This window comes from Megalobrama amblycephala, linkage group LG4 (assembly GCF_018812025.1).
Source record: "Megalobrama amblycephala isolate DHTTF-2021 linkage group LG4, ASM1881202v1, whole genome shotgun sequence".
Classification (NCBI taxonomy): Eukaryota; Metazoa; Chordata; class Actinopteri; order Cypriniformes; family Xenocyprididae; genus Megalobrama; species Megalobrama amblycephala.
Window position 1 is genome coordinate 40,709,537 of NC_063047.1, and position 269,752 is coordinate 40,979,288.

Consider the following 269,752-nt stretch of genomic DNA (forward strand, 5'->3'; position numbering starts at 1 on the left):
TTAGAGAAACAACTGAGATTTATTTAATGAGATCTCATTTGTTATTTCTTTTAGCACATTCAAAAAAGTAATTTTTGTTGTTTGTGAGTGAAATCTAAGTTATGTTATGAGCATGTGGTCATTTAAAGCTTCATCTCTGCTTCATCAATAGTCTGTTAAATGTTTTTTACAGTCACACCAGGCTCTCTTATGCAGTTGCTGTGAATGGAAAGGATCTGCTCTATTAGCCTCAGAGAGCCTCTGGAGCGGGCAGCTGCTGCCTCCCCGCTGCGCTTGTTATGTCCATAAACAGGCCCAGGTTTCGTGTTGTGCTTGGCAGATCTCGTCCCGCTCCCTGCCAGTCTCACTAAAGCGAATTGTCAGTCACTAAATGATCTGGACTGTCCTGCCTTACCATGAGAAGTTAAGCATTTTGGTTTGTTAAAATTGTTTTAGAGTTTTGGGGTGTCTGATTTCCTTTTTTGCTTTAGGCAAAGAAACGTTCTGGAGCTGTCAGAGTTTTGCTGATACCAGAACATTCACATGTGGTAGTCATTTTGTTTAAAGTACCATCTGACAGGCAGAAGTGTTGGCCAGTAGTGATGGCGATGAAGGATTCGTGCTTCTCGTTTGTTTGGAAATATAGCAATAACAAATGTAACCACTAGAGTCTGCTAGAGAATCGACTCTCTGTGCTGTTGGCTATTACTGGCTCTTTCTGTTAATTTTCCTGGCGTAACCATGCTGTATCACATTTTCATTTCTGCCAAGGAAATGAAATAAGATCTGTTTAATGGGAACATCTTCAAAACAGGAAGAGCTGAAAGGCTTTAATGATGTGCAGTCCAGTCTGTGGTCATATCCAGTGTTTTTTTTTTTTTTATACTTCAACAATAGGTACTGGTTTAACACAAACAAACAATGCAAATCAGCTCTTGCAGCCGACAAATCTGACAAATGGATCTCTTAATGTTAACTGGCAGTGTACAGCTGATGGAGACCTCAGCAGAGAGAACAGTAAGAAGAAGGGAGGACCTGGCTGCCCTTTAGGCGCTCTTGTCTCCTGCTGCTCACAACACATGGCACATAGCTTATCTTTCTCACTTACAGCACAAAGACAGGAGGCAATGAGTTATCCACGAGTCCTGACATGAAATGTTCACTCCTTTCTTTTTGAATCAGTGTTTTTTTTTTTTTTTTTTTAACTGATGGGTCATGTCATGACCTGAGTTTCCCAACATTTTTGTCCCTCTTGCCCATCAAGTGCAGCTCAAATACCCCTTCACTGACACTAAACCAGACATATGTTTCTTTGAACTGTACTGGACATCATTTGGTTATGGCCATTATTACAATAACTCACTTGGTCACTTGGTTGGCTAACAATAGTTACTTTTAGTAAAAAAGTAGCTTCCTCTTGAACTAAAGCGGTATGAGAATCTGTTATGTTCTAACTGCATTTTGATTGATATTGGTTTGGCTGGCTGAGAAAATAGTATTTTGTTGTTGTTGTTGATTTCTTGCAGAGAAATGAGACCAAGTTAGTAGTATTGCATGTATTTGTTGTTTAAAAGACAATCCCATAGTGCAAAATATGAGTTTGATAAAGTCTTAGCAGTTTATGCAACTGGCCCCATGCAGGGATGGACAACTTCGGTCCTGGAGTGCCGCTGTCCTGCAGAGTTTAGCTCCAACCCCAATCAAACACACCAGAACAAGCTAATCAATGTCTTCAGGATAAGTAGAAAGCTATAGGCAGGTGAGTTTTTATCAGGGTTGGATCTGAACTCTGCAGGACTTTGGCTCTCCATGACTGAATTAGCTCATCCCTGATGTACACAATGGTTTTGGACATGGCTACAAATAATGCACTATACAAGTATATAGAGGGCAATTATGGACACAGCTGGTTAACAATCACTGTTCTGGACAATGAGTCAAGTCTGCAGTCTAGGTTACATATTGTGAAAGTTGCTGTGTAACTGCAGGTCCAAGACCTAGTTTCATTGCCATCAGGTATTAAGATTTTAATGTAACACTGATCTTATTGTGTAAAGATTCTCAGGGACTGCTCTAATTGAGAATATCACCTTTCATAGATTTTGTAATAGCATAATGTTATATTAAATATATTATCATTTTGATGACTTCACAGGGCAATTACTGGTTAAACCCATTAGTTTTGAATATCAGACTAGGTTCATATTTAGATATTAAGTGACCAAATGCAATAGGTGTGAGATATCCACAGATGGATAGCAGCAAAAAATCAGACAAAATCCAAATTTGAAGTCTCTGGTTGTAATATATAATGTCATTGATGTCACAATACATCCTCACAATACATGTAACTGCCAATTTACATTTTAATAGCTTTCTCTTAAATGATTGCAAGACTCCGATCTGTATTGATGTAGAAGACAGGAATAGACCTATACAGTATATTGATTTATTGCCTGTTATTTAACCATACACTAGCTCAGGGTTTCCCAAATAGGGGTTTGAAAATCCCTAGGGGTTCACAATTCACAACTGCGGATGGTTTTTTATATTGTGAAAGAAATGTCAAATTATTGCCAAATGCCTTAATATAAATAATGTATCAAATAAAATTCAAATCAATTTACGCTGATGTCATTGAAGTTTTTTTTCATATATGTATTAAAACCTTCTCTGAAACATTTTTAGAAATCTCAGGGGGCAGACCTACTTCCAGAAAATAATTTAGGTCATCAAGGTTTACTTTGGCTGACTAAAATATTCGGGTAGCTGTCCTTGTTCTACTCTGATATCCTTGTTCTACTCTCATATCCTTGTTCCACTCTCATTGGGGAGCTGGCCTGGGAATTGAAGTACGTAATCATGATCAGACATATGCCATATGACTGTAGACCAAAATGGACTTTATGAGGTGAGGGATTATCTTTCCTCAGAATAACATTTAAGATGGAGCGGGGCAGAGCCTCCACATCAGCATGCATCACTCATGCACATTTGTCCCATGTGACTGGGCAAGCATTTGCTGGTCATCATATTCAGGGAACCTCTTGTTCCATATTGCTCAATATAGATAGTGGCATAAATATGAGTGGTTTCTATTGCATTTAATGACCTAATGAAAGATAATAATTTATTTATGTAACATTACAACGCAAGACCATTTTAATGTAGTAATCAAAGACCTTGAGACTGACCAAAATTCAATTCTGCCAATGTAAATATAAATGAATCAGTTTTGAAACATTATTTACCCAGCATACAGGGCTTTCTGGGTCACAAGTACAAGTGTTTGACCAACAATATTTCTCCAAATGTTGTCCCAACTAGCCTGACCGAGCTATCTGAACATTGTCCGAGCTATCTGAGTCAAGTCAAGTTACCTTTATTTATATAGTGCTTACAAAGTTGATTCATTTCTGTTCAATAACTGTGCAAAGTTTATCAATTATGAAATGAGTTCAGTTCAGCTATAAAGTAGCTTTGCAGAAAACATCATCATCCAGCTAAGTTGAGTTCTCATCCAATAGTGTCAGAGCAGTCAAATCAGTAATATTGTTGAATATTAAGTGTCCCCAACTAAGCAATCCAGAGGTGACAGTAGGAAGGACCCCAAACTCCATCAGGTGACAGAAATGGAGAAAAAAGACCTTGGGAGAAACCCGGCTAGGTCGGGGGTGCCAGTTCTCCTCTGGCCAACGAACAAACACAGTGTGATTACAACTGAATATAACTGATTTAATTTGCAAGTTCCCAGCATGCATTGCAGGATGCATAAATTATGTGTAACAGGCTTATTGTTTACCATTTGCAGGCTTTATTTATAGTGTTGCTGTTCTTTTTGTCATCAATGTTAGTTATTTGTTGTCTGGATTTTACTTAATAAGATTTGTCACCATTATTGAGGTTTGTGTGTGAGATGTTGAGGTCTACATTTCATTTTTTTTGCAACATTTTGTATTTACTATATTAAGTATATGGCTAATGGTTGTGAATTGGTTGTTTCACTAGTCTTTAGTTGCCCTGTTAAAGGACAATTAACTCTGCACCGACCAACGCAGAAAATCGCCAGATTACAATACCTCACTTCTGAGACATTCCATGATTCAACAAACAATTGCCGACCAATGCCAACACAGTCGACAGGCATAACGCTTATCCGACAAAACCCGACAAAGTGTCTGTCCATTGGTCGCCGCTAAGTAGTGTTGCCAATTTAGGGATTTTGTCACTAGATTTAGTGACTTCACCACCCCTTTTGAGACTTTTTTCAAAAGTTTAGGGACAAATATAGCAACTTCTAAGACAAACCTTATCTAGATTCTTATTTTGTACACTGATCCCTGTTCACATTTATATTGATAGATTAATGAATTTGCCATTATGATGTCATCTAGTGACATTTAGCTACCGGTTTTAGCTACTTTCAATTGAAAGCAGTTGGCAACACTGCCTCTATAGCCCTATTTGGACGTGATTAGTTTTACATGGGGAGGTGGATTAAAGTACCTCAGGACCTCTGTAATATTAATTGGCCAATTCGCACGGGACAAGACATCTCAGTAAAACTAGCAGAAGTGGGAGGGGTAACTCGATTTACACACCGCCGTCACCTCCCTGTCGTCATGTGGGTATGAGTTGCTTCCTGATACCATGTGCGCAAACACATATAATCTAAATATATAATTTATAAATAACAGTTAGGTCCGATTCTGATTGGATTCTGATGGTAATAGGCACTTAGCTAAAGATAAAATTAGTTTTGTGCCTCTGACAATTGCTTCTATCTTCTTTTTGCTCTGAATGGTAAGCTATGTGGAAAATACTTGAGGTTTGCCACAGACTTGTCCCACTACCTACAACCCAAATTAATGTTTCTTCAAGTGCTTCCATGCTTGAAAAATGCGCAGAAAACTACATTTAAACAGGAAATGACGGAATTTTACCGTACATATTTACAGCGTGTCTATTCGAACGGGATTAGTATTACCTGAGGTAATTTTTCCGGACCTTTTTACAGAAGGTAAAAGTCGCCATAATCTTTACTGACATTGTTCGTAATGATTACTGAGATGGCACATTCTGATGGGACTAAAATCACTGAGAAGCTCTGGTAATAATTACTTTACCCCACCTCCCCATGTAAAACTAATCCCGTCTGAACAGAGTACCTCAGGGATGACGTGTTTTTGTAGGCCAACCCGGAATTTAGCGGCGCACAGGTTCACTCGATCGAAAGCCTATTCATTTTTCCCATAGACTTTTGGAAAATTCCAAAAAATAAGTTCCGTGTTTAACAAAGGGTTATGACACTTACATATTTTGTCTATCAAGATAATCTTTACAAGTTAACACAACATTTATACATTTTGAAGCCTAACAATAGGCTATAAACAGACTACAGCACACCATGGTCGCGGATCAACGTCGCCACCACCAAGCTTCCTCAAACTTTATTTAGAAAACAACTTATTTATAAACATGCTCGCTGATTATGATCTGCGCTGTGTATGAATACTTATCCACTTTTTCATGAGAAATGCTGTCCAAATGTCCTGTTTGTCATGATGACGTCTAAAGTCCCCGCCAAAGGAAGTTGTCCCTTTTAGCAATTTGTTAGCAACCGCCATTTTTAAGACACAATAAAGGTTTAAAAAATCACAAGCGGGTTATAACTGGTGTGTTTTATGTCATAGATCAAAACGTGAAAATAAGAGGCTTTGTTAACCACAGACGTTATTTCAGGCGATATAGCAAAAACCCATTGACTTCAGGGCGATGGAACCAAAGTCCTAAAGTGCTAACTCGCTTCCGGGGTTTGCCAACAAAAACACGTCATTCCTGAGGAGTCCTGAAAAGTGACGCTAAAGCGTCTCGATCGCCCCCAGGTGGCTGGATACAGTATAGGTCATAAAGCCTGCCCTCCATGAAATGTAATGAATACAGTCAAATTTCACATCAAATATATTTTCTTTCAAAGATGGTTTCTGTCATTTTAGTTTTTAATCACAGTGATGTTAGTTAAAGTGTTCGTTCTTTAAATAAATTTAAGTTAGTTATTTGATGCTATAAAAATGCGGGTTTTGACGTCATGATTAACAGCTGAGATTACAGCTTCTCTGAGCAAAGTCGTCACTGAAGCACCAACGGACTTTTCTCTGGATCTTCGGGGAGGAGATTGGAGCTTTAACTTTAAATTCTACATTTGCAGAACTGTTTATTTCACACCGACATAATGTGTTGTTCAGTATTAACTGATTTTGTGGGAGTGTGGGCGGGAGCTTGATATCGCGGCTCCACTTCGCGCTCACTACTGCGCAGACTCGGGCTCCAAGTTCACTATGCGCAGACTCGAGACTCAAGATGTCAGCACCATATTGACACCCTGACACACTGGCGGCTTCAGTTACTACAATGGCAGAGAGTGAAGGTGCATTGTCCATCTTTTTTTTTACAGTCAATGGTCGCCACCTGTCGGTTTAGCGTGAATTGGCCTTAAGAATGTTTTGGCTGAACGGGACATTTTGGATAGAGCGGACATATTCAAATTTAAGTACTGAAGAAAGATATTTATTAAAACTTTTAATATATATATTTATCCTTTCCATTTATTACACTATGTTAGCAATTACATAAGCTTTTTTTCTTTTCTTTTCTGACATTTACTTTTTTTCACAAAATGTGTTTGATATGAAGCCCTGAATCTGCTCTGTCTGTATTGGTCTACTCTTCTTTAGCCTACAGTAGGCTCGATGATGGCCTTTTGGTTATACTAATAAATTCAGGCACTCAACAACTCTCACCAGTTGGTCTGTTTGACAGATTGATTGTGAAAATAGCTGCATGTTGACATTTCCAGCCTCAGGTCTCTTAGAAGGGCCAGCTGATGATTAACGTCTGGTTGACCTGATGGATGCGCTTGTATGAATCACTGTGTTATTATGACTCATGCAATCAGAGTAGTCGTCTCACAGACTGGCTCCTGTTTCTTGATATGGTCACTGCCTACTTCCAGTAATATTGGTATGTTTAAATCTGACTCTGTCACAACTTTGAATGTTACAGCCTACTGTATGGTGAAGGATGTTTCTTGTCCATGCAGAAAAGTCTATATGCTCCACTCAGTAGGGTGCATTCAGATAAATTGCGATGTTTTTGAAAGAAATCTCAATGTAAAAAATAAAAGCCTCTGTTGTTTTCTTTTCTGAATTTATCCCAAAATATATAATCCACTTGCAACAAAAATGTGAAATTATCACCAGCTTCTTTATAACATGTAGATCCAACAATATTAATGAAGATAATTCAGGCCCTATTACAGCTCAGGGTGTAGAAATCCTATTGCAGGGTCTTTTGGCACGTCTTTGTGTAATCTACTGCCTGAGCTATGAGAGACTAAGACAGCTGCTTTGGTATTTCAGATGACCCGCTTGGACGTTCCACCAAGACAAAATGCATTAGTCATCATAACTTACAGTATCTTTCAGGAAGATGCTGTGTTCTGGCATGTGAGATGCTACATTTAAAACTGTTTGTACAAGCAAAAGTTGTCAAAATATGCTGGGATGTTCAGAGTTATTTTTAGTTTGTTGTTATGCAGTTACTTGGGTGTACTGGGTGATTACTTGCCCTAATCATAGATATTTTGGCCCTTAGATACTGTGTTGCTAAGATCCTTCCTTTTTTTATGGTTGTGTTGGGTGAATGATTCAGTGACACACTCATAAAGACATTGACTTGTTTCATTCCTGAATGAATCAGTATTTTTCAATTAATTGCTTGAATAAATGATTCAGTTCAGTGATTCACTCATAAAGGCGGTCACTTATCACCACCTACCTAGTCTTGCGTAGCCAGACCTTCAGACTGATGGCTCTAAGGCTGAGACTTCCACCTACCTACTAACAGACAGTCTTTCTGGAACAAACAAACACAGACAAGTGGAGTGGTGCATATAGTGTAAAGTCCCAGTGCTGTTGGACTGTTTCAGTACACCTGGTCAATGCTAATCATCATTTGATAAAAGGCTTCTGTGTTAAAAGGGACCTATAATGACCCTTTTACAAGATATAATATAAGTTTCTGGTGTCCCCAGAATGTGTCTGTGAAGTTTCAGCTCAAAATACCTCACAGATCATTTATTATAGCTTGTCAAATTTGCCCCTATTTAGGTGTGAGCAAAAACATTTTTGTATGTGTCCGTTTAAATGCTGCTCCCGACCTGCTTTCCAGAAGAGGGTGGAACTTTAATAGCTTGCGCTTCAGATGTTCAATAACAACAAAGCTGGAGAATCTCACGCAGCCAAAATGACGATTGTCCATAACGGTGTTCAGCCTTACATTGTTCAAACCGTATTTGGACACTGATGGACAGACACAGGAAGAAGTTAGGAAGAACTTTTAGAATACATCTGGACGTTTCTGAACGTTTAGTGGATACATTTATGTAGTTGGTGTGGAGTTGATTCAACTCATCGACTAGCTTGTGCCGTCAATTGTTTTGTGTAAATCCAGTGTTGAATTACCCTCATTTGTGAAGCATACTATGTATAATATGATTTCATATTATAGTTCAGTCTTTATCAAATGATGATTAGCACAGAAACCTCATAAGGTGCTAAAAATTTGATAAAGGCTGAACCAAAATATGAAAGGCAAACACCCCTGTATTCAAAAGAGCGTGATCTGTACTAATACAGTCATGTGCTTTCATCACTGGATTACCCAATATGTGCTATGTCTGTTTTCCCCTTTGCTCTTTAATAACATGCTCAAAGAACATCATGAGCTCTCGATTTGCAATAACATTTCTGCTTCTTTGGTGTTGCTCCTTCTTGCAATCTTTGAAAGGACAAAAACCTGTTGAAAACATCTAACTCCCTGCTGTGTTCAATATTGAGGATAACACATTCTGTCTGGTTTTAAATTGTTCTGACATTTGGTGTCTCATATAAGACCACCTCTGTTTTTGTTTATTTCAGAAGCCAACCTCCTGGTGAGTCCTTTCAATGGATGTGCTTTTATTATTGAGATGTCTATGCATCAAATACATGTGCTGTATAAGCATTCAGTTTTAGCAAATATCTCAGAAAGCCAATCACATAAATAGCAGTCTTGAGAGAAAGTCAGGAAATTGCAGGTCACACATCTCTTGTACGAAAAGTATCAATCGGTTATTAGATTATTTTGGAATAGAAGCATTACATTATTTTTGATAGTAAACACAATTTACATGACAGGATTATATATACATCTTGTTTCCTCAAACACCCAAAAGCAGATCTGCCAAATGTAGCGTGCGGGCCTAGAAGTTAATGATGGCCATATGGAGCTTACACTCTGGAGACTCACTTGATCATGACTGAAATTACTTTCAGAAAAAGGCACAATGGGAAAAATATTTAAATCATGTTTATTTCTGACTGAACTAGGATTTTATGGCTTGGATGGATTCATTTTTGAAGCCCACATTATCTTAGCACACTATATTGCTGCTTGTTTAGAACCTGTGGGATTTCAGTTTTCACTCACCCTTTAGGCAATATACAGTTTAACAAACTGCACTCATCTTAGAACAAACAACATTCAAATTATGCAAAGAATAAGGTAAATATACAGCTGCCCCGTGTGTTGTATTGCAGTGTGGCTGGGGAATTTGGTTATGCAATGGATTCTAAATACTACAGGCCATTCTAGTTGTAAATCAGTTGATTTATATTAGCAATATCATAAATGAGCAACCATATCACAATGGGGTTTTCTTATTGTGTTCATTCCAGTACATTGTGTTTGTTGTCTGATATATGGTTGCATTGCTTGCAATAGTTTTGGATCAACAGAGCAGTAACTCTTTGCAATGCAATTTGTGAACAGACACATTGAGACAATCTTTGAACATTCAAGGTGGTGAGATACAGCACTAAGTAAAACTGTAAACTGTATTTGTCTGCAGTGAAAGTGCACATATAAATATGCTGTGACACTGTCAGAACAAAAAGTGACAAATCAACAAATGGCCCAAGGCGCAACAAAACAATGACAACAACTGTCAGAGCTGTGAATGGTGTGCTGTGATTTTGCACACACTGTATTTTTGGATACTAAACTACACTAAAATCTAAACATTTTCAAAGAATGTATTTGTATTGTCATACGTTTTTTAGGAAAAACCTAAAACATATGATATAAATGGACCCTCAATTTGCACAGTTGGGATATATATATTGACTGTTAGGTGAGGTTGACTTTGAAAGTAAGAAAACCAATATTAAATAAAATGTTTATTAGAGTTTATTAATTTATTTATTATAGACTTTATATCATATATTGTGAACTGTGTGTAATTTACCTTATTTAACTAAATATAAAGTATTTATTTCTGTATATTATATCTGTATATGGGAAAAAAGATGGGAGAAAAAGATACTAAATTGATTATGCAGTTAATTCCCAACCATATGTGTGGCATATTCAGTATTATCCATTATTGCTCAAGATTGTTCCTTTATCGTGATGTTTACAGAACACATCCACACACTTTCTGGAACATATTCTATTTCAAAAGACATATCAGATGACTTGAGATTTTATGATTACAAACCACACTGCAAATACGATATGTATCTCTAGGGAATCTCCAGCTCACCCAAAGGGCAAAACATCATCTGTGGGGGCAAGAAAAGGACACCATCTAATCAAGAAAACCATGTACATCTGCATATCTACACACTGCCTCACTAAACAACAGACTACAACCACATCTTCTGCCTCCCACAAAGTCAGTGAACAGAAGACATGAGGATACTCGATGAACAAGGGTAATTACTTCCCTTTATGAAAGCTGTGGTTGGAGCAATTAGAATATTTCTTATTATCTATAATGAAGCTTTACATCTTTGAAATGCAGTGAATATTATTAAATACTTATGATGAATTGTTGCTAATTAAGAAAAAAAGGTTCATTTAACAATGATTGAAAATAAACTTATGACCATGGCTTATTTTGTTGTTTATTTTTAAAATTATATGGTTGTAGTACATTTGACAAACTCATTTAGGGATCTTTCCCACAAGCAAAATGTTATCTGTATTATAAAAGTTAAATTTGTAAGTTTTAAGTTATTTTACAACTCTAAAAGATCAAAATGTAACTTGGGTGTTTTTGCCCTGTCAGACGGACAGTCACTGACCTCATGAAGACATCGGGTCAGAGAAGCCCACAGGGGAATCGTCTTCCTTTCAGCCCACACATTACCTGCGTCCATTCATCCAAAATCCCTAATGAGAAGCAGCTCATGGACACAATGTTTATTGGTAAGAATCACTAAATGATTTATCACAAATTTAAATAATTAAACAATAAATCTGCAATTGCAAAATTACATTGCTGATGAGGAACTAGGGACAGAAAACATTTCTCATTTATTTTACATTGTGCCAACAGCCCTTGGCACACATTCAAGCTCTGATCAACTATCTACTGTGATATTCAAAAGTCAGAGCACATTGGCAATCTGTGACTTTATCAAACCTTGAAATAAACAGGAACATAGCGGTCCATAATACGTCCATTTGTCAAGTTCATGATGATGTTTGCTGTCATTCACAAACACTGAGATATGAGGAGTAAAAACAATGACATAAGGCTGTGTAGCAAATATATTTTCTCTTTGTCTCTTTTTTTTTTTTTTTTTTTTTACAGTTGGTGGTTGGACCCCAACAGTGACGTCATGCGCTGTGGAACGATTTTATCCTTTCTATAATGAATGGAGAACAATGGCACCAATGCTGAAGCGTTGTGGAGATGTAGCTGTCTGCTCATTGGGTGGATTGATCTTTACTGTAGGTGGACGTAATGACATCACCAGTGTGAGCAGTGTGGAAAAGTAAGAACATGATGAAATCTAAAAATCCTTATTCTGATTTTGGTACTCTTTCCTTTGACCTTGGCCGATTTTAACCACAATGTGAAGAGCAAAATAATTATTAACATTGAGATTAGGTAAATAAAGGAGCTCAGTGCACTTTAGAAGCTCTCGTCATCTCCTAAATATCTCCACAGCACATCATTTTAAAGATGGGAAATGGTGTGCTGGTTACAAGGTGTGAAGGTGAGATATTTTTACTCTTTGATATATCATCACCTATTTTTGGTCAGTCTCATCATTAATCTAATAACCTACTGCAGTGTAATTTAGTTTGAACTTAAATCAACCTTCAGAGAGTATTGTCTCTACTGCTTGAACATGATACATTTTGTTTTACTCATATGCTGTCAGTGATATATTCCATTCACCTTCCATTAAGGAAACAATGAATCATGCTAAATATGCAAAGAGCTTCACAGTCTATTTTGGTGAAGCATAATTGTTTTGATTTCCTGAGAACTCAGTCTTTCTGGTTTCCTTCAGCTGTTTATGTGTGTGTATACTTGATTATACTTTTGAGGGCCAAATGTTTGAAAATTCTTACTCACATATGTAATGAAATATCAAAAATAGGTTTGTGAAGACATTTGAAGTGGCCCTCACTCTTTGAAAACCTTATAAATCAGGCAAAATAAGTTTTGCTTGGAATTGCATTATCAGGTTTCTGTAAGGCTTGTTAAAGGAATAATTCAGCCAAAAATGAAAATTTCTGTTTACCCTCATGTCATTCCAAACCCATAAGACTTCATCTTCGGAACAGAAATTAAGATATTTTTAATATTCTTTCATTATTTTGCCCATCCAACCAAAAATGTCATGCTTTAAAAAGTACAAAAAACATAGTAAAAGTAATCCATATGAATCGAATGGTTTGATCCAAGTCTTTTGAAGAGATACAGTCACTTTATATGATAAATAGATTTAATTTAGGCTTTTTTTCACATCTTTTATTTACTTATGGAAACAACATTGAGGTTGAGCATCACAGAAGTTTCATTATAGGGTCATTTAAGGTTTGGGGTTAGGAAAAATCATTAATATTGTGTTTATATGTGTGTATTAGATTAGAAACTGGATGAGGAATGATGATACTGTCCTGACATACGGAGGCGGGCTTCATTTAGCAACCTGAAGCCAAAAACTGAGCAATTCCATCAACAAACACTCTCATACCTCATAGAGACTTCATTAAACACACACACAGAAACATTATTAAAATGGTTTAAAAATGCTGATTTCCTCGGCAACCACATAAACACACAAAACAGATGAAGTTTCATTCCCACTGTGCATTTGGCTTGATGGGTGAGTGATCAAATTATGTGATAATGACATCCTGCACTTTTCCTTTATAAAGTTCCTCTTCCTCTGTCTCCCAGCACATCAGCTCTGAGGACAGATTCATTTGGCAGATACAGATTCTGCAGTTCATTTGTATTATTAATCATCATTTCAATGATATCATTCAGTCGGTATTAAGTTTATTGTTTTACTTCTTAGCGTTTGCTGATTGACCTTTAAGACTTGATGCTGTTGCAAAACACTGTCCCTTCCTTCTCTATAGTCTGACTCATCTCACACTCAGCAACACCAGAAACATGTTAAAACAGAACGATTAAACCTCCTCATGGCATTTCAATTCTTTACCAGGTATGACCCGAAAACAAATCAGTGGAGCAGCGAGGTGGCATCCCTCAGCAGCCCCCGCAGTGGTGTGTGTGTGGTGGAGATGGATGGGTTCATGTATGCCCTGGGGGGATTTGATGGAACAGTCTGTACCAACATTGTAGAGAGGTACTTTACAGATGCCACATGTAGACTATCCATTGTGTAGACAAAAATATGTTTTAGATAATAGCAAAACTTTACTGTTGGTGTTCAAAAATCAATAGTAATATATTTTGTCTCATACACTACCATTCAAAAGTTTGGAAACATTACTAGTTTTCGAAAGAGGTCTCTTCTACTCATCAAGCCTGCATTTATTTGATCAAAAATGCAGAAAAAAACAGTAATATTGTAAAATATTATTACAGTTTAAAATAATGGTTTTCTATTATAATATACATTAAAATATCATTTATGTCTGTGATGCAAAGCTGAATTTTCAGCATCATTAAATCCAGTCTTCAGTGTCACATGATCCTTCAGAAATCATTCTAATATGCTGATTTTACAAACGTTGTGCTGCTTAATATTTCTTTATAACGTGATCCTTTTTTAAGGATTCTTTGATGAATAAAAAGTTAAAAAAGAGCAGCATTTATTTAAATTAAATCTTTTGTAACAATATACACTACTGTTCAAGTATTTTTTTCTTTCTTTTTTTGAAAGAAATTAATACTTTTTTTCAGCAAGGATTAAATTGATAAAAAGTGATAGTAAAGATTTATATTGTTAGAAAATATTTCCATTTTGAATAAATGCTGTTCTTTTTGACTATTTATTCATCAATGAATCCTGAAAAAAGTATCACAGTTTCCAAAAAATATTAAGCAACACAACTGTTTCCAACCTTTTTTTTTTTGTATTTTTGATCAAATGATGAGCATAAGAGACTTCTTTCAAAAACATTAAAAATAGTAATGTTTCCAAACTTTTGAATGGTAGTGTATGTTCATATGGAAAATATATGACATACTGGTTTCCTCTCTATTATCTTTTAATAATAGAGAGGAATGTAACTATTTTATTCAGATATGATCCTGTGCTGAACACTTGGACCAAAATGGCTCCAATGCTCCAGCATCGCTCTGGGGCGGCTGCGGCAGTACTGGATGGGTTCTTATATGTCATGGGAGGAACTGATGGACACATTCCATTGAATTCAGGTCAGAACTGAGAATTAATGTTTAGTATAACCCAGGCTCGTTGGAAAAAACTTGCTTGTGACATCAGTTCTGCAAAATGATATTACATTGCTTCTTGTAAGTTTTGCAACTCTTACAAAATGAAATGTTATCCGAAACAGATGAATGTGAACCTGGCAACGTTTTGTTATGTTGTTTGTTGTATGTATCACAGCAGTTCGGAAATTAAATGTCCAGTAAGTGGCTCTATGAAGTTATTGGATTTGTAAATAATGTACACTAAACCTAAACAATAGTGTTAGCAAAAGCTAACATAAGTTAAGTTACCTGGTTGCCTTAAAATTTTGAGTTCATTGAAATTAAAAATTTGAGTAAATACAATGAAGCCGATTGGTTTAATCAACAGAAACTCAAAATATTATGTTATCTGAACCACATTAATTATTGAAGTTGATTTGACCAAAAAAAAAAAAAAAATGTTGTGATAACAAATTTTTTACAGTGTTGTAGAGCTCTTTTATCATGACTCAAGTTTCACTGTACTCATCCACAAGCATTTTGCATTACAAGTGCGATGTTGTGAGCAATCGAGCAAGTTTACTATGAGTTAAGATTTATTCATTCAAAAGGTATTAGTTTACAAATCATGCACTATGGTAAAAGTGTTTTTGAGATCATAACAGAGTATTGTGCAAGGAATTGTGCGATAATAAATGATAATCTGCCCCTGTAATCATAATTTTTGTGTGTAAAGGAATCAATTGCGTAAGTATGGTATTTATTTGGAGTTTGAGGCTGTGCTCCATGGCTAAAGCTAACGTTACACACTGTTGGAGAGATTTTTTTATGTGTTTATGCATTATACAGACTGCAAGTGTTTAGAAATGAAAATAGCGACGGCTCTTGTCTCCATGAATACAGTAAGAAATGATGGTAACTTTAACCACATTTAACAGTACATTAGCAACATGCTAACGAAACATTTAGAAAGACAATTTACAAATATCACTAAAAATAACATGATTATTATCGCTCCATCTGCCATTTTTCACTGTTTTCCTTGCTTGCTTACCTAGTCTGATGATTCAGCTGTGCACAGATCCAGACGTTAATACTGGCTGCCCTTGTGTAATGCCTTGAACATGGGCTGGCGTATGCAAATATTGGGGGCGTACATATTAATGATCCCGACTGTTACGTAACAGTCTTATGTTGAGGTGTTATGGTGTTATGTTGAGATTCGCCTGTTCTTCGGAGGTCTTTTAAACAAATGAGATTTATACAAGAAGGAGGAAACATTTCCATGTACTGAACTCTTGTTATTTAACTATGCCAAGATAAATTCAATTTTTAATTCTAGGGCACCTTAAAGTTGTCTTATTTTTAAACAACAAGTTGTCTTATTTTGTGTGCCAACTGACATACTATACACTTTACACTTTTACTATGCACTCTACCATCTAATCAGTGTAGCACAAAATGAGATCATTTTTCTGTTTGTTTTAAAAAGTATGCTATTTAATCTGTTATTGGTAGCACTTTATTTTACAGTATGTGTACTTTCCTGGTACATATATAGTAATTATGTTGTACATACAGGTAAAAGAGTGGTAATACAAGGTACTTACCTGATATGTATGTACATGGAAACTAATAAGAAACACTGCTGTACTTTCCAATGGGTTCCTGTTATTTCCCACAGTTGTCTGTAAGTAGTTACTGTGTATTTACCATTAGTAAGTACAGTAATGTGTCTTACAAGTTACCATAAATAAATGTCTGTTATTACCCACACTTGTCCATGGGTACAACATAGTTACCATGTACATACCATTAGTAAGTACAGTAATGTGTCTGTTAGTTACCATATACGGAGACTCTAAGTAGTGCCTGTTATTACCCAACACTTGTCTATAGGTACAAAGTAATTACCATGTACATTGGAAAGTACAGCAGTGTTTCTTATTAGTTTCCCTGTACATACATTTCAGGTAAGTACCTTGTTTTACCACTCTTTTACCTGTATGTACAACATAATTACTATATATGTACCAGGAAAGTACACGTACTGTAAAATAAAGTGCTACCCTGTTGTTTAGTGGGAGGACAGGAATTGGCAGTGAGAAGAGGCAAGAAATTTGGGAAATATCACCAACTACATTTGAACTCATATTACCCCCATGGGGACTCATTGTAGACCACAGGTCTCACAGTTAATTTCTGAATGGCTGATCCGCAAAGCCCACCAATGTTTATAGTTAAAAGTTATTCAGCAATTTAAAAAGAATAATAAAAAACATTCTATTTTGATGAAAAACACTATGTAATGCAGTCACTCTGCACTTAATAATAACAGACCAGAGTTTGTTGATGTTTTTTCATCAGTAGTGGCCCGAATGCCTCTCCTGTCAGTGTGCAAACACTCACACAAACTCAGAAAAACTGGTCATGGCTATAAATATATTCCAAGAGAACAAGGGCACATATAAGTGCTACACTTGAATGTATTAATGCCTATTTCTGTCTGTGAGAAGTAAGGGTCAAGAGAACTCCCAGAACCTTTTACTGGATATTTACTTATCAGTGCACTGGGAGCAATGCTTACTATGGAGGACCAAGAGTGCCACTTAAAAATAAAATGAAGAATCAATTAATTAATTTAATAATGCAAACATAAAAATGTATATAAATGAATCACTTTTTATATGGGCAAATTAATAGACATATTTAAAGTTGTTTATTTAATTCCTCTTTTTAAATGTAGTTTAATAAAACAATAAAACAATAAATTTTAAAAATCTTTTTTGAATGTATAAATAAATAGACAAATTTGAAATGGGATATTTAATTCATTTTTTAAAACGTAGATCAATAAAACAAAAAAAAGTGCATTAGTATCATATGTTGAGGGAAAGATTTATTTTTCTCGTGGCCATGACTTCATTATGTTGAGGGAACAACATAATTTCTCATGGCCACGAGTTACCATGTGTAAACAACCTGTGCAACCATAGCAACCTGGAATTATCACAAATGGACAATACCATAATAATATTTTTAATTAAGAACGAAAAATAAGGGTGGTATGTATATATATTCCGTAAATGTATGTATTCCCGTAAATGTATGGTGGTATGTATATATATATATATATATATATATATATATATATATATATATATATATATATATTCCCGTAAATGAACTCCCTGTAAAATTCCCATGCGCCTACAGAAATAAAATAAAATCATAAAGCTTTCATAGGTTATATACAAATAATAAACAAAATATTCTAAAATAGTAACACATTTTTTAAACTTAAACTCTGAATTAATTCGAATGCTGTCACAGGCACGAGGGGCTACAAGTGAAAACAGACGCTCATTTACAGAAATAGGCTACAGAAATACAGTCATGAAGTAAAGAATATTAATTAGATAAAGAAATGAAGGGGAAAATAAAGCAAATAAATATACAGATGTAACTAATAATATAAAAATATTAAATAAAAAAAAGATAAGTGAATGAATTTAAAAGACTGTTGGGTGGGATTAAAATGTAAAACATTTAAATAAACTTAATTCGAATGCTGTCTGCAACATTGCGCGCAATACAATATAATATGCACTGTTAATATAATAATTTCTTAATTCCGTTCTTTTTCTTAATTAAAAATATTATTATGGTATTGTCCATTTGTGATAATTCCAGGTTGCTATGGTAGCGCAGGTTGTTTACGCATTTAACTCGTGGCCACGACATAAGGATCTTGTTACCTCGACAAAACGATCTCGTGGCCGTTTCCACGAATTAATATCTTGTGGCCACAAGATTTTATCACGTTCCCACGAGTTTATATGTTGTGGCCGAGACAAAACGAAATGAACCGATCATGTCCTCTCCCGGTGTTACAAAATATTCGGTTCCTGAAATATTCTGTTCCACTGGGTGGCGCTTAGCCTACGTGAATATTCATGATATATTTCTATTGTGGGCGTGTCCTTGAGAGAACACGCAAGTGAATGGAACTGAAAATATTAGTACACGTTCCTCAAATCGCATCGGTTTAATGGATTATTTCGAAAAGGTAATAAAATATTCAGTGTTAAGCAACAGTTCACATGTTAAAAGCAATGCATAGTTTGTGTAATATGATAAATCGTCAGAGCTATTTTGCCTGATTGAGTACAGGAAAGGCATTCAGATAAACAGTTAGCGTAATGATTACATCAGAGCAAACATGAGCATGTGTTTTCTGTTTAGCTTTTTTATTTGTGAGGCTTTAAAATGTTTTTGAATAGTTTGATTAGTTTGCTTATTTGTTGTAATTCTGTGACTACAGGCAGGGTGCGAACTACGGGGGAGCTAGGGGGAGCTCCCCTTAATAAGACATGGGCTCCCCTGAAAACGTGATTTGTGAAATTCTGGGGGGTCTCAAAAAATATTGACAATGTGTTATTTTGACGTGCAATTTTACTTTTGTGTAATGTGATCATAATGGATTATTTTGTGTAAAATTGCAAAAATGTTATTCATTCATGCATGACGGCGATTTAAACCTAATACACTTCAATAAAGATAACATGCTATTCTTGTCATGAGCATCAAGGTGTGGGGGCGCTGTAGTGCAAATTCCACTCACGTATTTAGTACATGTTAACTCGAACAGCAAAGCTGACCCCAGACCTGTGTTAAGGTGAGGCATGTTATTCGCAATTATGTGTTGTGGCTGGGTTTTTATAGCTCTGCGTGACTCTCGATGTAGACCTAATTTAACGGAGAAATTATGGTATTCTTCTGTAGCCTGACGAGTAACTTTAACCGTTGTTCCTGTGAACTCAAAGACAGCCTTATGCTTTGTTTATAGACTATTGGGTGGCTCTTTGTTGTTTCACCTAACAATTCGTGTCGATAGGGGAGACCGGGTATGGTTGTAACACGGGGAGAGTTGTAACACTACCAATTCCACGAATCAGGGATAAGATAGGAGTCATGTGACAGTTTCAGTCTCATTAGGCTTCCTTTACGATCCCACACGGAGGTTTTCCAGTCTGTGTTGCTATCTCTTCTGAAGCTACAGTAGAAAATCTAATTCTGAGGTTAGAAAGTAAAAAAAAATAACAAGATAATATTTTGTTTAGTACTTCTACCATTGTAGATAATGTTGTATGAGTTATATCAGGTCAAACTGTAGTTTCTCTTGTAAAGAATTGTGTATCAACCTCCTGCCAATTTCAAAGCACCATGCTAATACAGTTAGCTAAGCAATGGGTGGCGGGGTAGGTTGTAACACGTGTTTTAACTCCCTGAGGTCTGAAAACGCGCTGGCGCGTTTTGCAGGGTTTTTTTCACATTGCAGCAAAACAGACTTAAAATACTCTGTCATTTTTTGTCATAGAGACATAAGTAATACATCAATTGAAACTAGAATATCTCCTTTTATTTGTATACACTCAGAGTAAAAACAAAATGTTGTGCTTTTTGTAAAATAAAGAAAACTAACATGATGCGTGATCTCTCGTCTCCCTCTGAACGAAGTCCAATCTGATAGTTCTCAGAAAATGAACTGTAACTTAGTGAATACTACTCATACACTCCCCATATTCACACATATTTTATTGTTGCAGCCATTCATTTAAAATAAAACAGTTGTTGTGGCATATCACTTGGAGTACCCTTAGTTTTTGTGCATTTTGTCTACCTGTTACAACTTACCCCAGTATGTGTTACAACCTATCCCAGTAGTGGGGTAGGTTGTAACAAAGGACCACCTTGTATTTGTCATCATCTCACAAAGTCTGTGACATAGTTGAATAAATTTAAATTGTTGCCATTTGTAGTAGACAAATGTGGGTACTTTGCCTAAAAGTTTCAGACGTGTAGCCTAAAAAAAAGGTAGTTTTAGGTGCTGACGAAAAAAAGTGTTACAACCATACCCGGTCTCATAATAGGGTAAATTCTGTATAAAGCAAGTAGTGTAGCCTACACAGTCGTAGCTGTTATGTATCTTTGTAACTGATTGTAAGCCACATGAAATCGCACGAAACACCCCCCCCCCCCCCCCCCCCGTTATAAAAAAAAAAAAACGGGCTCCCCCAAAGTCTGATGTGGCACCAGCTGCTTTACAGAGCATCTCATCCTCATGGACAGCACCAGATTTGCAGCAAGAAGGCACTGGAAGGAAAATCAGCTGTCCTTCTGTCTCCCTGTAGCACTGTCTCAGGCATCTTCGTGTGTGTGTGTGTGTGTGTGTGTGTGTGTGTGTGTGTGATGGAGGGATTCCCGCCGCTGTTTTGACTCCTTTACACATTTTAGGAACATTGCAGTTCATTGCTGTGTTCACATCTGCAGTCCTCATACCTCCTGCAGTAGGACTAAGGCACGTTCACACAGGTGATCAGAGACCCTGGGCATCTTTATTCTGGTGTTTTTCAGAGTCAGTAGAAAGGTCTCTTTAGTGTCCCAAGTTTTTGTAACTGATTACCTTGATTGACCTATAGGTGCATGTGAAATAATTGAAAAACATGACAAACATTGTTAAAACCTTTTCTAAATATCTGTAAAGCTTATTTGGATTGCAGATTTTTTCATCTTAGTTTTATTTATTTTTTTAAAACAACAAATTCAGTTGTAGCCTATATAAATATTAAATACATTAAATGTTATAACAAGTACAGAAGTAATTACTCTATGAATGTAACACAAATGTCTCTGAAAAGACATTTAAAAATTCAAAACAATGTGTGAAAAGAAGCAATGCTAAATGTGAGGATGAGGTAAATATTAAAACGGGGCCTTGGCACTCAGGAACAGCCTTCATTGCATGTCCAGATCACACACTGCCAGAGCTCTTCAAGACTTCAGCTCTCACATCTAGTCTGAAACAGACAGTGACTTTACAAGATGATGAGTGTAATGTGGAAACATCACAAAAGCAAAACAAAACCATATGACATTGGTGATAATAACAAGTATAACGTCATCTTGTAAAGTCGCTGTCTATTTTTTCTGTGCATTTGTGCTGTATTACCTCACAGAATAAATTATATAATTATTATCAGATTTTTTTTTTTATTTGACTGCTTTTGAAATTGTTTTAAATCAGGTACATAAGGTTGTTTGAGTATGTGTTATGTTTTACACATTTCAGGGTTTTGTGCTGCAATATCCTGCCTTGTCAAACTTTAAATAAAACGAAACTAAACTAAACTATAATTTTCTTATCATAATTATAATATTTTAAACAAAAATAACATTCTTTAAGTAGCTGCTGGCTGTCATCAAAACAAAGCTCCAAAGGTTTATATTTCAAAGGAATATTTTATTACCTTTTCGGAATAATCCATTAAACCGATGCAATTTGAGGAGCGTGTACTAATATTTTCAGTTCCATTCACTTGCGCGTTCTCTCAAGGACACGCCCACAATAGGAGGATATCATGAATATTAGCGTAAGCACCACCTAGTGGAACAGAATATTTCAGGAACCGAATATATTGTAACACCGGTCACCCTACTAACTGTCCAATGACAGTGAGTGTTACAAGTGAGAGAGGATTGGCTCTTCAAATTGAGGTGAAAGTTGATTGGTTGCTCCCACTTGTGTACTGTCCAATGGCATTTTACCACTCGATTGACAAATGGATAAAGAAAAACATTTGGCAAACCGACAAAGAAAAGCAATTGGTAAATAAAGAAAAGCATTTGCCAAATTCTTTTTAAAAAAGCGATATAAATGCGCATTTAAAATGAGTTACTAATGTACTTTGTTGTTTTATTGATCTACATTTAAAAAAAAAAAAAAATTAAATAACCCATTTCAAATTTGTCTATTTATTTATACATTCAAAAAAAAAAAAAGATTTAAAATTTATTGTTTTATTAAACTACATTTAAAAATAGGAATTAAATAAACAACTTTAAATATGTCTATTAATTTGCCCACATAAAAAGTGATTCATTTATATACATTTTTATGTTTGAATTATTAAATTAATTGATTCTTCTATTTATTTTTAAGTGGCACTCCTGGTCCTCCATAGCTTACAAGCGGTTCAGTGAAAAAAAAAAAAAAAAAAAAAAAAAAACAAAAAAAAAAAAGAAGTCACAGACAAGTGTATATAAATGAAATAAATCTGCATAATGTGGGTTGCCATGGGTGTCGCCATCCAAATAGTATTATTTTACATTTTAAATAGTAGTATTTTCTACTTTTTTTGCCTATGATATTGCTACAAATGTATACAGTAACCAAAATATTTTCCATTTGCGTAACACTTCACTTACACATATACTGTCACGGGGAGTCACAGAAACAGGCAGAAGATCCAAGTGCAGCTTTTTAATAGGCAAAAACCAAAAACAAAGTCATCCAGGCAAAGGTCATAATCCATAAAACAGTCCATAACAAAAGCAGGGAAAACAAACAGAACTCTGTGATAGTAAATTAAACCAACATGACAAGAACAGAACAAACACAGACTAAATAGACAGACACTAATTACAGAACTCAAAACAGCTGGATACAATGACGGGAAATGAGTCCAGGAGTGGGTTATGGGAAATGTAGTCAAAAGAGTGGAGAGGAATAGTCCGGGTTGGAGTGCCCTCTGGTGGCTCAATAGGGCACTCCAACCTGTGATCATGACATTACCCCCTCCCTACGGAGCGGATACCAGACGCTCCACAAAAAACAAAAACAAAAAACAAACCAAGAAAAACTTTGAGGGAGGTGGACAGGAGGAGGACCAGGGGGAGGGATGGTGGGCCAGGACCAGAGCCCCTGACTGAAGGCCAGGGAGGAGCTGGAGGAACAGACCACGGGGGCTCTAAGAAGGTCAGGGTCCTGGCAAAATGCCAGGGCGGCGCTGGTGGAACTGACCAGGCGGGTTCCAGCAGGTCCAGAGTTCGGGCTGAGTGCCAGGGCGGTGCTGGTGGAACTGACCAGGCGGGTTTCAACAGTTCAGACGGCCTGGGCAGTGGCAGCAGGGCAGAAGGCTTGGGCGGCGAAGGCAGGGCAGAAGGCTTGGATGGCGGCGGCAGGGCAGAAGACCTGGGCGGCGAAGGCAGTGCCGACCAAGGGTGCTCCGTAGCCGTATCAGGGAGAGCAGGCAGCTCGGTGACGGCCTCCGTGGCCATATCAGGGAGAGCGGGCAGCTCTGGAACGGCAGCAGGCTCAGGCTGCTCCGGGACGGAAGCAGCCTTGAACTGGCCGACTGATCCAGAGTCAACAACACCAGTGTGCATCCTCCAGGCACGCAAGACTGCCAAGACATAAAAGGTTAAGACCACCTTTTGGGCCATGACCGGACTGACATGGAGAGCGGGCTGCTCCGGGACGGCAGCGGGCTCGGGCTGGCAGACTGGACTATGGTCGACGGACCCTGAATACATCCTCCAGGCGCGCATGACAATCAAGGCGTAGAAGGTGAAGACAGCCTTCTGGGCCATGGCAGGACTGACCGGAAAAGTGTGTGACTCTGGAGCGGACTCACGGATAGGAGTGGGCTCTGGGAAGGCCTCCAGGCCTTGAGGGATGAAGGAAGCCCTCCTCCTCTTCCTCCTTTACGTGAGTGAGGCGGTGAATCTGTGCCCACCTCCTCTGTGGGTTCTGGAGCGGGCTCACTGGCTGGAGCGAGTTCTGGAGCGGACTCACTGGCTGGAGCGGACTCACTGGCTGGAGCGGGTGCAGGAGGTTTCCATACCCTATCGAACTTGCGGAGATACAAATAATGGGCGAAATTCCAGAAGGAGAGAGTCTTCACTAGGTCCATTTCCCAGCACGGCAGAGGGTCATCTAAACACTTATTAAAAGTGTCTCTGAGGAACACATCAGGGTAATTCCACAACTCAACTCGCGACCAGAACCTCTGAGTGAACGCCCGTATCTCCATACCACGCTGCCGTAGCGTCGACAGGTCCCGGAGACTGCCCCGACTTCTCCAGCCGCCAGTGACTGGCTGATCTCTCCTGCTGCTGGATCTGTTCATGATGTTGGTTGATGTCACGGGGATTCACAGAAACAGGCAGAAGATCCAAGTGCAGCTTTTTAATAGGCAAAAACCAAAAACAAAGTCGTCCAGGCAAAGGTCATAATCCATAAAACAGTCCATAACAAAAGCAGGGAAAACAAACAGAACTCTGTGACAGTAAATTAAACCAACATGACAAGAACAGAACAAACACAGACTAAATAGACAGACACTAATTACAGAACTCAAAACAGCTGGATACAATGACGGGGAATGAATCCAGGAGTGGGTTATGGGAAATGTAGTCAAAAGAGTGGAGAGGAATAGTCCGGGTTGGAGTGCTCTCTGGTGGCTCAATAGGGCACTCCAACCTGTGATCATGACATATACAGGTATGTGTCAGTATAAAGACCAATATGGGCATCAAAACATCACTTAAAGGAATAATTCACCTCAAAATGAAAAGTTGTTAAACTTTTCTTATATGAAAATAAGCAGTTGGACATTCTGCTGTGTTCCTCGATCAAAAGAAAGAAAGTCATATAGGTTTGGAACAACAGAAGTCAAGACGTCACCCTTTAATTAAATAAAATAAGGATAAAAGAGGAATAAAATAAAAAAAAGAGGAAGTTCATACAAAGGTTAATCAGTTTGGTTATGCACCAAATCAAATTCTGTGTGGAGTAACCAATATATGGAAACAAGCAGCTTGGACATTTTGCTAAATACCTTCTGTTGTGTTCTACCAAAGCCATACAGGTTTGGAATGACACGAGGAAGAGCAAAGGCCCCAATATACTTACTGGAAAGTTCTTTGCTTAGGTCCAAAAAGAAGTTTGAAATACTTGTGCAATATACTATTAGCAAACATCCGCTATAAAGCTGCTCTCCAGTGTGCGCATGTTTTCATTCACAGACATCTGACCTTGACGGACTGAACAGAAGAAATGAAGCAGAGAAAGATTCCAACTCACGCCCACCTATTACATCATCACCATGGACCAATGGTAGTACGAAGGTGTTTACCAGCCAGAGCGAACACTTTGTCAAGCTGTTTCGAACTCCTGAATCAAACTCCTTTTGGCCTGATTTTGTTTGAAATTATACCAGTTCATTCTTCGATTTCACTTGAAGTATATCGGTGCCTTTAATGATGACAGAATTTTTATTTTTTTGACTGAACTTTCCCTTTAACAATAAAGTATTTAGTACACCTTCAAATGTCAAGTATGCATAACAGACAAGTCTCTATTTTCCTCACCAGTTGAGCGATTTAACCCGCTGGAAGGAACATGGCATCCATGTCCTCCTATGCGATCTGCCAGAGAGAATCCAGGCTGTGCGGTGTACTTACGACGGATCTATGTGGCGGGCGACAGAGATGAATTACTTTTGGAGCTCAGCACGGCAGAGAAGTTTGACCCTGACAACCTCAAGTGGACCCTGGTCAAACACATGAAACATAAGCGGTTTAAAGTAAGACTCTTTTCCTCACAGCAGCCTGTTTTCTATTTTTCCATGTTTTAGTACACACCTATTGACTTTTTTTGACTAAAGTACACTGTAGCAAAACTGACACTCTATTGACAATATAGTCTTGCTTCCTGACTGACAGAGTAAAGTGAGGTTATAGTTCTAAGTGTTTTGTTCCTTCTCTTTTCATGTTGGCGTTGTGGAGGTTTCACTGGCAGTGTTTGACGGGACGCTGCAGGCAGTCGGAGGCTCAGATGGGATATCAACTCTTACATCAGTTGAGGCTTATAACCCTGACTCAAACACTTGGAGGTGTGAACTATATTTCTGTTATGACAACTCTCGGAGTGTTTGGCATGGTAATGGATATGACAATGTTGATATGTTTGGTCTTGGCGGATAAATCTGCTATGCTGCTGCTGCTGTTATTGCTGCTGCAGAGGAAGTACAGGACTTACATACATGATATGCTGATGTGAGAAAGTAATTACCTCCTAACAGAGCAGGTGACAATGAAGATTGAACAATACAAGCCAAGTATACGCCATTGAAAACCCCCCATCTTGTAGGAGACAAAAGAGCTGACAATTCAGGCCCTCCCCGGCAGATCTGCCACCAAAACATATGTACTGCTGCTGCTCCAAAGAGCCATATGAACTGGATGTATGCTAGCTATGTGTGCCTGGCCCTTTAGTTTTATTTGAGTATAAGAAATAGGGCATATGCTTGGTCTTGACAGACTAGATCTACCTAGGCAAGTATTTCCCCAAGCAGACATAGCCATTAGGCTGCCATGAGGTGCATATAAGGTGTCTGAAACTGCTTGAAGTGAACTAATGTACCCCCCCCCCCCCCCCCCCCCTTTTTTTTTTGAGGGGTGTCCCTAGTGATCTACCATATGTGCCCTCATACCAGTGTATGTATGCCACTAAACTAAGAAGGTGTTTTTTTTGGCCGCATGGCTTAACGCTAGCCAATATAGCTCAGATGTACCTAATTAGAATGCGCACTATGTGTGGCTTTAACAAATGATACCACATTGCAGGCTGATAGAGATTTTGAGATTATGGTCATTTAGTATCATTTTATAAATGTCATTGGCAAAACCCTCTATTCTCCTATGTGTATATGTGGAAGCATATGTATATGTAAAGAGTGCTGCAAATGCTGTCCAAGTATTTGAAGGTTGAGCAGCGAGCTCATTGGCTACTGATACAGCAGGAACCAATCAGCTGTGCCTTATAGAGAATGATGTGATTGCAAGCAGATTGAGTTAAAGGTGCCCTAGAACAAATTTTTACAAGATGTAATATAAGTCTAAGGTGTCCCCTGAATGTGTCTGTGAAGTTTCAGCTCAAAATACCCCATAGATTTTCTTTAATAAATTTTTTTAACTGCCTATTTTGGGGCATCATTAACTATGCACCGATTCAGGCTGCGGCCCCTTTAAATCGCGTGCTCCCTGCCCCCCGAGCTCACGACTATATTACAGCACATTTACAAAGTTCACACAGCTAATATAACCCTCAAATGGATCTTTACAAAATGTTCGTCATGCATACTGCATGCATGCATCGGATCATGTGAGTATAGTATTTATTTGGATGTTTACATTTGATTCTGAATGAGTTTGAGGCTGTACTCCGTGGCTAAAGCTAACATTACACACTGTTGGAGAGATTTATGAAGAATGAAGTTGTGTTTATGAATTATACAGACTGCAAGTGTTTAAAAATGAAAATAACGACAGTCTTGTCTCCGTGAATACAGTAATAAACAATGGTAACTTTAACCACATTTAACAGTACATTAGCAACATGCTAACAAAACATTTAGAAAGACAATTCACAAATATCACTAAAAATATCATGTAATCATGGATCATTTCAGTTATTATCGCTCCATCTGCCATTTTTCGCTATTGTTCTTGCTTGCTAGTCTGATGATTCAGCTGTGCACATCCAGACGTCCTGCCCTTGTGTAATACCTTGAACATGAGCTGGCATATGCAAATATTGGGGGCGTACATATTAATGATCCCGACTGTTACGTAACAGTCAGTGTTATGTTGAGATTTGCCTGTTCTTCGGAGGTCTTTGAAACAAATGAGATTTACACAAGAAGGAGGAAACAATGGTGTTTGAGACTCACTGTATGTCTTTTCCATGTACTGAACTCTTGTTATTCAACTATGCCAAGGTAAATTCAAATTTTTGATTCTAGGGCACCTTTAATAAGACTGCACCATCTTGAGTTTCATGACAGAACTTTGTATTCTTACACATCCATCAAGTCTTCTATTCAGAACATAAAGGACTCTATCTCTTTGTTTGGTAATGTTTCTTCTCTTTCTTCTCTTGACAGACACTTTGGATGTATGAAGACTAAGCACGCAGGGGCTGGGGTTGTCTTGCTAAAAAGACACATTAAGGACTTGCTCTAAATTTGTGCCTTAATTGCTAAACTTTTAGTTTGCTCTCTGAGTAAAAAATCTATTTGGTAGATCTGTGACAGCAGTAAAATGCGTTATCATCGAGTTTTATGATTGGTTGAGCTAATACTGTATGTCAGTTTATTGAGATGAGTAATGAAATGAGTGAGCAGAAAAATTATTTAATATCAACCATGAGAGAAACCATCCCTTACATTAGATGGGTCTCTCTGGGAAGGTTTTATTTACAGACAAAATGAGTGCACAGTTATTGAAAGTGCCTTGTTAAGTGCTCTTACTAATAGGCAGTCCCTCTGGAGCAATTTGGTGTTACAAGCATTGGTCAGTGGCACTTTAATGAAAGGAGATCTTAGTATTTCTCCATTTAACCCCTTTTAGGGTATAAACCTCAGGCCTTTGGGTTTCCATCCCAGACCACATATTACAACCACCCCATGAAGGTTCAACATCTCCCTCATGTAAGATTGTGTAAAAAATATTAAAGCTCTTCTGTTAAAAATTGTTCTTTGACTCATGAAAATACACAAGGTTCATACAAATTATGCAAGAACACATTTTCTGTGAATATCTTTTGAATTTCTCAATAAAAAGTAATTTTGATATTTTTTGGGATGTCAAAAATGTCACACAACTGTCTCAGAGAGTGAAATTCTTGAATAGAAATCTAGAAATCCTACGCATATGTAGTTTGGCATTGTAACGATCACCGTCTGTTCCTGTCACTCCCCGGACTACATCTCCCATCATCCTCTTAGCACACACTTCACACTAATCACTAATCACCACACCCAGCTGCAGCTCATTATCAGGACTATATAAGACTCTCACACACACCACCCATTTGCGAAGTCTTGATTCACCCTGTGACAATTCCGAGCGTTTTTTCCCTGTCTGCCTGTCTGTTATCGTTCCTGCCTGTTTCTTGTTTTTGACCCGTTGCTGCCTGTCCTGATCTTTGCCTGTCCCTTGACTACGACTCTGCCTGTTCCTCACTGTTCCTGTTTGTTCCTGTTTTGACCCTGCCTGTACGACCACTCTCACTTCTAATAAATGCTGCACTTGGATCTCCCGCCTGAGTCTCCATTCGTAACAGGCATAATCTTTCCCTATTAATTCTTAGAATAATGAAAGAAATGAATCAGCTTGGTTATCCACCAAATCAAAGTCATGTGACAAAAAACATTGTTCACTGAGTATATGTGTATTCAAGGTCCAAGAAAGTATTTCCATACTTTTTATTTGATAGTTACACCAAATCAATTTTGTTATGAACATTGATTAGAAATAAAAGATAAAAACCAACATAAATACAAAGATGAAATTTCTATGAACTCTGTGCCTGTCTCTAAAACTATACATTTTAAAAGATCTCTGAAAACCCTTATTTATTGAACTCGATTATTGGTTCCTTTTTATTACCTTAGTACTGAAAATAAAGAAATATTGTATTGTCTTTGTCTTTGAATTTGTATTTTTCGTTTTACATGAACATATGCTCAGTGGATGTTAATATGAAATGCCTAGTTAATCTTCGGTTCTTAGAATCTATGGTCAGATGTCATTTTATTGATAAAGATTTATGATTGTTACTGAAAGATGCACTTTAATTCTGCTTGAAAAGAGTTTTATGGGAAAGAAAATGAGTTCCTTGCCTTTGTATATAGCCTAGCTAAAATTAAACCAGCAAATGAAATTAACTGCATCTAAAAGTTAATGGCCTCATCTAGGGCTTGATTTTGATTGGTTAGCAGCTCATTGTAAGAATGCACATAGCATGAAATGATTGACGTCTTTGTGAATGTTTGTGGTGCATACAGATATAGTTTAATTGATTAAGATTGCACGCGCCTAGTTGTCTCTTTAATTATGCACGTGTTGCAGAGGATTTCAGGTGGTCCAGGAGATGGCGATATAAGCTTTGAAGGAGAGAGAAGAGAGGCTGTACGGATGACTTAGTGGCTTTACCTAACAGATGCAGAGGTTACAGCGTCTCAAATATTTCCCTGCTGCTCATCTGACGCGTAGCAGTTGCCGTTTTCTTCTCGTGAATCAAGGTTGTGGGCTCACTGGATGCAGAGAGAATCTGAACACGTGAACTTCTAGATGGTTGTATGATGAGGACAACATATTATCATGCTTAAATAATAATCAACATTATCAGCATCTCATTGATGCAAAGTTGAATCGCACACGGCAAAAAGAAACAGAGATGTTGAAGGTATTGGGAATTTCGCCCTGTGGTGGTCGTCTGTAAGAGGAGGGTTTAATCAGGGTCGTTATACGCCCCTTTAATGCAAGTTTCCATGGAGGACGGATCTATCAGGAGGACATTACCATCGGAAGTCCTTCACGGACACTTCGCAGTGGCTTTTGTTAAAAATGTGCGGCGCTTGGTTCGCCAGTAACACGGTTATTTACAATGATGGGACCGCGCAGCCAGTCTCAGGCAGGTGAGGACATCGTGTCATGTCACATGTCATGGGTTTTATTGCGCTGTGCTTAGTACTTTTGACATGTATCATATTGTTTTGTGAAGATTGCTTTTAGGCATAAGTAGTGCTGTAGGTTTGCTTGTGAAAATAAAACATAGCCTACGTCGCTTTATTATTATTTTTGAAAACCTATTTTGAGGGAAAAAAGCAAACAACGCTATAAAAAGTAAAAGTATATAGCTGTTACTGTAAAATATAGAAGGACAAATGCTGAATTTTATTACCAATACCAGCACAGATGATGATGGTGGTGAAGATTTTGTGTAAGTGTCTTATAACTGATATGCAGAACCGATTTTTCATTGTTTTTTTTTTTTTTTTTATGTTTTTATGTTTATATGTTATTTTAATGTTGTTACCTTAACAAAGTAGCTGGACAAATATTGAATTTGTATTACCAATAATACCAACTTATTAATATTATAATCATTGATGATGTTGACTATTAAAATAATAATAATAATTTTGTTAATTGTGCAATGCTTTTATATGCAGATTTTACATCTTTGTTTTTTAGTCATTATTTATCATTTAATGAGAATAAATGACTTATATAAAGGGTGAATACTTGTCCATACAATGCATTAAATCTGTTAACTGTGAATATCAATGTTGGGTGGTGTTCTGTATGTTTAGCTCTTCAATGGTGCTTTTTTATTTATAGAGTTAATAGTAAACAACCAGTAACCAACTAATTGTGCATAACGATTATCAGTCTATCAAGAGCTATTTCTATCTGATTTGACTTTTAAAAGTTACTTTAATGTATGTGTGATTTGTTATGCAATGTAGTCTGTTTGGTTACACTTTATTTTCATGTGTCCCTATTACTGTGTAATTACACAGTAATAGTACTGAGTAATATTAATTAAGTACATGTACTTACTTTAGGCTTAGGGTAGGATTAGAGTTTGGTTTAGGGTTAGTTGCATGTAATTATGCCTAATTTATGGTTATTACTATAGTAAATACATGTATCATTTGTAACAAGGACACATTAAAATAAATGTTACCGGCAGTATTTTTCAGTTATTTATTTATTTATAAAAACCAATTAGTTTAGATGTTACCTTATTATGTACATTTTTCAGTTGCCTGTCAAAAGGCATTCATACTGTATCTGCAAGTACACTCAGATGCATTTTTTTGTGTCACTGCCATTTTTCCTCTTAGGAATACCCCCCTTTTTTTTACATCCTTAACACAGTCCTTTTTATTAGCGTCTGAGCACTGTATAACCCTTGAGCGAAGGCACATTTTAGTCTGAGTTTTATGCACTGTACTTCATTGTACCCCTTGGCCAACCAAATCACCCTCCACCCACTCATCAGCGATTTGCACACTAATGCAGTCGCTCACTACTGTCATTACACACTCATGTGTCCCTGAGAGTGCTAATAGAAACCATGCAGGGAACATTCTAGATGATAGTTTTCACAGTGTACAAAATGTGACGAGGATGACATAAAAGGTGAATAATCAGTGCGTAGATTGTAGTTCCTCAACAGTATAATTATGGCCAAGGGTACTGGTGAACTATCTGTGAAAGATGTCTTGTTATTGAATAACTGTTAGATAGAGACTGTTAAAGCTTTCCAGCTTAGAAGTTATTCATACAGTTACAGGACATGTGAATAAGCCTAAAGTAATGTATTTGTGCTGTAACGCTGCATGGATTTATTTAATGTTTATGCATGTGACTATGACATTTAGCAGTAATCCATCCCATTTCTCTGCATATTGTCAGAGCCAAGCATGACTCCGCCACGATGCTCACCCTCCGCTGCTGACAGGTAAACCAAACCTTACATACAAATGCTTATTTGTAGTCCTGACACTATTAATGAATAATACATTATGTGTATGCATTCATAATGTATGTTACATGATTGTATTTACGATTTACGTCTGTTTCTTCAGGTTGCCTACGGAGACTGTTCAGAGGAATAACAGCAGTAATACTGGTGTTATTCTGGACATTTCCACCCTGAAAATGGCCGATGTGGACTCTGAGGTTCCTCCTCTACCTCCACGATACCGCTTTAGAGATCTGCTGCTTGGGGATCAATCATTTCAGAATGATGACAGGTAACTTCATACTGTGTGTCCTCAGCGGGTCACTCTCGGGAGGTGTATTTTAAGAATTCATAAAGCATTCATAAGGCCCACATATACAGTTCACAAAGTGAAAACGTGGAGCTACCTGATCTGACTCATACAAACTACCTTTGTTGGTGAAACCTAATGTAAATCTGTTAGGCTAGATCACTGTTGTTTACATTCAGCATCACACAAAAGTAAAAGTTTACAGCTACTAATGCCATTGTAGAAATGGACTATTAACAGTCAACCATGTTTAATTTATTCTGCAAGTGAAATTGGTCATGTGATCTTAACGCATCGACCCTCATGAGGCTACCCACTCCTCGTAAAATTAAACAACTTTAATTAGTCTGCTTATTAGATTTCATCTTATGTGGGTGTACATTATTTTAAACAATATTTCAAAACAACAATTCATTTTTTTATGTGTAAAATGTTTTTAATGAGGGGAAAATAACTAAGTGCAGCTTTAAATAATGAATATAACTAAATAATTTGTGGTTTAAATTAAACTACATATAAATTAATTAAAAATAAATAAATAAATAAATAAATAAATACATACATACATACACTTAAAAAATGCTGAGTTAAATACAACCCATGTTTGGTTGAAAATGGACAAATCCAGCGATTGGGTTGTTTTAACCCAGCGGTTGGGTTAAATGTGTGCCCAACTTGCTGAGAAGTTTCATTTAAGCCAACTATTGTATAAAAATTACTATATGGCTGGCTTAAAATGAACTCAAAATAGTTTGGAAATGGAAAATCAGACACATAAGTACTAGAGGCAACAATAATAATCAAAAGCGATATAATAAATGTTTATTAATTATTATTCATTAAACGTATAACTACATGCTCATTTATTAAACATATGAATAAATGTTAATTTCCAACATATTTTGGGTTCATTTTAAGCAAGCAATACATCAATTTTTAAACAATAGTTGAGTTAAATAAAACTACCCAGCAGGTTGGGCAAACATTTAACCCAACCACTGGGTTAAAACAACCCATTTGCTGCGTTTGTCCATTTTCAACCCAACTTGGGTTGTTTTTAACCCAGAATTTTTTAGAGTGAACATACATAAACATTTAGATGTTTCCGCATGCAGCACATTTTTACATTACCTGACAAAAAGAGACTGTATTTCAGATGTTGTTTCATAATTAATAATTTCAATACCACACAATCAAGTGTACAATCAAACTATTGGACCGACACACCAGTGGACTGGATTTAACTGTCAGATATAAAATGCATCTTATCAAATTGTTTATGTACATGTGGTGTATATGTTCTATGTTTGCTTTATGGACTCATATAATGTATATATAATGTATAAAACATATAATGAATGTAAACTGTGCATTTGTGTGAGAATAACATGAAGTGTGTTGGGTTATGGGGAGCTGTCCTTCACTGTGGTGCTGAAGTTAAATAGAGGCTGAAATGCATGGCTGAAGAAACACTGTAAATGTTTCTTCTGCATCTTGCTCAATGACTCAACGCTTTGTGATGGATTCAAGGCCGTGACATACAGTACAGTCAAGACTGCCTGGGTATAAGAGAGCCATTGTAACTTATTTAAATAGCTGTGAGCTGTTGTTTGTGATCTTACATACAGAAAAACACAGAGGTGAAATTCAGGGGAACCTTTATGTTTTCAAGAAAACGTTATCATCCTTGGGCTTTGAGTGGGATCTCCGTTTCTTTACAATGATTCACACAAGAAATACATTATTTCTGCATCATTTACCTAACTATAACAGACATCATGGCTGCTCTGAGTCTGCTGTGGTTTTCTTGGTGTAGTTGCCACAGTATCAGTTTTCCCTCTGGTGAGTGAAATTTGTGCTCTATTGCGCAAGCCACAAATCATTGATCTGTTTATTTGAAATCCATCTGCTTCTGTTCTTATATTATTCCTTCATTCTGTTGCATTTCTCAGCTAGTCAAAGCAGGTAGTCACATTATAAGATTCACTGGCCTGGTTTAAAGGTGCCATTGAACGTTTTTTTACAAGATGTAATATAAGTCTAAGGTGTCCCCTGAATGTGTCTGTGAAGTTGCAGCTCAAAATACCCCATAGATTTTTTTTTAATTAATTTTTTTAACTGCCTATTTTGAGGCATAATTAGAAATGCGCCGATTCAAGCTGCGGCCCCTTTAATTGCTCGTGCTCTCCGCCTCCTCCCGAGCTCTCGACTCTATCACTGTATAAACAAAGTTCACACAGCTAATATAACCCTCAAAATGGATCTTTACAAAGTGTTCGTCATGCAGCATGTCTAATCGCGTAAGTATTGTATTTATTTGGATGTTTACATTTGATTCTGAATGAGTTTGATAGTGCTCCGTGGCTAACGGCTAATGCTACACTGTTGGAGAGATTTATAAAGAATGAAGTTGTGTTTATGCATTATACAGACTGAAAGTGTTTAAAAATGAAAATAGCGACAACTCTTGTCTCTGTGAATACAGTAAGAAACGATGGTAACTTTAACCACATTTAACAGTACATTAGCAACATGCTAATTAAACATTTAGAAAGACAATTTACAAATATCACTAAAAATATCATGTTATCATGGATCATGCCAGTTATTATTGCTCCATCTGCCATTTTTCGCTGTTGTCCTTGCTTGCTTACCTAGTCTGATGATTCAGCTGTGCACAGATCCAGACGTTAATACTGGCTGCCCTTGTGTAATGCCTTGAACATGAGCTGGCATATGCAAATATTGGGGGCGTACACCCCGACTGTTACGTGTTGAGATTCGCCTGTTCTTCTGAGGTCTTTTAAACCAATGAGATTTACATAAGAAGGAGGAAACAATGGAGTTTGAGACTCACTGTATGTCATTTCCATGTACTGAACTCTTGTTATTCAACTATGCTGAGGTAAATTCAATTTTCAATTCGATGGCACCTTTAATTGTTTTACAATGTTTATGGTAACAATTGCACACTATTTTTTGAGCTCTTTCTGGAAGGTTGTAAGTGGTCCATATGTCTCAGGGGAGACTGCTGACTTCAGACTTTTCCCTTTCTAAGTTTCTTTTTCAGGCCAGGCAAGGCCAGGTCAATTTAACGAGAACACTACATTATTTATCTTCACACTAAGTCTTAACTGTGACTCAAGCTCTTTTAGAAACGAAGCACACAGAAAGCAATATCCCACCGTGTTAGAGCGCTGTAATCATGGGCTCATTCCATCACTGATGATTCTGTTACTAGCATGTCCTCTCTGTGAAAATACGTTACGCTTGGTTTTACACTGGAAAAATTGCCATGATTGTGAGATGTAATATCTTATAATAAAAGTGAAGGCTTAAATAGACTGGAGGAAGGTAATCAATGAAACAGGGTGAGAACTAATGAGAAACCAAGACTAATAAATGACTAGAACTCAGGGAAATACAATGAAGCCTAAGACTTGAAACTAAACAAGACAGTGAATCTAAACATGACCGTGACACAAGCAGGCTATTTTTTTTTTTCTGTCATAGCATATCAACATGCATGCTGTCTCTGCAACAGAACAGTTTGGTGCTGATCATCCTTGATCATTAGAGATTACAGTGTGTGTGTGTGTGTGTGTGTGTGTGTGTGTGTGTGTGAGCACGCTTGAGTCAAAGGCTAATGCTTTAACGTGGCGTGAAGTCGGGAATCTCCACATGCTGTCATGTCAATTATGATATTGTGTGTGGGAAAGTGTGTTTGTGTCTGTTCTGAACACAGAAATTAAGGCTGTTTGTGTGTATGTATGTGCTTGTAAATCCTGTGATTATCTCTAAGGTTACCCAGAGGACCTTTCCTCTGACTATTTTGCTCTCTCAGATGCATTACTGTTCCCTCCATTTCAGTTTCTGTCTATTCCAACACCCATGTTTTCACTGTTTATGTGCATGTATATATGCTCCTATATATTGTGTGGGAGTTGAAGAGGACAGAGGACATTTTCTCATGCCAAATTGACAGTACAGAGCATTAGCAGTAGTTTTTCTGCTTAATTTCAAACAGTCAAAGGTGACTTTGCTCCAGTCAATCACATCAATCTCACCTTTTTGTGGTTGTCAGTGGAAGCTATTGTATCCTCATCAACAGCAGCAAAAGTACTGCACCATTCTAGTCTCAAACAATCTCTGTTGCAAAATAGGGTTGGTTTTTCTACAGAGATGTCCCTGGGGTTGATAATAATAATAAGCTTAAAGGTGCCCTAGAATTAAATATTGAATTTACTTCGGCATAGTTGAATAACAATAGTTCAGTACATGGAAAAGACATACAGTGAGTTTCAAACTCCATTGTTTCCTCCTTCTTATATAAATCTCATTTGTTTAAAAGACCTCAGAAGAACAGGCGAATCTCAACATAACACCGACTGTTACGTAACAGTCGGGATCATTAATATGTACGCCCCCAATATTTGCATATGCCAGCTCATGTTCAAGAATTAGACAATGGCAGATCGTCTGGATCACGGAGACAAGAGCCGTTGCTATTTTCATTTTTAAACACTTGCAGTCTGTATAATTCATAAACACAATTTCATTTTTTATAAATCTCTCCAACAGTGTGTAATGTTAGCTTTAGCCACGGAGCACTATCAAACTCATTCAGAATCAAATGTAAACATCCAAATAAATACAATACTTACGCGATTAGACATGCTGCATGACGAACACTTTGTAAAGATCCATTTTGAGGGTTATATTAGCTGTGTGAACTGTGTTTATGCTGTTGAAGGCAAGCGCGAGAATTAAAGGGGCCGCAACCTATATATCGGTGCATAGTTAATGATGGCCCAAAATAGGCAGTTAAAAAAATGAATAAAAAAAAATCTATGGGGTATTTTGAGCTGAAACTTCACAGACACATTCAGGGGACACCTTAGACTTATATTACATCTATTAAAAAGACATTCTAGGTCACCTTTAACATTTTCCACCCCTTTTAAGGAGCCCTGCACATGACATGAAGAAAAAAACGTTACTTTAAAAAATTTAAGTGCGTGCGATTTACTATTTTGTTCCCTCGATTTATTAAACGATTGCATGTTTTACTAATTCGTTCCCTTTATTTACAAATTGTTTTAGTAAATTGAGGGAATGTATTAGAAAATCTAATTTAGCCTACTATTTTGATGTATGATGGTCACATTAAAACAGTCCTGGAATTCATCATTTATTTTTGCTACTTTTTGCACCACCATCAGTTGTGCAATATAAATGTAAATTATAAATGTTCACTGTCACTTTTGATTAATTTATAGCATCCTTGCAGAATAAAAGTATTAAAACCAAATTTTCTGACATTATTGTGTGCATGTTAAATGTGCAAGTTGTGAGGACCAAATGTCCCCACAAAGATTACTATCTAATACCAGAAACGTTTTGATTTATGATTCATAAACCGCTTATAAATCGTACTAAATGATTTTTTTTTTGAAAATGTAAAAATTCTGAAAGGTTTCTGTGAGTGTTGTGTTTAGGGGTAGAGTTAGGGAATAGAATATTCAGTTTGTACAGCATATAACTCATTATGTCTATGGAAAGTCCCCATAAAATTTGTCAGTCCAAACTGATGATGGATAACTGATTTCTGGCTAAACTAACAGGTCGAAGTAACTTATTGCATAATATTGCATCAAACATATTCCAAAAAGCCCATGAGCACAACAGCTACTTGTTAGATTTGTTACAATGCAGTGTCTATATTTATATCAACTATTAAGACCGAATATGTATTGCTGTATGTGATTTATAACATAAAGTAAATGATCTACGATGAAATCAGTCTGGGGGCTTTTAAATGACATCAATCTGACTGCATCAGTGTGGAGGTGTTTTTCCAGTGTGCTAATCTGAGCCTGTGCTGGCATGAGTATGAAGGGTGAAGGTGCTTTAGGGCTGTTCTTCAGCTGTTCCTCCTATGATGCAGTCTAGACTAAAGGCCAAAGTAGCCTGTGCATCACACTGAGTGGGCGACTGCCATTTATTGTCAGAATATCAATCTTTCACAACAGCCACTTGGTTGCGTTCAACTGCATTCAGTGAAGTTCTGCATTCACTGAAGTTCATGTAAATCAACATTGTATGCCCAGAATGTTCTTATAAGTGTGGCAAATGTAGGGTTGTTTGCTGACAATAATCTATGACTAAGGCCCAATCCCAGTCCTATTTTATACCCCTTTGCCTACCCCTACCCCTCTCCTACCCCTACCCTTTGAAACAGAGTGGCAAGGACTAGGGTTGAAAATATACCACTACTACACCGTTACATGTCATCATGACCATGAACACAACTTTGAATGTAACACAAAACAAATTATTATTTGTCATTAAAATCTTATTAAATCCAAAAAATACTTACATTTATGGGTCTTCTTGTTCGCTTGGGCAGCCATGTTGCCAGTGTGGCTGGTGTATGCAGGGAAATTTCTCATACCCCTTTGTTTGAAGTGGGGTCCCTGAAAAATCTTCGTATGAAAGGCTATCTGGCCCTTCCCCCTAACCCTACCCCTCCAACCAAAAGAGAATCGAGACACCTCTACCCCTTCACGTGAACATGCAAAACAGAGGAGTTGGGGAAAGGGTAGGGGTAAGGGGTAGAAATGGGATTGGTCTTAAATGTCTTATTTTATACTACTGCACAGCAACACCCTTGAAACCACCCACAACACCATAGCAACCACACAGCAACATGTTAGGAACCACTCAGAACACCTTAGCAATTGCATAGCAACAACCTGGCAACCTTTGCATGGTATCAATTTTCTTTAGATAATGCTAAAATCTAGCTTGTATTATGTCCACCTGGATTTTGTTACTTGTCAAAATCTGGAGAGAGAAAGAGAGAGAAGAAAACTTTTGTTATGAATGCAATCATCAGTGTGTTTTCCAAAGGATCCATTATGATATGTTGACATACTTCTCCAAATAAAAGATTGTGGTAGTGCTGCAAATTAGACCTCTGGCTTGACAATTAAATTAGCTGACATTGTTGAAGCCCTGGCTGTCGAATGTGATAAGCTGTTTTAATGAAGGTAGCAAAAGAAAGAGCAAAAGCGCAAGAACGTGTGTATGTGTGTGTGTCACACGGCTCAGTGAGTGTGAAGAGATGTCTCAGAGGTTAGCCAGAAGAGCTATTCAGTGGAGGGGGAGACATGCTGCTTAGTGGAGGTGGAGATTTCAATCCTCTCATTAGAGCTTGAGTAATTTTCCCAAGACCAGAAAATAAAACCGCTTGCATTTAATCTCATGTTATACTGCCGTCTCATATTACACAGTGCCAACAGATGATTCTATGCTTATATATAATCTAGTTTCTGTGGAACATATTAAGTTGGTTCGTCAGATTACATTTCAGTTTTGTAAGAAACAATTAAAGGAACAGGTTTTCTGTATCATAAACAGCACCAAACAGAAACTGATGTTGACACATCATTAATATTGTGGGAGTCTTGATATTCAACGTTTTTGATCTGCCTGCACTGACACCATTGTATGCGAACTGAACTGCGCTGGATGATGACAGCACTGTTTTCTCCAGAGCTGCTGTATAGATAAATTAACTAAATTAATAACTAATGATTTTTACAATGCAATGAATCAATACTGAATTTACTTAAGCTGGACAATGATGCTACTTTCTTCTGCTTTACAGCCAAAATTATGTTCCCTCTATCACTATAAAGCTGCTTTGACACAATCTGCACTGTAAAAAGCGCTATATAAATAAAGGTGACTTGACTTGAATGTGATTGTGAGTGCAGGATATAGGTTTCACACAAAAATTAATGTTCTGTCTTCTTCATTACTCTCTTGTTGTTCCAAGCCTGAACGTTTTTTTACAAGATGTAATATAAGTCTAAGGTGTCCCCTGAATGTGTCTGTGAAGTTTCAGCTCAAAATACCCCATAGATTTTTTTTAATACATTTTTTTAACTGCCTATTTTGGGGCATAATTAGAAATGTGCCGATTCAGGTTGCGGCCCCTTTAAATGCTCACGCTCCCCGCCCACGGAGCTCGCGCTTGCCTTAAACGGTGCATAAACAAAGTTTACACAACTAATATAACCCTCAAAATGGATCTTTACAAAGTGTTCGTCATGCATACTGCATGCATGCGTCGGATTATGTAAATATTGTATTTATTTGGATGTTTACATTTGATTCTGAATTAATTTTAGACTGTGATCCGTGGCTAACAGCTAATGCTACACTGTTGGAGAGATTTATAAAGAATGAAGTTGTGTTTATGCATTATACAGACTGCAAGTATTTAATAATGAAAATAACAACGGCTCATCTCTGTGAATACAGTAAGAAACAATGGTAACTTTAACCACATTTAACAGTACATTAGCAACATGCTAACAAAACATTTAGAAAGACAGTTTACAAATATCACTAAAAATATCATGTTACATGGATCATGTCAGTTATTATCACTCCATCTGCCATTTTTCGCTATTGTTCTTGCTTGCTTACCTAGTCTGATGATTCAGCTGTGTGCAGCTCCAGACATTAATACTGGCTGCCCTTGTGTAATGCCTTGAACATGGGCTGGCATATGCAAATATTGGGGGCGTACATATTAATGATCCCGACTGTTACGTAACAGTCGGTGTTATGTTGAGATTCGCCTGTTCTTCGGAGGTCTTTTAAACAAATGAGATTTATATAAGAAGGAGGAAACAATGGTGTTTGAGACTCACTGTATGTCTTTTCCATGTACTGAACTCTTGTTATTCAACTATGCCAAGATAAATTCAATTTTTAATTCTAGGGCACCTTTAAAAAAATAGCTAAATGTTTATTGTAATTTTTAAATATAAAAATACTAATATATTAATAATACATTGATCGTTCATGTTAATTCATAGTGCATTATAACTAATGTAAGAGACAACTTTAAAATGTTAAAATGTAAATGTTGAAATTAAAAATGACCAATACTTTTATTAAACTTATTTAATGTTATAAATGGACTCTTATTGTAGTGTTACCATTTCATATAAATCCAAACAGTCATGCTTAAAAATGACCATCTTTCCACACAAAGGCATAGCATGGCTCTATTATATGTATACTTTCACACATTATTTGCCTCTATTTTAGAAAACTTGATGATTATCTAATCAAAATATGTGTTACAGTGCCGATAAAAAAGAACTGAAATCGAACACATTTCTGATTTGTTATGTTTCTGACGCTGCATGATGAGAATACAGTTTAAATATGCAACTTCGCTGGATAATGAATGCATAAAAGCAAACAAATGGATATAAACTAATGCAAATGAATGGTAACAAACGTGACATTAAACAGCTGGTGTTTTTGTCACATTGTTTTAACCGCTTGAGACAAATTAGCATCCTCTCAGCCTCAACGGCAAACATACTACTATTCTCCACTAATGCAGCATCTAGTCAACAAACTAATTACTTTATAATGATATGAAAACATGTTCTGTAGTGTACACTGTATAACATACCATTTTGTTGTCCGTTTTAAATCCGTTTTTGAAGTGTCCCGCTCTGTGCAGCGTGCAGCCTCACGTCACATGTCAAAACAAACTCTATGAGGGATCAGTGATAGTCTTATTTCACCTCTAGAGGTTGCTCTCGTACAGTATAATGACAGCGCACTCTTCTCAGCCGCTCCAGCCATGAACGCAACCCGGAAAATGAAATCAGCCGCGGTTGTGCGAGCACTTGTTTGCACATGCTTGCTTGCAGTCTGTGTTCTTCCAACTTTATTCTGTAGTAAGTAATGAAAATGCTTTGGGAAAATGTATCGGAGTAAAAGTATACATTTTATTTAGGAAATGTAGTGAAGTTAAAGTAAAAGTTGACAGAAATATAAAAACTCAAGTACAGATACTCCCAAAAGATACTTAAGTACTGTAACAAAGTATTATTACTTCGTTACATTAAACCACTGCCAATGAGCATATGTTGCAACCAACACTGAGACATTTCTCAGAATATCTTCTTTTATGTTCCATAGATTACATGTCACCTAACTCTCATTAGAGTATTAGTAGACTTTTTGCTCAATATCTGCTAACTCTTTATTGTGATGTTCCCCCAACAGATATTCTACTGACTTTAAGTAACTTTGCAACTACATGTCAACTTATTCTAACCCTAACCCTACCAGTCTACTAATTAGGGCTGTCCTTGACTAAAGATGTTTCTGGTCGACTTGTAGTCGTTCATTTTAAAAGAATAGTCGATTAATCGCACATTTATTAATAAACCATTGAAATCATAATAAAGAGCCTTTAATGCCTACATAGCCTAATCAGACTTTACAGATTCAAAACATGTATTACTCTTATCTATATGACCAAAAATGACTTAAGTATTTTAAGTGCAAGTGATCGCACTGGCAACTCCATGTTAGCTGTCATGCAGGAAGCGCGCTACAATTCAGGGTACATAATATACATTTTTCTAGGTCAATGTTAAAGTGAGCAGTCATGTAAAGTTGCTACTACGTACATGTTGTCACGGGTGTTTTGGTTTTATGTTCATATTTTGTATTTCATGTCTTTTATTTTGTAGATTATTTTGTAGTTTGATTTATGTTGCTTGATGTGTCATGCTTCCCTTGCTCCTCATGTTCTCCCTTAGTCAATGTGTCATGTTCTCATTGGGTGCGAAGAGGCCGGCGGGCCTGAGTGCGAAGCGGTCGTGGACTTAAGTGCGAAGCAGCCGGCGGGCTTGAGTGCGAAGCATGACACATGGACTAAGGGAGAACATGAGGAGCAAGGGAAGCATGACACATCAAGCAACATAAATCAAACTACAAAATAATCTACAAAATAAAAGACATGAAATACAAAATATGAACATAAATCCAAAACACCCGTGACCCGTTTCATATAATAAGCCATATTTGAGGTTGATGAATGATAGGTGAGTGTTGATATATGTCCTACCCAATGTACTGTAATTACCACATAGGCCAACTGTTAACCATTTGTCCGTCACAGACTGCGTGACTTCGCCACTTCCTGTGGATTTTTTTTTCTGCGACTAAAAACTTTTTGGTCAATTAAGCCTCTGACTAACGGTTAGTCAACTATTAGGGGGCAGCCCTGCTACTAATATTCTACTAACACACTAATGAGAGTTAGCAGACATTTTTACTTCTAGTCAAAAGAATGTGTTAAAGGGACCATCAGAATAAAGTGAAACCAGAAAGTCATACAGGTTTGCAACGACATGAGGATGAGAAAACGATGACAGAATTTTCGTTTTTGGGTGGCTGTTCCTTTAAGGGTGGTGTGCACATTTCATGACCATGAATAAACAATGTTATGGTCTCTGAGTGTGTGTTGTGGCCATGACAACTTATATTGTTGACAACCACTATGATAGCCGTTATCTCAGTTTAAACAGGCAGTCTGCATCGTTTGCCATCTGAATTGCATTCAAAGACTGTGATCAATGTAACAGTGAGACCGAGTCCTTCTCTGATTGTGTACGTGTTAATTTCAAACCACTGTACAAAAACGACAGTACAATATCACCTCCCTGATTAATTATTCAATCCCCCTTATTGAAAAATGGCAGCCTATAAAGAGATTAGCCAAGAAATCCCATTTGTATTTTTGGAATATTGTGATGATTGCATAGCAATCATTTCCCTACTAAACTAACATTCAGTAATAACACGGCTGTTTAATATTAATTTTAAGATCTGTTTGTATCCAGTAATTCTCCTGGAGGTGTTGTTTAAAATAAATAGAGTCTCAGAGTGATTTTAAATATATAATTTTAAATAATATTCTAAGTAGGACTGGTGTTAATGTCTGTAAAAAATATTTACTGTTGTCAAAAATAATTAACACAATTAATGCTCCTTCCATTTTTTTTTTTCCAATTCCTAAAGTAGCTATGCCAATATCTTTTCCCCACATTCTTTGGCTAGCATTACAGCTGTCTGTCACTCCGCAAGAGCTTATAGATTATTGACAGAGACCATCACCAAACACACCATTTAAAAGGCACATTTAAATTAGGTTGTTAAAGTTTATACAATTAGAAGTTGTTATAATATTTTAATGTTCTATATTTGCAGTTTAAGCCTGGCTTTCAAGTATACAGTAATGTTGAATGACAATAATTTCTAATTTTAGGATGCTCAGTTTCCTTGTGGAATGTGTCATGAAATCTTAGAATTACAGCCAGGATTACTTCCTCTCTTTTGGACTGTCACTATCTTGGTTTTTCTATCTCTGCTTCCCTTTAATGAAGAGCAGTAATGTGGAACTTGCACAGTGCATAGAGCTATATTCTGAATCATCCATCTGTAAAATCCATCGGCTTTCTCTGCATGATTCTCCCACCAGACCCCCAGACTGGAGCATCTTACACATGCTGTATCTCGGCTGGATAAGGATGTCATATTATGCCAGAAGGCATGAAGAATCCAATTCTTTGCTGTATATAATATCTGCAGAAGATCATTAAAGGAACTGCATCAAGTGTTTTCTCTCACAGGCATGTTTTCTGCTGTTTTCGCTGGTGCTGTGAGCTGACTGTGCCCAGTAGAGCTCTCGCACTGATTCAGGCAGCTGCTGTAGGAATCTGGAGCTCTCAGCTTCGTGATAATGTGTAGTGACAGGAAATCATCTCTGCACTCAAGACTTCCATCTGCTGTTCTGAACGGGGAAATGGTTTAGTTATTAGTGGTCTGTTCTGTCAGATGCTTTGCTGTGAATTCTCTAACCTTGCCATGCTTTTTTGAATTTGTGTAACATTTGTTTGCTTGCCTTCGGATAATTTGCGATTAACAGCAGAAAAGAATAATCCGGAAATAAAACATATAGATAATGTGTTTTATAAACAAGCTACCACAGTTATTAGTCAGTTATATATAATCTTCAGCATAGAATGAGTTTAAGGAGCTTTTTTTTTTTTAGTTCATCAGATGATTTAGTTTCTGTCAAATTATTATTATTTTTTATTTACAGCTGGTAATGTGCATTTGCCAATACAAATTTTCAAACCCCCTTAGACAGTAAGCACAACAGCAGGACTAAATTGTGAACAATTTTTTTATTGTTTTATTTGAAATAAATTCAGAGACCACATCCTACAGTATTCATGAAATTGTTTCTTACTCAAACTCAGCATTAGCAAAACTTTATTAATGTATCTATGTCCCATTTTCACAGTTTCATTTACATTTCTGTTCAAAAACATAACAGTAAATTCATATTAATTACACAAAAATATGCTTCACGAACAATATTCTTCAAAACCATATTGTTCGTAAAGCATATTGGTGTGTAATTAATATGAATTTACTGTTAAAATAAATGTCTAAAATAAATAAATATTTATTTTTATTTTAATATATTTGTCATCCGCAGAAGGAAGAAAGTTATATAGGTAAACAACAAGAAGCCGAGTAAATGATGGCAGAAGTTTCATTTTTGGGTGAACGTCTCTTTAATATCAAGAGATTGTATCACCAAAGACTCATATAGTGCAGCAGAATCAGAAAGAGCTTTATTGCCAAGTACACACACGAGGAATTTGTCTTGGTGACAGGAGTTATCAGTGAAGAAGGAAATTAAATGTAGATGACATAATTCTCAAGTAGATGAGAATTGTAGCCAAATAAAAAAAAATCTGCATTGACTAGCATGTTTCTATATGTGTACAGGTAAATATGTTGGATGGGGATATGTAGTATGTTGTACAGTATTAAAGCATAAAAGGAATTGGAGCAAGTGTTAGAGGTTATTAAAGGGTTTTTTATGTTGGAGTTACAATACAAAAAGACCAATAAAATGTGTAAAAATACACATTGTAAAACTTGTAATTTACTCTAGTAACATGTACTGCAGTGCATGAAACATGATAAAGTACTCCATAAAGGTACTTGTTTGTAGTCATCATGCATCATGTAACATCATGTAGTGTTTTAATGTCATTGTTAATTGAAGTTATTTCTACATGTTAAAGGGTTAGTTCACCCAAAAATGAAAATTCTGTCATTTTTTACTTACCCTCATGCCATTCCACACCCGTAAGACCTTCGTTCATCTTCGGAATACAAATTAAGATATTTTAGTTGAAATCTGATGGCTCAGTGAGGCCTCCATAGGGAGCAATGACATCCCCTCTCTCAAGATCCATGAAGGTACTAAAAACACATCTAAATCAGTGCTTCAAAACAATGCTTCAGGAAGCTTCGGAGCACAATGAATCAGTGTATCGAATCTGCTGTTCGGAGCGCCAAAGTCACGTGATTTCAGCAGTTTGGCAGTTAATTTGTGTTCCAAAGATGAATGAAGGTCTTACAAGTGTGGAACGGCATGAGGGTGAGTAATAAATGACAGAATTTTCATTTTTGGGTGAACTAACCCTTTAATGGGTGAGAGTTTTCCTCTGTTATGGCAGAAAAAAAGTTAGACATAAGAGAATATATTGTGAATTACATTTTTGCACTATTGGCTAATTGATTTGGATAATTGACACATAAAATCCTAAAATCAAAAATTTTTATTGGGGTGAAAAAAACATTTAGTACTATGTACTATGTTCTAAATATTCTCTGAAAGGTCTTCACACAATTTGATTCACAAGTAAATTTATCTTATTTTAAGGATATTTTGTTATTTTTACTGGAAAATTTGCAGTGAACTTTTAACTAGATTAGCTAAAACTGATTGAAAAAAAAAAAAAAAAAAATCTGGTTAGTGATGTGAATGTCTAGATTCAGCTCATTGAATGTTTGCCTCACACCCCCTGAGTTCATAAAAATCAATAATTCTCTGACAGTAACCATAATGCAGATTTCACCAAGTGCAACATGTTCCTGGATCATAATCTTTGTTGATCCTGAAACAACATTCCAATCAACCAATCAGATTTGAGTGGCAAGTTTAAAGTTTATGTGAAGTTTACACTTGCAACCAGGCTTAGGTGCTCCTACATCAGTGTTATTCACCTATCATCTCACTCTGATTTAAGGGATTACTTATGGGTAGGGTTAGGTTTAGGGGTAGGGTACATTTTCAGACAGGAATATTGTTCCAGGATCAACAAAGTATGTTAACCCAGGAATGCATCTAACTCGGAAAAATCAGGACATAGAATAATAACACTCCCTGCATCCCAATGTGCATACTATCCACCCTATCCACCCTAAATAGTATGGAATATTACTAGTGTCACATACTATTTAGGATGGATGGTATGCACATTGAGACACAGACACTGTCTCAGGGAGGATTGAGAAAGATGTGTATTGCTCTTCCTCTGACCACAGGGTGTCACTGTGATATTTCATGGTGGAATCCCCTGCCTACTGTTCTCATAATCTAGTGTTACATAATCGTCATCCTCAGTGCAGAGACTGAACAAGAACAGAGACTCCCACTCAGGCGGTGGGCCGTACTCTCTATTCGTGAAGATTTCATGACTTTGCTCACAGCTGCGTGTTTATGTTTGGTTTCCACTGCATGTGCTGTTATAATTTAGATAAAAGGTGTGGTTTCTGAAGAAAAAAAGGAACTGGCCTACAGTTCTTATTAGTAAGCCTATAAACAGTACTCTAAAGGAAAATGCCACCTTTAGGACAGTACACATAATGAGTGTCATGATGAAAAAGAAGTGACATCAAATCAGTGCTGAACTGTAATTGAAAAATCAATTATATTAAAAGCAAAACCTTAATGTGCTTCTGATCTAACATTGATTCTCATTGATTCAATTTAACAGCGTGATCAGTAAACCCCACAACAACTATACAAATAAACATAATTTTACTTGATTTGTTGAGGATGTCTGTGATATGTTTCAGTGGACTAAATGGGATAAAACCCTTACCGTGTCCTAGAAACCACCTAGTCACCATAGAAACCACATAGCATCACACTAACAACCACCCAGAACACTTTAGCAACTGCATAGCAACACCCTGACTAGAGACCAGAATATCTTACAACTTACAAGGATGGGCTCTTTTAAAGGGATAGTTCACCCAAAAATAAAAATTTAATGTTTATCTGCTTTTACCACCAGGGCATCAAAGATGTAGGTGACTTTGTTTCTTCAGTAGAACAAAAATGATGATTTTTACCTCCAGCCGTTGCAGTCTGTCAGCCGTATAATGCGTGTCAATAGGAACTCCATCTATAAGAGTCAAAAAAACATGCACAGACAAATCCAAATTAAACCCTGCAGCTCGTGACGACACGAAACGATCGGTTTGTGTGAGAAACCGAACAGTATTTATATCATTTTTTACCTCTAAAACACCACTATGTCCAACTGCCTTGCGCATCCGGTTGGTGAGGTCTGACAACGTGTTCTGATGACGGAAGTGATCTCTTGCACTTATACTTCAATGAATGCGAGCGATCACTTCCTTTGTCAACCAACCGGATGTGCAAGTCAGTTGGACATAGTGGTGTTTTAGAGGTAAAAAATGATATAAATACTGTTCGGTTTCTCACAAAAAACGATCGTTTCGTGTTCTAGGACATCGATGTGTCGTCATGAGCCGCAGGGTTTAATTTGGATTTGTCTGTGCATGTTTTTTTTTTTACTCTTATAGACGAAGTTCCCATTGACATGCATTATACGACTGACAGACTGCCACGGTTGGAGTTAAAAATCATCATTTGTGTTCTACTGAAGAAACAAAGTCACCTACATCTTGGATGCCCTGGGGGTAAGCAGATAAATGTCAAATTTTCATTTTTTGGTGAACTTACTTTAGCAATGCATAGCAACACCCTGGCTTCAGCTAGAGGCCAGAATATCTTGGAAATAAATTGGGGATGGGCTCTTTTAAGTTGGGCAAGTAAGCAACTACACAGAACACCAGAACCATTCGCAACACCCTAGCACAGAGGTCTTCAACCCTGCTCCTGGGGACCCACTGCCCTGCAAAATTTATTTCCAACCTGCTTCAGCACACCTGCTTGTGATTTTTAAGTGATCCTGAAGAGCTTGATTAGCTGGTTCAGGTGTGTTTGATTAGGGTTAGAGCTAAACTCTGATGGCGGCAAGTTAAATCAGCATTTTCTTTAGAAAATTTTATTCGGTGCTCATTATGTTACTATCTGAACCTTAAATTAACACTCAACTGTCCCATTAAAGTTACTCTAGTGTAAATCTCAGGTTTGTTACACATTTATTTGCATGCAGTAGCTATTACCAATAAAGAATAGGCCTAAATACAATTGAATCTAAAAAAAAATATTATTTCTTTCTTTACAAATCTTTTATGTGTTGCATTGACAGACAGACTTTCGTTTGGATGAATAGTTGAATTTGTTAAAAGAAATTCTTTTTAACAAAAATGCAGATTATGTTGTTGTTCACGGAAGTGCATTACTTATACAGCCCATTATCTTCACCTTTCATCTCTCCATTGATTTCATACCGGAAAGGCTGTATTATTCAGCATTATTAAAATGTGTGGCTAAGCTTGATGTCTTGGTTTTGATGTGGTAATGTGATTCGGTACAGATACACTTCTGAGCCGGACCTGCGCAGTTGAAGCTGTAGGCTGGGGAATCTTGAGACCATATTGAGCACTAAGGACTCCACGCGCTTCTTCAGTGTGTGATTACCCTCATCGACGTCGTGAGCGCGATACGCGCGTCCGGTAGCAGGTGTATTTACGGATGCGACGCGCGGTAAAGTGAAGCATGAACTCGCGCTGACAGTCCCTGTACATCTCTGCTGGTAGTAACTTGTGAGCTTGAAGAATGGCAGGTGCCAAAAGAACCGAGTCGCCGTCCGAAATCGACCCGGACGGGAAGACCGAAGCCAGGAAATCCTTCGAGCACATTTGGCTGAATTCGGCGGTGCCGGTTCGGACGATGGGTTCTTTTGAGAGCGATGCTGGCCAAAGGTACCGCAGTCCCGTTTCAAGCAGCATGTGTGTGAACACTGTTTGATAACAAAACTGCAGCATCCTCCAGCACGCGCCACATTCACTGAGAATAATTCGTAACGACTGCGCTTAATGGCTATTTATGATAGACGAAATGATCAAAAACCATATATTTCTTGTTTAGTGGAGCTTGCATGTTAAAGGTGGCGATTTTGTTCAAGTAGTCTTTAGCGAATTACATAAGTGCATCTTTTGATCATCTAATAGCCTACAGGAATGTCATATCTGCCTGATTATGCCTTAACAATATTAATCTGCCCCAAAGACTACAAAAGCCACTTAAAACGTTTATAGTTTAATATGACTGACAGGAGGGTGCTGCATCCAGTAGAATAGCTCTTTATTACATTAAGAAATGAAACTGAGGGTTGTAGATATTGATTTTATATTGTAGCCTAATGCAACAACAAGTTCAGAAAACTGGACTAATAGAAACCTCTAATAATTTTGTGTGTCAAATACTCTTTTGACAGTCAAATATGATGCTTTGTGTGAAGCGCATTGTGCCTTCATAGACAAATGATTTACCTGTGGCTTTTAAAGAGCCGGTGAACAAGCAAAAGGATGTATTTTCATTGTCACGTTTGCTCTGTGTGGCATTATCATATTAATATATTTAATATGTATTTATTTCATTGATACACCCCCATCCATTTATTTTGAATGCATGTCTTATTTTACATCTCATTGTTAAATATTGTTGGATCCAACTGACAGATGAGCTTAACTATATTAATGAGTTTAAATAATACAACCCCTATGATCATATAATGCTGATATGATTGTTGACTGAAGTTCCTTTGCCTAACAGACACCTGAGGCACACTATCACTTATTAAAGTGGAATAAATCAATATCTCAATCTCAATGCAATTCTCATCTCAATATGATGATGCTTTCATTATGGATTTGTTAGGCAGATTAATCATTCACAGTGTTTTTCTTTATTCTTAGTCCGCACCCAGCTCTCATCTCACTATACAGCAGTTCTTTCAATGTGTGCTGAAGCTCTATGGACCTAATGCAGCCTTCTGCAGGGCTGGTTTCATATCTGTTCAATGATGTCCTCTAATGTAATCCACTCCAACTTCCCATTCAGCCTATTGCCCTTTTGTGTACTGCGATAATGGTGCACAAAGGCACTTGTATTCACAGTTGAGCTGAATATGAGAGATGAGCAAAGAGAGAGCTGTAGAGTTGTGCAAAAATGTCAAAATAGTTTTTATAAGTAGCACACAGAGAGAATTGGTTGTTGGTTATGTCTTTTTTTGATGCTTCTTTGAATTTTCCAAGATTATTATGTTTTATTGCATGTCAACAGTTATGTATATAATTACATGTAAGTATTTATGACATTTTACCTGCAGTATAATCCTCTCTTCTAGACTTTGGTTCTCTTGCATTACCTTATTGAAATTCTGTAATAGTAGAAATGGAGATTTTTAATTTCAGACTTCTTGTTGTGATGTCTAAACCCATAAACCTGTGAAACCCTAAAGGTAAACGGTCCAGAGGTGTTGGTGGCCAGCAGTGTTTAATAGCATTTATTGGTTGTATAAATTAAATATGATGTTAATGTATCCTTTGAGTCCTCCAGGGCATGAAAGGAGGAAATATGTCCCTCTGTCTCTCTATTGATCCACTCAGTGGATGCCTTAACAACATTGTATAATGGGCAAGTCTTTCCTGGCATTAGTTGCCAAGGGCAGACTATAGGGCAAAAGCTTACACAAGGATGAATAGGTATGTCAATAAACTGTCTTTCTTACCATCATGATGTCCAGTAAAAATAAATAATTGCAAAAACAATACAGAGTAAAATAGAATAGGAGTTGCCTAGATGTACTCATAAAATTTAGCGACACATTCAGTTCATTCTATGTTATGTACGGAGCCCTAAAGGGACATGGTGAAGGAAATAAATATGAGATGGGAGAAAAAAAAAGTTGATGTTTTTGTTGTCAATGTTTTCAAAATGTTTGTGTTCCCTCCAGAAACTTTGCATTAGCTTGCAAAGAACGCAAAGGTTTTTTGAGCAAGCGCAAATTTTGCGGGGAAACGCATTAACGTTTGAGAGCGAATGCAAAAGTGTTGAAATATATATCTCAGAATGTCTATTTACACTACGTGCAAATAGCATCCTTTATTGGCAAACGCTATTTACACTAGTAGCTCTGCCCACCAATGTCTGGTTGGGCCACTCAAGTTTTAAAAAAGACGTGCAAAACTCAATGTCTTCAGTGGCGCAGCAGTACGGCTTGCAAACTTGGCTTTTAACGCGATTGACGCGGGTTTGCATCTGCCTTTTGCCGAGCTCACATTTATTTTCAATAAAAATGAAAATAATGTTCTAAAAGTGGAAATAAACTGCGAACGAGTGTTTAATAATATTAAAAGTGTTTATTGGGTAGGGTTAGGGGAAGGTGTAGGGAGGATTTTTATTCTCCCAATAAGGCAGCATCCATTTAATAATTTTAATAAGTATAATCAGAATCAGAATCAGAAATTATTACGTCCTGTTAATGTACAAAAATATTGAGGTGCAAATAGTATCTGCCAATATAAAGTATAGATAGCATCTAATTACTATTAACTGTTATTGAAAAGAGCTGATACTTTTACATGGTGTAAATAGAATCTATCGCTATTTTCACCTAGTTTAAATAGCATCTATCGCTAAGAAAATATTGCTATTTGCACTTATTGTAAATAGTTGCTACCTATATATTTTCCTTCCATCTCATATTTTTTCCGTTACCATGTCCCATTAGGTGCTCCGTAGTTATGCAGTGTATTTTCATGTTGTCATTCAAATTCCAAAATCAGGGTGAAATTGCTTTCTACCCTTGATACTACTCCCTAAATCAGTACCCCAACCACCAAGTGCATTGGCACTTTCTTCATGTGACATCATATTTTGACAAACTTTCAAACACTTAAGACTTACTGCTTTTCATTTATGATATATTCCACAATTGTGTTTTATTATACGCATTCCACAAATACATTTGAAAATGCATTATACATTTCAACTTAATTAAAACCTTTTCTTGACTTAATGCTTACCTTCATGTGGTGGCATTGCTTTTGGCTTGAAAATTAACTTATTAATTAGTATTATTATAAAATTACTATTACAATATTTCATTCTTTAATGAAAAGAATCATAATAGTAATTTACTTTTACATTGCAACTGTAAAATTTACAATACTAATATTTATGACTTTAAACCATCAAACATTTATTTTGACAGAAAACTGCATGTTAAAGTGATTCAATCTCAGAGCAAAGATGGAGTTGGAGCCGAGTCGCTCTGAGATACTGCAAACACAGGTTTTAGTTTGAAAAGTTTATATTAGTGCCAACAGTGTCACACTAGTTAGTGCTAATAGTGATACCCACACTTCCTTTGTCCATAATCTAACTGAGTCCCACAGTTCTGTCAGAATTAGTTGATGACCTATTGATGATGGTCTAATTTTTTTTTTCAAATGTCTCAGTTTTAGTAACTGCACCTTTGATTTTGACTAATGCAAAACGTACCACGACACAAATAGCCACCTTTGCTTTGACAATTCTAAACAACCCAAATATTAAAAAAAAAAAAACCTGAATGATCTAAAGTGACTTCAGAGCTACTTTCAGACCACTTCATGGCATGTTTTGATTACACCCAAGGACATATCTCTGCCCTGTCAGCTCTTTCCATTTTTTATTTCAGCACTTAAGTGAAAGAGAAGGAAATTGTTTGCATGGTCAGCTCTCATTAAAAGATCACTCAGTAGTATAGAGCAGTGTTTGCCCATCATGCTTTTTGATAACACAGATGACACATTTTTGTGCTCCAAAATTGTTATATGTTTCATAAATTCTTGCCAAGCTGTCAAACAAGAGGCCTATGCCGGAAAAACTCATTTAATTTATACAGAACAATACCTGATCAGTCTGCTTCATTTTTAGTTTGACAATTTGACATGTCACTTTTTTTCATATTGAGTTGGTTCAGTCAATTTTTATTTTATTTATTTTTTTTTTTTAAATGAGTGTTACATAAGTGCTCTGTTACACAGTGTATTGTGAGCCAAATTATAAGGGGATTGACACCGGTTTTCATATAATAACGATATAAAAGAATCATCTATTATTGTGCAACATAGATGCATAGAACAACGTAGAACAACTCCCTTTCTGAGCTTTACATAGATCAGGTTTGTAACTAGAGCTTCAGTAGGTTTGTAGAACTAGAGCTTCAGAGCACCTTGCAGTGAGAGTGAAATGTATCTGAGGGTGCTGTGAAATGCTGTGGTGCAGTGCAGGGTTTGTATTTGTACTGTATGTAGGTGTAGCTTTAGACAAGCAAAAATGTATCCAGTCTGACAGGAGGGACTCAACAGTCTGAAACCATGGCTGAGCACCATGTTCCTTCCTTGCGCACTCTATTTCATCCTATACATTCTATTTCATTTCCTATACATGTTCTTTTTGTGAGTAAATAGATATGCTAAATCAGTTGTTCTAAACCTTTCTGACACGTAGACCTCCCTGGCGTCCAAAACAATATTGCCCCCATAATAGATAATTTCTGTATTTCATTTTGACATAATTTTGCATGGTTTTGTCCATTCAAGCGTGAAAGAGAACTCAATGCAGCCGATGCATTGTGTGTTTGAAGTGGCTTTCTGTGTGCATGATTTGTGTGTGTCACACAGACAAGATATTCACAGACAGCGTGCCACTACCACACTGAGTTTGTGTTTTGTCGCTTAAATGGTTTAAAAGCATTTGCATAAATAAGATTGTGATTATATAATGTAATGCTAAAGGATGACGGAAAGAACAGATGCTGCGTTAATTGCATTAAATAGTTCCCATTCAGTCGTATATATTGAGCAGCAGGTGCGTTGCATCTTCAGCTTTTCGCTTCGGAGCCGAACTACTGCAAACACGGTAGTATCTACGAGCGAGTGTTTTGAAGACGGACTTCAACGAGCCAGCTCTCTCTCTGACTGCTCTTCTCATCCGGTGCAGGAGGAACAGCACAGCAGCGGGGCCGATTTCGTTTTCTCTTCTTTGCTTTTTTCATTTTTGCCTTTTATTTGAGCAAAAGCTGTGTTTCAGCTGTGAAAGCCGTTTTGACGGCTGGTAACGGTGCGCTTTAGAGCGCTAAAAGGCTGTTCTGACAGCTGGTAAGAGCAGCGCCTGCAAAGAGAGTGCACACGACAGGCTGCACATTCCCTGTCTGTGTTGCAGCGGCTTTCCCCTGCGTGCTTCGGCACTGAGAGAGTTAGTCCCTGAAAGAGCTTACACGAGTAGTTCGCGTCTTTTTAAAGATGTCGTTCTACTTGTGTGCTGCTGGATGCGGTCGTTGCCTGGCGCCTCGGGATGGTCACCAATGCTGTATCGCGTGCTTGAGCTTAAGGCACGCTGAGGCGGCGTTTGTGGACGAGTCATGTACCCATTGTGGGAAGATGACCGTCGCGGAGTTGCGGTCTAGACTCCAGTTCCTGCGAAGGGGCGGAGTCCCGGTGCCGCTGCCTCGTTCCAATCCTCCCCAGAGGGTTGCGTCGGGCGGCGGCACTGGTGACCTGAGGATTACGGTGAGCGCGTTTCCTTCGGGGAACCAACCCCCTAGGAACCCTCACCCCTCCTGCACTCCGCAGCCAGTAGAGCTGCCGGGGGAGCGCGGTGGACCGCCCCAGAGGTGTGTACCATCCGTTTCCTTCAGAGCTCCCCAAGATGACCGGATGTTGATCGCTGCATCGGAGGGTGAGCCTGACGCTTCTGGGGATGACGATTCGGTGCAGCTGCCTCCTTCGGGAGTGACAACTGTGCCCGATTCAGACCCGGAAATGATGGCTATGCTTTCCCGGTCCGCCAACAGGGTCGGCTCGTGTGGAATCCTCCACCGTGTCCCGAACCCTCGAGGTTGGACGATTGGTATCTCGGGGTGGCAAGGGCTGGTTCTCAGCCCCCCACCCCAGTGCCTTTCTTCCCGGAGGTGCATGAAGAGCTCATTGGCACGTGGACGGCACCTTTTACTGCCCGAAACCGTGTCGGTGGGTCCTCCTCCCTCACCACCCTTGACGGCGGGGCGGCTAAGGGTTATACGCGCATACCCCCTGTGGAGCGGGCCGTTGCTATGCAACTGTGCCCTAACTCCACCTGGCGGGGGGAGCCGTCTCTCCCTTCCCGGGCCTGTAAGTACTCGTCGGATCTTACCGGCAAGGCTTACCAGGCCTGTGGGGAAGCTGCCTCTGCCCTACACGCTGTGGCGTTGTTGCAGGTCCATCAGGCCAAGGCACTGAAGGCCCCAGCAGCAGCAGCCTCCAGCTAAGCGGCGCCGTGGAGCCGGTTGCGGTCGGGGCGCCCAGCCCGTCCTGCCACCCCCCAAGAAGAAGTGTGGCAAGGCCGAGTCCAAGCGGCCCTAGGACGGGCGACCCGGAGATGGATGGGACTGCTCTACAGGAGGTGGTGACCGCACCGCTCCTTCCCCCGGAGGAGGGCCTGGTGGAGAATCTTTAGTTTCCTTCTGTTTTTGTTCCGCAAATTCTCAATAAAAGAGCAGTTTCCTCTATCTCCGGGTCCGAAGAGGGCTCGGAGAGCAGTGGGAGGGCAAGAACCTCACCACTCTCATCCCCCTCTTCTGTCGCCAGCAGACAGCAGCGAGCAGCAGGCAGTCAAAGCCTCGACTGCTCCCTCTGTCCACCCGTGGAAGCAGGTAAGTGTTGCACAGCACACTGTGACGCCGCTTCGGGCCGCCTCGCAGAGAGAGCCTCCTGGGCCGCGTCTCTGCATTCCACCTCGCTGCCCCGCTGCGGGTGCGCCTGTGGTCCCTCTGGTCCCGCTGGTACGGTCTCTGGGAGCCTGGTTAGCGCTCACCAGTCCGTCCTGCTGGCTCGTTCGGACCCTCAGGCTCGGCTACGCGATTCAGTTTGCCCGGCGTCCCCCCAGGTTCAGGGGTGTCCACTTCACTGTAGTGAAAGATGTCGATGCCCCTGTCTTGCGTGCGGAGATCGCAGTCCTACTGGCGAAGGATGCGATAGAGCCAGTCCCTCCAGCCGATATGAGGTCAGGGTTCTACAGTCCCTACTTCATTGTACCCAAGAAAAGCGGCGGGTTACGACCGATCCTGGATCTGCGAGTCTTGAATCGGAGCCTTCACAAGCTACCGTTCAAGATGCTCACACAAAAACGCATCTTCGAATGCGTCCATCCCCGGGATTGCAGCGATCGACCTGAAGGACGCTTACTTTCATGTCTCGATCCTTCCGCGACACAGGCCATTCCTGTGGTTCGCGTTCGAAGGTCAAGCATATCAGTACAGAGTCCTACCCTTCAGGCTGGCCCTGTCTCCCCGCGTCTTTACGAAGGTCGTGGAGGGAGCCTTTGTTCCCATGAGAGAACAGGGTGTTCGCATTCTCAACTATCTCATTCTAGCACAGTCTCGGGATCAGTTGTGCGAACACAGGGATTTGGTGCTCGGACACCTCAGCCAGTTGGGGCTTCAAGTCAACTGGGAAAAGAGCAAACTCGCCCCGGTGCAGAGGATCTCTTTTCTCGGTATGGAGTTGGATTCGGTCGAACAGATAGCACGCCTCACAGAGGAACGTGCTCGGTCGGTGTTGAACTGCCTGAATACTTTCAACGGCAGGACAACGGTCCCACTGAAATTCTTTCAGAGGCTCCTGGGGCATATGGCGGCTGCTGCGGCTGTAACACCGCTCGGTTTGCTTCATATGAGACCGCTTCAACACTGGCTTCACGGCCGAGTCCGCGTGGCAACGCGGCACATTCCGGGTGCCAATCACTCAGGAGTGCCGCCAAACCTTCAGTCCGTGGTCGGACCATTTGTTTCTCCGGGCAGGAGTGCCCCTAGAACAAGTGTCCCGGCATGCTGTGGTATTCACAGATGCTTCTGCCACCGGCTGGGGTGCCACATACAACGGGCATGCAGTGTCAGGGGTTTGGACGGGACCCCATCTGCATTGGCACATCAATTGCCTCAAGTTGCTGGCAGTACGTCTTGCTCTGAGCCGCCTCAAAGACCTGCTACGGGGCAAGCATGTACTGGTCCGTACGGACAACACTGCGACCGTTGCGTACATCAACCATCAAGGTGGTCTACGCTCCCGTCGCATGTCGCAACTTGCCCGCCATCTCCTCCTGTGGAGTCGGAAGCATCCGAGGTCGCTTCGCGCCATTCATGTTCCCGGTGTGCTCAACCGTGTGTCCGACGAGCTATCACGAGCTGCGCTGCCAGGAGAGTGGCGACTCCACCCCCAGGTGGTTCAGCTGATCTGGAGAGAGTTCGGAGAGGCTCAGGTAGACCTGTTTGCCTCACCAGAAACCTCCCACGATCGGAGTCGTGCTTTCCTTCTTGCAGCAAGGGTTGGAGCGTAGACTGTCCCCCTTCACCCTCAAAGTCCATTCTGCTGCTATCTCCGCTTACCACGACCACATAGATGGCAAATCTGTTGGTCAGCACGACCTGGTCGTCAGGTTCCTTAGGGGGGCGAGACGGTTAAATCCTCCTCGTCCCCCCCTCCATACCCTCTTGGGACCTCGCTCTGGTGCTAAGAGCACTTCAGATTGCTCCCTTTGAGCCTTTGCAGTCGGCAGACCTAAAGATTCTGTCTATGAAGACTTTGCTGCTGGTTGCATTGGCCTCCATCAAGAGGGTAGGGGACCTGCAGTCATTTTCGGTCGACAAATCGTGCCTGGAGTTCGGGCCGGGTGACAGCCACGTGGTACTGAGACCCCGGCCTGGCTATGTGCCCAAGGTTCCTACCACTCCCTTCAGGGACCAGGTGGTGAGCCTGCAAGCGCTGCCCTCGGAGGAGGCAGACCCAGCCCTGGCTTTGCTCTGTCCAGTCCGCGCCTTGCGACTGTACATAGACAGAGCTCGAAGCTTCAGGACCTCAGACCAGCTCTTTGTCTGTTACGGAGGCCAGCAGAAGGGAAAGGCTGTCTCCAAGCAGAGGATGGCCCACTGGATAGTGGATGCCATCGCCCTGGCTTACCAAGCTCTGGGCGTGCCCTGCCCGCTCAAGTTGCATGCTCACTCCACGAGAGGTGTAGCATCCTCCTGGGCGCTGGCTCGTGGCGCCTCGCTAACAGACATTTGTAGAGCTGCGGGCTAGGCGACACCTAACACATTCGCTAGATACTATAGCCTTCGTGTCGAACCGGTCTCCTCCCGTGTTCTCGCCTCAGGTGAGGGGCACGGAGAGGCCCCGGCTTAGTGTCGGCTTGCTGCGCTGCATGCGCTTCCTTGCTCCAGAGAGTCCCTACGGGCAGACCCTGTTGAATCCTCCGGTTACCCTTCGGCAGCCAACGTGGCGGAGCGTCCGGCGCCAGGCCTATACTCCGTTGCATCCCTGAGAACCGGATTTAGGCTGGGTTCCATATGTGTGACCCTACGGGGATCCCATATGGCTTTCTCCACGGCTGCTCCTAAACGAAGCCTGTGTCTTTCCCTCTGGGAGAACCCATCTCTAACCAAGTTGGAGTCACCCTAGTTCTTCCATATGTAGCACAGCCCTACAGGGTTAGTCCATATGTACTTCTCCACATAACTCCTTCGGGGAAGGATGTGGCTTCCGCAGCGTTCCTTTCAAACGAAAGGTTACGCTTTCCCAGCGTTATCCAATAGTCTCACTGAATGGGTTTGGGAACAACAGTGATCGACCCTCTCTGTGTGTCAGCCCTGTCCCACCGTCCGCAGGCAAGGGGGGTTCAGGTGGCTTACAACAGAGCGCTGGAGGAGGGCAGCTCCTGTGGCGCTTTGGTAGGGATTCCTATTCGTCGGTCCCTGTCAGGGACGTACGTCGAACCTGCACCGACTGAATGGGAACGTCTCGGTTACAAAGGTAACCCTCGTTCCCTGAAGGAGGGAACGGAGACGTACATCCCGTCGCCACAGTCGTTGTCCTGCTGTGCTGCCGCCTGCTTAGTTCGGCTCCTCAGCGAAAACCTGAAGATGCAACGCACCTGCTGCTCATTATATACCCGCGCTGCGAGGCGAGCAGCTGATGCAGATGATTGCATGCCAATGTGCATTGGCTCGTTTTAGTTACACTCGAAGTAGATTGGCCTCTCTGGCGAGATTCCTATTCGTCGGTCTGTCCAACGTACGTCTCCGTTCCCTCCTTCAGGGAACGAGGGTTACCTTTGTAACCGAGACATTTTGACGCGTTGAACTGAAAAAATTAAATGCATGTGTTAACACGTTAATTTAACAGCCCTAAATATTTGCAATATTTGTTAAATATAAATGTAATCCCTAAATATACAGTGCTCAGCGTAACTGAGTGCACCCCCTTTGAAAAGTAACATTTTAAACAATATCTTAATGAACACAAAAACAATTTCCAAAATGTTGACAAGGCTAAGTTTTATATAACATCTCTTTAACTTATAACATGAAAGTAAGGTTAACACTCTGAGGTCTGAGGGTATCGCCGGCGATACCACCGTGGTTTTTTTCTTATCAGTGTGAAAGAGACTCAAAATACTCCGTCAATGTTGCACATACAATTAAGAGTTATACACCATTTTAATCTGTGGAATATCTTCTTTCATTTGTGCACACTCAGAGTAAAAACTAAATGTTGTGCTTTTTGTAAAATAAAGAAAACTAACATGATGCGTGATCTCTCGTCTCCCTCTGAACGAAGTCCAATCTGATAGTTCTTAGAAAATTAACTGTAACTTAGAGAATACTAATGACAGAAAAATTACACTTATGTCTAAAAAAACGTTAAGATGTCAGGTTTTAAAACATATAAGTCAAATCGAAAACAAACCTTCTGTGTTTATGTAATCTGTATGAAAAGAGAGCCATGTCAGAAGTCTGTGATTCAGCTCATTATCCGCTAATGCTGCCACGCCCACGGAGCGAGCGCTATTCAGACGCAAATTCAGTCAATACATGCATACATCATCTCAATCGTGTATTTATTGTCTTCAAAAGTGTTTTGAATAGCCATATTTAGCGATCTCTTGCCTCTGTTAGTTCCTTGATTGTCACATGATATGCCTCTTCTTTTACTGAGGCATTTGTGGACAAAAGGGGCAGAGCGCCCTCTGGCTCAAGTATGAATTAAAAACACAGCATCCAGCGCTCATAATGATGACAATAAATATAGAATAATAAATATTACTCCTCTGTATAGAAAATTAATATAAACATATGAGAATCCATCAGTATTTCTCAAAATGTGTATGCTTTTAAGCATATTAAGAAATCATGGTCAATATAAGATTTTAAGAGTCAAAATGTGGAGCTTGAGTCTTAGATCTTTTTAATGATGTATAGTTTGTCAACTGCACATCAACATTTAGGCTCTATAATATAACAAATATAGTAGCCTATATGAAATTCCCTAGAGGTAGGAATGTTCAAACGCTTTGCATCACAGAAATACATTATATTTTAAAGTATATTAAAATAGAAAACCATTATTTGGTTAGAGACTTGAGACTTCTTTTAAAAACATTATAATGGCAATGTGTTCAATCTTTTGACTGGTACTGTAATTTAACATAGGCCTATACAAAATTTTCTTCATATCATGTGCAATAATACGTGCATGCATGAGATCACAAAAATCATGTTTTTTTTTTTTTGTCCTGAGTGGACTTTAATCCTGTTATCAGCATGATCACAGAGGGTTTTTTCACAGCCTACCTGACTGAAAGGCCTCATTAATATGCAAGTAATTTCAGGTCATTATTATTCAATTCTTTTGTCTTCTCAGGTGAGAATCACCCATTATACATGAGGATTCACGCCTCCATGCATACTGTGTTTCTTGACCAAAAGTGTCTTAAAAAATTTAAATCTCTCTATTGTTTTATATGAAGGAGTAGGAATGATAATTTTCACATAATTTTGAAGCAAAAACTCTAGTCTACAACCTCCAATACCCAGATTCCTTGTGAACACAGTTTTAATATATATTTTTTGGCCTTATTTCAGTGACTTAAGTTTTTTGTTTTTTCAATAACCACGCATAAACGTTATTCCTTCAAAAATACAAACATGTACATACATGTTCCTCACATATTATTGTAGCCTAGTTTGTGCTGAATACAGTGTAATCACACTTTTGTCATTAATATGTTTATGAACAACTGAAAAAAGCACAAATGTCAGGGCATGTCAAAACTTCTCCAGGGCCCCAAAAATCCTCAGACCCCTGAGGGTTAATAATATAACTTAGAGAACATAATTTTCAGTTTTACTCAAATTAGGGTGATGCAAAAATGAGTACACCCCACTGAAAGTCTTTGGAGCAAAGCTGAATTTTAGACTACACGTCTAATTTAACAAGAAATCAACCACGGGTGAGTCTAATTATTCATTACACAGGTGTCCAGCAGAGAGCTGACTATAAAAGGGTGTTAAAACCCCTTCCCATTTCATGCTGTCAGCAATGGCACTACATGGAAGAGAAATGTCACAAGACCTGAGAAAGAAAATAATTTCTTTACACCAGGAAGATGAAGGCTACAAGAAGATCAGCAAAGCTTTACTTATCAGTCAGAATACTGTAGCAAAAGTGGTACAAAAATGTAAAAAAGACTGCACAGAGACGTCCAGGTCATCCACGGAAGTTAACACCTTGACAGGAGCGTCTTCTGATGAGAAGGGTTGAAGAAAATCGGCATGCAAGTTCACTGCAGTTATCTAAAGAAGTAGAAAGCCAAACTGGGGTGACTATTTCCTGTGACACAATATGGCGTACACTGCAGAGGAATGGCATGCATGGGTGCCGTCCATGAAAGAAGCCTCTCCTAAAGACCAGGCACAAAAAAGCCCACCTAGAGTTTGCCAGGGCCCATGCTGACAAAGATGAAGTCTATTAGGACTCTAGACTCTGGAGTGATGAGACCAAGATAAATGTTTTTGGAACTGATGGCTTCAAAACTGTACAGTGTCGCAAAGGTGAGGAATACAAAGAAAAATGCATGGTGCCTACAGTGAAACATGGTGGTGGCAGTGTCCTTATGTGGGGCTGCATGAGTGCTGCTGGTGTCGGGGAGCTGCATTTGATTGATGACATCATGAATTCACAGATGTACTGCTCTAAACTGAAAGAGATGATGCTACCATCACTCTGTGCCCTTGGTCATCGTGCACTTTTCCAACATGACAATGATCCTAAACATACATCTAAGGCCACTGTTGGATTTCTGAAGAAGAACAGGGTGAAAGTTATTCAGTGGCCAAGTATGTCTCCTGATCTGAACCCAATCGAACACCTATTGGGAATTCTGAAGAGACAAGTTGAGCATCACTCTCTATCCAGCATCCAGTCTCTAAAAGAGGTCATTCTTGAAGAATGGAAAAAGATAGATGGTGCAAAATGTCACCAACTTGTTCATTCCATGCCTAGACTTGGTGCTGTCATTAAAAATCATGGAGGCCATACAAAGTACTAGATGAAGTAGTTTTTGTTGTGGGGTGTACTCATTTTTGCATCACCCTAATTTGAGTAAAACTGAAAAATGTATAATCTAAGTTATATTATTAACCTTACTTTTTATATGATATCAAATGTTCATTGGTGAAGCACATGCTTTGTCACTGATTGCAACATGACATGTTTAAGCTCTGTACTGTGTTCACTACAATTTTAGGTCATTGTGAGCCACAGCTGATTTGCAGAAGCATTTCAGTAAGACTGTAATAACGTGAGTTACCCGGTTAGCCAGCTCTACTTCTTTGGGAGTGTTTTCAAAGAGAATTTACTTTTGCAGAGCAGAAAACAGTGTCTTCTTCACATGTATACAACACAAACCAGCTACAGCGTTTGAGGTCGGGTCAAAGTAGATATTGTTTGCGGGCAGCCAATGAAGATGATAGGCGGGCATTAGGCAGATGTTTTACCCAGTGACATGTAGCCGTCAATGGAGTGGGATTTTAATTCCTAATGATTCGTTTAAGCGGTTCAGTGTCGATTCTTTCTTTTGAGAGACAATAACTTTGTTTATCTTGCATTTTCGGCTTCACAACTTTGCAGATCGTTTATATTCACAGACAGCTACATTACACATTGCATGGTAGGTAATATTCAATATCTTATTGTCAGGTAAATAACCAGTCTTTTTTTATCATTGTGCCAGAAGTTATCGGACATGATGAGTGATTGACATTTAAGATCTTTATAAACAGACAGCGACTCAAGGACTTTCAGCACATACTCACACATCCGTGTGAAGTGCATTTTGGGGAACACATGTAGAAAAGGAACAAACGTTTGTAACCTCGCACACATAAATCAATCCTATAGCTATAAGATCCATCAGGAAATGCCACAGATCGCCACAGATACACTGAGTCTTCATGCAGGGGTTTTCTTTTGTGATTTTGTTTAGATAGTAGTACTATTAGAATGGCAAGTAAGCAATTGAGGGGATGTGTGTCACTGTGCCCCGCTTTCTTATGGGTGATGACTCAAGCGATCTCTGTTTTGTTTGTTTTGGAGTGGTGCGTACTCAGTCAGTTCTTGTGTCAGCCCAACTGTTTTCATTGTGAGTGTTTACAATAAGGAAGCTTCGCTCCTGTCTGGCCCTCTTCTTGAGGGATGGCAGTCAGATGTCTGCGTTGACAAGACAAGATGCTTGCGAGTTATCTCTCCCCTGCTTTCAGGCTCTGTAGGATTACATCTGGTCTGGTTGGTGAAACCTATGAAGTGGCGGGTCACGCTGGTGCATCCCTGCACACTATAGCAGTGTTACAGGTGTACCAGGCTGACCTGCTATAGGAATTGGACTCCTTGTCCTCATTGTGGTAAAAGAACTTTGCCAAGCCACAGACCTGTTTCACCACGCCACCACGGCAACGTCCTGTACAATCAGGTAGAACTTTTTTTCTGCTGAATTCGAAGAGAATAAACATATATTGAGTTCTTACTTTCAGCCTAGCCTTATTGTCTTGCACCTTTACTAAATGTATGGATGTGACTCTGGCTCCACTGTGATCCAGGGGATTTGTGTGCTGAATTACAATATTTGTTTTCGATTTGACTTGCACGATTTAAAACCTGACATCTCAACGTTTCTTTAGACATAAGTGTCATTTTTTTGTCATTAGTATTTATAAGTTACAGTTCATTTTCTGAGAACTATCAGATTGGACTTCGTTCAGAGGGAGACGAGAGATCACGCATCATGTTAGTTTTCTTTATTTTACAAAGAGCACAACGTGTTTTTACTCTGAGTGTACACAAATAAAAGAAGACATTCTATAGTTTCAATTGATATATTACTTATGTCTCTATGACAAGAAATTTTAAGTCTGTTTTGCTGCAATGTAAAAAAAATCCTGCAAAACGTGCCGGCGCGCTACCCGACTCCAGAGAGTTAAGGTGCTTGGTCAGGGAATTGTGCAAACCCCTATCATTTATAAGGGTTGCTCTGGGCCAAGGAGCAGATATCCTGTAGAGGAACTATGTGGACAGACCCAGCTTTGACCTTGAGTCCCACACTTGAGGCGTGTTGCTATCATTCATCCCCAACATGAGATTTGGAACCTGTGGGTCCAGCCCCTCATGTGGGATTGGTTCATAGATTCTGGTCTCTCAATGGAGGCTGTTGAGACATTTTTAAATGCTGGAACTTCCTCTACAAGGAAAAGGAATGCTCTAAGGTGGTGTCTTGTCACATCATGGTACGATCAGTGCCACTTGGACCCAGTCCGCTGCCCAGGTAGTTCAATACAGGAGTAACCTTTTTGGGTCAAGGGTTACGCGTGGCTGCTTTGTTCCCTAACTATGTGGACAGACCTTGGCTTCCATCTTGGGTCCCAAACTTAAAGTGCGTTGCTGTTGCTGCTATGGTGAATGCCTCCCTCATTATGGTCCTGGATGACCGTTTAGTGTCTAGCCCTTTTGGGTCACAGGATTACACGTGATTGCTGTCACAAGTGTTACAACAAATGCCCCTTCATCAGCTAGGGTGTAGTACTGGAATGGCTGTCCAGTTCATGGCCCTTCGGAAGGCCATCATCTCATGGAGGGGCAACCACATATTGATCCGAAAACAACAGACTCTGCTTTGGACCAAGAGCAAACTGCTTGTTAGCCAGTTAGCTAGTGTCTCTCCTGGAAGCCTCTCCATGGGAGATTCCGACTAGGAGGGTCCTTCTGTCAATTATTCAGCCTGTGGGTCCAGCCCCTTAGAGGGATTGGCTGTTGAGACCATTTTAACTGCAGGAGCTCCCTCTACAAGGAAACGGTATGCTCTAAGGTGGCGTCTTGGACCTCAGTGCCACCTAGGCCTAGTCCACTGCTCAGTTGGTTCAGCGCAGGACTTCATCTTCATCTTTGAGGCCCCTGTTACATTCAAGTTTACGCGGTCGCTATTTCGGCCTGCAACATTCACATTGATGGAGTTTCTGTGGGGAGGTCTCTCCTGGTATCTAGTTTTTGTGCCTTCTCATTTTTCGTTTTGTGCAAGTTCCTTCCTGGGACGTTGATATAGTCTTGAAAGGCTTATCAGGTGCTCCATTTGAGCCTCAGAGGAGTTTTTCTGACTCTCAAGGCTCTGTTATTGCTGATGACTTCATTTTAAAAAAGTTTTGCACTGCTTTTTGGGGTGCAGCTAAGGTACTGTTGCCACTAGGCAGTGTTTATCACACTAGATTACTGATGCGATTCCTTTGCCTGTGAGGCACACAGCTTGGCTTCCCCTCTAGGCATCAGAGCTCGCTCTACTCAGAGTGTGGCTTCTTCTAAGGCACTATCCAAGGGTGCTTCTTTGCAGGATGTTTGTGCTGCAGCAGGCTGGTACTCTCTGCACACATTCATAAGGTTTTACAATGGGGATATGGATTCAACCCCAGGTTCTCAGGTCCTGTTGGGTTGTTTTGCCTGCCCACAGGGTCTGAGTTTGTACATAATTTCACAATCTTGTTGGGTAGGCATATTTCAATATGGCATAGCATCAACACCATGATGCAGTGTCAAAGTTCACTTGAAAGGTAACGTCTGGGGTTCCGTATGTAACCCAGTTCCTTGATCAGGGAACGAGCCACTGCTTCTTTTTGCCATACACCATGCATGCCTGCGTGGCTTCTTCAGACAATTAGAATCTGGGGATTCTGTGACGTAGGTCTGTCAATTGTACTCTTAAAGCTTTATATTTATTTGTCGATTTGTCAATCTGTTAATTGCATTATATGGTTAATTAACACTCTGAGGTCTGAAAACGTGCCGGCGCGTTTTGCAGGTTTTTTTTCACATTGCAGCAAAACAGACTTAAAATACTCCGTCATTTTTTGTCATAGAGACATAAGTAATATATTAATTTAAACTATGGAATATCTTCTTTTATTTGTATACACTCAGAGTAAAAACAAAATGTTGTGCTTTTTGTAAAATAAAGAAAACTAACATGATGCGTGATTTCTCCTCTCCCTCTGAACAAAGTCCAATCTGATAGTTCTCAGAAAATGAACTGTAACTTAGTGAATACTAATCACAGAAAAAATTAAACTTATGTCTAAAAAAACATTAAGATGTCAGGTTTTAAATCATGTAAGTCAAATCGAAAACAAACCTTCTGTGTTTATGTAATCTGTATGAAAAGAGAGCCATGTCAGAAGTCCGTGATTCAGCTCATTATCTGCTAATGCGGCCACGCCCACGGAGCCAGCGCTATTCAGACGCATATTCAGAGGCAATACATGCATTCATCGTCTCAATCGTGTATTTATTGTCTTGAAAAGTGTTTATCTGGATGTAAAAGTCATGGTTAGCGATCTGTAGAAGACATGCAGTTAGTTCCTGTTTTCTTTTCTTCTATAGATGAATTTTAGATGAGTTTTTGTTTCTTTAGCGCCCTCCGGCTGCAGTATGAATTGGAAACTCCATTCATGGAATAGCCTCTTCTTCTTTTAGATGAATTTGTGTACTAAAAATGCACAGAGAGCGCCCTCCGACTTCAAGGATGAATTGAAAACACCAGTGCTCATAGTAATGACAATGAATATTAAATAAATATAACTCCTCTGTATAGAAAATTGACATAAGCATATGAGAATCCAATATTTCTCCAAATGTGCATGCTTTTAAACTAAAAGCCTATATTCAGACTCTTTGCATCACAGAAATACATGATATTTTAAAGCATAATATAAAACCATTACTTTATATTGTAATAATATTTTTCTGTATGTTTCATATATCATGATGAGCTTGAGACATCACAGAAGGTTTTTTTCACAGCCTACCTGACTGAAATGCCTCATTAATATGCAAGTCATTTCAGCTCATTACTATCCAATTATTTTGTCCTCTCAGGTGAGAATGGCCCATTATTCAGTGGTGATTCACGCCTCCACGCATACTGTGTTTCTTGGCAAAAAGTGTCTTACAAAAACTAAATCAATATATTGTTTTATATGAAGGAGTAGGCAGCATAATTTTTGCATAATTTTGAAGCAAAAACTCTAGTTTACAACCTTCAATACCCTAAAGTATTGTAAACACAGATTTACTATACTTTTTTTGGCCTTATTTCAGTGACTTAAGTTTTTTGTTTTTTCAATAACCACGCATAAATGTTATTCCTTCAAAAACACAAACATGTACATACATGTTCCTCACATATTATTGTAGCCTAGTTTGTGCTGAATACAGTGTAATGACACTTTTGTCATTAATATGTTTATGAACAACTGAAAAAAGCACAAATGTCAGGGCATGTCAAATCTTCTCCAGGCCCCAAATCAGCCTCAGACTCCGGAGGGTTAATGTTACAATCAAACTGCAGTTCACCACATTTGCTGTGAAAAGCTCTTTAGTGAAGATGAGTGAAGAAGCTTTGCAGAAAAGTTGAGCTCCAGCAGTAAGATTGAGCACCCCCGCAGTAAACGAAATATTATTCTGTTGTTTTAAAGTGCTGTAAAACATGACAGAAATCATCCAGTATCTAATTTTACCTTTATCAAAGCATACATTTTGTGACGCTTTGGAACAAAGTGTTAGACATGCTATTTGGAAAATGGTTGTGTGAAGCTTTATAAAGATGCCCAGATGTTACTGGGATTTAGATGATATTGTGGTAACTTAGAACACAAGTGTTTTTAGTGCTAAAAAAAGCTTGAAAATCTGCCACCTGGCCGGACTCACAGCAATCAGTATAATGGCAGTTAGGATGGGGGTGGGGTTCATCCACTCAGTTGTTGGAAGACTGTTAAAATCATTCCTACACCTCAATATTGTGCACAAATCCCATACTGTATGTGGCTCTCTGTGCCACTTATTTTGATTGGTCATTTGGTTTCTTCATGATTTTCTGGGGATGTAAGTGGGAGCAGTTCCCTGTAGAATAAAGGGGTCATTTTGAAGACTGAAGTTCTGACAGTTTCTTGGATGGAGCAACAGCAAAAGGTTTTTTAGCCAATTATTTGGTCTCAGGGATCCATACAGCAGAGCTTGCTGCTTTACTGTCATTGCTAATTTGCTGCTGTGATGTATGTAAACGTGTACTTTTAGAACAGATGTTTTGCTCCATTTTCAACCCATTAAAGGCATAGAGTAAAATTCTCTCATCATTTACTCACCCTCATGCTGTTTTAATCACCTAAAAAACGTTCTTTCTGCTGTGAAACACAAAAAGTTACAGAATGCTTTTTTCAATGTAATGGTGGTCAAGCAGTCAAGCTTTCCTTTCCCACATTACAGATGCTATAAACTTGTCCAAGTTTGGAAAAAATCACTTACTTCAGCACTTTTACCATTAGTTTAATCAATTAATTCATTAATTTGAATCACAGTATTGTATAGAATATACAATAAAACAAACAAACAGTTTGATACACGCTCCGAACCACTGATTCGAACCAAAAGATTTGTAAAGCTTCAAAGCTTCATGAAGCAGTGTTTTGAAATTGCCCATCACTAGATATTGTTGAATAAAGTCATTGTTTTGTTTTTTGGCGCACAAAAAGTATTCTTGTCACTTCATAACATTAAGGTTGAACCACTGTAGTCACATGTGAACCACTGTAGTCACAAATACGCGTTTTAAATACGTCTTTAGTAGCTTTCTGGGCATCTGAAAATGTTAATTATCTTGCTGGCAATGGAGGCCTCACTAAGCCATCAGATTTGATCAAAAAATATCTTAATTTGTGTTCCGAAGATGAAGGTCTTACGGGTGTGGAACGACATTAGGGTGAGTAATTAATGACAGAATTTTCATTTTTGGGTGAACTAAACCTTTAAAGGTGCCATAGAATCCTTTTTCACAAGATGTAATGTAAGTCTAAGGTGTCCCCTGAATGTGTCTGTGAAGTTTCAGCTCAAAATACCCCATAGATTTTTTATTATTCAATTTTTTAACTGCCTATTTTGGGGCATAATAAAATATGCGCCGATTCAGCTACGTGTCCCCTTTAAATGCTTGCGCTCCCCACCCCCCGAGCTCGCAACTCTGTAATACATTGTATAAACAAAGTTCACACAGCTAATATAACCCTCAAAATGGATCCTTACAAAGTGTTCGTGATGCAGCATATCAGATCATGTAAGTATAGTATTTATTTGGATGTTTACATTTGATTCTGAATGAGTTTGCTAGTAGCTAGGCTGCAGCTAACGGAGCTAAAGTTAACATTACACACTGTTGGAGAGATTTATAAAGAATGAAGTTGTTTTTATGAATTATACAGATTGCAAGTGTATATAATAAAAATAATGACATGGTTCTTGTCTCTGTGAATACAGTAAGAAACAATGGTACAGTACATTAGCAACATGCTAACGAAACATTTAGAAAGACAATGTACAAATATCACTAAAATTATCATGATATCATGGATCATGTCAGTTATTATTGCTCCATCTGCCATTTTTTCGCTATTGTCCTTGCTTGCTTACCTGCATAAAGTCTGATTATTCGTCTGTGCAGCTCCAGACGTTAATACTGGCTTGTCTAATGCCTTGAACATGGGCTGGCATATGCAAATATTGGGGGCATACATTTTAATGATCCCGACTGTTGCGTCACAGTCGGTGTTATGTTGAGATTCGTCTGTTCTTCAGAGGTCTTTTGCAAAAATCAAATTTATATAAGAAGGAGGAAACAATGGTGTTTGAGACTCACTGTATGTCATTTCCATGTACAGAACTTTAATTATTTAACTATGCTGAGGTAAATTCAATTTTCAATTCTAGGGCACCTTTAATGTTTGAGTAAAACCTACAGAGCTGAGGAAGGGTACAATCAGTAATTGAATAAATTTTGTCATGTTAGTGACCCTAACTATGTAGTTAGGTGATAATGACATTATTAGATAATAATAATAATAGGTTTTTGAATTTGATTAATAAGTATGCATTAAACACACCAAAATAAGTCCCGGGGGGGGGGGGAATATTTTGAGTTCACTTATTGAGTTCACAGTCTTTTTGAGTTTGGGGTTTTCTGGGGTTATGGCCTTCTGCCTTTGGACTCTTAATATAAATTTCTACTATCAAAACTGATCAGCTACACTGTGCTGTTTATGCCACTGGGATGGTGCTTCAATGTAATGAACCCTTCACAGCCCTGTGGTTGTTAAGTTGAAATACTGCACTGTTCACCACACCACACAGAGGGAATATTTAATATAATCCATTCACAGAGAATATTTGGCCTATAAATTCAGACAGAATATGCAGTTCATATGGCACGGATATTCACTCAGCCTGTTCCTTCAGGAATGGCCGTTTCCTTTGCTTATCAGTATAAGATTGTTTTTTTCTGTTGTTTTGCAGTTGTACTTGTATATGATAGTTGTACACTCCATTATTTAGTGCAATATTATTACATTACATTAATCAATCAAGCATTTTGCTCTTAATTTATGATCAAGATGTTTGTGATAATGCAGTCATCATCTAACCTCCATGTGATCCATATCATGATCATCCATTGTTGTGTCAACTAAATAGCCACACAGAGCAACCCTGGGACTATGGAAAATCCATCCTCCTGTGGTTTTCATCTAGATTGTGGATTCAGCTCAGTGCTCAAAGCTTTCATATAGCACTTCAAAATGTCACAAGCTAAACACATTGTGAAAATGCAGAGTGTCACAGCACAATGACACACATTTGACAAAGATGTGTGTCAGATATTCCTTTGCAGTGCTTTTCAGAAGGACTGTGGCCAACCCAGCCTTTTCCAGCATGTTTTTGCATGTTTATAATTTGCATGTGTCCTTTATTGAAAACTCTCTCTCCCCTTTTGTGTCACCCATGTCTGCTTTATCTAGGTACACAGAGGAGTACAGTATGGATTCAACTAATGCACAGTAAGTCAGAGCAGAAGCGTGGTATCCATCTAGCCTTCCGTGGCGAGTGAAATCTGTCTTTATTGGTGTCGTCACCTCTCTTTGAACTAGAGACTCATCAGAAATTAGATAAAGGCAATTAAATGCTTCCTGTTCATATAATGAAATACTAACTAGAACAAATAAACCTAATACAAATACAGTACAATAAAACCTAGTGCAAATAATTGATAAAAGAGGTGTGTCTTGATCCTGTGCCAAGAGTTTGGGAGAGATTTTGCTATATGAACTAGAGGTTGACTGATATTGGCTTTTACAGATAAGATAACTAAGTTGGGCAATACTTGCCAATAACCGATTAATTAACTGATATTTCCCTTATCAAGTCGGTTTCTTGACATTACATATGAGTAAATCCTTTTCCTCTGACATGCTGAAGCCTGATTGAATCACACTATTGCTTTGCAATAGTCAATGGTATCCGAGCATTTGCCTGATTGCCAGGCTCAGCCACTATATAAGCGATGTCGGACGCCAGAACACATCAGAATCTTTTTCCTTCACCTGGAGCCTGGTTTTGCTGTTGACCTGCACGACTAGATTGGATGCCGCCTCTGGTGGAGTTACAAGTATCACCGAAGATGTCTCTTTGCTGCATGTGTGGTGGTCCCGTCAACTTTCCAGATGCACACGAGGATTGTGTGCTGTGTCTGGGCCGCGCCCGTGCTGAGGCAGCACTGGAAGGATCGTATTGTCGAGCCTGCGAGGAATTGCCAATCAAGATCCTTCATGCGAGACTGGCCATTGTTCGCAGTGGCGGCCTGCCGGCTAGTGCTTCAATGTAATGAACGGGTCTTGGATAACTCCTTCAGGAGGCTCTACTGAAGGGCTAATGTCAGCCCAACGGCCACTTCACTCTCGCATGCCAGAAACTCCGCTCACCTATGTCGAAGATAGTTCCCACCCTCCGGCCGAAACACGGGAAATGGTCTCATTCAGCTGTGGAGAGGACGAAGCCGAAGAGGGTATGCGTGACCGCTTTCCGTTGAGGACGCAGTCACGGCTCACTTATGTCCGCCCCGGGTTGGAAAACCGCCTCATTCACTTCTACGCCATGTTGAGCCACAGCTCGCATCGCTGAAAAGGCATATATTTCATATGTTGGCAGTCCTGCAGGTCTTCCAGACTTGACTTCTGAGGTCCCTGGACAAGGAGCAAGCTGCATACAGCAGCAGACCTAGCCTTGGCCGCTTCTAAGGTCGCCCAGGGAATAGGCCGCTGTATGGGCAGCCTCGTGGTCTTGCATTGTCACTTGTGGTGAGGGCAGTTCGGTAGGTTAACAGTTCTTCGGGGGGACGGGCGACTGAATCCTTCCCGCCCTTGCCAAATGCCAGAATGGGACTTATCATTAGTGCTCAGTGCGCTGTCTGACCCAGCGTTCGAACCAGCTGAGTCTAGCAACTTGAAAGTGCTCTTTTAAGACTGTGCTGCTACTCGTGCTGGCATGTGGAAAGCGGGTAGCTGACTTACATGCCCTATCAGTCAGCAGTGCTTGTATGCAGTTTGGCCCAGACGACTGCATGTTCAGACTCATGCCCAGACATGGCTACACATTTAAGGTACTCTCAACCCCTTCAGAGCCCAGGTTATCACAATGCAAGCGTTCTGCTCTCTCGAGCCAAATACCGATTCAGTGTCACAGAAGCACGCTCTGTACCCCGTGCATGCGCTGCGTGCTTATGTAAACAGAACTAGCCAGTTTCTATCTTCAGAACAGCTTTTTGTCTGCTTCGCAGGCGCCAAGAAGGCCGCCTGCCTGCTGTCGAAGCAGAGGCTCTTTGCCAAAAGAGCAGTCAAAACTCTTGGCTCTTTGCCAAAACTGCATCTGAGTGTTTAAACCAGGTCTGATACCTGACCTAGAGGGGGAGGGGCAAGCACGCTGAATTGTCTTTGCTGCTGCCTTAGCGCCTAGCACTTTGCATCGGCTATGTGCGAGTTGGCCGGCAATATTTTTTACATGCCGGGGTTTTATACGTTCCCTATATGTAATGTCGAGAAACCGACCCGGGAACGTCTCTGGTTACTCAACGTAACCTTAGTTCCCTGAGAGGACGGAATGAGACATTACATAGATTGCCATGTGAAAAACCTCCTTATAGCCTCAATAGTTCTTGCTCAGTCGAAAGATTCTGAGGTGTTCTGGTGCCCGACATCACTTATATATTGGCTAAGCCAGCCAGTCAGGTGAATGATTGGACATAATTGGATATTGCAAAACAATAGAGTGATTCAATCAGGCTTCAGCATTTCAGAGGAAAAGGGTTTCCCCGTATGTAATGTTTCGTTCCCTCCTCTCAGGGAACTAAGTTTACGTTGAGTAACCAAAGACATTTTTAAAACTGATACTGAATGAAAACATAACACTCAAAGTAAAATAGTGCTGAGCTTTATTAAAAAAGCAAACAGTATTGACTGAACCATGAAACCATAAAAATACATACAAATACATACAAATATTATAGCTTGTGGTGGTTGGTTTAATTCAAATTCTGAATGGATTATATAAAGCATACAAAAAGTGCTCTCTTTATAATCACTAAAAAACTGTAACTCGTATAATAATAATAATAATAATAACCTTTATTTTCTATAATGCCTTTAAATGTACATCTCAAAGCGCTTTACAAAAACAAGTAAAGCAACAAAGATATACCACATAATATAAAGATTAAAATTAAAGCAACAAAATAGACTATAAAATAAGCACAAAGAAAAATTTCAATTATTCAATTAAAAGCTACCCTAAAAAAATGAGTTTTAAGCTGAGATTTAAAAATGCCAAGATATTTAGCTTGCCGTATCTCAATCGGTAAAGAATTCCAAAGTTTTGGAGCTAGTGAAGAAAAAGCCCTATCTCCCATCAATCTTAAACGAGTTAAGGGAACAGTTAAAAGACCAGTTTCAGAAGAACGAAGGTCACGGGTTAGAGTATAGGGAATTAAAAGCTTGGTCAAATATTGAGGTGCCAACCCATGGAAGGCCTTGTAGGTAAGCATCAAAATTTTAAAATCAACCCTAAACTTAACGGGGAGCCAATGCAATGACTCCAAAATGGGAGTAATATGATCTCTATCTTAGTTCTTGTAAGGATTCTAGCAGCCGAATTTTGCACTCATCTCAGTTATAATCAGTGAAGCTGTCTACACTGCACAGTGAATCTCTTATTTACAATGTGTCTACACTTTGTTATAATAAGAGGATTTGTGAGCATGCAGATATCTGTACTGAACAAAAACTCTTGCGTTTTGAATGGCGAGTGGATTCTGACTAACTTAAACACCTCTGTTTGGCCATTGCGTTCAAGAGATTAATGGACATGTCTGTGATTGGCTGCATTGCTCAGCGCTTCAAAAACAGGTTGTAAATAGATACCTTTCACATTGTCCAAAGTGCAAACACAAATACACGTTTGCCAAATCTGTTCGCCAATATGATAGCTTAGCACCCTCTAGCGCCCTTGTAGAACTGGGCCAGACTAGGACCATGCCATTATACATACCTTTCATTGTTTTAAATCCACAGCTGATGTATTCCGCTTCATGAAGAGTGTAGCATCATGTATCAAAACAAACACCACGAGGTGTCAGTGACAGTTTTTATCATTGTGCATTATTGTCGACCTCTAAATTGTATCATATTTGATACGTAAATTCGAAGGGGTCTAAATTATCAACACTGTGCTGCAAAACCTGTTGTTCACAGTCTTCAACATGCCTTGTGTCATCTGATTTACTTTTTTTTTTTTTTTTTTTTTTTTTTTTAAGAAAAAAAGATTATAACTCTAAAAAGGTCCTCTTTTAGGATGCCATTAAGACCATAAAAGTGCAATTATGTCAGAGAATCCCCAGATTCTATTTGTCCGAAGAAGCTGTGCCGCCGCGCAGGCATCTGTGAAATATGGCAAAGTGACACAGTGTCTTGTTCCCTTCTCATGTCCCACATGCGTAACCCCAGACATTCCTTTATGAGGGAACTTCAAATGCTGCATCATAGTGTTGAGGCTATGGGAATGTTAATACCCACACCGCCTTACTGAAAAATACTTGCCCAACAAGATTGTAAAAAGTCTGCATGAGCACAGACCCTGTGGACAAGTAAAATGGATTAACCCAACAGGACTTGAAAGCCTGGGGTTGATGGCATTTAGGATGGTCTCAACAACCTCAACAAAATCTATGAGCTGGGGGTGTCGGGGGTGAATGGTGAGAGGTCCCTCCTTGTCAAAGTCTCGCACAGAGAGCTCTCCAGGAGAGAGACTAAGTCCGAGATCTAGACCCGGCTGGCCAAAATGTAGTTACGAGTAGCAGGCATACTCTGTCCTGGCTTAACATGGCTATAACTCCCGGGAGCTGCTTCGCCCCCGAAAGCAAACCAAGAAACTTACTAGTTTGGGGTAGATAGCATCTTACAGATCTCTCAGAGTATGGTTCAGACAATGCACTTGTTTTGGAGACTTGTTGAGTTCCCAACCTTTTGGGGAGCCAACTGTCCTTGCAACCTCACATCCCCCTATGCTCTCCAAAAAAGGGGTTGGCACCCTTCTCCAGCAAAATAGTTGAAAGGAGATGGGGCAGAAACTGGAGGCTACCGCTCCTTGAAACAACAAAGGCAGGCAGGGTTGGCAGAACTGCCGTCAAAACATAATGCTCTGCCATAACCAACTCAACCTGCAATACTCATGATCAAGAGCTGTCGTGCTGCCTCGACAAACACGGGACCCGAACCACAGATAGCAGATGTTTGACTCTCATCCCTCGAGAAGAGAGTCAGAAGGTAAGTGACACTTCCTTATTTAAAACGCTCGCAATGAACTCAGTCAGCCTCCTCGAGAACTGACTGAGCATGCTCTGCTTCCAGACAAACAGCACAGAAATTGTGTGAGTCGTTTCCCGTAAGACAGCAGGGCATGGCAGCACACATCTCCTAAATTACTTGCCTGCCTTTCTTTTAGTACTCCTATCTAAACAAAATCAGTGTAACAGGACATACAGCGGGGAAAATAATTATTTGATCCCTTGCTGATTTTGTAAGTTTGCCCACTTACAAAGAAATGAGGAGTCTATTTTTTATGGTCGGTTTATTTTAATGGATAGAGACAGAATTTCAACCCAAAAATCCAGAAAAAAACACATTATATAAAGGTTATAAATTGATTTGCATTTGATCAAGTGAAATAAGTATTTGATCCCCTACCAACCAGTAAGAATTCTGCCTCCTACAGACTGTTTATGTGCCCATGTCGAACACAGATTAGTCCCATCACTTTAAGAAAGTACTCCTTAAATGTCAGCTTGTTATGTGTATAAAAGACAACTGTTCAAAGGTGTCTTTATTTTCCATTCAAACCACTCTACCACCATGGGCAAGACCAAAGAGCTGTCAAAGGACATCAGAGACAAGATTGTAGACCTGCACAAGGCTGGAATGGGCTACAAGACCATCAGCAAGAATCTTGGTGAGAAGGAGACAACTGTTGGTGCGATTATTCGGAAATGGAAGAAATACAAAATAACCATCAATCGCCCTCGGTCTGGAGCTCCATGCAAGATCTCACCACATGGGTTAAGGATGATGATGAGAAAGGTGAGGGATCAGCCCAGAATTACACAGGAGGAGCTTGTAAATGATCTCAAGGCAGTTGGGGCCACATTCACCAAGAAAACCATTGGTAACACACTACGGCACAACAGGATGGAAATCTTGCAGTGCCCGCAAGGTCCCCCTGCTCAAAAAGGCACATGTACAGGCCATCTGAAGTTTGCCAATGAACAGCGAAATGATTCAGAGAAGGCTTGGAAGAAAGTGCTGTGGTCAGATGAGACCAAATTGAGCTCTTTGGCATCAACTCGACTTGCTGTGTTTGGAGGGAGAGAAATGTTGACTATGACCCCAAGAACACCATTCCTACAGTCAAGCATGGAGGTGGAAACATTACGCTTTGGGGCTGTTTCTCTGCTAAGGGTACAGGATGACTTCACCGCATTGAGGGGCTGATGGATAGGGCCATATGTTCCGTAAAATCTTGGACGAGAACCTCCTTCCCTCAGTCAGAACACTGAAGATGGGTTATGGATGGGTCTTCCAGCATGACAATAACCCATAATATTCCTCCAAGGCAACAAAAGAGTGGCTCAAGAAGAAGCACATTAAGGTCATGGAGTGGCCTAGCCAGTACCCAGACCTTAATTCTATAGAAAATCTGTGAAGGGAGCTAAAACTTCAAGTTGCCAAGCGACAGCCAAGAAACCTTAAATATTTAGAGAAGATCTGTAAAGAGGAGTGGAACAAAATCCCTTCTGAGATGTGTGCAAACCTGGTGACCAACAGCAAGAAACATCTTACTTCTGTGCTTGCCAACAAGGGTTTGTCCACCAAGTACTAAGTCATGTTTTGCTTGGGGATCAAATAATTATTTCACTCACAAATGCAAATCAGTTTATAACCTTTATATAATGTTTTTTTTCTGGATTTTTTGTTTGATATTCTGTCTCTGTCCATTAAAATAAACCTACCATAAAAATTATAGAACCTACCATAAAAACGTATAAGTGGGGAAAATAATAAAATCAGCAGGGGATCAAATAATTATTTTCCCCACTGTACAATTTTGACAAACAATCACACTGAAACAGACATATGGGTTTTGAAGACAAGGAAACTGGGGATGATGTAGGTGCCCCTTTATGGTCTTGATGACGTGCTATGCTTCATTACCTGACCTCTGTAGGTAAACTTTTTTTATATAGATTTTGTATAAAAGTTCAATAAACTGTTCCATTTAACCCTTTAACACGTACGATCACACCGGTGTGATCAGTCTTGTCTGGCCCCAGGAGCGTACGATCACACCGGTGTGATTAGAATGTTCAGTGCATCGCGTGATCAACTGCCAAATTCAAATGTGCGTGTGCGCTTTGGCTGGGGCTAAACCAGAGACGGACACGCGCAGCATATATTACATATATGCAGTGTTTTCAACCAAATAATGTTTATTGTAGATTTCAGACATTTAAATATACACGAGCACTAACAAAACAATATATTTAGAGTTTGTAAAATACACAATGGTGGTCTATAGAAGCGGAAATAACAACCCTTTCCATTATAATTAGACGACATGTTTTATTCATATCAGATACACATTGTGAAAGTAACTTTAAAGCTTACTCTATTCTTCCCCAGTTCACCGACTCACTTACTTTTATGTATTTCGGGAGAAGTGGATAAATTCACGGGTTGTAAATCCAACAGATCCGATTCTCTGTGCGGCGCAAACTAACATGGCGGCGCCCATCGCGCATATGGCTCAACTAACATGATCGTTATAAAGGTGTTTAAACTGCAAAACACATCCACTTGCACATATTTGTCAATCGGAATATTAGATATTTCATGCTATAGTCAACAAATTTGTGAATATTTTGAATAACAAAGGAAAAATTAAATGAAAGCAGATTAGCATTCATACAGTGCTGCGGTGTGTCACATAACAAGCAATGACGCGTCACCTTGGAAACCATAAAGTGATACGTTCTAAACAAGCAGCAACCTCCCCCTTTCTCTCGTGAAGCCAATACGGAAGTAACTTAAACTGCGATTCATCGACTGGCCGCTAGGGACAGGCTCCAAAAGAGAGCAGAATCTCATAGAGTCCCATGTTAAATTGGCCAAGTTTATAGCAGAAAAAAACATGTTTACAAGTTGGTTCAAATTGTGGTTTTGGTCTATACTGCTATTTTTGCCCTTCGTGACAACTCTGAGGGGGGTGAATTTTTTTATAACTTATCCATTTAAATTATATTAAGCCTTAAAGTTCTGCATAATTAAGGGCGTGGTCACTTGAGTGACAGGTAGATTGCGTTGCTGTCTGTGAGCCATCATGTTACCTCAGCTGCCGCTGAATTTGGCATCTCAGCCGTTTTTGTGCTTTTTTTTCTCTATTATTTTATACAATTATAAAATATGGCTTGCTGCATAATATTCGAGACTGATGTGTGTCTGTGTAGATGTGCATGCATGCGGAAGAAACAGAACACACGTTGTTGGATCGTGGCATTGGCTGAAAGTTTTGATTGTGAGATTTACTACAATGACAATACCAGGAGGATATACAACTCTGACAGCACTGCTTGGATATTATAACTAAAACTGCTGCACTATTTTGAAAAAAATATACTTTGGACACAGGCACATTTGTTTGTTAGATACGATCGTATACAGTTTTACAACATAAAGGCTGCTCAGATTGCATCCTTTCTTGAAGAACGATGACAGAGAGCAGATCATTCAGAAGAAATGTGAAATGTTTTTTTGTTTTGCAATGGACACTCATATTTTACCCAAGTGCCACAGATCGGTTTCATCTCGCGATCTCTATTTCATTATAAAGGTATGAAGTCCCATTTTGATTTTCCATGTTGTTATTTGCACACCCAACACTACTGGTGTTGGAGCATCTATATCTTAAAGAAACACCGTAGATTGACAGTAAACCTTTAGAGCGTTCTGATGATAAAACTTATCTTCATTAATATTTTAGATCGTATCTAAGATAGATAGATAGCTCCTTTGCTGCTAACATGGTCACGTCGAGCTAGGCGGGCGTGGTTTCAGCAACCAGTCACATCAGCTCAAACCACCTCCCCGCCTCTTTGCCCATTTTCAGTTATCCGGGAGTGACGTGCGGTGACGCGCAGCTAAGATGGCCGCGGCCTCATTTACGCGTCAAAACTGCTGTTCAGAACTCTATGGGTGACGTCACGGACACTACGTCCATATTTTTTTACAGTCTATGGTTCTAAATAACGGTCGCTTCAAAAAACTCACGCTGGGGGGTCAGCCAGAATATTTAAAACTTACGTGCGAAAGGGTTAAAAAAAGAAAAAAAAATTCAGACTATTATTGCATATGTTTACAAGGTTAACCTGTAAGGGGAAGTTGATTCCACCATTTGAGTGTGAGGACAGTGAAATAACAGGAGTCGCAGTAATGAATACTAGAGCAGAATAGGACCTATACCTGACTAGCTGCCCTGGTGAAATAAATTTCTGAGGTGGCGGATGTTGTGCAACTGTGTGCCTTGATTGTGGTTAGTAGGCTGCAAACGTCACATTGCTGTCTAGTTTTTGGCTTCCTGACTCAAATGGCTTTCAGTTTTCTCTATATTTACTTGCTGAATGTGGACATGCTGAAAATTCTCGAGTGAGTTGTGTGTGTTCTTTGAACCATCAAGAGGAGGATGTTCAAACGAGGGCACAGGTGCTCTTTTAAAGCACATTTGTCACACAACACATCTTCGGCCTCTGAAAGTTATGTCAGTCTTCGAGCGTGAGTACCACATTTTTCATGACATCAAATTCTGTATCCTTATTTCTGTGGTAATATATATTGTATTATGTTGTGGAATCAAAAGGGATGTTAACCCCTGACTCATAGTAGCCGCTTTTCCACAATCAAGCCAAAACCTTCTCGCTGTTTAACTGTTCCATTCTATGTCGATCCGGCCCAGCCGGTACGGATATGGTTTCATTTTCCACTGTGGTGGGCTGATAACAGAGCTTTTTGAAGTGTAATACAAATGCGTCAGTCGTTGCCTTGGTAATGCAAGAGTTTACAAATGGTATAAGATGTAAATAGCTACCACATTATGGATATTTTAATTTTATTATTAACTTGTTTACGTCGCTCAAATAGTGCACTTGAACATCTACAGAGAAACTGGTAGCCAGGTAACAGACAAATGACCAATCTAAGTGGCGACGTCACTACACGCGTTCTACCAGCATGGTTCTCATCCATGAGAATTCCAGACCGAGAACCTTACAATCCCCAGCAATCAAGCCAGTGGTGAAAGTAAGAAGGCAAAACTCCCCAAGATACTAAAACAAGTCTTCTGTGAGGCATTCTGTGTTTAACTTACACTTATAACACCCATAAATGAGAACAACAAGCACTCAGAGAACATTATGAAGTATATTGCGCATCTATATCATCTAACTAAGAGGAGAACAGTTGATGTTCAGTTTCTACACTTACTGCTGTTGTGTGTCTTCCTTCAAAAAATGTTTTCATTTTGTTACTCCCATGCTAAGAAAATACTTGCTTTACACAGTGATGTGAATGTCCACATTCTAACTTTTAACGTTTGTTCACTTGTAATGCTCTGTAAAGTAGGCTGACATGAGCACACAGGCTCTGAGTCTTCAATATTTATGCTTCTTGCACTATAAATAGAGTATCTGTCTGTTGGAGAGCTAGTGTACGTGGGTGGAGCGAAGGTATATTTGGGGCTGCTCAAATCAAAAGAATAAAGATTTTTACAGAGACTAAATTACTGACAGTTCAGCTATTATTGACCAGCCCTATTGTTCCATGTTGGCACGAAGTGTTATGGATTTCCCTGCAATTATAATTTCAGTCCTTTCTAATGTGAGAAACAGTTTGACAGTCAGGCAGAGCAATTATTTCTGGCACAGTGAAGACTTGCGAACAAGTTTGGAATGTGTGTGTGAGCAGGTTTCTGTTGGTCTGTGCTTGTGTGCTCATACATATATGTGGGTGCAAATCGCCGATGCACACACCCATACACAATCTGTAAGTGAAATTCAGCCTTCTATTTCAAGAAGCTGGTATTGTTTGGTTTTTGCAAATTTGTCACAATGGTCAACATTTTATGTAATTTTTTTTTAGCCTTTGACACAAAACAGCCCTCAGCTTAGTAAATATCTACCATATACTGTATGTGTCACCAGAGCCTGTTTTAAAGGCATCACCATGGAGACAGAGAAGGGGAAGCAGGAAACAATGGCTGTTTTCTAGCATATCTCTCTCTTTCTCTGCTGAATATGGTGCTCATAATTACTGCCTGCAATATACATCATGTCATGCCCTCGACAGATATAAAGGGCTTTGGGAAGCTCCAGCCTACCATTAGTATTATGCCTGTGACACCACAAATAGCAAACATACTTCAGATAATGATCCCCATAGTGAATGCATACCACAGTGATTTCAGATGAAAGTGTAACTGTGAAAATCATGTATTATTCAAGCTTTATGATATAATATGTCTTATCACCCATAAATGTGGGTTTAATTAGAATAAATATATTGAGAAATACAAACGGGTGAATAGAAAGCTAAACATTTTAAACAAAGACATTTCTAGATCCTATTTTGTCCCAAAATTAAAAGAAATAAATTGAGTTTTGCATAAAAAATTGCATTTTGAAATTATTTTTGTGATTATTAAAGTTTGTACAGGACAGTTTGTACAGTGTAAAAACCTTTACATCTATGGAATGTCCCCATAAAACATGGAAACCTGTGTGTGTGTGTGTGTGTGTGTGTGTGTGTGTGTGTGTGTGTGTGTGGTGGGTGGGTGGGTGGGGGGATACTATAATATTGCCATCCCTACATAGATGGCAATATTGTAAGGACAGTTTCCGGTATATAAATCATACTAAATTATATTTTTTGAAAGTGTAAAAATGCAAAAAGTTTACTGTGAGTGTTGTGTTTAGGAGAAGGGTTAGGGGGTAGAATATACAGTTTGTACAGTATAAAAATCATTATGTCTGTGGAAAGTCCCTGTAAAACCCAATGTGTGTATGCGTATTTCAGACCATGCATAAAATATCTCTATACCTGACAGATATCACTGAAATACAGGTTGGTGTCCTCGGAAACTGTATGTCTCTGTGACATCTGTGAGCGTACCAGCAAGGAGAAGCGCTATCTGCTGTGAATCATTAGCTGCTTCTGAAATCATGTAGTGTCAAATGTATAGCACTTGATGATGATCTTACTTCTTGACCATAAAGTATGTTCTATAAATATGCATGTGTATAGTGGCTTCATGGGATGCACATTTCAGTATCTCTTTAGAAGGAGTGGGAATTGTTCATGTGTTTTGCATTGTAAACATAGTAGGGAAGTAGGCATATTCAGATGCTGTGATTTTGTGTGTTTGGGATTCCTGGCATTGAGTCTGCTAATGTGTCAAAAAGAGGGGTTTTGGTTTAAAGGTGTGGTTGGATGATGGAAGAAAACAAAATGATGGACACCTAAGTCATATATTCCACCAGTAAGCACACATTGCAATTCCTAGCAGCCTACTGTAATTGAAAAAAGAAAAGAAAAGAAAAGAAAAGAAAAGAAAAGAAAAGAAAAGAAAAGAAAAGAAAAGAAAAGAAAAGAAAAGAAAAAACTCATTACTTAATGTTGGTTTCAATTAAAAAGTATCAGTGTATCTGGACAGAATGTTTGTATTGCTGTATTGCAGTAAATAAAATGATTTTGTGTGTGTGTGTGTGTGTGTGTGTGTCCTGATATTAGGCTTTATTTTTTATAAGAAAATATTTTACTTTTCATTTGATTTTGAGTTTTCACTCCAAAGCATCTTATTAGTGATGATGAGAATAAATGTGATCAATCAAATTTTACAGCATTGTGTGGGTGGTGACACTGCAGATTTCATGAAGCATTGTTTGGGCTAGATTCAGAGATGCTGGATTTTGGGTCATGATGGTTGCTGCAATTAGATGAAAATATATAGAAATTCAAGCATATAGAGACTGAAATACTGCTTAGTGAATCATTCACGGATGGCAGAGGATGACATCTACTGAGAGTTCATTTGAAGCGTCACTGTTGCTAATGTTTCCTGTCAGATGTCCTGATAGATTTGAAACGCTCACATACATCTTAAAGATGGATCTGGAGATTAAAAGAAGTTACTTACCCAATAGACAGTTTTAGCTGCTTGAAGTTTTCAGCAGTGCATTGTGGGATTACTTTGTGTATTTTGCACAATGCAGAGACATAATAAATATGTCATTAATTAAAATTATTTAGAATTTTAATCATAATAAATCATATCATATAAAGATGATTTTGGGCACTTAAAAATGTGTGAATGTCTTGAATGTGATTAAGTGTTCAAATATTTTTGGGTGTATGTAAACAATGAATTTAAAGAATTGTATTAAACATCATTTTATTCTCTTTCCACAGGGTTCAAGTGGAATTTTATGTAAATGAAAACACATTCAAGGAGAGGTTGAAGCTCTTTTTCATCAAAAACCAAAGGTCAAGTAAGTAAAATCTTTTGACCCTTTGAGCCACTGACAGCCACTGAGAAACCAACAAGGCAAAATCCATTACTGCAAGCATAAACAATTTTTATGGATTTCGATATCACTATACGTGTACATGTTCAAGGCCTCCATATATTTGTCTTTTACTTGTACTATCACAAGCTAAATCATCCTAACAGAGAAGGTGACATTGTTTTAACTGTTTGTTTGGATTTATGATGGTACTGTAAGTTTGCAGGTTTGCCAGACTGCTGACTTTTCTAATACATTTTCCAGATGTGTTTTATATTGTATGAAGCTCCATTTCATAATTTACTGTATTGCAGGTCTCAGAATACGTCTCTTCAACCTCTCCTTGAAGTTGTTAACATGCCTCCTCTATATAATCAGAGTCTCACTAGATGATCCAGCTAACCAGGTCGCATGTGCACGGTGAGTAAACATGAACTACTTAAAGGGATAAATCATCCAAATATGAAAATTCTGTCATCATTTACTCACCTTCATGCACACTACCATTCAAATGTTTGATGATTTTTTTTTTAATGTTTTTGAAAGGAGTCTCTTATGCTCACCAAGGCTGCATTTGTTTGATCAAAAATGTTGTACAAATAATTTAAAATAACTGTTTTCTATTTTAATATATTTTAAAATATAATTTATTCCTATGATGTCATAAATCCAGTCTTCAGTGTCACATGATTCATCAGAAATCATTCTGATATGCTGATTTGGTGCTCAAGAAACATTTATTTTCGTTATCGGTGTTAAAAAAAGTTGTGCTTCTTAATATTTTTGTGGAAACCTTGATACATTTTTTTCAGGATTCTCTGATGAATAGAAAGTATTAAGCATCTATTTGAAATAGATTTTTGGTCACACTTTATTAGGTGTTTACTTGCATCCAAAAATAAGTACAGTGTATTTATTGTGTTCATATTGTACTGCAAACACTTTTTCTGCTACTGAGGTGGAATACGGGTATGGTTAGGGACATGTTTGGTAGTATTGGTAGGTTTAAGGGTGGGTTAACATTCAGTGTAATTATAGATGTAATTTCATGCAGGCATTTTTTGAAATACAAGTACAATGTAAAAACATGTATACACACTATGGGCCCTATCTTGCACCCAGCGCAATTGACTTTGTACACCGACGCATGTGTCATTCCTATTTTGCACCCGCGCAAAGCGCGCTTTTCCCTCCACAGAAGCACGTCGCTAAACTAGTGAATGAACTTGCGCTCCCTGGGCGGTTCAGCGCAAAAAAGGAGGTGTGTTCAGGCGCATTGCCTGCGCATTGCTATTTTAAGGAGCTGAAAATAGACTGCGCCATAGACCAACTCAAACCTGGTCTAAAGTCAATGGCGCAATATTTTTTTGTTAGAGCGCGTTGGTAGAAACTGCGCCTCTGGGCGCGTCCACAGTGCGCGTTGACTTTGCTTATTACACACAGGGATGCGCATCACACAAACATGCCAAATATTAAAAACAAAAGGATTACAGTGTAAAAGAATATTATTGTGTACATAAATAAAAAAATGTAATGATGAATAGTCATTGCGTGTATTAGAATTAGGCTACCTATTTTCAATTCAGCCTTTTACTACTTATAATGATGAACGAAATTGGCTTATTAATTGAACAATCGTGCCAATACACACACACACACATATATATTAACTGACTCATCGCGTGTACGCCATGTAAATAGCAATCCGCCATGGCGCGAGCGCATCTCGCTCTTAAAGGGAATGGGAGATGACACTCTGATTGGTTTATTTCACGTTACGCCCAAACCACACCTATGAATAATGAAGCTACTTCAGACCAACCCATTTTAGATTTGCGCCGGGCGCAAGAGCCATTTATCCCGCCGGGAAAATAGCAACAGCGCCGAGACCCGCCCACAAAGTTACTTGCGCTTCGCGCTTTGACACTTGCGTTTCAGATCGTTAAAATAGGGCCCATTAAGTGCATTGTATCAAATGATTAATTTAAATGCTAGTACATAGTAGTTAAAGACACCTAATATAAAGTGGGAATGATTTTTTCAACAACAAACTGTCGTATCACACGACACCACTTGCTTGAGTGATATTACTTTTATCCAGCCTGTTCTAGCTCCACTTCATGTGTCCTCCTTACTGGTAAGAGAAAACGTTAGGTTACTTGCATAACCCCGGTTCTCTGAGAACAGAGCGAATTATCTCACTATGGGTGTGATAGAATATAGAAGCACCAATTAATCTGTCTAAAAGGCGGACCAATCACAGCTCATGACAAGGAGCTCACCCCCTTCCTATATATGCCGCTGTGAACCCCGAAACGGCATTCTAAGCATGCTCTTCCCCCGTGTTTTTGAGTAGGGAAGCTTGGTGAGATACCTTGTTCTGTTCTCAGAGAACTGGGGTTATGCAAGTAACCTAACATTCTCTTTCAGACACTCGCTCTGTATCTCACTATGAGAATGCGACTCCCATATGCATGCTTTCCGAAGCGACTGAACAGACCTGGCAAGAATGAAAGATAACCTCTCCTTTCTCCAAAGAGCCAACTTCAAGAACGGCACAAGCCATAGAAGGTGCAGTGACATCCATCTTTTATATTTAGAAAGATTTTTCTATGCGCAGCTTGTCAATGAAGTATGGCTCCAAATGCTAATCCATCTGAAAGCAGTTTGAGTCGCTTATAAATGTACATTTGAAAAAGCAACACGCGTCAAACATCTTTCCAGACATGAGAACCATTTATTAACATCTTGTCCAACAAAAGACAACAATTAATAACATGTTTTTACTCCAAACTCACTTCATAACGACAGTTAAGCATCCTTCTGTGAGATGACGTGGCTTTTTACACAGAATAAGGCAGTCGTGTGTTTATTAGTCATGTTTAATCAATCAAAGAGTTCCAATCTTCTGTTTATTCAGCTATAGCAATGGTATGATGGCCATAGGGATTTCCTGGAATGACGCGTGTTATCAGCTTCTATGGCAGAGTTTCTGTGCAAGAGCACCCTCTGGCTTTCAGCATTTACTACTGATCACAGAGCCGTACAGCTCTGACAAGCTGCGCATAAAATAATCGCAGCCTTTGCCAAATCACGTGCAATAAAATTTGCGATAAATCGTGACGTAAGGAACGCCGTTTCTGGGTCCACTCGTTTCACCTGAGAATAGTATCTCCACGGCCGTTTATGAGCGCTATTTATTCATATTAAACATTTAAAATACTTACAGTCTACACAACAGTCTCTGTGCTCACAGCGTCACAGACATTAATATTTTAACGATTTATAAAAGATGAATCACTGTCTGGCCATCTGGGATTTTGGTATGGAGATAAAGGTTATGATTATAATTTTTTGGAAGTATTACACCACATCGTGTGTGTATATTAGCACCATTTGTGGTTTTCTTGTGATATGAGATCTGTTTGGACCCGAAAGCACTGCAGCGTGACTTAACAACCGAATATTGTGCAGCCCTAATCTCCAATGCTTCACTCCCTTCATAAAACAGCATATAAGAGGATGTTGTCCCACCAAAGCTCCTTTGAAACCTACACTGTAAGCTGAAATAGCAGCCAGATAAACTTTAATATTAGAAAACACCCTACCATTGACCATTAGTATATCAGTATATCACTCACCGCACACTGAAAAGGAATAACTCCATTACGAGTGCACCAGTCCTCAAACACACGCCATGTAAGATAGTGTTTATAACTTCCTGGGGAAGACTGAGTGCATTCAAATGACTCCTCACGGGCCAGACCCAAAGATTGACCCATTTCGGGTGGGTGTGAAATATCTGCCCATTCGCTTGTGACAGCAGGTCCCGGCACAATGGGAGTGGCAATGGCTCTCATGAGCTGTGATTGGTCCGCCCTTCAGACAGACGTTGTGTAATTGGTGCTTCCATAGTCTATAACGCTTGAGGCATTTCCTATAGTGAGATACCAAGCGATCATTTGAAAGAGAACCCACTCTGTGTGATCCTGGAGTGAGAAAAAACACTTTGTTCAATGGGAAATAAGAAAACTCCGTTTCCATTCACATACCGTGGAACATTGTTAACACAGTACAGCAGAATGGTAAACAACTAAATGTCACACAAAATATCAGCAGTCTTTGAACACTGCATGTCCAGTCATCTTAGAGGACCTGAACTAACAGCTTTATAATGATTTTCTTCAACTCTTCCATGAAACAACAACAAAACAAAACACTTTGCCGTACATCTCAAAAGCACCGCTTAAATTGCTCTCAGGATCAACCCAGACTCCTCAGTCTGAAGTGTCCCCAAGAGTCATTCTCAGTACAAGCAACAAAAATATTAAGAGACAATGAGGCACAGTGTGTGTGTTAGTAAGTGACAGAAAGTGAGAGCTGTGGGCACTTGTGTGCATGCATTGCTGGCCCTACTAGCAGCAATCAAATAAGAGAGAGTCCATCTCATGCTGTCATTTATGTCAGAGCCAGCAGGCATGATCCCTCAGCTTTTCAACCCTGATGTCTTTCACTTTTATGTCTGTTGTGTACTAACTGCCTGTTATCATGATTTTAGGAAACACTGCACAAACATCACAGATGCCCTTTGCAGCAAAGCCTGTGCAAACTACACAACAAACCTGACCACAGATCCCACGCAAATAAACTGGTGAGACCTGTTTGACCTTAGATATTATGACAGATCACAAATAAACTTAACTAATTAAAGTGTGCTTGTTCTTCTTCATTTACTCATCTGTTTGTGTTTCTTGTGCTGTATTTCTTGAAGGGAGTTAATATTTTGGGTGAATAGGAGAGTTCCTGTATGGGCAATACAGGTAGATTGAGATTTTAAACTAAACTACACTCTTAAAAATAAAGCTTCCATTTAGAAACCAAAAAAAATGTTGTGAACATGTGACTTTAAAGAATATTTTTACATTGTACAACAAATCTTTTATAGATTTTTGGATTTGAATTTTGGATTTTTTTTCTACCTCAGACCTGTACAACTGTGAGGGTGATATTGCTTTTATACATCAGTTCGATAAACAAAAAGTTAATATTGAGTTACATTTTAGACACAATATTGTCAGGTTCTTAATCTGTTTTTGCTTCTCCAACAAAATAGTTCCAAATTAAGCCGAAGCAACTGTAGAGATGTTTAATTCCTGATTGAATCATTGTTTTCGAAAGCATTGTTTGAGTGAATGATTCAATAATACATATATAAAAACAGTAACTTGTTTAATTCCTGAATGAATCAGGTGCTTTGAATTAATCATTTGAGTGAATGACTCAAATGACTCACTCATAGTCACTTGTGTTGCATTTGGACTAATTGGTTAAGTAATTCAAACACATTCAGTCTCTTGTTTGGCTCCTTAATGAATCAGTGTGCTTTGAACGAATCGGTTGAGTGAATTAATGACTCTCTAATAAAGACTTTGTCTTCTCACCATTAAAGGGATAGTTCACCCAAAAATGAAAATTTGATGTTTATCTGCTTACCCCCAGGGCATCCAAGATGTAGGTGACTTTGTTTCTTCAGTAGAACACAAATTATGATTTTTAACTCCCACCGTTGCAGTCTGTCAGTCAAATAATGCATTGAAATTTTAACACCATCTATAAGAGTCAAAAAAACATGCACAGACAAATCCAAATGAAACCCTGCGGCTCGTGACAACACACTGATGTCCTAAGACACGAAACGATCGGTTTGTGCGAGAGACCGAACAGTATTTATATATTTTTTTACCTCTAAAACACCACTATGTCCAACTGCTCTCCACATCCGGTTAGTGAGGTCTGATCGCGCTCTGACAACGGAAGTGATGTCTCGCACTCATTGAAGCAAAGCGCGAGCGATCAGTTCCGTCATCAGAGCGTGTTTTTTCACCTCACTAACCGGATGCTGAACGCAGTTGGACATAGTGGTGTTTTAGAGGTAAACAATTATATAAATACTGTTCGTTTTCTCGCACAAACCGATCGTTTCGTGTCTTAGGACATCAATGTGTCGTCACGAGCCGCAGGGTTTAATTTGGATTTGACTATGCAAGTTTTATTTACTCTTATAGACGGAGTTCCCATTGACACGCATTATACGACTGACAGACCACAACGGTTGGAGTTAAAAATCATCATTTGTGTTCTACTGAAGAAACAAAGTCACCTACATCTTGGATGCTCTGGGGGTAAGCAGATAAACATCAACTTTTCATTTTTGGGTGAACTATCCCTTTAATTGGCATAATAGCCTGCATACAAATGAAAAATACTCACCTCTACTGACTGGAACACAGACTAACAGAGTGATATAAACAGTGAAAAGCAGTGCCCCAATTACCCTCTCAGTGGTCTTGTCTGTCTGTTTAAATCTTCTTTTGACAGACAGTTCTATGGGTGCACAGGACAGACCCCAGGAGGGTTTTGCATTGAGTACCCTTTATTTTTAAGAGTGTACATCACTGTTCACATTTCTTTATGACTACTAATTGCATCTCTCACTCTGATGGTACTCAGACTCTGATAGGAGTTATTTCCTACAATCTCATTATACACTGATATTGATACTCTGCGAATCAAAATGATGATTATGTTTCCTGCACCACAGGTGACAGTGGCCTTAATTAGCTTCTTGCAAGCAATGCTCCTGGTGTATCTCAGCTACAAGGTAAGATTATTGCCATTATTATTCTGCCCTTGTGAGCTTTCTAACCACTGATCTAAATTGAATCGGACCATTTCAGCTTCTCTTGGGTTGCTAAAGGGTCCCTTTGATTCTTCAGTTTCCCTGTAATGGGAAGTGTTCCTCTCTTTCAACAGAAAAACAAAACATCTCTATATTGTTTTTCTGTTTCTTCTTTGATTTATCAAGATAAAATCTGTTGTTGGGAGCTGAATGTAATATTTGTTGTAATTAAAGGCAGCACCCCAATTTGCCCACTTATACCTTGCTTAGGCAGTATACACTTTTCTGGGAAGTCAATAGATGTCTGGCCTAAAGTTGTCTTTGCACACAATAGAGGGATATAAGAAACTGTTTTACACACATTTATACTTTTATATACATACTTTGAAATCCTCATACATAGACTTTCAAGTCAAGCCACAAACTACAGTATTTACAATACAAGTTTCATTTGACATACTATTATTATTACACTATAATTTGGGATACACTAATTCCAGTGTCATATACTGTTTATGACAGATATGCAGTGGATGTCAGTTAGGATGCATGCCGTTTTTTAGAGTTGTGATTTTTTTAAAATGTGCATTTTTGTACTTTTTAATGCTTCTGCAGTGTAACTTATATTTATTTAATTTCTAGGGGAACATTTGGGAGCAGATTTTCCAAATCTCCTTCATCATTGAGATGATCAATACAGTGCCATTTATAATTACAGTAAGTGATGAAGATTCTGGTGGACAAAGAAGCATGCATCCAGTTGCTGCCGTCAAACAATTATTGTTGATAGTACAGTAATTGTTGAGTACTGTTATATTGTTGTGACTGAGTCTAATTTTATAAGTAGCCATTAATACCAGAAAGTCAATCATGAGAAGGAATGATTATTACTGAAATGTAACCAAGTAACAAATAGCCATTTTTTGACCTGCAGTAATTGTGAGCAAATTATATGTTGTTTAATTTTTTTATGTTAATGGCATTACAGATGTAAAAGCTATGGAGTGGAACACAGCTTTTCTATTATAATTGATTTATTCATTTATTTTTGTAGATCTTTTGGCCTCCGCTTAGAAACATTTTTGTTCCTGTGTTTCTTAATTGTTGGCTTGCCAAATCAGCGCTGGAGAATATGATTGTAAGTAGCCTGTGCAGCTGTGTAGTGTATTTTACATGCCTATGAGAAATCATATTGGGTGTCTTAGTAGAATAACATCGAAGTTGTTTGATGATATTGCTGTGCTGGAAAGGTTTACTTCATTATGCACTTGACAAATGAAAATGCATCATCAATGAGCAAAATCTGAGAGTGTGCCAGCGTTCCCTTCCCTGCCAGATGGTCGGGTCAAATGGCCAGAGAAAACCTGGCAGGGGGAATGTCCTTTTACAAATGCTTTTAGCAAAGATATTGGTAAATAAGAATGTTAACAGTCACTAAAATGTGACAATGTCATGAAGATTTCTCTGTTTTGCCCCCATACTTTCCTATATATTTTCCTAGAGAGATGATAATTAAGGATCACCCAAAATGAAAATTCTGTCATCATTTACTCACCCTCAATTTGTTCCAAACCTGTATGAATTTCTTTCTTCTGCTGAACACAAAAGAAGATATTTTGAAGAATATGGGTAACCAAACAGTTGATGGCCTCCATTGACTTCCATAGTAATGAAAAAAAAATAAAAAATACTATGGAAGTCAATATGGTCCATCAACTGATTGGTTACCATAATTCTTCAAAATATCTTTTGTGTTCAGCAGAAGAATGAAACATGTACAGGTTTGGAACAACTTAAAAGTGAGTAAATGATAACAGAATTGTCATTTTTGGGTGAACTATCCCTTTAACATACATGTAGGCCTATATCTCATATATAGCTGAGCAGTACACTGTAAATAAGAATTGTTTGTTTAACTTAAAAAAGTAAAAAGTAAAATTATCTAAGTTGATTTGACAAAAGAAAAAATGTAAAAAAACAATGAAATTTTTTTACAGTATACATTTATTAAGGAGAACTAGAACTAGACCATAATTGTAAAAGGAAGATAACTGAGGTTATTAAGTTCTTTTTAAATCAGGAACATAAATGGGCGGTCTTTTTTTTTTTTATGCCTCACGTCGCTTTCATTGTGTGTGTTATTCTTGTATTCTTGTCATGCCTTATTCTCTGACAGAAGAGATCTCTTTCACTTACTGTATCTCTGTTCTTTTCTAGAATGATCTCCATCGTGCCATTCAGCGCACACACTCTGCCATGTTCAACCAGGTCCTCATTCTGATCTGTACACTTCTCTGTCTGGTCTTCACTGGGTAAAGCTCTTTGATCTCTGATATCCCTGATGGGGCTTTAGCCTTTTGCAGGCTTGTATCTAATGCTGCAGATCTGAAACAGTCACTCTCATATGTATTAACCATCCAGATCAATAATGTACATCAGTTAATCCAAATTAACTCTTTTCCCATAGTGTCAAATCAAGACGCTACCATTTTTTAGGAATATAGAACAAAATCTACTGAGTATTTAATAGAGCAAAACAGTCACGGCTCCCCCTTTTTCAGCAGTCTGGGTTCTGCAAGTATTTTCCCATTCATTTTCTCTGTAGGGATTTACAAAGAATCCTTAGTAAAGAGATGTAAGCCACCAACCCAGCTCTGAGATGAATCACAATATCACAAACTTTGTTTTAAAGCAAAAGGAAAAGACAAAGGTACAAGGCTGTGAAATGAACATCTTTTGTAATCTTTTAATAAAAATGAAGATAGATGAAAATATTAGTTCCCTTTCGTGGGAACTATCGACGCTACGTCGGATGACGTGATGGGAACCTTCTGTCTTTTGTGTTCGTGAAGCACCTCTGTATCCAACCAATGAAAAGACGTGACGTCAGAGGCGGGTGACGTCACGGATCAGGAAGCTATAAAGCACACCTGAACACAAAGCACGCCAGCTTCTGTTGTCTTCAGCAAGCGCTCTCTGTATCTTGTCTGTCTTATTTATTGTTGTCTGTCTGATATATATATATATATATATATATATATATCACACAGTGATCTCTTCGTCCGAGGACAAGAGTTTCAAGCACAAAAATAAGACAAAAAGCATTATGGCGGAAAAGCAGCAACAGTTTAAAAAGTGTACTCCTCCTTGTCCACGCTACATAGTGACAGGAGATTCACACGACATGTGTGTGAAATGCCTGGGGGTTGAGCATGCACAGGCGGCTCTCGAGGGAGCCGTGTACACTGCGATCGGCTCACCCTCAGAGTGCTGCGATCTCGCCGGGCGCTCTTTGAGGAGGGCGCCGAGGCGAGTGTTCCCCGCGGGTCTGGTCCCGCTGCTGCCGAGGCACAGCGAAGGCTGCACTCGTGGGGTTCACAGATGGATCTAGCAGAGGGGGAAGAGACGGGCGCTGCCCTATCGCTTCCCTTACCTGCTAGACCCAGTGTCTCTCCTTTGGTGGCGGAAGCACGCGTAGCGGTTTCTTCCCCCCGAAGAGAGGCACCGATGCTTAACATATCTTCCTCCGAGGAGGTTGATGTGGAGAGCGTCGATGAGGAACCGCCATCCTCATCCCCTGCTTATGAGGAGCTATTAGAGGTAGTGACCAGGGCAGTAGAAAAGTTAAAAATCGACTGGCCCGCGGAGAAAGCTGAAAATAAACCAAAAAGTAAGCTTGATGAAAGGTTTCTTCCCGCGCGGTCACTACCTCAGCGCCGGGGTCTGCCGTTTTTTCCCGACCTCCACACCGAGGTGTCGAGGTCGTGGAAGCGGCCAGTACAATACAGACTATACAGCCCGCAGACATCACTATATAGCAATATAGTTGGGCTGAAACGTCACGGCTATGGGGCGATGCCTCGGGTCGAGGAGACGCTCGCGAGCCATCTCTCACCCGAGTCCACATTGTCCCTTAAGACCCCGACGCTGCCCACCAAGCCCCTAAAGACAACTTCCAGCTTGGTGGGCAAGGCTTATTCGGCGGCAGGTCAGGCGGCGGCATGCCTTCACACTATGTCTATCTTACAGGCATACCAAGCCGACCTGCTGGGGGAAATTGATGACACTGGGGAAGCGTCCTTTGAGGCTATTCATGAGCTCAGAAAGGCAACAGATTTAGCTCTCCGGGCCACCAAGGAGACGGCCAAATCCATCGGCCGCTCTATGGCAGCCCTGGTGGCCACGGAGAGGCATCTCTGGCTCAACCTCTCAGACATCAAGGAGAGAGATAAAAATGTTCTCATGGACGCGCCGCTGTCTCCTGATGGCCTGTTCGGCGACGCAGTGTCAACTGTCGTCGACAGGTTTCAGGAGACACGAAAGCAGACAGCGGCATTCTCTAAAATTATTCCCCGCCGCTCTCATCCCCCGAGGCTGCTGGGCGGGAGCAGCCTCGGCCGACAGCCAGCTCCTCAGCACACAGGGTGCAACAAAAAGCCAGTGTCGCCTCCCGTGCTCCCCCACAAAGATCTGGGGGGCCGGTGCGGGCGGCACAGGCGAAGCCTTCCGGAGGTAGGACGGATCTGAGGACCGTCATTATCTCCCGGAAGGCTTCAAAGAAGAGGTCCTGACCTTTATAGTGCAGGATCTCTCGAGGGCAGCCCCCTCCGGGGGGATTCGGATATCGGGTCCCTCCCGGTGCCCTCAGGGGACCGTCCTGTCAACCCTGCCACCCAGCGTGCGTCAGGGCACAGCGGTCTCTGCCGATCCTCCGAGGAGGGTCGGCCAGCACGTGATTCGCCTGTCTGCCGGTGCGCCGCGTCAGATGGACGAGCCAAGTGCTCAAAAAACACCAGAGACCAGTCTCGAGAGACTGGTTCCCTTAGTAGAATATTTGGAAGAGTGGAAAAATCTCCCGAATGTTTCGAAGTGGGTGCTGCTCATGGTAGAACAGGGCTACAGAATTCAGTTCGGTTCACGACCGCCCAAGTTTCAATGGGGTGCTTCCTACGGTGGTAACCCCAGAGCAGTCTCTGGTAATGGAGCAAGAAGTAACGACGCTTTTGCAAAAAGGGGCTATAGAAAGGGTTTCCCCTCCCAGCAAAATGTCGGGCTTTTACAGCCGCTACTTCATTGTTCCGAAGAAGGATGGAGGGTTGCGTCCGATCATAGATTTACGTGTGTTAAATCGATCAGTAAGGAAGTTGAAGTTCAAAATGCTTACACTCAGACAGATCATCCCTCAGATCAGGTCCGAGGACTGGTTTGTAGCGATAGATCTGAAAGACGCATACTTTCATGTATCCATCCATCCTTCACACAGGAAGTTCCTCAGGTTTGCTTTCGGGGGCGAAGCTTACCAATACAGGGTTCTTCCGTTCGGCCTATCCCTCTCACCCCGCACGTTCACGAAGTGCGTGGATGCAGCGCTGGCTCCGCTGAGACTCCAGGGCATCCGCGTGCTGAACTATATCGACGATTGGTTGATACTAGCTCAAACAGAACAATTGGCAGTTCAACATCGAGATGTTGTTCTGTCGCACATGAAAAGGCTTGGGCTGAGGCTCAACGCCAAAAAGAGTGTGCTGGTCCCGAGTCAGGTTGCAAACTACTTAGGTGTAATCTGGGATTCCACCACGAATGCAGGCGCAGTTGTCCCCTGCTCGTGTGAGTTCCATTCTCGGGGCCGTGAAAGGGGTGAAATTAGGCCAGTCACTCACTGTAAAACAGTTTCAGAGACTGTTGGGTCTGATGGCAGCTGCGTCCAACGTCATTACTTTTGGCCTCCTGCACATGAGACCCTTACAGTGGTGGCTCAGGACCAAGGGGTTTTCCCCGAGGGGAAATCCTTTTCGCATGATCAAAGTCACGCGGCGATGCCTTCGTGCTCTGGTCATGTGGAAGAAGCCTTGGTTTCTAACCCAGGGACCCGTGCTGGGGACTTCTGGTCGTCGTGTAATGCTTACGACAGATGCTTCCCTCACGGGCTGGGGGGCGATCATGAGTGGTCGCTCGGCGCAGGGTCTTTGGGAGGACCATCAGCTCTCCTGGCACATAAATCGGCTGGAGATGATGGCGGTGTTTCTTGCACTGAAACACTTCCTCCCAGACCTGAGAGATCACCATGTGTTGGTCCGTACGGACAACACTGCGGTGGTCTCGTACATCAACCATCAGGGGGGCTTGCGGTCTCGCCTATTATCAAAATTGGCCAGTCGCATCCTCCTCTGGTCCCAGGGAAAGCTCCTCTCGCTGAGAGCAGCTTATATCCCCGGGCGGTTGAATGTGGGAGCGGACGCCCTGTCGAGGCAGGGCGCGAGACCGGGGGAATGGAAACTCCACACCGAGGTGGTGGAGTTGATATGGAAAACTTTCGGTCGAGCTCAAGTCGATCTATTTGCCACAGAGGAGTCAGCTCAGTGCCCTCTGTGGTATTCACTTCAGCACCCAGCACCTCTAGGGCTGGATGCCATGCTACAGACGTGGCCGAGGCTGCGTCTGTATGCGTTCCCCCCAGTCTCAATGCTCCCGGGAGTTCTGGAGAAGGTTCGCCAGGAGAAGGTCGACCTAATATTGGTGGCCCCTTACTGGCCGACCAGAGTATGGTTTTCGGACATAATGTCTCTACTTCACGGCTCTCCCTTAGAGCTTCCTCTCAGGCAGGATCTCCTGTCTCAAGCGGGCGGCACGATTCTCCATCCCCGCCCAGAAATGTGGAAACTGTGGGCCTGGCCCCTGAGGGGGCAAGGCTCATAGGAACTGGTCTCTCAACCGAGGTTGTGGAGACCATCCTTCACTCCAGAGCTCCCTCCACGAGGAAGTTGTACTTATATAAATGGAAACTGTTCTCTATGTGGTGTGAACAGCATAATTTGGACCCGGTCCATTCTTCTGTCTCTGACGTGCTTCAGTTCCTTCAGGAAAAGTTCTCGGAAGGTTTAACCCCTTCCACGCTGAAAGTATATGTGGCCGCTATTTCGGCTCATCATATCCCTGTAGGGGGCTCCTCGCTGGGTCGAGACCCCCTAGTAGTACGCTTCCTCCGTGGTGCACTCAGGTTGAGACCTGTGGTGCGCACGAAGACCCCGACCTGGGACCTCGCTATTGTGCTCCAAGGGCTGGCTGAGGCTCCCTTCGAGCCGATAGAGGAGGTGTCAGATAAGTTCTTGACACTCAAAACCATCTTTCTTCTGGCTGTCTCTTCCCTGAAGAGAATCGGTGATTTACAAGCGCTGTCAGTCGCTCCATCTTGCCTTGAGTTTGCGCCAGGTATGGTGAAAGCCTTTTTGCATACCAGGCCTGGCTATGTTCCAAAGGTTCCAACGAGGGTCCCAGGTCCCATCGTACTGGAGGCTTTCTGCCCGCCTCCTTTTGCGAGTTTGGATCAGGAAAGGAAGAATCTGCTTTGCCCTGTAAAAGCATTAGATGCTTATGTCCACAGAGCTGCCCTGTGGAGGAAAACAGAACAATCGTTTGTATGTTACGGGTCCCCTAAGAGGGGGGGCCCAGCATCTAAACAGCGGATGAGCAAGTGGGTGGTCGAGGCCATCTCACTTGCGTATGAGACGGTGGGGTGCCCGTGTCCTCTGATGGTGCGTGCTCACTCCACGAGAGGTATGGCCGCGTCCAGAGCTCTCCTATCTGGTGTCTCTATGGACGACATTTGTGGTGCGGCTGGATGGTCATCCCAGCACACTTTTATCAGATTTTACAATCTTCACCTTAACATCACTCCGGGGGCCAGGGTGCTACAAGATAGCAGCCAGGCACTTGGAGACACGGCGTAGTTGGGATTGCGTTCCCATCACGTCATCCGACGTAGCGTCGATAGTTCCCACGAAAGGGAACGTCTCGGGTTACGAGTGTAACCCCTGTTCCCTGAGTAAGGGAACGAGACGCTACGTCGCGTGGCCGTATCTCCTGCATACCTGGTGCGCTTGCTTCAGACATTTTACAGAAGCTGGCGTGCTTTGTGTTCAGGTGTGCTTTATAGCTTCCTGATCCGTGACGTCACCCGCCTCTGACGTCACGTCTTTTCATTGGTTGGATACAGAGGTGCTTCACGAACACAAAAGACAGAAGGTTCCCATCACGTCATCCGACGTAGCGTCTCGTTCCCTTACTCAGGGAACAGGGGTTACACTCGTAACCCGAGACGTTTTTTTGCAAAATGGTCAAATATATACAATTTATACATGCGTACATATATATAAAAACAGAATCCAAAAAATCACGAAAACAATGTATCACAGTTTCTACAAAAATACTAAGCAGAGGCACTGTTTTAAACATTAATAATATTAGAATGATTTCTGAAGGATCATGTGACACTGATGACTGGAGTAATGGCTACTGAAAATTTGGTTTTGCCATCATAATAATAAATTACATTTTAAAATAAATGAACAGTAATAAAACAGTTATTTTATTGTAAATAACATTTTGCAATATATGTTTTTAAAGCTGCAGTCCGTAACTTTTTTTGGTTAAAAATGATCCTAAATCAATTTTTGAGCAAGTACATAATCAGCCAGTGTTCAAAACTATCTCCTTACCTTAGCTTGATTCACAACGGTAAGCTTGTAATAATGTTTTATAATAAGAGCAGTACTGGTGGGTTTTCGTGGGAAATTCAAGCATGCAGCCGTTCGTCTTTGCGTCATTACGTCACGTCTGTAAAAAGAAAGGAAGGAGTCCGAGTAGCTATATCTTGTGAGGATGCTGCTTGTAGCGGATCATTTATAGCCTTTTCTCACAGCAACTGAAATAATTAAACTTATTTTTTTGATGGTGGATTGTAATCCAGAAAGGTCCAAATGACAATCATCAGTGACGATTGTAGATTCACCCATAGTCAAAAGCAAAACACTTCGGACTGCGGTGGGAGTGGCTACAGAAATTGAAATCTACAGGTAACGCTAACACACACTAAATACACAGTCATAGTAATGCTGATGTTGTTAACATTAACAATTTGAGGATAAAGTATAACAGTGATAATAATTTGCATGGTTTCCGAGCTAAGCGATTGTTAGATTTAATCACAATTGGCAGCACGATTTATTGTAGGCCTAATGCTTTTTACCTCAGTTGGTCAGAACAAAAGTGGCAGACATGTTACTTGATCAGATGAAATTTTCTGGTGAAAATTGTTATTTTGGTCATACTTCCAAGACTTAGAATCTGTGTTTCCGAAGCACAGTATCCACACCGATGTGGTGACTGACAGCAAATATTAGATTCATCCGCACTGAGGAGCCGTTCCGATACACAACGCACGTAACTATAATAATTCCGCATATAACTGCAATTGCAGGTTTCAAACAGAGATGGCGACAAAGAGGCAAATCTTACGGACTGCACCTTTAAGTATATAAGTCTGTCTTGAACAGTATATTTTTTATGTTAAAAAACCCTTATTGTAAATAAAATTTTACAATATATTATGTTTTTAAGTGTATAAGTCTATCTTGAACAGCATACTTTTTATGTTAAAAACACTTTCTCTATAAAGAATGTAATTGGTATTTTGGAACCCAACTGTTGCACTCTGTAAGCATTAATGAATCAAAGGAAATGATTGAAAGTCAAATTTGTTGCTTTTCAACAAAATGTCTGTTACAGTTGATAAATTAACCTCATATTTTTATCCCCATTAGCCCATTTTATTTGTATTCTGAATTAGCATATAATTGCATATATCTTTACCAATATAAAGGGACATGTCAGAATAAAGTGTTTACCTAAGGACTACAACTACATCAGAATGTGAGTTCAGACAGCTGTTATAGTCCTAATGAATTTATATTTTTAATTAAATGAATGTTATAAAGCACACAGTGGTTTTAAAATTCCCTTTTGAGGTATGACTCTGTGTTATTTATTTTGTAGAAAAAATTGAGAAAGTCTCTTGAAATAATGCTAACCACAGACCTTATTTTACTCAAATAGAAAACCGCTATTTTAAAAACCCATTCGAAATTCCTGAGGGAGCCCATGGTGAAATGGCCTTCTGGGCAAGCCTACAAATTGACATCATGACTGAGCAGCTCAACTGAATCCTATTCATGGAAAGAGCCTTGAAATGTCTTTCTAATAAAACTTTAAAAATCTCCTGATGCTAAAATTATTTGATGTAATCTATATTTTTGAAATCGTTTCCTGAAATGTTTTGTAATGCTCTTTAGGGCTTGTGGGATTCAGCACCTGGAGCGGGCAGGAAAGAGTCTCACCCTCTTTGACTCTTTATATTTCTGCATCGTCACCTTCTCGACTGTTGGTTATGGAGACGTCACACCCAAAATCTGGCCCTCTCAGCTACTGGTGGTCATCATGATCTGTGTGGCTCTGGTGGTGCTGCCATTACAGGTGTCACGAACAGCACAATCAAAAAATAAGTACTGGTAATAATTTACTGCGTTTACACAGTACTTTCTGTCTCTCATTTCAACACCAGTTTGAGGAGTTGGCGTATCTTTGGATGGAGAGGCAGAAGTCAGGTGGAAACTACAGCAGACATCGTGCTCAGACAGAGAAACATGTGGTTCTATGTGTCACTTCACTCAAAATAGACTTGCTAATGGATTTCCTCAATGAGTTCTATGCCCACCCGAGACTACAGGTACATGCATAAACCTGTATATGTGAGTGCTTATTATTGATCTGTGTATTGCTAATATGCTAATCTATTTTAGTAATTTCTCAAATGTCTAGGATTATTATGTGGTGATACTCTGTCCCACGGAGATGGACATCCAGGTGCGGCGTATACTGCAGATCCCGCTGTGGTCTCAACGGGTCATCTACCTCCAAGGCTCTGCACTGAAGGACCAAGACCTGATGAGGGCCAAGTAGGTTGTTTATTTGATCTCACTTTAGTTTAGAGTCCAATTCTCACTATTAACTATGACTTTTGCCTCAATAAACTCCTAATTACTGATTATTAACTCTTTCTCCTCCAGCGTTTTTGAAAAAAGTTGCCAGTTCTAGCATTTTTTATTGTTTTCACAAAACTTTCATGGCCCCCAGAATATTTTGTTTTATGGATATCTGAGCATGCAATATGTCGAAAGAAAGAACAGACCCTTTTTTTTTTAAAACAAAGAAACAAAAAAAAAGTTTTATTCTAGCTTAATGCATTCTTTTCTTTAATCAACATTTAAAGTGTGGGTAAGTTAAAGTGTGGGTAAGTTTCATAAAAAAAGCAACATTTTGAGCCAAAAGCTGAGAAAAATTGGGTTTTTGTCAAAGACTATGTCTGGATCAGATTCAAAACGATGATCAAAACATAGATGGAGTAGATTGAATTCAGTTAGCACCCCCAATGCTTGCACAGTCCTATAGCTCATCCTGGGTCGAGATTTCATTCGCTAATGTTAGGCAGTTTTGATTTATATGCTATTTAATGTTGATGATCGCATTATTTTACATACGCATCTGCTTACATATGCTATCGATTGTTTCTGCTTCTTCTTGGCCTGTGTTTTGATCAGGAGATTCAGTACTTTTTCAGAAGATGTGTAATAGCACCCCCTACCATATAACAGTGAAAACATGGAAAGACGGAAAATTCCGTCAATGGCAGGGAAAGAGTTAATAGTTTGTAAGGTAGTTGTTTAGGTATTGGGTAGGATTAAGGGATGTAGAATATGGTCATGCAGAATAAGGCATTAATATGTGCTTTATAAGTACTAATAAACAGCCAATATCCTAGTAATATGCATGCTAATAAGCAATTACTTAAAGGGATAGTTCACCCAAAAATGAAAATTTGATGTTTATCTGCTTACCCCCAGGGCATCCAAGATGTACAGTAGGTGACTTTGTTTCTTCAGTAGAACACAAATGATGATTTTTAACTGTTGCGGTCTGTCAGTCGTATAATGCGTGTCAATGGGAACTCCATCTATAAGAGTAAATAAAACTTGCAAAGACAAATCCAAATTAAATTACATTGATGTCCTAAGACACGAAACAATCGGTTTGTGCAAGAAAACGAACAGTATTTATATAATTTTTTACCTCTAATACACCACTATGTCCAACTGCCCTCAACATCTGGTTAGTGAGGTCTGATCACACTCTGATAAAGGAAGTGATGTCTCGCACTCATTGAAGTATAAGCGCGAGCGATCAGTTCCGATCAGACCTCACTAACCGAATGCTGAACGCAGTTGGACATAGTGGTGTTTTAAAGGTAAAAAAATTATAAAAATACTGTTCGTTTTCTCGCACAAACCGATTATTTCGTGTCTTAGGACAATCAATGTGCTGTCATGAGCCGCAGGATTTAATTTGGATTTGTCTATGCACATTTTATTTACTTTTATAGACGGAGTTCCCATTGACACGCATTATACGACTGACAGACCGCAACAGTTGGAGTTTAAAATCATCATTTGTGTTTTACTGAAGAAACAAAGTCACCTACATCTTGGATGCGCAGATAAACATCAAATTTTCATTTTTGGGTGAACTATCCCTTTGATAGTGAGAATTGGACCCTAAAATAAAGTGTTATTGCTTATTTTTGCCTAAAAAGTCCATTGGTTATATGTGGATGCATTTTGCTCTTGATCAAACTAAGATCATACAAGAGCTACGAAAATTTTTATTTTGGATAGGCCTTTACAGAAGTGTCATGCCAATTTTCATGCCCATGCAGATTTTTAAGATTTTCAGATTTTCAGCTTCGTAATTAAAAATAATATTTGATAATGAAGTTGAACAATTATTGTCGGTTAAAAAAAGCTGTTTGAATATCTATTTCAGTCATGGAACTCTAGATGGTGCTGGCAAACTGTAAGCAATCGCATCTTTACCTCATGGCACAAGCCGATTGGCCTCTGCTTATTCTGCAGCCAGTGAGATTGCTTGCTCAACATTTAAATAGTCTGGTTCAGTGTTCGCTGTATACTAGTCCTGCAGCACGCTATCAGAGTTCCTCTGAAACCCTCCACCTCCCCCAGCTCCACCTGTCTAGATCTGCTATGGGATTTATCTATGTCTATTTATGCAGCAGCAGCATAACTTACATGCTCACAGCAGCGTTTCTGTGTATCTATTGGCAGCGGGTGTGTCTCATAAGTCCTGAAAAGTGAAGCTGCGGGCTCTTTGATCGCCCCCTGGAGGCTGGATGCAGAACAGGTCATAAACCCCGCCCTCTCAATGCAGTCGAATGAGACTTCAGTGAAAACTTAAAAATAAATTCTGCTTCAAATAAAACTTTCTGAAAGATGGTTTTGGTCATTTAAGGTAATTGTTATCACGCTGATATATATTCAATTGTTCGTTTTTGTGATGATTTAGATTTTAGCTAGCAATTTGATGCTATAAAAACGGGGCGTGGCGTCATGATTCGAAGTTGATTGACAGCTTCTCTGAGGACTGTTGGAGCTTCGAGGGGAGATTGAAGATAAGATGTATTAACTAACTGTTAATTTTCGATTTCTTTGTTATTTAACACCAACAAAATGAGTTGTTCAGCAGTAAACTGTACTAACCGACCTACAGGATCTGACGGATCACTGAACTTTTTTTCTGTAACATTAAATGTGGGCGTTATAAGCTAATTAATAAATGTTATTAGTTAAGATAACACACCTAATGTTAACCATGTCGGGAAAAAGCAGGTGATCGTTATCTGGCAGTTACTTATTATTTTTATGGGTATAAAATAATAATTAGCAGGACAAAACTAATGATAGCTTACTCTAATTACAGCAATCGATCTCCTGTAACGTTAGTTGAACTTGATTTAAAATGGCAGGACCGTTTCTGACGATTTAGAGTTGTTTCTAGTGGCATATTATATTGAGTTTATCTGCTGAATTTGCTGTTTCAAAAATATTATTGCTCTAGAAACAGAATAGCCTATTATTTTATAGGTAGAATTTTAAATTGTGTATAATTTTTATAGTCTATTTAAAAAACATGAATGATGATGCAGTCGTCTTGGCGGAAGTTTGATATCGCGATTCCGCCTCCAGGCTCCACTGACGATTCTTTCTGCGCATACCCAGGCTCCAAACTTTTTTTTTTTTGACGTATTGCGTAACGTGTCAGTGCCCATTCATCAGCCCATTTTGGCTTCAGTTCAATACAATGGAAGGAAGCGGCGTCGCGTCAGCCATCTTTTTTTACAGTCTATGATTGGCAGTGGCAAGTCTATACTTGCTCTGCAGCAGCAACAATGTGCGTAGAAGATCTAGTCCACCAAGACCAAATTAACATTCCCACATTCATTAACATGCCAAAACTACTCAATAGAGTTGTCATGATTGAAATTTAGTCAGTCTAATCCCATCACACTTTCCATATGTCATTTAATTTAAACAGATTATATATCTACTCTTGTGTTCCACAAAACTTGTGGCATTTTGTCTCATCCGGAACAAAATGTCAGAAATGTTCTTTTTCACACTAAACAAAAAGTAAGGCACTAAGTGAGCCAGGGCCGCTACCGATTTGAGGTTCTGACTCTGCGTTTCAGTCTAAGAGAGAGCCATTAAATTGATGGAGAGATCAGTCTAATATTTCTGCAAATTTATCTGTAGCCGCCAGTGATTTCATCCTTTCAAGTCCTTTTTAAATACATTAATACTATGACTAGATTACCGAGAACATTTGAGAATTGACCTTGGAATGAGATTAATAGTGTCAGAGACCTTAATTTGTCATGTAGCCTGTCAGCGAGAGCTCTTGTGCATTCATCAGTATTTTAAGAGTTACATTCACCAAAGATATTTAAGGACAGAAGAAGATATGGTGTGTAGTCCTTTAATTGACAGTTTTATATTAAACAAGACAACTCGCAGTCCCACTGCCTATCAAATTTAAACATCAATAGTACAACTTGCAAGTACGGTACTTAAAACAGCAATTGTGGTGGACGATTTATATCTCACTATAAAGTGCACAGCAATGCTTCACCGGTAAGGTTTGGCCTAATGGCAGGTTAAACAGTTTAGCTAATTAAATTAGCATAATCTTCTCTTGTGTTTCTGGCTTTTCAGAGTCTAAGAGTGAAAGAGCTGTTAGTAAACTTGAGTTATAAGTACGATGTCATATTTTAACAGTGATATACAGTACATCAATGTGGCATTTCTATAATTTAAACTAGCAAAGGCTTACTGATTAACTGTTTCCAAATGGAAGCTTTGGACAGGCTCCCAAAAAACTAAATTAGTCTTGTGGAAAATTGAAGAGCAAACCTGCAAGCTTCACCATCAGAGCCAAACCTGACACCAGTCTCAAGCCCATCTGTTCCTTATTAAGGCAGCCTTGAAATTTAAGGATAATATATGTGCTTTTTCTTGCAATGTAACTGCATTTAAAATCCTACTATATTCCTTCATTATAAATGCAGCAAATCTGTCTCAATATGCACACTTTATATTCCAGTGCATGAATTTCTCATAAAACTCAGTCGGTTTTCTGGCCAAGTTTCTTGGCCAGTTGTATAATCTCTGTGTTGTAATTGGAAGGTAGAAATTTAAAGGACTTCATGAGGAAATTGCATTTGTTGTTAAAAGTCTCTATGTGAAAAAAAAATGCTTTCTTACTTTTAATATGTGTTTGTTGCTGCTGCATATTAATGGATGAATAATGCATGTTGTGAGTGCTTTCCTTTCTTTTGCCAGTAAGTTATTCCTCACAGTATGTCTTTAGGCTTTAAATGTTTTGGGTTTTAAACAAGCTCTATTGAAAGCATCTGTGACATGTTGACATGCTAATGCCGATTTGTTTTCTTGCAGTAACTGACTCAATGGAAGTCTATGCGATCAAGCATCTTTGAGGGTTTAAAAACAGAAATGTGCACTGCAGCTCATATTTTTAAAGCACTTCTGTTTATGTCATGAAACTTGCCGTTTCAGCACAGGTCAGTTGTCACCAAGGAGTTGTGGGTTTGCTGGTTAGAACTTCCAAAGAACAGTTTTCTGCTTTGATGGCCATTCAGAATTATATATACTATAATATATATAGAACTGATTATATATTTACACATGGTGTACTGTACATCACTATTATCATTGTAGTATTGTAGATTTTGCCTGGTTATTGTTTGTAGGTATCAAAGATCAAAGATTCTCACAAATGCATGCTGCAATTCAAGCAGAAAAATGCAAAAATACATATTTTAGTAATCTCACAATACTGTACATTCCCCAAATACACAAAGGTTATTTTGTAACTGTAATTTAATGCACCAGTAAATGTAATGCTTTTACATTTGCACTCTATGTGAATGTGTGCTTTTGCATTTTTAATAACTTTTGAGTCTGTTACTCCACAATGTGGATTTACAAATATAAGTGGTCTGATCTACACAGTCTCACAGTAAGGATAGATAGTGTTTGTGATGCTGGATTTAGCAGTGTCTTGAGATGCAGTGTGTATTTTAAGACATTTGTCCCACTGCAATGGCATACACCACAGACTTCCATTGTTTGAGCATTACACACAATTTTTTGCTTGTTTTTACAAACTAAGGGAAGAGTCAAAATTATTTACTGTGGTAATTGACAGCATGTCACAGATTCTGCTTAATTGGAACCTTAAACATGTCCAGAAAACAGTAAGAGTGGGAAAACCAGAGAATATTACTTTGTCAATGAGAAGAAACAACTTAACACTAGAGTGATCTGCTGGACGTGAGGCTAGTATACCGTGAAATTGACCCTCCGTACTGACTCTGAGAAAGATTGCAATAATTACCTATTACCTATGTGCAGTCCTTCTGAAGGAATTCACTTCATAGGTAATATAGATAGAAGGTAGCATAGTGATTTTCAGTAGCATAGTGAAGTGTCCTTTCTGAGTGACACTGATGTGTAATGATGTTCTGTGTCCTGCAGGATGGACGATGCAGAGGCGTGCTTCATCCTCAGCAGCAGAAATGAAGTGGACCGCACCGCAGCTGTAAATACAGCCTTGTTATACAGTTCCTTGCCAAAAGTAAAAGTTATTAGTGCTGCAACAAGAAGTCAATAAAGAAATACTTTTTCCCAACCACAAGAAAAGAAACCCAATTGTTTTGATCAAAACAATATTCACTTTATAAAGGTGCCCTAGAGTTAAAAATTTTATTTTCCTCGGCATAGTTAAATAACAAGAGTTCAGTACATGGCAATGACATACCGTGAGTCTCAAACTCCATTGTTTCCTCCTTCTTATATAAATCTCATTTGTTTAAAAGACCTCCGAAGAACAGGCAAGTCTCAACATAACTCTGACTGTTACGTAACAGTCGGGGTGTACGCCCCCAATATTTGCATATGCCAGCTCATGTTCAAGGCATTACACAAGGGCAGCCAGTATTAACGTCTGGATCTGTGCACAGCTGAATCATCAGACTAGGTAAGCAAGCAAGGACAATAGCGAAAAATGGCAGATGGAGCAATAATAACTGATCCATGATATCATGATATTTTTAGTGATATTTGTAAATTGTCTTTCTAAATGTTTCATTAGCATGTTACTAATGTACTGTTAAATGTGGTTAAAGTTACCATCGTTTCTTACTGTATTCACGGAGACAAGAGCGTCATTATTTTCATTTTTTAACACTTGCAGTCTGTATAATTCATAAACACAACTTCATTCTTTATAAATCTCTCCAACAGTGTAGCATTAGCCGTTAGCCACAGAGCATAGCCTCAAACTCATTCAGAATCAAATGTAAACATCCAAATAAACACTGTACTTACGCGATTAGACATGCTGCATGACGAACACTTTGTAAAGATCCATTTTGAGGGTTATATTAGCTGTGTGAACTTTGTTTATGCTGTTCAAGGCAAGCGCGAGCTCCGTGGGCAAGGAGTGTGAGCATTTAAAGGGGCCGCAGCATGAATCGGTGCATAGTTAATGATGCCCCAAAATAGGCAGTTAAAAAAGTGAATTAAAAAAAAATCTATGGGGTATTTTGTGCTGAAACTTCACAGACACATTCAGGGGACAACTTAGACTTATATTACATCTTGTAAAAAAATGTTCGATGGCACCTTTAAATTAACCATAATATAAACTTGAAATCTTAAATGGAATGCAAGTAGTCTTAAAGCTAAAGAGAAATTTGAAGCCTATATGTTAATGTTCTTCATACTTTATTAAAATGATACTATTTTTTTTTTCATCTTTCAAATCTTTCAAAATCTATCATATTGTAGGCTTACCCATTATAAATTGTTTATGCACACAAAAATTGCATACATCATTTAAGCTATAAACTTCACATATTTGTGTAATCAATTAATTAAAGAGACTTACATGTTAAGCCGCCATTTTGCGCTGTCATGCTTCTACAGTAGCCCTAAACAGACAAACTGCTCTACAGAGTGTGTTTGCTTGGCTGGCTACTCTCTGCTGTCTCAGACGACATCTTTGTCCTGTGTTGGCCACCGTAGCTTCTCTATATTGCAATTCGCAACCTCACCGATAGATGCCGCTAAAATGTACACACTGCACCTTTAAGGACACTTAAAAGACACTTGTGTTTCTCTTCACAAATATATGAACATATCAACTAATTTTCCTGAACTTAATCTACTATTAATGGCAAAATGAAATAATGTAAGTTTTCATATCATGACGCTGCAAGAATTCTGTCTGTTCTTATAGGATCATCAAACCATTCTGCGAGCTTGGGCTGTGAAGGACTTTGCTCCAAACTGTCCTCTATATGTCCAGATTCTCAAACCGGAGAACAAATTCCATGTCAAATTTGCAGGTGAGTCTTTTGCCTTCCTGAAGTCAATTCATTTCATGTGCAGTTAGTAAACATTAATCTATTCTTGTTGATTTTTCAGAAATATTCAGACATTTTGACCAAAATGTCCTTTAAATTTATTTTCTTTTTATATAGTCCTTTTTACTTTTTTACTTAAAAAGCAAGTAGCATTTAAATGTATTTTTATTTCTAAACATAAAATGTCACTAAATGTCAATAAAAGTGTAAAATGTGAAAACTGTCCTGACGATTAGACAATCTGTAACTTCTAAAAATTAAAGCAAGATTTATGTGTGCTTGTTGCACTGAATTATATTCTAGATCTACATGTTGAGATGGGAGTCATCCAGTGCAATAGAGCACTAGTATTGAATTGCTGTTCTGATGATGTTGATGCCATGTTGATTAGTGATATGTGGTGGTGACGTTGGATTATTGTTTAGCTTTAGAAGTTCTGAGATTAGGACAGTGCACAAATGTGGTGGAACTGAGGAGTTTTTAATTTCATAATGTCTCCAATAGAAGTGTTTATAGAGTTCAGCAGGGAGCCCATCTGTGCTTGGTGCTTTGTTATTTGAGAGTTGATTTCTTGAAATTCCTTCATTTTTAAGAGAACATTCAAGCTGATCATTCTGTAAAATTGAAAGTGAGACTGAATTTATATTATATTATATTATATTATATTATATTATATTATATTATTCTCACATAGATTATGTGTAGGTATGTTTTGTTTTCCAGATCATGTGGTGTGTGAAGAGGAGTTCAAGTATGCCATGCTGGCCCTCAACTGTGTGTGTCCAGCCACCTCTACACTGGTCACACTGCTGGTACACACGTCTCGTGGACAGTGAGTACTGATGTCTTTCTTCTTTCATTTGACACTGATGTAACGAGAAGTGTTTCCTGAAATGCTGTTTAGTTTATTGAAGGATTTAATAATGAATAATGGCTCCTCACATAACCTTTCCAATTCTGTGATCCCTAACAAATAATACTGTCACAAATAATTAGTCAGAGCAGATTTGCTAGGAGAGCCAATCAATGCCATTAAACTTTCTGTAAACATTTGTCTGAGGGAGACTGATCATTCTGAACTTGCTGAGGTAACCATTTCATAAAGAAAAATCTCAAATAATCCCCAAATAACAGTAATATCACATTTGTTTGGAGTGTTATCTTTGTGCTTGCATTTTAACTGTTTGCTTGGGGTTTCAGGGAGGGACAGACATCTCCAGAACAGTGGCAGAGGACGTATGGCCGTTGCTCGGGGAATGAAGTTTACCACATCCGTTTGATGGACAGCAAGTTCTTTGGCGAATATGACGGGAAGAGTTTTACTTACGCCTCCTTCCATGCGCATAAAAAGTGAGTGATTGTGGAACATTTAACATTTATTTATCTGCACGATTCACTATTCGGATGTGTGTGAAATGATTCTTTTATAAACCCTCCCCAAAATATTACATTTTTTGTTCCTCTTGATAAATGTGTTAAAAAAAACTCATCTATTGACTAAGCATGCTTGTATTCTGCACATATTTCTGTTCCACTTTTGCCACTTCACACACCACTGTTTGCATTTTACACCTTTTTGAATTTTATTCATGATATTTTTTAACCACATTCCCTACTTACACCATCATCCAAAAGTTTGGGGTCAGTAAAATGTTTAAATATTTTTGAAGCAGTCTAATATGCAGGGCTGCATTTATTTGATAAAAAAATATACTGTAAAACCTTAAAACTTAATTTACTGTATTTATCCAATTGATATGTCCGATGTATTTGAATTGACAAAATTAAATAAAGTCGTCTCAACTTTTGGAAGTAAAACTCAAAAAAGACCATGCAAAAAAAAAAAAAAAACATTTTATACGGTGTACAGTAATAACAGTAATTCTGTGAAATATTATTACAATTTAAAATAACTGTTTTCTATTTCAATATCTTTTAAAATGTAATTTATTCCTGTGATGTCAAAGCTGAATTTTCAGCATCATTACTCCAGTCTTCAGTGTCACATGATCCTTCAGAAATCATCTAATATGCTGATTTGATGCTCAAAAAACATTTTTTATTATTTTATTATTATTAGTAGTAGCAGTAGTAGTAGTAGTAGTAGTATAGTAGTAGTAGTAGTATAATATATATATATATATATATATATATATATATTTTTTTTTTTTTTTATAGAATATATATATATATTTGTCGAATAGAAAGTTTAAATGAACAGCATATATTTTGAAATGGAAATATTTTGTAGCAATATAAAAGTCTTTACTCAATTTGACCCTTCGCAAAGACCCGCCCCCCTTAGTTACTGTTGCTTTGTCGACAAGCCATGGTGCTGTCATGCCACACGCAGTGAAAAATACACTGCAGAGCAAAGAGGACATTGACAACACATCAACAGACAAGACAGAGCAGGTTACTTATGATATTAAACAAAGTCCCAGCTTTCAAACTGTGTAATTTTTTAAGAAATTTGAACAATAAAAAAACGTTTTGTGGCTCTTTTTATTGTGTCCTGACAGATTGCTGTAGTGCCTCATGAACCGATCATCCTTTCCTACTAGTTCATTAAAGCATCAAATAAACATGAATGAACATGAGAAGGAATGTTGTTTAAAACGCGGAAAGACGTAAATACACACCATTTTTCAAGTTCAAGTCCACCGAGGTTAATCTTCCAACTCCTGACTGCTTTGTTGGACAAAATGGCAGATTCGGCATTACGACTGGTTAGATTGCTTGTCAATCAAACTCCCGGCGAAGAGTCAAATTAACGCATCCTTGCCGAAAAAAAGTATTAATTTCTCTAAATGATAATCTTATAGACACATGATATTTGCAGTCTTACATCATATATATAGTAGTGTGCTCAGTCTTATATGGCTCATACTGTACCTGCCTAATCTCATTTGCACTATAATGGTCAATTTCACTTTACTTTCGTGTATACAGTACTGCATTTTCCATTTGTATCGTAATGCTTTTATTCACATGATATATTACTATATGCACTTCTTTTTAGATGTTTTTTAGATGATAGTGTGTTTTATTGGCTCTGGCTTACTTGTACTCTGCAAAATGACAATAAAGTTGAATGTAATATAATGAAAATCCCCAAAGCAGGAACTGGATGTAGATCATCTGAAATAAAAGTGAGTTACAACTATGCTTTTTCCTTTTAAACTCCATGCTAAACACTCCACAATCGTCTTTCCCTTAGGTACGGTGTCTGCCTAATTGGCACGAAAAGAGAAGACAATAAGAGCATACTGCTGAACCCCGGTCCTCGCCACATCATGTCTGCCACAGACACCTGCTACTACATTAACATCACTAAGGAGGAGAACTCTGCCTTCATCTTCAAACAGGAGGAAAAGCACAGCAAAGGGCTGTCGGCCACCGGCGTGTATGACGCTCCCTCTCGTCTCCCAGTGCAAAGCATCATTGCAAGCATGGGTGAGGGAACCTACCTGAAAGTCATGTAATTAACAGAAGTCTTCAAACTTTTAATCATCAGACTAAGGGTTGAATTAAAAAAACAAGTTTTTTTAAAGCTTCAGTATGTAGCCACTAGTGCCACTAGCAGCACCAAGCAGAATTGCAAAATAATTACTGATTTAAACATTAATGGTGTTGTTTTTGTTACATAACAGCTAAACATATGAAGCACAAGTTTTAATTTGTTTACATCAGTGCAGCCGCAGGGTTGGTTTAATGCAATTTCCATATGGTTGCCATATGCCACTTAGTGGTGTGAAAGTAACACTCAGAAGCAGCAGTAGCAGGATGAATCTATCAAAATATAGAAGAATTTTCAAGTCATGCTCATGATAAAATATACTTTCTTTTATTGTTTTTCCTTTGTTGAAGTTGATCAGTCTACTTCATATGGTAAGTCTGAGCATGTGGTTTCCTTAGCACAGTTAAATCATAAGACATCATTAGTGAATGTCTGTGTAAATGTTAACATTTACAGAAACCTTTCTCTCCCGTTCATTTCCATTAGGTATTCACAGGTCAAGTCTTTTGTCCTGCAGGGTGTTTTACCTAGAAAATGAAGATTTTTTTTTCTTTTTTCCCCCCAATTTGGCTTGGTAACTGCACTTGCATGTGTAAAATATCCCTGGCCTACGCTCTAACATAATCAATTATAATCAATTAGTCCATTAACCTTTCTTCACAGACCCCCCTCCCCCCAAAAAAGGGATAGTTCACTCAAAAATGAAAATTACCCCATGATTTACTCACCCTCAAGCCATCCTGGGTGTATATGACTTTCTTCTTTCAGGCGAATACAATCGGAGTTATATTAAATAATATCCTGGATCTTCCAAGCTTTATAATGGCAGTCACAGTCAGTGATTAGAGGATGAGATTTTGAACTCCAAAAAAGTGCATCCATTGCTCATAAAACATACTCCACATGGCTCCGGAGGGTTAACAAAGGCCTTCTGAAGCAAATCGAAAAACTAAAATAAACTAAAAAAGTAAAATAATGAGTTTCCAGCACAACAGCCATACACATTCGACTTGCGTCTAAAAAGCATTAACTTACGTAGGACACAATAACATTACGTAATACTCATTATAATGTAGGACATAGCGTAGCATTGTGTACTACGTTGCGGAAGTTAACGCTTTTTAGAGCTAAGTTGAATGCATATGGCTATCATGCCGGAAACTTGTTATTTTACTTTATAAAGTTTTAAATAAAGATATTTGTCTTACACAAACGCATCAGTTCCCTTTATTAACCCCCTGGAGCTGTGTGGATTACTTTTATGATGGATGGATGTACATTTTTGGGCTTCAAAATCTCATCCTCTAATCACTCCTATTATAAATCTCTGAAGAGCCAAGATATTTTTAAATATAACTTTGATTGTGTTTGGCTGAAAGAACAAAGTCATATACACCAAGGATGGCTTAAGGGTGAGTAAATTATGGGGTAATTTTCATTTTTGGGTGAACTAGCCCTTTACAGCAGAACAATCTTCTGCATAACAGCAGAATTTCCCTTCAGAACATTTTCTTCCCTTAAGCATTTTTAAATTAAACCTCACGGTGCTTAAAGATTTTTGGTTGCAATTTAAAGCACTGATTTGAAATGTGCAAATCAGTGTTTATTCATAAAAAGCAATAAATCAGGGTTGAGGTCAACTTCAGTGCGTTTATGAAATGCTATATTTAAACATTCATACTATCTACTCTATATGTAGGAATTTTCCTAGTAATTTACACTTTTTTTTTTTTCAGTTTTTATTCATGCGTTGGTGGAAATGAACTGGAATTTACCTCAATTCTGAGTCATGTCGGCAAAAATGTTATTCATAATGCAATATTTTTTTTGCCCGTTTTCATTGCATTTAAATTTGCACAAAAGCAGCTGACATATCAGATCAGACAACAAATTTTAGACCGGTGAACACATCTATATGAATTTACTCATCCTGAACCTTCCCAAAAACCGAAAAAGGAAAACCTCCAATCTCATGGCTCATTTGTATTGTATTGCAGGAACTGTGGCAATTGACCTGCAGAATCCAGATCCTCCGGCTGACAGCAGTAAACTGGCTCTGCCCACGGAGAACGGAGCTGGGAGTCGTAGACCCAGCATTGCCCCTGTGCTGGAGATCGCCGATTCTTCTGCCATCCTGCCTTGTGATCTTCTCAGTGACCCCTCAGAAGATGAGACCAACCAATCAGATGAGGAAGGAGCACTGGCCTTAGAGTAAATAATGTTGTCAAAAGCACAAAATGAATGAGGTTTCTCAGGGATTTTTTGAACAGACAGCAAATGTAAAAAAAATGAGACTACAATCATTCGGCTTGTTGTGTGAAGCTGTGCTTTTACTTTAGTAAAAAAAAAAAAGGTTAATAAAATCGCCAGTGGATGATAAAATGACCAATAAAATCCTATGCATTTACACGTTCAAAAGTTTGAGGTCATTAAGATTTTAAAATGTTTTTAAAATAAGTTTCTTATGCTCAGTAAGGCTGCATTTATTTGATCAAAAAATACAGTAAAACAGTAATATTGTGAAATATCATTAGAATTTAAAATAACTGTTTTCTATTTTAATATATTTTAAAATGTAATTTATTCCTGCGATGGTAAAGCTACATTTTCAGCTTCATTACGCCAGATTTCAGTGTCACATGATCCTTCAGAAATCATTCTAATATGCTGATTTGGTGCTCAGGAAACATTTCTTATTATTATTAATGTTGATAAACTGTTGTGCTGCTTAATATTTTAGTGGAAACCATGAAAAAAATTCTGGATTCTTTGATGAATATAAAGTTAAAAAGAAGTAAAAGTAGAAATCTTTTGTAATATTAGAAATCTTTGATCAATTTAATGCATCCTTGCTGAATAAAACTATTCATTTATTTAAAAAAAGAAAATTGTACTGATCCCAATTACTTCTAGTTATTTCCTTACTGTGCACTCTCTCTATTGCGATTGTTGAATTACATTTAATTGCTTTCAGGAAGATCAGATGAACCTTAAATATATTAGGAGTTATCAGCCTTTCAGCGGTCACGCTGCAGAATGATTTCAGCGTTTTTCTTATGTCAGTCAGAGCCGGAAGAGACATGTGCACTCTCTCTCTCTCTCTCTCTTTCTCTCTCTCTCTCTCTCACACACACACACACACACACACACACACACACACACACACACACACACACACACACACACACACACACACACACACACACACACACAGACACACAATGTTGGGTTTCTATGTTTTATTGGGACTTTGCATAGACATAATGATTTTTATACTGTACAAACTATATATTTTATCCCCTAACCCTTAACCTATCCCTAAACACAGCCCTCAAAGAAAACTTTCTGCATTTCTCATTTTCAAAAACATAATTCTGTATGATTTATTAGCCTTTTTTTATCATGGGGACCAAAAAATGTCCCCACAAGGTCAAAGATTTGTGGTATTACCATACATTTGTCCCCACAACATAGGGTTTACCACGACCACACACACACCACTGATAAAGACTTTAAAAATAAGTCTCTTACAGAACAGCATTGAGACTCTGTTCTGCTCCTGTGTCTCCTAATACTTCCTCTGGTGAACAGAATGAGTTCGTGAAAATCCCTGTTGTACGGAGCTGCTGAATGTTTAGTGCACTTACAGCGCCCTCTACTGATCATTTATATGCAATGCTTTCAAAAAAAATAAAGCTTTTCTAGTTTGATTGATGTCAGTCGAGTCAGGGGTTCATGTATGTATATTCTGTGCATTTTAATTAAAATAATTTATTGTAATTCACTCTCAGACTTTTGACATTTTATATCCTTCTACTTTTTCAAGGTGTATTAAAGGCTACCCTCCAAACTCCCCTTACATTGGAAGCTCTCCAACTCTTTGCCACCTTCTGCAACAAAAGGCGCCATTTTGTTGTTTACGACTTGACAAGGTGAGTGTATAACTCTTAATTCACCCTGAAATACTGATATTCTTATTCAGTTTAATTCATTGTTATGGGATAGTTTAATGAAAGAGGAATTGTCCAAAAAGTATTTACCAACAGCTTCTTGTGTGTGTAGTTGTGCTAATGCATTTATATGGGGGGATTTAACAGTCTAAATTAAATAACTAAAACTAAAGCTCTTTTCATTTTACATAAATACATTTCACATACTATTTATTTATGTTTACTCATCATTTTCATCATGATTATATTTATTGATTGCAACATTTCATGAAGTATTCACTTTCATATTATATTTATTTGCTTTATGTTGTATGCTACATTTTATTTAAGGTGTTTCAGTTCATATTTCATTTCATTTGAAGGCATATTTCAGGTATTTCACTTTGTCATTATATAAAAAATAAATGTTTTTCATGACTTGTTTATTTATTAATGCTTTCTTTTTATTGTACTTTTATCTATGTATAGCAACAACGATATTCTATGTTTAAATATTAATGTAAACCCATCAATTTCATAATGTATTCTTTTAATTTAGTCTGTTAAATCCCTCCATACATTTAAATCAGATATCATTATTTATTCCAGTCCATCATGAGTTTTACTTGTGTTTGATTCAGGGTTGTCGACACAATAGTTTTGAAGATGCCAAGGCGTATGGTTTCAAAAACAAGTTGATTATCGTTTCTGCTGAGACAGCGGGAAACGGCTTGTACAACTTCATAGTGCCGCTGCGTGCCTATTACCGACCCAGGAAGGAGCTGAATCCCATTGTGCTGCTGTTGGATAATGAGTGAGCTGCCTCATCAGCATGCTACTGTTCATAGTGATGACTTTAGACTTTGCTTAACCTGACTTTTCCACTTAAAAATACTTACAGGCATATCTGCATAAAAACAAATTTCTTTATCGACTTTTCATACTCTATTGTGCATTAGATGGAAATGTTTGCAGTTTGCAGTTTTCTGCACATCTTAATGTATTATCGTGCTCTCTAATGCTATACACTTTCAGAAGTGTTATGTTCATTACGCTACGCATATTCTTCCTTTCAGTAAATGCAAAATTATGTACACAATTGTCATCACATTGTAGATTCTTCCTCAGAGTTTCCATAGCAACTCTGAGATGTGTCAAAAACCTTTTTCCAATTACCTGCTTATGCATTTTGCACAAACTTTTACCCTGAGAATACATTTTTATAAGGTTGTTTGCCAGTTCCAAGCCTTTAAGAACTTTAAAACTGCAGCTGTGAATGGATTAGCATTGTCAAACTGCTCTCCCCCTCCATTTCCAGGCCTGATAATCATTTTCTTGAGGCCATCTGCTGTTTCCCAATGGTGTACTACATGGCTGGTACCATAGACAAGTAGGTCTTTAAACATTTCAGTAAATGTACACATCCTTAAATTTGCTTTAGTCCAGACTGAATGGTGGGTTTGTGCTGGTTTCTGTCATAGTTTGGATAACCTGCTGCAGTGTGGCATCATCTACGCTGATAACCTGGTGGTGGTGGATAAAGAGAGCACTATGAGTGCAGAAGAAGATTACATGGCAGACGCTAAAACCATAGTCAACGTGCAGACCATGTTCAGGTAAATTGGTTGTATTTGTCTTTTTTCAGCATCAGTTGGAAACATGATGGCATTGGGTACTAATTACTTTCTTGGCTGAGTTTTCCTGCAAAACTTCACTTTAGTCTTTGTTCTCCTGTTATTGTGTCCTCTACTAGGTTGTTTCCTAGTCTCAGCATAATCACTGAGCTAACCCATCCTTCTAATATGAGATTCATGCAGTTTCGTGCCAAAGACTGCTACTCCCTGGCTCTCTCCAAACTCGAAAAGGTCTCATATCTTAACAGAAACACTATTTGACTTACATTGGGTTCCAAACGTCTGAGATGTGCTTTTGCTTTTCTTTTTTTAATTATTGCAAATTATAATGCCATTAAAAACTTTAGTGAAAAGTTGAATTGAAAAATTCAAGCTGATTTAATTCAAGCTTCATGAACTCCATGAGTTTGTGTAAAACCTCATATCATGGGGTTCATTTGATCTAGAAATAGTGCGAAAATAATAAACTAAATTATTGTTTTGCTAATTTCTTTGTTTATTTTTCAAAATCCTAAAACCTTTCTTTTTATTTTCAGTTTTAAATTACATTTTGAGTCCCAGATTGTCAATGTGATCTCAGACTTTTGGGTTAATAATTTTTCTTCCTTGCCAGTAGGCAATTTAATTGTACACTAACCAGGCCTAACATTAAGATTAATACCATTTCAAATTTTTCTATGATACAAAATAACTTTGCTTGAGTGCTACAAATTTATTATGACATGGTCCATTAGGAATCTTTCGAGTGATTCCTAAGTATGAATTATGATTTTTTTGTGGTGATTGCATGCTTCAAAAGAATGAAAATACTGAAACTAAGATAATACTGCATCACAACTTGCCAGATGGTCTCAAAATCTCAGATCATCAGCAGTGGAAAGTTCCATCAATCTTTTGTTGTGATCTTTTTCCCTTTTCTCCAGATAGAGAGAGATAAGGGCTCCAATCTGGCATTCATGTTCCGCCTCCCATTCGCTGCAGGCAGAGTGTTCAGTATTAGTATGCTGGATACTCTCCTTTACCAGGTGAGTAATAGATCAGATGCAAATTCTGCTAATTCTGTACAAAAATGTGAAAAAGTTGTGTTCCTTCTTATGGCATTCTAATACATTACCATTCACAAGTGTGGGGTCATTATGAAGAAAATTTACTACATGACTGTATACCATTAATGATTATTTTAATAGTTTTGTAATCTAAGTATCATGTGGTACTATATGCATGTTTTGACCATAGAGGGACAGAAAACAATTATGTACGAAACATATTTTGATAAGCAGTAAGTAATAAGCTTCGAAATCGCCCACTATACCATTTAAAGGAGTGAATGAAAACGAGTGAGTGAAATTGGACACTGAGTGTGCCGGAAGGGCTGCCGCTTTTGCATAGTTTGTGCTTTCTGTTTAATAATCATTTGAAACTTAGCAAACTGGCAGCTCACAGCACTTTGGAAAATGGATGGATAGATGATTCAGCTGCAGGCGCCATCTTCTGGCCAGACATGGGAATTCATTCATTCAGCACAATCCTCACAGTGCATTATGGGTGTTCTCTAGCCATTGAGCTTACATCAGTTGTACACTCAATATTGTGTACATTATGGGATTGAATGAGTGCACTCGATAACATCCACTATGGTTTCGGACACCACTACAAATGGCTGTCCCCTAAATAGTGTCCTATTTAAGGATATAAGGGGCAATTTCGGACACAGCCATGTTCTCCTGGACAACACTGTATAACTGACTGCTCATCAAAAGTAATAAAATGTAATACATTTTAATATATAATAATATAAAAATAGTGCATTTTATTTTTGTATCTCTACACACTTGATACTCAAGAAAGCTGATACCTTTCTGTGAGGTAGTTACAAGCAGAGAACCTTGAGTGGCATTTGCATTAGGTTGTGATCCGGTTTTGCTCCCCTCAGGCACTGAGTCTCTGTAGAGCCTTTATTGATTGTGTGAGGTCTTGAGATCATATGTGTGCTTTCTGTGGATTGTTTTTGTGTTTATATAGTTTGTGTTTATCCTCTAGTCTTTTGTGAAGGACTATATGATTCTCATTGCAAGACTCCTGCTGGGTCTAGACACCACCCCGGGCTCTGGCTACCTCTGTGCTGTAAGTGTAACCGCAAACAAAAACGCACCCACACACCCTCAGTAGCCAGTTTGTCTGGCATCATTCATCATTTTTGATATATCATGCAACTCATTGTTTGAGTTAAAATGCTTAAAGCTAGTTATTTGAACTTGCCCACCCACAAATCTGTTGGTGCTGACGGCAGTGTTGAATTGAGACAGATGGTGTAAAAATAACAGCTCATGTTTTAAAGACAGATGTGATATGATAGGTGGATCTCATAAAAACTCCCTCGAAATGTTATATTTCAGCCCAAAATCAGCTTTGTTTGTGTTCTTTATAGGGATATATACAGTGGGTACAGAAAGTATTCAGACCCCCTTAAATTTTTCACTCTTTGTTATATTGCAGCCATTTGCTAAAATCATTTAAGTTCATTTTTTTCCTCATTAATGTACACACAACACCCCATATTGACAGAAAAACACAGAATTGTTGACATTTTTGCAGATTTATTAAAAAAGAAAAACTGAAATATCACATGGTTCTAAGTATTCAGACCCTTTGCTGTGACACTCATATATTTAACTCAGGTGCTGTCCATTTCTTCTGATCATCCTTGAGATGGTTCTACACCTTCATTTGAGTCCAGCTGTGTTTGATTGTACTGATTCAGACTTGATTAGGAAAGCTACACACCTGTCTATATAAGACCTTACAGCTCACAGTGCATGTCAGAGCAAATGAGAATCATGAGGTCAAAGGAACTGCCTGAAGAGCTCAGAGACAGAATTGTGGCAAGGCACAGATCTGGCCAAGGTTACAAAAAAATTTCTGCTGCACTTAAGGTTCCTAAGAGCACAGTGGCCTCCATAATCCTTAAATGGAAGATGTTTGGGAAAACCAGAACCCTTCCTAGAGCTGGCCATCCGGCCAAACTGAGCTATCGGGGGAGAAGAGCCTTGGTGAGAGAGGTAAAGAAGAACCCAAAGATCACTGTGTCTGAGCTCCAGAGATGCAGTCGGGAGATGGGAGAAAGTTGTAGAAAGTCAACCATCACTGCAGCCCTCCACCAGTCTGGGCTTTATGGCAGAGTGGCCCGACGGAAGCCTCTCCTCAGTGCAAGACACATGAAGGCCCACATGAAGTTTGCTAAAAAACACCTGAAGGACTCCAAGATGGTGAGAAATAAGATTCTCTGGTCTGAGTAGACCAAGATAGAACTTTTTGGCCTTAATTCTAAGCGGTATGTGTGGAGAAAACCAGACACTGCATCATGCTGTGGGGGTGTTTTTCAGCTGCCGGGACAGGACGACTGGTTGCAATCGAGGGAAATATGAATGCGGCCAATTACAGGGATATCCTGGATGAAAACCTTCTCCAGAGTGCTCAGGACCTCAGACTGGGCTGAAGGTTTACCTTCCAACAAGACAATGACCCTAAGCACACAGCTAAAATAACGAAGGAGTGGCTTCACAATAACTCCATGACTGTTCTTGAATGCCAGCCAGAGCCCTGACTTAAACCCAATTGAGCATCTCTGGAGAGACCTAAAAATGGCTGTCCACCAACGTTTACCATCTCGGAGGATCTCCAAATCCAGGTGTGAAAAACTTGCATCTTTCCCAAAAAGACTCATGGCTGTATTAGATCAAAAGTGTGCTTCTACTAAATACTGAGCAAAGGGTCTGAATACTTAGGACCATGTGATTTCAGTTTTTCTTTTTTAATTAAATCTGCAAAAATGTCAACAATTCTGTTTTTTTCTGTCAATATGTCAATATATGTAAGCAATAAGGTACTCGAGGCTGCGCTGTATCGTGAATAAGTTAGCTGTGACTTATTCACGATACAGCACTAGCCTCAAGTACCTCATTGCTTTTATAAAACGGTTACCACACAATACAAATATTAAAGCCAAAAATATGTATCAATGCAACTTTCATGAAGTAAACTTTCACTAAAAGCCTTCCTACTGCTGGAAAAATTAGTCCCTGACCGTGAATGGCAACAGAAGTTACATTATAACGCCATTAGATGGCGGCAAAGACTGTCTTTATGAGTGTGTCAGTCAGTAGCGAAGACTTTTACATTGAAAATCAGTCAGTCACGGGAAAACCCCTTAACTGTTAAAAGGACAAGATAATATCGGACATTTAAACAGATTTTTTTATTATGAACGTAGGACTGACCTGAAGGAAAATGCTAAATCTGAATGCAGGTAATAAACTCGCTCACTCGATCTCTTTCTCACAATACTCTTCTACATTATACAGTAAGCTTCAATGAACAATATCAATTGAGAACAAACAGTTTACGTTGCTAAGAGTGGTTGCTAAAGGTGTTGTGTGGTGATACACAGAACCATTGGGTGAAGCGGTCGTAGTCGTGTTTTATTGTGAATAAAACACAGCTATTGACCAATCAGAATCAAGGACAGGAACTAACCATTTCATATATACTTGCTATTTTGTTAGTTTAGCTTAGTTTAGTTTGGTAAAATGTAACCTGCATGTTAATGAGCTTTACCTTTCACTTTTGAAACAGATGAAGGTAACGGAAGAGGACTTATGGATCCGGACATATGGAAGACTTTTCCAGAAGCTGTGTTCATCCAGTGCAGAAATTCCCATTGGGATTTACCGCACTGAATCTCACATGTTCTCTTCCTCAGAGGTGAGATGAGATTAAGAGGAAGAGATCTGAGAGTTCAGACACGGCTGAATACGCTCATTTTATACGGTCCATGCAGCTCCAAATGCTTGCACTGCAGATTCGATCTGTCACTGTGCCTCCACTTAATCTTGTGCAGTGTTGAAGATTTACAGCTTTATTTTGGGCTAAATCATGGCTTTGCTGGCTGCCTTATTAGCTGTGTTGTGACTTGAAGCTTGTGCAATCCTTGTGCTAATCATTTCTCATTTTGATCATTCACAACTATTGCTTTTTTTCAGTTTAAGGAGGTTTGCAAAGAGGTAAGAATACAGTCTTCACCCCATTTCTCAACCACATTCTCATATGTTAATGTAATTATGCTGTGTTTCAATGGCTCATTGTCTGTCCAGTGTCCATTACTCTTTTCTATCATGATATGCTAATGTAATCTAAATAATTTGTTTAAAAAATAATAATAATAATAATTTAGTAATGTAGCAGGTTTATTTAAAGGTGTATTAAGTAGTTTCTAGACTCAAAACTTTTTACCCCAAATATGAGGACCCTTTTAGAAATGTAAAGGCAGCTATATATTTTCACATTTTAAATATCCATTTATACTGTGTGACAAAATTATTGAGCATATTGTTTACATTATTCAATAATTGTTTTTATGATAACTGTACTGAATCCCAATCAAATAATTTACATTTTTAATAATTATCATCTGGAAAATATTTACTTTATTTTTTGGACTTTCACTACCATTCAAACGTTTGGGGTCAGTAAGATTTGTTAATGTTTTATGTAGTTTCTTATCCTTACCGAGGCTGCAATTTAGTAAAAATAGCAGTAAAATATTATTACTATTTCAAATATTTTTCATTTTCAATCATATCAGAAGGTGAATTAGAGACAGCTAAAAATATGTGCCTTTACTTAGTGCACCTTTACAGAATAAAGTGGTTCAACTGCTAATAAACTGATACAAAAAAAAGAACAACATAATGAATTCAGCCCTCTGACAATGAAAACATCAGCCCACCACTTTAAACACTGTTAACCTATTGACAACCCGTTGCCATGCTAACCAGTCTCAGGTGTCTGTGGAGGACTGTGAGGACCCGCGAGACCGCAGGGAATCCTGGAAAGAGAAAACCGCCCACAGAAACTCCACAGGGAGCGACCAGTCAGAGCACCCACTCCTGCGGAAGAAGAGCATGCAGTGGGCGAGACGGCTGAGCAGGAAAAACACCAAACCACCCAGTCGAGCTGAACGCATCAATCAACAGCGCCTGAACCTGTACCGGCGCTCCGAGAGACAGGAGCTGTCAGAGCTGGTGAAGAACCGCATGAAGCACTTAGGGCTGCCCACTGTCGGATACGGTAAGTTTGACGAGGGGAAGTGAGTATTTCCACTTGTGCCTACTAAAATACTGAAGGTTCAGAACCGCTTGCATTTATGTCTTTTTGATATATTGTGTCATTATAAATGACACATATGTTGGAGATCTGTTTTCACAGTGTTTCTCTTTGTAAATCCCCCTCCCCTTGTGTCCCCTGCATCAATCATTATTCTTCTGAAACGTCCTTTATCAGGGATCACAGGAAAACTATAAACAGAAAGAGAAAGGAAATATATTTTACGTCTTTATTATAAATCAGTGCATAAGGGAATATTTTTAAAGGGATAGTTCACCTGAAATTCTGTCATCATTTACTCACCCTCAAGATGTTCCAAACCTGTGTGAGTTTCTCTCTTCTGCTGAAAACAACTTCAATATTTATGGAAGTCAATGGGACCCATCAACTGTTTGGTTACCCATATTCTTCAAAATATCTTCTTTTGTGTTATAGATGAAGAAAGATATTCACACAGGTTTGGAATAACTTGAGGGGGAGTAAATGTCAGAATTTTCATTTTTTGATGAAATATCCCTTTAATGTTCAAATTTTACTTTTTCCAAGACTTTTTTCCAATGGTGTCCAATGGTCTCAAACCACTAGTGAAAATATTTTTCTATTATGTAATTGACATATCACTTTGAGCACAAAAAAAAAAAAAAAAAAAAACTCCACAAGTTTTGGTCCTCACTGTATATCATAGATGTTCCTGAGAAGAAAAATTCTCCGTATTATAGCAGGTGGGTTGAATAGCATCATGATGAATATGATTTACTGTTGAAGGGTAGGTGGTCATTTGACAGGCCAGAGTTCACCATCGACAACTTCTGTTTTGTGTGTCCTGCCTTGTCTTTTACTCTATATTCACCTTTCTAAAAACTTCATTCTACTCACTTTCTATCCTCCATGTTGCAAAAAATCATTCTCTGATTTCCATTAGTCAACTCTGAGAAATACTGTTGAAAACTGAAGGTGAAATGTGTAATTTTTCATGTTAAAACTACTTCGTATCCCATTTTACAAAGAAATTTCACACTGTATCTTTACAAATGAGACACAAAACATTTTATGGTCCTATAATTAATATAAATTCATAATAGTATAAATATTCATGATATTTTGAGAATGTTTTTTGCATGGTGATTTTTTTTCTTGATCTTTCTCTTGAAAAAGTGCTGCTTTTTCTGCTGCTTGCTTGACCTTTTCTTTCTTATCTTCCTACTTTCGCCTTTTCCCTGCACACTGTAGAGGACGTAGCTAATTTAACTGCAAGTGATGTGATGAACCGAGTAAATCTAGGATATTTGCAAGGTAAATCCACTCAACAACACTGTTCCTGTAGTATGGGATTGTTCCAGTAGATCGAGTCACTTGATTAATGAGCTGAATGAAGCCAGATATTCTCCACTGCTCAGTTTGTCCAGTGACAATAATTGGAACAGCATCAGCAGTCTGTATTTAATAGGATAAGCACTAGAATTCAAAAGAAATGCTTTGTGACATTTTAATAGGCCTTTTTGTTTCTTTTAGATTTAAAAGTCATATATGCAGAGTTTTGAAAATGTATCTGATTCTTAAATTTTCTTGGTAGACAGTTTCTTACTAAAGCTACATGAAAATATCCAAAGCCTGCAGTTCTCCTGCTTTTACATTTTTTCCAGATGACATCATCAGTAGGCTAGTCTGTGTCCCATGAGCCTTCCTCTTATCTTATTAAAAACAGACCGCAGGAAACTGCTGGCTATTGACATTATAATGACGCTGGACAAAACGAAGCACATGGTTGAACGATCCTTACGCTTATCTGTAAAGCCAACTTATGTTATTATATTTGAGTTTGCATTTATGTATAATTATTATTACACAGCTCACTGGAATACTTGGTTCTAAATGGTCAAATACAGCATTCTCCAATCCAATATTTTTGTATAATGACCACATATTGAGTCATTTCAACTTAAATTAATGATCCACATCCATTTTTTTTAAGTAGCCGTGTAATAAGCGATATAATGCGCAGTCAGCCAGACATTATTGCAAAATAAAAGCCTTCAGCTTTTTGTCACCATCCTGATTACAATCATTTTGCGATGATGGCTGTACCTTATTCCGTACATATACATAAATGCAAAAAAGTATAGCATTTTATTATGAATTAGATGCAATTATAAAGCTTGTAATATACAGTATTTGCAGACTTTGTATTTTTCATGTCTATCAGCTACAATTTTTATTATGTGAATGCATTTTTTTTTTTTACCCAAATTAGCAGTATCGCACCTAACATCGTCTCATTATGTTTGCAAAATGAACAACAATGTCATTTGACAGCAGTGCTGACGTGTTTATGAAATGATGAAGTCTGATTTTATAGTTAAATTAGTGATGTAGTTGTCTTTTTCTCCTCTGGTACGAACTGAAGAGGGTACTTACATGACAGAGGGTACTGCAGGTACTCACTGGCATATGAGCATTGATATAAGACATGATGAGTGAGGGCTTTTGATTCCAGGATGTTTGGACAGAGTGGAGTAGAAACCATTCAGTCTTTGTTGGAAGGGTCCAACTAGTGCAGGTATTCAGGTGCACACTTATAAGTCTGCTTGTACTGATTTACAGCGTTGTTTTTGTTTTTTAAATTCTTTTTAATGGGGTGATACTGGGAGAAGTAGTATTTGGGTTTCCCATTGGTGTAATTATTTAATTAGCATTTGGCTATTGCCTCCTCCCAATCCCACACTACTAATGTTTTTTGCTTCACTCTGATTGGTCGAGCTTTGGCTTAGTGGGCCTGACAGTTCTTCTAAGCATGCTTATATTTGTGTATGTCAGTCTCACTGTTTGCTGACTTTGGGCTGTGTGTTGGCATGGCAACAGAGCAACGTTCATGGGGTCAGCTGTGACTATGATGCAGTTAACTGATGAATGGATGGATGGACGGATGGATGGATTGAAAGACTGAATGCGTGGGTGGATGCGGACCTTGTCTGCATGCGTCCGCGCATGGGGAGCGCTTGCGGTTGCATGGGCGTTCCGTAAATGCAGCCATGCCCTGTCAGTAACGGTTAGCCCTTCTCTCTCTTTTACCTGGCCTGGCGTTATAAGTGGCTCAAACAGGTGGGTTTGGAGAAGCAGAGGCACTTTGTCCCAGTCTTGAGTCCCTTATTCCCAGACCTGCAAAGGTTTACACTTCTCATTCATTTACAAGCAGGTAAAATACAACAAAACCTCAGAAACCCAGCGGTAACAAAATCGTAACACTGTGGGGTTACACAACAATTGCTTCCCTTTTTAACATTTTATTTAATACATTTTCCTACTTTTGTTGGCTATTCTGACTCAATTCAACAGTATAGTTTCATTATTTATAATAGGGAGCAGATACAGAGATAAATGTTACAGAGAATTGTGTTACATGAATGTTTTTGATTATTAAGAACTGATACAGGTTAAGTACGACAGTGATGCTGTTTTGTTTCTCTTGCAGATGAAATGAATGATAATCAGAACACGTTGTCATATGTGCTGATAAACCCTCCTCCGGACACCATTCTAGAGCTCAATGACATTGTGTAAGTGTCATATTTAAACTGATTTGCGATTGCAGTAGGGAGAATATTGGGATCAGAAATGCAGTATTCAAATTCAGGTCGGTCACGTCAAAAGCAAAATCGACTATCCTCACTCACTGATTTTCCTGTGTCAACATATTTTGTTGATCCTAGAGCAGTATTCCTGTTTGAAAATGTAATCCTATCCATATCCCTACCCATAAGTTATCCCAACACTATTTGCACAAGGAAAAAATAAATACAATAAATAAAATAACCAAAAATATAAAATAAATAAAGAAAAAAAGAAAAAATGAGATCAGGTTGGTTATCCCTAAAATTAAAGAGAAATGATAGGTGAATAACGCTGATGTAGAAGCACCTAACCTTGGTTGTAAGCCTAAACTTGACATAAATTGTAAACATGTCCCTCAAATCTGATTGGCTGATTGTAATGTTGTTCCAGGATCAATAAAGATGTTGATCCAAGAACATGTTGCGCTTGGTAAAATCAGATTCTTCCACCCTCCATGCCACTGTTCCTGTTACTGGATTGGTTTCTTTTTGTAATTTTGCCTGGCTCAACCAGACAGTGAAGGGCGGAGTTAGTATAAATAGCATTTGCAAAGACGATGGGATATTTGCACTTAGTGTAAAAAGACACTGTATTTTTTTCTAACATTTTGTGATTGCATGACTTTGGTTATGGATCAGCATTTGATGTTAAAGGTCCCGTTCTTCGTGATCCCATGTTTCAAACTTTAGTTAGTGTGTAATGTTGTTGTTAGAGTATAAATAAAATCTGTAAAATTTTAAAGCTCAAAGTTCAATGCCAAGCGAGATATTTTATTTAACAGAAGTCGCCTACGTCGAACGGCCAGTTTGGACTACATCCCTCTACTTCCTCCTTTAATGACGTCACTAAAACAGTTTTTTGACTAACCTCCGCCCACAGGAATACACAAGAGTTGCGTTTGTAGAGTGTGTTTGTCACCATGTCGTCGAAACGCTGTTATTTTCATCCCGCAGTCCAATCACCGGGTCTGATTCCGGCTCAAATTGATAGGGTAAAATTAAAGACATGTTTACAATAACACTGAGCGCATGCATCTCCACGTTATGGTAAGAGGCGTGACCTTTCCGGGCAAGGTTCGCTGCTGCTGTCGAATCACAAGGAAGTCATCGGCCCGTTTTTATGACAGTGGAAACAGCGGTATACAGATAAGTAAATTATGTGAAAAATACTGTGTTTTTTTACACGCGAAACATGAACACATGTTATATTGTACACTATAAACACAATCAAAGCTTCAAAAAACCACGAAAAACGGGACCTTTAAAGGGTTAGTTCACCCAAAAATTAAAATGATGTCATTTATTACTCACCCTCATGTCGTTCTACACCCGTAAGACCTTCGTTCATCTTTGGAACACAAATTAAGATATTTTTGATGAAATCAGATGGCTCAGTAAGGCCTCCATTGCCAGCAGCATCAATGAACCTCTCAAGATCCAGAAAGGTACTAAAGACATACTTAAAACAGTTCATGTGAGTTCAGCGTTCTACCTTAAAATTATAAAGCGACGAGAATACTTTTTGTGCACCAAAAAAAAAAAAAAAAACGACTTTTAAACAACATTTACCACTGATTCGAAACAAAAGATTCGTAAAGCTTCGAAGCAGTGTTATGAAATCGGCCTTATTTTGTTTTTTTTTTGGCGCACAAAAAGTATTCTCGTCGCTTTATAAGTCACATTGCGGGCAATAGAGGCCTCACTGAGCCATCGGATTTCATCAAAAATATCTTAATTTGTGTTCCAACGATGAACATTTCTTTGTGTTCCAAAGGTCTTACGGGTGTAGAACGACATGAGGGTGAGTAATAAATGACATTATTTTCATTTTTGGGTGAACTAACCCTTCAAACTGTGTGCTGGGTCTGACTGGCTGGTTTTTAACCCTACAACCTGATTTCCACCTCTCTGTAGCTACATCATCCGCTCTGATCCGCTGGCACACGTCCCTGAGAATCTCCCAGGGGCTTCAGCGGGAGCGAAGCAACGGCAAGACTATGGAGCTGAAACGAGGGACGAGACCCATCTGTAAGAACTGGAAGTTCTCGTTAACCCCGATTCCCTCCCTCCTCCGCCTTGAGCTGCTACAATCTGCATGAAGAACGTCAGGACACACAGCCAGCCAACCAACCACACAGACACGACCCATGTGCCAACACACTACAACCCAAGCTGCCCAACCAAGCCAAACGGCTGTAACTGTACCATTGAAATGATTTACAGATTCCTCTTTTCTACGACAGACATGTAGAATCTCGTGGCACATTTCAGACTTCTCTGGATGTGGCTGGTTATTACATTTTTGTATTTTAGACTTGGAGTGTGGGGTATGTTGAATCATTTTGGACCAAACTGGCTGTCCAAGCACTTTGGACTTATAGGGCAGTATATATCAGAAACGGTAGGTAAAGCAGTATTGAAGAGGGCAGCTAAAGAGAGAAAAAAGAAACAACTATTACACCAGTCAGCTGACTTGAGTGGACCAGAACACTGGATACTGCCCGGTAATACATGCGAGGTGTTTCAGTATGATATTGAACAGAATTAGTTTACATCAGTGCTATATTTTGTAAGTATATAACACATATATAGTACATATATATTTGTACATATACAAGTTAGTCACTTATTCTTTTACATGCTCAGTGACCTCTTAGTATTCACAGTATTTTGTTGTGATTTTGTCCTCAAAGCACAGTGTTTTACGTTTGAAATATGAAAAGCTAATCTCAAGCAGAAGCTTTTACATGTAACTAAACGCCATGATGATTTACTGTAAATTGTCAGTTATCACTACAAGCGCGTTCATACACCAGTTTACATGTGCCGAGAAAAGAACATTAAGTTCATCGCCATATGATTATGATCGATTTATAGCAGAAAATGGAACCTCTTCTACAGCAAACATGAAGATTCACAGGAACTGTACTGCACAAGCCAAGTATGCTTCAGGTGCATCACAAGTATTTCATGGGTGTAATTGAAGAGATGCCAAATGGTATAATATACACAAGATCAGCTTTGGAAAAGGTTTGATGTCAAATTTATGAATTATGTTTCGGTTATACAAAAGAAAATATTATTAAATATAATATACACTATTGGTAAACGTTATTTTTCTGACTTGACATTTCTGAAAGCTACCAGGTCTAAAAGCACCTGTATTAAAAAAAAACAAACATATTTATTTGAATTATTATTACTTTATTTTTGGGGGTGCAAAATGTACATTGCTACTACTCATTTAAGACAAAAATCTATCTGATTCTGACTCAAATATATCTAGACACATGGACAGATAGGGTGAATTTAGGTTGAATGGTACACATTTTGCCATTGAAATGACTAAGAAAAAGTGTCCCAATAAACCTGAATTCACCCGTACATGATTTGAAGTTGCCGATTGTATTGCACAAAGCTCTGTTGACAGAGCAGTACACCCTTCAAACTTCACAAGAAATCTTTTTTTTTTGAATTTACATTTCACAATACATTTTACATAAATGAAACCAATTTATGAGTGATTTCAAAGGTTTTATTCTGGATATTTTATTTTTTGGGGATCATAATACTTTTTTTTTTTTGCCTTCTGTATCAAGACATGCTTCTGTATTCCACTGCCCACTGTCATTTCTAGCAGAATATATGGAGCTAACATTTAAATCTATCATGAAAAGCTGCTTTTGCTTTTAATCTTTGTGTTCTTTAAATAGACATTTGTATTAATCTTTCATTGAGCAAAGTGGGCATTCACATTTTCTGTTCAAAGTAGCTAAGATTGAATACCTCTCACATAACGCTTACCTGTCTGTCTCCATAAGGAAATGTGATGGATGACAATGAGAGTGACAAAACAGGGAAATCATTGTAGCTATTATGTTTAAAATATTTCAGAATGGTATTATACATGACGTTTTCTGCCTTATTTTGCTTCCATGTAGAGCATATCAGTTTATTTATTGCTTATAGCATAGCTCCAAGACCTGTCAGTAGTATATGTGGGTATTACTAAGGGTTTTACCAACCCTTGGCATGTTAATGTTAACTCAAAATACTGTACAGTACATCAGACTATGTTCATGTTTTACTGCTTGTGTTACATTCCGGTCACTGTTTTCTCATGCTGATTTTTTCCCCCTAAATTTCCAGCCATCATTTGGAAAGATATGCATAATGTGCATGTTAAAAATAACAGCCTGCAGATTTCTTCTATTTTTACTAGTTCCCTACGACTTAAATACGATATCTTGATCAGCTGATTACAGCTGTTGTAATTTACAGAATTTCTTTGTGTTGTTTTTTTTTTTTTTGGTAGTTATAGAAAAACATGGACCATGCATGTCCTAATCTTGCCAAATGTGTCAGAGACCCATGTTTACATTAGCTGGCTCCTGTTTTTGGATTGTACCGAACAATACATGAACTTCTAAATTTTGTACAATTTCTTAAATGAAGTCTGTACTAACGTAAGAATGAATCAATAAATGCTGCATGCAGCCAGAGACATGTGACAGTTTTTCCTACCAATGGATATTATGACTATTGATGTATAGAATCACAGTATAAACCAGGTTTGACAAATGTTACTTTACATTTAATAATGCAGTAAAAATTTCCAAATGTGTGTATAAGTCTGTACAATACTGTAGCAGTTGAAATGTTTTACATACAATATCTTACAGTATTTTTGTTTTGCAGGTTTCGCCTACAGAGCTGAAGAACATTATTACTTTAGGATCATATTTGTCATTTTTTTTAAATATAAATGTACTTATTTTTACAATTGTGGCACAGACACCAGATACACTTAGGGGGGGAAAAAAATTGTGAAATCAATCATTTATATACCTTATACATATTTCCAGCACCTAACGACTTTGTTTGAGCTTGTGTTTGTTTTTTTGTGTTTGTCTCCATCGGTCTCGGGTCCAGCGCCCATGATTTTCCACCACCTCATGTAGCAGGTCTATAAAGGTGTACTCATTCCCCAGCAACAAGCTGTCATCTTTTGGAGAACCTCCTGAAGGGGGCGCTCTTGAGTCAGAGCCATTACACACCTGACCCCGCCGCTGATCTCTATCAGCTCTTGGTACCGCCTTCTTCACTCTCCTGGACTGCTTTTGCAATTCTGATGCAACCTGCTCACTCTGTTGATCTCGGTGTGTCTTTTTCTTTACGCTCTGCATTTCCTCCATGTAATCTTTGTTGATTATCTCCTCTCCAACAGCAGGCTTTGACTTGGTGCCACCAAATGATGGATTAAAAATACTGAACAATTCAGAGCAGACCTCACTTTCTTCGATAGGCGAGTTCTTAGAAGATAAGTCGGAGAAGATGGTCGACTCAAGACCTGACCTCCATGTTTCCTCATTTGTAATAATTCTGCCATCCTCCCTCAGTGATATATTAGCGTTAGTGAAGTGTTCTTGTGCAGTGAAATGCTGGACTTTTTGAGTGGGTGACTCAAGACTTGCCCTGTAAGTGTCCTCATCAATAGCGACTCTGACATCTTCCATTGGGGCTGCGATTTCTGGCAGAAACTCCAGTGCATTGAACTGTGGGGCGGTTGGGAGGGTCGCAGGAGAAATCCTGGGATGAAATGGTCTGATTTCATGCCTGCAACCAGTTACAAATATTAGTTTGGGGAACACGTTAAGGACTTGTTGATTTTGAGCCCACTGCTTCTTCCACTGGACCGCAGTCGGAGGCCAGGTCAGTACCCGCCGAATGGGTCTTAAAGGTCCAGATGTACCTTTAGCAGTGTTCTGATCGACCACAGAGGTCTGGTTTTCCGGATCAGCACCAATCGTGAGGTAAGGCAGTTTCTCAGCAGTCTCCTCAGCCTGGGATGTCACATGCTTTACCTGGAGAATATCTTGACTGCTTCCTGCTCCAACGGTCAACTCATTCAGGTCTTCCACCATGTCAATCTCCACAACATTCTGAGGAACATCTTTGTCTACACTTGTTCCGGCTTTAACACTCTTATCAGTACCAGTATCTTCATTTTCCTCTTGAAGGCCTTCCATGTGTGATTCCAGGGTGTCTGTGGTGTTACTGAACTCAGTGAATCCATCATTCTCTTCGTTTGCAATGTTTTTTCCATCTTCCAATTTCTCCACCTCCTCAATATTCAGATTGTCGTCTTGTTTTTCAGAGGTCATCCATCCATTGTAATACTCATCATTTCTCACCCCAACTTCCTCAGTGGCCGCTTCTGCTTCGGTCTGTTTAGCAAACATTTCTGTCCTGCAGAGGATTGGCCCAGCGGAGCTTACACGTTTAATGGGTTCTCTAGTTTCATATTTCCCTGATGAATAAATATGGTAAATCTGTGATATCCTCTCGTCTCCAACCACCATCTGGTTTGTCCTCAGTAAGACCTCTCTTGTGGCAATTTGCGTTTTATTAGCAACTTCAGATTTTACTTTTTTGTTTTCTTCTCCGTAGCTCTTTGCAGTTGTGTTACTAGCCTGTATAATCTCAGATTTTTCTGAAGAAGGTTTTACAGCCTGTAGATGTTTCCTTTCTCGTTTCCTGTGGTACAGTACTGAGAGGACACAAATGACAAGTACCAGGGCACACAGTACCACTGGTTATATAATAAAAGGTTAGTCATTCACAACAATAACACAACACAAGCTACTGTACATGAAAGTTACCCAACTGAGAGCCAAGTAATGCAATGAATCTACCTACCAATTAAAATTATTAAAGTTGAGTGTCCAATTGTGAGAGGTTTGGTTATAATTACAGTGGCAGGACTTCCAGTGGTAAGGCTTGCATTGGTATGACTCGTAGTGGTAGGGCCCGTGGTTGTGAGGGTTTCACACTCTGGTACCTGCCATACTGGCTCACCTTTCAGAGCAGGTGGGCTGTAACAGCACACCGACATCTCATTCTCCAGCAAAGAGGCATTCTGCAGACCTGCAAAGATATATGAAAGTCATTTAAAATCCACAAAGTTCCACCCAAAAATGAAAATTATCTATCATAAGTAGGGGTGCACAGATACTGCACTCATGTACTCATACTCATCAAAAATGCTCTGATACCAAAAACCGATACCACAATGTGTGTATAGAGTTTGTGTCCAGACAAAGTAACACTGACAAACGAGCAAACATGGAGCACAATGGAGATATCAGAGAAGGATGTCCATGAAAAAAAAATGTATCAAATTAACAGAGTATTAAACAAATTAAATGTTCACACTATAGCTGCTGTGGGTGAGCTGGCAAGCGAAACACGCAGAGTACACTGAGCAAGCAGTGGCACAGATGCGCAAGCTTGTCGACGTCGCTGGAAAGTTTGTAGTTCGGTCGGATATGATCGTTCACTCAGTATACCAATGTGTACTACATGGAATGTGCAAGAACATGAACTGTTATGTGATTATGTATAACAAGTGGCTCCCTACATTACAGGAAGGCAGTACAGTACAGTAATCACATGACACTTTCGAGAAGTTTTCTGCACGGAAATATATGAAAAACTCTTCTCTTTCGTGTTTTCTTGCGCTTGAATGGACAAATTCACACATAATGATGTCAAAATGCACAAGTATCCTTGTGAAACAGTTGGTTATGTCTTAAGTGAACAAACAGTTGAGAAAGAAAACATGTGTAACTGTATGTTGGATACGTGCAGCTCTTAAAGTGACAGCAGCCTAATAAATTCTCTCTGTCCTCAATGTTTGTTGAGCAAAAGACAAAAATCACTCACTGCTCTTGACTGAATAACTTTTGTAACTTTGATAATGATGAATCTATTTTTATTTTATACAGTGAAGACTATTCAGTGTTATTTTACATTTGATTATTCTATTCAATTTCTGTACCTAAAAATTGTATCTAAAAAATTAACCACTGGCCCAACCATGCCAGTAGAAATAAATCCTTATTGTGCCCTGCTGGAGCAGCTCTAAATATTTCACTGTGCTATTAAATTAAAACTAAAATATGATAGAGCAATAATATGAACAGTGGCTACATTTTACAATACATTTTAATAGGCATAATTAGGAGTGAAAATAACTGAAGTAAATAACTGAAGTAAATAAATAAATAAATTATATATATATATATATATATATATATATATATATATATATATATATATATATATATATATATATATATATATATATATATATATATATATATATATATATATATATATATACACACAGTACAGTCCAAAAGTTTGGAACAATTAAGATTTTTAATGTTTTTAAAAGAAGTTTCGTCTGCTCACCAAGGCTACATTTATTTAATTAAAAATACAATAAAAAACAGTAATATTGTGAAATATTATTACAATTTAAAATAACTGTTTTCTATTTGAATATATTTCACAAAGTAATTTATTCCTGTGATGGCAAAACTGAATTTTCAGCATCATTACTCCAGTCTTCAGTGTCACATGATCCTTCAGAAATCATTCTAATATGCTGATCTGCTGCTCAAAAAACATTTAATGTGTACAATTGTACAAAATATTTGTGTACAATATTTTTTTTCAGGATTATTTGATGAATAGAAAGTTCAAAAGAACAGTGTTTATCTGAAATCTAATCTTTTGTAACATTATAAATGTCTTTACTGCCACTTTTGATTGATTTAATGCATCCTTGCTGAATAAAAGTATTCATTTCTTTAATTTCTTTTCAAAAAAATAAAAATAAAAATAAAAATTCTTACTGACCCCAAACTTTTGAAAGGTAGTGTATAATGCTACAGAAGCTTTGTATTTCAGATAAATGCTGTTCTTTTGAACTTTCTATTCATCAAGGAATTCTGAAAAAAAAAGTACACAACTGTTTTCAACATTGAAAATAATCATAAATGTTTATTGAGCAGCAAATCAGCATATTAGAATGATTTCTGAAGGATCATGTGACACTGAAGACTGGAGTAACGATGCTGAAAATTCAGCTTTGCATCACAGGAATAAATTACTTTGTCAAATATATTTAAATAGTACACAGTTATTTTAAATTGTAATAATATTTCACAATATTACTGTTTTTTACTGTATTTTTAATTAAATAAATGTAGCCTTGGTGAGCAGACGAATCTTCTTTTAAAAACATTAAAAATCTTAGTGGTTCCAAACTTTTGGACTGTACTATATATTATATATATTATATATTATATATATATTTGCTAAGCCAACTAATTTGATTCATATTCTTTTGTTTGTTTTTTTTGCCCAATATTTTTATATTTTTAAAAATAAAATAAAAAATGCAATAAAAATACAGGTATTAGTGCTCTACATCGGCAAGTATTAAAAATGAAAGTATCGGTATTTTAATAATGTTAAATCTATATTTATTTTATACAGCAAAGACTACACAGTGTTTTTTACATTATTACTTTATTCAATTTCTGTACCTAAAAAATGTAACCACTTGCCCAACCAAGTCAGCAATGATATTTATGCACTGTGCTATTAAATTAAAGATTAAATATGACAGAGCAATAATATGAACAGTCAAAATAACAATAGCTCCTATAATACATTTTAACAGGCATAATTAGGAGTGAAAATAACTGAAGGAAATAAATATTTGCTAAGTCGACTCATTGGATTCATGTTCTTTTGGTTTTTCTGCCCAATATTTTTTAAAAATGAAAAATGCAATGAAAATACAGGTATTGGGAAGTACTAAAAATGAAAGTATCAGTATCATTGTGGAAAAAGTGGTATACAATAATAATTATTCAAAACTGTTCTTTTCAATTTAAAATAAATTCAAATGGAATGAGTGTGAGGAGGAAATGATACTTTTTTTCTTTGCTTATTATAATGTTATATGGGTATTTCAGCAGCATTAGATAAAGTATGAGATAAAATTACTGTATACCTCTCAGGTATTTGGCAAAGTCCTTCACAGAGCAGGAGCAGTCCCAGGGATTTCCATCCAAACGGATCTGTGTGCCGTTAAGTGGAAGAAACAAATCTGCACTCAAATGTGTCAGTTGATTGTTGGACAGATCTAACTGCCTCAGTTTACTGAGACTGAGAAAACTACTCTGGGTTATGGTGTGAATCTGGTTCTGAGACAGATCTAGCATGAGCAGGTTTGACAGCCCATCAAGAGAATTATGATTCAGTGTAGTGATTTTATTATTTGACAGTCTGAGTGTCTCAAGTGCAGCGTGATGGCTAAACCAGTCTGACGAGACTTGGGAAAGATGATTATCATGCAAATTGAGAGTTTTGAGGCTTTGAAACTTATCAAAGGTTTGCGGTTCTATTGCTGTGACACCTTGGTGTGCCATAGTCAGACTGTTCACAGAGGTCAGGTTTGTGCTGTTAAACATGGATAAACTGATTTCTCCTAAACCACTCACAAAGATAATCACAGAGGTCAAGCCAGCAGGATAATCTAGAAAAAAAAAAAGAAAAAAAAAAAGACATAAAACTTTGTTAATCTGAATCTCCTGTTAAAGGGATAGTTTATCTAAAACTAATTTACTCGGCACATCTTTTGAAACCTTTCTGACTCCAGACTGCACTTTTCCCAATAATGAAAGTCAATGGTGACCAGGGCTCAAGCAGGATTTTCAGTAAATAAACACTTTCAGTCAGTTTTCCACATAAAGCTGTATGGCTATAGAAGACTTGGAGTAATGAGTCATACAGATCACTTCTGTGATCACCATTGGTCATTTCACAAATAATTATTATGTCAAGTAACAGTCTTAATCTTTTGTAAATAAATAATAAATGTCTCCCAATAATCTTTATTACACTTATTAGTAGACTGTCTGCTAAATATCTGCTAACACTTTATTTTGATGGTCCACCAACAGACATTCTACTGACTATAAGTAACGCAAGTACCTGCCAGCTTATTCTACTAAAACTACCCCTTACAGTCGACTAATACTCAACTAACTCTAATGAAAGTTAGTTGACATGTAGATGCAAGGTTACTCATAGTCAAAAGAATGTCTAAAGGGGACCATCAAAATAAAGTGTAACCGCACATTATTTTTATGAATATCAAGTGACTTCAGACCATCCTACCTTTTGGTATCTCCTTGCAAACATAGTCTGTATCTGTGTATATACAGGACTGAAACCATGCCTCGTGTATGCACTGGAACACCACAAAAATAAAGAGAGCTAGGCAGAAGAAAAGAAACATCTGTTTATATCACAATTTGATTGATTTTGAAGCAAACATCAAATCGAAGAGCAATAATACTCACCGTGCATACTGAAAAACTGCATATAACAATGCCTTCAGAGTTCCCGTCTAATGACCATCCATCCACCGAATGCCTGACCTGTAGAGCCCCCCGCTGAGGATAAACTACCAGTTGCCAAGAAACAAATGTGTCATCAGTGGACTGTCAAGGATACAGTGCTTGTCGATGAAGCACGGCCGCAGTGTTCCAGTTGGCAGAAGTTGGGACGCCCATCACGAGATCCCCAGTAATTAAACTACCATTTTTTCTAGCAATCACCCAATGACAGTAAAGTTTTTGATATAAGTTTATCAACTGCCAAAAAACTGTCAATTTAGTCAGTTATGTACAATGTTCAACACTTGATACTAATATTCATTACTATGAGGCAAAGCTTACAGTGGGTACGGAAAGTATTCAGAACCCCTTAAATTTTTCACTCATTGTTATATTGCAGCCATTTGCTAAAATCGTTTAAGTTCATTTTTTTCCTCATTAATGTACACACAGCACCCCATAATGATAGAAAAACACAGAATTGTTGACATTTTTGCAGATTTATTAAAAAAGAAAAACTGAAATATCATATGGTCCTAAGTATTCAGACCCTTTGCTGTGACACTACCTCAGGTGCTGTCCATTTCTTCTGATCATCCTTGAGATGGTTCTACACCTTCATTTGAGTCCAGCTGTGTTTGATTCTACTGATTGGACTTGATTAGGAAAGCCACACACCTGTCTATACAAGACCTTACAGCTCACAGTGCATGTCAGAGCAAATGAGAATCATGAGGTCAAAGGAACTGCCTGAACAGCTCAGAGACAGAATTGTGGCAAGGCACAGATCTGGCCAAGGTTACAAAAAAATTTCTGCTGCACTTAAGGTTCCTAAGAGCACAGTGGCCTCCATAATCTTTAAATGGAAGACGTTTGGGACGACCAGAACCCTTGCTAGAGCTGGCCGTCCCGCCAAACTGAGCTATCAGGGGAGAAAAGCCTTGGTGAGAGAGGTAAAGAAGAACCCAAAGATCACTGTGGCTGAGCTACAGTGATGCAGTCGGGAGATGGGAGACCAGTCGGGGCTTTATGGCAGAGTGGCCTGACGGAAGCCTCTCCTCAGTGCAAGACACATGAAAGCCCGCCTGAAGGACTCCAAGATGGTGAGAAATAAGATTCTCTGGTCTGATGAGACCAAGATAGAACTTTTTGGCCTTAATTCTAAGCGGTATGTGTGGAGAAAACCAGGCACTGCTCATCACCTGTCTAATACAGTCCCAACAGTGAAGCATGGTGGTAGCAGCATCATGCTGTGGGGGTGTTTTTCAGCTGCAGGGACAGGACGACTGGTTGCAATCGAGGGAAAGATGAATGCGGCCAAGTACAGGGATATCCTGGACGAAAACCTTCTCCAGAGTGCTCAGGACCTCAGACTGGGCCGAAGGTTTACCTTCCAACAAGACAATGACCCTTATTTTATTTTACACAGCTAAAATAACGAAGGAGTGGCTTCACAACAACTCTGTGACTGTTCTTGAATGGCCCAGCCAGAGCCCTGACTTAAACCCAATTGAGCATCTCTGGAGAGACCTAAAAATGGCTGTCCACCAACGTTTACCATCCAACCTGACAGAACTGGAGAGGATCTGCAAGGAGGAATGGCAGAGGATCCCCAAATCCAGGTGTGAAAAACTTGTTGCATCTTTCCCAAAAAGACTCATGGCTGTATTAGATCAAAAGGGTGCTTCTACTAAATACTGAGTAAAGGGTCTGAATACTTAGGACCATATGATATTTCAGTTTTTCTTTTTTAATAAATCTGCAAAAATGTCAACAATTCTGTGTTTTTCTGTCAATATGGGGTGCTGTGTGTACATTAATGAGGAAAAAAATGAACTTAAATGATTTTAGCAAATGGCTGCAATATAACAAAGAGTGAAAAATTTAAGGGGGTCTGAATACTTTCCGTACCCACTGTAATTACTGTATAATGCAAGAGGTGTTAAAAAAATAAAGTGGAAGATGAAAATGTAAACAATTAAATGGAAAAACAAATGAGAATGAATGTATTGACTTGAAATATTTATTAATTCTCAGTCTTATTTAAAATAAATAATGGTATGATAAAGGAAGCAAAATGATCAAGAATGAGTAGTAGTGTTTAAAAAAAACAGGTGACCAACATCAATACAATCTTTTAGTTAATATATAAAAACAGACAATATACAAAACTGCAATTAAAAATTAAACAAAATGCAGCTGCGACATATAGACAAATCTAACACCTATTATTTGGAAACAGTAGTTTAAGAATCATTAAGGGTCTGTCAGTGTGCTCTTTTCGGTGTTAGTGTTTGAGAAATGTTTCTCAGCGTATAACAGAGTACCTTCACCTTTCAACAACAAGAGCAAAAAATGGTTTAGTAAGCCCTTTGAAATTCTACCCCAGCTATACACCTTCATGAGCAAAACAAAAAATAAAGTGCATGTGCAACACTCAATTGATCTCGACACCAAATACGAGGCTTCTGTGAGTGTTCTCGAACGTCTAGACACAAAGATGTCGGCAGTGTTGACACTTTTTCGCTGAGGAATGTTTTCAACCTTGGTAAATAATTAGACAGCGACTGCAAGGGAAGTAACCGATTATGAATATATTAAATACTGTCATTCAAATCGTTTACAGCGACACTCTTCATAACAGAGCATGCTGCTCTTCGCATGAGAAAAAAGCTCCAGTGCCAACATCAACATGGTTACATTGCATGATAATAAAAGCACTAAAACATGATCATAAGTGCACCATAGTAAAGACTGTCCAGTGGAGAGGCCGCTACAGAAGAACAGAAGAGAAGAGAACTGCATCTGACACTTATCAAGGTCTGTTTGATTCCCTTATCGAAAGGACCATAGTGTTTTAAAAAAAATGGGCTACAGCTGAGCTGCTTTTTCAAAGCGCCGAATAAACAGACATAGTACCACAACGCATGAAGGCCAAAAGTACGCATACCTGGGATTGTCCCAGCGACAACAAAGGAGCAGCATGTTTCGGAGGCAAAAAAAGGGTTGTTTGAGACAACTATAACAAGTGGCAAAAAAAAAAAAAAAAAAAAAAAAAAAAAAAAAAAAAAGAGGCAAGTCAGCTATATTTTTTTACATTAATTCGAGTTCTGGCAATCCTCATACATGTTTTGAAGATGGTTAAAGGAAAACGTGTTTCCCTTGCAAAAAAGAGAACAGAAACAATCAGGGGGAAGCGCTTCGTTTAAACGAGCTAATCAGTGCCAAACTAATAAATACTTCAAGTAGCAAAAAAACGAATCAGGTAAAAAGACCACAGGACTACTTCAACCCAAAACACATTCAAATGAAGTGCATGTTGACTCATGCCTGTTTGTTTGTCCAGCGAGCCTCTTCCATCCAAACTCTGGCGGAAGTAGGCAAGTGATTTCTGGCCTTGATGTAAAAGTGCAGATCTTACGAGTGCCATCCGTCTTCACTTTCCGCTCTTTTTTGGCCCTGCGGGCCTTTTGGCTTGCCACAGGTGGTTATGGATAGTCAGCGCGTCTACACTAACAGACACAGTCTTGGCAGGGATTACAGTGAACTGCTTGCGGTCCGAGCTGTACTTGTAGAGTTTGTCGATCATCTTCTTAGTGATGCTCTTGGGCCCTGTGCCGGTGAGCTTGTGGATCTCCTCTGTGTCGGGGAAGTAGGAGTAAAGGGCTCTGAACTGGCAGCCACTGTCCCGGAAGAGAATCATCAAGTGGTTGGATTCACACTTCTCCAGCTCCTACAGGTAAAAACGAGGCAATTAAATGTCTATAGTTCAATATCAAAATGTATTGGCAACACTATTTGCATGCCATCACCCTGAAAACTGGTCACACACCTCAAGAATGGAGTTCTTCTGCGGTTCATTTACTTTTCCTGCTAAGCAGCAATGAGAGATGGCATTGTGGATTATTGGCTTGTTGGACTTTGCACTTGGCTCCTTGAAAAGCTTGGGTCCTAAAGTGACAAAATATTAATAGAAAAAAATATGAAAACTTCAATATAACACATTATTTCTAATGTTTTTTCTAATGTAGTCTCTTATGCTCACCAAGGCTGCATTTATTTGATCAAAAATACAGTAAAAATAGTAATATTGTGAAATAATAATACAATTTACAATAACCGTTTCTATTTAAATATATATTGTAAAATGCAATTTATTCCTGTGATGGTAAAGCTGAATTCTCAGCAGCCATTACCAGTCTTCAGTGTCACATAATCTTTCACAAATAGAATTCTCAAATGTAATATGCTGATTTGGTGCTCAATAAACTTCTATTATCATTGTCAATGTTGAAAACAGTTGTGTTGCTTATTATTTTTGTGGAAAATGTGATAAAGTTTAAAAGGTAACACTTTAGAACAAGGTTTCATTAGTTAACTACATTAGATAACATGAACTAAGAATGAACAATACATCTACAGCATTTATTAATCTTAGTTATTGTTAATCTCAACATTTACTAATAAATTATTAAAACAGTTGTATCCGTTAACATTAGTTAATGCAATGTGAACTAACATGAACTAACTAACATTAACAAAGGTTAATAAATGCTGTGCAAAATATATTGATTATTGTTTATGTTAGTTAATGTATTAATGTTAGCAAATGAGACCTTAATGTAGTGTTACTGTTTAAAAGAACAGCACTTATTTGAAAAAGAAATCTTTTAAAACATCATAAATCTCATTGTCACTTTCCATGCTGAATTAAAGTACTAATTTCCTTTAAAAAAAATATCTTACCACCCCTAAACTTAAAAGATGACAAAAAAATTAAAGATTCACTGGGACTTCTGTACAGGACTACAGACAATGGTACCAGGATCGTTATTTGTATGATCAAATCTATGCAGCAGATTGCATTTTTCAGAGCAACTCAATTTTATTTATTTTTTATAGACATGAGGGGAGAAAAAAAAAAAAAAAAAATCACCTAAACAAAATATTTGAGGTTAAAGGTATGAGGTATGTAAGAATTCTGTCCGCTAGAGGTCGCCAGAGGCCTATTCAAAAGAAAGGAGTAGCTTGATGATGCCAAGTTTGAGAGTGGAATCTTGGAACATGTGGTCTCCACCTCAATGGATGGAGCAAAAGAATCGGGATAGGACTCGGGAAGAAATCATGTTCATGGATAAGATTATTAACGTTACTGTAGTATGAAGCAGAGCAGGACCGAGTGTTGTGGGAGCTGAACAAGGCCGCTGGAGCGAGCCGCGGAACTTTTATTATGCCACAATCGCCGGTGCCGTTTCCGCTTCCGCTTCCGCTTTTCCGGACATGAGTATGAGGTAACGCAGCTCTGTTTATCATATTAGATACATTTGAGAGTGTTGAAAATGATGTTATAGCATTACTCTGTGCGTTCTCTCGGCTGCTGTGAGACACTTGTTGAATATCATTAATAAATGCTGGATGGCTTGTGTTGATAAATGGCATGCAATTAATTTTAAAACGTACTGTATGATGGAGAAAATGCTGTATTACTGTTACTAAAAATAAAGCTGCATCTGATTATGCTATGTCAGCTACTTCACAAAAGTGTTTTTGTCTGAGGCATGGTACTCGCAAAAAAAGTCAAGAAAATTAGATTTAAACAATAAGACTAAACGTGTTGAGCTATATAAAAATTAGTTTTCTGTCTATAAATATATCAAAACAGTTGTTCCCTTGTCTATTAAAACGTGTAATATATTAAAGCGTCTTTGGTGTTTCCATGGTTTTTACAAAATAAAACCGGAAACCGAGGGTAAGGCGGGTATGACGCAATTGACAGGCGACACCTCACACGTCCCGGAGCCTTGGTTAAAATTGCAATTTTGTAAGTACTCAATTGAACAAAATATATAACACTGGCCTAGTGGTTTTTGGATATTTTACTGCAAAAATATTACATATTGTAATATAATTCCAATGTAATTTCACAGTAGACGGGGCTGGCCATATAAAAAACAAATGACCGATAAAATGTATTGTTGTCATGGCTGGTTAGCACAACAACTCTTTTTCTTTCTTTTGTTTTAAACTTGTGTTTATAGTTTGTAAATTTGTTATGTCAATTGGTTAGGACATGGTGTCCCTCCCTGAGCCCTATACAGCTCTCATTGATGCGTACAGGAGCTTCTCAGTCTCCATGATTAAAAGCTAAACTACCTCATCCATCACTCTGACAGCCGACAAATGCCACAAACCTTTCTATTCTCCTTCTAAACAATACCTTGCCTTACATGGTTCAAAGGTTCTCTGCGGTGAATGTTAAGATAAAATTCATCAATGATAACGTAACTATGCCATTCTGAGCATTACCCAAATAACTGAGATGATTTTTAATACACTTAAATTTAAATGTAAAGTTATGGAGGACAAATATAAAACTTTTAATTGTGCACATACTTCAGCTTTAGAATGCGAGTCAACAAACAGAACAAATAGCATGTATTTGCCCTGTAAAACATATTAGTTGTCAATTTAAGAGCAAACAAGTATAACACATCAGAGAGTTCAGGCTTGAAGGACAAATTCTTCTACTAATGTCTGCCCAAACAAAAAGTTGATGTGCGCTTATGTACTCAAGTACAAAGACAAACATATTGGTTAATGCATGGTCAAGATTACATCAACATGCTGCCGTTTTTTAACACAGGATGTTGTCCTGGTGTCGAGGAATGTAAATAATTTAGCACCCACAGCTATTGAGCATCAACACAAATATAAACCACTTGCTTCCTACAGAACGGAAAGTGAAAAACTCACCGGTGTATTCCGCCATGGATGTCGATGTAATGGAAGACGCGGTGGAACCGTTGTCCCAGTCTCTTTCTGTAGTCCGACTGGAATTGCGACTGAGGCCTGGAAATGATTCTACTGATTCCCCTCTGTTCATGGAAAGAATGAACAGCAACATTAGAGTGCTCTGAAGGTCACAGTCTGAACACATTCAATTGATTCTGAAACAAATTAATGAAATGCAAGCACGGATCTGCACGCACCCTGTAGGTCAGTGGGAAGGACTTACCGTTGAGATCCCGCCCCTCCTGAGTTGACACTGTCTGGTTCAGTGGTGGCCACAGAGGCCAATGACAGACTAGAACCAGACTGGGCACTGATGAGATTCTCACCTAGTGAGGGACATGGTTTCATTATTTCAGTTTAAGTGACATCGAATGTTTCTGTTTTAAACTCAGCAATAATGCAATAACAGAAGGCATGATTTAACACTTACTGGCAGCAGGGCACTTGGGAAGCATTTCGATTGAGGGTTCTTCTTTCAGCACAGACTTCGGCCTTTGTTTTTTGACCTTGGTCTTGGGTTTGGGTTGGGGCTGTTCTTGCTCCTCACACATCTCTTGCTGTTTCCTTCTAAGATATTCCTGCTTTATCAACTCTCTCCTGGCCTTTTCCTCTTCTTTTCTGATTCTTTCCTCTTCAGCTTTCCTCCTGGAATTGGGAGAGAAGAGAGGCTTTAAACATACAATCTCCATGAAAAATGCAGAGCTCCTCTTTACCATTTTTATATTCCTGAAGGATGGCACTTCAAGGGTTGTCAATACCTGGCTTCATCTCTTTTCAGCTCACTTTCAGCCTCTATCTGCTGCTTGCGAAGACGTGCCTCCTCTGCCTTCCTCTGTTGTTTCAGCAGAAACGCTGCTCGCTTTTTGGCCAATTCATCCTCTGCTTTTTGCTCATCCTGCAGACATTTAACAACAAAACTTTTAGATTTTTACATTTTCTGAAATACTAGATTTCTGGGCTGCTGGGATGCCACTAATAAAATGTAAGCAGTACATAAAATAAACACTTTGCCAGAAAAATACAACCTATTTGCCTTCAGATAAATACTTTTCAAATGTCTTGTCCACTGCACTGACTTTACCTTGAAAAAGAAGCCCATTCCAGACTTCTTTTCCCCATCACTTCCATCAGCGGTGACATCCAATACATTGCTGCTTTCTTCATCTGGGTTGGCAGCCAAATCAGACAAGTCTACTTCAATAAGATTGACTTTTCCTCTAGAAATGTCCTCTGAGGAGACATCATCCCTCTCAGGCCCATCATCAGATGTAGCCTCAATGTCCCGTATGGTACTGGACATAGATTCGTCGAAAGTGACACCAAGGGCCACAGAACTTGGTTCCCTTGAGACCATCCTCAAGTTTGCTTCATCATTAAGGTGGAATGTAGTGCTTTTTGGATTCCCTTTGTCTTTGTTGAATGAGTCCGATGTTGCAGAGCTTTGCATGATGTCCTCAGGCTCTGCTTTGAGGGCCCTGGCCCCTTGAATAACTCTGGCAGAGGGGCTGTCAGTAGGTGTAGGAGTAGTGCTCTTCTGCCCTTTGCTGTGCTCCTTAAGCAACAGCTCTGAAGGTTTGGAACGGGACCGTGCTGAACTTAGTTTGGGTGGCTTTCGTATCACAGGGCTGCCACTTGGTTCAATGAAATGTATAGAAGCTTTGATCCTGGGTTCAGATACATTACTTTGGTCACTGCTAGGTGGTGAAGCAGCACCTGTTGGAGACTGAAGATTCTGCCTTATGAGCACTTCCTGCTGGAGTGAAAGTTGCATCATTTGCTGCTGAATGTTTCCTATGGCCTCGTTCAGCAACTCAATGGAGCGGTTGCATTCATTAATATCCATCTCTTCATCCATGTCTAAGGCACTAGGGGACACAGTCCCCCCACCTGCCCACTCGAGAGATGCCTTCTCTGGCTCTTCAGCCACTTTTGGCCCATCTCTCAGAGAATCAACACAGGTGTCATCTTTTGATGACTTCTCTTGATTGAGTTTTTGGCCATCTTTCAAGTAGTACTCAGACTTTGTAGGCTGAGGGAGAGTGTCACTCTTCCCTTTTTTTACTATGTGCAGGAAGGCTGCTTTTCCAAGCTTAAGCCTTTGTCTTGCCGCCAATACCTCCATCTTTTTCTTTTGGGATTCAATTGCACGTCTCTTTTCCTCAAGTTGCATGTGAAGCTGAACAAGTTCAGAGGCCAGCATGTTGGTACTGTCCTTGTTCTGCGGTGTGGGACTCTGGTCTCTTTTCATCCTCCAAGAGGTCAGAGGAAGAGTGCAACTCTCTGAGCCATCAGGTGTTGTGCGCTGCGAGCTGCTTGTGCTGGACCGGATGTCTTGGTTGCTACCAAACTTCTGCATCTTTCGTTCGGCAAAACTGGTCATACGAATGCTGCCGCTAGCCACACTGCTGACTTGGGACTGCTGGCCAGGGCTAGAGCACCTGCTCCCACCATCCTTATCCTCATGTTCCTTCACATTCATGTCCTCACGCAGTTTGGCCGACTCTTCGTCCTCCTCATAGAACTGTTTCCTGTCTGGATGAAGCTCTTTGGTGAGCTCTGCATCCTGCTCCTCAATGGTCTCCACGGTCTCTATATCAGACCCTGGATGGATGTCCCATGCTTGGACAGGCCTCTTGCCCTCAGGCACCGATGAATGAAGGTAAAACCCAGCTGACCGATCAGCAGAAGACTGCTCAACGCTACTTGTCGCGAGTGGTTTGAAAGCTTGCATTTGGCCAGGGGCTGGAGGCACAAGTTCACTAGATTTATGCTCAATAGTTGTCTCAAACTCAGAGCTGATGTTGGGGGTAAAGGTCCGGTTAAGGGTGTGCGGAGGTCTCCGTCTGGAAGACGAAACAGCGCATTCTGCTCCTGCCACTCTTCGTGCTGGTCCTCGATGCCGTCCTTCTCCTGACTCTTCTTCCTTATTCAGGCTTATGGACTTCTCTTTGGCTGGCCTGAGAACCGCAGGCATCAAAGGTTCCAGGTAGAAACTGGCTGTTCGGGAATCTGAGGATGCTTCCTCCTGTCTTCCCCAAATGCCTGTTTTAGCACCAGGGGTAGCACTCTGTCGCTCTGCGTCCTCAGAATTTACCAGGGTGATGTCATTCTTGGATGAATCGGCCCTGGTGATGGTTACCAGCTCTTCCTCCTCATCCATGTTAACGTTGCCCAGTAGACCATGGCCATTGACCCGTTTAACACTACCGTGACCTGGATGGCTCTGGTGCTTGGGTGTGACAGTGGAAGCCAGGCTGTCCTCACTGATAGAGCAAGTCAGACTAACGCTGTCACCCGAGGCCAAGTCTGCATCGCTGTCCGTAGCAGAGTGAAGAACATACCGATTCAGCTGAGACAGTGGCCTGATTATTATGATAAGACAAGAATTACCAAACTAAATATAAAATCAATGTAATATCTTAAAATATATGTTTTAAGTATTCATATTTGTCAATAGTGTTGTACCTCTGCCGTTTATCTGACCAAGCCACAGATCCTCTGGAGTGACCTTCTTGCGTCAAAGAATTGGAGCGATTTCGAGAGCCTAATAAGAAAAGCACAAGTAAGAGAATTTGATTACCTTTTTCTAAGTCACACCGCTAAAAGGTCATTGCTGACTTGACAGATCTAAGTCTAGGTCAACCCCCCACCATTTTTCTTATGAAAATGTTATGTAAATAAGCATAAATTGAATGAAACAAATTTAAGTATATTTCACAATTTATGTGAATTCATTCACATTACCATAATGCAGGAAAAAAAAAAAAGTGTACTAAAAAAATGAATGAAAACTGGAGTGGACAAAGGGTTTTGAAGGTCATTATAAAAAAAAAAAAATTATGGGAAAAATCATCATGGGGTGAAAAACTAAACTTCATATTCCTCAAACATTCTGTTTAGGAGTTTGTTCTAAATAACTAATCCCCAGTATTCTGCCTAAACTGCTTCAGTTATAGATTTGATTCAAACTTTGAAGTTAATATTAATAGTAATAAACAAATCGACAGAATGTTCAACTTTCAAAATCTAACCGAAGCAGCTTTAATGGAGGAAAAAAAAAAAAAAAAAAAAAAAAAAAAAAAAAAAAAAATCACCACATTAACTATTTCTTAGACTGAACATTTTTGGGTACTTTCCATATGAGCATGAAAACAACAACAACAAAACTAGTTAAAGAGTTTTTCTATGAATGGCAGCAGAAGCTTGATGCCATACCCATGCTTTCTTCTCCTGGCTGAGCCTTCTTTTGTCTTTGTCTCAGTGGCAGAAGTGGATGGGAGGGGCTGAAGCCAGAACTCCCCTTATTACTGAAACAGCAAGCAGAGAACATGGTTGGCAAACCACCAGCACAAAAAAATTAGGACGAATGATCTCCAGGCCCCCAGAGGTCTATCCAGCCAAAATCTAATCGTAACTGACACTAAACATTTTCCATGTGGATGGACAAATATAGACAAGCAGCACTGCTCTGTTTAGGACCTTAAAAAGACCATTTAAAACAGTGCTACAATTACAGAGCAACATTAATGGAACTAGCATGACATTAAAATGCCTTTTATGTCAGAGTAGCTTGTATTTTTACTTTGCCTGTGAAACAAAAGTAAGCACAGTGAACTTATTAAAATTTTTTAAGTTAGGCAGGGCAATGCAGTACTGTCTCAGCATGCCTAAAAACACAGGCTCAACATGACCATGCAAAAGATGTTATTATCCAATATGATTCAGAAGTGAATCATAAACATGCAAGCAAAGTTCATGGTAAAGTGCATGCATGAATGTCTACACATTTCTGAACTGCAAACATATCGTTAGCCTCGTAGCATAATTGCCGAGTCATTTTTTGGCCAAATTGTGATATCTGCCTTTGAAATATGATCTGGGCAATTATGCTATGAGGCTAACGATATGGAATCCCACCAGGGGCGTGTTAAGGTTATTGGGGGCCCTAAGCAAATCTTCCCAGTGAGCATGTTCTGGAGAGACTGGACTGATTTTCTACTGTTTAGTGTCAATCACCATCTAACTCAGCCAGTTAAGATCTAGATTTAGCCTTAGATAATATGAATATTGTCCCTGGAGCATTGGTTTTATCAGCTGGCAATTTTCAATTCACATTTAAGAGTGCAAGTTGCAACTATTATTAACAATGGAAAGATGAGGCTCATCAGTATGTCACAATATCACCCTGTTTGGACTCTGTTTTGCTCCATTTCCTGCCAGTCTGTCATCATAGTTATGCATTTTGATTCACAAGCTTGCAATTCGAGTCAATATCAGTTATTTTGGATGTAGTGTATATCAGGTACAGTGCATGGCAAATTTTCTCAAACATTATATAGTTAGTACTAAACTGATCTTTATACAAACTTAAAATTACACTTAAGGACTTTTTTATAATAATGAAGTTATAATAGGCCTACTAACTTTAAAATTATTTACTCCAATTTGTTTTTTGAAATATAAAGCTTTTTTATTAATTTACTAGTAGGGTGTTGGACCAACTCCCAATTACAACATAAATTAATCAATTACAACATAAAATCCCTCTAAGATGTGGCCTACTAAAATTTTAAACTAATAGAGAAATTAACTCTTCTGCATTAGACGTTTTATAATTTTACTTTGTAAAGAAAGTCAGTGAACACTTCATGGGTCGATGCATGGTGTTTTTCTACTCTGGTAGCTGAAGTAATAGGGGTCTGCCTGGTGAAACAGTTTTAGTTTAGCAAGAAGGGAATGTTAATTATAAGTTTATTTAGAAAGAAATCTGAGAAAGACCAAAGCATATTTTTACACTGAAACAGCTTTGACCAGATCACTGACATTTACACCCACAACTACCACAATGAATGATTTTACACATGGAACAGAGACAAAACCATGAAGCACTTACAGAGGCTCAGATTCTTCAGGGTGCAGGAAGTACCTGTTACAAACTTCTGGGCTGCTCTGGACAGGAAGAGCTGGATCAACCACACCGGGAGACACCAGGAAGCTCCGTTTGGTGGCGTTGGAGATGGGCACAGTAGGCCTGGCACTCTTGGGCTGAGTCATTGCTCTTGCTGCAATGAGATTATTATAATACAAGTCATATTATTATTATAATAGCCAAAATTTGACATGTCATGACAATAATAATATGACACATGTATAATGACAAATAATAATAATAATAATGACAATAATATGACAAATGTACAACCAAAATAAACAAACAAACTCTCTTCACCATCTTTAAATTCCTGAACATCTCTGGGCTGGACAAATTCAGGCTTCACAATCTCAAACCACCAGAAGAGCTCCGCTATAAATACCATAACATTGTGCTGCAGAAGAAAACGAACAGCGAGAGAATCATGAACAGACCCATAAGGAAAAAATGAAACATCCTGTTAATGATGAGATCCATTACACATAACTGAATAACTTACCTTGAGCACAGGAGGTGCATACAACATATCTTCTAAAGTCAAATAGAAGCTTTTGTTAAGGTACTCATTGGCAAACTCTTTCAGCAGCTGGATATTATAAAGGCTGTCTGCTATTGAGGTCACCTCTTTCAAGCAGATATCTGCAGATAACATAAAACACAAAGTTAGCAAACAAGCTATCCTGAGGCATGCAGGCTTTGACATTCATGAACGCTAAAGGGCTGAATCCAAACAAGGTCAATATTTGCTTGCGAGTTGAAGTATCGGAAAAGAACATTTCAGAGAATTGTTACTTAACTCAAGAGGCAATGCGAGGACATTATAAGAAAGCAAACCAACAAAGACAAACTACAAGATACCTACTGTAAGGCCTCTATTATCAACAATCAAAACTTTGCTGAAAAACCTGTTGTACGCAATCTACTACATGCCTTCCATTGTCTGATTGATAGTTTGTACTTTCAAAATGCCTTTTAGTATAATTCTAAAAATGTGCCTTTCAGGTTGTGGGTACATGTGTCTTTTTGCTTTGAATTCTTTACTGATTTTACAGAAGTAAACATGAAAATAACTTATATTTTCCTAAAATTTCAAGACAAACATTAACTGGACCGAAGCAACTTAGGTTTACTTGATTATCCATACATCTTTTTTTACATTTTTTTTTTTTTTTTTTTTGAAAAATCTGTTAAAATTTGAGTATCAAATATGACATCAGGCTTTAAAGGAATATTTATTTGTAAATGTCTCAATCATCATTGTATTGCATTGCATTATATATTTGCCCCCCCACAGGTAAAACTACAGAGCTTAAATCTAAGCATTCAAGTATCATCTTACTAAGACATATTATTGGGAGATATGGGGTGATAATTTGTTTACTTTGTAAGTAGTCTGCTATATTGTTATAAGGATCTTGTTGAAGATCAGGGGTCCGTTCGTACGTCGCTAACTCAGTTAGCTGGATTTGATTGATGACGATTTGGCATGATCTTGGATTGTTCGGTTCTTTGACGCTCATCCTGGACTTGCTGTCATAGCAACAGGTCCATAAGCTTAAACTTGCTCAGGAGCAGGCTTATTCATGTAAACAGAATTTAAGTGGAGGTGATGCTTAAAGTCTGTCCCAGCCACTGCTACTTTCTTACAAGAGTACCCCCTAATGAGAACCAGGGACAATAATAATGATTTAAAAATACATTTGCAAATAATATTATAATGTTGTGTAGTCTATCATAGACACAGTCAGTTTTACTCGTTGACAGATTTATCCACACACACGCAGTCTCACACACACGATGTACAGTCTATGCCTTGCGTGCATTAACTTGAACCGACAGCTATTATGGGAGTGGCTTGATGCAGATAACTTTATCTTGCCCCTTAAGAAACTTTAATTAATGCTGACATGTATAAAAACAAATCTGCTTTCATTTATCTATTATAACTTTTATCTTGTTTTAGATGCTTGACTGTTTTCTTATAAAGGTTTAGAAATTCGTCAAGTTGTTTGTCAGGTGTCTTTTTAATTATATTACGCCAGCCAATCGCTGCATTGCTGATCGTAGTTTCGAGTATCGATACATCTGCCCTTTTCGAGGAACATGAGAACACGCAGTAATCGCAGACAATTTAATCCACATATTAAGTGTTCACTTAATTCAATCCGCAAATTAGTTTGAAGAACCTAATTAATTAATTAATTAATTCAGTTATCAGGATTAGAAGATCTAGCATCTGTCAAATAATCTCAGATGTATTAAGCGAGGTACGAAGAACGGACCCCAGAATTTCATCTTACTTTTTGGCCATATAAATATCAGCAATTGCACCAAATTGCATATTTTTGCTCAGTTTGGGCCTCTGAATAAAATTCAGGTGTTTTTTCCACCTTGTACAATACGAGCCACTACTCTGAGCTATAAAAGAATGATCAAATATGATACTCATAAAAAAAAAGTTTTCTTTTAGTTTATTTTATTATTATCATCATCATCATCATCATTATTTTGTCTAAAAATCTTCAATAAACTTCTACATATCAAAAAATGTGATTTTTCTGCTTATTATTTCATATGTCAAGATTTAAATTAAAATAAGGATTAAAATGAAGTGCAGCACCAGGTTTAAATGGGAAGTGTGTTAAAATACTTTCTCTTTTCCCAGCTAAAAGTGCAGTAAATAACTAAGCGCATGTTGATTTTCCATTAAAGTAAGCTCTGTGGCGCCATCAAAACATGTTCTGTTTGTTTAAGCCGCCTGACATAGCAACAACTGGCTCAACCAATGGCGTAACTCTGGAGGAGTGTCTACTTATAATAAGCCATTTAGGAGGGAGTATGGGGCGGGTGGAGAAGGCAGGAGGAGTGTTTGGGAAATCCTGATTACGTTTGGTGCTACTAGTGGTGAAGACACTACACACAGTCTAAAATTCCTTTAGACTAGTTAACTAGTCTTGTATCCCTAGTTATATTTCACTCTACCATCAAGCTTCATCAGGTCTGGGCAGTAGTAATGGACCACAGTCAGCAGTGCAGCACCGTCACACACGTCCCTGATCAGGTCCTCCAGCAGGGGGAAGTAGGGTAGCTGTCTACCTGAGGCATGATCCCGCCGATAACGTACCTAGAGGTGACATGAAAGAAAGCCAAATTGTCAAAACCACCTAAAACAACAGGCTCTATTCCACAAAATAACCTTTGGTATATGGCACTGGTATCGTGTTGGCAAGTGGCACTTTTGCAAGAGGAATATAGTTTATCCTTGAGGCTTAATATAAGAGTATTTGCTGGTCTAGCAAAACTAAATAAACTAAAAAAAAAAAAAGTTAAAACATAAGCAACTAAGACTGACAGACAATTTTAAGGATTAGTTCATCAAAAAAACAAAAAACAAAAACTAATTTGTCTTCATTTACCAACCCTCATGTCATTCAAAATGTTTTTGTTTTGTTTTTTCCACCAAGGAAGACAAAAAGAGATGTTTAGCAGAATGTCAAAACTGCTCTTCTCCAAATTATGAAAGTGGAAAGGGACTGGGGCTGTCAAGGAAAAAAAAAAATTACTCACTGTAATCCTGTAATTAATCACAACTTCATTAAAGTTTTTAATATATTTTTATATTGCAATATATTTACATTGAATCTCCAAAATAATGTAGAAACAACAAAAAGACAGTATATTTTAAATATTTGTTTAATGGCACCTTTTTACTAAGCACTATGAATGAAGGCTAGTATCACTGATACCAGTACAGATACTGATGTCTCTATTAAATAGATTTTTTTTTCTCAGTTTTAGCCATTAATTATAGCCATTCAACATTACAGTATAATACATTAAACTGAAAAAAAAGATTGCAAAATGAACGTGTTAATTTTGACAGCCCTAATATATACATACATATATATATATAAATATAAATATACACACACACAATATACAATACAACTTGTGCACTAAAACTAAAAGTTGCTAAAAATCTTCTGTTCCATTGTAGCTCTAAAATATCCAGGTTCTCATTCACTTTTTTTTGTGTGGCAAAGTACAGCTTGGACAGTTCCATTGAGTTCCATTGCAGTTTTATGTTCCATTGATAAAGCAAAGCCACAAGGGATTTGGAACAACATGAGGGTAAATAAATGATGCCAAGTTTTATTTTTTGGGTGAACTGCTCCTTTAAGAAACAATACAGCGACTGGCCACAAAATAGTTTATCACAACAAACTTAACAACAAATAATGATATGAACCATAAAAGAAAGAAACACTGATACGCAGTTGATACTTAAAGGATTAGTCCACTTTTAACTAAAATTTTCCTGATAATTTACTCACTACTTGGGGGAAAAAAACAAAACTGGCGCTGCGTTCGTTCCGTAAGTAGAATAGTACAAGGCGTTAATTTGTGTTTATAAAGCATATACAGTTGTATTTTTTCGAAAATGACTGATCGTTTCGCTAGATAAGACTCTTATTCCTCGTCTGGTATCATTTAAAGCCCTTTGAAGCTGCACTGAAACTGTAATTTTGACCTTCAACCGTTTGGGGTCCACTATAAGGAGAATAATCCTGGAATGTTTTCATCAAAAACCTTAAATTCTTTTCGACTGAAGAAAGAAAGACATGAACATCTTGGATGACATGGGGTGAGTAAATTATCAGGAAATTTTTATTTAAAAGTGGACTAATCCTTTAAAGGACTACAACTACACATTCTTATGGATACATAATACACTTGTGTAAACCAACAAAAAAAAAAAAAAAAAAAACTCAAATTACGAACAATCCGCAAATGTAGTGGTCAACTGATGTGGAATATTTGCAGGTCAATGCCAATATCTCAACTCCAGTCCTGGGGACACACCGCTCTGCACATTTTGTATATCTTCTTTATTTAACACACCTGATTCAGATCATCAGCATGTTAGAAAAGAGCTCCATGATCTTAACTAAGTGTCAGAGTATCAGATAAGGGAGACACAAAATGTGTAGAGCGGTGGGTCCCCAAGACTTTGAGAGCAGGGAAGCAGAAAGCCAATATGCAAGATATCACATTTAAAAGACTGTCTGTAATTACAAATATATTTATTTGATATATTTACTAAAATAATTCCATCATGCACAGAGGTATATGTATGCATAAAAAGTATTATAGCATTTCAATTTATATTAAGACAGTAAATTAAAGGATTAGTTCACTTTAAAATGAAAATTACCCCAAGATTTACTCACCCTCAAGCCATCCTAGGTGTATATGACTTTCTTCTTTCTGATGAACACAATCTGAGTTATATTAATAAATATCCTCGTGAGCTTTATAATGGCAGTGAACGGGACCAATGAGTATGAGCTGAAGAAAGTGCTTCCATCTATCATAAACGTACTCCACAAGGCTTCTGGGGGTTAATAAAGGCATTCTGAAGCGAAGTGATGCGTTTGTGTAAAAAAAAAAAAATCCATATTTAAATTATGTATATTTTGTTTTTTACACGCACGCATCACTTCACTTCAGAAGGCCTTTATTAACCCCCAGAGCCAGGTGGAGCACATTTATGATGGATGGATGCAGTTTCAAACAGGTGGTTTCCATGCACTACCATTATAAAGCTTAGGAGCATCATGAAGAAGAAAAGAAGAAAGATGGCTTGAGGGCGAGTAAATCATGGGAAAATTTTCATTTTAAAGTGAACTAATCCTTTAATCACAGCAGCCATAATCGTAATCTTGTAAATGTATTCAATTGTGCAGTCCTAACAGACACCAAGTCTAGGTTTCAGAAAGGAAACAGTGAAAGCTAGACACATCTAAAGGTAAAGACAGCAGAATGGAGACAGAGGATCTCTGTGCCATTCATGAAACCCCCACAAGATTCAGCATGCAATGGGCAGGTACAAACATAAGATCGGGCTGAAGAACATACACAGCCGAGAGACAGACAGAACAAGAAATAGACAAATGAAGATGGAAATGACTGCAAAAAATGAAAAGACGAAAGCTGAAGTTAGAGACTCCAACACACAGACTCTCTCACACACACGTACGCTCAGCGGCATGTGTTAGCTCATAACTGCATGTGCTCAAAGGGTGAAAGGCAGTTCATTTTGTGTGATTACAGCGTGAGCCACTGGATAGCAGAGTCTCCCAGTGTGCACTGATTAGATAAAAGCGTTGCCTGAGTGGTGATGGCGTACGTCAGGACTGACACATACTACGCGTGCAGTGGAGAGGAAGCACTCACAGCCAACTTACAGGTACTAGTTTCCAATACCATTTTGAGGGAGACTATCCCAGTAGCGAGGGAGGAGGTTAGAGGGAAAGAGACGGGAAGAGGAGCAGAGAGGATGTAAAGTCAGGGAAGAAAAGAGCAGACAGATGTGACCCTGCTATGAGGTTAGAGGAGAAACAGAAGGAGTGATGCCACTGAAGATATTAGATCATTTCCATAAGGCTGTTGTTGTTACATTAGTTCTATCTATTCAGTTCAGTTCACACCTGAGGCCCTGTTTACACCTGGTATTAACAACTGTTGCATTTGATCCAAACAAGTGGTCAGTCGATTGTGTGTCTGACTCAAACACATCTCCAGTGAGTGAACACTTGAAATCAGAAACTAGGGCTGCATAATTTGGGGAGAAAAAAAAAAAAATCTAATTGTTCCATTTTCAATAAAAATTGCAATTGCGATTTAAAACTAAATTCCAGGTTTGCTGTGCTTTGTTTGTAGGGCTGCATGTTTTGGCCAAAATATTGTGATTACATATCAATATGGCTATAAAATAATAATAATTATTAATATTATTATCCTCATAATCATCACATTACTAAATAAAATAATAAAAATTACTGCTGCTGCACACACAGTTGAAACGAAAAGAAGATTTCCTCCAATGCAGTTTGAATAATGTTTTCTAGACATACAACTCTGTTTACACTAGTCTTCAACGATGTTCACTTGTTAATGGATTCCTCAAGACAGATGTTAAAACCAGGTCTAAAGCCGGGGACACACTTAACGATCATAAGGCCGATTATGAAGGTAATTTGATATGACTGATCATGCCCAAACGTGCTGAGTCAGAGCCAGTTGCATTCAGTCGGTGTTTAAATTCTGTGTGCAAGTATTTTCCTTCAGTTGAAGGAAACTGTCTTTGTGTGTTGAGCTCAGTCTTAGAATGTTTTAACTAGTCGTTGAGTGTGTCCCAGGCTTAAACAGCGCCTGAGAATTAGAGTGTTTTACAATCTATGAGTTAAACACATTCTAAGGTATCTGGTACCTTCTGATGGCTTGGAGATTCCAGCAGATGCTGCTTTGATTTGTGCTCCTTCTCTGTGATCTCCCTCATTTTCAGGTTCACCTACAGCACAACGAAGGGGTTGCTATGATACATTTAAAAGGAATTCATAATAAACATCCGTTTTTGCAGCCTTCATTTAAAAGTGCTGGCAGAGGTCTCCATGCTAGCAATCTGGCCAAGCACTGGAAGGCCCCCTTCGGGACTAGACAAACATGACTTGACTAAAAAGCCAAACCCTTCAAACAAACACACCTTGTTAATCCAGAAGATCATAGCATCCTCAAGGTCAAAGGGGAGCTCCTTGGAGGCACTGAACGTGGAGAAACGCTTCACGCAGGTCACAACCTTCTCAATGCTGATCATCTCCACAGTGTAGGCCATCATCAAAGCATCAATCATGGGGATGTGAGAACTCTGTGCCACAAAACAGAGGCGAAAGAAAAGTCACACTACTGCACTTTCAGGCAGCATAAAGAACAAGAAAATGAACAACATTTTATCAAATGACTTTCAAAATTAAAAGAAAAAGTTTTCACCATAAATTTCAAGACAGCATCAAGTACATGTAAATGTAGTACTATTAGGAATTTTCTTCTTTTTTTTTTTTCCCCACAACCGACAAGCAAAGCTTGTTAACCGATCATTAACCATTAACCTAGTAAAAGAAATGACCCCATACTCAAAAAAGTCCAATTGTTTAAGGGTGTTCAGGGCTCCAGACTGTGCCTAAAACAGTTGAATTTGCGACTAAAAATATTAATTTGCGAGTAGTAACCTATGTATATCAATTTCCCCCGTTTGTTATTTGGTTACACAAACCAAATTTAATATATTTATATATTTATTTCCATATATTAATATTTATTTTCATTTGATTCAAAGTTAACTGTTGTAGCTTCAGGAAGGAAAGACTAAGAACATTATTTGACACACATTATTCAATATAAAGATTTTACTAGCATCAGGGTTATTACAGTTAACTAAAACCATTAAAAAACATTTTTCATTGCTTTAAATAAATGTTAATACTGAATTAATGTATACAAACTAAACAGACATGTTTAAAAACAACCAAATACAAAACTAAAAACAAAAATTATTAAAACTGAAAAATGAAAAGCAGAAAATATAAAAATCTAATCGGATTCAAAATATTAACAAAACTATAATAGTATTAAGAGAAAATAGTGACATTAATTTCCCAGAAAAAAAAAAAAAAAAAAAAAAATCACAAGATGAAAATGCTGAAACTGTAAAGGGGAGATATATAAACACAACAGGACAACAAAGTGATTTAAAAATTTGAGTGCATTGTTGTGTGGCTGTTAAAAATAATAAAAAAAATTATTTGGTGCCTGTTTTTTCCCCTTATAGGAGCCAATGGCTCCTTAGTGAATTTTTTTGTCTGGAGCCCTGGTGCTGCTCCTTCTCAGACTAAGAAAGGTAAAAATGTGCACAACACTTTGTAGAAATAATCTCCTATTTAGCCCAAATAAGGTCATACTGCTCTTGCTAACAAAAACACTGAGCCAAATTAATCTGCCAAAATAAAGCAGTCAAGATGAAGTCGACTACAAAATATTTCACATTTGTCATGAAATGTAAAACCTTTCATTTCTCATGCTGGCTACAACTTTGTACACTACCTCATGATTTGTATAACCTAGTATTACAAAATACACCAAGCACTTCAAAATTCAGTCTATGAGACTATGAACTGTTATACAAAGCCCATTCAGTTACCATGGCAACCCCAACACCAGTCAACCACTGACTTGTTCATACGGACGCACAGCGCACGTCAGCACAATCTCAGCAGACTGATCCCTGACTCAAGCCAACAGTCTCAGCGAACAGACTTTTTCTCAGATACGCATGTCAGACGTCTGACAACTATAAACCAGAAGATTGGAGCGTGATGGGCTTTTGGACTCAGATAAATGTTGTACTAAAGCAGAAAAGCACTATCACACTACACACTATCTCTTCAGAATGTGTACTGTGTGCACATTATGCAACTTGCATGAAACACCAAAATTACCAACTGCATTTGCCAATATGTTCCATATAACCAAATCCCACAATGAAATACTGTCAAACTGACTAGTGAACCAGCATGTAACAAATAAACCAGAAGCAATATCAACTGTGATTTTTTTTAAATCTCATTTTTTTCAGATAACAATTTAAGATATTTTACACCAATTAAAAATGCAAAATAACTGCAATCATTCTTTAAAGTATTACACTAAAAAAAATCTTACAGACTCCAGACTTTTAAAGGTGCCCTAGAATTAAAAGTTGAATTTACCTTGGCAAAGTTGAATAACAAGAGTTCAGTACATGGAAATGACATACAGTGAGTCTCAAACACCATTGTTTCCTCCTCCTTATATAAATTTCATTTGTTTAAAAGACCTCCGAAGAACAGGCGAATCTCAACATAACACCGACTGTTACGTAACAGTCAGGATCATTAATATGTACGCCCTCAATATTTGCATATGCCAGCTCATGATCGAGGCATTACACAAGGGCAGCCAGTATTAACATCTGGATCTGTGCACAGCTGAATCATCAGACTAGGTAAGCAAGCAAGGACAATAGCGAAAAATGGCAGATGGAGCAATAATAACTGACATGATCCATGATATCATGATATTTTTAGTGATTTCTTTCTAAATGTTTCGTTAGCATGTTGCTAATGTACTGTTAAATGTGGTTAAAGTTACCATCGTTTCTTACTGTATTCACGGAGACAAGAGCCATCGTTATTTTCATTATTAAACACTTGCAGTGTGTATAATTCATAAACACAACTTCATTCTTTATAAATCTCTCCAACAGTGTAGCATTCAAACTCATTCAGAATCAAATGTAAACATCCAAATAAATACAATACTCACATAATCCGATGTATGCATGCAGCATGCATGACGAACACTTTGTAAAGATCCATTTTGAGGGTTATATTAGCTGTGCGAACTTTGTTTATGCAATGATAGAGTCGAGAGCTCGGGAGGGGGCAGAGAGTGCGAGCAATTAAAGGGGCCGCAGCCTGAATCGGCGCATTTCTAATTATGCCCCAAAATAGGCAGTTAAAAAAATTAATTAAAGGTCCCGTTCTTCGTGATCCCATGTTTCAAACTTTAGTTAGTGTGTAATGTTGTTGTTGTAGTATAAATAAAATCTGTCAAATTTTAAAGCTCAAAGTTCAATGCCAAGCGAGATATTTTATTTAACAGAAGCCGCCTACATCGAACGGCCAGTTTGGACTACATCCCTCTACTTCCTTCTTTAATGACGTCACTAAAACAGTTTTTTGACTAACCTCCGCTCACAGGAATACACAAAAAAGGGGGCGTGGTCTTGTTGCGCTCCCACGGAGAAGAGCAAGAGTTGCGTTTGTAGAGTGTGTTTGTCGCCATGTCGTCGAAACGCTGTTATTTTCATCCCGCAGTCCAATCACCTTTGTTTGGCCTTCCCAGGGACACTGTACTTAGAGCTCAATGGTTACAATTTATGTTTAACTCGGTTCCCGAAAATTATAATTGTGGTATCCTTACTGCAATAGTTAATGTTGGACTGCAGTGCACATAATGGCCACAAGAGGGGACTATGCTTATGTATATGGCTGTTTTCCGTATGAGGTACTCTTCTGAGTGAGTGCTAACGTTGTACATTTTCTGTCGCTGCTTGTGGAGATTAAAGAGTTCAGTCTCTCGGGAATTATTGTCTTTTGTGTTCATTCGGCACGACACCACAATAATCCACATGTAAAACTATGTGCAGCACACGTTATGGTAAGAGGCGTGACCTTTCCGGGCAAGGTGCGCTCTCTCTATGGCTCTGGGTTCGCTAAGCTGCTGTCGAATCACAACACAGGAACCGCTGGCACAATCAGAACTCGTTACGTATTTCTGAAGGAGGGACTTCATAGAACAAGGAAGTCATCGGCCCGTTTTTATGACAGTGGAAACAGCGGTATACAGATAAGTAAATTATGTGAAAAATACTGTGTTTTTTTACACGCGAAACATGAACACATGTTATATTGCACACTATAAACACAATCAAAGCTTCAAAAAAACACGCAAAACGGGACCTTTAAAAAAAATCTATGGGGTATTTTGAGCTGAAACTTCACAGACACATTCAGGGGACACCTTAGACTTATATTACATTTTGTAAAAAAAAAACGTTCGATGGCACCTTTAAATTGTAAGGTTTTTCAAAGAAGTCTCTTATGCTCACTAATGCTACATTTATTTGATCTAAAATGTACTGAATTTATTTGCTGCTAAAGAAACATTTCTTCTTATTATTATTATCAAAGTTGAAAATAGCTGTGCTGCTTAATATTTTTTGGAAACCACTGGTGCTTTTCCACTGCATGGTACGGTTCGGTACGGCTCACTTTTTGCCGCTTTTCCACTGCATGGGACGGCTCAGTATGGAAAAGTACGGCTCACTTAAATAGTACAACCTCGGTTGAGGTTCTAAGCGTGCCGTACTGATGTGATGTGTAAACACTGCAGATCACGGATTGGTCAGAGAGAGTCACTACCAGCGTCATTGGATTTGAAACATGAGACACCAAACCCCACTAGATTTAAATAGTCAGTAACAGCCACCGCAGTATCATTTGTTCACGCAACTTTTTTTTAAACTACATTTTTTTTTTTTTTTTTTTAAACGGCTTTAAATGGCTGTATCATGGTCAGTAGATGAGGTGCAGACTCATTGGTGGCCGAGGAGCGGATCCACAACAGTAAAGGCGGCGCAACTATAACGATCAGTCTAATCCCACCCACTTTAAAGTGGTACTAAACTGCAGTGGAAAAGCAAACCGAAAGTAAGCCGGGGGCTAAATGTGCAAATTTATCATTTGTAAATCCCTGCTGTTAATTTTACTAGTGATGGTACTTCACTCTCACAACTTAATGCCACGTATGTAGCACTGATCTTATAACACTGGTCCAAAGCACACAAATGACACCTACACCTCTTAAAGTCATCCAGCTGTGCCTACACAGTACACACCTCACAAAGCCATTCTGTTCGGTCTAACAGGTTTGTGTGCATCAGACTGCACTAGGCTCTGTAAAGGGTGTGGGCTCGACCACAAAGATTTGAATTTGAAGTGATAAAAGCACGGCTGAGTGTACAACGCTGATTCACCAACATCAGTGATTGCCATTCACTGAAGAAAGCACATCACTAGCTAAAAAAATACGGCTGTGAATCAATGAAATCCACTCCGCTCTGTGCTACTTTAGCTCAAGCACTGATCTCACTAATTATTTGGACAGGTGATTGTAGTGGTTATACATGAAGGGATAAACACACGCTGGATATGCCAACAATAGCAGCTTTCTCCTGTCAGTGCAGAGATATCTACAACAGGAAGATCTCTACAAACCACAGTTTCCATATCACATTTGGTTTTTCTTTGTCTGGTTCTGGACTGTAATTAGTGCTTGCTAAAGCAACCATCATGATTATCATTTCTTCCTCCAGACAAAATACTGGTGCGTGTGCTATGGACATGAATAATACTTCAAATCAAGATATTACGTCTTTATATAAGAATTATAAATCGAAAAGGGGTCATATGGATCATATCTAGGAATGTCTTAACTTGGGGCTTTAAGCAACTACCTACAAACCACGCTAGCAATCACCTAAAACAGCATAGCAAAGTGATATTATCCAGCCATATATTGGCAGCAGAATATCATGCAGAGCTGAGGATGGGCTCTTTTGGGGCTGGGGCTGAGTACAGAGGTCCATACGGGACCCCCACTATATCTTGGCAGCAGAATATCAGATATGGGGGTAGGGCTCTTTTGACTAACGGCAATGTACAAAAACAATCAAACACCCTGGCGGTGACTTTTGCACATGCACACACACACACACACACACCCACACCCCACTTGAACAGAGATGGGAAATCACGCTGCTCACACACAGAAACATTCAAGAGCACAAAGTTGTTGTCAATGTGACTTATTAATAAATTAACTTTGCTACTGTATCGCTACATTATATTACTCAGCAACAAGGTGGCAGCGTTGCTGTTTTTTTAATTAATTAAACCAATGTCGCATTTTGGTTTTAACATTGGGGGGGTTGAAGTGTGAACCGTTTTAGCAGGGTCCCATTGCATGGGATTATTTACTTTTTAACATGGGATGGGATTACATGGGATTTATTTATTTTTTGCAAAAAGGTCATCTGTGGTATCATCCACACATGCAAAGTTGGTTGATCTCTTGATTCTAACTTTTACTTGCCCTTATGAAAATGTGCAATAGTTCTTGTAATAGTTTAACTGTAACATTAAGGCTATAATTACAGATAAGACCATTTATGGCTCCTCTGTACCATGATTAGGCCAATGTTGACTTTTTTTTATTATTATTAACCTACAGCATTTTTATGAAAAATAGCAGCCTACACACTTAGAAACAACAGCTACAACACGCCACAGTTGTAATATAAATAGTGAAAAATCTATTCCCTATGTTGAATAGGACATACAGCGTAAGCTTTTAAAAGAATACGGAAGTGCGGACTGGTGGAAGCACTTGCAAGGCGATCATTTGTGTTTATAAAGCATATACATTTTAATTATTTATTTTTAGAAAATGACCAATTGTTTCACTAGGTAAGACCCTTATTCCTCGTCTGGTATCGTTTAAAGCCCTTTGAAGCTGCACTGAAACTGTAATTTTGACCTTCAACCGTTTGGGGCCAATTGAAGTCCACTATAAGGAGAATAATCCTGGAATGTTTTCATCAAAAACCTTAATTTCTTTTCGACTGAAGACAGAAGGACATGGACATCTTGGATGACATGGGGGAGAGTAAATTATCAGGATGTTTTAATTTGAAAGTGGACTAATCCTTTAACAGATTAGCTATAATAAATTCAATAGTAAATTAGAATGACAGATTTAACGGGTCATAGCTGACCAAAATAACACTGCATAGTGTTTTTTTTTTGCCTACACAACTTTTAATGCACATCTAGCAGCAGATTATCCCTATTATTTTATATATAAAATGTAAATCATATATTAATGAATATATTAGGGGTGTAACGGATCGTAGTTGATCCGTGATCCATATGGACCAGGCCCCACAGTTCAGCACTCATGTGATTCGCGGATTAATTGCAAAGTTTAGAATGAAAGTTGTGTTTTGTCTTTCCAATTTACACATTCAAGCAATTTTAAACCATTCAAGCGCAGTACGAGACAAAAGAAAAATTACTTCTGAACTCATGAGCTGTAATCATCACGAACACCAAATTGATTCCTCTTTCGCGTATCCTTGCACTTGGACACAAAATCATGCCAACATACCTGTCCCGGCAAGTAATCTCCAAAACAGTCTGTTATGTCTTAAGTGAATGTAAACAGAAAGAAATCAGATGGGTATCATTATATTGGATCTGTGAATTAGGTCTTAAAGTGACAGCAGCCTATAAATACCTGCTGCTGTCTATGTCATTAATGTTAATTAAACAACAAAAAAAATACAGCTTTAACAAAGATTAATCGATATTTAACTTATACAGAGAACAATATTGTGTTATTTTACATGCAATTACATTTCTGTACCTGAATACTACAGTTAGAGCTTACTTTATTTGTAACTTTGTTCTATTGTATTTATCTCTGCTTAATTTGTGCATTTGTTCTTATTTTATTACTGACTGTTCACTTGTCTTTAATAGCCTACTGTTTGAACTTTATTAGTTAGGCTAGTAGATTTGTAGTAGATGCTGTGGTATCAATGTACATAAAGTGTGCTTTAAGTAATAAAGGGAAAGCAAAGTGACATTTGCCCACCCACCAAGTTATATTTATTTATTGTTGGTTTGTTGTTTGCTGATCCGAAAAATATTTCGATCCATGACTCAAAAACCACATTGTTATCTGAACTGTTATATATTCAACATACTGCAATAATTGTATGAGTAGTACTATATTCCAAGCACATCCAAAAATACAAAATGACATAATACATTTTGAATGCAACGCACCATTTTGATTGGTTGGCAGTTCAGATCTGAGTCTGTGACAGGCGTGTCATCGCCCTCCATGACATAGATGCCTTTGCGAGACAGGGCCTGTATGACTGACTGGTGGGACTGCAGAGAAGCCACCTGGTCTCCTTTGAGGATGAGGGCGCACACACGACAGTACAGCTCACAGGACAGCAGTAACCGGATCACCGGGGGCTTAATGTGCTCCTGGTCATACTGATCTGTGTAGAAAGGATCTTGCAGGTCCTCTGGGATGTGATCTGACAGGAGGAGAAAACAATAAATTAGGATATAAACAAATTGAGATACTGATGAAATACGGATGTTTTCAACTGTTACTGTCGCTACAGTTTCAATGTCTGGTATCAGATGCAATCTGCCAGGGATCCCCTTGCTTTGTTGCCATCTACGGCACTATGTGCTAGACGATAGCGTAATGGTGTGAAAAGCAAGCCATAGGACCTTACTCTCATCACGGGATCTCCTGTGCAGACGCAGATGTGCTGTGGCAGCTGGGGTGCGGCTGCAACCACGAGGCTCAAAACACAGGCAAGAAAGGCCAGACATGTCCTAGTCTGGGCAGCCATTGCTCCATCCACACCAACAACAAATACTTCCACACCCTCTGCACCGGTATCCCCCAGGAGAACCATATCATTAAAGGTGAAGGCAGTGGCTCCAATCATCTATCATGCATTTATGCACACAAACCTGCCCCCTCTGATGAACCACGTGGAGCTGTCTGCTTTGTTCCAAACCAGTCCGTCTGCCACATGCACGGGTTGTTAAAGACTGGTATAAAATAGTGAGCAAAGTCTTGTGTTTTAATACAGCAGATTTAAAGCATGAAAATAATACATATATACAATTATGACAAGACAAGACAATGATCTTAGCATTGCATTCATGTGCACAGGGATACCTACTTACAGTGTAAAGATTTTAGGCATTTATAAATGAATATATAGTGTGTCTACCATTACTACACACCTTGTGCCTTTACTAATTTATCTGAAACAGTTGTGGTGATAAATTTCAAATATCTACTCCAAAGTGCAGCCTTAAATAAGAGCCCCAGTTATAAGCATTTGCATTTATCCAGCAGTATTCAAAGCTTGTTGTTGTTGTTTTTTTTTTTTTTACTCAGATTAAAAGTGAACTGGACATTGAAAAGGACATTCAAAGCAGTAATTATCAGAATGCAAAGAAACCCTCCAAATCTGGGCCACTTCTGACAGTAAAGAGGCACATGGCCTTCATCTCCATTTAGGCCAATTGCTGGCCTGAAACAACTCTGCTTCTACCACAGCTTTACTGAAGGGAATATCCTGAATAACAGAGGCAGGATGGGGGGGGGAGCACAAAGAACTCCACAATAATGGTGGGATAACAAACTGTATTTGAAAACCAACCAACAGACAAGCACATATCTGACCCCTTTAGTAACGAAACAACTCCCATATTAACATTATTATTATTATTATTACCCATCACTTCTATGCCAAGCTCACACACCCTGCAAAGACAGTTCAGATAATTAAACATTCAACAGCAGAGAGACAGTTTCCTCAGCTTTAAAACGAGGTCAGGAGTCTTACACGCCACTTTTCTGTTTCAGTTACTGATGATGGCAGACTGGGGTGCCTTTTTGTTAGAAGGGGTACAGGCTACATATCAGAGCATGCTTGAATACATCCTCCAATAGGATCCCTTTCCACTCTGCCAGTCTTATGAGATGATCTAATAGGAGCCATATGCTCAAGATAGATCTTGTGTGCAACTCTTCTGGTACCCCCATGATTCAACAAAAGAAATAAATTAATGTCAAAAAAAGTCCATCCCATTAGAAGTTTGACTGCATTTGGCCACACACCACAGTGCTCATATGAACCAGTCATTAGTGACTGATACTAGAGCAGAGGCTAAAAATATACCTGGAGCAAACATGTCTGCTGGTCATTGCTTTTTCCATATGCAGGCACTCAAACGGTTAACCCTGACTGACTAGAGAAATGAATAATTATGCCTCATTACTGAAGAGTTACCAGTCTTCATGATCACAGTCAATTGCATTTTTAACGGTGCTAATGTGTATATTTCTTCATTACGCACACTTCAAAGAAATAGCAAAGTTTTATTTTTATGAATAAAATGTGCATCAAGATGCACTGCACTAGGTTTGATGTCAATGACAATGAAAGTCTTCAAAAGTACTGCAAAACAGTGCACCTCTCTCCCATTCACTTTTACATGCAAAATAGCAGCCTGGACATTCTGCTTCATTTGTGTTCCATGGAAGAGAGACATTTTGGATCAAGGGACAGGAAATTATGACAGAATTTTAGGAGAATTATTCATTTAACAGATGTCTGAAAGCTTGACTTTTTTTTATAGATTACATAGATGAAATACCTCTTTGGACAGGACTAACAAAATATACTCTTGGTGCCCTGCATACAGCCAGCGTACAGCCAGTCTATATCTGCTGACAGGGAGATGGTGGAATTAGGAAAACCCTTCCTGTTCATCCACAACATTTCAATTGTGCAAGCACTGCAAATGGGACAAATGATTTTGATCCTGGCTGTCAAATACCACAGCAGTGGACTCAGACTGCTGCCCTTGTGGCTAAAACATTTGTAGGCCAAATAGAAGTTAGAACTGCACAATTCTGAATAAATTGATAGTCTCACTTTTTTGTTTAAATTAGAGATCATGATTCTGCCACAATTCTGAATGGACAACAAAATATGTAATTTACTAAAGATTATAGCAAAATGTTAATTATGTTGAATTAATGATTCAATGAATCACTCATAAAGACTTCACTTGCCCTGCGTCCCAATGTCCATACTATCCATCCTAAATAGTATGTGAGATTAAAACAAGTGTGTCCCAAAGCATAGTATGTTGAAAAGAGTATGTCAAAAGTCCCCGGATGGTCTACTATTTCCGGTAGATTTTCAAAGTGTGGATCGGTGCACAATATAAAGGCTAATATTGCCCACAACCCATTGCGCGTTGGACGAGGATTCAGTTCAGAACTACAAAAGAAAAAAACTACAAACATGGCAGATATGCGCGATCGACACAGAGGTTTGAGTAACTAATAATCAGTTCAAACTGATAGAAAATATTTATTTAATGTTATCTGTGTTATTTTTCATCTGCAAATACCAATGTGGACTTTTATAAAGATCCGATTGGCCATTAACTTTTAAATGCATCATTATGGATTAATAAGAGGAGAGTTCTCTACGTACTGCATTTCACTCCGATACGGTAGGAAATTAGCTAAATGAAATGTTGAGGATGTAAGATTATTGACAGGCCAGTTTACGGTGACAAGGTGCGACAGAGAGCAAAGACGCAATTGTATGACGTGTTAGTATGTCCCAAAGCTTGTCTACACACTCAAAAGTAAGTACTTTTTGTTCACAGAAAGAGTACATACTTTTAGGGCGTAGTAGAAGTAGGCGAACTGGGACGCAGCATTGTTTCATTGCTGGATGAATCAGTCTTTCTGAACAAATATCTTGAATGAATGATTCAATGACAAATACATATTTTAAAAGTCACTTGTCGCCACCTATTGGTGTAACAAATTAATTGATGAAATCTTTATTTGAAGCATCAAGTTACTTTTAAAAGGGTGATGTACTCTATCCGCTACTTAAGTCTCACATCATGCGTTACCGCTTCAGGGTCCAAAAGCTCTAACAGATGCCCCAAAAAATAACTCTCCTAATATATATATATACTCACGATGTGATGTAATAGTACCAAGTTATAATCCTAACCTTTATCTACATACCGAAAACCCAGATGGCCAGACAGTGAATCATCTTTTATAAATCGTTAAAATATTTGTGTCTGGGATGCCGTGAGCACAGAGACTGTAGTGTACACCGTAAGTTTTTAAATGCTTTGCTTAAATATGTATTATGAATAAATAGTGCTCATAAAAGGGGCCTTTTTAGATACTAGTAGAGGCTCGGACCCGGAACGAGTATTTCTTACGTCATGACTTAACAAGCGTATTTTGATCACTACCGTAGACACCAGTATTGCCAACTATAAACTTTTATCCCAGCCCTTCTGTGATAATTTGAATCATTGTAACAGAAATAATGATACTGTGTGGTAGAAAAGACTGTGAAGCTGTTTCATACCTATACAAGGCAACTGCCCTCTCTGGGTCAACGACAGCACCAACGCAGATTTGAATGTTTGTTGTGAATGCACTTGTCAAAGGTTTAATAGACAAAGCTGAATCATTGTCGTTTAGATATAAGACCGCATGGGAGTTTGAATCAATTATTCGACTGAATTCGATTATTATTATTAGGGTGGGGATAATACATTGATGCATATATTGAGTACTATGTAAATACCCTGGTACATAATTTTTAGTAGCATCCAAAATACCCCAGTACTATTATCTGATACCAGTGTGATCCAATGTTTCTGCCACTGGATGATTCTGCTGTGGTACATATAGCATTGATTCATTTTAAGTAGTATGTAAAGACCATCATATACACTACATTGCCAAAAGTATTGGGGCACCCTTCCAAATCCTTAAATTCAGGTCTTCCAATCACTTCTATGGCCACAGGTGTATAAAATCAAGCACCTAGGCATGCAGACTGCTTCTACAAACATTTGTGAAAGAATGGGTCACTCTCAGGAGCTCAGTGAATTCAAGCATGCCACCTGTGCAATAAGTCCATTTGTGAAATTTCCTCACTACTAAATATTCTGCGGTCAACTATTAGTGGTGAAAAAGTGGAAACAATTGGGAACAACAGCAACTCACAGAGCAGGGTTAGCGTACAGTGCACAGAAGTCGCCAACGACGCTACAGACCTCCAAACTTCGTGTGGCCTTCAGATTAGCTCAAGAACAGTGCGTAGAGAGCTTCATGGAATGGATTTCCATGGCCAAGCAGATGCATCCAAGCCTTACATCACCAAGTGCAATGCAAAGTGTCGGATGCAGTGGTGTAAAGCACGCCGTCACTGGACTCTAGAGCAGTAGAGACGTGTTCTCTGGAGTGACAAATCGCACTTCTCTGTTTGGCAATCCGATGGACGAGTCTGGGTTTGGCGGTTGCCAGGAGAACGGTACTTGCCTGACTGTACTCTGCCAAGTGTAAAGTTTGGTGGAGGGGGAATTATGGTGTGGGGTTGTTTTTCAAGGGTTGGACTTGGCCCCTTAGTTACAGTGAAAGGAACTCTTAATGCTTCAGCATACCAAGACATTTTGGACAATTTCATGCTCCCAACTTTGTGGGAACATTTTGGGGATGGCCCCTTCCTGTTCCAACATGACTGCGCACCAGTGCACAAAGCAATGTCCATAAAGACATGGATGAGTGAGTTTGGTGTGGAGGAACTTAACCGGCTTGCACAGAGTCCTGACCTCAACCCGATAGAACACTTTTGGGATGAATAAGAGCGGAGACTGTGAGCCAGGCCTTCTTGCCAACATCACTGCCTGACCTCACAAATGCGCTTCTAGAAGAATAGTCAAAAACTTCCCATAAACACACTCCTAAACCTTGTGGAAAGCCTTCCCAGAAGAGTTGAGGCTGTTATAGCTGCAAAGGGTGGGCCAACTCCATATTAAACCCTACGGACTAAGAATGGGATGGCATTAAAGTTCATGTGCACGTAAAGGCAGGCGTCCCAAAACTTTTGGCAATATAGTGTATGTGTAGTATGGAAATACCATGTATGGACATGTACCACGACAACGCCTAAATAAGAATATGGTTTATCATTATCATAATTATTACATTACCCAGTATCAAGGTACAGTGATGGTGTCAGGTGATAATATCACAATAAAAGTGGAACAACACACATTTTTCTGGCTGTCTAGCCAACTGTCTTTGATCACATATCATACAGTCGCTTCTACAGTCTTTCTCTTCAGTCCTGTTTTCATTCATAAACACAGTTAAATCAACTCACCGATACCGAAGGCTTTGGCGAACAGCCATCGCAGATTAGCCGCTATTTTGGCTCGGGCAGAATCATACATCTCCAGCGGCACGATCTCCAGCGCCTCGCCCGCCGCCTCCATCTTTCTGCGGGCGCAGTCAGCACCCAGCTCCGCGTCCATTCTGCAACCACCGTCTGCAAACACACAAGCAAAAGCACTTTCAAACAACCTTAACGGCTCTCTTATGAGGGCATATGCTGTTTCATAAGCTATATGTCAATGTGTCAGGAGCTTAGAAGCAGCAATTCAGTTCTTTAGCGTCCAAGCTAGCTATAACACACGAGTAGCTTTTATTCCAACACTACCGTCTCAAATATGTAATGATATTAATCCCAGACATAAACGACATGTACTTTTCTTACAACAATACAAACCTAACCGCCTAACGTTAGATCCTGACAAAACAAGATAAGCTAGTCTCTGATTAGTTTATATGCAAAGTAACTAGCTAGCCATCGCCCAGGTGGCTAATAAACAACCAAATAATTTCCTAAATGTTCAAACACTCACACGGAGAGGTAGATTTAACCATCTGTGAGAGCTGCTGTCCTGACCATAAACTGGTTTGCATGTTTTGACTGAAACACAGTTACCAGCGGCTAACAGCTAATGCTGCTTAATGAGATGAGGACTAGCAACCCGCAGCTAAACTACAGCCCCTTTGTCAGCAATTAATGAAAACAGCCACATTTACCGCAACGTACCTTCCATATAATGAACTATCAACAATCCACTGTGACAAATCTGTGGGTGAGAAATGAAAGAAAAAGGTAAAAGGCTCCTGTGGGAATCATGAGGCCACGTTTAGTCCGAGCAGATACGAGTGTCGGTGGATGAATGACAAACCCTAGTGAGTGTGTAACAGCCTTCATTACTAGCACACTTCAAAATAACAGCAAAAAAGTCTAAACACAGTTTAAAATGCTAGTTATTCACGATGTGCTGCTGTGGATGAAAGTTATGTAGACAGATATTGTTATTAGGCCTGATGCTGTTTTTTTTTTTTAAGAAAAGCACACACCTGTTTTATTGTTTTACCTCTGTCTTTAAAAGATAACAATTATAAGACTAAATTCTGAGCTGAACTGATTGTTAATATTTCTTAATTATATTACAGTCATTTACTGTATTATTTTTTTTCAAGTTTAAATTGGCATTCCAGCCAGTGGCATGAAATCAGTGTAGATTACACATACACTGCAAAAAATGCTTTTCTTACTTAGATTTTTTTGTCTTGTTTCCAGTCCAAATATCTAAAAATTCTTAAATCAAGAAGCATTTTCCAGACAAGTAAAAATTATTGTTTTATTTTTAGAAGAAATAAGTCAAAATTAAGTGAGTTTTTCCCCTTAAAACAAGCAAAATAATCTGCCATTTTTAGATATTTGGACTAGAAACAAGACAAAAACTCTAAGTAAGAAAAGCATTTTTTGCAGTATAGCCTGAGATATCATTATACAGTGTGTCGTTTACGTGTCTTTATTGTCTTGTCTGTAGGTTGCGATAGCCAGTTAATAATTTATTATTTGCAGATGCCTGGTGAATTTATGAAGTAACAGGAATATACAATGGTAACAGGGAGACGTAATAGTTTATTTTATTTGTTTTGCTCACTGAAAGGCTAAACACTACTGCCATTTTGTCCATCAAGAACATTTAAAGAATGCAGTTTTTTTTCTCATTTTCTTGCAGTCTTTTAAGTGCAATAAATAAATAAACACACACACACACACACACACACACACACACACACACACATATTCCTTCAGCTAATCCCTCATATCTCATTACAGTCATTTTATAATAATATTATAATGATAATATTTAGAAAAGTTAAAGTTTGCATTTTCTCAAATCTCAAAAGTATAATTTTTGCAAATTGAATATTTTATATGTAATATTTTTGTATGTTTTTGTTTGTTTGTTTGATGGGTGACCATCTACTTAATTACAAAGTCACACCTCAACAGTGATTCATCTTGAAAAGACTTTCATTGAACAAACATTCACCTCCCTGCACTGCCCTGCTCTGAGTCTTACAGGCAGAGTAATAACAAACACTACAAAACACTGCCTTTGACTTATTTATTAATGTGAAGGTATAAATCTTTGCCCAAAGTAGGCTATAGGTGAATACCCTTTGTAAAACACTTTGGTAAAGTTGGTTTTATATTCGCACATTCGGACTTCTGATGAATTCAGACTTTCCAATAAATGTGCAATAAATTAATGTTTGCGAATTTTAAGCAACCAACGATTGTCAACTTACAACATTTTTCACAGTCGATCAAAATAGGCAAGTATTTTTTTAATGGCATATTTACTTGTGAATGTCCACTGAATGTCCAATGTAGTGTGATTAACAAGGCTATTGAATACGGATGGCTGAATGTGTGAATATAAAACCAACTTTACCAAAGTTTGTAAAACATGCTGCAGACACAGAGGTGTGGTCATTGTAGATTATGTAACTTGATGCTTGTCTGACTCAAACAGTCTAGGTGTTTAGATTAATGCTTAGAAATCCATATCTCTTAAGGCTGAGATTTGACAGGGAGTTCACAAAATCATGGTAAATAAATTAAAATAGCAGTCATATACAGTATACTTAACCACAGTGAAGGTGTGGAGGCCTGTTAGTGGGCAGGATTTAATGACAGATTCCAGCTACACTCTTAACAATAAAGGTTTATTGACATTGATGGTTCCATGAAGAATCTTCAACATCCACAGAATGTTTACATTTGACAAAAAAAAATTATTTATAGTGGAACAAGTTTCTTTAGATTATTAAAATGTTATTCACAATAGAAAAAAATGGTTAAAAACTGTTCACTGAAAGATTCCAGGAACCAAAAATAGTGTTTGTATCCCACCTTGTGGGATTTTATGCCTAATGTTACTATGCTGATGTTTGTTTTATTGTTTTATACATATACTGATATTTTATAATAAATTAGCTTGCATGAATTTCATGCCTCTGGTTGAGTGAGGAGGATCCTGTGCTACATGTATCAAGAAGGTGTTTATCGTCCTTAACCCTCTGGCCCTCTTCGGTCAGTTTTATATTTTGAAATGTTAAAAATCGTAGCTTCATCGGAATGAGATGACACCTGGTGACTTTTGTCGCATTAGCAATATGAACACACACACACACACACAAAAATCAAGGACATGATTCAGACATGTTAAAGGGTCATAAAAAAAAAATAGTCACACTTACCTTCTTTGCGGTCAAAAATGACCGACATAGGAAATGAATGGAAAATACGAAAAAATACGAAAACTCAGAGAATTTTTTGTTGGTACAAACTATAAATCAGCCACTGTGCAGGAAAAAAGTAAACAGCAACGAAGGGGGGACACTCCTAAATGCCAAGAGTGCAAAATAGACACACCCAACCCCCACACACACATATATATGAACTAGCACAACTATAACACAGAGCAAGTTTATGCAAATGTGTGAAATAAAATCAATAATTCAGCCACAAAGCAGTAAAAAAATTATCAGCAAGAAAGAGGTTACACTCAAACCTTGATTGTACAGAACAGAAACACCTACTCAAACACACACTCACACACATTCACAGACACACACGCACACACAACACACTATTATACACACACAAATGAACCAGTATGGCTATAAAAATATGGTAATATTGAACAAAAACTCAAATAAGAGGTTGAAATCAGATCAGACCAAGATTTATTAAGATGTAATAAAACATACCTGTTAATTTTTGTTATATATATATTTTTATTTAATTTTGATGTTATGTGTAACAAAATGCCCTCCTCTGTGTTCAGGTTTGACTGTAGTAAAATTAATGCAAAAACTGACACTTCAAATCAACATTTCAAACAAAAAGAATCTAAACCTTGACAAAAAGTAGCCTTTGAGAATGTCTAAGTATAAATCCAAATCCAAAACTTAAAAAAAAAAAAAAAAGCATTTCTGTCTAAAAACCACTAGAGAATTTATAAGCCACTATATAGAACTATATAGTGGTCTAGTGGTTACACCATGGCATTACATAAGTTTTTCTTTTTTTACCCCCACCAGATGGCACTAATCTACCTTAAAAAAAAAAAAAAAGGATTTTAAATGCCTTGTCTCTGTTTTAACATGGAATACTGCTTTAATTGAAAAATAATAAAACAAATACATTAGAAAAAAAATGTGTATTATTTTCAATGGGGAAAAATAGCTAATAAAAATTGTATAAATATTGCATAGTATCATAAAATACCCTCAAAATTTTATACAATAATCAAAAAATATTATTGAACAAAAATATATTGCATTGGCTTTCCTGAAAAACAAAAAAGTTACATTTCAAGGCTTCGGTCACTTTTGACTCCTAAACGACGACGGCCAAAGGGTTAAAGCAGGGAGTGGCAGTAACACCCATATTCAGCTGGAATCCCCAAAATCTCTTGGAGTGCTCTGGTTGTACAGGGTCCTGTCCTCAAAAATCAATTAATGTTGGCTCATATTGACACAGAATTAGACTGATGGCTGAGATTCCCATAGAGAGACCAGATGTTGAAGGAGGCTTTTTGCTTAATGAACTCTGATGACAAGATTGTCATTAACGTACACAAAAGGAAAATCAAGACCTTTAACAGTCCATCAGTCTGAAACTTTTATTGTGGTCCAAATTGTGTAGGCAAGACAGAACTGAAAGCATTAGATAACTGCTTAATTTTTATCACCAGTTTGTGCAGCATACAGCTCATTATGGCACTATAATTCAATTCAATTCAACTTTATTTGAATGGTGATTTTCACAATATATATTGTTTCAAAGCAGCTTTACAGAAAATGCTTGTTTCATTGTTACAATTTATGAATTTTATGTTATCAGTCAGTAATGATATATTATTAGAATTTTCTGTTATTTATTAGCTGTATCTTAAAAGGTGGTATCTACAACACTTAATCTATGTGCAATGCATCACGAGCAGTTTGACGCTTCACTCCACAGAGTATAGTGTATTGGGGAACACTGGCATGAATCAAGTTGAAGGGCCTGAATTAATAATAGGCAGGCCTTGTAAAAGTCACCATCAAATCAAAATTGATAATATTTGATTTTTTAAAAATGGAATATTGCAGGATTTATTACAAATTATTTGTCAGTGCACATTTATTACACAAAACGTGCCCTCGTAATCTTTAATCAAAATTACTTCCCCTCCCTCTTGCAACGACATCTCTTCCCTGATGATGCGTTTACAGGTGTGAGGGCGGGACAACCTGTCACTCACATGAGATCACTGCAGTAGCAAACCACAACAATCCAATGATCCAATCAATTCCTGATGGACAAAATCAAGTCCTTCCCTACATTTTTTCTTGTTAGAGAAGCCGTTTCTCTCGGACATACATCATCACAATAGGGTAGAAAAGACTATCACAACTTCCTTTTCATGCCGACTTTTAAGTAGATGCTATAGTCAGAAAAGCCATTTATGAAATTGTGAAGAGTTGCCTCAAGAATACTGAGAGGAAGGTCCCAAAAGTTTAATCTGCATTTTTTTTTTTATTATTAATTCATGCTTTTTTCTTGTGATATCACAACAAGCCTGCCTATCCCCCATTTTTAAGGTCTGTGTGACCCCTCACTGAAGAATTTGGAATAATTCAGTGAAGGAAGAATTTGCTTGACTTGCTTGAGTTTGACTGCAGTAGTCACAAAGAGTTTTGTTGTGGGGCCCAGAACAAAGTTTTTATGGGTGATCCTCACAAAAAGAGTACTTGCCTAAAGTGTTCCTTAGTTTGAAGGCTGTTTGGCAACAGCCAAGTTTTAGTTGAAATGCGTTGACTGCATTACATGCATTGTCCTCTCAGCAGCAGATGGCGCTGTTGATAGTCATTGCACTTCAGCAGATGGCGCTGCAAGCCAATAAACGATTTGCAGCCCCAGATATACTGTAAATAATATTCATTAATACAAGAAAAAATTAAACCTTTTTCTCGGATATTCAGACCCATCTTGGTATTGCTATGTTAGCTTCGTCAATATCTGTTTTCAGTTGCTGTTTGTAAGGGCTTTATCCTTTGATATTAATTGGTTTTTTTTTTCTTTTTTTAAAAACAGCTTGATATATAAGCTAAATAGGCCATAAAATAAAGAGTTAGAGAAAAAAAGACAGAGATACAAGAAGACTGAAATCTGAATACACAGTGGTATCGTTTATTATTCAAAGAAACTTGTACAGACAGTAGAACTGACAGAAAATACTCTGCATGTAAACTACACATTTGCAGATAGGTAACATTTACAGATATTGTATACTCAGTGCTGTTCAAATCTGATGAACTCTGAAGTACTGATGGCTTAAAGAGGATATATGACACCACCAGAGCCCTTTATGGGGACCTTTTAACTTGTTTTTTGTGATTTTGTGGAAAACTATTGGTGGTCAATAAATAGTGAGTCATAAATCATCTAATTGTGTTATTTTATATGGCATATCCTCTATTCGTTTGTGTGTATACATTTATTATATTTGTCTCTACCCCAGTGATACTGAGAAAATATATATATATACGTTCTGCGTATGATAGAAAACATAACTACGTAGCATTAAAATATTTCAAATTTCCATGGCACACTTAAGATTTCTGAAACAAAATCCTGTTTACATGACAAACGCATACAATATATCTATTTACATTAGCCATAGGCTCAAACGAAGATACAAAACTGGAAGTACAGTAAAGAGAAGTTCAATTTGAAACACCTCCATAAAACCCCAGACACTTTTGGCCACGTGACCAGTTCTACAAGACTGGAGGAAAGATACAGAGTACTTGATATTGGCACCTGTTTTATACAGGTAAATATCAAGTCTTTCCTGTAAGTAGCTCAGATCCTCACTTTCACATCCACATTCACAGTGGACATTTAGAAATCTGCTTTTTGCAGCAATTTAATGTACAAGAAAGAGAAAGAAAGAAAGAAAAAGGAAGAGCAAAATCACTTTGAACTATACAAATGTTCAATTATAAAAACCACTACTTATTTGTAGTATAAACCTTGTAACAAACACAAAAATGAGAACCTAACCAAAACAAATATCAGACATAACACGTAGCAAATTCAATCATTCGTCTTCTAATAACGGAAAAGCAGCTTGTTGCAAACAACACAAATCTACTTTAACACTGAAGTTTGTTGTATAAAACGTGCTCTCTAAAATGCCCGTACAAGAACTTTTGTATTTTTACAAATTTATACAGTATTAGGTAAGATAAATCAATAAAAAAAGACCAATCAACTGAACAAAAAAAAAAAAAAGAAAAGAAAAGAAAAAATCAGGCTTATTTTAAGACCAATAAATACCCAGTGTGTACATTTGAGTACAGTGTATTGCGGTCAATAGCATTACATTATTAAAAAAAAATTGACCTTCTTCTTCATTATTTATTTTGCCCAAATTTAAAAATAAATGGTGAAAAAAAAGTATAAATAACAAAATATCAATAAATTAAAAAAAATATATGGTTAGTACAAGAGGCATATTAATGACCCTTCAGTAAGCAGGCTTATGGAGTGTGCCTTAATTTATTTTATTTTTTTAATTATTGTTCTATTTAAACTGCTCTGGTATATGTCCGATTTGCGACTGCATGCTGGTAGGAGGGCTGGAAATGCCCTCCGACCAGTCAGACATGTTGGAATGGGGCGACGAGCTGGACCACTGGTCCGGTGAACCTGGAGACGGCGTGAGGAAAGGGTGGTCAGGCCCTTGGAGTTGGTGGCTGGGGGTGTTGGGGTCCATGGGGGCTGAGTAGCTGTGCTGGGAAGGTGGCGTCAGGAACTGCGTGCCCGCCATGCTGGGGCCCAGAGAGGACGGGTTCAGCAACTGGGTCTCCTGGGGGATTATCGTGTGGATGGGCATGCTGTTCCCTGCGCTCTGCTGGAGCTCCGGGCCACCCAGCTCACTGCCGATGAAGTTCTGGCTCACGCCACTGGGTGGATTCGAGCTCTGGTGCTGCAGCTGGACGCCTGTCTGCTGCGGTCTCTGTTGCATGTTCTGCTGCATCTGCTGCATTAGATGCGGCTGTGTGGTGAGGTGCGCGTTCTGCAGGCTTTGATAGTTCAACATCTGAGACAGGGCAGTGGGGCGGCCATTGTGGAGAGACGTCATCATGCCGGATTGGTGAAGGTTGGCCTGACCTGAGGCATTCCTCATGGCTCCGAATTGATTTTGCGAACCCATACTATTGTGCATCCGTCCAAGCCACTCGCATTGGCCGTTCATGACGTTTGAGCCATTAGAGCTGGCCACTGGCAGATGGGTGAGACGTGGGGGTAACGGATCGAACTGTATGTGGGCCAGGTCCTGCTTGTTGCCCATGCCCAGATGGTTGACACCCATGTGGGTATCTGAGATGCCTTGTAAGTGATTGAGCGACATGGAGGGCGATTGCTGGAAGGGTGATGTCAATAGGGGTGGGGAGGCGACATCAGATATGTACCCATGGGGCGACTCCAAGGAATCCACTGGCGAGAGCACAGCCGAGCTGTCGAGCAAGTTTCCCTTTCCATCCTGTGCCTTCTTCTTCTTGACTTTCATATCTTTGCCATCCTTGCAACCGATGCCTTTTGCGCTCGGCTTGCGGGGCTTTTTACTTTGTATGGAGTGCTTCATGCTGCCCATGAAGGCGTTGGGAGAGCAGAGAGGTGGGGAGAGGGTGGTGCAGAGGGGGGCGCTGTGCATGGGAGGGCTGCGGACCAGGTTATATTCGTCGATGAGCCGCACAATGTCGTGATGCATTCTGTCCTGAGCGATATCCCGTGGGAGCCGATCCATATGGTCTGTGATCTCCCGATTAGCAAAATGCTCGAGCAGAACTTTAGCAGTCTCGTAACTTCCTTCTCTTGCTGCCAAGAATAGAGGAGTCTCCTCCTGAACATGGGAAAATAATTGGTAAGCCAAAAGCATTTTGAATATGACAACGGTTTTGTACTATAAAGTTAATCTGAGTATAATGCGAATGTCTTCAATAACACAAAGCGTTATTTGTGATTTAAAAAATCAAGTGCTGCTTACCTTATTGTTCTGCATATCTTTATTTGCTCCATTCTTAAGCAACACCATCGCCGCATCTACGTTGTTCACAGCTGCTGCCCAATGAAGAGCAGATTTACCTGTAGCACAAAAAGAAATTGCTTCAGCATTTGCTCACTTACTGTACATTCACTAAGAAAAACAACATACAATAGTAATAAATATGACATTTATCTTGCTATAGTATATACATTAACAGTCAAATGTTTGGAATCAACTTTAATCATCTTTTTCCACATTTTAGAAGATGGTTAAGTCATCAAAATTTATAGACAAAACAAAAATTTAAATTATTTAAAGGTTACGTAACAGTCGGTGTTATGTTGAGATTCGCCTGTTCTTCGGAGGTCTTTTAAACAAATGAGATTTATATAAGAAGGAGGAAACAATGGAGTTTGAGACTCACTGTATGTCATTTCCATGTACTGAACTCTTGTTATTTAACTATGCCAAGATAAATTCAATTTTTCATTCGAGGGCACTTTTAAAACCTAAAATTTGGGGTTGGTAAGATTTTTTAAAATGTTAAAGAACTCTCTTATCGTCACCAAGGCTGCATTTATTTGATCAAACATACAGTAAAAGCAGTAATATTGTGAAATATTATTACAATTTAAAATACTTAAAGGGTTAGTTCACCCAAAAATGAAAATTCTGTCATTTATTACTCACTCTCATGCCGTTACACACCCATAAGACCTTCGTTCATCTTCAGAACACAAATTAAGATATTTTAGTTGAAATCTGATGGCTCAGAGAGGCCTCCATTGGGAGCAATGACATTTCCTCTCTCAAGATCCATAAAGGTACTAAAAACATATTTAAATCGGTTCATGTGAGTACAGTGGTTCAATATTAATACTATAAAGTGACGAGAATATTTTGAGTGCCAAAAAAACAAAATAATGTTTTCGAATGCATTCTAGATTTCGTTTTTTTGGCGCTCCAAAAATATTCTCGTCGCTTTATAATATTAATATTGAACCACTGTACTCACATGAACTGATTTAGATGTGTTTTTAGTACCTTTATGGATCTTGAGAGAGGAAATGTCATTGCTCCCTATGGAGGCCTTACTGACCCATCGGATTTCAACTAAAATATCTTAATTCGTGTTCCAAAGATTAACGAATGTCTTATGGGTGTGGAACGGCATGAGGGTGAGTAATAAATTACAGAATTGTCATGTTTGGGTGAACTAACCCTTTAAATATATTTTAAAATGTAATTTATTCCTATGATGGCAAAGCAGAATTTTCAGCAGCCATGGTCTTTCAGAAATCATTCTAATTTGCTGATTTGGTGCTCAAGAAACATTTCTTATTATTATCAATGTTGAAAACAGTTGTGCTGCCTAATATTTTTTGTGGAGCCCATGATTTTTTACAGGATTCTTAAGAATACATAAAGTTCGAAAGAACAGCATTTATTTAAAAAAAACATTTTTTTTGCCACCTGGCCTTTGTTTTCTGAATTAATACATTAAGTAATAATAATAATAATAATAATAATAATAATAATAATAATAACCTCATACATTAAATGTTTATTAATGATAATTATGTATGTATTATTTATTTATTTCCCACAATTGTTCTTTGTCAAGCATTTGAAAATTAACCTTAGATCAGATCATTTACAAAGATTTTAAAGATAAGAAGCATAAATAACAAGCATTTCCAAACTTTTGACCGGTAGTGTATGCTACATACAAGTGAATGAATTAAGTAAGGCAATGTAATAGTCATACCAAAATCATCAATGGCATTGACATCAGCATGGCAGTTTATGAGTTCCTCCACCATGCCCTCGACCGCCAGTCTTGCTGCCAGTATCAGAGGTGTGGTGCCATCATGCATGCGGGCATCTAGGTCTGTGGCACGGTTCCGTATCAAAATCTGCATAAGGGGGAAGAGAAAAACAGAGATAATCATCAGTTGATGGAAATCCAGAATATTAAACCTCCTTAATTTATACTGTATTCCCTAATGCAGTCCTGGTTCACATACCTGGAAGACTCCTTGTGCATCTGCAGCCACAGCAGCATGTAATGGAGTGCGTCCCATATTGTCCTGGATGTTGGCATCTGCACTAGCCTCCAGGAGCCTTTTGGCAGCATCTGAGCGGGCATAGCGGGCAGCCAGGTGTAGAGCCGTCTCACCCGTCCGGTCTGTCTGGTTGTGAAGGTTGGCACCTTGGTAGATGAAGTCATTGATGACGTTTGCTGAAGCATCCTCCTCTTCCTCGCTGTTCCCTGTTTCTAGCCCTCCTCCACTACAGGATGCAATCATGAGAGGAGTAAAGCCATCTAAAAAGGAAAAAGAGAATTACATTTACATTTATTTATGTAGCTGATGCTTTATACTAAGCATTTATCAAATTCAAAATTCCACAAAGACCATCTTCAGAATTTATTTTAATGTATAAAATGCCCAGTTTTCATTGTTATTTCTACTAAACAGTTTGAAGAGAAAAACCTGGGACAAATGAAACTCCATTGAAGGACCAAAATCTTTCCTTTGAGTAGGACTAGTCTAATGGCAATCTAAAGAAATATTTTCCTTCAAGTGATGGACAAAAGCAACGGCAAAGAAACAAACAAATCGAAGTTGGATTTGACGTGCTGCCTTCCTGAATCACCCCAGATCGCTTCGATAACGGATTGTAATCAAGCGTGGCGGTTTGGTAAAGCTCAGGGATGCAGGCCACACTTTGAAATTTCAACCGCTGGTAAAACTGAGTATTATCACCTCTGAGAAGCTGCTTTCTTTGCTGACTTCGACAGGGGCTTCTCGGCTTCAAAAGAATAGCTATTCCCAAATCAGGCCTGATTTGGTCGATTTAAAAACATCAATCCACACAAAGAGGAAAAAAAAAGGAAAAATGGCTTGCAAAGAGATACTAAAAGAATGTTGCCTTTGACTATCATAATCTTGTCAGGGGTATATTTGGTGCTTATAGAAAGAGAAGAGCATTTCATAAAGAGTTTTAATTAACAAAACACATGTAAGCAGAATATCACAGGATAAATCGTTAAGACTGGTAAAAATGTGCTCAGTCCTCAGGGTTTACAGCTTTCAGTCAGAGCCTTTGAAGTGGATTCCTTTTCCCATAGGGCCCTGAGCATTAACTCCTACTTAGAGCTCAATTCAGTTCCTCATCCCAGCACTCGACAGCATGCACACATATTGTGTGCAAACTGGGGAACAGGTGTAATCCATAAGCAAAGAATGCCTTTTTTGCAGGTTGAGTTCTCATGAAAAAATTAGAATGAATCAAAGTCCCTTTCAAGGAAAGTCTGTTCACTCGGCGGCCATATTTGCAATGCCTCTGGGCAGCTATTTCGGGCATCCAAGACCAAGTCCTATCTATTTGAATGGGGGAATCCTGAAATCTCAAAAACTGACATGAACTGTCCCTGAAAAATATGCTTTTTTAACGCTATTTGAGCATAAGAAACAACTCTTATGCTCAAATAGTGTTAAAAAGCTTATTTTCAGGCTAGACGAGCCAATGCACATGTGCAGTCCTAAGCGCGAGTCTCAGGTTTCCATGGGAGCCGGAGCTTCTAACGGCAGCTGCAGTGACGAAATGACTTTATCAATCAGTGATCGGCTCTTTTACTTAGAAGGCGGGACATATTCCGCCATATTGCGCGTTGCAGTTTCTCCCATTCATAACTAATAGGAGTGCAGCGTCTTTCTATATAGTCTTTGAATGAATATCTCCATATCTGTTAGCTAAATAAATAAAATGATTTCCCTGCATAGATATATAGTTGTAAAAATTGACAAAAATAAGCAAAAGTCTACTAGTTAATACTACTTAATTATCTGATCAATGAGGCCACATTTTAATTTAATATACACACACACACACACACACACACACACACACACACACACACACACACACACACACAACCATTCAAAAGTATTACAATTTAAAATTCTGTTTGAATATATTTTAAAATGTCATTTATTTATTACATTTATTATTATTATTAAAAACATTTATTATTATCAATGTTAAAAACAGTTGTGTACAATTTCTTCAGGATTCTCTGATGAATAGAAAGTTCAAAAGAACAGCATTTACTGTAATAGAAATCCTTTGTATATCAAATTATATAATAATAAATGTTATATAAAATAGATAATTTAAAAATGCTATTTAAATTTGAATAAATAACATTTTATTATACATTATATATTTATTATAACATATACACACACACACACACACACACACACACACACACACACACACACACACACACACACATATATATATATATATATATATATATATATATATTAATTAAATTCACATTATAATTACTGTTCTCTTGTTACTAAAAAATCAGCAATACCCAATAACAAAATCAGTATTACATGGGGAAAAGAAATTGAAAATAAAAATAAAAAAATCATACAACAATGCCTAACCTGGTCCTCGGGCATTGACGTCCATACAGTCGCTCTCTATCTCGCCCTGAGGGGGTGTGGGAGCGATGGATGGGATGCGCAGATCAGCTGCATCCAAGTGCTGCTGCGTCCACTGCCGGTGATCAGGCTGATCATCTAAATCAAGAATAGCCTGCTCCTCAGACTAAAAGAGGAGAATGAGACATTAACAAATTGAAAAGGATTTTTTAATTAATTCTATTAATTAATGAAAGAATATAAATTTTTAAATTAACTTCTATGTAAATTTGATGTTTGCGCTTTCTGTTTTTCTTTTATCTCGTCAGTGAGAATGTGAAGAGCTGCTCTGCTCACCCTGAAGCGTTTGGTGTCTGATGGTTCCTCCTCTCCCCATTCATTCTGGTTGTCATCCATTAATGAAATGTCTGAACAGTTCTTAAGTGGCCTGTTTTCAGAAAAATAACCCGTCACACATGCTGAAATAACTTTTTTAGCACATTACTACATCTCAGCAAAACTACTTTAAAGACTGCGCACCAACACCAAAAGCCATCACTGATTATCAGCTTCCACTCTCTTCCTAAAACTACTCAATTCAATTAAACTCAACAAAATAATCATTACTTCAAATGAAAAAGTTTTCTTCCATCCATAATTTGTCCCTTCAAACTTGACATCCGAAGATGACGCGGCGAACTCACCTCAGACCAACAGAGTCTTCGCCAACTGGCTCCCTCCTCTTCTTCTTGCTGGGCTCGCTGGTCTTGAAACCCTCCGGAAACCAGAGTTGACCGTGTTCACGGCGGCGTTTACGGGAAGCGACCATTCCCACAGCGACAAAGGCCAGCAACGCCAGTCCTGCCAGAACCACGTAGACGGGATAGAGCTCTATGGGCGACGGTCCATCAATCTTACCTGCCACAGGAAGCACAGTTGACATGTCAGACCCACAGAATGGACAAGAATATGTTCCTCACGCAACAATGAGCCACAAATTGCTGGAGCTGGACGGACAAACTAGAGCGAGGCACGCGTTCGTGGTAATCAGAATTGCTAACCGCTTCTCATCAAAAAGAAGGAGCTGGCAAATAAGAAAAGGAGGAGGACAGAAAAAAGAGAAAAGAAAGAACACCTCCTCTCCCCTTTCTCAGCCCAGGGTACCAGGAGACAACTTTACCCGTTCTTCTTTAAGGGAAAAAAAGGGAGGGATTAATGAACTTCAAATTACCGCGCACACTTTAAGCTGTAAAGACGAAGGATTTATTAGGATTTTCGAGATAACAAAGACTCCCAACTTCTAGCACACTCCCGATCAATTTTTCTCCTCTCTTTTTTTCAAGCTCTCTCCACTAACGATTTTGAAATGATAAACTCTGCTCACCTAAACCCTTGGAGATGCATTAAGTCCTGGTACATTCAACAAGGTTAAGGTTGCAGCAGCCCCCATCATTTTAGATTCATGCCATGTATGGGTTATATGCATGTATGTGAGAGTGTCTTGTTGGGCCAAATGAGTTAACATGATTTGCATCAATTAGCTATTTTCGGTGCCTGGAGCCAGTGGATCTGCCCTCAGACTGCCGCATTGATTGTTTAGTCTGTCTAATGCACAAAGAACATTTGCTTCATTGTTATAAGGAAGAAACGCACAAACTTCAAAGTGATCCCTGTAATCCGCGGTAGGAGGCGGTGGGGTTAAAGGTTGGGGAGGGGGGTTGCTACTGAATACATGCAGTAAGATGGGAGGCCTAGTCTTGATTAAAGGCATTATGGGAAGACGTGAGGCACACGACAATGCTCGTGCCAAACACTCACTTGTGACGGCCTCGATGACGTAAGGCATATTCAGATTGCCGCTGGAAGCCAGGGCTCCGAGGAAAGCCGCCACATCGTTCGCACTCTGAAAGCACTCTGAGGTTTGCTGGTAGCACTGGCGGTTGTCTATCTCCAAGTATACCACCGAGCTGAAATCAAAATCAAAAAGCATGATTTTTATTGATTTTTATTCAAACATATTTTAAAAGCAAATGAGAGCTCTGTTGTAACATACATACCCTTTGATCTGCATCTCGTCCAGTTCTCTGCGTTTTCTCCCTCCTTCCACTACTATATTGTAAATACTGCTTTTTACTGAGCTCATGACGTTGTTAGAAACATCGTTCCGGCCATCTAGTGATCGTTTGATGTTGTGCTTCCTCAGTTCCTGCTCGTTGCCGTAATACGGGTAGATCATTTCCTCACCTTGCGGTCGCGCCGGAAAACGACGTTGGTGTGGAGCACTCGGCTGAGCTCCCGCAGAAATCCAAAGGAGTTGTTTCGGAGCTGGTCGGGCATAATGTGGACCACCACAACCAGGAGTCCAGTAGCTAACTTCTCGGGTATGTTGTTGGCACAGTCCAGCCCGTCCCATTCGCACTCTGCATTATTGCAGCCCTGATCACAGTGGCCATCTGCATAGTGGTCTTTGCAATACTGGTCGTAGAGTGGACTATGAGAGAGGAGAGGAGAGCACAATTTAGAAATGGCATTAAAGCTGGAAAACAGAGATGATAAAGCTTCTGATTCTGCTTTTACAAAGTTTCTAGATGGCCATTTATGGCCATTAGCTTTCTCAAGCTGGTCTTGATGGCTGGACTTCAAGCTTGTGCCTTTATTTAGTCAGAATAGCTGGAGAGAAGACAAGAAGCGAAGTGGGAGAGAGAGGGGGCGGGGCTGGGAAAGGAGCACCAGGGACTCAAACTTGTTGCGCCTGTAGCGCAACTATGCTACATGTCGAAGCACTGCTCGGAAGGCCATCGGCTCTGACATAATTCATAATAAATTAAAATTTATCATTTTGAATAGCCATTTTAAAAACACTGGCTAACACTGGATTTTAAAAATCATTTAATAAATATTTAAACTTAGAAATTAAAAAGCATTTAATAGATCATTCTAGCAAAATAAATATTTCATAGCTGAGCTTAACTAGAAAAAAAATTCAGACCTGGAATCACAGTTTTACAACTCCCTGACAAATTCTCTTCAGCATGATCCTTTTAGCGTCAACTTGTTTCTCCAAATTGAAGTTGAAACAAGAAATCCATTGATTATCAATAGACCTTACACACTGGCTACGTTTACATGCACCCTCAAAATGCGATTATAATTGGATTTTGGCAATATTGCGATTAAACTTTACCTCATGTAAATGCAATACTTCGATTAAACGAATGCGATTTAACTCCTAATCGCAGTAATCACAATCGCATTAAACTAGGCAGTGTATGCCTATTTTAATTGCAGTAAACAGGCATGTAAATGCCTTAATTGCATTATTAGAAAACAAAGTTGAGTTAGCCCTGGTGGTTCTGGGAAGATTTGTCTGCAAGGGTACTGTTTAAATGCACAGCTACCTGACAAATATTCTGAAACTCCCTGACTCTTCCATCCAGACAGTGGTGTTCTCTGTTTTTATTATTTTTATTTCTTATGCATTCCATTTTTATTCATATGTATCTGTTTCCTTTTTATGTAAAGCATTTTAAATTACCATTGTGTATGAAATGTGCTATTTAAATAAAATTGCCTTGCCTTGCCTTATTACTGCTCTGACCAAAGTGCGCAAGTGCTCGGATGTACATGGATGTATGTGATGTTCAAACAACTTCATGAATGAAATCTGTGACATTAGTCATCTTCATCCAGATGGTGCAAAGAACGCGACAGCAGTGTAGGCAAACCCGGCATTGCTATGTTCATCATGGTGCCGAATAATATCCAATACGTCCATAAAAATGTATTTTGAATTGATGTGTGTAGATAAAAACAATGGCTGGTAACATCCATACTGTATACCTATCTGAGCGTGGTATAACCATACTTACGAGCAAATAATCAGAGTAATGAAAACTGCATGTAAACTGGAGTGAAGAGTTCTGCTAGTGTCATGTAAACATCTTACTACAATCAAAAACTTACTCTGATTATTAGAAATAGTCGCATTATTGGTGGACATGTAAACATAATCATTAAAAGTTGTGTATAAATGGGTAACGCCAAACTCTCAGGTAGCACTCACTTGCACTGGCCCTCCAGTCTCTGGCAGTCGAATCCATCATAGAGGCATCCAGCATTGTGACATTGTTCGTCACACTTCCCGTTATTAAAATAGCGCCAGCACTGCAGCGCGGCCGAACAGTTCTTCCACGGGTCATTGAAGTTCAGTGAGCAGTCCCCTCCATCCCAATCGCAGGCATAATTATTACATGCGCTGTCACAGATCTTATTGCCTTTCTTATGTTCACACTCTGCAATCTCGCAGCTCATAGTCACATTTGGAGCAGGTGTGATGTCTCGACCAGAGCCACCTGGGAAGCTGTAGTCCAAGATGTGGCAGAAGAGGCCATTGAAGCCAGTAGGACAGATGCAGTGGTAGTATGGGGCCTCTGAGATGTACTCGCACGTGCCTCCATTGTAGCAGGGATTGGTGGTACAGTGACCCTCAGTGGGATACTGGCACTCGGGACCAGTGAAGGCAGGGGTGCACAGGCATTTGGGGCTCTTGTGACCAGAAACGCATGTACCGCCATTTTTGCAGTGGAGGCTCCCACAAGCATGAGCGTCGTACTCGCAGGTTGAGCCTGTAAAACCCTAAATGAGATTTAAACAAATTTATTTATTACAGTTTAGTGACTTTTTTTTTCAAAAAAGTTTAGGTTCTGTAATATTTTTTTAAATGTTTTTTAAAGAAGTCTCATTTGCACACCAAGGCTGCATTTATTTGATAAAATTACAGTAAAACAGTAATATTGTGAAATATTATTACAATTGAAAATATAATAAACAAATATAAACAAATGTTTTTGATTTTAAAATGTAAGAAATTCCTTCAGAAATTATTCTAATATACTGATTTGGTGTTGAAGAAACATTATTATTATTATCATTGTTGAAAACAGTTGTGCTGCTTAATATTTTTGTGGAAACTATGGACTATAGTAAAACAAATTCAGGATTCTTTGATTAATATAAAGATTAAAAGCATTTTTTTTTTTATAGTAAAGACTTACATTGTTACTTTTTATCAATTTAATGCATCCTTGCTCAGTAAAAGTATTAATTTCTTCAAACGTAAAAAAAAAAAAATCTTAATGGCCCTTTTGAACAGTAATGTATATTAGCATGAAAATGACTTTGTGTCTATGTTAGCAGGACAATTATATTAGAATGAATCTGCAGCCTTGTGACTAAAATAGAAAAGCTAAAGAGAAAGTTAAATTTAATTAATTATTTTATGCCATTTATGTAAATGATGTGTATAGGATCTGCCCGATTAGTTGATATCCTACGTAATGGGTATGAATTAATAAGGCAGAAGAGGTGAGAACAGAATCAAAATTATGCAAAGCAATCAATGGACCACTGGCTAAATGTATCAGAGATCATGACCAACCGGTGGACATTTGCAGATGAAGCCATGAGGAGTGTTGCTAGCTACTGCGCAGGTTCCTCCATTACGACAAGGTTTCCCCTTACAGCCATCAAACACTTTGTCACAGCGCTGACCTGTAGGGATACACAAACAAGGTTATTACACATTTTGACACCATGATTAGAGTGTAGCGTTACTCTCTAAATCAAAGCAAAATGTTCCACAGTAGCATGTGCTGTACCTGTGTATCCGGTGCGACACTCGCAGCGGTAGTTGTTCGTGAGCTGAATGCAGCTGTGTGTGCCACGGGGGTCACAAGGGTTGGACAAGCATTCATTGACGTCACCCTCACAGCGTTCCCCCACGTATCCAGCCAGGCAGATACAGTGGTACCCACCCACACGGTCCACACAGCGGCCCTGGTTAAAGCATTTGGGCTCATGGGTGACGGGGTCGGTGAATGGTGTGCAGTCATCAATGTTGATCTCGCAGTGCACACCTGAGAGAGGAGTGGAGGGGTAAGGTGTAATGAAAGCTGCTCTTACACACTCTAGCAGAGATGTAAATATAGGCTCTGTTCCAAAACCTAGTCAGCTGTCCTCTAAGGTAGCATAATAGTCATTACTGACTGATTTGACGGAATATAGAAACAGAGTGCAGCTGACGGGTTCTGGAAGTCAAAATCCCGTTCATTTTCTCCATAGAGAAATTGATTTTTAAGGGTAACTCATAAACCTTTAAAACAGACCGACTGACAGCTACAAGGTTGTTAATCAATGGTATATGCTAGTTGTTAAAGCCATAAGTGTGCATTATTTCAACTTTTTTTTTTTTTTTTTTTTTTAAATAATCATTCATCATATCAATTAATTAACAGCAGAATTCCTGGTGAAAAACTATATTATTATTATTATTATTATTATTATCTATATACATAGTCAACGTCTTTAAATCTGCATGTCTATATTTATCCGTCATCTTTATTTTGATTGACATTCGCAATGCTTCATGGGATTGTAGTTCTTTCCCTCATTAAAGCTGTTATGTACACTTTAAAGTTGTACCATTGTGTTTTTGTCAGATTTTTAAAATACTTTTTACTTCAAATCGAAGTTTGTAATGTTGTGATTTACCCTAGAGTCATGTTAGAATTTGATGTTAGCATGTTGCTAAGCTAAGAATGTGATACTCTAAGCATAAAAATACAGAGCAAAACTTGCTTTGTAAAACTTTAATTTAAGCAATATAAAGAAAGAAATTAAGATCAATATATATTTATATTGACATTCCTCTCATATTGAGTGTCCCTAAGATGCTTTTAAATCACAGAGCTACAGACAAAGAGAAAGGACAGTTAAATTTAATACAACTGGGTAATATAACACACTGCTTGAAAGTTTCTGTCCATTTTATGAAATAAAACTCCATCTTTGAGATGTAATTAAGCATGACTACATCAATCAAATAGAAACATCTAAGCCTGCTGATAACAGTTAAGACCTAATTAATGAAGTGTGGAATGGGTAAAAAGAGCAAAACAGATGAAGTGATATCCGACCTTGTGTTCCCCGGGGACAGGAGCATTTGTAGGTATTGATCAGGTCGATGCATGTGCCCCCGTTCTGGCAGGGCTGAGACAGACACTCATTGATCTCATCAGAGCAGTTCACTCCATGATAACCTGGCACGCACTTCAAGAAACCAGAGAAAGAGCGAGGTGAATTAATGGCAAACATAAAACAAGCCTGTTTCTGTTTACTTGGCGGTTTCTTCCTTCTTTGCCAAACAAGCAATTCTTTCACAAAGAACGGAGATTTAGTGGGCATTAACCTAAAGTGTCTTCTTCTACAGTCATTCGTCTCCTTAACCACCAGATATTCTTTACTTACTTCACAGGAATAGCCACCCAGGTAGTCGGTGCAGGTTGCTCCGTTCTGGCAAGGATTGGGAATGCATTCATCCACCTGCTCCTCACAGTAGCTGCCTGTGTATCCGGCCTGACAGTGACAGTAGTGTGTGTTTCCAGCATCCAGACACTGTCCAGAGTTACGACACAGCCGCACTACCTCTACACCTAAAAGTGGGAGAAGCAAACATCACAGCAGATTGGTTAAACTCTGAACAGCCTCGCCAATACGTGGTAAGTGGCAAAGATGTTTTTTTTATATACAAAAAAACCTACCTTGCTGTTTGGCGGCCACCTCACAAGAAACGCTGGGGACGTCACAGTATAAACCAGTCCAGCCTGTCTGACACTGGCAGCTATACCTAGTGCCGCTCTGTCTGCAGATACCTCCATTCTTACAGGGAGACGGCTTACACCAGTTAACCAGATCCTACAAGACAAGAATTCATCCAGTGTTTGTATTTTAACTTGTGCATCCATGACTTAAAATCTCTTTATTTTATTTTATTTTTTGGTGAAAGATCTGAAAGTGCTGATATGAATTAAGGATAGATCAGTAAAGCCGCGTTTCCACCGAAATTACCCGGAACAATTGTACCAGGAACTTTTCTCCCAGGAACTTTTTGTCCCCCCCAGACCTGTTGCCTTCTGCGTTTCCACGCGGTCTAAAGTACCGTGAAGATTAGGCTAATTTGTCCGGTGACGTAGTACTGCGCGCAACTGTTTCTTCCTGTCAGTGACGGACCGTAATCATTCTTGTGCGACAGAAAAAGCAGTATGGAGGAGATTCAAGGAATGCTGCTTCTGCTCATGGTGTATTGGTTTACTAAAGAAATAATGAACCAAACAGCAGAAAACAGACGAGCACTGATAGTAAAGCGTATACAGAAAGCTCGTAATTCTCTATATAAAATGAGACAACGTGTCTTATCAACAATTGCCGACATCGACCGTGAGATGGCTGGGACGAACGCGCGCCATCGGGCAGAAAGAACAAGATTGGTAAGAAAACAATCAATCAAAATTATCCAGAGTTGTGAAGAATGTTATTATGGAATTTACTGCTGCGTGGAGTTGACCAATCAAATGCGGCTTGAATCCGACCAATCAAATGCGGCGTGAATCCGACCAATCAGCATGTTCAGCGCCTAGTCCCACCCCCGAAAGTTCCTGAACTTTGAAAAAGTACCACCTCGCCATCAGGGACTTTTCTGAGGGGGAAATTTTACCCGGAACTTTTTTTAGTTCCTGGTTCCTGCGGTGGAAACACACCGAGTACCAGCCCAAAGTCCCTAGTTCCTGGGTAAAGTTCCTGCGGTGGAAACGGGGCTTAAGACTTTACAATAAGATCTCACTTGTTAACATTAGTTAATCCATTAACTAACATGAACTAACAATAAGCAATATAGTTTTAAAGCATTTATTAACCTTTATTAATGTTAGTCAATGTTCATGTTAGTTCAAAGTGCATTAATGCAGATACAACTAACTGAACTAGATTAGTTAACTAGATGGCTTAGACCATTTGTTAGTCATTAGTTAACTAGTTAACTTACCTTAACAATAAAACCTTTTTGTAAAGTGTTCCAGATAGTTTAATAGATCAATTAATCAGTTACTGGCATTGACTACTTAAAACAAATGGAATTAACAGAAATTTTCAGCCATTTTTAGAATTATACTACCGAATATATTTTCATTTTTCAATATAACTATCCAATGGTAGCTATTTTTACATAGACACCTTGTGTTTAAATTTACGAATCCGATCACAGTGTTTACATGAATGCTAAATAGTGACTGGGTTGATGTGTGTGTTTATATGTCACAAGCTTCAAATCAGAATTGATTGCGGACACTTCACAAATATACAGTTTCCCACTGTTAGTGCATCTTTCAATAACTGCTTCTTTTCTTTGTAGAAAGCAGACTTAATATTTATTTATTTTCAGGTCCTAATTTGAAGACGACGAGTACATAAAAGCTTTGTGCCATGCTGCTTATATTTATCAAACAGTAAAAAAGCCCCTTCCCTCGCCCAAATCAAGGCATCTGTGGATGAGTGTCCGAAGCAAGGACTGGTAGGACGACATGACACCATTCAGCAGCAACAACAGCTTGTTCCATGCATTATACATCATTACTACATTTCTACTTCATTACACATGCTCAGAACATTCCAGTTTTGGTTTTCAATCAGATCAAATATTTACATGTCCTATCGAATGGATTTAAAAAAGGTTTAAACCACCCCCTTACAATCCGAAATGAAATTTAACATGTGACTTTTTTTCTTACAAAAGTGCTACTACTCTTATTACAGTCGATTAGAGTCCATGTAATTGCAGCAAGTGTAACACTGAGAAAGCAATGAATGTAAGATGGATGCATACTAAATTTGTGTCCATATCTGTGATTTGTTACCTGGCAGTTGAGGCCATGGTATCCCTGAGGGCAGGTGCACTTGTATGTGCCATAGCTGTCCTGACAGGTGCCTCCATTCATGCAGGGTCTGGAGTCACACTCGTTGATGTCATGCTGGCAGTAGTTACCAGTGAACCCGGCTGGGCACAGACAGGTAAAGCTGTTGATGCCATCCACACAGGTGCCACCATTAAAACAAGAGCTGTTTGAAAAAAAAAGAAAAAGAAAAAAGATTATCAGTCATATTTACTACATTAATTTAACATCATTTAGTTTCTCGGGTAATTTATAATGGTCTATGATGCTGCATTGTCATTTGTTCACCAGAGGGGGCGCTAATGGACAACAGAGGAAAAAGGAGTGCTAGAGCTTTTATCTGGTACACTTTCATCATGAGGCACATCAGTTGGCTGACTTTCAGTCCTGAACCTGAACAGTCATGTTCTGAAAACTGAGCTGAGATCAGTGGTTTTATGATAGCCATGTATGGAGGCATAATATTAAATTTTCTTTGCATGTCAGAATGACAGTACAATGTACACTACCATTCAAAAGTTTGGGGTCTGTAAGATAAAAAAAAAAAAAGAAGTCTCTTAAGCTCAATAAGGCTGCATTTATTCTTATTTATTATTATGATATAAAATACAGCAAATCCAGTAATATTGTGAAATAGTACTACAATTTAAAATAACTGTTTTCTATTTTAATATTCTTGAAAATGTAATTTATTCCTGTGATGGCAAAGCTGAATTTTCAGCATCATGACTGCAGTCTTTAGTGTCACATGATCCTTCAGAAAACAATCTAATATGGTAATTTGCTGCTCAAGAAACAATTCTTATTATTATCAATGTTTTGCTGTGCTGCTTAATATATCTGTGGAAAAAATATGTTTTATTTGAAAAAGAATATACATGTATTTCCTGTCACTTCTGATCAATTTAATGTCCTTGCTGAATAAACTATTAATTTCTTTAAAACATTTTACAATTATTTGTAAGTATTCTCCATTTGTGGTATCGGCATGTTGGGTTTCTGTAAGAAGTGGTCACAGTGGTCATGTATTCTGCCATGTTGCAGTCTACACACTACAGTATATTTAGGGAAAATTTGCTTCTCACCAATGAGTTTAGTATTTTTATTATGTGTTTTGTATTAAACATTTTAGGTTTTTATATAGCTTTAGAGTAAGAAGGATAAATACATATGTTTAATTAGATATTAGTCTAATGCTAATGATGCTGTACAGGTGAGTTTTTCTGTGTTCTCTCATAGAGTCTTCCATGGATAGGGTTTGAATTTTAGAATGGCCAATTGTTCTTTGCTGTGTATCCATTACTGCTTTGTTGATATTTTTCTAAGATAGTGGAGATGGGTTTACCTCTTGATTGTAACAATTTTCTGTTGTAGCTAGTATTTACACTTGAAAACCTGCCACAAATAAGAGTGCAGTTGTTACCTCTCAGTACAGTCAGGTGTGTTGTTCTCACAGTGAATCCCACTAAATCCAGGTGGACAGGTACACGTGTAACTGTTCACACAATCAGTGCAGTTTGCACCATTTTTACACGGGTTACTATCACATTCATTAATGTCCTCCTCACATCTGCTGCCCCGAAAACCTGGTAGGCAGGTGCAAGTGAAGGTGTTCACTGCGTCTTTGCAGAAGCCCCCGTTACTGCAAGGGTCTAGAGGAAAAGGACGAGGTTAGACATCAAGGCAAGATACAATAGATCATGGGTCAAACTCCGCTCATGGAGGGCCACTGTCCTGCAAAATGTAGCTCCAAAACACCTGACTGGACGTTTCTAGTAATCCTGAAGACCTTGATTAGCTGGTTCAGGTTGTTTAATTAGATTTGGAGCAGTGGTCCTCCAGTAACTGAGCTTGACATCCCTACATTAGATCAAAATAAGGATGAAACAGGACACTAACTGGGCTTGCAGTCGTCAATGTCCGTCTCACAGTTGCGGCCAGTGTAGCCCGATTTGCAACTGCATTTGTAGCTGCCAATAGAGTTTTGACAGATGGCATCATTTCGACAAGGGTTTTTGACACATTCGTTAATGTCCACCTCACATGTTTGGCCTACAAGGTAGGGAGAGCACAAAATATGAATATAGTTATTATGGATAATATTGATGCTAGGACAGAATTTATTGTTAGGTTTATACCTTGCCATCCCTCAGGGCACACACAAGAGAAGCTCTCGTAGTCTTCGGACTCCTTACATACACCTCCATTCTTACAAGGTTTAGGGCTGCACGGGGCCAACAGGGTCTCACAGTTCTCACCTGGAAGATAATATATCAAAATACAAAGCATTAAAACACCTTCCATTCAGATTAGATATGTTTTTTTCTATGCATAAATCTGTCTTTCAAGGTGTTCTTTCTTTTTTTTTTAAAGAGGAGACGTTCTTCCTTTAAGGAGGCCTAAATTTAGAAGGTGACACTATGTTTCAGCACAGGTTCTGTTTCGATTCCTCTCTTCTCTGTTGGAGATAAGCCTGTCAGTTCTAGCAAAGCAAAGCACATTGGCCTATCTGTTTCCACGACGGCCGGACCCTGCAGGAAGCCAGCAGGTTTTCCTGCCATTGTCTGGCCATTTGCGTTTCTGTGAGAGAGGAAGTAGGGCAAACAGGAAACATGACAGGCTACTGTTCCCACCCTGGTATGAACAGATTCTTGTTATTCTTGATATGATGCTCTGTGGATTTTTCCAAAAAGAAAGACACTGGGAATTAATATGATTTCTGTTCCAGAGGCAGAACATCATTATCTGTTTTGTCAAATAACACAGTGAGAGGAAAGAATGTGTCGTCTGCTGAAATCACATTTTCCTGTATTGTCAACAGAGATACTTGCAGGGCTCATTGAGGGGGCCATTGTCAACAAACAGGGACTAGATTGATGGAGGGGGGTCTCTTGTTCCTGACGTTGAAATTGTAACTTCACAAACTACAAACAACACATCATTTAAAGTGGCTGAAGTATAGTAAAATTAACCAAAAGTTAATTACAGAATTTATGAAATAGATGAAGTTTTTAGTTTTTTAGGCTTTTAGTTACTCAACTAATAAATAACTACAACCAATTTTTATGTAAACTTGTTTTGTTTTGTTTTGTTTTTTTAGCTTTGAGGTATGAAATTTAACTTTTACCAGATGTAAACATGTAATTAATTTTCTTTTCAAGAAAATGTATTAAAAAATATTGATGAATCATCTTGCACACTCAGGTGTTTTAGTTTTTTTATATTTTGCTTATTAAAATGCTTCTAGAATGAAAATGTCCCATTCTCACTAAGTTTCTTAAACTAAAGGGTATTGGCTGTTTAGAAGAAATGGCCCACCCCAACTTCCTGATTCAATGGTAAATACATCAACACAGAAAAACAGCTAATTGTCATGGATTTTGATTTAAAATATTTACTTGAAGTATTTGATTTTTTTTTTTTTGTATGTGTATATTGTATGTGTATTTTGTTTTTTGTGCAAACAAAGCACTCGCGTCTCTTCATAAAATTGAGGTTAAACCACTGGATTACTTTAATGATGTCTATACTGCCTTTCTGGGGCTTGAAAGTAGTAGTTGCATAAGCTGTCAACGGAGGGACTCTTAGATTTCATCAAAAATATCTTAATTTGTGTTCCGAAGATGAACGGAAGTCTTACAGGTTTGAAACGAAATGAGGAGGAATAATTAATGACAGAATTTTCATTTTTGGGTGAACTAACCCTTAAAGGGTCACATGACAATGGTAAACATAAAATAAAGGTGTGTATATATATATATATATATATATATATATATATATATATATATATATATATATATATATATAATCTATTTTAAATATCTTTTTTGAGAGTTTCATTTTCTTTTCATTTAAAAAAAAAAACAAAACAAAAAAATTATGACTTCAGCTCCTGAACCCCAGGGGTTCGCAAAACACTGGGGTTTGGGAAACCCTGGTTTAAACAGCTAAACAGTCAAAGCTACATAACTGGTAAAACTGTCATGAATAAAGCTAAACTCATACCAGTGTAAGGCAGCAAACAGTTGCATTTATATCCAGCCACGTCATCAATACAGGTTCCTTGATTCAAGCAAGGGTTGGAGGCGCATTCATTGATGTTAGTTTGGCAATTGGGACCTATAATCAAATGTTAGAAACACACGGTGAGTTTGATATGAGGGTCAAAGGGCATCACACATAGTTACAGTACATTAGCAGAATGAATGATACTAACCACTGAAGCCGGCGCGGCATGTGCAGACATAGCCACTGGTCATGTCCTTACAGGTGCCTCCATTCATACAGGGGTTGGACTCACACTCATTGTTATTGATGTCACAGTTGACACCACTCCATCCAGAGTCGCAAATACAGTTATATCTGTAAGACACAAGATCTGAATTTTACATGTAGCTAAAGGTTGTTTTTTTTTTCTCTCACAGATCTGGGCCTGTATCTCCCACTGCTGGAAAATCCAGCAGTTAAAGCCAGCTTAAAGTGATTTTATAGTACATGGTTTCTGGCTGGTCCTAGCTGATCACAGGTTGATCTAGACCAGCTGATGGAATTGCTGAACAAAACGTCACATCTTAAACTGAGCTGCTGGTCTTAGCTGGTGTAAACAAAGTCTCACAGCCTGGCCAAGATGGTTTGCAGCTGGTTTAGCTGTCTAGCAAGCTGGTCTCCCAGATTAACCAACTGGAAAGTGCCAAATCCAGTCTAAAACCAGCCAACAGACCATCCTGATCAGCATAGGCTGGTTTAAGCTGTTTTTTGTTTGTTTGTTTGTTTTTTAGCAGGGTTTGACCCAGTATACCATCTTGGTCATTAAGCAAAAAACAACTGGATCACCTTAAACTGGTATTACTTGGTTTTTCAGGCAGGATTGTGATACATTGTTTAGTAGGTTTAATAAAAATCTATGAACTTTTAGCTGCTTATATGTTTATTAGATTTGATATGCACTACTTTGAAAAGTAAAATGAAAATGTTTCTTATGCTCACCAAGACTGCATTTATTTGATCCAAAATACAGTAAAACATTAATATTGTGAAAAATGATCACAATTTAAAACAACTTTTTTCTATTTGAACATATTTTAAAATGTAATATATTTTTGTGATGTCAAAGCTACATTTTCAGCAGCCATTACTCCAGTCAGTGTCACATGATCCTTCAGAAATCATTCTAATATGCTGATTTGGTGCTTGAGAAACCAAAACATAATTTATTCAAAATCTTTTGAAACTTTATAAATGTCTCTACCGTCAGTTTGATCAATTTAATGCGCCCTTGCTGAATAAAAGTATATATTTATTTAAAAAAATGTACTGTCCCAAAACTTTTGAATGGTAATGTATGTATGTAAATAATACACACCCATTGACTTTGTCTTCACAGTGTCCATGGATACAGGGGTTGCTAAGGCATTCGTTGAGCTGTGATTGGCAGGTACTGTCGTGATACCCCTCTCTGCACAGACACGTAAAACCGTTGACTCGATCAACGCAGGTTCCACCATTGTGACAGGGGTTGATGGCACATTCATCAATATTTATGTTACACATTTTCCCTACAAAACAGAAAAGAATTATGAAAATGGTTAGTGTCACATGTTGTATAGTAGTCAAAATAACTTCTGAATCGACAGCATTCATTAGGCCATTCCTTGTTTTTCTTGAAATCCTAGGCTCAAGGCCCAGTTTTTAGACTCCACTTCAGGCAGCACCACTATTCACCAAACGCAATGCCCAGCATAAAGGCAGAGGTTTCATTTGTCACTTGTCTTTAAAGCACTGGCCAACTTCCCCCTTTTAAAAGATCGACTTTCACAAATCTTTTGCAAATCTTTTCTCCTTTCAGACTCCCAGATGTCCTAGAGATCTCTGGCTGAATGGGGGAGCGGGCTGGCTTGCGTGTTTGCTCGGCAGGCGGGGGATTGGGCGAGACTGTAAGCCAACACCGCAGCCCAGGCCGAGTGTCTGCTCGCTGGCCAGCTGTCTCTCCCCACCCTGCTTTGTTGCCTGTCTCACCTGTTGAACTCTTTGTTGACTCCCCATCTCTTCAACACTGATAAAGACCTGGGCTCAGTATACCACCTAGACTGCCTTGCTAACACCACATATGCTGTGGCTTTTTCAAAGCTCAGAAGACTTAGTGGAGTATGTTTCATTTAAGTATCAACTTTGTCCTAAATTCATCTACCACTACAATAAGACATTTGTTGACATGCAGTGTAGAGTTATTCAATGGATGTTTCTAGTATAGCTTTGGTCTTGGAAGAATTTGATGTTTGAGTTCATACTGAAATCTCTTTGGTATCTTGTCAAATCAGAGCACAGTTTAAGACATTGTTTAGATCTCTTATGAAACTCTAGAGGAGATACATAGGAGTAAAAGAAAACAAAATAAAAAATTTGAGTGCAAAAGTCTCCATTTCATTTGCTTTTTCATTTGCTTCCTTCTCTCCAAAGCCCCGCCCTCCCAAGAAATGTCAGCCAATCAGTTGTCAGCAAACCCAAACTTGTTCAAAGACATTCATGATTGTCTGAAAAACTGTGTTCAGCCACCCTAACAATTGTATTTATTGACTGACTGACTGATTGACTGATTGATTATAAAAGTCTCAGGACACAAATTTTAGTGGGTTTATTTTTTTTCCCCACCAGTTAAGCACAAACCCCACCCGATTCTAAAGATTTCACTTAATCATGTAAATCACAGTGTTGATTGCTTACACAACACTGAAACAAATACTAACCCTAACCTTAACCTTAGTATAGTGTTGGTAGCATATCCTGATAGAGAGTGTGTCTCTTTGTCCCGGTCGGATCCATGTGTGATGTTTCTGAACTCTGAACTGAATCCATAAAGTCTGAACTTTTCATGATTTTCTGATGATTATCAGTGAATAACTTCAAATAATGTCAGACTGTTTTTCACACTTGTCGACTTTTATAGCCCTTTTATTTTTTATAGACCTTTCTGAAGCTTGACAGGCCTTGGCCACTATGAACTATTATTGTATAGAAAAGATATTTGTGAAGATACTTTTCTGTGATGCCTCCTTTTGTGTTTCAACGATAAATAACAGCATACAGGTTTGGAATGACATGAGGGTGAGTAAATAATGAATGCACTTTCATTGCTTGGTTAAGCTATTCAATTAAACTCTCATTTCACATGTTATTTCCGTTTTTATATTTCATCACAGCTGCCGTTAACTGGTGTATTAAGCACATGATCTGAGACCACTCACCTGTGTATCCTGGTTCACAGGCACACTCGTAACCATTTATCTTGTCAATGCACCTTCCATAATCGCAGGGATTGCTCTGACAGTCATCTAGGTTAACCTCGCAGTTAGCACCTGTTAAAACACAATAGAATTAAAGTAAATGACCAGAAGAGCTTTTGACAGGCAGGAATTTACTAATTTTTGACCATTACAGTAAAAGTGGCACCTGCGGTTCCTTTCGGGCAGATGCATAAGTAGGCATTCTCACGGTCCTGGCAGGTGCCTCCATTTTGGCACGGCTGACTGAGACACTCATTAATGTTGATCTCACACAGACGACCCGTGAAACCTGCACGGCAGGAACAGGTGAAGGACGCCAGGCCGTCTTTACAGGTGCCATAGTGACATGGGTTGGAAAGACACTCGTCTACATCTGTCTCACAGTGCTGCCCTGTGTAACCTAAAAAGAAAACAGATTAATTTATTATATTTATTATGACACAGCGTTTCCTCACATTCTGGCCCTGAAACTTACATGTTTTTCCACACTTTCAGAAAAAAAAGATACAAAAGCTGTCACTGGGATGGTACCTTTTCCAAAGGTACATCTTTATACCTTATTTAACCCTAAAAGGTGCATATTAGTACCTTAAAGGTACATTCAAGTAAATAGTGCATGACCTTTAGAGCAATTTATAGCCAAATATATATTTGCTGCAAAATATACTGACAGCAGAAATACAACTTTGCTATGACGTTTTATGTATTTAATATTTTTCATGAATTTTTCAGGCTTTAAAAAAGTTCATACCTTCAGTGCACTGGCAGGTGTACATGTTGGGCCCATCAATACACTTGGCCCCATTTTTACATGGGGTGCTAGCGCACTCGTCAATGTCGAACTGGCACTGGCTGCCCGAGAATCCTGAGAGGGAGGTAAGAGGAAAGAGTAGGGGGTCATTACAATCATTCCTCCGGTTTGCACTCGCTTCATTCCTCCACACTCATCTATACAACTACACCAGTGTTCATTAATACACGGCTGCAAGCTTTCCCCCTCTCTCTCTTTTTCTCGGGTTTTTCAAGCTGCTTTTCAACAAACCATCATGGTGAGAGGGGGAGAAGGGGGTAAAATGGCGGTAAAAACCTTCCAAGGCCTCCTGACCAAGGGCACCAGACAAAGAGGAACTGTCTATTCAGTGGAACGCCAAGCCATGCCGGTTGCCTCCTTTGTCCCGTAGAAGTTTTCCATCACAATGTGCATTCTCCCATCCAGCCTTTGCCCCCCTCTCTGAGTCTGTCTCACCAAAAGAGCCCCACGCAAACCCCTGACCTCATGCTATTCAGCAACCCCGCGCTCAGGAACCCCCAACATTTGTGCTTTCTCCCTCAGTTATTTTAATCCCTCGCTAAAGACGTCTGCTGTTCAAATATACAGTCTGAACACATTAAGGGCTACAAATCCATCAGTGCAGAGACTTATGGGACATATATCACAGTTTGAGACTAAAGTTCTTCAACAATAAAACTTTTTTTAAAAGAAAATTGTTGCTATGCAGTTCTTGCCTGGCCCACCTCCAGTCTCCATGATATTCCGTTCCCTATACATGGCTTTAGTGTAACTCTATAGGATTTTTCTGGGCTGTTTATTGTACGCCTGGTTAAAATCGCAAGTCGGATCACTCAGAAATGTAATTTCACAACTTTTATAATAACAAACAGTGATAATCCTGATAACAAATTCTTAACTTGCTCATGCCATTCCCAGAGACCCCCTGGCATCTGTAATCAAGGTCTGTCTCATGCATCTTCAGAAAAACAGGAATTTCTTCTGAGCCACTAAAATGCCACATTACAAAAAGCGCCCATTGTAGTTGCTATGGATTCAGTGTGTAAACTACTGAAAGGGATCCCTGCGCCGCATGCTGAAAAGGAGCTCTGATTTCCATCTGAAACAGCGAAGAGGCCTAGCTTCCACTTCTTCAGCTTACCACCTTCCAAACTCCTCTACACCACTCTTGGGGGTTATAGTCCCCGTAGACCCCTTTACTTACACAACCTCATCATGCCTAATATTGTACCTCCGCTCTACCCCCTTTTATCTATGCATGAATTCCTCTGTGCTGTTTTCCTACAAGAAGAGCCTTTTTCACAAACCTACATTTTCAACTAAATTACTTTTGCATCATTGGAACAGGACAAAAGCTCAAAGTAGAGTAGAATAATAATAAAATGTTAGATATATACTGTGAAGAACATTTTAATATGTAGTCACTGAATATTAAATTAAATAATTAAATTAAAGAAAACATTAAAATATTTAGAATTTCTAAATTAAACAAATTTCTCAGTTTAATAAACATTTTAAATATATTTTTAGATTTTATGTTGAAAAGTAAATTAATATTAAAACATAAAATGAATAAATATTTATATTAAAATGTTTATATAACAAATATGTGTTCTTATTTTGTGAACACATTCCGCTTTAAATTCAGAATTTTATATCTGACTCCATTAATTTCAAGACAATTCAAACTTAAAACACTGAAAGTCTTCTGAACACTATAAATGCCATAAGCAGGTTTTTGCAACGCATAAATGAAATATATCCACTCGTTCAAGCAAAATTCTAACTGAAATTCTAACTTTCCAGAAGCTTTCATATGGATTATTCGAAGCATTTTAGCCCTGGCTGTGTAAGCCTGCCTCAGGGCAGGGATTAGTGTTCTTCTCTCTGTTCTGTCCTGGGAGGTGATTGACCCCTGCATGCTCACCTGTGGGGCACTCGCATTGGTAGTTGTTGATCTTGTCGATGCACTTCCCATTGTTGAGGCAGGGCATGCTATTGCACTCATCAGCATTGATCTGGCAGAAGACTCCCTCGTACCCTGCCAATTAGCATAGGGGAATAAGCTCCAGATTTAGCAAGAGAATTCAGCCTGTCTTAGCGATGCTATTAGTGTTTCTTTTGTCTATAATAAACAGAATATGTGAGCTTTTCATAGACAGGCATCAGTATCATTAGTGCTACAGCCAAAAAATGCAATTTACTGGATCACAAGTTGGTCATGTGAGGTAATGACATCACCAGTATGAGTTCATATATAGTGAGCATTTAGATAGAGGTTATGTCCTAAACCAAATGCAATAGGTCTTTTGGGTTACCTGGCATACAGATGCAATGGAAGCCTCCAATTTGATCCAAACAGGTAGCATCATTCTGGCATGGGTTGGACATGCACTCGTTTATGTCCAGTTCACATCGAGCTCCCACATATCCCTGCAGACATTTACACTGGAAGGAACCTTTTGTATTTATACACTTTCCAGCATGTTCACAAGGGTTTGCACCTAAAAGAGAGACACAAAACACCCTTAAACATTTTCCTTTAAAATATTCCATCTATTCAGGTTTCCAGGGTGTTGCTATGCAGTTGCTAAGGTGTTCATAGTGCTTCATAGCATGTTGCTATGTGGTTGTTCACCCAGGGTGTTCTGGGTGGTTGCTGCGGTGTTCAAGTGTTAATTTTATAAAATGTATTTTTTTAAAGAAGCCATTCCTCACCCAGTGAGCATTCGTCAACATCTTGGTCACAGGCTGGGCCAACATAACCCAGAGGACAGGTACAGATGGCCTTGCCATTGACTGGGTTGGTGTCACAGTTGGAGCCTTTCTGACACGGGTTACTAATACAAGCATCATTAAGGTGACACAGCAGACCTAAGACATCAATACACATAATCATCATCATTTACTCATCCGCAAGCTGTTCTAAACCTGTATGAATTTCTTTGTTTACATTATTGGGTGAACTATCCCTTTAAGTACTGATTATTAGTACTTGCATAACTATATTAAGGTGTGGTTTAGGTTAGTTGCATGTAATTACGCACAACTTATAGTAATTGCTATAGCAACTACATGTAAGACGTAAACAAAGACACTGTAAAATAAATTGTTACAAATGATGTTTTGGTACAAAACAATGTTTTGTGGCACTTAGTCCATGGCTATTAGCTTTACATCATATATGTGCAGGTGTACTCCTAAGTGCATAGACTAAATACATTTTAGCAGATTAAAGAATCAAATTGATATGCCTCATCTTAACTTCGTGTTTTGAAAGAAAATAAGTGAAATAAGTGGTTCATTAAACTGAAAATAGGGTCTTTAAATTATCTTCAGTGGTTTTGCTCAAATCTCCCACAAAGCTAATGCTCTAATAAAAAAAAGGAGTGATTCAGTTGCATGTGAAAAAAACTATGCACACCTGTGCGCCCGTGAGGACATTCACAGAGGAAGGAGGCCACCCGATCATGACACGTGGCTCCTGCGTGGCAGGCAGCATCTGCGCAGTCATCGATGTTCTCGCTGCAGTCATCCCCTGTCCAGCCGTTCACACACACACAGTTGTATCCACCCTGCGTGTTCAAGCACGTACCACCGTTCTGGCAGGAATTGGGCATCAAATCGCACTCGTTGACGTCTTCGGTACAAAACTGACCTGAGGAATTAATATATACATACATACAGCCGTTAATTTCACTCCAAAATACAACATGTACCTTTCTAAACAGAGATCTGGTTCAAAAATGTCTTTGTTTTTAACTGTAATTGAAGTGTAGGGTTTGAGTAGGTAGTTGGTACCTGTCCACTCTGGCTTGCATTGACAATTGTAAGTGTTCACTCCATCCACACAGGTCCCTCCGTTTAGGCACCGATGGTCTGGACAGTCATCAATGTTCTCCTCGCAGTTCTGACCACTAAAGCCTGGAAAGAAAGAAGCAATTTCATCAAAATTGTTCTTAAAAATCTAGTTTCAAAAGCCAGAAGTGACAAGATTGTTTACATGCCCATTTCAGGCACTGCTGATTTGAGTAGCAAATCAGCATATTAGAATGAATTCTGAAGGGTCATGTGACACTGAAGACTAGAGTAATGATGCTGAAAATTAAGCCTCGCTATCGCAGGAATAAATTACATTGTAATAGAAAAGAGTGGTAACACTTTATTTGTTACATATGTTACATGTACTTACTGTAGTAATAACAGTAAATTATGCATAATTACATGCAACTAACCCTAAACCAAACCCTATTTCTAACTCTATAATAAGTACATGTTGTTAATTAATATTAATCAGTACCTAAATGTATAATTATGTTGTAACAAGGATGCTAAAATAAAGTGTAACCAAAAGAGTTATTTTACATTGCAATAATATTTTACAATATTACCATTTTTGATCAAATAAATGCAGCCTTGCTGAGCATGAGCATCTTTCAAAAAAAAACAAAAAACATACTAAACCCAAAGTTTTGAATGGTACTGTACCAATCCCATTTTTTTCCACATATGAAAGTGAGTCCAGATCTGAATTTTCAGAATGTCAGTTATTTTTGCTGTTCACACTAGCATCAAAAAAAAAAAAAAAACGTGAACATAGCCTATAACATTAGAGCAGTGTGAATTTAAAAAAATAAAACAGCACTGAATACATAACCCACAATTTTAAATATACTAGACATGGATAAATATTTGAGAAACTGTTTGCAAACAGAATTCACGTCGCCTCGCAAAGAACTAAATATTTATATCAGATTGCACAATACAGATCCTTTAACACAAACATGAAAATTCGATTGTTTCCCAGTATAAACAGAGGGATAACACTTTGTGAAACTCCTTATTACATTCGAAAACAGTCGTTACTGTTGTTGCGGTCAACAGTCTTCCTTTTCTGAGAAGACTGGCAATACCAGGGTTCTGTTAGAGGCACCAACGACAACAACTTAACCGACTCTAACCACAATTTCCTACAATTTAACTCCAAAAATTTCAGTTAGGATATGTTTCATAACTGATCACATTATATAAAATGAATTATTCCTTCAAAGCCCATGAATGCATGGAATAAAACAGGAAGAAATGATTTTAGTGATGTTTCCTCACAGCTGAGGTTAGGTTATGTTCTCTGGCATGATATGAGTTCCATTCAGATCCAAAGTAGTGACAGGAGACGAGCACACACACACATACTCATTCTCCCAATGCTGACTCTAACCTAGGGACACCAGCATAAGGATGTTGTCGTTCAGACATTTCCTCACGATAAGCGCAAATATTTTCCTGCCGGCCTGTTCACACACACAGACTCACAGAGCTGCAAGTGGGAGTGCAGATACTATGACTAGACTGGGTTTAAATAAGGCTGAGAGAAGGGCATGCTGGAAAATGTAGCCTATCCCATGTTCCGAAGTAGTGGGAAACACTGATACTGCATTGTTATTGCAAACTCACTGAGCTCATCTAAAATCTCTACCTTCAGTGTTGACCCGGATAAAAGGCCGATATCATTTGTCTTGCCGCTGGAACAGATGTCGTCAACAGGACACTTGTGAGTCAAAATAAGCTGAGTGGATTTCCTCTGAGAGATCAAAGTTAAGAGGCTGCCATTGATCCATCATTTAATGAACTCATTTGTTATGTAACTAATGGCAGTTAAAGCCCTCATCATGATTAAAAAGATTCAAGATTCAAGCCATATACCCCATAATCATGGGTATTTAAGATATCATGTCTTTGAATTGTTAGCATGGTAAACAGCTCTTAAGCCAGGAAAGGGAATATGCTAGAACAAGTCTGCTACGTAATACATACATAATAACATAAGCATTAAACCCAGACAATATATCAGATATTCAGAGTATATTCATGGTGATTTAGCTGGCCATATAAAATAAGGCAACATTGTGAATATTGCAATTATTTTAAAGTAATTAATATTTTGACAAAAAAAACATGACATGGAAACCCATGTCATGTAGCTTAGTTTCGTCACTATTTTCTGTTACGACGGCAAACTGCATTGTTACTGCATTGAAAAAATCGATCCATCGATGCATCGCGATTTTATCTCCAACGATTCTGGATCGATTCTGAGAATTTTAGAATGAATTCTGAGATTAGTTTTTAACCAGATGCGCAATGGCGCTGAGTGTGCTTTAAAAACACCCGGATTCTGCTTGCTTCCAATTCCTCACATACATACACCACTTGAACCTTCTGTAAAATAACCTTTTATGAAGTTCGGAAAGGTTGAACCGAATTACAAGGACATTTGCGGGCTTCACAGAGACGCGTGCTTTGTTTCATGTTGCTGTGCGCGGTCTCGCCCGTCAGAATTTTCCTTACAAAATTACAAATGCTCTACGAAGTCATCATTTATGTTGTTTGGAATGCAGTGGACATATATATTTAATATGAAACTCACTAACAGAAGGCTGCTTTCAATTTCAAATGCTGACGCGCGCTTTAATTGTGAAGAGTACTTGTGTCTCAAAATAGTTTTATGATGCAAAATTAATGTAAACACAGCCAGTTATGTCTTAATGGATTAAATGGGCAGGACAAATAACATTACTTCTTATATTTCAAAAGAGATCCATGCGTGAATGCGGCTTATTAGCTAGATCTCAAGCTGTTTACGTCGTCATAGTAACAATCAAACAACAGTGAAGATAAGAAAGAAAAATCACTCACAGTTCTTGAATGGAAAACGTTAAGATAATCTTAAATACTGAAAGCACTCTTTGTTTGTTGCTTGCAATATGTTTCTTTGCTCCTCTTTATTATTTGCTTCTTGCTTGTATGTTTTGAAGTTATTATTTTATTTATAATTATTTTATAAGTACTTATAATTACTTATGTAAGAATATGTAAATGTAAGGATTTTAAGATTTTTAAGTCAGTAAACTAATTCATTAATAAGAAAAAAACAGGTAGATCAAGAATCGTTTTGGAATTGGATCATAACTCCCAGAATCGGAATCGGATCGGATCGTGAGGTGACTAAAGATTCCCACCCCTAATTTTTTATTTACTTTTTTTTAATTCATTTAATTTATTATTATTATTATTATTATTATCATTATTATTTATTTTTAAATGTGTTTTGATATATTATTCGGTTGTAGTTTTATTTTTTATTTATTTTAATGCTATATTGTATGTAAATAGTTGAGGTTTTGTTAATTGGGGTAATAATATTGAGGAATTTCAACTTATATATTTCAACAAATATATATATATATATATATATATATATATATATATACATACACACACACACACACACACACACAGTGCTCAGCGTAAAGGAGTACACCCCCTTTAAACCTTTTAAACAATATCTCAATGAAGACAAAAACAATTTCCAAAATGTTGACAAGACTAAGTTTAATATAACATCTGTTTTAACTTCTAACATGAAAGTAAGGTTAATAATATAACTTAGATTACACATTTTTCAGTTTTACTCAAATTAGGGTGATGCAAAAATGAGTACACCCCACAACAAAAACTACTACATCTAGTACTTTGTATGGCCTCCATGATTTTTAATGACAGCACCAAGTCTTCTAAGCATGGAATGAACAAGTTGGTGACATTTTTCAACATCTATATTTTTCCATTCTTCAAGAATGACCTCTTTTAGAGACTGGATGCTGGATGGAGAGTGATGCTCAACTTGTCTCTTCAGAATTCGTCATAGGTGTTTGATTGGGTTCAGATCAGGAGCCACTGAATCACTGTCACCCTGTTCTTCTTCAGAAATCCAACAGTGGCCTTAGATGTGTGTTTAGGATCATTGTCATGTTGGAAAAGTGAACAACGACCAAGGGCATGGAGTGATGGTAGCATCTTCTCTTTCAGTATAGCAGTACATTTGTGAATTCATGATGCCATCAATGAAATGCAGCTCCCCGACACCAGCAGCACTCATGCAGCCCCACATAAGGACACTGCCACCACCATGTTTCACTGTAGGCACCATGCATTTTTCTTTGTATTCCTCACCTTTGCGACAACATACAGTTTTGAAGCCATCAGTTCCAAAAACATTTATCTTGGTCTCATCACTCCAGAGTATAGAGTCCCAGTAAGCCTTCATCTTTGTCAGCATGGGCCCTGGCAAACTCTAGGCGGGATTTTTTGTGCCTGGTCTTTAGGAGAGGCTTCTTTCATGGACGGCACCCATGCATGTCATTCCTCTGCAGTGTATACCGTATTGTGTCACTGGAAATAGTCACCCCAGTTTGGCTTTCTACTTCTTTAGATAACTGCAGTGAACTTGCATGCCGATTTTCTCATCAGAAGACGCTCCTGTCGAGGTGTTAACTTCCGTGGATGACCTGAAAGTCTCTGTGAGATGGTTGCAGTTCCATCTTTTTAAAATTTCTGTACCACTTTTGCTACAGTATTCTGACTGATAAGTAAAGCTTTGCTGATCTTTTTGTAGCCTTCACCTTTCTGGTGTAAAGAAATTATTTTCTTTCTCAGGTCATGTAACATTTCTCTTCCAAGTGGTGCCATTGCTGACAGCATGAAATGGGAAGGGGCTTTAACACCCCATAGTCAACTGTCTGCTGGACACCTGTGTAATGAATAATTAGACTCACCTGTGGTTGAATTCTTGTTAAATTAGACACATGTAGTCTAAAATGTAGCTTTGCTCCAGAGACTTTTAGTGGGGTTGTACTCATTTTTACATAACCCTAATTTGAGTAAAACTGAATTTTTTTTTTTTTTGCCCAGCAGTCAAAACAAAACAAAATGAAGAAATCATTGTAATCAAATACAGGGGTTTTAAACAAGACAGACTTAATTCCATTTGGCAGACTCTTATTATTTTGTGATTCAGAAAGGAATCTTTACTAGTTACTTTGCTTTGCTAGTTTGGGTGAAGCATGTAGCCTGATGTGTTCAATGCTGTTACTTGTAATTAATGGTAATGGTAATGGTTATTAAAGAATTACGGATGCCTACCTGGCAAACAGGAGCACTCGTAGCTCGTCTCTCCCTTCTGTACACAGGTGCCCCCGTGGTAGCACGGTGAGGGGTTGCATGGCTGATAGAGTGTCTCGCAGTGTCTCCCGGTGTACTCTGCAGGGCAGTTGCAGCGATACGTGCCCACCTCATTCTCACACACACCGCCGTTCTTGCAAGGAGAGGGAATCTGGGCGCACTCGTTGACATCTTGTTTGCAGGTTTGGCCTGAGAAGAATGGTGTGCAGTGGCAGAGGTAGTCAAAATCAAAGGGACTACACTGACCGCCATTGGCACAAGGATTTGAGGCACAAGGATCAGCTTGCTGGCAGTTTTTACCTAGTGAATAAGAGTGTTTTAAGGTCAGAAAATGTTCTGCAGAATTCTAGTTCATATTTCTCAAATGCCTCATTTAAAACTGGATTGTGGTCTTACCTGACCAGCCTGGCGGGCATTTACACCTGTAATTGTAGATGCTGGTGAGTTCACATGTGCCTCCGTTTCGGCATGGGGCGCTAAGGCACACGTTATTGGTGGGAGTGAGGCACAGTCGGTCCGTGTAGCCCAAGCTGCAGTTGCAGACAAAGTCCACCTTGTTGGCAGAAGTAATCAAATGGCACACGCCACCATTTCTGCATGGAGAGTGGAAGCAAGGGTTGCGGAACTGGCACGCTGGGCCAGCATACTGATCGAGACACCTGCAGAGTGGAAAGAAACCATAATTAATTAACAGTTAGTTTAAACTGCACTCAGTATATGATTTGAGCTTCATAGTCATAAGGCAACTTTCATTGGCTTTAGCCTAATACTGAATAAAGTGGCAGTATAAATTGAGGTAAATGGGCTATATTGCAAATCCTTTTAGACTATTAGACTTTATTTGTGGTTTTATTTGTGGAAATTACCAAACATTAAACATCTTACAGTTTGGAGTAAAAAAGAAAGAATTTTGAGAGGGCTGGACATTAAGGCCCCGATATACTTCAAACGAAATCGAAGAACGAACTGATGTGACGTCATTTCGAACAAAATCAGGCCGAAACGAAGTTCGTTTTGGGAGTTTGAAATGGCTTGCCAAAGTGAACTCCCAGGAAAAGTTCGCTCCAGCTGCAAAACACCTTCGTACTACCATTGGTCCATGACGATAACGTAATAGGTGATGTGCGCTGAGGCTCCGCCTGCTTTCATGTGGAACTCGTCTCTGACTCATTTGATCTGTTGAGTTCTAAGATCTCCGTGGGTGAAAACATGAACACACTGGATAGCTGCTTTATAATACAAAATGAAGTTGTGCTTCTGATGAAATGAGGCACTGAAACTGTTTTTCATGTTTGATACAGTAAAGCTGCTTGCTTTCAAGCAATCTATTGAATAAAGTGCTAAATAAATGAACGTGACGTGACTGGAGTGCTAATTTGCACAGCTCGTGCTAACATACCAATGTTGTAATGATCAGACGCTTTTCTTTTGCTTTCTATAAAAAATGCTTGTTGTGTTTATTTTGTTACTGAGAAGAAAGTGCACAGCACATTCAGTATTTACATATCCATCTAAACACCGTTCTCAGCAGTGTGGGCGGCGTCAGATGTTTGATTACAGTATATCACAGCTCACGTATTTCAAACTTCGTTTTACCCCTAAACGAAGAACAAAAAAGAACTTAATTTGAAGTATATCAGGGCCTTTAGTAGGTCTCTTGAATCAACAGATTTAATGATGTGAAACCACAACATTTTTAACTTTTACATTTTTAAAGAGTCTAACTTCTCGGGATGCTCATACTAATGGAAAAAGAAAAAACATCACAGTCTTTACACTTTTTATTGGAATCAACCTACAAACAGCTTGCTAATAGCTGCATAATAAGCTGGGATAGCATTTTAACGTTGAAACTATTACACAACACAGCTTTAAGGGACCATTCAAACAGAACAAGATTTTGCATTTAAAAACTGGAGACGCAGGGTAGTGGAATGGAAAAAACACAAAGACTAGAGACATGTTCAAAATAGTAACGCGCCAACAATGCACACCTCGTTTTTAGACCAGCACACCCATGGGCGAACAGATGGGCGCAAATGTATTAGCTATTTAAACAACATAGCACAGGACGTAAAATTGATAATTGCATCGGGCTGAAACTAGGAAAGAACATTTGCGTCGCGTCTGGCGCCGCATTGCGCCGGGCGTATGCTAGGGCCCCTAATGTATGCTTGAGAAAAACATACATACAGCAGTAACAAAAGTGTAAGAAGTACATATTTATTTTATTGTAATTTGCAATGAATTCAGATAAAATATCTGACCATTTTAAAAGTATATCGAAGGAAAATGATCATGCTTTTCTGAATGTTTAAAGTTCTCTCACAGATTTGGATTCTGGTTCACAAGTCTAATCCTGTTTCAAACGGATTTATGAAAGTCAGCCATCCATCAGCAGCTCTTAGGGGAAAATCGAGCACCTCAGCCTTTCTGAATGAATCTGAATTCATTCACTCCAAAGACAAGGCAGTGTCTATACAAGGGTCTTTGAACCCAGGGCTAACATTATCAGGACTTCAAAGCTGTCTTCCTCCACCTCAATGCCTGCTATTCTTCTACAGTAGAGAGTCTCCACAGCATCAATCAGGACCTTGGGAATGCAGAGACAGCACAGTGAAAAACTTTGTAAAAGAGCCGTACAGACTTCATAACAGGTTTTTCCTGAGTTGGTTTGAAAGTAATCTTTTGCCGATTTTACTCAGCGACACAAAAGGGGCCCTCCCTCGACATGACTATGCTGAAATAACCTTTTGCAAAAAGCTAAAGCCATCCAGAGCCTCTGGAATACCTAAGCCATGTTTTTGGCCCCGGGGGGCAACCGGAATATCTCAACACATTCCCAGTGCACTGTTCTCTGATCCAAACAGGGCCCCCCTCAGTGGGGTGAGTGTTTTTACTGTGTCTCTCCCAGGATTAGGATGGCCAATAACTTCAACCAAGAAAAGAAAACACAGGGGACTGAGAACCAGGCACGACAAAACCATTAAGTGCGCGGTGGGAACTGCACTGCTGCCCACAATGCTACCTTTCCTCTCATTGTCCCATGGCCACTCCGACACATTTCTGGAGGTTTGTTTAGGTTTTTGCGGTATTACACAAACATCTTATTCATCAGCAGCACAACAACAAACTCTCTAAAATTCGTATAAATCTTGACGTCGTAAAAGAATTCCTTAGTAGAGAATTGGTTTCTAGACTGTTAAACAGGCAGAAATTACCATGAATTCAAATCCAATTATATGTAAAGGGTCATATCATACATTTTGAGTGTTTAATTCTCTTTACTGCAGTCCATTTACTACGTTAGTTTGCACAAACATTTTTATGACCAATTTCCACTCCCTCTCTGACCCTGAGAATTAAACTGTTTTTAAAGTCTGTTTTTTGGGGTTTTTTTTGCTGCTGTACCCTTAAAGTTGTGATGAAATAAAAGTAGCGACAGATCTTTTTATATTCCATATGAATATCAAAAAAGAACTTGATTCTCGAATTTTCATTTCAGAACTCGAATTTTCATTTCATGCTGACTTTAAGAAACACTGCTGCTGGTTTGCTGTTAGGTATAATATAGCAAAGTCCCTTTCAAGGAAAGTCTGTACACTCGGAAGCCATATTTGCAACGCCTCTGGGCAGCTATTTCGGGCATCCGAGACCAAATCCTATCTATTTGAAAGGGGGGAATCCTGAAATCTCAAAAATTGCTTTCCCAACTCACAATTCAATAACATTTCAAATCAGCAACAAAATCTGACATGAACTGTCCCAAAAATGTTGTTTCTTTTGCTCAAATAGCATTAAAAAGCTTATTTTTCAGGCTTGATGAGCCAATGTGCATTTGCAGTCCTAAGCGCGAGTCTCAGGTTTTTATAGAAACCGGAGCTTCTAACGGCAGCTGCAGTGATGCAATGACTTCATCAATCAGCGATTGGCTCTTTTACTTAGAAGGCAGGACGTATTCCTCCATATTGCGCTTTGCAGTTTCTCCCATTTATAACTAATAGGAGTGAACCGTCTTTCTATATCTATAGTCTTTGAATATAGTTTTACTTCCCCATCCTTCCATAATGGCTTCTTTGCAAAATGACAGATTTAAAAAACTGTCTGCACTGAATGTGTTGCATAAATGGCTAAAGTCAGACTGAAATCATCAGGGTCATTAAAAAAAAACTTCAGCCAGTCATTTGTAAATTCTTTTAGAAGACCATGCAGAGCAGCAGGTGATAAACAGCCAGGAACAGCAAAAGATTTGACAGAATTAATTAGGACTAATCTTTTCGTATGATTTGTTTTTGATGTTTTCGTAGGGGGGGTTTCAGTTTGGTTTCAGAATTTGCATTTTTAAGGTTACAGTATGTTTTCATAGTTTATCAAGTTCTTGTCTCACAAAAAAATGATAACAGCTTTCTTTTTTCAACAAGAATTGAGATCGTATACAGAAAAATTAGGCTGATTTAACCCAGACAACACATCGCTGTGTGCAGTTATGAACTGTAGTGAGCTGGAATAATGCAACGAGGGCCTGTATCGGCCTTCCAAAAAGGCCTCAGGGAGCAGGTGCGCATGCTAATGAGGGAGCGGCAGCTGCTGATCACAGCGCACCCGACTCCCTACTCATAAACTCCCCCCACACTTTCCCAAAGAGAATAAGAGGGCCGAGGCAGCAGGCAGTTGAATGGTTTGCCCACCACAGAGCAGAGCAGACAGGCTCCATGAGAAGGCCCATTGTTCCTGCCGCCATTCAGAGCGGAGCTGACCGCAGTCTGGGTGCCTCTAACCCTTCTGAGTGAGCATTCAGCTGTTAAACCTCCTCTTCTTTCCCCTCCCTTCCATCCCATCCCTCGGTCACCTCTCTATTCCTCTTGTTCTCATCCTGGCCTCCCTTTTTAATCTTCCAGCCTCCTCTTCACTTCCTTCCTACTTGGCTGGGCTAGAGCTGTAGTCGCACTCCTCTATGCCTTTCACTACCTCCCGCCTTGTCCTCTAATCTTCAGCAGTTCCTGGTATATCTGGATGATGAGGTCATTATTGAATCACACACCTCATCACTGGGCTGAAAGTTTCTAAAAGTTTCTAAGCTTTATGGGTTCTTCAATGGCCAGTGACAATATCTATTTGCATATTACATTTAAAAATATTTTTTATATTATATAAAACATATACTCTACTGTTCCAAAATTTGGGATTGGTAAGATTTTTTCATGTTTTTTGCATGTATTAGAATAAAAAAAATACATATATATATATATATATATATATATATATATATATATATATATATATATATATATATATATATATATATATATATATATATATATATGGTCATACTTTAGTTTAGGGTCAGATTCTCACTATTAACTAACTATTAACTATGATTTTTGCCTCAAACTCCTAAATACTACTCATTAATAGTTAGTAAGGTAGTTGTTAAGTTTAGGTATTGGGTAGAATTAAGGGATGTAGAATATGGTCATGCAGAACAAGGCATCAAGGCATTAATATGTGCTTTATAAGTACTAATAAAAAGCCAATAAGTAATATGCATGCTAATAAGCAACTAGTTAATAGTGAGAATTGGACCATAAACTATATACCATATATATATATATATATATATATATATATATATATATATATAATGAGATATAAACAATACTGATGAAATTAAATTGCCACTTATTTTAGATTCAGTATATTTCTCAAATATATTGTGCAATCAATATTAACTTGGGATGCACAATATATTGGTACAATATTGGTTATCAGACATTTTTCAAATTTTTGTCAGTTTATCAATTTTGTCAGTATCAGGTTATTGGATATTTAATTGCTAATTTTTCCTATTTTTATATTATATTAAGTATGCATTAGATAACAGCAAAATTACAGTTAATTAATACATTTATATCATATACATCTGTATATCATAATGACCACGTACACACTGTAAAGTTTCAGGAGTGACAACCGCATTTAAATGGGGGAGTGAGTTCCCTAAATTTTCGTTCTATGAGTGTACAGAACACAACTCACTCCCGAAACTGCAATGATTAACACAGTAGTAACCATAGCAACGTTCTGGGGTCTAGCATGTTTGGTATGCGCTATTCTGACTAAGTAATATTATTCTGACTAAGTAATCTTACAGTGACAAAAGACTCCTTTTAACTAAAGCACAGTCGATGGAGGCGTTGTGTTTTGCTTATGCTTGTAAAGGCTGCTTCACAGAGCGGTTCTTGCTGTGTCGTCATGTCCACTTATTATAAGTGTTCTGGGCTTGTTGGTTAAGCTTGGCTCATAAAGCGATCAAGTTTGCTAAGCTTTTAAAGTGAGCAGCTGCGGATCGTGCTATTTTGGTCTTATTTTCAACAAAAAGCATTTGTATTAATTTTTAGTTTATTGTGGGCTTGTTCTTTTTCATTGTTTTTCTAGAAAGAAACATTACGTGGCCATTGCTGTGATTCCCAAATTCACTTGTAACATTAAAAAACTGATTTTAGTTTTCAGTGTTTTATTTTTAATTTTGTACACAAAATAATTAATATCTGCCATTTTTCATCCATAACCACAAAATAATATTGGTATCGACCAGAAATTCAATATCAGTGCATCCCTAATATTTACTCAAAATTAAATTAAAAATATTTGAGAAAAAGAAAATGTGTTTCTGCAGTATTGATATACCGATACCAGCTGCATGTTCTCGCTCTCTCATCTCTCCGACTGCAAATTTACAGTTTGACACACACCCGCCTCCTGTCACTCATTAGTCTCATTCGCTCCGGTTGAATAGTGCCTGAATTGCGCATAATTTACTCATTCTCGAAGGTTTCACACATATCAAAAGGACGCGCACCACTGATCTACATAAGTGGAGAGCACATAAATCTGAATTTCAAACATCTTGTGAGTGCCAAATTGAGCTGTTTTTTGTGGAGTATTGCGCTTAATTGGTCAAATACACACAACATTGTCAAAATGCCCATCCTGGCGAGTACTCAGATAAACACAGTCAGTTTGGGAATGTAAATAGTTGAGAAAGACAGCATATATTGGATCTGTGCAGCTCTTGTGACAGAAGCCTAATAAACCTGCTGCTGTCATCAAAAAACAAAAGTTAAAATAAAAATCACTCACTGCTCTAGTAACTGTAATCGTAAGCATCAATCTGTATTTAATTTTTACAATTAAGACTATCCAGTGATATTTTTTACATTTAATTAATTTATTTAATTTCTGTAGTGTTTCTTACCTGAATATAGCCTACTGTTAGACCCACCTGAAAAACTTAAAGCCATTATTATTTCATTTGTCTCTTTATTCTAGTCTATTTATTTGTGCTAACATTTGCAATTTGTTTATTTTTTCCTATTTTATTACTTTTTTTTTTTTCAATTTAGTTCAGTTTAAAATAAAGCCTCCCTGTGCTGTGTGAAAGCTATTGCAGCAAAATTACCCAAATTATCAAAAAATTATGAGATGCTAATTAAAATATCTGTATGGCAGTATATATGGCAACACTGGCACTGATAAAAGGGGTTACTATCACATAACTGTTAACCATACGATGCTGATAAGTTCAAAACTACCAACTATCAGCTAACTATTTGGGATGAATGATATAACAATCTGTAATTATTTATTTAATGAATATCAATGTATTGATACTTGATACAGTAGAGGAACTTGATTTGTACTTTGCCTAAAGAAAGTATGAGTGGAGCTAAAGTTACTTCCATGCTGCTTGGGTGTTGTTGGTGGTTGCTGGGGCACTGTTCTGAGTGTTTTTAGTGTGTTGCTGCTATGCAGTTGCTGGGTGTTTTTTTTTTTTTTTTTTATCATCTGTTTGATAAAAATCCTAATTTTACAATAGCCACACTATTTGAGGTGTTCAGAGAGGAGTTGTTGATGCTTGCCTAAAGTATAGTAATTAATACTAAGTATGGTAACAATTAAATACACTTTTTATTAAAATTAGCACATACAATATTTTCTGTTGTGTGGAATGAAGACAACTTTCCATAGTACCCATCAGTCTGAATAGATCTCTAAAAGCCCAAATTCTTTTGTTCTTCAGTTTAATTTCCCAAAACAAGTCTAGTAGGATTCCATGATGGATAGACCTTTGACTCACAAGTTTTCTGAAAGAAAGAATATGAACCTGGTTTAAAGGATTTTTGCATTGCCTGAGAGGAGGAGTCTGTGGCCTTGCTGGAATGTAACCGTTTACATTAAAAATTCACCCCATTCTGTGTCCCCATCCCTGACAGCACTCCTCAATGGAGAGTCCTGGCAGACGCACTTAACAGAACCCTGAGGAAAATCACACCACCTTTGAAAGTCTACTAGACCTGCCCGTCTTGGCAAACAGTCCTGCTTCTGGAGGGGTAAATACATAGGGCACTTAGTCAACGCTGGCTCCTGATAGTAAAGCACACATTAGGGAATTAGGGTGAGTACACTGAGGACCTCAGTAGGAAACCCTGCCAGTTTGCTCTTTAACTTGGCAAATGCTTGTCACATTAGCAATCAAGCTACTTTAAGTAGCATAAGTAGCATAAGTAGCCACAAAAGAGTAGCCTACTAGAATAAATACAATAAAGAGGACAAAAGCATTGAAACCGGGTCTGTTTGACCCTTATTTACTAGTTGTAAAATCTTTTTAAAGTCATTTTCTTGCTCCATAGAAGTTCCTCCAATGACTGCTTTTCTCGTTTGTTTTAACAAACTGACACATCAAAATTATTTTTATTGGTAATCAACAGCATATAGTTGTGCATGTACTGTATGTATGATTGCTAAAAATATAACGTGATGATTAAAAGTATATTTAATGTTCTAATCTCAAATCTCTTCCCCAAACAAATCTATAAACAAGATTTTTTGCTTAGTTTTTAGCTGTTGTTTTGCTTGTTTCCTATAAAACAATCAGTGTATTTTGATGAAAATAAGATTTACAATTATGCATATTAAAACTGCAGCATACTCCAAGTCTCTTTAAGAGAAAAATCTCTCCGTTTACAAATCTCCATCCAACTCAGACCGAAAAAGCCCATAAAAATAAATCACAGGTTCTGTAAACAGCCCTAGTTCGTGTTTGATTCTGTGACCAGAGAATGACCCCATACTGTTATTCTACCTTCACTATGATGGGATTCATTCTGTGGCCACCGGTAGCCCATGACAACAGTGTTTTACTAGTGCTGCAATGCTCGCCCAGGCCAGAGCAGATGTTTTGTTGACACCTGACCCTCAGCCAGATGAAATGCAGGGGGTTTCCACCCACTGCGCTCCAATCTGCCATCTGCCATTGAAAGGTCACAAAGTGAAGGGGGTTGTCTCTCACAACAAAAAAGTTAAAGTCTAACTTAGAAGCCCTTTCATGGTTGAACTCCAGAAGAACACTGTAAATACTGGCTATAAAGACAATGAATGAATGTCTAAAACAGCATTGCGTTGTTTGGACATCATGCTACAAGTGTAGGGTAATAAAAGGATGTTTCAGGTTTAATACCAGTTAAGCTCTATTGACTACCACAGAAATGAATTATTAATTAATTATGTCAAAAAGCATATTTTGACATACAGTATCAGATTGTTTTGTCCCGTCTGTTGCTATAGTTATATCACTGTCAATCATTGCAGTTCCAGATTAAATCGTGCATTTAAATGCAGTTGTAAATACAGAAACTTTACAGTGTACTGAGCTGTGTAAAAAACAAAACTTTTTTTAATTTGTATATGGGTTATAAACAGAAAGCGAGCTCCCTTTTTTAATCACTGAAGCTGTCAATCACTATGCTACATTCAGCGCCTGCTCATTGAGATCTACACTCCTATGAAAACTATACCGCTATAATCAGAAAAGCTGTCACCGCACAATGAATCTCTTATTTACATTGTGTTTACACTTTTTTGGAGATACTGAAAGAATTTGTGAGTGTTCAGAAAACTACTTGTCACGCTTACCTGTCATTCCCGGACTACATTTCCCACAATCCTCCCTGGCAATCACCTGCACTCTCTCCACCAATCACCAATTGCCACATACTGCTTCAGCACATTATCTGGACTATAAAGGACTCTCACTCACACACACACATTGCGAGGTCTTGTTTCACCCAGTGTACAATTCTGAGTGTTATTTACCCTGTCTGTCTGCCTGTTTCTGATCCTGTCTGTTCCCCGTGTTCGTATCTCTGCCGCCTGCCCTTTGGACCTTTTGGATTGTTTATTGTTTCCTGGTTTTGTGAACGATATCTGCCTGCCCTGATTCATTGCCTGTTCCTCGACTACGATTCTGCCTGCTCTCTGCCATACCTGTTTGCCACTGTTTGACCATTGTCTGTTTTACTACGAACTCTGCTTAATAAAGCCTGCAAATGGATCTCTGCCTGAGTCCCGTCTCGTTACACTACTAGTACTGCAAAAATGTATTGTCACATATTCAAGGTTACACCTTATTATAGTGTCCATTTAATAGCATTTACAAATTTAATAGTGATTACAAATAATATTAAATAATTATTATAATTTCAGTACCAAAGTACCGGTACTTTTGACAACCCTAAATGGATCTTCGGAACACAAATGAAGATCTTTTTGATGAAATCTGAGAGATTTTTGTCCCTCCATTGAGTCTACGCAACTACCATTTTGACGCTTCAAAACGTTCATAAAGAAATCGTAAAACTAATCCATATGAGTTGAGCGTTTTAGTCCAAATATATTTATATGATGAACAGATTTAATTGTAGTCTTTTTTTAACATATAAAACATTGATCAGCAAACTTTAAACAGAAGCTCAACTAAACCTGTTTGATGCGCGAAAACAAACCTCTTTGGTTGACTTAAACTTGCTGCGTAACACACAAGAATGAACTTCTGTTTACCACAACTGCTATGTGAGTTGATGAATGTTTATATGTAAATAAAAGCCTAAATTAAACCTATTTATCATATAAAGCGATCGTGTCTCTTCAGAAAATCTGGACTAAACTGTTCACTTCATATGGATTAGTTTTACAATTTTTTTATGAACGTTTTGAAGCATCAAAATGATAGTTGCGTAGACTCAACGGACAGAACACATTATGTCCTGAAGATGAACAAATGTCTTATGTGTTTGGAATGACATGAGGGTGAATAATTAATGTCAGAATTTTCATTTTTGGGTGAACTAACCCTTTAAAGCATTCACATGAATTCTTGGTTAAATGTTTATTATTTGAGACACTTTTTGTGGTGGGAATACTCCTATGTTAGGATTATTCTCTATATAAAATAATTTTCTTTTATTAAAAAAAGGACACAAAAGCAACAAACTGTAAATGTATATTTTATAACAAAATATTGATCCATATTACTCCCATACTAGTGTAATACAAGTCTACCTGTAGTCAATATGATTTTTGCACAATTTTACAAAAACTGCATCTGCTATAGACAACAAATCTTGAAGTCTGTCCTAGTTCTTCATGAGAGAAGTAGCCATGATCCAGTTCACAAAACTGGTCTGAATGATTCTTTCATGTATCCGACTGATCCGGTTGCAGAGCTTCTCAAGTTAACAGCTCACTGGAGGGGAAGATTATCAGTAACAATTTAAATTTTGGTCTGTTTATAACAGAAAGCTATCATATGACTTTAGAAGCCTGAACACAAGCTGTATGGAACATCTTAGTGATACTTTTATGGTGCTTTGATTCATTTTTTAACCTGTACCTACTTTATTTTACAATAATGTTTACGTTAATTTAAACTATATTTACAGGTTTGTTAAATATTTGAGTTATTCTTTAAATGTGTTTAAATGTGCCCTTTTTTATTGCTGATAAATGAGTTAAAAATGACTTACTGTGGTTGTCAAAATTATACCTCAAATGCCTAGAGCTTAAATTGTAATGGCAATTAGCTAGCATTAGTTGCTTGTGTGATGAGGCTACCTGTACGTTTTGTTAGGGAGGTGGCTGCACCACTGGCCTGTTTTGTCCCCTTAAGCAACACAACAATAACACAAAATCTACTCTCTTTTAAACCCTAATTTCCTGTAGAAGGGAGTTTAACTCTGAGGAGTCTTTGAGTCTTGTCTGTTCTTTATGAAACAATGGCCCGGGGCTCTTCGCACTCTCTCTGTAATCACTGGAGGAGACCTGATCCTCCAGGCCCACATCTGTTAGTGTTCATTACGCCTGTGTTTATTTGTCCCTTGTACTGCAAGACCCTATGGGAACGACAGCGAGGGACAGGGAGCAGCCATTAACGGACCCGGTACCTTTCTAATGAGTGCTGCTCCTGGTGGTTTTATGAGGCTAGGGACTAGATTAATGTTTTCAGATCCTCTTCATGGCACTAGTAGTCCTTTTGAGTGGAATGATGCTGGACATTTAACAGGAAGAGGATTTATTTATTAAAATATACTCATCAACCCCTGTGACAGTGTGACAATGTGAGAAACTTTCAAACATCTGCCACTGCCAGGGATGAACGGCAAAACCACAGGCATTAGCGGCTATTATGCTGTAAGTAGCAGCCATTGTACACAGTGAATTATTTACCTTGATACTGATCACTTGTAATGCAGTGTTCCACAGACAGATGGCTCAGGTCAAAAGCATCAAACAAAAACAACACACGCCTGGTGTGTTTCGCAGCTTTTGTACTTGGCCAGCTGTACATACAGAACACAATCTAGCAATAACAAAATGTACAATCAAAGTTTGCTGAATTCCTGATAGAAATAAGGAAGAATCAGATTTCAACTTGCCAACACAAGCCACTTTAGTCAGTCAAGACATTCTGCTGTGGGACACCCAGCATCTTCATGAAGACATTAGGCCTCTGAAGTGATATGATAAGAGACTACAACTTCTCCTCCTTTGGCACTGGTGTTCATTTCCTGTATCTAAATGCAGTGAGGAACTCATCTCTAGAAAGCAAACAGAGCTTGTATTGAAACACTACACATGTCCCAGGGTGTAAATTATAATCTATTTGGCAATTTTGGCAAACTTGCCCATTTTTTTTTATCCAGCAAGGACATATTAAATTGATCAAAAGTGACGTTAAAGACATTTATAACGTCACAGGAAATTTCTGTTTCAAATAAAAGCTAAACTTTTGAACTTTCTATTCATCAAAAAATCCTGATGTGTTAAAGTTTCCACAAAATATTAAGCAGCTGTTTTCAGCATTGATAATAAGAATATTTATTGTAAATATATTAAAACAAGAAACTTTTAACATAAAGCAACTGCCTAGCAGCATCCTGACAACCACCCAGAACAACCGCTTAGACACAGACCCATTTTAGCGACCATATTGAAAATTCTGGAAAAGATCTGGCAAGTCTTGAAACGTCAAGTTAAAAAATAAATCAGGAATTCAGAAACAATTGTCCATGCTTAGCAACAGTTGACCTTTCTAGATATTTGTCAGGTCGAAGGGCTTAATCCTGCAACACAAGATGTCATAATCCCAAACTACAAAAATAGAACTAAACTACAACGCAACTAAGCCTCAATTGTGAGATTATTTATTAGATAATATGTTAGTGATGTGTTAAAACAATATGTATCCCACTTATATCAGTCACTTTAGGTCTGTATTCAAATCTTTATGACTCTACAGGGACCCAATCGGAAGACAGTGAGCTCTTTTTGCACATTACAACAACAGCCGCCCATCAAAGACTCAGTCGGAAGGTCTGAAGTTCGCATGTGAACTTTTACTCATCTCCCTCCAGTCTTGCATCTCTCATCTCCTTGTCGAACACTAATCCTTTTGATTCGAATCTGCTGTCCCTCATACATACAAAGAATTCAGATGTGGAAGCTGGTTTGTGTTACTGTCAGTTAGACTTCTGGCCTTGCCAAAGTGTCAAAGATAACGGCTCACTCACTCCTTTACGAGCCTGTCCGAGTGCCAGATATGAGTGTTTGGTATTCCTGGCATGGAATGTAAAGTAGAACCAACATATTTTTCCAAAACAATATAAGACTAGCACTTGATTTAAAATGATCTACCTGCAGTTACACTATATATTTCATATATACTGTACATTTTACCCTTGATGTGGCACATTCAATTGTTGCACTGTAATAAAATGTTTGTCAGGTAAATAATATGTGCTTTGCATTTAAATTAACTAATTTGGTAACACTTAATGATAAGGTTTCATTTGTTAACATAAGTTAATATATTAACTAACATAAACTAACAATGAGCAATACATTTGTTACAGTGTTTATTAATTTTTGTTAATGTTAGATAATAAAAATCCATCTGTTCACTGTTTGTTCATGTTAGTTCACAGTGCATTAACTAATGTTAACAAATACAATATTTGATTTTAATAATGTATTAGTAAATGTTGAAATTAACTAACTAAGATTGATAAATCTTAGTTAGTCATTTTGATAATGTATAGTGTAGTGCTAACTTTAAGTATGTCTAATAGTACACTGTGTGTCCTGAATATATGTATGTGCATATTTACCTGTTGAAGTCTGTATGGTCATATGTCTGTATGGTATATGTTAATTGTTTATGCAATCTTTGGAGTACGCTCCCAAGAATTTCACTCTCCAAGGCACATGTGCTGTGGTGATGTGACAATAAAATTAACTTTGACTTTGACTAAATGCGATAGAAGTATTGTTCATTCTTAGTAATTTTAATCAATTAAAAAACATTTAATATGACTGACTAAATTAAACTAATGGAAGTCAGATTTAAAAAAATATATAATAATAATAATAATAAACCTGTGCATTTTCAGTGTTTACAGTGTGTGCAGTTTGTTTTTGCTTATTAAAATGGCATGAACTAATAAACAATTTTTACAATAAAAACAATTGTGTATCAGGAGCCCATGATCAGACAATTTGGTCAGGCAACATAAATTGTCTCTTAAGGGACAATTAAAGCTGCAGTCCTTAACTTTTTTTGGTTAAAAATTATCCAAAATCAATTTTTGAGCAAGTACATAACCAGCCAGTGTTCAAAACTATCTCATTATCTTGTCTCGATTCACAACGGTAAGCTTGTAATAATGTTTTATAATAAGAGCGACATGGTGGATTTCCGTGGGAAATTTGAGCATGCAGCAGTTCGTCTGTGCGTCATTACGTCACGTCCGTAAACAGAAAGGAAGGAGTCCAGGCTAATCGGTTTTATCACGTGAGGACACAGCTGGTAGCGGACCGTTTATAGCCTGTTCTCACAGCAGCTGAAATAATTAAACTTATCATTTTGATGGTGGATTGTAATCCAGAAAGGTCTAAAGGACAATCATCAGTGACGACTGTAGATTCACCCGTAGACAAAAGCAAAAGACTTTGGACAGTGGAGTAGCTACAGAAATTGAAATCTACAGGTAACGCTAATATAAATTAAATACACAGTCACGCAATGCTGATGTTGTTAACATTAACAATTTGAGAGCAATATAACAGTAATTATAATTTGCACAGTTTGGCATGATCCGAGCTAAGCGATTGTTAGATTTAATCATCATTGGCAGCGCGATTTATTGTAGGCCTAATGCTTTTTTCCTCAGTTGGTCAGAACAAAAGTGGCAGACATGTTACTTACTTGTTCAGCTGATATTTTCCAGTGAAAATTCTTATATTGGTCATACTTTCTAGACGTAGAATCTGTGATTCTGAAATACAGTATCCACACCGGTGAGGTGATTGACAGCAAGCATTAGATTCATCCGCGCTGACGAGCTGTGCCGAGGCACAACGCACGTACAGATAACTGTTCAGCATATGACTGCAATTGCAGGTTTCAAACAAGAGATGGCGACAAAGAGGAAAAATCACAGACTGCAGCTTTAACTAGTTTGATGTATGTAAATATTATTTAATATGTAAATATTATTAAAATTATTATTATTAATAATAATAATAATTCATGTGTAGTATTTAATATTATTTACAAATATTTTAATATGACTGAATCAACCTGACTACATTCAGTCATTTTAAAGAAAATATTAGGAATAATAACAGATTTTGTACAACTAATCAAATTCAAAACCACATGGGGTGAACTATCCTTTTAAAGGTAGATTTCACCCCAAAATAAATATTCAGTCAACATTTACTCATTGGGGCCCAATGACTTTCATTTATGGACAAAAAACAAAGACATTTTTCAAAATACCACAGAAGAGTTTCGAATCAGGTTTCGAATAACATGGTGAGTAAATGTTGACTGAATATTTATTTTGGGGTGAAATCTACCTTTAAAAGGATAGTTCACCCAAAAATGAAAATTATCCCATGATTTACTCACCCTCAAGCCATCCTGGCTGTATAGGACTGTCTTCTTTCATACTAACACAATCGGAGATTTATTTAAAAGTATCCTTAGTCCTCCGAGGTTTATAATGGTTGTGAATGGGAACCCAAATTTAAAAAAAAAAATGCATCCATCCATAAAAAAAAATGAAGGGCTGTGCAACAAACTCAAGCCCCACACATTTTCACTATTTACAGTGCGGCTACTAAAAGCCCAAAGTATGTCACAAAGCATTTGAGGGCATTCACAATGGATCCATTTGATTAGAGGGACAGTGTGGCCAAAGCTGACCTACGAACTCACTTTCTGCCAAAGTTTGTCAGACATGTTGCAGGACCCAAGCGGTCTGCCCACCAGTTGAATCTAAACAATAGATAAAAGGTACTAGACAAAGTAACGTGCCATCCTGAGCGGGAGAGCGGCCTTCGTTTGTATCTCCATGTTTAATTAGAGGAGTCTGAGTATGATAGGGCACAATGGTGGCTTTGTGGCCCGACTGAGGCAGGGAGGCTGCCAGACAGAATTAAGATGTGGCCCACCGCCAACGTGGCTCCATGTGCTCGCAGTCCACTGAGGGAGGCCAAAAACAGAGCCGCCACCATCCCATTTCAAATAAACCCTGCCAGTGTGCTCCTTCATAGCCACCCTGATAAACTCATTGATAGCTGGAGAAAGACAATGCTACCCTGGCCAAATGCTTGCAACCCAATCCCGCATTCACATCACTGCTGAATGCAAGTAAAAAAGTACAGAGGGCCAAAGAGAAGTTAACCCTATTAGAAAATCAACCAACACAATCAGAAGAAAGTAGCAGTCAACCTTCGTTTTTGTGTGTGAGCGTACATTTGGGTGCAGTAGAGAAAGGAGAGTTGTGTGATGCTATGCGCGCTGAGGCAACCTGTTTGCTCGTGATTTTCCACTGGTGCAATGCTACCAATTATGAAAACATCCAGTCCAATTACACTCTACTGCCATCTGTCCTTCTAATGTAAATCACAGAGAGTGAATGGGCATTCAAAATAGGACAAAACACCCGAGCAGGGGCAGGGTGCACAGGGTGGGGGGGGGGGCTCAGGCATTCTGGGAAGCCTCAAACAGATTAGTCACACAGAATTAATCTAGACTGGAGAACAATGATCGCCGGGCTCCTGGCAAACCCCAGCTGTCGTTTCATAAAAGAAAAACGAAATAAGATTTAGGGCCCCGGGTGTCTCCGAGACTTGGGCTGGAGAAGTGGCCCGTACTCACAACCAGCCGGAGAGGGTGGGGGGTGTTGCCCTAGACTCTCTTCATCAGAGGTTGTGTATGTCGTTCATTAGCCGAGGCCATGTTCTTCAAGGAGAGAAGCACACTTTGCTTTTGTTTGCAAGGTTGGAATTCAAATTGATCGCATGTGTTCTGGTATGCAATTGTTTGTACACGGCACTCAAAACTTTTGGGACCGGATCAAAAGGAAATCTCATATTAGTGATGTGTGCCATTCAAAAACATAGTAATAAATTCCTCCAGGGTATCAATTTGGTTCAGACGCAGCAATTTTATGTAATTGAGTTCTAATTACTCACTTGCATTCTCCTCTCCCGTCTGCAGTAGGTTCACATGTACCCTCATTTTGGCATTTTTCCGAACATTCCAGGCCTGAAACACAGAAACAGGGTAATACATTTCTATTGAGTTTTGCATGATTTGATATCATCTCAATCTATTATATTTCGCCCAAAGTAGTATCAATCTTGATTTTAAAAAGACTAGTATTGAAAACGTGAAATATTAAATTAATAATAATATTTATTACATATTCTTGAATTGTCAATTTGGTTCCAAACTGTGCAAAAGTGAGTAAGATACTGGGTAGAATCCAGAAAGAAAGTGTGACTCCTAACACCTTAAAGTGAGGTTTGTGGACAGAGGGACTGGACAGCATGCTGCTGTGAGCATTCTTCATTCTGCAGCTGTTCTGGGAATGTACTACGGCAAGCTGTTTTAACATTTATTACTTAAAACTAACTTAATATCTATTTTTATACTTGTATTTATTGCCTGTACTAGTAGTTATTTTTTACTTATTTTTAACTACTTGTAAGCAATCCAAATGTGACTAGTATCATTTTTATTTCACTAATAACCATCCATTAGATACTATACTACTTTTTACAGTAGTGCCTATCTTTTCAATTAGCTACTCACACTATTTTCTCAATGGAATAAGTATTAGTAGGCTATGTAATGAATATGTAGGCTAATTGTGAGCAACTGAATTGATGATTGTCAAAACTGGAATAAGCATGGAGGAAATAGTTATCAATGAAACTGAAAAGTATAATGGATTACTTAGTATTTAAAAATTAGTAGGCTACTAACATTAATATGCTAGTTAGTGGCAAGGAATATAAACGGCTTGCCATAAATGCACGTTAGGTAGCATCTAACTGCAAAAGTGTTGAAACTTCACTCAAACATTTGCACCGAATACTACTTTTGAACCGCCATGCGGAGTGACAGCTATTCAAAAACATCTTTCGATGCGTTCAAATCTATATCATTACTTGTGACATACGAAAAATACAATATTCCGAGTTTACTAAAAAGATGAAAATGTATAGATTGCGTAAAAGTTAAACTAGTTACAAGTTAGCAGCCGTAGTCCAACATATTTCGATAGCCTACATAATTTGTGATATAGTTACAAAGTTAAACTTCAGTGTACCGAATATCAAAGGATGATGCCCGAGCATGCCCGCTTTCTGTGATTTGAAATAAGTGAGTAGCCTGCGTACTGACATCAGTGCGCAACAAGTGACTTTTTCTCGAACAAAGTGTTTAATTTTACAGTAAATATCAGAAATAAACTTAAGCAGTTAAATAGTAATCATGTTAATCATAATGTTTGATCGAGTAGAAATTGCTACTATCGGATAATGAAGAAAACATCTTCCAATGAAACGTACCTTGCGTCAAAGTAATGAGTGATATCAGAAAAATTAGTTTCACGAGGAAAAGATGCATTCCTTCTTATGGATAGTTGTGGGATTCCACGCAGGCTTAACATATATCCAACAATGGTCTGTTCAAGAAAAGGAAATAAATCACGTAAGTATAAAGAATAGATCCAAAAATGGCACTTGTGGCTTGTCCTTCGCGAACTCCGGTGCTGCTCGTGCAGTCTCAGCTGAGTGAATGAGATCATCTATTCAAGGCTTCATTCTCCTGCTCTCATCCAGAGGCTCCTTCCGCCACACCACTTCACGAGCTGTAGCCTTAGCTATTCATTTACTTGACATTAACTTTCTGAAATGGCAGTGGGAAAAACACGCCCTCCCTTTAAACTCGGTTGGGGATTTCAAAACATGTAAGCGGGAAAATCTCAGCACCAAAATTTGAATGAGCTACTTAATGTTGTTGTTTAAAATTATAGTAAGACTGCAGTCACCACAGAAAGATAACTGAGTTTATTTGCTGTTGTTTTTTTTTATGTATTTCTTATCTAAATCCTACATCTGCATCTATGGGAGATTCAATCTGCCAAAATAAATAAATGAATAACATTTTAAAAAGTGTAATTGTTTTTTTTTTTTTTTTTACATAATTTATTTTAATTAATGTATTTACCAATTCATATCTTATTTATCAATGTAAACATTATTATTATTATTATTATTGTGGGATATTTTGTCATCCATAAACACTAAACAGTTTTCATTCTGCTTGTTTTATTGATGAGAAAATGACTTTTAGTACAGAAACTCTAACATAGACTAATTATTGTCCATCTCTTATAGAAACAGTTTAAGGCTACAGCTTTTTCTCAATTTGATTTGCATGATGAGGTTTGGAAGTTTGACATTTTATTTGTCAAACTGTACATTTTTATTATGGTCTGATTTAGTTCTGAGCCAGATTTTTATGTTCAGAAAGGTATCCAATTTTAGGGTAAATAAAAGCAAGCTTAGGACAAAAATGCTCAAAACAATTTGGGGGCAAAAATGCCCCCATAGTTACATTACATATATTATTCTATATCTCTCCAGTTTGGGAATTAACGTGCCTCTGCAGACACTAGATGGCCTGTAGCATTCAACCATGCTTGTTGTTAAACAGAGAAGCAGAGAGCTGTATTTGATGTTATCAGTAACATCACAAGTTTAAATTAACTGATTCAGTATTTAACATAAATGCAGGAAGTGCTACTGTATGTTTTATAAGCCCTGAAGTTAAGGATGCCTTTGAAAAAACATGGTTCAAATATTGGCCCTAAATAAAAAAAAGTTTGTTTCTGACACTGGCCAATGTTATAAGAATGAAAATAACAACAAAGCTCAAAAGGGAAAAGGTCTTAATTTCATTAAGAGGTGAGAACTCTAGTCAGGTCCTAATTGCATCTCTGTGGACCTACAAAATTAGGCTGCTGCTATCTATTTTTTTTTTTTTTTAATAGAATTGTGCAATACAAAGCCAGAACATGTAATGAATCACAACACACAAAGGTTATTCACTTTCTCACTTTCTCGAAACACAAATGGAAAGTCCCTGTGCTCCATAGTTGTCAACCACATGAGGAATATAGCTGATGTTGGGAGTGACAGGGGGAGAAAAATGACAGAATCAACTACAGATTCTCAGACTGTGAATGATCTGGCTTGTAGTAAGCCTGCTCGAGACCACATACAGTATACGCATGTACAGTGTCCTTTCAGTCACATTCATTTAATCAACTTTTTTTAGAATACTTTCTTACATTTTTTTTTTTTTTTTTTTCTCAGAATACATCCTAATGCAGAGAATGAATGTATTGGTATTAAAGGGGAAGATGGACAAAACAAATGAGGGAAATGCTGGTTAAAACAAATGGGGGAAATTGTAATGTTGTCTGACTGTTTGCTCTTGAATGCATACATGCATTAGCTGGACCTAATTTTGATAAATGGTTTTAGAGATTTCAGTACTTCCCATTCAAGTAGATATGAGATGTTCTTACATGACTAGAACCAGATAACCACTGACTGGTTTGCCTTTAAAGGGGACTTTCATTATTTTTATTGTGTAAGTTGCGGTGAAGCCTTTCAATGTGAGTCATCATCATTCTCCTTAAAAGAAAACGCTGAATCTGTTACACCACTGCTGGGCTAGATTTGAAGTTTGTGGATTGGACAATTTCCTTAGCAATGACAATTGGAACATAGATTTAAAATGGAAAAATAATGCCAGTCCAAACCTAAAAAACTAGTTGGTATATGAGTGTAAAAGCAATGTCCTGATGTCCAAGAGCCATTCCTTAGGCTAAAAGCAGTGAAAATAAACAATATTAATGATTAGTTTACTTGCTAGAACAGTTGATTCGATTTGTATGAATTCATATGAATTCACCACCAAAACATAGCTACGTTTTCTCATGAGATTAGGTTGAATAAGACACATTCCAATATCTTTGTCCTGTTTAGCATGTACACAACAGCTAAAATATTGAATCTTCTGGAAATTATGGTTATAAAATGTTCTTTCAAGAAAGATATTTAGAAAAATATCAAAGATTTTTTTTTTTTTTCAGTCAATGGTAACCAAAACATTCTTCAAAATATCTTCTTTTGTGTTCTGCTGAAGAAAGAACGACATGAGGGTGAGTAAATGATGACAGCAATTCATTTGAATCCTGTTTAATATAATAACACATAAGAAGATTGATGTAGAGTTAGTAAGCAAAGGGCGTTACTTGCATATTTTAGCACCCGCAGGCAGTTTTGTGTTTCAAATCCTTTTGGTGTTCTATAAACCTTTGTATGTGTGTGTTTGCGTATTTGTGTCTGTATGTCAAAAGGCTTCAGGTAAGATGAGGGTGTGCGGGAAATGTCTCAAGATGTAGTGTGACCTGAAGGCCAGGGAAAACTAAGAGGCTGCAGAGGAGGTGCTCACGATAAGGAGATAATTGGAGTTGTGTGTGGACATGCAAAAACACTTCCCACACTCAAAGCTGGCATCAGAAGCGTGAGAACTGACATCCTATCTGGCACCTGCATGTTCTTGCAGTGTTTGACTTTTGTTTGCGTTTCGATTTGTGTATTTCATTTTGTCAAGTAAGCAGCTTTTCTTAATTCCATGAGTTTCTAAATGACTACACACCAATCAGCTCAGTTTTAAAGAATCATTTCATATGTGACTCTTTAACCCTTTCGATCGTGAGTTTAAAATATTCTAACTGTCCCCCCAGAGTGAGTTTTTTTAAGGCGACCGTTATTTTAGAACGTTCGCCTTTAATGTTTCCATGGCGACGCGTCTTGCGTGTCACGAGCGCTGAATGCAGCAACAATAACACTGTATGACAGATGGATCGCTATTATTTAGTTTTCCTTTTTTATTTAAAATATTCGCAAAATTGCTTACCATGTCATCAACTATCTGATATTCCGATTCTCAAATATGTGTAAGTGAGTGTGCTTTGTCGTTTTAAAACCTTTATAAATGATCTTTATCTTGATCTATAATGCGAGATGGGCGCCGCCATCTTAGTTTGCGCTGCAGTTCACAAGAGTCCTGTCAGTCGGATTACAGCAGGTTAATTCATCATTTTCTTCCGAAATATATGCAAGTAAGTGGCTGGTGAACTGGAAGAATAATAGAATAAACTTTATAGTTACTTAGGCCCATTATGTGTGTCTGATATGAATAAATGTCGCCAAATTATATTTGTTATTGCTGCTTCCACTGATGTCGGACATCAATGTGTAAATTATAAACGCTTAATGTATTGTTTTAATGGTGCTTATGCATATTTAAATGTCTGAAACCTTAAAATAAACATTATGTGCCTGAAAACACTGCATAGCTGTGATATATGACAAGAGCTGCGCGCGTCCGTCTTGTAGCCAGAGCGCGAAAGCACAATTTGAATCTGGCAGTTATGTGACGTCGCTGAACGTTCGAAATCCCATATGCGGTACCGTACGCCCAGGGGCACTGAAATAAAAATCCCATATGTGGGACCGTACCGCTCAAAGGGTTAAATCTGATGACAAGGCCTACTTATTAAATCGAATTCAGGGAAATGTTAAATACCCCCATTTTTTATTTCAAAATCAACCAGAAATCATGAAGCTCACATAGCCCAAATGTGAGTCTATTAAAATTATCTGTTATGTTTTTCATATGTAATGCTAAAAAAACAGTAGTAGTGTCTTTTATTATCCCTGTGGGGAAATTTTGTTTCAGTGAGTTTCAATACGCGTTCACACCTAAACAAAATAGTAGGGTTTCTCATGTGAGTAAAGTCTGTTGTGGACTTCTGTGCATATCTGTGGGGGATCAAGTGAAACCCACAAACCACAACATTCCAGTCAGCACTGTGCACTGCTACAGTTTTCTATGACTAAAGACCCTCTAATTGGATATTTATGGAGGTTTTATGTGTCAGGATAATCCATCATAAACCATTATATGTGAAAGAGAGGCTAGCAAGCCACTCAAATCGTATAATGGGCCACTTGAAAACATTTAAAATATTTTTCTTCACAATAGCACTCCAAAATGTCTGACAGTATGATTGTTTGCAAACATATGCAGACAAATATTGCCACTACAGACCTTCTGATCAGTGCGGGTTTAATTTTACGAAGATTCAATCTCATTCACACTACTGGGATTTATTGACAAACAAGTCAATATGGAAGTAACATACTGCAAAGTAATTATCGTACTGTAGTGGAAAGAAAACTCTCGTGTGAAGTACTGCTCATAGGTGGCATATCAGAGATAAAAATCAACGTTTCCCACAATTGTTTTGGACTCATACTGTTTATTAGCAACAATGATATATTATTAATAAAAACATTAAACTGACAATATGACACGTTTTATACAATAAAAGGAATGTTAAGGTCATATGGTACCATAGTGATTATGATGCATAAAAAATCTATCATGTAAAAATAAATGAAAATACATACTGTGGTGTTCATAAACAATATTATGTTTTAACTTTATAAACAGCAGTTTTAAAGAGATTGTTCACCCAAAAATGAAAATTCTGTCATCATTCACTATCCTTCATGTAGTTTCAAAGCCGTATGACTTTCTTCACGAAAGAAGATATTTTTAATCGCTCCCCCCCCCTCATAAATATTTCATAGTAAATGCTTATTTATGAAACTTAAAAAAAAGGGTTAGTTCACCCAAACATGGAAATAATGTCATTTATTACTCACCCTCATGTCGTTCCACACCTGTAAGACCTTCGTTAATCTTCGGAATGCAAATTAAGATATTTTTGTTGAAATCCGATGGCTCAGTGTGGCCTGCATAGCCAATAATGAAATTTCCTCTCTCAAGATCCATAAATATACTAAAAACATATTTAAATCAGTTCATGTGAGTACAGTGGATCAATATTAATATTATAAAGCGATAAGAATATTTTTTGTGCACCAAAAAACCAAAATAACGACTTATATAGTGATGGCCGATTTCAAAACAGTGCTTCATGAAGCTTCGGAGCGTTATGAATCTTTTGTGTCGAATCAGCGGTTCGGAGTGCCAAAGTCACGTGATTTCAGCAGTTTGGCGGTTTGATACGTGATCCAAATCATGATTCGTCACAAAAGATTCATAACGCTCCGAAGCTTCCTGAAGCAGTGTTTTGAAGTCGGCCATCACTATATAAGTCGTTTTTTTTTTTTTTGGTGCACCAAAAATATTCTCATCGCTTTATAATATTAATATTGAACTTGTACTCACACGAACTGATTTAAATATGTTTTTAGTACATTAATGGATCTTGAGAGAGGAAATGTCATTGCTGGCTATGCAGGCCTCACGGAGCCATTAAATTTCAACAAAAATATCTTAATTTGTGTTCTGAAGATTAACGAAGGTCTTACGGGTGTGGAACGGCATGAGGGTGAGTAATAAAGGACATTATTTTCATTTTTGGGTGAACTAACCCTTTAAGCACTGAGGAAGCTATATTAGTGTAGTCGAGAAGCCATTGTGATGGTCAAAAACAGATGAAGCACTCAGTGTCAATGTCCTGCATACAGAAAACACTGAGACAAAGATATCAGACCAGTGTAGAGTTCATTTCCACTTGCCTCTGTATTTTCATAAATAAACTGATTATACTTGATGCTTAGCAGACATATTTTATGTAAATGATTATTATATGTGATGATTAGAGGTAAACAGACTAAGGATTTAGTGTTTTGTTTATTATTTAGTGTTTTCTCTGTCCATTACTGCAGCTCTAGCACACCTGATTCAAATCATCAGCTTGTTATTTGCGAGTGTAAGATTAGTGAGGCGTAATAATATGCCATGCAGGGGGTCCTGGAGGAATGGATTGAGAAACCTTGGTTGAAACCGATAGACGGATGGTTTCTCTTGCTGTGTTCACACTCTGGGCTGGCAAAATGCCACTAATCACCTCACACTTCACAGAGGGTCAGAGGTGTAAATAGCTTTAGGATGTGCAAAAGGCTTTATTACTGTTTGTGCCAAAAGACAGGGTGTTTACAGTCTTTACTGAAACTCAATACTTTAAATTGCAGGAACCCTTAAAGATGCTGTTACAGAAGTAACTATGGATTACACATTTTCAGTCTACTCTGCTTAACATCGAGAGATCTGATGCCATACTGATGTCTGTTGAATAGGACAAGGACCATAAAACCAATTCTTTTACATTGTTGTATGGCTTCAACATGGATATCCTATTGTTTTTATGAGAAGTTTGTCATACACACACTCCTGTTCAAAAGTGTGGGCTCTATAAGACATTTTAATGTTTTAAAAGAAGTTTCTTGTGCTTACCAAGACTGCATTTATTTGATCCAAAATACAGCAAAACAGTAATAATGTGAAATATCAATACAATATAAAAAAAACTGTCCAGACAGCAACATAGTGTGGATTCCACACATAACAGATGTGGGAATGAAAGTATTAATTTCTTAATAAAACGTTACAGACCCCAAAGTTTTGAATGTTACTATACAGCATGGAATCACAACACTTAGTATCAGGTTTATGTCAGCTGATGTCTCTAATTTTACTGAATGAATCCTGCCATTGTAGCTTCAAGGCTGTCTGTGGGATCTGCATATAAGTATTCCTGGTGTTGCTGGAGGACAGCCCACCAAAAATTGCTACAATGTCCTATTGTGGTTCTATTGTAGTCTAATAGCTTCCTTAGTGAATCAGCGATTGATTTATGCATCCTGCTCCTCTGGATTCGTCTCACAATAGATGTTTGGCATCTTATTGTTTGGAATGAGAACATTTTAAGACAAAGTAGGTGTAGAGCTTGCGTTGCAAGGGGGAAGATATGAGTGAACCAAATGGTAAAATGTAGAATTCAAAATTTTCAGCCCAAACAGTTCAACCTCAAATGCCTGTGACATGTTTACCAGCTGGTTGCTCTAAATGCTTGTCTGTTTTAGGGAGGCCACAGCTGCTTCCCAGCATTGTACAGAGATACAGCGTGTAGACAGACACCCAGCACACATGTAATGCACCATAGAGCTGTAACTGCAGGACAGTTCCCTTACACGCTTTGTTTTTGGCTACATAATCACAAACAGGAAGTTGCTTTGGGCCAGTCACACAGAGGTACTTCCCCCTTTTGTTTGTTGGATGTTGTGTGAAAGTTTGTGGTACAGACCCCATGTCGCCCCATTTCTCTTAATTCTCAACAATCTCTGCATGCATCCTTGATCATTTAAAGATCAAAATGTGAGGACAATGTGCCTCACTTTCTGATTTGTAAATGCATGATAGCAATCTTTTCTGATAGATTTCCACCTGTCACTATATTGAGTATAATTTTGGACTAATTAAGAAGATTATGTTTTAACTATGTTTCTTGACTGTGAACCCAGTACATGGCTTAGATTTAGAAGCTTTTTCTTTTGTTATCAGTAAAACCAATCTAACTTCATGTAAAACCAGAATAACCAAAATCTGTTGAAACTATTTCTGTTTTAAATGTTTCTTATACAGGTTTATAAAAATCCTCTTCTGACTTATGCTAACATAAGGAGACAAGATGTGTATATTGTTTTTGGTCAAGTTACAATTATGTAATAAAATTGAGATTTAATATTCCAAAAATGCACTGTAAAAATGTTTACAGTAATGTAATTTTAACAAAAATGCTACAGTAAACACTGTTGATTGGTTAACTAAGTTATCATACTATATACATAATACTATAGTCAAAATTTCTGTAAAATATTGTAATAAAAACGTTTTCAGAAGTAAAATATAGTAATTACCTAATAATTCATGAGAATTTAGATTTTTATATATATATATATATATATATATATATATATATATATATATATATATATATATATATATAGTCTGCAGCAAAGGTGTGGCGATGTCTAACCCAGGTGGAGCCAACGCACCGAGGGAGCCCGGCGAGGCCAAAGGGCTGGTGGTCTCAATTGCTGAAGAGGCCGGGTTTGGGTGCATCTCAATCAGCTCTCTAGTTAGTCAATAGTCAGGGAACTGATCAGGGAGTTGGCCCTTTTCAAATTCCTTCCAATGCACTGAAACTGAACGAGGCGGAGCATGCGAAGGACTGGAGAAGGCAGATGAAACCAGGGTGGTGATGACAGTGGAAGAAACCACTGTTTGGGATGAAGGGAGGAGCCAGTTGATGGTCAGCTAGTCCAAAACGGAGTGAATGGAGGGAGGAGCCATGGGTAATCCCCGCTGATGACACCAGGGTGACGACTGACAGTGAAGGAGCTTTGGGGTAGAGGTTTTTACCAATACCGAAAACTACAGTAGGTTGGACCATACTTGCCAATAACTGATTAATCAGCCGATAGTTTTTAAAATGGATACTGGATAAAGAAAATAATAATAAAAAATAAAATAAAATGACACTAAGTAAAATATTGCTGAACTTTTTTTTTTCTTAAGTACTGAATGTGTTAAATGAAATAAATCTAATATGAATATATTAATTATAAGAATAAATATTGAAGTAAACAAAAAACATTCATACTGAAACAAAAAGTAACACTGAAAATGTATTAGTAAATGTTAAATTGATCAAACTATAAATGAATAATACTTCTACAGCAACTATTAACCCTAAGTGTTGCCATTTCAACAGTCATGCTTAAGATCATATTTAAATATCTACAGAGAGAACGGAAATATTATATGTAGCCTACAGTCTCTTACTTTCTTCGCCTCTATTTTAGAACACTTGATGATCATCTAACCAAATACCAAAATATGTATTGCAGTGATGATAAAGAAATAAAAATCGGATGCTTTTCTGATTTGTTTTTGTTTCTGTCGACTGCATGAACTTGCTTTCACATGTCGCTTTAAATATGCAACTTCGCTGGCTAATGAAAGCATAAAAGTGACCAGCTGAATATACACTAGTGCAAATAGATGAAAACAGTCGTGACATTAAACATTTGGGTCAGATTTGCGTGCATTTTGTCATATTGTTTCAAACGCTTGAGGTGCTACTTATGTTAGCGTCCTCTCAGCCTGATCGCAAACATAGGGTAGCCTAGTGCTGCTGTTCTTTCTCTGCTAATGCAGCATCTAGTCAGCAAATTAAATACTTTATAATGATATGGCAACATGTACTGTAGTGTACTGTATTCATAACATTTCGTTGTCGGTGTTTCAAATGCTTATCTGAAGTGTCGGCGATCCCCTGCCACGTGCCACAGCGCTCGGCCTCACATGTCAAAGTAAACAACAGCGCAGTGTTATTATATATTTGGCCTCTAGAGGCCGCTATTCTACTTTATGATGATGAGCAGACCCTTTTCAGCCGCTCCAGTCGATGCTCAAGTCTCCTAATAAAGCTCTTGCAGTGGACACAACCCGGAAAAAAACGATTGTTCCATCAATCAACTATGTGGAAGCGATGGTGGACAAGGATGACTGGGTGGACTGACTGACTGAGGACTGAAGAGGAGATTGGAGAACCAAACTAAATCTTATGAAGAACAGAGTGTTGGGAATGGCAATCTGAAGTGGTTTGGGAAAGGAATGCTGGGCAGGGAAAACAGGACTGAAAACGAAGCTGATTCTCGTGTGATCAAGGGATACAGAGAATTTATCTATTTACAGAAGTCCATACTGTCCATAAGGTCCAGACAGTTCTCACTCTCAGTGGGGGGGGGGGGGGGTGGGCAGGGCTCACTTCCATCCCCTCGAACTCGATGAGGACTCCCACGGCGATGGACGGTGTCACCGGCTCACACCCCTAGTCAGATTCTTTAAGCTGCTTCGACTTCAGGGTGATGGTGTGCTCTGCCTTCCCTTCCTTGGCCAAAGGTTCACTAGTCACAGCAGGCGTAAGCATCCATTCTGTGGCTGGGCTGGGCTGTGGGCTCACCTGTGAGACATCTGCGAGGTGAGGCTGGATGAGGTTGATGTTGTCCTCCGCTTCGCACACTGCACACTGAATGCAGATCCATTCACTCACACTGCAAAATTGATGTACTTCTCCAGGGTCCAGCAGGGATCACCTTGGGGTATGATGAAGCAGTTTTCTTCATCCAGCTCACACCTAAATCCCTCCATCAAGCAGACGTTGTCACAGGTGGCATGGTGGCTGGTTTCAATGAACTCCTCCACACTCTCCTCCAAACTTCTGCTTCCTTGAAGAATAAAAACACTAGTTTCCTCGAAAAGTCCCTCATTGAGGCAACGCTGATGGACGCAAGGTCGTCTGTCACACTAGGTTGCAGGAAGTGCACAAGATGAAGAACAGATTCAAAAGACTTTAATAGTCCACACGAAAGGCAACTTTAATAAAGGCTGGTAAACAAACACAGCCGTTTTACATAGACGTGACTGGACAACTGAACACTGAAAAGACTGCAATTCGAAAGGCAAACGAGGGTAATTAATGACACACAGCTGAACTGAATTAATAATCATAGTGACTAAAGAGTGGTGGGAAACTAGAACAAAGGAATCATGTGATTGAAGATAAACAAACTAAAAGTCCAAACATAACAGAACCGTGACAGAAACTTTCACTCCCTAAAAAGTCCCACAATGCACCGTGAAAGCCAGGGAGCATTGATGCTCACTATGTTCCCTTAACGGAAGTGCTGAAGCACAAAACGTAAACAGGTGAACCAACTCACGACACATAGTGACATGCAATAGATGTTTTTTTTTAAATACAAACCATTATTTATCAACATAATCTAGCTAATATTTATAATTTCTTTACAGCTAACATGTTGCATGTATATGTAACAAGCAAAGTATTTTTCATAATGTTTTAACATTAATAAATAATGTTCTGTATCAGCAAGAATCAGTTCTGCTGTTTTTCATAAATACCAGTAGTGATGTTGTACAATACGTTGTCATGTCAATACAATGAGAACATGCCATGTCGCCGGAAACAGAGTCATCAGTGTCCCAATGTGAAGTGAGCCAAGGTCTTTAATGTTCTTTCCAGTGTCCGAATTCATGTACACAATACACTGATTCACAACCTAGGAAGCTAGGGAGCTGATTGAGATGCATCCCTGGCAATTTTCTGCCAGGACATTTTCTGTTACTGTAAGTTTACTCATATTTCTTTCAATCCTAAACGTTATACAATATGTAATTCAAAATATGGTTGAAACACCTGTGAAAAATCAATATGGAAAATTCTCAGTTTAATGCAAGGTTGCACTGCCCTGATCCTGGCCTTCAAAACCTGACTCACAAAGCCTCCAAAAATCTGACTCAGGTGTGTTTTATTACAAAAATAAATCTTGCAGGCAAGTAAATCTTCTGGAGTGGTGCTAAAGAACAGAAATATTTGGTGCAGCAGCTCATGAGAATAAACATCTCTTCTGGCTCTGATGTCCACCTGAAACCAAAACATCTGCTTAACTGTGTCCTGAGAAGATATAAACGATATCTCAAATGCACATGCAAATGGCCTGTTGTTTCTTAAAACATAAATAAATGGTGTGGTTCCTCTTTATATTCGGTATCTTTAATTTGCATTAATGTACTTACGTCAAAAAAACAAACAAAATTGTCTAGTACATTGTACCTTATTGTCTTGAAAAACACTTTTGCTTCTATTGAGGTGGGATACAGCTCAGATTAGGGCAGATTAGGTGGTATTGGTAGATTTAAAGGTGCCCTAGATTATGTTTTTAAAAGATGTAATATAAGTCTAAGGTGTCCCCTGAATGTGTCTGTGAAGTTGCAGCTCAAAATACCCCATTGATTTTTTTAATAAATTTTTTTAACTGCCTACTTTGGGGCATCATTATAAACGCGCCGATTTTATGCTGCGGCCCCTTTAAATCCCGTGCTCTCCGCCCACAGAGCTCGCGCTTTCCTTAAACAGTGCCTTAACAAAGTTTACACAGCTAATATAACCCTCAAAATGGATCTTTACAAAGTGTTCGTCATGCATGCGGCATGCATGCATCGGATTATGTGAGTATTGTATACTGTTATATTGTTTACTTCTGATTTTGAATGAGTTTGATAGTGCTCCGTGGCTAAAGGGTAATGCTACACTTTTGGAGAGATTTATAAAGAATGGAGTTGTGTTTATGCATTATACAGACTGCAAGTATTTAAAAATGAAAATAGTGACGGCTCTCTTGTCTCCGTGAATACAGTAATAACCGATGGTAACTTTAACCACATTTAACAGTACATTAGCAACATGCTAACAAAACATTTAGAAAGACAATTTACAAACATCACTAAAAATATCATGATATCATGGATCATGTCAGTTATTATTGCTCCATCTGCCATTTTTCGCTATTGTTCTTGCTTGCTTACCTAGTCTGATGATTTGGTTGTGCACATCCAGACGTACTGGCTGCCCTTGTCTAATGCCTTTTATAATGTTGGAAACGTGGGCTGGCATATGCAAATATTGGGGGCGTACACCCCGACTGTTACGTAACAGTTGGTGTTATGTTGAGATTCGCCTGTTCTTCGGAGGTCTTTTAAACAAATGAGATTTATATAAGAAGGAGGAAACAATGGAGTTTGAGACTCACTGTATGTCATTTCCATGTACTGAACTCTTGTTATTTAACTATGCCGAGGTAAATTCAATTTTTCATTCGAGGGCACCTTTAATGGGGGGTTAAGGTGTAAGCGAATGGTCAACAGTGTAATCATAGATGTAATTACAGAATTTTACTACAGATGTAGTTACATACTGTACAATGCAATTACACGCAAGTATGTACAATGTAAATACATTTATGTGCATAATAAGTACATTGTATTAAATTATTAATTTAAATGTTAGCACTGAAAACAATGTAGAAACAATTTTCACTCAGAAATTGCTAGTACATTTCACAATTAATTACAAAGAAACGACAAGTAATAGATTGAATTAAATATGGGATTTTGAAGTAGAAAGACTGAAAGAGTTTTTTCTTGTAAAACATACTCCAGTAATCTTCAATTTTCTCTAATAATCCAATAAATCACTTTTCACAGACACTTAATATAAAGTGTAGCCAGTGGTATAAACATGGTATAAATATGGAATCCAGTTCACAATTATAACAAGCAGTTTTCAACATTATGTTCAAAGTTCAACATTATTTTAGAACTGAATGAAGTAGCGAGTCAGTCTGAGGTCTGTATGTCATAGGAGCCTGAAAAGGTCACTGATCAGAGAAAACAAATTGGCTCCATGCAGTCTGGAACTCTGGGTAAATAACTACAGTTCATTCATGGGAATGAAGCTTAAATAAAGTTCCACTGCTGGGACTGTGTGACACATGGCCCCATAACAGAGATGACATTCAAATGGCCCTATCTTTAACTTGTTTTCCCTATTGACTTCAGCTAAATTTGATTTCACTGTAATTTATGCAGTTTGACTTATTGCTGTCTGTGTATACGTAAATAACAAGTAACAGACGTGAACATACACAGTTGTCTGTAAACTTTGCTAACCCCTCAGTGTTATTATGTAAGTATAACGTTACAGCAATTCAAATGCTGTTGATGTAGTTCCCTGTTGACATCTGAGGTCACGATACTCCAGGGACATTTGGGCAGGGAATGTGAGACGTTATCGCAAAGATTTTGGTTGTTGGGCTAGCCTAGCTAAATGGGATAAAAAATACAGTAGGCTACCTGCTTTGTCCAAAACATATCATTGATCCATGAGGAATCAATGATGCAACTTCCGCTTCTTTCCTTCTGTTATCGCTCACTATGGCAAGATCAAAGATGCCCCTGTCTCACTAGATGATAAAACTGATGTCATGGCTCAAAAAAAGCACAGCATATGTGAAATGTTCTTGTTGAATTGTCTTTGAAGTCTGCTCTGTTTACTTAAGTCTCTGTTATCTTATTCTTATCACACGTGAGCCACGTTTCTCAGATATTCCTATGGCAGTGCAGTTAACGTTTTCACAGGCTCCTCAAATGTCGCTGAAGATGCTGGGCAAACAATGTCAATTTTAGTTTTTGACACCGTTCAGGTCTGTTCATGCTCAGCCAGGGAGTGTGTGAAATCTTGTGAAGGAAATGTTGTTTAGATGGGAAACCACAGAGGAAAATCTTTAATAAAGAATGTGGGAGGGAGTGTGACTGTGAGAAAGGTGGATGGAGACAAAAGGCTAATTTATGTTCACTAATCCTGCATAATCATTCTGTTTTACAACATCTTCTATTAAATGTCCATGTAAAAAGCCTCTGTTTTCAATTGTCTACCTCTTTCTCACCAAACACACTGGCACCTTTAGGATAAAAGGTTCATAAGGATTCTTTACTCAACTCCAAAGAACTTTATGCAAAAAAAAGGAAGAAAAAAAAAAAAAGTTCTACATGAAAAAGAAACAAAGAACCTTTCTGGCATGAAAGAGTTCTTTAGGTGAAAAAGTCAAATATCACCAGAGTTGGGGAAAGTTGCTTTTAAAAGTAATGCATTACAATATTGTGTTACATTACTTTTGCATTACTTTTTCTCACCTGGGCTGGGCTTGTTTGTTTGTTTTTTAATAACAACAAAAAAAGTTATATTTTTGGCAAATGTTAAGGCCCTTTCTCACCAAAAGTGAAATGAATAAGCCTCAGGCTGAAGGAAATGCATATTTATGCCTGTACAGTTGAGGGCGCAGCTCAAACAAACCTTTCAGCTGTGCTGCCATTCTGGATTAAAGAAGAATAAAGAAGAAAAATAATTTTTGCTTATTAGTAATTAGATCATTGAAGGTCAGCAGCAAAGACATTGGTTAATATAGTGAGATTAAATGCATAAAGTATATTTGTGTAATTTTATATAGTTAATTATTACAGATTATTACAGGTTTGCATTTCACTGATCATTTGTTTCGTGCAAGAGATATGAGTAAATGCATATTCACATTTAGTGTAGAACTACAATAATCATCATGTTCACACAGCGCACACAACATCTCTGCACTTTATTTCTCTCAAAATGGAGACAGGAAAGCTGTCAGTCATTAAAGGTGTTATAAAGGATGTTTTGTTTTATACATTTTTGCAATATTACTTGAAACTGTCTTTACTAACTGATAAAAGAATATTTATTAGGTGCACTGAAAGGAATAATATTAATATACATCTGTAACGAAGGCGGGACTCAGAGTAAGATCCAAATGCAGCTTTATTAAAAGGTGAGCGTGGTCGTACAGGCAGGGGTCAGATAACAGCAAACAGGTACAGCAAGGAACAGGCAGAATCGTAGTCAGGAACAAGCAGAGGGTCAGGGCTGGCAGATATCAATCACAGGTCAGTATACAAAGCAAAGTTCAGGACAGGCGGCACAGGATCGTAGATGGGAAACAGACAGGCAGACAAGATATAAACGCTTGGAAATGTATCACAGGGAAAACAAGACCTAGCAGTGCGGTGATGTGTGTAAGAGTCTTTTATAGTCCTGGTAATGAGCTGCAGCTGGGTGTGGTGATTAGTGATTAGTGTTAAGTGTGTGCAGGTGAGTGGCAGAGAGGATGATGGGAGATGTAGTCTGGGAACTGACAGGAACAGACGTGATCATGACATAACGCCCCCCTCCCGGAAGGCGCGTCCTCGCGGCGTAAAAGGAACAGCTAGGGAGGGAGGGTGGGTGCATTGGAGACCTGCATGCAGACAGGAACGGGGTCCCCAATGCAGGTCCAGGAACTCGGGCAGCCACGGCGGGTCAGGAGCCTCGGGCAGCCACGGCGGGTCAGGAGCCTCGGGCAGCCACGGCGAGTCCGGAGTGTCAGCAGGCCACGGGGGATCAGGTGGCTTGGGTAACCTCGGCAGGTCAGGTGACTTGAGCAACCACGGCAGGTCAGGCGGGTCAGATGGCTCGAGCAGCCCCAGCAGGTCAGGTGGTCTGGGTAACCACGGTAGGTCAGGTGGTTTGGGTAACCACGGCAGGTCAGGTGGTCTGGGTAACCACGGCAGGTCAGGTGGTCTGGGTAACCACGGCAGGTCAGGGTCTGTAAACGGCCCTAATTGTTCAAAGGCCAATGACGGCAGTGGCCGGGCTGGGTCCCCACCCACAAGCTCCCCACCCCTGGGTATACTGCCCCCCCCAAAAAGTTCTTGGGGATTTCAACAGGGTCCATAATAGGTTCGTGGACAGAAGGCCTGGATGGCACCAGCAGGGCAGAACGCTTGGGCGGCGGCGGCAGGGCTGACCAAGGGTGCTCAGTGGCCATATCAGGGAGAGCGGACAGCTCGGTGACGGCCTCCGTGGCCGTATCAGGGAGAGCGGGCAGCTCGGTGACGGCCTCCGTGGCCGTATCAGGGAGAGCGGGCAGCTCGGTGACGGCCTCCGTGGCCGTATCAGGGAGAGCGGGCAGCTCGGTGACGGCCTCCATGGCCGTATCAGGGAGAGCAGACAGCTCTGGGACGGCAGCGGGCTCGGGCTGCTCCGGGGCTGCAGCGGGCTCGGGCTGCTCCGGGGCTGCAGCGGGCTCGGGCTGCTCCGGGGCTGCAGCGGGCTCGGGCTGCTCCGGGGCTGCAGCGGGCTCGTAGACTGCTCCTACGTCAATAGAGCTCGAGTTCCTCAACGCACGCAGGACAGCCAAGACATAAAAAGTGAGCACAGCCCTCTGGGCCAAGACAGGACAGACCAGGAGAGCAGGCTGTGCTGGAGCGGACTCACTGGCTGGAGCGGACTCACTGGCTGGAGCGGACTCACTGGCTGGAGCGGGTTCTGGAGCGGACTCAATGGCTGGAACAACCCCTGCATCCTTGAGCATCGCAGGGGCGGCCATCTTGCCCGTGGGCACTGGCAAGGCAGCCATCTTGTCCATCGCGTCCAGGGCGCTTGAGTTCATAGCAACCGGCAAACTTGAGAGCGTTGCAAGAGTTGAACGTGAGAGCGTTGCAAGAGTTGAACGTGAGAGCGTGGCAACCGGCGAATTTGAGTGCGTGGCAACCGGCGAATTTGAGTGCGTGGCAACCGGCGAATTTGAGTGCGTGGCAACCGGCGAATTTGAGTGCGTTGCAACCGGCAGGCTTGAGTGCGTTGCAACCGGCAGGCTTGAGTGCGTTGCAACCGGCAGGCTTGAGTGCATTGCCACCGGCAGGCTTGAATGCAAAGCGGCCGGCGTGGGTTTTGGAATTCCAGCCGCTCGTGCTGTAGTCAGCGGTGGATCAGCCACACTGGAACGCAACCCTCTCCGCTCCCTGACTGATCTAGAGACGTGACGTGTCTCTGGGCGATCAGCGGAGACGTGACGTGTCTCTGGGCGATCAGCGGAGACGTGACGTTGCTCTGGGCGATCAGCGGAGACGTGACGTTGCTCTGGGCGATCAGCGGAGACGTGACGTTGCTCTGGGCGATCAGCGGAGACGTGACGTGGCTCTGGGCGATCAGCGGAGACGTGACGTGGCTCTGGGCGATCAGCGGAGACGTGACTTGGCTCTGGGCGATCAGCGGAGACGTGACGTGGCTCTGGGCGATCAGCGGAGACGTGACGTGGCTCTGGGCAATCAGCGGAGACGTGACGTGGCTCTGGGCAATCAGCGGAGACGTGACGTGGCTCTGGGCGATCAACGAAGGCGTGACTTGTTGTTGCGGCCGCCATTTTGTGCGTGTTCTCGGGCATGGCAGCCATTACAGGATTCACCGTGGTGTCGGAATCCTCCGCGACACCCACAGTGAAAGTTGAACCAACTGCGAGCAGGGCAAAGTCCAGGAATTCCATGAACGATCCTCGGGGACCATGGGTGAGTAAATTGTTCTTTAGTGGTTCGTTTAATCCATAAACAAAGAAGTCAATAAGGGCACAGTCCGGCAGATCAGAAAAATGAGCAATGTCCAGGAATCTCTGAATATGTGCCTCCAGGGTGCAGTTACCTTGACGAAGGCTGACAAGGTGCATTGCAGGATCCATGCTGGGACTAGGACGCCCAACAAAGCTGCTGAATCTTGGTGTGGCTAGGTCTTCTGTAACGAAGGCGGGACTCAGAGTAAGATCCAAATGCAGCTTTATTAAAAGGTGAGCGTGGTCGTACAGGCAGGGGTCAGATAACAGCAAACAGGTACAGCAAGGAACAGGCAGAATCGTAGTCAGGAACAAGCAGAGGGTCAGGGCTGGCAGATATCAATCACAGGTCAGTATACAAAGCAAAGTTCAGGACAGGCGGCACAGGATCGTAGATGGGAAACAGACAGGCAGACAAGATATAAACGCTTGGAAATGTATCACAGGGAAAACAAGACCTAGCAGTGCGGTGATGTGTGTAAGAGTCTTTTATAGTCCTGGTAATGAGCTGCAGCTGGGTGTGGTGATTAGTGATTAGTGTTAAGTGTGTGCAGGTGAGTGGCAGAGAGGATGATGGGAGATGTAGTCTGGGAACTGACAGGAACAGACGGTGATCATGACAACATCATCTGTGCACGAGGTAGGGCCTTAAAACATCAGCCAATCGTTTACGTGATCATCGCATCATCATAACACTGAAAAACACTTTAGGCTTTATTAAATAATACTTTAATGTGTTTTTTGCATATGACTATTTAAATGTATTCTAGTGACCAAATATCTATTGATATAAACTATTTCATTCATATATTCATGAAATATTCTGTCACTGAAACAACAAACAAAAATTTTAACAAAATGTTTTTTTTTTTTTTTTTTTTTTTTAAATTTAAACCTTGAAACAAACAAAGATTTTGAAAAATTGTAAACAAAAAGAAAAAAGAAAATATAAAATGTATATGAAGTATTTCAGATTCTGCACTATTTCTAGGTCATCAAATAAGTAAATTAGTGATATTGATCATGTGACTCTGTACAGATGGTCAGAAGTTCTTCCATTGAAGATCTTTGGATCTCCTCAAATCATGCTGGATGATGGTCACTGTTAGGAGTAATGCATTACAATTACAAGTTATATGTAATCAGATTACTTTTTTCAAGTAACTAAAGTAGTGCAATACTTTTAATGAATTTTACAACAAAATATCTGAGTTACTTTTTCAAATTAGTATAATGCAATATACTTTTTTTTTCCTATTTATTGACTGACACCACTCCTATCCCCATGTTGAGAGAAAATGGGTGCAGAGGTGATGTGTGCGCTGTCTAAACACAATGTTTATTGTAGTTCTAGACTAAATGTGAGCATGCATTTACTCATCTCAATTGCACAAAAACAGATTCAGCAAATAAATGAAAACAGTGAAATGCAAACTCAGAATATTATGCAAACCTGCAATAATTAAATATGTTAAATAATACAAATACACATACCCCCAGTTTCACAGATAAGGCTTAAGCTTAGTCCCAGACTAAAATGACAGCTCACCACATACAACCAGAGTCCCGACTGTGAACATGAGAAATCTTTAGAGAAAAACTTTAGAGTAAACAAACATGGCTGACGACAGTCAAGAAGAAATTGTGATAACAGTGTCTGGACTGCTTTTCACTGAAAATTCACAGAAAAAAAGAAGAAGGTTTGAATGAAGTCCTGTTATGCTTCCGTCTTCCATCAGCTCTCTATCTGATTGGGTATTGTTTCATTCCACGTTACAATCTAGAGTGTGTGCACGTTTGTCCTTGGGGTTTCTTTTAAAGCCAAAGAGAGAGACAAATCACATACTAAGACATTATGAAATTCGTGATGATTTTTAAGTTCAGCTTTTCACTCAGATTGTTATACTGATAATATAATTTGTAACAAACAAAAAAACCTCAAAAAAAAAATTTCTAACATTCTGCATCAGTTCAGGCAGGCCTCGTAGTCAAGCTCCGCTATCAGCTGATTCGCAAATTCCAACCCCACCCATATCAGCTGATCCGATTTCTATGGACTCCATTGGCAACTCTAAAATAAGGCGCATTACTTAAACGCAGCTTCCGTCTCTCTGCTTGTATGGCTGCTTCCACTGCACGCTGCTTGCAACCCACCTCCTCCCCAGCTCCTCCTTAAACTTGTGTATAACTTAATCAGTGTCATTCTGTTCTCAGTAGGGGGATTTTCTGTTGCTCTCCTAGTTAAAAAAAGGGAGGTTGTCCTCAGAAGCTGCTGCTGTTCCCGGTCTTGGCTTTCATGGAGCTCATGAAAAGGACGGGGAATTTAGAACAGAGCGATACCGCCAAATTGTAACTTTAGCAAAATATGCTAATAAAAAATTGACTAAATTTTGTCTCTTGTAATTTTTGACTTGTGGTCCTGACTGAACTAATGCAAAACAGTAGCACTGTCAGTCTCTTCAGTTTCAGTCAATTTTGGACCCCACTGTATCAAAAAAAATGTAATAGGATATGTAATTCCTAACACTCAGAATATTTAATTGGTTTGAGTAGGGCAAACTTAAATTAAACAAATTAGTTCAATCAAATGAACTTTTATAAATATTTAGAAATTTCTTTTTCCTTTGAGTTCACAAAACTGACACATTAATATTAGTAATCTGAATTGTTTCATTGTTTAGAGTTTTATATGAACTTGTTTCTTTTAATTTAGACAAACTTAAATTTAACTGAAACTGGGCAGGTATTTCTATTTCCCAGCATGCTTTGCCATGGTACTCGAAAGGGAGAGTAAATGCTAATTATATAAAATAATTTAATGCATGGTGATGAGTGGATTCAGCATTCAATTGTGATGCTGTGCTAATGCTGTGAAAGCATTGTCACAATTAACAATTTTTTTAACCGATTAACAAGTTAGCTTTTACTGAATTAGCAAGTTATAGCTAGTCAAGTTTCCACTTAGTAAAAATATTTAAATTGACATTACATGATAATTTAACGTTAAATGTATAAATGAGTTTACTCAAATATTTCAAGTTGTGGGGGGGGGGGGGGGTGAAGACGTCTAATGCTATTTCCTGCATTCCTGCAACTTTTTTCGAGTATGGGCCTGTATTACGTGGAATTCCTTGAATGGGCCCTTCTCCCGGAAGATACACACATCAACCAAAGCAAGAACGAGAGCAAGAGCACGCCCATCAACATGCTTCGTTAGAGTTACGGAAGTCATCGGCAGCGCTGCACAGGACTTGCTCCTCACAAGAATTCATCACTTTGTTTTTAGACCACAAAATCAACAATGTCAACAGAGAAGTGTGTTTTTGGTTGTGAGGGAAAGATAACCTTGCTTCCCAAAGAACCCAGCATTAAGTGGAGTTGAGAGATTTGTGCTCACACATTACATTGATGCGCTCTCGATATTTGTCATTAAAATAACCATAGAACCGCCTTAAATTAACTATCAAAATAAGGAAAAAGTCGTGTCTAAAGGTTGCAATCACTTTTTTATTGGTTAAAATGAATGGAAAATACCTCATGTTTTCCATCGGCGCTTATGGTTTTCTAAACAAGGCCCAGTTCGACATTGGATATACAGATTGTTTGAAACTGAAAGGTGGAGCGGTCACAGCGGTAATGATTATGGTCATGAGTCGGAACCACAGGTGGTAACTGCATCAAACTGCATCAAATGTCTGTTTTGTTGGCAATCGGTGCGTAAGTGCATATAATGTAAACAACACAAACGTATAATGAATCAAAAGTTATCCAGGGATAATGGGATGGTGTATTGTGTGTCTTTAAATACATTTGTTTAGCTGACCATTGATAGCTTCGCAAAAGCTGCGCATGCTTGTGACTCTTTAGCTTTGCCCACAGCATGCCTCCATGAGCTCGGCTGTTTTCGGAAAGACTCGGTACAGCATATCTTGCTTTTATTAATCTGATAAAATTAAAGACTTTTCGGAGATATGAAGAATGTTATACTACTCTATAGGTACTCAAGATTAACATGAGATTGGCAGAAATTGTGTGTGTTTCAAGGTGTGTTTAAACTTTAAAGGTGCAGTGTGTACATTTTAGCAGCATCTAGCAGTGAGGTAGTGAAATGCAAACAACAACATAGTGATGAAACGCGCTCTGTAGAGTGTATGTCCGTTTAGGGCTGTTGTAGAAACAAAATGGAGGGGGGACCCATGGTGTGTGTGATAGAAAATATTCAGGATTACAATGTAATGAGTGCATTTTATCTGATTTAGACTAACATAATATTAATGACCTGAGAATTATCTTAATGACGTGACTGACAGAGAGAAACGGCATCTGCATCAGCCACCAGCAGGATCCGCACACTAACAAAACAAACAAACAAAGTGTCTCTGTTAGAGCTGCTTTCCATTTGCTGACTTAGCTGTGTGTGTGTTTGTGAGTGTGTCTTTGTGAACTGCTCTCAGATTTGCTCTCACCTGTCACCTGCCCTTATACACCATCACAGTAAACGGCTCTTCTGTGAAACAAAGAAAGCCAGCTAGAGGCAGCAAACAGTGTTTATTATCCAACCTGATATCTCTTTTCCCAGCTTAGTTCAACTAGTTCAGCAACTGAGCCAAATTCCTCCAGAGCCTGGGAACTAAGTGGTATTAGTGGAAAATGACAACTAGCCAACCTTTCTATTTACAGTAAACATCCAGAAGCCCGGAGATGTTTTCTCTGTGAATGTGTGTTGTGGTTTCTAAAGTCAAGAGATAATGTCAAATTATATGTAAAACTGTGTTTGTTGTTCAAAACGGTCTCATTGGAACAGATATTGTAAAATGCAAATTCATGCAGAAAAACATATACCAGGGAACTTTCTCTGTGCCTTGGGCTGCAACAAGATTTCTATGAAAATTTCCAGTGACAGTGAGACTTTTAAAACAATTAAAAAATTGTATTTTTGCAAAATGTCATTATGTTATCTTAAGATATCACTGGAAAAAAAAACATCCTGTTAAATTTACAGTAAAATTTGTTTGTGGTGACAGTGTTTCAGGTATTAGGATGACATACTGGCACCTAATTATTAATTGCTAATTATTGGTGCCTGTATAATGTTATTTGCCAATCTATCAAACTACCAAAATCTGCTTTTTACCTGAAAATGTACTGATAACAATGCAGCAATGGCAACGCAGAAAGCCACATGAGCCACAATATAATCTAAATGATTAAAAAAATTTTATACAAAACACCCGAATGTACATTACTGATAACAAAAAAAAAAAAAAAAAAAAAAAAAATTATATAAAATATATTCTCATGTGATGTGTCATTTTGGGAATGTCCTTTTACTGTTTCTTTTAACGGTTAATAATTGGGAAATTTCGTTTTTCCTTTCAAAAACCATACATTTGTGACAGTATTTCACAGTAAAATTACATAATGTGATGTTAAACCATTTACAGTTTTTCAATGAATATGTTTAATATAATTTTAACACATTTACATTTTTTTTCTATTGGCAGTCATAGTTTTAACAGTAAATCTTTACTCTAAATCTTTCATCTATGTGTGTGTGTGTGTGTGTGTGTGTGTGTGTGCGTGCATTTTTGTGAAAATATCAGGACACAAATAATATAATGACATGGGTATGACAGGTATTACAAGGAGAGGTTGACTTATGAGGACATTACCCCATGTCCTCATTTTTCAAAAGGCTTATAAATCATACAGAATTAGTTTTTTTGAGTAAGTAAAAATGTGCACAGTTTTCTGTGATGGGTAGGTTTAGGGGTAGGGGTAGTGTAGGGCGATATAAAATACGGTTTGTACAGTATAACATTTTATGGCATGTAGTCTGTAAATACTTGAAACAATATTAATGCTTATTTATACTGTATGTACACATTAAGCATTATAAATAAACTGAACTGAACATGTTTTTCTGAACTGAACAAGATTTTTACATCTTACTGTACTCTAATTGTGGGTACCAACTCACTACAGTACATTTTTTCCAGATATATATTTAATTTTTATATTTGCTTCTGCTTCAAATGACAAAAAAAGCCAGTAACATTGATTCTGTTGTAATTTCTTGCCTCTTAGACTTTATTTTTTAAATCTAAAGGACAGCATATCACAGGTGCTTTCTATGACTTTGATTTACCTTTGAACATTTTTTAGTTTAAGAATTGTGAACAATAACTCAGAATGTTTGTTGTGTCTTCATGCTTCTGTTCATGTAGAGTTTAAGAAGCTGTGAAAGGATATTTTGTTAGATGACAGCATCTGTAGAAGCTTTGGATAAAAGCACAGGCTAATCCATGTATGTGTTTGCTGACAGATAAGGGTGGTTGTACGTGGAGGGCCATGTGTTCAACCTCATTTGAAGGCCCCCGAGGAACAGCCTTGACAGGCTGAGAGATTGTTGTGGCCTTAGATGGACATCCAGTTGTTGTTTTTAACGAGAGAGACAGGTGAGCAGAACTTGAGCTGAGGGCTTTAGTGCCGTCACTTAAAGTGAAACTTCTTTTTATAGCCTAATAAAAAGAGTATCAGATGTTTACCGTGTTTACTATTAAGCAAGAGGTGACTGTGTTAAGGGGGGGGGGGGGGGGTAAATAGTAAATAAATGTTTTATTTACTACTTTAAAGTAGTAAATAAAACATATTCAAATATGTTTTATTTACTACTTTAAAGAATTAATGAATTAAAACTTATTATCTACACTGGAGATCTCTGGATCTTGTATTCTTGCCTGTACTAGGCTGATTTCCTGCTTATTTTTGTTCACCGGATGAATTGCTCCTGAATAAGTATATTGTTCTCTTCAATGATAAGCTGGAAGTGGGCTGACTATAGTGCATTGACAAATTTTAAATCTAAGACTGATGTTTTCCAACAATTGACTGTATCTGTCCAAAAGGAAATTACAAAGGATGTGTGGGAAATACAATATGGAAATACAAATACAAAATTGCATGACACACTAGTCACAAATAAAACTAAAGGCAGGAGCTGAAGGCTCACATTTCTGGTAAAAGCTTTTTTTTACTGTCCTCAAGGGCGTGTTTGACGTTGTTAACAGCATCTACTAATTGGAGGGCACAGTGGCCCCTAAAAGCATTTGTTGCCGGCTCTATTTAACCCTTTTCTTCTTTTTTTAAACCTAAGATTCAAGAATGTGTTCATTTATTGTTAATTTAATTTGCACTGTTATGTCATATACTGTTACAAGGATGTCAGCTGTCTTATGTAAAAAGAAAGACTTGTGATTATCTGCTAAAAGTTTTTTTATTTCAGCATACACTGACTTAAATCACAATAAGACACTAAAATTGATTAATTCATGTGACATTTAAAGGTCCCAATGCAATTTTCCCTCTTTTTTCCCAACAGTTTCCTGCCACTCTCTATACTATTTCTGGCTAATAAAAACAGAAAAATGGACGTGAACCATGAATCATCACCTGATTTTAAACTAGTCTGAAGAAAAAATATGATGCAAGATTTCTGAAATGTGAACTAACAGCAACATAATACAGTGAGATAATGATAGAAAGCATAAAGGAAAGTTTTAAAGAATGGGATAAAACAATGCCAGGTTTAAGAAGTTTAAGAAGTTCTCAAGTTTTCTGTTGATGTAAAGTTGATCAGTTGATGTCTTTGGGTTTGTATTTGCATTATTTTTTTTAATCAAAACATGCCATTTTTTCAGTTGTTTTATTATTTAAAAAGGAAACAAGTTAAATAAAATGGTCAAATGCAGGAAGAGAAATGTGACATTGAACTGAAGAGCATGGAGTGGAAGTTGTCCAATCATATTCAACAGGATGTCTGTTTTGTTTGCCCATGTTGACACTAGTTTTTGAAATAGAACAATTTACAAACTAATTTTCACCTGTAGTCACCAGGGAGCCTGTGAGAGAATCACCACTGCCCTAGCAACCCTAGTTTTTCTCATGCCCATTTTTTACTTCACAGCCTCAAATAAATGCTTATAAAATAACCATTGTGGGGGTAGGGGGTGGTAAAAAAGAGCATAGAACAGGGAAAGGAAGAGCTATGGATAGCGAGCGAGAGAGAGAGAAGAGTGAATGATGTAGGAATGGCATAGAGCAATGTGGTGGCAGAGACAGGAAGACTGAGAGAGAGAGAGAGAGAGAAACATGTTGAATTAGTGAGGGTGGGAGGGACAGAGCAGAGTCCCAGACCACAGGGAGGATCGAGGTTCCCATGCCCTGGGGGCCTCTTGAGAGCAGCAATGGCAGATGTGACGTCTGGGTCCCCATCCTGCAAGGACCACTATGGAAAAGACATTATCCATCAACCACAACTCCAAAGAATCAGCAGTAAAATTCACACACATTCAAAAAATATCCTGTTAACATCTCATAAACATACCATAAAAAGACACGTCTATGCTTAGCAGTCAAAATTCTGGGAATCTGGAGAGATTTGGGGATGGAAAAAAACATGAGAAGTTCATTTTGAGAGTATCAAATCAAGGGTTTGGAGCCAAGAGGACATAAGAGCAAATCTGTTTTGATACACTTATGACTCCAAACCATTTAAATGATTTCTAGCATTATCAAATTAATGATCTTAAATAAATATCCATGCAGTGAGTCTATGCTCAGCTTAACATTGCATATGCAACACCCACAGCAATCTAGAATAGAGCTGAAGTTAATGTACTTGTTGAGACATGTTACTCCATCTGACATTCACAGGAAGTTCTAACAGAGAGATGCAGATACAAATATGTATGGCTTACTTGTTTTGTTGGAAAACAAAAGGAGAGATTTAGCAGAATGTCCAGGCTGCTCTTTTCATACTGTGGCGACGACACTGTTTATTCTCTGTTGTAAATGTGTTTACTTGATCCACCTGCTGTTAGGGGAAGGTGTCCGGGAAGGAAAGAGTGAGGAGGGAGGGGCAAGCGCTGCACGTGGGGAGTGAAAAAGAAGTGAGTTGGACGTGAGCGGGGTGGAAGAAAAGTTAGTCAGGCTCTTTTTGCGTTTTGTTGTTTTGGGGAAACTGTTTTGGACACCTCCTGATACTCATGTTTTAGATTGTAAACGTTCAGGAAATAAACCACAGCCCGTTGGGTGCTTGCAAACCAGATTCTCGTCTCCTGTCGGTTTCTCTTGGGAAAGTGTAAAACGTCACAATACTATGAAAGTAGATGGTCACTGAGGCTGTCAAGCTCCAAAAAGAAGAAATAAGTACCACAAAATATAATTAAACTATTTTTTTTTTTAAAGTCTTTTTATAGATTTGTGTTACACCTTGCTGGATGCAGCAAAGTTGCAAATCCATTTGTTCTTTGTGTCAGAAATAGTGTGAGCACTTGAAGTATGTCAGAAATAGAATTTGTTGTGTCGCATCCAGTGTAGACAGCATCATTGATTATAATGGGTTCTATTTGTTTTTGTCGTGCCACATAGTGCTGTTTGCGTCTGGTGTTGAGACTGTGTTAGAAACAGATCTAATTTTTTTTATTTGCAGACATTTTTGCCCATAAAATCCATTGTAGGTTTCAAATCCTCACGTAAATCTTTCAAATTCATTACATCACAAGGTAGCATGTGAAACAATAATAATGTTTGACTTAACTGACAGTTAAGATTTTCAGTGAAATAATGACTTGGATTTCAGTCTGTCACTGAAGACTTGACAAGCCCAGTCTCCTTCCACTTTCACTGAATGAAAAAGAGCAGCATTTTGCTCAACATCTTATTTTGTGTTCAACAGAAATAAATAAGTCATTGGAATGGAATGACATGATTTTTCATTGTTCACTGCAATATTAATTTAAATTTGAAGGCAAGAGAGTGACAGATAGGGAGAAAAGTTTTCCAAGAAGCTGTCAGCATAAAGCAGCTGTGTGGAGAAGGCCTTTATCTCCTAATGCACTGTATTACAGAGTCCTTGGAAAATGCTTCACTCCTGTGAGGGTGGATGAAAAAGATTTGGATCGGTTCTTTCTTTAAATAGATTATGGTGTGAGCAGTCACACATCTTTAGCCATCACGTTTTCTTTGAAGCCTGAGAGAAGCTGTCGACAATCATCAAACACTATCAGACCGCATGTCTGCTGAGATGCCAGTCCAATCCAAGGCCTTAAGATGTGTATCCATAGGCGATGGAGTGCTTGACATAGTGATTGAGTAATAAACCTCTGAACCTAATAAGTGTGTCACTGAGCTATGACTGGGTGGAGGCCATAAAAAACTACAACCAAGACATTTCCCATGCTTTCATAGGAAGCAGACACTGGAGTTGAGAGATAGTGTGGAAAGAGTGGAAGAGTTCAGAAATACTTGTGAAAATTTGGGGGAAACGACAAAATGGAAGATGGATCAACAATTTGCAGTATGTCTGAGATTTATTTACAAAGAGAATATTGAACTCCAGTAGAGGGTGCAGCTCAAACAAACCTTTCAGCTGTGCTGCCATTCTGCATTGCAAAAGAATAGGACGCAGGAGAAGACAGTTCAACACTCTTACTTCAGCAATAAAAACAAAAAGATGAAACACAAATGTAATGTTTATCTAAAGTCATTTTTGCTTATTAGTATGGTTGGATTAGTTCATTGAAGCATTGAAGGTCACCAGCTAAGACATTGGTTAATAGAGTGAGATTAAATACTTAAAGTACATTTGTATTATTTAACATTAAATATTGAAGGTTCTTGCATTTCACTGTTTATTCATTTTGAGGAATACTGAACCTTTTCTGTGTAAGTGAGATGAGTAAATGCATGGTCACATTTAGTCTAGAACTACAATAACCGCCATGTTTACACACCGCACACATCACCTCTGCACTCACTCCTGATTTTTCTCAACACGGGGACAGGAGACATCAATCAATAAATGGAAAAACAAATTAACTTGCTTTACTTATTTGAAAAAGTAAGAAAAAGTAAGATATTTTGTTGTAAATTTTTTTAAGTAATGCGTTTACTTTACTTACGTGAAAAAAGTAATCTTAATACTTAACTCGCGTTACTTGTAAAACATTACCTCTAACACTGACATATATATCAGTTAGGTTAATTGAAGGTAGTATGTTATTTTCAAATACGACTGCCAAATTCATCCGTTTTGGATAAAACTGAACATGCTTTTGCCATTTCACTTTGAAAGTGTCGCAAAATTTTTCAGAAATGTCGCCACAGGCACGTTTTTCCCAATAAGCCTGGGTTGGCTATGTTTCTTTCTTAATTGTTAAAGTCTTAATTGGTGGTGACTTTAATATCCGTGTAGATAATAAAAAAGATACCCTGGGATTGTCTGTTCCTGTCACATTTTTTCAGACACATTCTAAACTCACACACCCAGCTTGGACTATAAAAGTCTTAACACATCACCTCACTGGGGTTTTCCCTGTGTTGCATTTCCAAGCGTTATATCCTGTCTGCCTGTCCTGTGTTACCGTTCCTGCCTGTTTCCTGCTTGTTGACCCGTTGCTGCCTGTCCTGACCATTGCCTGCACCCTGACTACGATTCTGCCTGTTCCTTGTTGTTCCCGTTTGCTCCCGTTTGACCCTGCCTGTATGACAACGCTCACTGTAAATAAAGCTTTGCATTTGGATCCCTACCTGAGTCCCGCCTCCGTTACAGAAGACCTAGCCATACCCAGGTCCAGCAAGCTTTGTGAGCGTTCCCGTCTCGGCAATATGAATCCATCTGCTCAGTTGATGTGTCTCCGTCAAGGAGACAGAGCGTTAGAGGATTACGTCAAGGAGTTTATCGGACTGGCACAGTTAACGTGTTTTGATGAGGTATGTCTCATGATCTTTTTCCAAGGAGGACTGTCTCATCCGCTGTGTTCCGTCATGCCGCTTCACGATCCCAGGTGGTCGTTGGAGCAATATATTGTCCTCGCATTGCAGCTGAGTGGCTCTAGTTTACCGTGGGTGTCGCGGAGGAACACGACACCACGTTGCATCACGTAATGGCTGCCGCTAAAGAGGACATTCACAAGATGGCGTCAACAACAACAACAACGCCAGTTCATACCCCCGCTGATCGCCCAGAGTCAAGTCACGTCTTCGCTGATCACCCAGAGGAACGTCACGCCTTCGTTGATCGCCCAGAGCAATGTCACGTCGCCGCTGATCGCCCAGAGCACCGTCATGCCTTCGCAGATCGCCCAGAGCAACGTCACGCCTTCGTTGATCGCCCAGAGCAATGTCACGTCGCCGCTGATCGCCCAGAGCACCGTCATGCCTTCGCAGATCGCCCAGAGCAACGTCACGTCGCCGCTGATCGCCCAGAGCCACGTCACGTCTCTAGATCAGTCAGAGAACGGCAAGGATTACGTTCCAGTGTGGTTGACCCACCGCTGATTTCAGCACGAGCGGCTGGTATTCCCAAGCATACACCAGCCGTCTCATTCTCAATCCCGCCGGCCGCGCCGCTTAATCCCGCCGGCCGCGCCGCTCTCAATCCCGCCGGCCGCGTCGCACTCAAGCCCGCCTGTTTCAACGCACTCAAGCTCGTCTGTTTCAACGCACTCAAGCTCGTCTATTTCAACGCACTCAAGCTCGTCTGTTTCAACACACTCAAGCTCATCTGTTTCAACGCTCTCAAGCTCATCTGTTTCAACGCACTCAAGTTCGAGTCCGCCGGTTGCTACGCACTCAAACTCTCTGGATGCGATGGACGAGATGGCCGTTTCGCCAGTTGCCCACGGGCAAGATGGCCGCCCTTTCGGTGTCTGGAATAGAAGGGGTTGTTCCAGCCATTGAGTCCGCTCCAAAACCCGCTCCAGCCAGTGAGTCTGCTCCAGCCAGTGAGTCTGCTCCAGCACAGCCTGCTCTCCTGGTCTGTCCTGTCTTGGCCCAGAGGGCTGTGCTCACTTTTATGTCTTGGCTGTCCTGCGTGCATTGATGAACATTATGGAACAGTCTGAGCAACCCGCTGTTGTCTCATCCGTGTCGTGCCAGGAGCCCACTCAATGCCAGAGCAGCTCGAGCAGCCCGCTGTCGTCCCAGAGCAGCCCGCTCAGCCCGAGCCGTCCGCTGTCAGCCAGAGCAGCTCGAGAGCCCGCTGTCGTCCCAGAGCAGCCGCTGTCGTCCCAGAGCAGCCCCAGAGCAGCCCGAGCAGCCCCAGCCTGAGCCCGCTGCCATCACTGAGCTGTCCGCTCTCCTTCATATGGCCACTGAGCACCCTTCCAGCCCTGCCGCCAGCCTGCCCTGCCGCCGCCGCCCAAGAGTTCTGCCCTGCTGGCGCCACCCAGGCCTGACGATATAATTGATATATTTGGTTTGTTTACACTAAATTTAGCCACCATGGACATCTTTGGACTCTGTCCCGCAGTGGCCGCAAAACCACCCGCCGTCCGCCCTCCTGACCCGCCGTGGCCGCCCTTGGCTCCTGACCTGCCGTGGCCGCCCGAGCCACCTGACCTGCCGTGGCCTGACCTGACCTGCCGTGGCCGCCCGAGCCTCCTGACCCGCCGTGGCCGCCCGAGTTCCTGGACCTGCATTGGGGACCCCGTTCCTGTCTGCATGCAGGTCTCCAATGCACCCACCCTCCCTCCCTAGCTGTTCCTTTTACGCCGCGAGGACGCGCCTTCCGGGAGGGGGGCGTTATGTCATGATCACCGTCTGTTCCTGTCAGTTCCCGGACTACATCTCCCATCATCCTCTCTGCCACTCACCTGCACACACTTAACACTAATCACTAATCACCACACCCAGCTGCAGCTCATTACCAGGACTATAAAAGACTCTTACACACATCACCTCACTGCTAGGTCTTGTTTTCCCTGTGTTGCATTTCCAAGCGTTATATCCTGTCTGCCTGTCCTGTGTTACCGTTCCTGCCTGTTTCCTGCTTGTTGACCCGTTGCTGCCTGTCCTGACCATTGCCTGCACCCTGACTACGATTCTGCCTGTTCCTTGTTGTTCCCGTTTGCTCCCGTTTGACCCTGCCTGTATGACAACGCTCACTGTAAATAAAGCTTTGCATTTGGATCCCTACCTGAGTCCCGCCTCCGTTACAGGGATTGACATTTTTTAGACATTCTAAACTCCATTGGAGTAAGGGGGCATTTACACGACACCAGTTTCACTTTGGCCGTTCAATTACACAACAACTGTGTTTTGGGGGCCTGAAAACTCAAACCTTTGAAAACGGGTTTCAAAGTGCAAGTTTTTGAAAATGATACTGTTAGTGTTTTCATATAAATGCGAATTTGTGAAAATGGTGACGTCATGCACATGCATAACGCATGTACAGTATATAGGTGTATAGTTTTTCTTTACATGTGGCATCGCCAACTACTGGCCTGGCATGCTTAATACAGTGTTTTAAACGTTTTTTTTGTGGATCTATGTGAATGGGGATTATTTTGACAATGCTGTTGTCTATACCCGAAAAACGCAAATGAAAAACTTTTATATTTTATTACATTATGTGACAACATGTGTCAGGACCCACTCAATGTCATAATCATATGATGACGTTGAAATTCTGCAGCAGAGTGATGACATATAATTATATATTTTTGTTTACACTAAATTTAGCCAAGGCTGCAAAACCATCTCCTTGTTACAAATATGGTAGAACTATCATTTTTATCACTAAAGATTGCTTTATAAACATTCTTCCTGATTTGTTTCAACTCCTTAGAATACCAGACAGCTTAGAAGAACACGATGTTGCAACAGAAACCAACGACTCTCTCTTTTCTAGCACTTTAGACACAGTTGCTCCTTTGCACTTAAAGAAGATTAAGGAAAACAGTCCAATGCAGTGGTATAATGAGCACCCTCACACCCTCAAGAGAGCAGCCCGAAAAATGGAGCGCAGCTGGAAGAAAACAAAGGTATTTTGCATTGCGTGGAAGGACAGTGTTAATGCATACAGAAAAAACGTAAAAACTGTCAGATCTGCTTACTTTTTGACTCTCTTAGGAGAAAACAAACACATCCCTAGGTATTTATTTGATACAATGGCTAAATTAACAAGAAATATAGCTTCAACAAGTTTGGACATTTCCAAACAGCACAGTAGTAATGACTTTCTTTACTTGCAAGATTGATTATAACCATGCAACCGTTATCGCATTAGCAAGCTTTATTGCTATTTGTCATGTGTACAAATTACATTCAACAGTCAACATTTATTAAATTACAACCAATTAGCATCTTAAACTGACCTGCTGTCAAAATTCCACTTGGAATTATGATATCTTGATGCCATTCACTGTGGAACGCATTCAAAATGGTCACTTTTCAAAAAATATGTTCTAAAAGCATTTTGCTAATTTTCATATTAAGTGATGAAAATGTTATTTCTGAATGTTCTCTGTACGTTCAAAATGTCTGGTTTTTTTAATGTTTTAATTTTTTTTTAAAAATTTAAAAGTTTAAATGACAAACGCCCATCTAAAACGTTTCAGGAAAAAAAAAAAACAATGTTACAGTATAAGTAATGTTTTTGTGCTAACATTTTGAGAACATTATTATAGGCTACATAACTTTAAATGAACATTCTGTTAACTTAACTGGAATAATGTTCATACCTTTGGGAGAACCTTGCCGAAACATTAGCCAAAGATCTGAGAACGCTCTCTGTTAGCTAGTAAAGTCTGGAATTTTCTGGGCCATAATAATCATGAAATCAGTTTGATTTAATTGAAGAATTTTATA

At 38.6% G+C, this 269,752-nt stretch overlaps 5 protein-coding genes across 25 annotated transcripts; 2 read left to right on the top strand and 3 right to left on the bottom strand.

Moving 5' to 3' along the window:
* The first annotated feature begins 10,612 nt into the window (after positions 1 to 10,612).
* LOC125267567 (kelch-like protein 20) lies at positions 10,613 to 29,108 on the top strand. Of its 2 annotated transcripts, none has more exons than XM_048189332.1 (8): positions 10,613 to 10,793; positions 11,150 to 11,289; positions 11,678 to 11,861; positions 13,554 to 13,697; positions 14,601 to 14,734; positions 25,949 to 26,160; positions 26,352 to 26,469; positions 28,522 to 28,641. In XM_048189332.1, exons 1-8 carry the CDS (start codon positions 10,771 to 10,773, stop codon positions 28,536 to 28,538), a joined length of 972 nt encoding a protein of 323 aa, XP_048045289.1. In that variant the 5' UTR covers positions 10,613 to 10,770; the 3' UTR covers positions 28,539 to 28,641. The 2 variants fall into 2 exon arrangements, with proteins under 2 accessions (XP_048045289.1, XP_048045288.1); XM_048189331.1 differs by having other exon boundaries at positions 10,615 to 10,793; positions 26,363 to 26,469; positions 28,522 to 29,108.
* Positions 29,109 to 30,140: 1,032 nt separating this feature from the next.
* kcnt1b (potassium sodium-activated channel subfamily T member 1b) lies at positions 30,141 to 135,333 on the top strand. 17 transcript variants are annotated; one of them, XM_048189311.1, is made up of 36 exons: positions 30,142 to 31,059; positions 32,849 to 32,894; positions 33,022 to 33,189; positions 86,517 to 86,596; positions 86,926 to 87,031; positions 91,170 to 91,262; positions 91,383 to 91,431; positions 93,213 to 93,272; positions 93,933 to 94,007; positions 94,345 to 94,428; positions 95,508 to 95,602; positions 103,418 to 103,598; positions 103,687 to 103,851; positions 103,944 to 104,080; positions 110,087 to 110,150; positions 111,852 to 111,960; positions 112,684 to 112,810; positions 113,179 to 113,328; positions 115,199 to 115,434; positions 115,849 to 115,869; positions 117,496 to 117,709; positions 119,325 to 119,430; positions 120,069 to 120,241; positions 120,746 to 120,817; positions 120,909 to 121,043; positions 121,181 to 121,292; positions 121,985 to 122,086; positions 123,102 to 123,185; positions 125,694 to 125,822; positions 126,101 to 126,121; positions 126,896 to 127,187; positions 128,454 to 128,516; positions 129,628 to 129,657; positions 130,311 to 130,322; positions 130,693 to 130,777; positions 132,746 to 135,333. In XM_048189311.1, exons 1-36 carry the CDS (start codon positions 31,029 to 31,031, stop codon positions 132,861 to 132,863), a joined length of 3,825 nt encoding a protein of 1,274 aa, XP_048045268.1. In that variant the 5' UTR covers positions 30,142 to 31,028; the 3' UTR covers positions 132,864 to 135,333. The 17 variants fall into 17 exon arrangements, with proteins under 17 accessions (XP_048045271.1, XP_048045268.1, XP_048045269.1 ...); XM_048189312.1 differs by having other exon boundaries at positions 112,702 to 112,810; XM_048189314.1 differs by lacking the exon at positions 126,101 to 126,121 and having other exon boundaries at positions 30,141 to 31,059.
* A 24-nt stretch (positions 135,334 to 135,357) lies between these two features.
* LOC125267565 lies at positions 135,358 to 142,537 on the bottom strand. Its single transcript, XM_048189330.1, has 4 exons — positions 141,872 to 142,537; positions 140,703 to 141,227; positions 137,531 to 137,758; positions 135,358 to 137,423 (listed from the first exon to the last, which is right to left on the bottom strand). Exons 1-4 carry the CDS (start codon positions 141,990 to 141,992, stop codon positions 135,700 to 135,702), a joined length of 2,598 nt encoding a protein of 865 aa, XP_048045287.1. The 5' UTR covers positions 141,993 to 142,537; the 3' UTR covers positions 135,358 to 135,699.
* A 2,625-nt stretch (positions 142,538 to 145,162) lies between these two features.
* camsap1b (calmodulin regulated spectrin-associated protein 1b) lies at positions 145,163 to 177,110 on the bottom strand. 4 transcript variants are annotated; one of them, XM_048189337.1, is made up of 18 exons: positions 176,883 to 177,110; positions 176,148 to 176,312; positions 170,167 to 170,429; positions 162,363 to 162,524; positions 162,090 to 162,170; positions 157,799 to 157,940; positions 155,316 to 155,455; positions 155,114 to 155,210; positions 154,778 to 154,946; positions 153,100 to 153,191; positions 152,350 to 152,428; positions 149,966 to 152,246; positions 149,643 to 149,779; positions 149,315 to 149,529; positions 149,108 to 149,210; positions 148,846 to 148,967; positions 145,925 to 146,043; positions 145,163 to 145,825 (listed from the first exon to the last, which is right to left on the bottom strand). In XM_048189337.1, exons 1-18 carry the CDS (start codon positions 176,887 to 176,889, stop codon positions 145,529 to 145,531), a joined length of 4,671 nt encoding a protein of 1,556 aa, XP_048045294.1. In that variant the 5' UTR covers positions 176,890 to 177,110; the 3' UTR covers positions 145,163 to 145,528. The 4 variants fall into 4 exon arrangements, with proteins under 4 accessions (XP_048045294.1, XP_048045291.1, XP_048045293.1 ...); XM_048189334.1 differs by lacking the exon at positions 176,883 to 177,110 and adding an exon at positions 176,689 to 176,846 and having other exon boundaries at positions 154,811 to 154,946; XM_048189336.1 differs by lacking the exon at positions 176,883 to 177,110 and adding an exon at positions 176,689 to 176,846 and having other exon boundaries at positions 149,966 to 152,198.
* A 5,247-nt stretch (positions 177,111 to 182,357) lies between these two features.
* Positions 182,358 to 236,204, bottom strand: notch1b (notch receptor 1b). Its single transcript, XM_048189338.1, is given in 35 exon segments — positions 182,358 to 185,106; positions 185,251 to 185,348; positions 187,019 to 187,166; positions 187,278 to 187,576; positions 189,717 to 189,879; positions 190,050 to 190,140; positions 190,397 to 190,610; positions 191,511 to 191,659; positions 191,750 to 191,945; positions 191,948 to 192,183; positions 193,756 to 194,327; positions 195,130 to 195,242; positions 195,350 to 195,607; positions 196,667 to 196,799; positions 196,998 to 197,182; positions 197,291 to 197,444; positions 199,439 to 199,640; positions 200,898 to 201,126; positions 201,374 to 201,526; positions 201,613 to 201,732; positions 203,483 to 203,596; positions 203,694 to 203,839; positions 204,840 to 205,032; positions 206,719 to 206,829; positions 206,924 to 207,157; positions 207,509 to 207,622; positions 209,475 to 209,588; positions 209,866 to 210,051; positions 210,266 to 210,421; positions 210,972 to 211,205; positions 211,349 to 211,471; positions 216,530 to 216,868; positions 216,965 to 217,227; positions 234,446 to 234,518; positions 235,829 to 236,204. Coding segments are annotated over 35 exon segments (7,494 nt in total). The 5' UTR covers positions 235,887 to 236,204; the 3' UTR covers positions 182,358 to 183,783.
* Positions 236,205 to 269,752: the final 33,548 nt, after the last annotated feature.

Bases quoted from the DNA above. Each gene is read 5' to 3' on its own strand.
- LOC125267567 (XM_048189331.1), top strand. From the start codon at position 10,771: ATGAGGATACTCGATGAACAAGG. The intron at 10,794-11,149 runs GTAATTACTTCC...TTGCCCTGTCAG, and splicing joins AGGATACTCGATGAACAAGG to ACGGACAGTCACTGACCTCA. The intron at 11,862-13,553 runs GTAAGAACATGA...ATTCTTTACCAG, and splicing joins AGTGTGAGCAGTGTGGAAAA to GTATGACCCGAAAACAAATC.
- kcnt1b (XM_048189311.1), top strand. From the start codon at position 31,029: ATGATGGGACCGCGCAGCCAGTCTCAGGCAG. The intron at 103,599-103,686 runs GTGTCACGAACA...TTTCAACACCAG, and splicing joins TGGTGGTGCTGCCATTACAG to TTTGAGGAGTTGGCGTATCT. The intron at 128,517-129,627 runs GTAAATCCACTC...TACGAACTGAAG, and splicing joins AAATCTAGGATATTTGCAAG to AGGGTACTTACATGACAGAG.
- LOC125267565 (XM_048189330.1), bottom strand. From the start codon at position 141,992: ATGTTTCTTTTCTTCTGCCTAGCTCTCTTTATTTTTGTGGTGTTCCAG. The intron at 141,228-141,871 runs GTAGGATGGTCT...TTTTTTTTCTAG, and splicing joins TTGCAAGGAGATACCAAAAG to ATTATCCTGCTGGCTTGACC. The intron at 137,759-140,702 runs GTATACAGTAAT...ATATCTTTGCAG, and splicing joins CTTTGCCAAATACCTGAGAG to GTCTGCAGAATGCCTCTTTG.
- camsap1b (XM_048189333.1), bottom strand. From the start codon at position 176,749: ATGCAAACCAGTTTATGGTCAGGACAGCAGCTCTCACAGATGGTTAAA. The intron at 149,780-149,965 runs GTAAAGTCAGTG...AAATGTCTGCAG, and splicing joins GAATGGGCTTCTTTTTCAAG to GATGAGCAAAAAGCAGAGGA. The intron at 149,211-149,314 runs GTAAGTGTTAAA...GTCCCTCACTAG, and splicing joins TCCCAAGTGCCCTGCTGCCA to GTGAGAATCTCATCAGTGCC.